The sequence below is a fragment of the Loxodonta africana genome, chromosome 13 (genome assembly GCF_030014295.1).
Source record: "Loxodonta africana isolate mLoxAfr1 chromosome 13, mLoxAfr1.hap2, whole genome shotgun sequence".
Classification (NCBI taxonomy): Eukaryota; Metazoa; Chordata; class Mammalia; order Proboscidea; family Elephantidae; genus Loxodonta; species Loxodonta africana.
In genome coordinates this window covers 59,918,731-60,156,060 of record NC_087354.1, presented here as the reverse complement: position 1 = coordinate 60,156,060, position 237,330 = coordinate 59,918,731, and the positions used below count along the sequence as shown (strand labels likewise).

Genomic DNA, 237,330 nt, shown 5'->3' with positions numbered 1-237,330 from the left:
CGCTAGAAAAGAAAGTATACTTGGCTGCTGTTGGGTCGAGTGTTCTGAATATGTCCACAAGGTCAAGTTGGTTGATTGTGGCATTTAGATCTTCCGTGTCTTTATTGAGCTTCTTTCTGGATGTCCCGTCCTTCACCGAAAGTGGTGTGTTGAAGTCTCCTACTATTATTGTGGAGCTGTCTATCTCACTTTTCAGTGCTGATAGTTTGTTTTATGTATCTTGCAGCCCTGTCATTGGGTGCATAAATATTTAATATGGTTATATCTTCTTGGTGTATTGTCACTTTAATCATTATATAGTGACCTTCCTTATCCTTTATGATGGATTTAACTTTTAAAGTCTATTTTGTCAGAAATTAATATTGCCACTCCTGCTCTTTGATTGTTGTTTGCTTGATATATATTTTTCCATCCTTTGAGTTTTAGTTTGTTTGTGTCGCTAAGTCTAAGGTGTGTCTCTTTTTGGCACCATAAAGACGGATCTTGTTTTTTAATCCACTCTGCCACTCTCTGTCTCTTTACTGGTGCATTTAGTCCATTTACATTCAGGGTAATTATGGATAGGTATGAATTTAGTGCTATCATTTTGATGTCTTTTTTTGTGTGTTGTTGACAGTTTCTTTTTCCCACTTAATTTTATGTGCTGAGTAGATTTTCCTTATGTATTGTCCTTTCCTCATATTTGTTGTTGATTTTGTTTCTGCCGAGTCTGTATTTTTCCCTTGTATTTTCTTTTGATGAGCAGGGTAGTTTGTCTCCTTTGTGGTTACCTTATTATTTACCTGTATTTTTCTAAATTTAAAACTAACTTTTATTTCTTTGTATTGCTGTATCTTCCTCTCCATATGGAAGGTGTATGATTACATTTCTTAGTCCCTCTTTATTATTCTAATGTTGTCTTCTTTTATATAATAACATCACTGTTACCGTTTTGAGCTTTTTTTTTTTTTTTAATAATCTTGCTTTGTTTTTTTGGATTTCCCTGTCTGGGTTGACTTTTGGTTGCTCTGCCCAGTGTTCTAGTTGTGGGTTGTTACCTGATATTATTGATTTTCTAACCAAAGAACTCCCTTTAGTATTTCTTGTAGTTTTGGTTTGGTTTTTACCAATTCCCTCAACTTGTGTTTATCTGGAAATGTCTTAATTTCGCCTTCAAATTTAAGAGACAGTTTTGATGGATATATGATTCTTGGCAGGCAATTTTTTTCCTTCAATCTTTTAAATATGTCATCCCATTGCCTTCTTGCCCGCATAGTTTCTGCAGAGTAGTCCGAGTTTATTCTTATTGGCTCTCCTTTGTAGGTGACTTTTCGTTTATCCCTCACTGCTCTTGTAATTCTCTCTTTATCTTTGGTTTTGGCAAGTTTGATTACAATATGTCTTGGTGACTTTCTTTTCAGAGTTCGATGAGCATCTTGGATAGATATCTTCTCAGCTTTCACAGTATCAGGGAAGTTTTCTGCCAACAAATCTGCAACAATTCTCTCTGTATTTTCTGTGATCCGTCCCTGTTCTGGTACTCCAATCACTCGTAGGTTATTTCTCTTGATAGAGTCCCACATGATTCTTAAGGTTTCTTCATTTTTTTTAATTCTTTTATCTGATTTTTCTTCAAATATTAGTGTCAAGTGATTTATCTTCGAGTTCAGAAATTCTAGCTTCTACTTGCTCAATTCTGCTCCTCTGACTTTCTATCGAGTTGTCTACTTCTGTAATTTTATTGTTAATCTTCTGAATTTCTGATTGCTGTCTGTCTATGGATTTTTCCAGCTTATTAAACTTTTCATTATGTTCCTGAATAATCTTTCTAATTTCTTCAATTGCTTTATCTGTGTGTTCCTTGGCTTGTTCTGCATATTGCCTCATTTCCTTCCTGATGTCTTGAAGGGTTCTGTATATTAAACTTATTTTTTCATTATTAATATTATTTTAATTGTGTTTTTCAATGAAAGTTTACACAGCAAATTAGGTTCCTGTTTGACAATTTCCATACACATTATTCAGTGACATTAGTTACATTTTTCACAATGTGTCAGCATTCTCTTTAATTATGTTCTGGTTGTTCTGTTTTCAGTACTCTAGTTGTCTACTCCCTTATCTTCTCATCTTTGCTTTAGAGTAATTGTTGACCTTTTGGTCTCATACAGATGCTTTTTTTAGTGGAGCACTGTACTTATGGATAATATCCTTAATTTTGTGTGCCAATCTGCTATTTCACTAAAAGGTTACCTCAGGATAGTTTCAGTTCCAGGTTTAAACAGGGCAGTAGTTTCAGGGAGTCCTCTAGTCTCAGCTGGTCCCGTAAGTCTGACCTTTTTTTTTTTTTAATAATTTTTATTGAGCTTTAAGTGAACGTTTACAAATCAAGTCAGTCTGTCACATATAAGCTTATATACACCTTACTCCATACTCCCACTTACTCTCCCCCTAATGAGTCAGCCCGCTCCCTCCTTCCAGTCTCTCCTTTTGTGACAATTGTGCCAGTTTCTAACCCTCTCTACCCTCCTATCTCCCCTCCAGACAGGAGATGCCAACACAGTCTCAAGTGCCCACCTGATACAAGTAGCTCACTCTTCATCAGCATCTCTCTCCAACACATTGTCCAGTCCCTTCCATGTCTGATGAGTTGTCTTCGGGAATGGTTCCTGTCCTGGGCCAACACAAGGTTTGGGGACCATGACCGCTGGGATTCCTCTAGTCTCAGTCAGACCATTAAGTCTGGTCTTCTTATGAGAATTCGGGGTCTGCATCCCACTGATCTCCTGTTCCCTCAGGGGTTCTCTGTTGTGCTCCCTGTCAGGGCAGTCATCGGTTGTGGCCGGGCACCATCTAGTTCTTCTGGTCTCAGGATGATGTAAGTCTCTGGTTCATGTGACCCTTTCTGTCTCTTGGGCTCATAGTTATCATGTGACCTTGGTGTTCTTCATTCTCCTTTGATCCAGGTGGGTTGAGACCAATTGATGCATCTTAGATGGCCACTTGTTAGCATTTTGTATATTAAACTTTTGTATTCTGCATCTGGTAATTCCAGGAATGCACTTTCATCTAGAAGATCCCTGGATTCTTTGTTTTGAGAGCCTGTTGAGGTGATCATGGTCTGTTTCTTTATGTGACTTGATATTGACTGTTGTCTCCGAGCCATCTATAAGTTATTGTATTAGTTTACGTTTGCTTACTGTGTCATAGCTGCTTCCTTTGTTTTGTTTTGGTATACCCCTATGGGTTGCTTGAGTGAGCTAGCTTGATTATTTTCACCTTTGGAGCTCTGATGTCCTGTCCCCAGCTGGCTAGAGCTGTTATCAGGTATATCAGTCTAGGAGTCCATTCAGTTTTCTTGTATGAATTCAGCTCAGGTTTCCAGGTAGCTGATCATGAAGTGAGTGGTACAGGCTCTGTCCTACAGTCTTAGAGGGGCAGGGGTGATTGGCGTTTATACCGGTATCTGATTGCAGCAGGGGGTCATGCTCTGAACAAGGCAGGGGGCTGAGAACCGACCCTTGAGTGTCTCTGAGGAAAACGCATCCCTGTTCCCTAGAGTGTGCAGGTGGGTGGGTTCTGCACAGGGACCATGGGCACCCAAAGTTTTTGGTTGTAAAGACTGGGAGGTACCAGTTATCTCTGGACCCCTATCACGGGTGGCTGGGTGACCTGAGTGGAGCTACCAGTCCTTAGGTCCCTGATGTGGGTAGGTGAGGACCTTTTTTAATAGGCAAAGCAATGTCAAATGTCAAACACCCTCCTCTCTACCGCACAGCTGAAATGGTTGGAGTTTGCCAACAGGGGCCTATTCTCCCGAAATAGGCCCACACAGGTCCATGCAGAAGGGAAAGGTGCTCAGGATCCACAGACGGTTTATGCCTGGACAGGGGCCGCTTCTGTCGTGAGCACCCCCAGTTAATGGAGGTAGAAAATTATCTTTTCCCCTCAGTTGCAAATTTTTTCCTTCCCCAAGGCTGGGAGGATGGCTCTAGGTGCTCACCAGGGCCTATCTCAGGCCCAGGGATTCAGCTGCTGAAGCTGGCTTGTGGGTAGAGGGGGTGCAGTAAAGTATACACAAGTACTTAGCTTTTGCCGAGAGCGCCGTTCTTCTCAGGTACCAGAGGTGTGAGTAGGCTGTGAGGCTGGCTGCTTCTCCCTGAGGGAACTGCAGCCAAACACTAGGACCAGCGAGCCTCCACCACCGCTGCTCCGGGAATGGTGCCTGAGGGCTCCCCGCGATTCAGGTCCAGTAGCTCCTCTCCACTTCTGAACGGTCTCTTCCTCCCCCTGCCCCTCAGTTCATTGTCTAAGCTTGCCTTTGAAGCTCAGGGCTCCCAGCTTGTCACAAATATACTCGTTTCACTTGTTTTTTTGGGTCTTTGTTGTAAAGAGGGCTCGCCGGAAGCGTCTGTCTATTCTGCCATCTTGGCTCCGCCTCCCGAATTTTTAACATAGTGAACAAGACCTCAGGAGCTGGCATCTTCCCTGGTCTCACCTCAAGCCATTTCATCCTAACTTACTTGACTCAGGCCATGCTAACTTTGCTTTGTTGCCATCTCTGTGTTCTTCCTTGCCTTCCAGTCTTAGATTCAATGACACTTCGCCAGAGTGGCCGTCTCTAGCCCCGACACTAGGTGGTGGTGGTGGTAATTGTCGTTCCCCTATATGTCTTCATAAGTATTTTATAATTTTTCTTCAAAGCACTTATCACAGTTATAAATATATAGTTACTTGTGTAAAACTTTGCTTAAAATTCAGCGATACTTCCTCCTGAAACTGAGTTATTGCAGATTTTCCCCGTGATTTACAAATGTTTTCACAGACTCTCATAATTTAATTACAGGATATTTGAAAACCTATCTTATCCACAATTTTGACTAGTTTGCACTGTACAAATATGTATCATTTAATAAAAGCCCTTACGAGACCGGAGTACTCCACAAAAGGGAGGGTGAATGGGTCTAAGTTTAATTCTGTTTCAGAACTTTGTAACTGAGAATTATTTGATATGTCTGTCTTTTAGGAAAAGAAAATTACGTCAACTTCAAATTCAGATACAGAAATGAAATCTGAACAACTGCCTCCTTGTGTGAATCCTGGCAATCCTGTGTTTTCATGTATGTTGGACCCAAAGACACTGTGTACAGCTACCTCACTGTCAAAACCTCAGATGATTATGTATAAAACCAAGTCAAGTGATTATGGTGAATTTTCACCTATACCACAGTTTCTTCCCTGCAATTATTCTCCAAAAGATCAAGTGTTCTCAAGCCGTATCAGAGCAACTGGATTTTATCAAAACAACACTCTAAACACTGCACCTGACAGAACCAGAACCCTTGATTTCCCTAATTTTCAGCATACTCTATAAAAATATGTTCCTTTGTACGTTTAAAGGAAAATATACTCAGAAAAAAATGAGTTTAAATATAAAACTAAAATACCTAATTTGGAATATAAGAACAGTTGGACCAATTTTTTTTTTTTAATCTTTAAGAAATAAAGCTTTTCAACTAATAACCGAATGACCACTTTGATCTGAATGTTTTCCACGACACTGACTTCTAGAATAGAGTGTGTCCAGAACAGCAGAATAGACAGTGGTAGGGGTTTTAGTGCATCCTCCAAGTACTTGTGCTCCGAAAGCTTCAGAAGGCTTTCATGATCTGAACAGTCTGCTGAGTATATTTACCAAGATGAAAAAACACAGGATCTCTAAAAAAAATTCTTTCTGAATTAAGAAAGATTCTGACCAGTAATTTTCCACTTTTCTGTTATTACAACTAATGGCTTAGAACTCAAGAAATGTTAGTTCCCACTGTTAGGCTGGTTGAAGAGAAGAACTGTTACTCATTCATTCATTCATGAAACAGTTCTTGAATACCCACTATAAGCCAGGTACTTTGCTATGCAGATGAAACCCTGGTGGTGCAGTGGTTACCAGCTCAGCTACTAACCAAAAGGTCGGTAGTTCGAATCCACCAGACGCTCCTTGGAAACCTTATGGGGTAGTTCTACTCTGTCCTATAGAGTTGCTATGTGTCGGAATCTACTCGATGGCAATGGGTTGGTTTTTGTTTATGCTATGCAGACAGGGACACAGAAATAAAAGACAGTAACTATTTATTGTTTCAGAGTCCCTGGCTGGTACAAAAGTTAATGTGTTCAGCTACAGTGTGTTCAGTTGGAGGTTCTAGTCCATCCATAGGCACCTTGGAAGAAAGGCCTGGCAATCTACTTCTGAAAAATCAGTCATTGAAAACCCTGTAGAGCAAAGTTCTGCTCTGATACACATAGGGTAGCTATGGGCTAGAGATAACTTGACAACACCTGGTTGGTTTTTATTTATGGTTGCAGGGCAGCTTAGTGGGAAAGTGAGATTAGCAAATTAATAACATAATTTATGTAATGTAAAGTATGCACAAGGTCTTTCAGATACAAAGAACTGCTCAAACTGAAATTGAAGAGATGAGGAGAAGCATCCTGATGAAGATAAAACTGAATTAAAGGAAAGGTCGTTACAGGCAGAAAAAAGTACATTCATAAAAATACCAAAAGAATGTGATATACTTTAGTAAATGCAATTAACCTGATATATCTTTAATATAGTGGGTGATGAGTTATACAGCTCTTCAAAGTCTGTGATTCCACTGTACACAGAGATTTATTTCACCTGCTCTCTGTTTAAATCATATATTCAGCTGAATCTGAATACCTTTTTTTTTTTTTTTTTTTTACTTTACTGGGAAAAAAAACAAAAACACTGTTCTTACTTTTCCTTGTGATTTCAGGCTCAGCATATTAACATGTTTGGTTAGAGTAAGTTTGTGAGTCACTATGGGGTCAGAAAAATTGAATCTTCAAATTACAAAAATTGGTCTGATGTGAGGAAACAACTCAGACTCTGCAGACTTATCAAATTTTTCCAAATACCCCAAAAATTAATATTGGCTAATAGCACAAGAAAGAAAATTAGTTTTCCTCACCTCCTCCAAAACATCAGTGAGACACTGCATGAGGTTTCTGAATGAATGATGCAACAAAATATGAGTTTTCCAGCCTTTTCTCCCTATATAAACGATACAAACCATTTTCCCCTTCACAGTAGGTGCCCAATTTGTGGCAAGTGAATTATTTATTTTTTTTAATACACATACATATATATACATCTATATAAACCAAAAAAAAAAACAAACCCAGTGCCATCGAGTCGATTCCGACTCATAGCAACCCCATAGGACAGAGTAGAACTGGCCCAAAGAGTTTCCAAGGAGCGCCTGGCAGATTCAAACTGCTGACCCTTTGGTTAGCAGCCATAGCACTTAACCACTACACCACCAAGGTTTCCATACATCTACATACACATACATATATACATACATGCATATATACACATACATATATACATGTATACACATATATACATACATGGAAACCCTGATGGTGTATATATATACATACAGATACACATATATACATATACACGTACACACATATGCATATACATACACATATATAGCATATACGTCTACATATATACATATGTACATATACACATACATATATACACATGCGCATACATATATACATATATATGCATACATTACACACATACATATGTACATATATACACATATACACATACATATATACATGGGCATATATACACGCATATGCATATATATACATACATATATATGTTTATGTATTTATACTTTTTTTTATGTATTGGTTATTATTAGGCACGATCGAGGCAGTTCCAACTCATAGCAACCCTATGTACAAGAGAATGAAACATTGCCTGGTCCTGCACCACCCTCATAATCATTGCTATGTCTGAGCCCACTGTTGCAGTCACTGTGTCAATCCATCTTGTTGTGGGTCTTCCTCTTTTTCGCTGACCCTCTACCAAGCATGATGTCCATCTCCAGGGACTGGTCCCTCCTGATAGCACGTCCAAAGTACATGAGACAAAATCTCGCCATCCTTGCTTCTGAAGAGCATTCTGGCTGTACTTCTTCCAAGAGAGATTTGTTCGTTCTTCTGGCAGTCCATGGTATATTCAATATTCTTCACCAACACAATAATTCAAATGTATTGATTCTTCTTTGGTCTTCCTTATCACTGTCCAGCTTTCGTATGCATATGCAGCAGTTGAACATACCATGGCTTGGTGCACCTTAGTCCTCAAAGTGACATCTTGCTTTCTTACACACACACAGATATATATATATATATATATATATATATATATATATATATATATATATATAAAATAAAACATACCGTATAGCAGTGTTATGGGGGGAAAAAATAGGATTAGAAGGAGAAAGACCGCTTGGGCAAGGGATTATTTTAGGGAGGATTAGTCCGCAACAGTCTCTAACAAGGTGATGGTTAACCAGACACCTGAAGAAAGTAGAGGGGATATCTGGGGAGAGGAGAGCTGTCACGAGGCAGTTGAATATGCAAGTCAAGTTCAAGGGAAAAGCCTAAGTCGAAGAGATCAATCTGAACAGCACCCACACCAAGATGTGATTTAGTCAGGAGACCAGGTAAGACAACAAAGTACAGAAAGAAAAGGGATGTGAGGACTAGGCTGTAATCAACTCCAATATTTAGAGGTCAGAGGGATGAATGAAGATAGGAAGAAATGAGACCAAGAAGAAGTGAGTACTAAAATAGGAGGAAATTAGGAAGATTGTGATGCTGAAAAAAAAAAACACAAAAATACTCATTAACAACCTGCATTATGCAGATCACACAACCTTGCTTACTGAAAGTGAAGAAGACTTGAAACACAGGTGAAAAACAGAAACCACAGCCTTCAGTAGGATTACACCTCAACATCAAGAAAACAATCCTCACAACTGATGCACTGCATTGGGCAAATCTGCTGCAAGACCTCTTTAACGTTTTGAAAAGCAAAATGGCATCTTGAGGACTAAGGTGCTCATGACCCAAGCCACGGTGTTTTCAATTACCTCATATGCATGCAAAAACTGGACAGTGAATATGGAAGACTGAAGAAGAATCGATGCCTTTATGGTATTGGTGAAGGATATTGAATATACCATGGACTGCCAAAAGAATGAACAAATCTGTCTTGGATGAAGTACAGCCAGAATGCTCCTTAGAAGTGAGGATGGTTAAGATTTCATCTCACATACTTTGGACATATTATCAGGAGGGACTAGTCCCTGGAGAAGGATATCATGCTTGGTAAAGTAGAGAGTCAGTGAAAAAGAGGAAATACCCTCAACCGTGAGATAGACTGACATAGTGGCTGCAACAATGCACTCAAGCATAAAACGATCATGAGCACGGTGCAGAACAGGGCAGTGTTTTGTTCTGTTGTTCATAGGATCGCTATGTGTCGGAACCGACTCGACGGCACCTAACAACAACAACGGTAGCACCATTATTTGGGAAGAATGTTTTTATCATGAAGGAAATTGGAATGTCCGTATCATTATTTTAACTTTATCACCACTTCAATCCAAAAGTCCCTTGCAGACCGTAAGAGATTGCTCAAAAGAGGTCAAGTACCTCATGAATACAAATGAGTGTCTGTTGCGTTTACACCAAGATTTTATTTAGGGGATAGGGACAAACATATTAATATATAACTACTTAAGATTTTCCTTTCCTCTGCTTTCTCATAAAAAAGAATTCTTTGCCCTTAGAGTAAATATTGGGTAGTCTTTTATTTATTAACTGGGATGGTAAAGGAAGAGCCTGAGAAAAGACTGGGTTGATCAGTCTTACAAAGGAAAGGGAACTGCCAGCTCAAAACAGTTTTAAGGTCAGAGTGAGAAAGATGCCTAGGAGGTTTGTGGAGATGTTTTTGGGTAGCTGTGTTTTTTTAAAGGACTGAAAAGAATATTTTTTGTTGAATAGAACTCCCTTTTGGTGTTTGGGTAAGACAGTTCGAGAAATGATTAAAATTTTCACCAGAAGGAAGCCCATCTTTATTTGGGTGACATTATTTTTAAAAATAAACAAACAAACCAGGGCTGATCATAAGAAAAAGCAATCCTGCCTCATCAGAAAGTCTGATAACTCAACACAACTGCTACAGAAGTTATCAAAAACTGCTTTATAGAAGTAAAATTTTCAAGGTGACTGTACTATGCTATTCTTATTCAAAAAGGTGTTGCATTAAAAAAAAGGGAATGGCCCAAATCATCTCCCAACATGGATGAACCTGGAAGACATTATGCCAAGCGAAATATGTCAATCACAAAAGGACAAATACTACATGATCTCACTTTTATGAAATGACAAGAACAGGCAAACATACAGAGACCTGGTGGTGCAGCGGTTATATGTTCAGCCGCTAACCCAAAGGCTGGCAGTTCAAATCCACCCTGTGGCTTCATGGGAGAAAGGATCTGGCAACCTGCTGCCATCAAGATTACAGCTTAGGAAATCCTACGCGGCGGTTCTACTCTGTAACATGGGGTCGTTAGGATTCAAAAATTGACTTGACAGGGAAACAACAACAGTGTTCTTTGGTGGTTGCCAGGAGCAGGGAGGGGAGAGGGGCATCATTCTCTTTCTGGTGATGGGAAAGGTGACGCTGAACGTGAGTGAAGTTTGCACACCTTAACTAATGCGATTGATGCCACTAAGTTACACACAATAAAAACGAGGAATTAGCAAATGCCACGTTACATGTAATTTTGCAACAACCACAAAAAAAGCAAAATAAAATAAAAGGGGCTGCAAATACTGATACTACTTAGATACAACCAGTCACTTCACAGGATTAGTTTTCTTGGTTTGAAGAATTAGGGTCATGGTCTCAGGGGACAATCCAGTCAACAGGCATAATACAGCTCTTAAAGTTTAAGCTCTACTTTGTACTTTGGTGGGTGGTGTCTGCGGTCTTGAAAGCTTACGAGCGGCCAGGTAAGATATCACTAAAGGGTTCTATTCATCTGCAGCAAAAGAAAAAGAAGGAAATCCAAGAACTGGAGTAGGAACCAGACTCCAGGACTAATTATCTCCATGAGCCACTGCCTACTCTACCCTGAAACCAGAAGAACTAGATGGTGCCTGGCTACCACTACCAAATGTTCTGATTGGGGATACAACAGATGTGTCCTGATAGAAAGGGAGAAAAATATGGAATCAAACTTCAAAAAAAATTTTTTTATTTTGCTTTGAAGTTTTTTTTTATTGTGCTTTAAGTGAAAGTTTACAAATCAAGTCAGTCTCTCATACAAAACCTTATATACACCTTGCTATATACTCCTAGTTGCTCTCCCCCTAACGAGACAGTGCACTCCTTCTGTCCACCCTGTATTTCCGTGTCCATTCAGCCAGCTTCTGTACCCCTTGGCCTTCACTTCTCCCCTCCAGACCAGAGCTGCACACATAGTCTCATGTGTCTACTTGATCCAAGAAGCTCACTCCTCACCAGTATCATTTCCTGTCTTATAGTCCAGACCAACCCATCTGAAGAGTTAGCTTTGGGAATAGTTACTGTCTTGGGCTAACGGAAGGTCTGGGGACGGTTACCACCAGGGTCCTTCTAGTCTCAGTCAGACCATTAAGTCTGATCTTTTTACGAGAATTAGAGGCCTGCATTCCCACTGCTCTCCTGCTTCTTCAGGGATTCTCTGTTGTGTTCCCTGTCACGGCAGTCATCGGTTGTAGCCAGGCACCATTTAGTTCTTCTGGTCTCAGGCTGATGTAGTCCCTGATTTACGTGACCCATTCTTACTCTTGGGCTCATACTTACCCTGTGTCTTTGGTGTTCTTCATTCTCCTTTGATCCATGTGGTTTAAGACCAATTGATGCATGTTAGATGCCCGCTTGCTTGCATTTAAGACTCCAGTCGCCACTCTCCAAAGTGGGATGCAGAATGTTCTCTTAATAGGTTTGATTATGCCAGTTGACTTAGATGTCCCTGAAACCACGGTTCCCAAACCTCCACCCCTGCTATGCTGGCCTTCGAAGCATTCGGTTTATTCAGGAAACTTCTTTGATTTTGGTTTACTCAGGTTGTGCTGACCTCTCCTGTATTGTGTGTTGTCTTTCCCTTCACCTAAATTACGAACTTCAAATTTTTAAAGGGGCCAGACTTACTGAACCCATTGAGGCTAGAAGAATCCTTGCGACTACTGCCTTGAGATACTCTTTAAACCTTGAAGCAAAACTATTCCTGGAAGTAAACTTTAAACTGAATAGTAGTTTAGCTCAATAAATTAAAAATGCCACCCTTCAGTATTGTACTCTTTCACAAAAATATCTCTGTGAGGCCAAACAGACAACAGTTACTGGAAAGCACAGATGAGATGGTTGGGGGTCGGGGGACAGGCAGGAGTCTAAGTTTAATGGGAGTGAAACAGCCAGAACACAAATGAGAATCTTCACACAATGTGAAGAATGTAATCAATGTTACCAAATATTATGTGTAGACTGCTGAACAGGAACGTGTTTTGCTGTGTACATTTTCACCAAAAATACAATAGTTTTTAAAAAAAGTAAATGGGGATGCTTTTATGATCCACTTGAATGGCAACATGATAAAATCCTATAAAAACTCATCGCCAGTTTTGTTTTCCTAAAACTCCTTTAAATACAATCTGTGAACTGTGACAACGACTACATGCAAAAAGGAACCTGCACTGTTGTGCTTAATGCTTGCATCACCTCCCAGTGACACAACATAACCGGTGGTGCAATGCAAAGCGGACACCACGATGTCCTTACTTCACATCTCGTCCTGTGCTGCCTTGTTCTCTCCTGGTCTACTTACAGGTACTAGAAAACTTACCTTCACCAGATAGTGTTATGAAGTATGATCAACATTCTATAACTACAGTCAAAGATAAGGTTTTCGAAACACTTATTTCACTAAGCTGATTTGGTCTAACCTCATACAGATGGTGGCGAAGGTATTCATTTATTTAAAAAAGAACACAAATATTCTATGCATTTGGCAACTAAGTAAAAGCCTATCAGGATTGATTATACCAAAGCCTACCATTCAGATAATGAAAAAGTATATTTAATAAAATCCAAAAATACTTTATAAACACAATCTTTTATTTGAAAATTTCACATTGTTAAAAATTAATCAGTAACAAATATTTGTTAGTTACAAGGGCAAATTCAGTTCAATTAGAAAAAATATATAATTAAGGTATGTGTTAACATAAAGAAGAAAAAAATGAAAATTGATTCTGCACAACCAGCTGTAGTATGTAGAGATCCCTAATGCCTCCAGTTATTTTTTAACAATGTAAAATCATACCTAGTTGCCTCTAGAAGTCATTAGGATTTTAGTTCTGTTCCTTGAATTATATTCCGAATCTTCTCAGCATCATTTTGTACAGTTTTGTTGGATGGATCAATCTTCAGTGCAGCTTCATAATCCAGCAGGCCTGTATTTATATAGAAATGGTGATCAATAAAGTGAATATTTTATAAATATTTTTCTAATCTAGATGATATTTTTCAAAAATAATAATCACTAAGGACTTGGTTCAGGACAACTACTAAGTTTTAATGTTAATGCAGACTCTGATCTTCACACATGGTAACATCTCTAACTGCAGAAAATCTTCAATGATTTCAGAAATAATTACAGTGATTTCATTTGGGTTCAGTAATAAGCAGTTACTTTAGATTCAAGCAAAAATAAGTTAACAGCTTAAACTCATTAAAGTATGAACAGATTCAATAAAACTTTTACATATCCGAAGGGCATTCTTATCACTAAAGTGAAAAGGTAATAAATGGTACCTCATTTAGAAATTCCAGATTTTTTAAAATAATTTTTTATAGACTCACAATTCATACTCTGTATGATACAGACGAGTTTACAATATGTGCTTTTTTTCTGGAGTTATATCTACAGAATTCCTTTGAGGAAAACTGGTTGAAAAGGAAAGCACTGTGGTCTGGTTGTTAAAAAATATGTAACCAAATTTAAATCTTTACCAAAAAAGCAGTGAAAAAAATATTTTAAGAGTAAAAAGCCTGAGTTCATCTATCAAAAGTACTATTAACTGGCCATATCGCTTCAGGTAAATCACTTAACTTCTCCAAGCCTCCATTTTCTCATCTTTAAAATCAGGGTCCTTGTAGCTCAAATAAGTCTATGATGCTAATTTCCAGACACTGGTTTATAATATTTCATTCATGTCTTGACTGCTTTTGTCCTCATGAGGCTGGTGGGTAAGAAACTAAAAAAAGGATGGGGCATGTAAACCTAATTTGAATGCTCTGGTTAGAAAAATCTCCTAAAAATGGCAGGACCAAGTTTAAAAACAAAGTTAGATTTAACAAAATCTGTAGGCTGGAAGCCGTTCTTTGCCAAGGCAGTGTCAAGTGTAGGTTGCATGAAGACGAAGGGGGCATCTGGGCAGTAGATATGGGAGGAGGAATTGCTGAAGATAAATGCTGGCTGCTATAAAATTCTGCCTTTGGGGCAACATGAGTAAGTGCAAATAACCACTAAATATATTATTTAAAACGCAAAAAAAAAAAAATTAATACAGTCTGTTCTTAATATTTGCCACAGTTGTATTATATAAAGTCACCATGAACAGTGAATTAGCAAACACTGATTCGTAAGGGAAATTCAGAGTTAGCTCCCTGCCCTGTCTGGTCATGTTTTCATCAACCAATTAATACATAACCTTGTTTTACGTAGGTCTCTGTCTAAAGACACCTTATTTTCCTGACACTGGGTAACGTGACCATGCATTTCTTTGACTTTCAGCCTCTCATCAACGCTGTCCACCACACCTTGTTTACTGGTCGTAATCTCGTGGATCCATAAACATAGCCACGTCCATCTCTTCCTTAGCTTCGTCACATATTATAGATGTTCCTTCAGCACTGTCTGACGTGGGCTCATACACAGATCAAGGCACTCCTCCCCTTCTTCTGGATGAACCACACTGTGGACTCATCAACACCGAACTCACAGCACTCCTGCCTGAACAAAGCTATCGACCACTTGTGCGTCCTTGGTAAGGCACATCCAGCCTTCCCGGCTCACTAGTGTGTTCACTAGACAGCACTTCAGCACTGAGTCTGGGAGCCATTTTAAACAGCACAATCACCATCAAGGCATAAAAATGATAAAAATATGGCACTAAAGAGATATACGTTTACGATATGAGAGCTGAAATAAAAAGGCAGAGCATCACCTTGTTTGACTTGAGCCTCAGCTGGGAATGCGACTGTCCGGCAACTCAAGATTCTTTACCATTCTGCATGTGTGTGCAAGTGACTGCGAAAGCACCGCAAGTACCGGTTTGGGGGCTACAAACATATTTTAGTGAGCAAGCAAATTTCCCAATATGGAATCCACCAGTAATGAGGACTGACTTGTGTATACTATGTATGGCTCCTGTACACACAGGGCTCCCACAAAATTTTGCCTTTGGGGCAATGTGAGTCACTGCAGATACTCACTAAATATGTTAATTTAAAATGCAAATAAAAAAGAAATACAAGCTATGGCTTCTATACACTCAGGGCTGAATTACAGGCCTTGAAAGGATGTGGCTACTATAAGTTAAATACAGTCTCACAAATATAAGCAGTACTCATGCTCTGTGGCAGATTAGTTATTTCTGAGCTTATGTGTACATACAGATTATGACCAAAGAAGCTCACTTTTAAACTTCCCATTACATCTTAAGTGACTCATTTATGTCTTTATTACATATCTTTCTGTAGAAAGCTCTGGAGCCCTGGTGGCACAATGGTTAAGAGCTCAACTGCTAACCAAAAAGTCAGAAGTTCAAATATACCAGCAGCTCCTTGGAAACCCTATGGGGCCATTCTACTCTCTCCTATAAGGTCACCGTCAATTGGAATAGACTCAACGGCAATGGGTTTTTTTGGTTTTCTATAGAAAAGTATTTTCCTAGACCTGAACTTGTTCACACTCTGCATTAACTCCCTTCTAGAATAATGAGAGTTTGAAAATACTTCAAAATCATTTTGCAGATGATAAATTCCAAAAGGTAAAATAATGGAGTCCTAAAAAATTATGATCCTAAATAATCACAATGACATTTTTTCAGTTCCATTTAACTTGAAACTGAAAGCACTGCCATCAATTTACCTTCTACGTACAGCTCCAGCTGACAGAATGCTGCTCCCCGCCTTACATGGGCTTTCATTCTCGCATTAGCATTGTCTGCAACAGGTGGTGTCAGTAAGTCCAGTGCCTTACAAAATACATATCATTAATAAGGGAAAGACAGGATTTCCGAACTGAAACTTGAACAAAAACACAGTAAAAATTCTAACATTAAAACAAACCTCAAACCCTCACCATTTAAATTTCTGGTTTAGCTGGCAAGGGAATTTACCAATTACATACATTTATGTTGAAGAATTGGAACCTGTTCAATTGTTCCTATTTAGGATTCACGCCCTCTCCTCAAGGTTACCATCTGGCTTACCATTTGAGATCTCCACAGCTTTACCTTTACCAGCTGGAATGATTATGGTAAACAGCATTTGTTGGTCTTTTGTGTTCAAATTAGGTCCCTGGGTAGAACAAAGAGTTTGCTCTCAAGGCTACAAACCAAAAGCTTGTTGGCTGGAGCCCACTGTGGAAGAAAAGCCTGTCAATCTGCTTCTGCAAACTTTACACCCAAGAAAACTCTGTGGAACAGTTCTACTCTGTAACACATGGGTCACCAGGAGCTGGAATCGACTTGATGGCAATGTGTTTGGTTTTTTTGGTTTGGTATTCAAATTGGGTGGTTAAATTTATTTACTCATTCAATAAATATTTGTTGGTGCAAGAAATTCTGCTAGTCAAAGGAATGCAGAGTCATAATAATTATCGTATCTTCAGTAGCTTGACGAGATCAAAGTACAAGGATGGGTTCTTCCTTCCATGTCCTCCATCTCATTGAGCCACCTGAGAGGTTCTGCACATGGTGCCCCTTCACACAAGTTACCCCGGGAAAAAAGAAACAACTGTAGAACTTTAACATATTGACCTGAAATAATGTTCATGGAAATTAGGATATACTAAGTTATCTTGTCTTAAATACTAAGTTAAATATAACTTATATACTAAGTTATCTTTAAAATGGGAAATGGTTATGGAGATACCATTTTACTGTGCAAGTGGTGGTAATAACAAGGAAATACCAAGTTTTCTCCCTTCTACTTTTTATTCAACCTGCAAAACTTTATTAAGAAAAAAGTGAGCACAAACCGACAACCACTTACTAATTTCCTGTGAACTTGAAATGATACCAAGGAAATAAGGTAACAGATAGGGGTTTTCTAATCTAACTTGAAATCTCAAGAAACACCAGTTCCTTGTTCATTAAAAAAATAATAATAATAAGTAAGATGATTTTTAAAGCCTTTGTATCTAAGTATTTAAATTTAACAGAAAGAAGACAAGGACATCATTTAAAGCAACAAATGGGAGGATTAGCATTTAAAGCACTATCCATAAATGCACACACGTACGTATATGTATATACCTTGGAAGAATCCTCGATGGTCTTGTGCAAGTTTTTCAGTTTTAGGTGGCAAGCTGCCCGATTCAAATACAATAATGGAATCTTATTATTTAGTCTTATGGCTAAGTTGTATGCATTAACAGCTGCCAAATAGTTTTCTGTTGCAAACAATTTGCTAGTAAGACAAAAACAGAAAAGAAAAACACTGTAACATTGAAACAGGAACACAGAAAAGTAACACCTAGTCACAGGCAAAGGGAATGGCTCGCCTCCTCTGTCCTCCCTGTACATGAACACTGCTGGCTGCACTGACTCCGTCTCCTCCACACACACCAGCTCTCCTCCACACACACCAGCTCGTGTGAATGGGCCCCACCTCACCTCCAGCACCACGCGGAGAGAGACCCTGAGTGGTTCATGCACCAGCAGCCATGCTCCATCCTCCCTGCTAGTGTGAATGGCCCTGAACTCACCTCCTGCACCACAAGGAGACCCTGAGTAGCTTACACGGGTAGGCATGCTGTATCCTCTCTGCTACAGTGACTGACTCAGGGATGGGCTTGTGACCCAAACTGGTCTATTCAGAATGAATAGGTAAAAAAAAAAAAAAAAAAAAAAGATGACATCAAGTCAATTCTGGCTCATGGCAAGCCATATGTTGCGGGGTAGAACTGCACTCCATCGGGTTTTCAAGGCAGGTTGCCAGGCCTTTCTTGCAAGGCCTGGGTGGGTTTGAACTTCCAACCTTGCAGTTGGTAGTTGAGCACTTAAACATTTGTCCACCCAGGGACTCCTGGTTCCAAGTTTGAGAATTAAAAATTGGGAAAACATCTCCCCCTGCTGGATATGAAAGAAGAATGCACACAGCACAAACTGTTGGTGACCATTTTGACACTATGGGAGGAGCTGACACCAGAATAAAGCTGGTTATATTATAGTGGGTTTTTGGATGGAAGTACAGAAGGAACAAGGGGGCAGAAAGAAACTGAGTCCTTGGTGACACAGTTGAATTGTGGGATCAAGCTTTGCCTGAAACGAAAAATACCACTGGCTCTGTGGTTATATAAGCCAACAAAATCTTTTTAGCATGAAAAGCCATTTGAATTTGTTTTTCTGGTTACTTGCAAACAAGAGCATCCTAACTGATGTACTCTTCCCGGGTCAAAGGCTTCTAAGTTCTCTTCAAATAATGAGGTCTACCTGACTAAAAGATTTATTTAAAATAGTAAGCTTCTTCTTTGTTTTTTAATTATAGTCCACTTAAAAAACTTTGAAAAATACACAACACAAGGAAACAGAAACTACTTTGTCAAACAGAAAAGCGCCACGTAACACACTGAACACGTTTCCAGCCCGCTGCGCTGCACGCTCCGCAGCTCTAGGACATCAAGCACAATGACCCCAGGGTCGACCCGTCAGAGCAGCCAGTCATCAGGAGTCAAAGGCAAGATGGCACCACTGTGACATCAAAGCTAAGTCTAGCTCAAGCTTAAATAACTTGCACAAACTAGAAAAGCTAATTCTGTGAGGGCAGTTTGTTTCTGAAACGCCCCATACCAGTTAGGATGTTTCTGACTGCAAAGACTGTTGGCTTAAACAAGTAGGGAAATAAATTATATCGCACAGCACAAAGTGCAGAAGGACGTGGCTCCACCCCCAATGTAATCGGCAGCTTCAGGATGTCATCCAGCCCCAAGTTCCTTCAACCTCTCCATTCTACTGTCCTCAGCAGCTACTTCCCCCAGAGCTGGTCTTCGAGGCCACAAGGGAGAGGCACAGCTCAAGCTGCCACTTGATCCAGGTACAATATTAATTAAAAGAAACACCTTGTGGCATATGCTTCTTAAGAGCAAGAAAGCCTTCCCCAGAAATCTCCTGGCTCTCTTCCTTTCTCACCTCATTGACCAAGGGTACCCAAAGTTACCTACAAACTCCAGCATGAGATTAAAACCACCTTGATTCACTGAAGTCAATCAGAACTCATCCTTGGACTTGAGAGAGGGTTGCCATCCTAAGTGTCCTGGGCCAGGGCTGCTCAAACAAAACATGGGCCAGGCCCATCAGGATAAGGGGGAGAAAAGACGTTGGCTAGGCAGCCTACAGCGTGTACTACAAATATTCTATTAATGTACGCATTTTAAGAACATTTCAATCTTTCATTTTCAATATAAGTTTACAGTTTTCTAATGGAATAGTTTTACCAGAAAAACTCTTGCAGGTTCTAAAGGAGGAAAAGCTTACAATGATTAGTAATGGAGAAAAAAAAAGAAAAAACCATTGTAGAAGGCATAATAGCAGGAAATATAAAGTTCTTAAACATCTTTTCAATACTTGAATATGTGTATCAAAACATAAATCCAAATGAATGCTACATTCCTGAAGTTTCCGTACCACTAAACCAAAAACCAAACCCACTGCCATTGCATCAATTCTGATTCACAGCGACCCTATAGGACGTAGGAGAACTGCCCCACAGGGCTTCCAAGACTGTAAATCTTTATGTAAGTAGACTGCCACATCTTTTCTCCTTCGGAGCAGCTGGTAGGTTTGAACCACCGACCTTGTGGTTCACAGCCGAACTCTTTAACCACAGTGCCATCAGGACTCCCATTACGAATACCCAAAAATCTGTTTTACAGTTTTCAGAATGGCTCTAAACTTGAAAATAGTCAAATTTCATAATGAATAGGAAAAAAACACTAAATCTCTTTGTCTAAAAGGCAGTCACCCTTGAACAGCAAATTTAAACAGAGAAGCTAATAGCCATTAAGTCTTCACTCACGATCCAAATAAGCAATGCTAGTGAAAGGAATTATGCCAAATTACTCATTCACTCTACATACATTGAGTGCTTACTGTACTGGGTGTGTAGCGAGAACAAAACAGGCACAGACTACTGAAAACACTCCTGTCGTTTTCATGATGACTGACTGGGGTGCCATTGAAAAGAAAGGACCATTCTGATTGGCACTGGCCAAAAGGGCCAACCATTTTATCTAAGAGTTGAGCATGGGACAAGCAACAAGTAGCCAGAGTGATATGAAAGAAACAATGTGGAGAGAAGTAATGAAAGAGGCAGGATGACCCAATATTCCTGTTACGGGTGATGGGAAAATGTGGGAATGGATAAGGGTGGTGATTGAGCAACATGATGACCATGTCACTGAACTGTACATACGAAGATTACTGAAATGGCAAATGTTCTGTTACATGTATATTCACCACAATTAAAAATACATATACTATGCTGAGCAAAAAAAAAAAAATTTTCACAAGAACAAAGAAAGAGACTGAGAAAGAGGAGGGTAGAAAAGAGTCATGAGAAAGATCAGAAGTGGCAGGGATCAGAAACAGCAATGGGAGCAAGGAGCAACACATACTCCAAGAAAAGACAAAGCAGCTGTTTGTAGACAAGAGAAAGGAACTCTAACAGCCACCTACCTCTCAAAAACACTAAGGCTGAGTACCAAAAAAAAAAAAAAAAAAAAAAATCTGTTATCATGAGTCAATTCTAATTCATAATGACCCTACAGAGCAGAGCAGAACTGCCCCACAGGCTTTCCAAGGGTGTAATCTTTACGGAAGCAGACTGCCACATCTTTCCCCCATGGAGCAGCTGGTGGGTTCACACTGCCAACCTGTCAGTTAGCAGCCGAGCACTTATCCACTGCACCACCAGGGTTCCTTAGGCTGAATACTAGTGAGCCTTAAGGAAGGCACACTGACCAGCACAATTCAACACTCAGGTTGGAAGGAGAAAAAGGATACTGTATAATAAATAATTGTAATAAAATGACAAGTTAGGCCCCAACAGATACGGTACTGCAACAGAATATTATGCGTGCATACAATCGACTTGACAGCACTGGGTTATACAAACAAGCAACTCTACAGTTATAATTACATCAAAGAAACCATCTTATAGTATGAATTCTAAACTTCTTTAAGTCAGGCAAAGGGTGCCCACATAAGAAAAGCCATTATCTCCACAAACAGCCTTTTCAAACACAGCAGGGTAGGCAGATTTGACAGGTGCATCCTGAAAGTAGACAGGTGCAAGAGTTATTGGGAGGCAAGTCTCTATTGGGCACTTATGTTTCTGCACACCTTATACCAGAGGCACTGACAGCTTGTGTTCTGGACTATCTTTTCAAAGATGTTTGTAGAGTAAACAGCCTTGGAAGATAGAGATAGTGTCTCCTTCTAGGACAAAGGGCGTTTGTTAGCTGCTCAGTATAATAATGTCTCCTTCCGGGGCAGAGATTGGGCAGATCTGCAGGTAGCCCCATTACAAAAGATTGGGTTTCTTAAGCTTGGTGTTTCTCAGCTGTGGGGCACACCTACTGTGTGCACAGACTCCACTTAGACCTGCCTCCACACTGCCCTACAGGACTTTGGAGCAAGGGGACCAACATGAACATGAAGCTCGTGCTGCTTGCTGTGCTGTGAGTAACAAATCCTTTGCCTCTGACCCATGAGTCTCATGCCTTCTGTCAGCATCCATGAAACTGTGTCAGGTTAGCCCTTCACAGTTCTTGATAGGCCACGGACTCAAAACTAAGTACTGCAAAGAAAATCAATTTAGCAAGTAGAAGCACATTCTCTCGGGAGAAGATGGTAACAGGGGGTCAACAATCAGCATCAAAAGGTCCAACGTAAAGTAAAAGGACATCCAGACAGGCAGACAGAATCCAGCAAAAGAAAATCCAAAAACAGAAAACATACAGAAATTCAGATTGGCACAAGTTGGTACTAAGGAAGTGTGACGGTAAGTAGCAGGACCCGAGATACAAAGCTGGGGTTCAGAAGCTAAATCAACCTGGATGGCAAGAGGAAAAGCAAAAGCAAGGCAGAGCTTCAATTTTAAAAGGACTGGAATTAGACAGGCTACAGAAACCTGGCACTTAGAAGAAAATTCAGACATTAGAACTAGTGTTGAAGATGATTCTATGTAACAAAAATAATACGATGCTGCTGCTAGACAGTGAAGCATATATCCTTAATTTCCTCCTATCTACTGTTAGAATTTGCTCTACAGAATGAGGTATACGGGTGAGATTCAAGTGGCCCTAGTGTCGGGGAAGAAGGGATTTTAAGTCTGGGGTCAAGAAAGGGTCCAACAAAACTTAGGCTGAAAATCAAGCACAAAGTAACATCAATGGGACAGTAATGTCAGAGGGCCACCTATCTTTTATGATGACAAGTGTCTGGGAGGGTAGCTATTAAGGTTATTTACAGATTCTGAATCACATGAAGCTGCTAAGTAACGTCATAGCACGCACACACTGGAGCACCTACACTGCTGTATACGAGATGTTCTCACTAAAAAGCTATCTGGCACAAGGTTAATTGGAGAAGGTAAAATGTTTTTATGAGCAAATAAAATTGTCTAAGATATATATTTTCCAAAAAGCTACATTTGGCAGTAGAAGACTAGGTAAAGAAAAACAAAAGCATTCTGTGGCTTTTTCTAATAATCCAATTTTGAGTAGGTTTACTCCCCTAAGGAAACCCTGGCGGCATAGTGGTTAAGTGCTAAGGCTGCTAACCAAGGGGTCGGCAGTTCAAATGCACCAGGCGCTCCTTGGAAACTATGGGGCAGTTCTACTCTGTCCTATAGGGTCGCTATGAGTCAGAATCGACTGGACAGCACTGGGTTTGGTTTTTGGTTTGGTATACTCCCCTAAACAGTTTTCTCAAGCTGTTGCCAGCCCCTTCTAACCACTGGTAGAGCAAAGCATCCCACAGATTGAAGCACAAGGAGGACAGGTCCGCTGCATTTGCTTGGGTAAATACAGACGGCTACCATGAAACAAAGCCTCTAGAGGTGAGAAAGGCTCATCCTTTGGCTTTAAGTTTAACATGCTGTTGCTACACGGATAAACTTTGAAAACATTATGCTGAGTGAAATAAATCAATCACAAAAGGGCAAATATTACCAGATCTCACTTACATGAAATAATTGGAATAAGCAAAGGTACAGAAACCAAAGTTTATCAATGTTTACCAGGAGTTGGAGGGGGGAGAGAAAAGGGGGTTGGTGTTTAGGAAGCAGTGAGTGTCTGTTCACGGGAATGAAAATGTGGAAACAATTACTGGTGAGGGCTGAAAACTGCAATTAATGCAGTTGATATCACTAAACTGTATACATGAAAAACACTGAAATGGCAAATGTTGTGTTATATTAATGCAGTTGATATTACTAAACCATATACACGAAAAACGGAATTGGCAAGTGTTATGTTATATGTATTTTAAAAACAATTTTAAAAATTTAATGTATTTCTTAATTTGTTCTTTTGAATCTGCTTCTACTTTTTTTCTGCATCACATTGCTAGAGTTGACATTTCTTTCTAATAATTCGTACCTTTCCTTTTATGGTGTCTGTACTTAGCACTAGGATTAATCAAGAGTGCACTCTATTTCTCTGTGTGTTATCAGTTACTAAGTTTTCCAACTCTCCTCATTCTCAACTCTCTTCCCTTCCTCTTATTTTGCTTCTCTTTCTTTTTCTACCTTACTGGAGGTAATAAGGCAAAACGGTACAAAAACATACCAGTGACACCTGAGTGTCCCTAAGTACAGCTGTGTATCAGACTGCTGCCAAAACATTGCTCCTGCCAGCAGTCAATTATCTGTGCTGGATTTTCCAAACTGTATCATTAGTGTGGAAACCCTGGTGGCGTAGTGGTTAAGTGCTACAGCTGCTAACCAAAGGGTCAGCAGTTCGAATCCACCAGGCGCTCCTTGGAAACTCTATGGGGCAGTTCTACTCTGTCCTATAGGGTCGCTATAAGTCGGAATCGACTCGATGGCACTGGGTTTAGCTTTTTTTTGGTATCATTAGTGCATCAGAAATAAAGCCAGACCAAGCACTGCCTGCACCACAACGAGTACAAAACAACTTTCTAACTATGCCCATCAAGGCTGTTATTCTTGGGGGCTGACCAAATAGTAAGCTGCTCCTTTGCTCCCATGTCAGCGTCCCTGTTTCCGGGTCTTTCCTACCTCCATCCTCCTCTACTTCTTGTACTTCCTCACTCCTAGTTCAGCCACAATTGACTCTGCCTCCCGATTGTTTAAATTTTCTACAGAAGGCTGAGATAAACCTGGCGTTATGGATTGAAATGTGTCTCCCAAAAAAAGGGGTTGTAAATCCTAACCTCTATGCCTGTGGTTATATTTGGGAATGGGTTGTCTTTGTTATGTTACTGAGACAGGATTAGTGTAGGGTGTATCTTGAGTCAATCTCTTTTGAGACATAAAAGAAATTAAGCACAAGCTAGTAAGCATGGATGGGGGAAGAGAGATGCCAAGCCACATGAAGAATGCCTAGAAGCAGAAGCTCAGAAGAGACAAGGACCTTTCCCCAAAGGCGACAGAGAGAAAAGACAGCCCTCTAGCCTCCTAAAGAGAGAAAATAAATTTGTTCATTAAAGCCACCCCCTTGTGGTATTTCTGTTATAGCAGCATTAGGTGACTAAGACACCCGGCTCTGCCCTGAGGGCAATGCTATCTCTATCACCCTCTACCTGAGGTCCCCAATCCTCCATGCCCTACATCAAGAACTGGCATTCTCCTGGCTCGCTTCTGCTAGCTCCAAGCTGTAACTCCTTATTTACATAAAAGTCATCATCCTTTGGGACTCAGGACATCTATTCCACACTCTAGCCTTCTAGTCACTGTCATCTACTGGCTTTTTAAAATCACTCTTCCCTTATTCACTGAGAGCTTTGAAACCTGGATCCCACTATCTGTCTCCATCCCAATTCTGCCACAATTGCAGGAGATTTTAAGGTTCACATACATGACTCATATTTCAAACTAACCTTGAAACGCCTGGAACTTCTTAACCCCGCTCACCTTCCCTTCATCTCTAATTTTGCTACACACTTCCAAGGCCATACTCTGGACTTTGTCATCACCTGGAATTGCACTGTCACAGAAGTATTTATCCCAGCCACTGACCAGGCCTTCCTATTCTGCTAGCTTTCCCTTTACTCAATCTTCAGTGTCACAGTGGCCTCTAGTTCTTCACTGGCTCCATCTTCTCCCAGCCCACTGGGCCCTCCACGGTACTTCTTCCTTTCTAATTCAGCCTAGACTCCATGGCTGAATAGCTGAGCTAGTTTTTCATGAGCATTCACTGGTCCTTTGCACTGCTAGGCTTTCATGGTACTTGTCAATCAAAACTCCAACTCTGGCTCAGTGCTCTAACGTACACTTTATACCCTCAAACACAACTGAGTACACATTATAGCAGATAGCTGGTACCGCAATGGATTCATGCTTTCTAGCCTAGCTGGGTCCTCAACAGTGCCCACTAAATCAGTTATCCTTGCTAGAAACCTATCTAGAGCCACACTTGTCTTTACTTTCTTTCTTCCATTTGGTCCAAGTCAATCTGTCAACATTTTCTAGAGACAAGCACCCAAAAAGACAGCCCACTCAGCCGTGCACACTCCACACTCCAGGCAGCAAGTAGGTGCAACACGTTTCAAGACAACTAAAAACACGTGAGCGCTAACATCTACATAAAAGTATTCTAAATGCCACAGCCAGAGCTCAAACTTACTTTCCTTTGTCCTTCAACCATTCTGGGTTCTTTTCTTCATCTTTTAAGTCACAAAGTTCAGGAATATCAGTATTCACTGCTCTACGTGCCTCTGCTTGTTTGTGCAGCCACTGAAATGAGAATGGAGTCTTATGAAGAACACAAAGGTTTTATTTTTATTAGTAGTTTGTTTTAGATCTTCCATCATTCTCCAGAAGATGGAAATACTATTTAATGATGATGATTTTAAGCTTCCATTTTTATATTCTTTAAAGCTTTTTTTTTCAAACTTCACTAGCTGGTTAAGATCAAATGCATAAGCTTCTATCTAGTCCAAATTTCATCCCTTCTGGAAGTTCATGTAACTATTTTTTTTGTTGTTTATAATATATTTTTACTTTTCCATACTGAAAAACATAAAAATGATTTTAAATCATTTTTCTAATTATATAATTTTACAAATAAAATATAGAAATAGTATATTATTTAATAAGAAGAAAAGATTAATATTTATAAACTGTCATTCTGTCTTAAGGCTCTTCAATTATTTCTACAACTTTCCAATTAAAAGAGGCATCAGTGCACACTATGCAGTAAAAAAACGCCGTCCTTGGTGCTCACATAATTAAAGGCGTAAGATCCCAATTTATATCAGGGCTTCTAAATCCTCGGGGGCTCCCGAACTCTAAATGCATGGAAGACATGTTCACTCCAAAATGTCACAACATTAGAAATATCCAATATTGATAACAAATTTCCAAATCTCTTCTTACTAAAAGTTTATAAATCCACTATAAAAAATAATTTCTCTGGTAAAAGAAATAGCCAGTACAACAGTTTACTTCTTAGAATAAGCAACAATAAAAAAAAAAAAAAAGCAACAATACTATATATTAAATCAATGTTATAGAATCAGCATTCAGGAGCAAAGTAAAATCTGCAAAATATACTTTTTCACAGGGTAATACTAAAAAATATATTCACAAAATATTATCTTTAGTGTAATGAATACTTAAGAAATTCAGAATCAGTACTAGTTTCAATAGATGAAGTAAAAAATAAAGCATTTTTATCTGTAGAGATTGCAACTAACAGCAAGTGTGCATACCTCCTCTTCTTCTGCTACCTGTGATTCTCGGAGAGCTGTGGGGAACACCCGAGGGGTAAAGCTGATCTGAACAGTGCCCACAGAGCGAGGAGGGGGAACACTGGCTTCCTTTAACTTCTCAGAAAATATATTTTCTGAATTTCTGCCTTCAAAGACAGTATTAACAAGTCAGTCATTTACTTCTCATTTTCTAAATTAGCAATCAAACTGACTTCTAAAGCAAACGTATATCAAAGCTAGTTCTAAAATCCTATACAAACAAATTAAAGGCATTTTCTACAAGAAGGAACGTAAAATCCACCACATAGCAGCTAATTATTTGTTCACTAAATAATGACCCCAGATTCTTTTTTGGGGCTCTCTTTCTGTAATCACTAAGTATCCAATTTATATCAACTCTAACAATGGGCACTCTTTATTCCGGCCAGGCCATGACTGCCAATACCAATTTTATTTCCTTAAGCCCCTATGGCAATGTACCCTATAGACCCTTTCCTAAGATTTTTAACATGTAGGTAAGTTGTTAGCTGCCATGGAGACTGCTCTGACTCATGGCAACCCCGTACACAACAGGATTGTTATCCATAGGGTTTTCGCTGGCTGATTTTCAGAAGCAGATCTCCAGGCCTTTCTTCTTAGTCTGTCTTAGTCTAGGAGCTTAACTGAAACTGGCTCAGCATCATAGCAACACACAAGCTTCAGGTGACAGATGAGCAGTGGCTACATTTGAGGTGCACTGGCCAGGAATTGAACCCAGGGCTCCTGCATGGTAGGCGAGAATTCTACCACTGAACCACTACTGCCCTTGTGTAAATGAGAAGTTTAATACAATCATCTTCAGAACATGTTATATTAAGAGAGACAATACCAGCAGTGGATAAAATGCAGGTAAACATATACCATATGGTTCATTAAACAAAACACGTGTGTCTTTAACATTTAATATTGATGGAGAGATGGAATAGCGTTAGGGTCCCCAGTTCACCCTCACTTCCTTGTGATGATGTGATAACTTTTAGCCATTGGAGACAGGTAATAAGAGTCAGCGAATGATACTAATGAAGAGCTATGCGTTTTTATATGGGTAGTTAGACAGATACAATCATGGTTACACCAATAGAAGAGGAATAATTAATCTAAGGGTTGGAATAAAAAAAAAAAAAAGTAGCAATGATACACAGATTTAAAAGGCAAACATCAAATTTGATAAAAAAAAAGATTTGCCACAAATATGACAGTTAATATCCCTAATATAAAATGAACGCATACAAATAAGGGGAAAAACTAGGATTCCAATTTCTACAAGTAGAAAATAGCACGGATAGACATTTCAAAGGGAGAGAGGAAGGGGACAGGAAGAATAAGAAATCAACATCAACAAAAATTTGAGCAAAAATTGTCTACAGGTGCCTGTGACTGAGACTTTCAACTATTTTCCAGGATCCTATCCATTCTCCCCGCTTTTTAAAAAATAATTTTTATTGTGCTTTAAGTGAAAGTTTACAAATCAAGTCAGTCTCTCACACAAAAACCCATATAAGCCTTGCTACACACTCCCAATTACTCTCCCCCTAATGAGACAGCCCGCTCTTTCCCTCCACTCTCTCTTTTCGCGTTCATTTCGCCAGCTTCTAACCCCCTCCACCCTCTCATCTCCCCTCCAGGCAGGAGATGCCAACATAGTCTCAAGTGTCCACCTGATCCAAGAAGCTCACTCCTTACCAGCATCCCTCTCCAACCCACTGTCCAGTCCAATCAATGTCTGAAGAGTTGGCTTCAGGAATGGTTCCTGTCCTGAGCCAACAGAAGGTCTGGGGGCCATGACCACCGGGGTCCTTCTAGTCTCAGTCAGACCATTAAGTCTGGTCTTATGAGAATTTGGGGTCTGTATCCCACTGCTCTCCTGCTCCCTCAGGGGTTCTCTGTTGTGTTCCCTGTCAGGGAAGTCATCAGTTGTAGCCAGGCACCATCTAGTTCTGCTGGTCTCAGGATGATTTAGTTACTGGTTCATGTGGCCCTTTCTGTCTCTTCGGCTCGTAATCACCTTGTGTCCTTGGTGTTCTTCATTCTCCTTTGATCCAGGTGGGTTGAGACCAATTGATGCATCTTAGATGGCTGCTTGCTAGGGTTTAAGACCCCAGACGCCACTCTTCAAAGTGGGATGCAGAATGTTTTCTTGATAGATTTTATTACGCCAATTGACTTAGATGTCCCCTGAAACCATGGTCCCCAGACCCCTGCCCCTACTACACTGCCCTTCGAAGCATTCAGTTTATTCAAGAAACTTCTTTGCTTTTGATTTAGTCCAATTATGGTGACCTCCCCTATATTGTGTGCTGTCTTCCCCTTCACCTAAAGCAGTTCTTATCTACTATCTAGTGAATACCCCTCTCCCAACCTCCCTCCCTCCCCCTTCTCGTAACCACAAAAGAATGTTTTCTTCTCAGTTTAAACTATTTCTCACGTTCTTATAATAGTGATCTTATACAATATTTGTGCTTTTCCCTGCTTCCTTTTAGTAACATTATCTTAGAGTTCTGAGCTAGGCCCCTGGCTGTGTCAGACCAGCATCTACATAACCTAGCTTCCCTTAAGATTAAGTGTAACACTAAGTATGTGCCAAAAGTAAGCCAACAGAATATGAATAAAAGTGATGTACACAACTTAAAGGTCATCATCTTAAAGGTAAATTTACTTGCCATGGACTTCCTCAGTCCCCCTTCCCACTGGCTACAAAACAATGCCAAGTGCAGCATCCACCTTGGATCCAGAGATGGAAGACCAATGTCATGGCAGAGGTGATCCGCTGGCCCAGGTGCCTGGATGGCCCCGTGGAGCAAAGTCATTTATCAGTACTAGACCCATCACAGTTATGTCAGAGCGTCACATTACAGAGAATTAAACCTCCATCTTATTTGAGCTGTAGTTTTGGATCTCTTAATTACAACAAGTTAGCATCAACCTAAGTAATAAAGTGTCTCAAAAATTTGATATCCAGTGGGAATGTAAAATGGGCCTATCACTTTGGAAGTTGACTTGGCGCTTCCTTAAAAAGCTAGAAATAGAACTACTGTGGGATCCAGCAATCCCGCTCCTTGAAATACATCCTAGAGAAGAGCCCTCATATGAATAGATACATGCACACACATGTTCACTGCAGCACTGTTCACAATGGCAAAAAGATAGAAACAATCTAGGTGCCCATCAATAGATTAATGGAAAAACAAATTATGGCACACACCCACAATGGAATACTACGCAACGATGAACAATGATGAATCCAAGAAACATCTCACAATATGGTTGAATCTGGAGGGCATTATGCCAAGTGAAATTAGTCAGTCACAAAATGACAAATACTGTATGAGACCAATATTATAAGAACTCAAGAAAAGGCTCAAACACAGAAGAAAACATTCTTTGATGGTTACAAGGGTGAGGAGGGAGGGAGAGGGGAATTTAACTAGGTAGCAGAGAAGAATCATCTTAGGTGAGGGGAAGGACAACACACAATACAGGGGAAGTCAGCATAAGTGGACTAAAGCAAAAGCTAATAAGTTTCTTGAATACAAACAAACACTTTCGGGGACAGAGTAGCTGGGACAGGGGTCTGCAGACCATGGTTTCAGGGGACATGTAGGTCAACTGGCATAACAAAGTTTATTAAGAAAATGTTATATATCCCACTTTGGTGGCAGGCGTTGGGGTCTTAAAAGCTTGAAAGTGACCATTTAAGATACATCAATTGGTCCCAACCCAGGTGGAGCAAAGGAGAATGAAGAACACCAAAAACACAAGGAAAATATTAGCCCGAGAGACAAAAGATCCACATAAACCAGAGACTCCATCAGCCTGAGACCAGAAGAACTAGATGGTGCCCGGCTACCATCAATGACTACCTTGACAGGGAACACAACAGAGAGTCTCTGACAAAGCAGGAAAAATATGCAGGAGAACTCAAAATCACATAAAAAGACCAGACTTAATGGTCTGACTGAGACTGGAGGAACCCCCAAAGCCATGGCCCCCAGGCACCCTGTTAACTCGGAACGGAAACCATTCCCAAAGCCCACCCTTCAGACAAAGATCAGACTGGACTATAAAACATAAAATAATACTTGTGAAGGATGTGCTTCCCGTCCAGAGACAGGATGAGAAGGCAGGAAGGGACAGGAGCTGGTTGAATGGACACAAGAAACCAGGGTGGAAAGGGGGAGCATGCCGTGACATTATAGGGATTGAAACTAGTGTCACATAACAATATGTGTATAAATGTTTGTATAAGAAATTAACTTGAGTTGTAAACCTTCACCTAAAGCCCCCTACAAAAAAACTGATATCCATGTAAACTGCTATTCACTTGTGAAAGCAAAAGACATTCTTAGATATGTAAGAACTCAGAAAATACATCAACCAGTCATCTTTTCTGAATAAATTACTCAAAGAAATGCTCCAGAACATGGTGAAACAAATTAAAGTTAAGAACCCAGGAGTGGGGGGAACTTGAAAGTGAAAATAAAAAGGGATGAGTTTTCTAACAGTGTAAAAAAACAGTGTAGAACACACTAAATGAAGGAAAACTGAATAAAACATATAAATGAAATATACTGCTTCAGATTATTATACTAATGATCACTGCGATGCAGGACCTGGAGGAAATAAACACTATTTTACCATAAAGGGTGCCCTGGAAGGGCAGTGGTTAAGCATTCAGCTGCTAATGAAAAGGTTAGCAGTTCAAATCCACCAGCCAGTCCTTGGAAACCCTATGGGGCAGTTCTACTCTGTCTTTCCTATAGGGTCACTATGAGTTGGAACCCACTCAATAGCAATGAGTTTGTTTTGTTTTGTTTTGTTTCCATAAAGAGAAAAAAGATTATTTTGATGTTAATCTTGCTAAACAAAAGTAAATAAAAATTTTTTAATGATTATAAAAAAACATTAACATGATCACTAGTTACATTAAAAATTCGGTGTCTAACTTTCAAACTCCAACAGAAAATTAAGCCAAATATCAAAACATAAAAAAAGACACTGGCTTTCTGTTTCTAGCAACATGGCTTGAAGGTGAACAATTTAACAAACACACAAAATGCTGGATAAAAATACAACATATAAACAAAAGGTTCAAATACATAGTTCAGCTCAAAGGTAAGCAAAGGAAAAGCCTTATGTGTGAAAAAGTCCTGGGATAATCTCAAAAGCTGACACAAACCTGCTTGAGAAGATCTTAGCTACAGATAACAAAACTCAAACCAAACCCAGTGCCGTTGAGTCGATTCCGACTCATAGCGACTCTATAGGACAGAGTAGAACTGCCCCATAGAGTTTCCAAGGAGCACCTGGCGGATTCGAACTTCCGACCCTTTGGTTAGCAGCCCGTAGCCCTTAACCACTACGCCACCAGGGTTTCCAACCAAGTTGACACAGTAAAATTAGCCACCACAACTTTCTGTGGAACAGTAAGAACGTGGGAAAATCATGGACCCTTTGCTGCTTTTCTCCCTAAAGTTATTCCCAATAAATCTTACTTTTTTAAATCAATTTTATTGATAAATTATTTATATACAAGAAACTGTATTCATTTTAAAGTGATTCACTGTGCTTTGATCCTTACCTTCTGTTACTCTTTTTTATAAAAATTTCAGACATATACAAACGTAGACAGACTAGAATAACAAGTCATCACGTGTGTATAACCTGAATTCAATTATCAGCTCCTCTTTCATATACCCTATTACTTTGAAGCAAATCTCAGACATCATATTTTTTCATCCATAAATATTTCAGTATGTATACTTTTTAAACCTAACTATAATACCATTATCACATCTAAAAAAAATTTTTTTAAGTATTCTTTAATTTCTTCAAATAACCCAGCAATGTTCATATTTCCAAGAGAAAAGTTTTTTTAACTGGGGACATTTCTTCTGCTACCCCCCAGCTCTCACCCACATCATGATTCTGCTGGTGAAAAAGAAGGGAGAGTAGACACTGGGCAGGCAATCTGCAGCACCTGCCGCACCATCTGTAGTCTTCATCTGAAAGAGGCTATCCAAAGGGTTTCTGGGGCAAATAATACAATATTCTTTCCAATGCTGAAAATGTTCTCAATAAGCATTTTTAGTTAACAGTGACGTTAAAAAGGTAGTATTAGAATAAATGATCTTGTAACAGCAGTCAATTCTCCTTCTTCTACAGGTCTAACTTTACTGACCAATGAAACAGTTGTGTTTTTTTAAGCAATTATTTACCAATTTCATACCTTAAGTCATATTTGTGTATCTCACAACTCCTAGTACAGATACTGGAAACCCTGGTGGCATAGTGGTTAAGAGCTATGGCTGCTAACCAAAAGGTCAGCAGTTTGAGTCCACCAGCTGCTCCTTGAAAACTCTATGGGGCAGTTCTACTCTGTCCTATAGGGTCACTATGAGTCAGAATCAACTTGACAGCAATGGGGTGGGTCTGGTTTGGTTTAGTAAAGATACTACGTAAATATTTGTTAAATGGATGGATATGACAGAAGAAAGGAAACAACCTAATGGGACATCTGTAATGATGCTAATGAACTAAGAGAAAAAGGACTTCTGGAGTAAGAATTCAAAAACACCACTTTACACTCTTTTCCCCTGTACCATGTTTAATCTACCTTGTGTCCATAAATGATTTTTTTTTTTTTAATGTCTTCAGGACATTTCTTATTTATTAAATTGTGTTTGGGTTCCAACAGTATTTGGAAACATTCAATTTGTTTAGCACTATTTGAAATATGGAGGGGAATATTTCTATATACTCTTGCTAGTCTCCATATTTTGTTGAAATGGTATTAAGGGAAGAGGTCATGTAGTGATTAATCACCATTTCCATATTAACCACAATAATAAATACAAGTTGAATAATAGTTCCCATTTAACATTCACTCTAAATGACTTTTCAACATTCTAGGCCGCACTGTTTAAGCAGGCACAGAGCATGGTGGAAAAAGCACAGCTTCAAATGCAGACGGATGTGGGTTCAAATCCCACAAATTTACTTATAGGGTAGTTCCTGTCCTGTCTGAACATCTACTTTCTCTAAAATAAGGATAACAAACTTACCTCAAAGTGTTGCTGTGAGAATTGAATAACGTAACCTATAAAATCAGCTAGCATACAATGATTTTACTATAAAATATTCCATTTACTGGAATTCAAAATTACCGTATAAAGAAAATACTAATTATACCCAAAACCAAGTTTCATATTATAAAATCAGATAAAAGCAAATTAATAGCTTTCAATGAAGAATTAACTTATTTTACCTGTTTTGAACATACCAGGATGAAAAAACCAGAAGCAGCCAGATTCCAACCTGCTCCCAAGTAGCCTTCCAAGTAGCACCGCTTAAATTTGCTTATAGTCCTCATCTTCCTGAGCCACGTGAGGAACTGAGTCTTTCAACCAAACTCCTGATGTCTTATCTCTAAAGCACTAAAGGAGTGCTCCTGCCACTGTTAGGCCACTCTAAACCTTTTTGCACCTGGTCATGAGGAAACCACATATTTAACAACCCCTGCATACATTTCAAAAGGAAGTATCCAATCAAAAGAGATGCTGCATCTTTGCTTATTTTGTTATGAAAACTTCAATACTCCCTAGAAGAAGAAATGGATCTGTCACCTCAGTCTTTGTGTTGTTGTATTAGTCTTCTCAATACACCAAAAGACTGACCTAACACTGCAAACAGATTTGCTACTCACACAAAAAACGACTGCCGTATATACTTCACCAACAAGACTCACTTTTCCAGAAAACATTAATCATCGTACCTTTTGTGGCAAGATTTCTAGATGCCAAATTTCTAGTAAGACATTTTTTACTCTTAATTTTTTTCCTTTCTTCTTCAATTTGCTTTTTTTGTTGATGTAATTTCTCTTCTTTCTGTATTTCTTTTTGTTCTTCAGCTTTCTTTTGACGTTCTTTCCAGGCTTCCAATTCTTTAGTTGCTTTTATCCGTTCATTTTCTTTCATAGTTTCTATTTTTTTCCTCTCTTCTTCTTCAATCTGGGAAAATTGCAATGACCAAATCCTTTATAACATATAAGAAGCAACATTTCTTTATACAGTAAGAAATTCATTATAATTATTCTCATCTCTAATGCTTATTATTTTATCTACAGCAAGAGGTAGTGGTGGTTATGGATTGAATTATGTTCCCCAAAAAAGATATATTGAAGTTCTATCCGTCCCTGTGAATGTGAACTTGTTTGGAAATAGATTTTTTTTTTTTTTAAGATGCTATCAGTTAACTAGGTCACACTGGAATAGGGTGGGTCCTAACCCCTTCTGAGGGACACCTTCCGGAAGGGGAGAACAGACACGGAGACAGAATCACACAGGAGGAAGACGGATGCTGTGTGAACACACAGCTACAGCTCAAGGAAAGCCAGGAGATGCCTGAGCTACCAGAAGCTGGAAGAGACAAGGAAGAATCTTCCCCCAAGCTGAACAAAGAGAACATGGCCCTGATAGTGCCCTGCATTTGGACACCTCGCCTCTAGAACTGTGAGACAATAAATTTCTGTTCTTTAAAGCCACCCATCATGTTACAACAGCCCTAGGAAACTAAGACAGTAATAAACAAATAAACTTAAAAATATATTTAAACAAAATGGGAAAAGTAAATGATTTAGTGGAATGTCACACTGATTAGGAGTTATACAACACAGGCTTTGGTCCAGCTCCACCATTCACCTTTTTTTTTTTTTAATTTTATTGTGTTTTAGAGGAAAGTTTACAGAGTAAATTAGTTTCCCATTCAACAAATTGTACACAAAGCATCCCGTGACATTGGTTGCAGTTCCCACACCGTGTCAGTACTCTCCCCATTTCCGCCCTGGGTTCTCCATTTCCTTTTGTCTGGTTTTCCTACCCCTTCCTGCCTTCTCATCTTTGCTTTTGGGCAACTGTTGCCCTTTTGGTCTAGTATAATTGTCTGCTCTGTGCAGCATGTTCTTTTCAGGTATTATCGTCTATTTTATAGGCCTGTCTATTGCTTGGCTGGAAGGTGGTTTCCAAGATCGGCTGCAGTTCCAAGTCAGAGGGGTGACGTAGGGCCACGGTCTTGAGGTCTTCCAGTCTCCATCAGGCCAGTAAGTCTGGTCTGTTTTTTTTATGAATTTGATTTTTTTTTCCTACATTTTTCTCCTGCTCTGTCCAGGCCTTCTATTGTGATCCCAGTCAGAGCGGTCAGTCTACCATTAACTATTAATATGATCTCGCACACACACTTCCTCTAGCCTCATTTTACTCAAATATGTAAAATGTGGGCAGGCATTCAATTAAATGACATCTAAGAGCTTGGCGAAAAATAAAATAACGATGCAGTATTCTAAAAGTTAAATCACTTCTCCCCATGTGTACGCACAAACGCATAAACAAAAAATTTGCCTCTCTGCTTATCCCAGTCTTGTCTTGTCTTAGGACTAAAGTTGTGCCTCTTCATCTGAGGAATGAGGAAACAGTAGGGAAGGCAAACAGGAAGGATGCGATGGGGAGAGTTTGTCTCTGTCAGCTGGAAATGTCTGGACTCTTAATCCTCTGCCTACTATGTTTACACTAGCACTGATTTGAAACTTTCACATGAAAAGCTAACTAGGAGGTGAGTTTGAAAGCAGAAACGTGCAGAAGAGCGTGCCAATTTTTCTCTCTTTCATAAACTTCCCTTACTTGAGAAAGAAAAAACTACAGTAAAATAGAGTAACTGGTTGGTATACATGACTGACTCTGTGCATCTGACTCCCTTATGTAAGAAAAATGTCTCGCCTCCATCCTCCCGAGAGGCACTGCCCAATAGAACTTTCTTCTATGGTGGAAATTTTTTTCTGTTGTTGTAATAATATATGTAACACAACATTTGCCAGTTCAACATTTTTCAGGTGTACAATTTATTGACACCAATTACATTAATTACGTTGTGTCATCCTCACCCATAATCGCTGCCTTATAACAATGGAAAAGTTTTGTGCTATCAATTACAATAATCGCTAGCCACATGTGGCTAATTAAGTACTCAAAATGTGGCTAGTGCAACTGAGGAACTAAATTTTCAATCTGAGTTCCAGTAACATAAAGTTAATTTAAATTTAAATGTACATCTGGCACAGGGTGACACACTGGGATGACATTTCCTAGAGGTTAAACTATTTTGGGATACATATTTAACCTCAGAGGTCTGAAAACTAAACTGAGAGATGTGCTGTAATACCGGCATCACTTAATGTGCTTTCTGAAAGGATGACTGTTTATCTTCCTACTCAGCGGTGAGGCACTGACTTTAAAATAATTTCACACAATGTTGAATGGGAGTTCCCTGGAGTCCCAGAATTGCAGCTAAGGGTTAAACTAAGCAGAAAATTACACGTCCTAAGTTCAGAGAACTGCCGGTGACCCGCCAACAGGTGGGGCCAGGAAAGAGTCTCATGAGTGAACCAGCATTTAAATGCCTAACAAAAGGACGTGACGAACATCAGTGTTAGCCAGAGAGGCCGCCACAACCCAAACGGAGAAGACAACTTCGCCCAGCTAGATAATAACATGTTTGCCTCCTTTACTCTCCTTCCTCTCCACCCCAACACACAGAAAAAGAAAAAACTATGTGAACAGTCAGAATAAAGGTAGTCCCTGACTTACCGTGATTGGAGCTACAACAAATCGTACTTATATGACCAAGGTTTTTTTTGCTTTTTTTTACATCTTATTGTAACATGTACTACAATGTTACAGCATGTAATTTGCTGATGCTATCATTCTCAGCTGTTCACTCACAGACGTTCAAAGATCGTATTTACAAAGATACTGACAATAAAAGGCAATAATAACGAAACCTAAAAAGAGGTATCCAACTTAGATTAGAACTGACTTAGGATGATTCTGACCCTCAGTGACCCTACAGGACAGAGTAGAACTGCCCCATAAGGTTTCCAAGGCTGTAATCCCACAGAAGCAGATTGCTACATCTTTCTCCTATGGAGCAGCTGGAGGGTTCAAACTGTCAACCTTTCAGTTAGCAGCCAAGCACTTACCCACTATGCCCCCAGGACTCAGCGTATCTATACAACGGACTATTACTCAGCAGTAAAATGAAACAAATTACTAATACATGCAGCATGGATGAACCTCGAAAACATTATGTAAAGTGTAAGAAGTCAGACACAAAAGACTACATATTATATGATTCCATTTATAAGAAATTTCTAGGAAAGGAAAAACAATAGAGACTGAAAGAAGATTAATGGTTATAAAAACAAAACTAGTGACCTAAATGCAAAAGAAGAATCATGGGTCCACAGAGTGCTTGATGAGATAACACTTGTTATAGATTCCTTAATCAAGAGAAGGAAGCGGCTAATGTTCAATTTTACCTTGATAAATTTTAAGGAAGTTGTTAAGCTTCAATCAAGGCAGTATGACAATCTCTAGCTTTATTTCAAGCAAAAGTCACCATCAGCAAGTTCTTCTAACATTAAAATTATTTTCTCCTATCAAATGCCATTTAAATGTCAAATTACTTTAAAAATTAATTTTCAGAATATGCAAATCTAGAGAGAGACTGATCAGTCTTAGAAGAAATACAACCAAAATGTTCCTTACAAGCAAGGATGGCCACACTTCAACTCCCTTACGTGAGACACATCATCAGGAAAGACCAATCACTAGAAAAGGACACCATGGTTGGTAAATTAGAGGGCCAAAAAAAATGAGGGAAAACTGTCAATGAGATGGATTGACACAATCACCATGACAACTCAAATATACCAAAAATCGTGAAGACGCCACAGGACCAGGCAACATTTCATTCTGTTATACATAAGTTCGCCATGAGTCAGAGCCAACTCGACAGCAACTAACAACAACATAAGACAGGAAGTAGATCTGTGGTTGCCTATGGCTAGGTATCTCTTTAAAGTGTTGAAAAGCAATGATGTCACCCCTGAAGACTAAGGCATGGCTAACCCAAGCTATGGTGTTTTCAACTGCCTCATATGAATGCAAAAGCTGAACAATGAATAAGGAAGACTGAAGAATTGATGTCTTTGAATTGTGTTGGCGAAGAATACTGAATATACCATGGTCTCCCAAAAGAATGAACAAATCTGTCTTGGAAGAAGTATGACCAGAATGCTCCTTAGAAGCAAGGACGGCGAAACTACGTCTCACATACTTTGGACATATTATCAGCAGGGATCAGTTCCTGGAAAAGGACATCACGCTTGGTAAAGTAGACGGTCAGTGAAAAAGAGGAAGACCCTCAACAAGATGAACTGACACAATGGCTGCAACAAGAGGTTCATCTATAGCAACAATTGTGAGCATGCCACAGGGCCGGGCAACATATCGTCACTGTGAGTCGGAATCAACTTGAGGGCACCTAACAACAGCAACAACAGTGCTTGGGAGGTTTTGGAGAGAATAGGGAGTGACTGTTAAAGATACATGGCTTCTTTTTGAGGTGATGAAATTGTTCTAAATTGATCACGGTGATGGTTGCACAACTCTGTGAATATACTAAAAACCATTGAATTGTACACTTCAAATGGGTGAACTGTCTGGTATATGAATTATATCTCAACAAATATACTGCTGATCAAAGCTTTCCCTTGAAAATCTCAACTTAAAAAGATACCAATTTGTTAATACTTAGCGTTTAATCTATGCTTTTCTTTTTTAAAATAACCTAGCATATTGCTGTAGGATTTACAAAGAAGCAAACATCATAGAAACTTTAGAATTTTTAAATCCTCTGGGACTAGAACCCTCTCCCTGAAATGAGAAAATCTATCGTCCAACTTTTACGTCCTGGACTTTCATTCAGGTTTTTCAGGAACACATTAAGTCCTATAACCAAAGCATGATCAAAATACTGAGAAAGTACAGTGGTTGGAACTAATTACCAGACATAGTTTACCATTCTCTACTCAATGAGAAGACGTCCCTATCAGTCTGCAACCTACCTTCATCATGACACTCAGAGCATATTTCTGATCTTCCCGCTTTGCTGCAGCTTTTGCTTCTGCAGCTTCTTTCGCTGTCTCTTGTGCTTGTAAAATAGATTCTTCTCTTATTCTCTGCATCATCTCTTTGTCAACTAAAACACGAAGAACATCACTAAGTCAAGATTACGAAGAATTTGTTTCACTCAGGAGAAAACTGTTTAACATACTCATCCAGAATAAGATTTCTTTTGTCCCAACTTCACATGCAGGAGTGAAGTTATCTCTCAACTGTAAACTGACCAAGAAGCTAAGACCAAAAGGTAGGCAAGCAAGTATAATAATATGAATTACTACAGAATGAAAGAAAAAGACAGAGGACGGAGGAGGGGTGGGCAAGAGAGTACTCTAGAGTAAGAGTGAGAGCAAGAGAAAGGGAGAGAGAAAGCAGACAAAAAAAAAAAGAAAGAGACGAGGATGAACGAGAGGGAGGAAACATTTATCCTTCTACCTCTGTCAGTTAAGAAACTAGGGCTATTATAAACCTGCTCACAGTAAATCACCACTCTGGGGTCTCCTAGAAGAGAAGATAGGTTAAACAACTTGATATAATATACCTACATAAGTATAAATGGTAATTTATGCACATGAAGAGTACAGGGCCAGTCTTAGGAAAAATTACAAAGTAGCGTGATGTGTTTGTTAAATATAGAACTTTATCATTCACAATCATTTTTATATTCAGTAACTAAATGTTTTACAAACTACAGATCATGATCCATTAGTGGCTAAATTATCTTAGAGAAGGAGAGATCAGGTCCTGAGGGAGTGGATCTGACCTTTGAGTAGAAAAAAAAGAAGGGAAGAGGAAGAAATTTAGACCCAGAGGGAAGAGGTTGAATCAGGCCCTAGGCAGGGAGTCTTAATCTCTTTTGTGCAGCAAACCCGTGGGCAATATAGTGAAGCCTTTATGGATCCCATCTCAGAATAATTTTTAAAATAAAGTAAAATACACATGATTACAAAGAAAAGAAGTATATTAAAACAGACTTACAAATACTTAAAAATAAATTGTGATAGGCTAATATATGCTTCTTCATAATGCATTAAATAACATATAGCACTCTATCTAACAAACACTATTAATTCCAAACAGTGATAAGCATAAAAGGTAGAGGTACCTGTGAGATGGAAATACTACGATTTCTGTTGACACTACTGCTACTTGTTACCTACATTCATAATTGAAGGACATACAAAATCTCAGTTAGAAGTAAAAAGGGTGTGACTTATACTCATCCAAGGTCTTTGCTGGGAGTGAGGACTGAAGTAAGTCTAAGGACTGGAAGTGAGTCTAGAAGCCTCTCCCAACTCTCCTCCTATTTACTAAATAACAAGAGAAAGACAGTGGGACCAGCTTAAGGGCAGAAATAATCAAAATAACATCAACTTTCCTAATTAAATGCTCCATACCTAAAGGAAATGAAGAAAGAACTTCAGGAAAAGAAGAGGCAAATATGTTTTATGCAATGAGGCAGAGAGGTTTGGAATACAGGCTGGAGTTCCACAGTACTTTATGTAAAACAAGAGTGTTTAAGTAAATAATCTCAGTGAATTACATGCTGTTATGGATTGAACTGCATCCCCACTCCTCGACCCCCAAAATACATGTTGTAAATCTTAACTCCTTCCCAGCCCAGTACCGTCGAGTTGATTCAGACTCATAGCGACCCTACAGCACTGAGTAGGACTGCCCCATAGAGCTTCCAAGGAGCACCTGGCGGATATAATCCCATCTGGGTATGGGTTCTTTTGTTATATTAATGAGGCAGTATTGGTGTTGGGTGTGTCTCAAATCGTTCTCTTTTGAGGTATAAAACGGAATTTTAAGCAACCAAACACAAATAGAGAAGAAACAAGTCACACGATCTCTAAGGAACCTAGAAACAGAAGCTGAAAAGAGACAACGACCTTCCCCCAGAGCCCGTAGAGTCCTACCCTAGAGCTCATACCTGAATTCAGACTTCTAGCCTCCTAAACTATGAGAAAATAAATTTGTTTGTTAAAGCCACCCATTTGTGGTATTTCTGTTACAGCAGCACTCGATAACTAAGATACATGTTAAAATGAGTTTGATTTCTAAAGAAATCTCAAACCTGGTTTCTGTGAGTAGTACAATGTTCATTAGTTTTTAAGACTGTTTTGAATAGGCTAAATTGGGGGTTGGCAAGCTATATTCCCCACAGGCCAAATCCAGCCGGCTGACTGTTTTCCTAAGAATGACTTTCACGTTTTTAAATAGTTAAAAAAATCAAAAGAGTAACATTTTGTGCCACATAAAAACTGGATGAAATTCAAATTTCATTGTATATAAATAAAGTTTTATTAAAATACAGCCATGCTCACTCATTTATGTATGGTCTAAGGCTGATTTCATGCTACAACTGAATAGCTGAGTAGTTGTGACAGAGACCATATGGCATGCAAAGCCTAAAATACTACCTGGCTCTTTACAGAAAAAAGTTTGTCAACCCCTGGTTTAAATAGCTAACATCTGGAAAAGCTGATCATATAACCATGAAAGAGGAGAATCAAGTAGATTTTCAATGAAACGGACTGTGTAAAACAGAGAGGAAGACCATGATTAGTGAGACCGGCAGCCATCTTGAAGAGGCAAAGGGTCGTGCCTGGATCTTCTGTGATATAGGAACTAACTCCCTGTCTTTAAGCTATCTCCTTATTTAGGGATGCTTCCTGTTTCTGGTCAAGTTGAGGAAAACAAGAGACTGGGGTCACAGGACCAGTTGAAACTGGCAAGAACTAGACCTGGCCCATCTGACAAACGCAGAACCATTGACCCACCGTCCTCTGCATGACCCCGGAACTCTTCTCCCACTGACGGAACCAAACGTTAGCTGCCCAAGATTGGGGAAAGGTTTTCAGAAGCGATGGGTCCGAGCCTAAGATCTGGTTTGAGAGACCTGACTCACTTTTCAGACTGAGCAAGTGCAAAAAGGCCAGACTGTCCCAGGAATGCCTTCTGAGGCCAGACCAATCAACAACCTGGCACCACCTCGTGGCATTCCTGAAGACCCCAGACCCGATTTACTTCACCCATATAAACCCCTTGGGCTACTGTTCTGGAAGCCATCTTGGTCACACAAGTCCCGGTTTGCTCCCTTGTGTGGCCAAACAGATAAAGCTTCTTCTTTCGCTTTCACACATTTTGTGTCTCTATGGCCATGTGGAGCAGGCCTGGAATGATCCAGTTACATCAGGAAGGAAAGTTTCCTCCCTGCCCCTGGATAAGGTGGCCACCAGGTTAAGAAGAGAATCTGACATAGGAGAAAGTATTTCATGTCAGAAAACATGTTGTGGGAAAAGTAACAGGTTTTCTGATATGACCCTTCTTTATGTCCTATAAAGTTAGTGGACAGAACGTTTCCTGGTGAAAATCTGTTGGTCACCAGGAGAGACACACAAACGTCTGGGTCAATGATTCTCAACCTGGGCAGCAATCAGAATCACCTGGGGAGTTTTTTTTGTTTTTCTACCTTCATCTGTTTATTTTAAAACAAGCTGTTATAATAAATGACTGTTTTGGTCCTTTCTAACTTCAAAATTAAGCATATCAAGAGTTGAAAGAAATTAAAGTAGAGCACCCTGGATATAAGACAGAGGTCCCCAGGCTGTGGGAAATCCACCCTCTCAAGCAGCTTGCTTGGCCCACCCTGTTGTGGCTTTACATTAGAATCCTGGTTCCTTTGCTTGGCACACCCCATAACTTTACATTAAAATCCTGGTTCCCCTCCCCTTAACTGCTGCCCCAAAACTAGAGGAGATTGGTGGAAACCAGTTTAGGCGACATGTTGACATTCAGGGTAACCTTTTAAAACTCACAGATAGTAATTTCCCCACCTCTGGGTGGAGTTTAACCACCATTTTCTGAACACGCAATGCATGAGGTTATATGTAAGGTCCAACGCACCTGTGTAGTATGACTAAAAATGTTGCTGATATAACCTGTATGAACTTCCTACTTGTAAACCCCTTAAAACTAATCCCCCTCAACCTCGCTGTGCAGTCTTGGCAGCAGCGGCCCTGACTGCTCCTTTCCTTGTGCAACAAAATAAAGGCAATTTTCCACTCTTCCACCTTGGTCTCTTGTTTACTGGCTGAGATGACTTACACAAAGCAGAACCTGGGGTTTCTACCCCACAACAGATTTATTTTACAACATAGTTCCAGGCACCACCACAGACTCACTGAACGAAACAGGGAGTTGAACCTGAGAGGTCAGGAATACGGTATGTAAAAACTCTTCAGGTAGTTTGTGACTTACTAAAGAACTAAGGTAGCCTGACTACGGTCACCTACCTTAACCTACATTTTCTGAGCTGAATGCCAAATCTTAGGGAAAATTCTACTTCAGCCCTGGTCCCGGAGATTAACAAATACAGCCTCAGAGGCAGGACCGAGAATGGTGGAGTAGCCAAACGCTTCTGGTGATCCCTCTTACAACAAAGACCCGAAAAAACAAGTAAAACGATAATATTTATGACAAGCTAGGAACCTTGAACATCAAAGGCAAAGTCAGAAAATGGAGTAAGAGGCAGGGGGAGGGAGAGACAGTTCAGAAGCAGAGAGGAGTTGCTGGACCTGAATCGCTGGGTTCCCTCAGGCATCATTCCCGAGAGCAGCTAAGGGGGGCTGGTGGTAGCTTTCGGCTGCAGTTTCCTCAACGAGAAATAGCCAGCCGCACAGCCTACTCATACCTCCGGAACCAGAGAATAATGGCGTTCTTGGCAAAAGCTAAGTACTTGCGTATATTTTACTGCACCCCTCACCCCCAAGCAGGCTTCAGTTGCTGTTGATTTCCCTGAGCCTGAAGTACGGCCTGCTGAGCATCCAGAGCCACTCTCCCGGCCTTGGAGAAGGAATAAATTCATAGTTGGGGAAAAAGATAATTTGCCAGCTCCACTAACCTAGGGAGCTCAATACAGAAGGGGCTCCTGTCCAGGCATAAAAAGTCCGTGGACTTTGAATACCTTTCCTCCCTGCATGGACCTGTGTGGGCCTATTTCAGGAGAACAGGCCCTTGCTGGCAGACTGCAACTGTTTCAGCTGCGTGGTGGAGAGGTGGGTGTTTGACGTTTGATACCGCTTTGCCTATCGAACAGGGTCCTCACCTACCCACGTCAGGGGCCTAAGAAGCGGTGGCTCCACTCAGAGCACTCAGCCACCTGCAACAGAGATCCAAGGATAACTGGTACCTCCCAGTACTTACAACCAAAAGCACTGGGTGCCCATGGTCTGTCTGCAGAACGTACCCACCTGCGTGCTCTAGGGAACAGGGACGCGCTTTCCTCACAGACACTAGAAGGATGGTTGTCAGCCCCCGCCATGTTCACAGCATGACCCCCTGCTGCAACTAGATACCTCTACTGACACCAATCACCCCTGCCCCTCTAAAACTGTAGGAAAGAGCTTGTACCACACACTTGATGAGCAGCTACCTGGAAACCTGAGCTGAATTCATACAAAAGTGAATGGACGCCTAGACTGATATACCTGATAACAGCTCTAGCCATCTGGGGACAAGATGTCAGAGCTTCAAAGGCAAAAATAATCAAGCTAGCTCACTCAAGCAACCTATTTGGGCATACCAAAACAAAACAAAGCAAGAAGCTAGGATATGGTAAGCAAACATAAAATAAACTAATACAGCAATTTATAGATGGCTCAGAGACAACAGGAAAGATCAAATCACATAAACAAGCAGACCATGATCGCTTCAACAAGCTCTCAAAACAAAGAATCAAGGGCTCTTCTGGGCAAAGGTGCCTTCCTGGAATTACTACATGGAGAATACAAAAGATTAATATACAGAAATCTTCAAGAAATCAGGAAGAAGATCAGGCAATACACAGAACAAGCCAAGGAACACACAGATAAAGCAGTTGAAGAAATTAAAAAGGGTATTCAGGAACTTAATGGAAAATTTAATAAGCTGCAAGAATCCATAGACAGACAGCAATCAGAAATTCAGAAGATTAACAATAAAATTACAGAATCAGACTACTCAATAGAACGCCAGAAGAGCAGAATTGAGCGAGTGGAAGGCAGAATTGGTGACAATGAAGATAAAGCACTTGGCACCGATACATTTGAAGAAAAATCAGATAAAAGAATTAAAAAAAATAAAGAAAACCTAAGAATCATGTGGGACTCTATCAAGAGAAATAACCTACAAGTGACTGGAGTACCAGAACAGGGAGGGATAATAGAAAATACAGAGAGAATTGTTGGAAGATTTGTTGGCAGAAAACTTCCCTGATATTGTGAAAGATGAGAAGATATCTATCCAAGATGCTCATCGAGCTCCACAAAAGGTAGATCTTAAAAGAAAGTCACCAAGACATATTACAATCAAACTTGCCAAAACCAAAGATAAGAATTTTAAGAGCAGCTAAGGATAAATGAAAAGCCACCTACAAAGGAGAGTCAATAAGTTCAGACTACTCAGCAGAAACCACGCAGGCAAGAAAACAATGGGATGACTTATATAAGGCATGGAAGGAAAAAAACTGCCAGCCAAGAATCATATATCCAGCAAAACTGTCACTCAAATATGAAGATGAAAATAGGACATTTCCAGATTAAACCGAAATTTAGGGAATTCGTAAACATCAAACCAAAACTATAAGAAATACCAAAGGGAGTTCTCTGGTTAGAAAATCAATAATACCACATATCAACCCAAGACTAGAACACTGGAGAGAGCAATCAGATGTTAACTCAGACAGGGAAACCACAAAAATCAAGACAGAAAAACAGTCAAAACAAGGAAACAGCGATGTCATTATGTAAAAGAAGACAACATTAACACAATAAAGAGGGACTAAGAAATGTAGTCATAGACCTTTCATACGGAGAGGAAGACAAGGCACTATAAAGAAATAAAAATGAGGCTTAAACTTAGAAAAATAGGGGCAAATATTGAGGTAATCACAAAGGAGACTAACTACCCTACTCATCAAAATAAAATACAAGAAAAAAATAGAGACTTGGCAGAAACAAAACCAAGAACAACGAATAAGAGGAAAAGACAAAAAATTAAGCACAAAAAACTAAGTAGGAAAAAGAAACTATCAACACCACACAAAAAACGACTTCAAAATAACAGCACTAAATTCATAAGAAAAAAAAAAATTTTTTTTTTCCTGTCCATAATCACACTGAATGTAAATGGACTAAATGCACCAATAAAGAGACAGAGAATGGCAGAATGGATTAAAAAACATGAACCGTTTATATGCTGCCTACAAGAGACACACCTTAGACTTAGAGACACAAACTAAAACTCAAAGGATGAAAAAATACATATCAAGCAAACAAAAATCAAAAAAGAGCAGGAGTGGCAATATTAATTTCTGACAAAATAGACTTTAAAGTTAAATCCACCACAAAGGATAAGGAAGGACACTCTATAATGATTAAAGTGATAATATACCAAGAAGATATACCCATATTAAATAATTATGCATCCAATGACAGAGCTGCAACATACATAAAACAAACTCTAACAGCACTGAGACGTAAGACAGACAGCTCCACAATTATAGTAGGAGACTTCAACACACCACTTTTGGTGAAGGACAGAGCATCCAGAAAGAAGCTCAATAAAGACACGGAAGATCTAATACCACGATCAACCAACTTGACCACACAAACATATACAGAACACTCCACCCGACACCAGCCAAGTACACTTTCTTTTCTAGTGCGCATGGAACATTTTCCAGAATAGACCACATGATATGTCATAAACCAAACCTTAGCAGAATCCAAAACATCGAAAAATTACAAAGCATCTTCTCTAACCATAAGGCCATAAAAGTAGAAATCAATAACATAAAAAGCAGGGAAAAGAAATCAAACACTTGGAAACTGAACAATACCCTGCTCAAAAACAACTGGGTTATAGAAGATGTGAAAGATGGAATAAAAAAATTCATAGAATCCAATGAGAATGAAAACACTTCCTATCAAAATGTTTGGGACACAGCTAAAACAGTGCTCAGAGGACAACTGATACCAATAAATGCACACATACAAAAAGAAGAAAGGGCCAAAATCAAAGAATTATCCCTACAGCTTGGACAAGTAGAAAGAGAGCAACAAAAGAAACCCTCAGGCACCAGAAGAAAGCAAATAATAAAATTAGAGCAGAATTAAATGAAATAGAAAACAGAAAAACAACTGAAAGAATTAACAAGACCAAAAGCTGGTTCTTTGAAAAAAGCAATAAAATCGATAAACCATTGGCCAAACTGACAAAAGAAAATCAGGACAGGAAGGGAACAACCCCAATAAGGAATGAGATGGGCGATATGACAACAGACCCAACTGAAATTAGAAGAATCACATCAGATTACTATGAAAAATTGTACTCTAACCAATTTGAAAAGCTAGAAGAAATGGATGAATTTCTCGAAACACACTGCCTACCTAAACTAACACAAACAGAGGTAGAACAACTAAACAGACCCATAACAAAAGAAGAGATCGAAAAGGTAATCAAAAAAACTCCCAACAAAACAAAAGCCCTGGTCCAGAGGCCTTCAAAGCAGAGTTCTACCAAGCTTCTGGAGAACAGGTAACACCACCACTACTAAAGGTATTTCAGAGCACAGAAAAGGACAGAATACTCCCAAACTCATTCTATGAAGTCAGCATATCCCTGATAGCAAAACCAGTTAAAGATACCACAAAAAAAGAAAATCACAGACCTATATCCCTCATGAACTTAGATGCAAAAATCCTCAACAAAATTCTAGCCAATAGAATTCAACAACATATCAAAAAAATAATTCACCATAACCAAGTGGGATTCATACCAGGTATGCAGGGATGGTTCAACATTAGAAAAATAATTAATGTAATCCATCATATAAATAAAACAAAAGAATCACATTATCTTATCAGTTGATGCAGAAAAAGCATTTGACAAAGTTCAACACCCATTCATGATAAAAACTCTCAGCAAAATAGGAACAGCAGGAAAACTCCTCAACATAATAAAGGGCATTTTTACATAGCCAACAGCCAACATCATCCTAAATGGAGAGAGTCTGAAAGCATTCCCCTTGAGATCAGGAACCAGGCAAGGATGCTCTCTATCACCACTCTTATTCAACACTGTGGTGGAGGTCCTAGCCAGAGCAATTAGGCTAGATACAGAAATAAAGGGCATCCAGATTGGTAAGGAAAAAGTAAAAATCTCTCTATTTGCAGATGACATGATCTAAAGAATCCTCAAGAAAACCACTGAAACTAACAGAAGAATTCACCAGAGCATCAGGATACAGGATAAACATACAAAAATCAGCTGGATTCCTCTACACCAACAAAAAGAACACCAAAGAGGAATCAACGCCAATATCATTTACAGTAGCCCCCAAGAAGATAAAATACTTAGGAATAAAATCTTACCAGAGACGTAAAAGACCTATACAAAGAAAACTACAAGGTACTACCGCAAGAAACCAAAAGAGACCTACATAAGTGGAAAAATATACCTTGCTCATGGATAGGAAGACTTAACATTGTAAAAATGTCTATTCTACCAAATGCAATCTATAGCTACAATGCAATTCTGATCCAAATTCCAACGACATGTTTTAATGAGATGGAGAAACAAATGACTAACTTCATATGGAAGGGAAAGAGGCCCTCGATGAGTAAAGCATTACTGGAAAAGAAGAACGAAGTGGGAGGCCTCACTCTACCTGATTTTAGAACATACTATACTGCCACAGTAGTCAAAACAGCCTGGTACTGGCACAACAACAGATACATAGACCAATGGAACAGAACTGAGAATCCAGACATAAATCCATTCACATACGAGCACGTGATATTTGACAAAGGCCCAAAGTCAGTTAAATGGGCAAAAGACAGTCTCTTTAACAAATGGTGCTGGTATAACTGGATATCCATCTGCAAAAGAATGAAACAAGACCCATATCTCTCACCATGCACAAAATCTAACTCAAAATGTATCAAAGACCTAAATATAAAATCTAAAAGGATAAGGATCATGGAAGAAAAAATAGGGACAATGCTTGGAGCCTTAATACATGGCATAAACAGTATAAAAAACATTACTAACAATGCAGAAGAGAAACTAGACAACTGGGAGCTCCTAAAAATCAAACATCTATGCTCATCCAAAGACTTCAACAAAACAGGAAAAAGATTACCTACCGACTAGGAAAAAGTTTTTAGCTATGACATTTCTGATCAGTGCCTGATCTCTAAAATCTACATGATACCACAAAAACTCAACTACAAAAAGACAAATAACCCAATTAAAAAATGGGCAAAGGATATGAACAGGCACTTCATGGAAGAAGACATTCAGGTAGCTAACAGATACATGAGGAAATGTTCTCAATCATTAACCATTAGAGAAATCCAAATCAAAGCTGCAATGACATACCATCTCACTCCAACCAAGGCTGGCATTAATCCAAAAAACACAAAATAATAAATGTTGGAGAGATTGTGGAGAGGCTGGAACATTTATACACTGCTGGTCGGAATGTAAAATGGTACAACCACTTCGGAAATCGATTTGGTGCTTCCTGAAAAAACTAGAAATAGAACTAGAATACGACCAAGCAATCCCATTCCTTGGAATATATCCTAGAGAAACAAGAGCCTTTACACGAACAGATATATGCACACCCATGTTCACTGTAGCATTGTTTACAAATAGCAAAAATATGGAAGCAACCAAGGTGCCCATCAACAGATGAAGGGATAAATAATGGTATATTCATACAATGGAATACTAGGCATCATAAAGAACAACGATGAATCGGAGAAACATTTCATAACATGGAGGAACCTGGAAGGCATTATGCTGAGTAAAATTAGTCAGTTGCAAAAGGACAAATATTGTATGAGACCACTATTATAAGAACTTGAGAAATAATGTAAACTGAGAAGAAAACATTCTTTCATAGTTATGAGTGGGGAGAGAGGGAGGGAGACGGGTTTTTACTAATTAGATAAGAACTATTTTAAGTGAAGGGAAAGACAACACACAATACAGGAGAGGTCAGCACAACTGGACTAAACCAAAAGCAAACAAGTTTCCTGAATAAACTGAATGCTTCAAAGGCCAGTGTAACAGGGGCGGGGGTTTGGGGACCACGGTTTCAGGGGACATCTAAGTCAATTGGCATAATAAAATCTGTTAAGAAAACATTCTGCATCCCACTTTGGAGAGTGGAGTCTGGGGTCTTAAACGCTAGCAAGCAGCCATCTAAGATGCATCAACTGGTCTCAACCCACCTGGACCAAAGAAGAATGAAGAACACCAAAGACACAAGGTAAGTAGGAGCCCAAGTGACAGAAAGGGCCTCATAAACCAGAAACTACATCAGCCTGAGACCAGAAGAACTAGATGGGGCCTGGCTACATGCAATGACTTCCCTGACAGGGAACACAACAGAGAACCCCTGAGGGAGCAGGAGAGCAGTGGGATGAAGACCCCAAATTCTCATAAGAAGACCAGACTTAATGGTCTGACTGAGACTAGAAGGACCCTGGAGGTCATGGTCCCGACACCTTCTGTTAGCCCAAGTCAGGAACCATTCCCAAAGCCACCTGTTCAGACAGGGATTGGACTGTACTATGGGATAGAAAATAATACTGGTAAATAGCAAGCTTCTTGGATCAAGTAGACACACGAGACTATGTTGGCATCTCTTGTCTAAAGGGGAGATGAAAGGGAACAGGGGGTCAGAAGCTGGCAGAATGGACACAAAAAGAAAGTGGAGGGAAGGCGTGTGCTGTCTCATTAGGGGGAGAGCAACTAGGAATATATAGCAAGGTGTACATGAATTTTTGTATGAGAGAGTGACTTGATTTGTAAACTTTCACTTAAAGCACAATAAAAATTAAAAAAAAAATTAAGCCTCAAGAAAGCATTAATAAAAATGTTGTCATCCCTCCCATTCTCAATGTTCCCTACTCAAGGCTTAACTGCCACAGGCGTAAAGACATTCCAGGCAGTAGATAGAAAGTTCTAGAAAACATGACAACGAGAAGAGGGAGGAGAAAAGCAGGACTAAAGAAATAGAGGGCAACTAAACCAAACCAAACCAAACTCATGGCCCACAGAGCTGACGCTGGCAGCAGTGCCCGAGTACGGTTAAGAGCACAGAGAACCAGACTTAGAACGGGGGAGCTCAATTTTGGCTGCACAGAATAATCCCTGGAAAAGTTTTTAAAAACTACCAAGGCCCCACCCCAGAAACTGATTTGATTGGTCCAGGGCACAGTTCAAGCATCCATACTGTTTAAAGTTCCATGTTGTTGTTGTTGTTAGGTGCCTTCAAGTCAGTTCTGACTCATAGCGACCCTACAAACAACAGAAGAAAACACTGCCCAGTCCTGCACCATCCTCACTATTATTATGCTTCAGCCCATTGTTGCAGCCACTGTGTCAACCCGTCTCCTCCAGGGTCTTCCTTTTTTTTCACTGACCCTGTACTTTACCAAGCATAAAATCTCTATAGGTGACTCTAGCATGCAGCCAGGGTTGAGAACCACTGGGCTAGGGTCAAATTACAAAGTTCTAGTTCCAGCTCTTCCACTTACTACGTGTGTGAACACCGTCAATCACTCAACCCTTCTGTGCCTCGGCAACCTCCTCTGTCAAAGTGGGTAATAATACCTAAATAACAGGTGGCTGTGAGGATTAACAGATGTGCCAGTGCCTACCACAAAGTTAAGCGCTCAGTAAAGGCCATATGGGGGAGGGTCTAACCTACTAAGATTCAGACCCACATCTGCTAACAGGCAATTATCAATGTGCTCTACCTTTTTAATAATTCAGTCTTTGGGTTTGTTTATTTTAACCTTAACCCTAAACCTAGCCCCTAACCCTAACCTTAACTTTTCTACCTGAAGCACAATCTCACTTAAGTCAGGCCAGTGTGCCTTTCTTCCCTAGAGAGGCGATACAGTTGTTTCAAAAGAGAATTTGTTCAAAAGCATAAAACAGAAAAAGCACAACCAAAAGAGCATCTTTCATTAAGGAACTTACCACCTGATAAGGAAAGGCTCTCCCACATGGCTGCTTCTTTTTTGTACAAGGTAAAGACGATAGTATCATTCCCAATCTTGGCTTTGCTGCTCCCATCATCTATGGGAGCATAGAGAAACACCTCGAATAAAAATGGAGGGAAGTTGACCTATTCAGAAAAGGGGAAAACAGAAGCTAATTAAAAAAAAAAAATTAAGCAAATTAAAAATACAAACGTTAAGAAATAAATGGAAAGAGGCCAAAAGCATTCTCTTAAATGTCCACTAAAGTTATTCCAGATCGTGGAAAATTAGCAAGGCGTCTCTTCTCTGATGACACCTGCCTACAGACGAGGTGTACGGTGTCCATTATAAACCCCGGTGGTCATCCGCCGGCGAGCCTGCCGCCCCCGCCGCCCGCACTCCGGCGCCGCGCTTCCGCAGCCGCTCGGCACCGCCCCCGGCCCGGCAGGCACGGCCGCATCTCTACCTTCAAATAGCTGTCGGTGCAGAACACATCGGCGTCTCTCCCGCAGACGCCCCGGAGCGGCACGGACAGGAAGACTGCAGTCTCCGTTTGCTGCCAGCTGTAATCGCTAACCTGAAGGGGCATCCCGGCGGCGGCCGAACGTAAGGCGCAGCTGGTTGCTGCCCGCGCCCGATCGGTTGCTAGGGAAGCTGGGGTCACCGTGTGCTAGCCCTTCCGGGTCAAGCCTGGCCCGGCGCCCCCGCATTCCCGGCGTGCCCTGGGCGGCCCCTTCAATCGCCCGCGGGCCCGCGTTCGCGGCTCAGGGGCTGCCCGGGAGGTGGCGGAAGGCGGCGTTTTAGGGTCTCATTACCCCTTCTCTGCAGCATGAGCGAATGTCTGAAGAAGGAGGCCTACAAATTCTGCCAAGAAAGAAAAGCACTTAATGTCTGAAAATGCAAAGAAGGGATGTGGACTTAAGCGTAGGAAAGTGCGACCGACGAGGCGCGAGTGCGACGTCCCCGCATGATTGCGGCACTGGACTCCGCTGTCGCTCTGACACAGACTGTAGGAGCTGATTTCAAAATTTCTGGGTCGGCAGAAAGCCTGGTCTAGCAGCTTCCTGGCACTATTGTAGTCCTCCAATTCCTGTTAACTGTTTTTTTTTTTTTTTTTTTGGTAAGGCTACCAAAAGCCTCCATGGGCCGCTATGAGTCGGAACCAATTGGTTGGCACACTACGGGGTTGGTTTGGGAAGGTTGGAGGTTTCAGTCTACGCTGCGGTGCCTGGGAAGAAAGGCCTGGCGATCTACTTCTGGAAAAACATTAGCCACTAAAAACCGAATGTGGAGCATGGTGGTACTCTGACACACACAGGCCACCATGGGTGGAAATCAACTCAACAGCAACTGGAAAAGGGTTGGATACAAGTTTTGAGAACTGGGGAGAAATGATTCTGTGACTCACATGTGACCAATGATTTGCTGCACCTAAGCAGTAGGGTAAATTGGATTTATGTAGATATATCTTACAATTACTCAGGTAGGCTATGAACTCTTGCCCTGGAAGAAAACCTGAAAATCATGTCCTCTCAGCCTACACTTATTTAAGGAATCTGAGACCCTTATTCTTAAACCCATTGTCACATAGATAGTGGCAGAACCATGATTAAAATCCTCATGTCTTAACTCTTATTCCAGTGTTGGTTCCCCCATAGCTGCTTTCTGTAGACTTTACTGAATAGGGTATGAATTACTGGAAGTCGACGCTAACTCAGTGAATTTAATTTAGGTAAGCATCTACAAATTACTTGTCACCTAGGGATTTGGATTTTAAACTTTACTTTTGTTGGGTCTTAACACAAAGAAACTTCAAAACTCCTGAGGAATTCCTTGAGGAGCGTTTAGGAATAACAGACTTGAGGGGAAAATCTTTCCCACCAAACAAGCCTTCCCTCACTTAACCAATTTTGTCAGAGGTTTATTATCTCAAGATCCCTGTAACTTTGAGCCCTGAGAGTCATCCTAGACTTCTTCCCTTTCCTTGTTGCCCTAATCAAGATGAATCCTACGGATTGTTTTTTTTTTTGTTGTTGTCTCAGACATTTCCCTTTGTTTCCTGTATTAGTTTCCTAAGGCTGACGTAGCAAAGTACTACATACAGGTGGCTTATAAGAACAGAAGTTTATTCTGGAGCCCAGTAGTGTGAATTCAGGGTGTCGGCAGGACCCAAGTTCTCTCAGAAGTCTTTAGTGGAATATCCTTTCTTGTCTCTCCTGGCTTCTGGCAGTCCCAGACTTTTCTTGGCTTGCGGCTGCAGCATAACTCTGTTGTCACATGGTGATTTTTCCTCTTTCTGTTGCTCCTGTCTCTTCTATAAGCACACCACTCAGATTGTATTAGGACCCACCCTATTTCAGTATGGTCTCATATTAATCGATAACACCTTTAAACCCCCTTTTTCCAAACAAGGTCACATTCACAGGTACTAGGAGTTAGGACTTCAATATCTCTTTGAAGGCCACTAGTCAATCCACAGAGCCCTCGTGGTGGAGTGGTTACAAGCTGTGCTGCTAACCAGAAGGTCTGCAATTCAAATCCACCAGCTGCTCCTTGGAAACCCTAGTGGGGAGTTCTACTCTGTCCTCTAGGTTTGATATGGGTTGGAATTGACTCGATGGCAGTGGATTTGGTTTTCTTGTTTTGTTTTATAACTAGCAAGTCCACTCCTATGTGTGCATATACCCCCAGAGATTTCTAACAAGTTCCCAGGTGATGCTGATGCTTCGCAAAGTACTTTCCTAGAACAGGATTTTTCAACCTCCACACTATTGACATTTTAGGCCGTATACTTCTCTGTTGTGTGTGGGTGTGGGTGAGTGGGGAGGAGCTGTCCTGTGTAATGTAGGATGTTTAGCAGCATCCCTGGCTTCTACCCACTAGAAACCAGTAACACCCCCCCCACCCTGTGACGACCAAAAATGTTTGCAGACATCGCCAAATAGTAACATTGCTCCCAGCTGAGAAACACTGCCCTAGAGAAAGTCTTGCTTATGTACACTAGAAGGTATTTCCAAGTATTTGTGGCAGCTTCATAGCAAAAATATGAAAACAAGCCATATATCCAACAGGTACATTCACATCACAGACTATCATACAACAGTAAAGAATGAACTGTAGCTATACACTGTATGGGTAAGAGAAAAAGTCTTATATGACCTTTATGGAAACCCTGGTGGGGGAGTGGTTAAGAGCTATAACTGCTAACCAAAAGGTTGGCAGTTCAGATCCACCAGGCACTCCTTGGAAACCCTACCGGGCAGTTCTATTTTGTCCTATAGGGTTGCTACGAGTCGGAATCGACTTGACAGCAATGTGGTGTTGTTTTTTTTTTTTAACGCAACCCTTAAGGAATAATGCCTGTTTAATAGAACTTTAAAGCAAAGAAAACTAAACCTATTGGGTAAGTATTCCTATATATGTGGTTAAACTATCCAGGAAAGTAGGGTGATAGCATCATGGTTAACTCCTAGGTAAAAGTCATGCAGGTGGAACCCTTTTTGGTAGGTAGCAGAGATGAGTTCCACAGCCACACTGCATCTATGAAGACAGGGGTTTTTGGGGGATGGTCCTGGCCAGCAATATCAGCATCTCCTGGGAACCTGTTACAAATGCAAATTCCCATGCCCCAGCCCAGACCTGCTGAACCAGAAACTGTAAAGGTAGAGCCCAGCAATCTGTGTTTCACAAGCTCTCCATGTAATTCGGATACAGTACACAGTTTGCGAGACACTTCCTTAGGGAACAGGCTTTACTGAGGAAAGGAGAGGCTTACAAAGCCAAAGAAAGGCACAAGTTCCCCCATTCCTCCCTCATCCCAAGAGGAAGCACTGTCCTTGGAGGAACTCTGTCCCATTTTCATATTCCCTTCTTACAGAACAAACAAGAAAGAAAACTTGCCCGTAGGGAAACTACTGGGGCACCAGGCAGTCTCCAGCTAGGTGCCGCCTATCTATAGAAGTTGTCACAGAAAGTCAGCGGCTCAATATCTGGAGACCTTGGGTCACAAGGAAAACTACAGTTGGAGAGAGAAAGGACCAGACCCATGGGAAGCTGAGTACCAGTTCATCCCCCCTGCCCCCACCACTGGGAGAATGGAGGTCCAAGTCCATGGCTCGTTGCCTAGGAAAACCCAGAGAGAACACCCAATTACTTTTGGTTGATTCAAAGCTTGTGACCAGAGAGCATCAAAGAAATTGGCAAGTTTCTTCCCCCCTCTCCAATTTTGGGTGACAGGTTTGTTCATTTTATTCTCATGATTCATAAACATACAAATATATTATTTTATATATAAAAATATTACAGAATTAAAGTGAAATTTTATTAACAAACTCTTTAGTATAGGAGGGTCCTTATTTTCTCCTTGAGTATAATGAAGTTCTTAGGGAGTGAAAATATACATTATGAAGCAAAAATTAAATCTGATTTGTTATTCTTAACCTAAAATTAATTATCTAACATAATTTTATTTATTTTTGATGGTCAAATTTGGCCACTTGGAAAAGTTGATTTATTTTTTAAGGTCAAGTGATGAGATCTTTATTTATTTATTTTTTTAATTATTGGGTTTCTGGTGAAAGCTTACACAGCAAATTAGGTTCCCATTTAATAATTCCTATACATATTGCTCAGTGACACTGGTTACATTTTCCACATCCTGTCAACCTCGTTATTTCTAATTTCTATGTCTTTCAGTGCCACTCCAGAACTTTTAAAAGAGTGCTTCTTTCTGGAGACAAAATGATTTAGGCCCAACTTGAAATTTTTTTTCTTTCTTTTCCTCTCCAAGAAATGGAATCAGTCACTGTCTGAGAATCTTTAGCTGTTTTTAGTAGAGAGTGGATTTCAAGACTAAAGTCTAGGCACTAGGTTTAAATACATTAGTTATTTTACTATTTTAAATTTGGGATTTAGGAAAAGACAATGTGGTTTACAAGTAGACAGGCATATACAGAACTCATGTAAAGAGTATGAAGTGACCCTGTATTCTTAGATTTACATTTACAGTGTATAGATCTTGATGATTTTTTCTATTAGACTTTTAGCACAATACCAGTTATTTTAACATAAAGAACAGCATCTTAATTTACTTTTAAGTAGAACAGCTATTATTAAAGTAGAATTTTACATGACTAATAAGAGGAGAATATAAACATAAAGTTATGTTTTGGTTTTGTCCACAATTTTTTTTTTTAACATTTTATAACTGAGTTTAGTTTAAATTTGTTTTTATATAAATACAGATGCTTATTACTATATTAAACTTTCTTATTGTATTTTGGATGAGGGTTTACAGAGCAAATTAGTTCCTCATTAAACAATACACATATTGTTTTGTGACACTGGTTGCCACCCCCACATGTCAACACTCTCCCCTTCTTGACCTTGGGTTCCCCGTTGCCAGCTTTCCTGTCCCCTCCTACCATATCGTCCTTGCCCCTGAGATGGTGTGCCCATTTAGTCTCACTCTGTTTTATGGGCCTGTCTAATCTTTGGCTGAAGGGTGAACCTCAGGAGTGACTTTATTACTGAACTATAACAGTGTACAGGGGCCATACTCTTGGGGTTTCTCCAGTCTCTGTAAGGCCGGTAAGTCTGGTCTTTTTTTTTTTAATGTTAGAATTTTGTTCTACATTTTTCTCCAGCTCTGTCTGGGACCCTCTACTGTGATTCCTGTCAGAGCAGTTGGTGGTGGTAGCCGGGCACCCTCTAGATATACTGGACTCAGTCTGGTGGAGGCTATAGTACTTGCTGTCCATTAGTGCTTTGGAATAATCTTTGCTTTGTGTGTTTGGTTTTCTTCATTCTCCCTTGCTCCACACAGGGTGGGACCAGTGGAGTATCTTAGATGGCCACTCACAGGCTTTGAAGATCCCAGACGGTACTCACCAAAGTAGAACGTAGAACATTTCCATTATGAACTACGTTACTCCAATTGAGCTAGATGTTCCCTGAGACCGTGGTCACCAGCCCTCAGCCCAGTAATTCAGTTCCTCAGGGAGTTTAGATGTGTCTATGGAGCGTCCATGACCTTGCCTTGTACAAGTTTGCTGGCTTCCCCAGTACTGTGTACTGTTTTACCCTCACCATAGTAACTACTTATCTATTGTCTACTTAGTATTTTTCCCTCCCCTCCCCTCCCTTGTAACCACCAAAGAGTCTTTCTTTTCATGTATGAAGTATAATATTAAACTTTTAAAGTTCTGAGATTTATTAAGTATCAGTAGATTAATATCAAAATATATTAGTGACATAGTATTACCCAATAAACAAGAATCAGATATTGTAGTTACAAATCAAGCTGACAGTATGTTTAATAAAATATTCTCCCTGTTCTTATCTTGATTACCTTACCTTGATTGCCTTCATAATGATCTGGAAGACCAAGTTAAAATTTGGAATTCTCAGTCAGCTTTGAGTTTCATGCAGGACCATGGCAGAGGAAACAGCCTGTCCTTGGGCACAGAGGTGTGGACGCCAGGAGAACAGGCTGCTCTCAGGAAGACTAATCAGACAAAAGACACTTTCAGCTCCTAGAAATGGCTCAGGGCTGGTGGGCACGGAACTGTCATATTCAGGGTAGCCAAACCAGTATGGAAAAGGGGACACGAGGTCTGGGTAGTACATTGCCTTCACCCACAGCTTCCCTGCCCCTTGGAGGGGGTGCAGCAGGAAAACGGTCACAGGCCTAAAGCAGGGGCCTCAGGGTCTAAGGTCGGGAATGTTAACATCTTTTCATGCTAAAATCTTTTTTTTTTTTCCCCCTAAGTCCTTGCTGTGAAAATTTGGTTCTTCAACTTTGTGTCTGGAGTCAGGCAAATTTTGGTTAGAATCCCAACTCTAACTTTTCTTAGCTGTATGTCCCTGGGCAAGTTTCTCACCCCCGAACCTTTATTTCCTCATCTGTAAAATGAAGGCAATAATATCTATTTGTAGGATATCAAGAGGGTTACATCATTCCGTGTAAAGGACTCAATGTTACTATTTCGTTCAGACAATTTAGTAGATCCAATGCTTTCCTCTTGTATTTACCCATAAGCATTTCTCTGATCCACATTCTGGACATGAAATGGCTTTCTGTCTAGCTGAGGATAGAAACAAGGTTTTTAAAACTGAATGCCAACTTTGACAACTATACCCATGATAGGGAACACAAATCCAATCAATCTCCAAATCTTAAATATCTCTCAAACACATTCACTTTTCAGTGACTCACTTGACTATCATTACTTTGATGCTCTAATGGTGCCATATTTGGTCACTGGAAATCCCTTTAAACTCATTCCTGTGTCTTTTAACATGTGCTTACAATTCTCTTCTTAGGGTTTTGACTATTTAAGTGCATAATCTCTGAAACATGTTTTTATTGGTAACATTTACCTAAAAATCACCTAGAAAAGATTGAACTTTTCTTCAAATATCACAGTTCTTCCCATGTAAGCTCGTACAATAATGTTGATTTAATTAAGAAATATGAGGTATAACAAGTAATTCTAATTATTTCTACCTTTTTTTTTTTTAAGAATAAGTCTTTGTGATTTCCAGGGCCCTTCTGGGAAAACCCAAAGATGGTTTAAGTCTAAAAGACATCTTGGAAAACATCTTCTTCATAATTTAGGGTTTGATAATAGGAAAGTATAATCAAAGAAGTTATTGTTATGGGTCAAATTGTGTCCTTCCCAAATATGTGTTGAAAGCCTAATCCCTATATTTGTGGAGCTGATGTCAGATGGATTTTGGCTGAAAGCAGAGAATACCAGAAAGATGTTTACCTGTGTTTTATTGACTATGCTAAAGCATTCAACTGTGTGAATCATAACAAATTATGGATAACATTGTGAAGAACAGGAATTCCAGAACGATTAATTGTGCTCATGAGAAACCTGTACATAGACCAAGAGGCAGCTGTTTGAACAGAACGAGGGTGGCTGAAAATTAGGAAAAGTGTGTGCTAAGGCTGTATCCTTTCACCATAGTTATTCTATCTGTATGCTGAGCAAATAATCTGAGAAGCTGGTCTATATGAGGAAAAACAGGGCATCAGGATTACAGGAAGACTCTTTAACATCCCACATTATGCAGGTGACACAACCTTGCTTGCTGAAAGTGAAGAGGACTTGAAGCACTTACTGATGAAGATCAAAGACTTCAGCCTTCAGTATGGATTACACCTCAATTTAAACAAAAATCCTCACAACAGGACCAGTAAGCAATATCATGATAAATGGAGAAAAGACTGAAGTTATCAAGGATTTCATTTTACTTGGATCCATAAACAATGCCCATGGAAACGGCGGTCAAGAAATCAAACAACATATTGCACTGGGCAAATCTGCTGCAAAGATCTCTTTAAAGTGTTAAAAAGGCAAAAGTGTCACTTGAGAACTAAGGTGTGCCTGACCCAAGCTATGGTATTTTTAGTCCCCTCGTACACATGCAAATGCTGGACCATGAATAAGGAAGACCGCAGAGAATTGATGTCTTTCTGGTATTGGCAAAGAATATTGAATATATCATGTACCACCTGAAGAATAAACAAATCTGTCTTGGAAGAAGTATAGCTAGAATGCTCCTTAGAAGCAAGGAGGGCAAGACTTCATCTTACATACTTTGGACATGTTGTCAGGAGGGACCAGTCCCTGAAGAACATGATGCTTAGTAAAGTTGAGGGGCAACAAAAAAAAGGAAGACCCTCAACGAGATGGATTGACACAGTGGCTGCAACAATGGGCTCAAACATAGCAACAATTCTGAGGATGGCACAGGACTGGGCAGTGTTTCATTCTGTTGTACGTACAGGGTTACTCTAAGTCGGAGCTGACTGGATGGCACCTAACAAAAACAACATACCTACGGATGTAATCCTTTTTGGAAATATGGTGTTTTGTGTTATGTTAATTAGGTCATACCAGCGTAGGGTGGATTATCAGCCTAATCATTTCTGAGTTATAAAAAAGCAGAGTAGACATAAGAGACACACATGGGGAACACAGATGCCACATAAGGATCTCCAAGGAACCAGGGCTACTGGCAAGGAAAGAAATCGATACAGCTGAGACCCTGATTTGGACTTTTATACTACAAAACTGTGAGAAAATAAATTTCTGTTCTTTATAGCCACCCGCTTGTGGTGTTTGTGTTACAGCACCACTAGGAAGGCAGGGCCTTCCACTTTTTCCTTGATTTAGTTTGCAAATCAGATGGCAACATTTTTGGAGAAGATAGGTCTAGCCTGAAAGGATGAATCACATTTGATCTGAACTAATTCACATTTGGTTTTGGAAGACCTCACCCCCCGGATGAAAAGAGCAACATGAGCCACTTCTCCTGCTTGCTTTTGGATGTTTTGTGAGAAAATTATGTCTGAAACAGTGATAGGCATCTTGCAATCATGAGTTAAGAGAATTACAAAGAAACCAAACCCATACAGTTTCCTGACACTGAACTGAATTAATCAATCCTGGCACAGTCTCTCTTCAAACTTTATTTTATGTGAAATAATAAATGTCTATTGTTGTAGCCACATTTGTTTGAATATTCTAAATGCATTTTGACACAGGTTTAATGATTCACTTTTGGGTTTTTTTTTTTTTTGGCCTACTTGAGCTATCATTTTCTGATGGAAATTTGTTCAAAAATCTCACATAATTGCTACTGATTTCTCCTGTAATACCATCTTCTGCTTTACACATACTGAGGCCCTATTATAAGCTTACATGTTCATAATTATTGTATCATTTTGATGGGCTGTTCCTTTTCTTACAAAATGTTCTTTCTTTTCTATTCTTTTTGCCTTTTTGTCTGATATGAACATTGCCATATATTGTTCTTTGATTAGTATTTTTCTGATACACCTTTTCCTATTTTTTACTTTTTTTTTAAATATGTTTTCGGATGACCAAAATACATGTTTATTGTTGATAATACCAACAAGAAAAATCACCCATACTTACACTACTCAAGGGTAGATAAACATCATTAATATTTTGACATGTTATGGATTGAATCGTGTCCCCCAAAAGTACGTGTTGGAATTGTAACCCCTCAACCTGTGGATGTAATCTCATTTGGGAATATGGTTTTGTTATGTTAATGAGGCCATATCAGTGTAGTGTGTCATAAACCTAATGACTATTGAGATATAAAACGAGAAGGTTAGACACAGAGAGAAAGCACAAATGGGATAATGGTAGCTGTCACATGGAGACAGTCAAGGCGCCGAGGAATGCGGGGTTACAGAAGCTGAGACAAGGACCTCACCTCAGAGCCAAGAGAGTGAGCCTTCCCCTAGAGCTGTGCCCTGAATTTGGACTTCTAGCCTCCTGAATTATGAGAAAATAAATTTCTATTCTTTAAAACCACCCACTTGTAGTATTTCTGTTGCAGCAGCACTAGATAACTAATCATGTCAGACTTTTAGAAACTCATCATTCTGTATATAACCTACCATTCCTCTAAACTTTTTTCACTTAACAATTAGATCGTTTTTTATACAATATGAAGTTTCAATTCTACAGTTTTCCATCATATAGATGGCCTTAAAAATAATTTAAACTATACAATCATTTAATATTTGGATTTTTCTATTTTTTAAAAAACTGTGATAAAATACACATAACAAAACATTTACTGTTTCAACATTTTTACTCATACTATTCACTGACATTAATCACATTAAGCATGTTGTGTAACTCTCACCACTACTGTTTTCAAATTCTTCCCTCACCCTTAACAGAAACTCAGAGCTCCTTAGGCAATAACCCCCATCTCCCCCTCCCACCTGCCCCTTGTAACCACTAATCAACTTTGGAAACTTACTAATGTAGGGACAGACAGAGAAAACAGAATAGAGCATAGAAGGGCACTCTTACATAAGCATCAAGTAAATTCAATAAAACGTAAAAGTTAAGAATATGAAATTTAGTAGTTTTCTCTGATATCTCCCCGCCCCAAGCCAAGATTCTCACACCTACTTGTCCTGATGAAAGTCAAGAACTTAAAAAGCAGTTGTTTTCTCTTTAAAAACTAGCTTTATTTAAAAGAATCTGAAGCAAAATAACACTATAGGAAAGAAATTGGGAATACATACTGTTCAAGAAAGCCTGCTATACATTATTTTTAGGAATAGTAGGTCTATAGACCGATAAACAACATTCCTTATACAATACACATGACACTTAACATTATCCCTGAAAACAATGGCCAACAATAACACCGACTGTTTGGACAGAGCACCTCTACTTGTCTAACTACTTACCTACAGAATAAAAAGCTAAAATGTGGAAGACAAACTAAACTCCTCCAATTTTAAATTCTAGCATGGTGTATAGGGAAGAAGGGAAAGGGATGAGAAGGGAAAATTTTTAAGAGTTAAATACCTCAAAAAGAAAAAGAATTGGATTATTACTATTTATAATGACTATCACAAAGTAATTAAAAATTGAGACTGTACTTAACACTTGGAAGCCCTTAAACAGTCAAACTATCCATTATCTACTATATCCAATCAGTTACCAAGCCAATTTTATTTCTCCGAAAATTGTAACCTGTACACTAGCCATGCAAAGAAAATAAACAATTTGGGGTAATCTAGTCATTTCATTCGTGTTTAATTTTCCACAAAGCAATTCATGAATCATTTACTATTAATACTTCTTTAAATATCTATGATTTAGTCAGAAACGGACCCAGTTCTGAAAGATTATGCATGAAAATACAAGACAAAAATAAACCCCTAACATGTAACACTAAATTTTAACACAAAAAATAGACCCATGAAAATATTGGGCACTAACGTCAACTGTAATGGGATCATGAAATAGTACAGTACCTGGCATTAAAAATGTTAAGAACCAAATCAGGTTTATTGCTATCTCAATCCTATCAATAGCAGACAATGAAATGTACAAAATATGCCACAACCATGTCTAAAATGCTGCTCTATAGAGATACCACTAATATAAAATAGGTAGCCATTTTGTAGCATACATCATTGATAGTAAGACCACACTAATTCAGGGTAGTTTGAATTGATATCTAAAAATTTGAATATTTTAGAGATATGCAGTTTAAGCACTCAAGTATTTTCTTCTTTCAAGCATATAATTTTAAATATACAAATTTGTACTGGCGTACTACCTAATATAGTTCCTTTGGGTATTTGTTTTAATGACTTAGTAAGAATGCTTTTTAGCTAGTATTCTAAAATAAATGCTTCTAAAAAGCTTTTAAAAATTGCCCTCGAGATCAAAACCTTGGTTATGAGTTTTATGAACAAATCCTTTCATCAGATAGTACAAAGCAAACACCATTCAAGTCCTTGTATCGATAATTACAAATCCTAAGTAAATTAGTGGAGTTTTATGCTATCCTAAGCATAAATTTATTTAGTAAGTAAAGATTTCTTATTCTGGTTATAAGGGAGTGAATGATTATCTTTTTTAATTGGAACACGTAAGTTTAAAGTCTAGTATATCGTTTTAATAGTAGAGGCTAAAAAAGAAAAAGAAAACATCCTAATATGCACTGTCCCTTAAGATATTAAGTTCTTATTAAATCATACCTGTAAGTGGAAGATCAAATTTTTAAGAAGTATTTATTGTGTTATGAATGCATGAATTGCTAACAGCAAATTTTGCCCTCTCATTTCAAAGACATCAGGCCATCTACTAATCCATAAATATTGATGTTTCACATACTTCATAGAGTAGCTTAAAACATACCAGCATAAGAAATAATTAGTATTACATAGTAATTTCCTTTGCCATAGGAATAAATGTTGGACAAAGTCTGGAAACATTTTGTTCCAATTTGAATTACAGTAATTTTGCCACAGACCACAGCACTAGTGCATGTGTTACCTCAGACATGCTCTAAAAACAAAACAAAAAATTACTGCAAAAATACATGTCACCAATGTGGAACACACTCAGATTTATATAAAAGTACTGAACTAATATCCCAAAAAGAGGTATATGTAAACAGTACATAAGGAAGAAATAGTTTTAATATGAAACAGTCATTTAAGTCACATACATCATGATAAGAAGCAGGACTTTCTTTTATAAAAGATAATATTTTAACTAACAAGCAACATCACCTACATCAACTAGAGAACAAGAAAGGTAAAGGTATTTAGAGTAAGTCCTAGTATAACAGCAAGTCACGTATTATGGACAAAACACAACAAAGATGAAGTTCATCCACTAGGTTTCATTACAGTTTTCAAGTGCATGCAGGCAGCCTCTGCTGTATTAATGCCTGGCTTATGGACAGCCACTTTCTTCCCTTCGTCTCCCCTGGACCACTTATCTTGGGACATGTTAATGCCATCCTAGCCAACTCGCTCCAGGGGTATCTCCAAACCCATCATTGTACCACCAAGAGGTGGCAAATGCACAGTTGACTTTTATACTGCTCTATGGGATTTTTTTACGGGATAGGTGGAGGAGAGAGAAAGGGGCAGTTACATAAAACTTGGGAGAAAACTGAGTTCAGAAGCAGAGGAAAGGAAGCTGTGAAAAGCCACAATTTGAAGGAAATTGGGAAGTAATCCCAAGACAGTATCAACTCACTAAAAATAATGCTTATCACAGTGCCTAGAATGTGGTAATATTGTCTGAAATATTAGATATTAAAGGTTCATTCTGAATAAAGTATTTTTTTAAAGAAATTTAATCCCACTTGCTTCACTAATTTCATTCACCTCTTAGTGAAAAATGCTTGCTTTTCTCTTAAAACCTGGCCAACCACTGCTACACAAAGAAACGAGAATTTGGCCGGAGGAAAGATAAGAAGTTTTGAAGTACAGAGAATCCAGGAGGGGAAAAGCAAGTCTGTTTATGAAGCATTCTGCTGGTGAATTTAGGGCAACTAGGAAACACACCAAAGAACTTAACCTTACACACCAGGAACAAGGAAAGACCTCTGCTTCTTTCTCTCTCTGACAGTGATGGGTTCCCTAAAGAAGACTGACACCTCGGAATGATACTATTGGTTAACTACATTATGGTTTAAATAAACTTTTAGGAGCGTCCCCAGGAATCTAATCATTTTATACAGAGTTCTAGACCACTATTTACAAATGAACTTTGGGAGACTGGATGATTTTAGTTAAATATTTTTAATTAAAAAAACCCAAAATAGCACAAATGTGCAGGCATATGGACCCTTTCTACACCAGCAAAAAAAAAATCCAAACTCTTCAGAGCTTCCTTAAACAAAATTATTGCTTATATACTCTCTTACTGTTAAACACAATTACTACAGTTTGCTGGACAGTAAGTATTAGCACTCAATATGCTCAAGACAAACATGTCTGAAAGAATTTAGATGAAAGATTCTTGCTAATTATTTTATTGGGGTGATAAAAATTGGCAGATTTCATGGTGACCTATACTATTAAGAGGTTTGGTTTGGTTTTGTTTTCCCTACCACTAGGCAGAGCTGGGAGTCTAATCAAAGAAAACAAACACTGAATTTCTTGATATAGTGTTTACCTATGAAGAATAAGCACTAGTACAAGACATTTTTCAGCTTTATTTACACAGCTTTCTAATTGGATAAGAATCATAACAGCAGTACTTTAAAGTATTTCACACAAAAGGAAAACACTGACCAAAGATCTAATTCTAAGCATTCTATCTGAAGAACATTTTATTTTCTTCTACAAGCTAAGCTATGTCAGTCTTAGTGAGCCCAGTAGCATCCAGAAGCAAGTGGGTCAGGGATTCTCCAGTGAGTGAACAAGCAGCTCTGAGAAAGGAACCAATGCTTTTACACTTCCTTCCCATAAGTAACCTGGCCTGGGTCAGGGAGCCTGGCTGCTGACAGCTAGTCAGGCTGAACTTTGGCAAAACCTGACAATGTAGGAGAAACTCCTATGATTTCCTGATCAGTCACTGTGTGTGTATGATTTTCTGTACATAAGGATTACACCAGAGCAGATGCAATGTTTCTGGAAGAGTATTCCACCTGTATGCGTTTCTTCCCACCGCTGCACAGTTTTAAAGTCAGGACAGCTCACTGCTTGTCCTAAGAAAACCATATCAATTTGTATAATGGCTTTGTTTGGGTCAAAGTGGGCAAATTAGCATTGGACCATTGTTACACTTCATCATTCTCCTACCAAAATGCATCTAGACAACTCTGACTTAGTGTCACGGAGAGACAAATGTGGAACTAGTAAGAAATTATTAACTTAAATGAATACAAACATTCATCAATTATGATGATATTTTGGCTAGGATTCATTGCCAGAATCAACTACGTGTTTTTCTTTTGAATATTTACAGATTCTTATTTAAGTAAGGTGCTTTGAGGGTCTAAACATGTGAATAAAAATTCACTTGTTTGTAAGTTTTTAAAAACTACTACGTGGAAATGGGAAATGAAAGAATCATATTGCAAACCAAGTATCTTTAGATTAGCTGGGAGCGGTTATTTCGTTTTCACAAAAACAGTTAACTACTGACACTGTAAGCAACATAAGGCTAAGACACTGCATAATCAACCTTAACAACGGCGCACAACTCAAGTACTATCACATGAAATGTTAACTCCTGAGAGCACTAGAAGGTCCTACTCACAGCATCTACTCTGCTCAGTCATAAGAAATCATGGTCTGATGCTAGGACTGGCACGCGGCATGCAGTGCATCGTTTCTTGAAAGTCAGCACTCACTGGAATTTCAAGAGAAAACAACTAGACCCCTACACATTTAAAAAATTACATATCTCTAACAAAAAATACAGCATTAGCAAAATGAGATCTTCAAGTATACTACTGAATATCATCAAATGTCAGTCAGCCAAATATACTGCATTTTAACCTACTTCAGCTGGTAAAGTTCACACACAAAGGAGTACCTAATATTAGAGTTCGTATCATTTTGTTTCCTAACATTGTAAAGATATATATTTCACGACTTTTGAAAATACTTTGTACTCACCTCTGACTAGTCAAGGGGGTAAATGGAGAAAACTATTATTATTACCTTGTACCATATGAAATTGCTGTTTTTGCAGGTCAAAATTAAAACACTGTATTTTAAAAAGTCAGTTTTACTCAAAATCAAAATATGCACCAGGAGCATTAACTTTTTTTCTCTAACAGGATATTAAATAGCATATTTCACTTTTATAAAATTCATAATTTGTTGGACTGTATAAATTGATCAAATTCTCCAGTTACTGCTTCTCAATTGGGGAGTGTGTTGTCTCTTAGAAAAAGCTACATATGATGATAAAGATGATATCCATTGGATGAAGGTCCGGTGACTACGGTGGACATGACATAATTTTATAAACCAGTTCAGTGGTATATGACATGCGAGGTCAAGTGCTGTAAGTAAAAGTGTTTAATGGAAAGACATTTTTAAATCAAATTTTTCAGGCGTCATTTTGATTTCTTGACAATATGCTGTTGCTGTCATTGTTTCAGATTTAAATAGCCATGAATTATCCCTTTCGCAGACCCCCATACACACGGTCTTCAGACCTTTTCGGGTTGCAGTGATAATGCTGGCGCATGTTTGGGAGCTTCATCAACCGCCAACCATTGTACAAACTGCGCATGTCTGGGAGCGTCAACAGCCAACCATTGTACAAACTGCGCATGTTCAGGAGCTTCAGCAACATCCAACCATTGTACAAACTGCGCATGTTCGGGAGCGTCATCAACAGCCAACCATTGTACAAACTGCGCATGTTCGTGAGCTTCATCAACAGCCAACCATGGTACAAACTGCGCATGTTCGGGAGCTTTAGCAACATCCAACCATTGTACAAACTGCGCATGTTCGGGAGCTTCATCAACATCCAACCATTGTATAAACTGCTGTCAGTTGTGATACAGTATCCTTTTTTTTTTTTTTTTTGGTCATAAGCTACGATCCACTTCAAAAATGGGTTTTTGCTGTTTAAAATCTTTTTTCGCTGTTTTGAATCTTAATGCGCACATCTCAAACTGTCTCCATTTTTTATCACTTCTCAAGAGGGTACTCTCTTGTCGATTTTGTACACTTCCTCCAAGTCACGACAGAAACTCCCAGGTCAGCTGCCAGGCTACGAACTGCGGTTTGTGAGTTAACCTTAACCTTGATCTTTGTTCAGAATGGATTCTGATTCCCTCTGAGGCTCATTTCTGAAAATCGGGTTCCAAACAAAAATTTTTAAACCACCACTGAGGAGTTTTTTGCTAGCAGGCCAAATTGATGTTTCTACCTGCCTTATTTGCAATATATCCTAGTTTAAAGTCATAAAAAAAGTATCCTCGATTCTTCTGGGGATACTTTCTTTTTTTCTATAAAAAATAGCTCAATAATCAAAGAAAATTGAAGGGCATAATCCTGTTATAATTCTAAATAGCACAACTGGAAACATACTTTACATCAACTCTACTAATTGTGTTCAATTTTCAAGTGACTGAATATTAGCAATTTCATGTGGTACAATCCACAAGTTAATCAATACTGAGCTTCTACTATATCCTAAGATCTGTCTCCTATCTGTACAAACAGATATCCTGGAAAGACTGACTTGGAAATATCAAAGTCACCAATTTCAAGGAATTATCTTGTGATTGACGTATCTGGTGTCATACACTAATATTTTTTAAACCATTCATTAAAAACATCCATGCTTCCCCTAATATTATAGCTATGCACATTTTGTTCTGAAAACGTGTTAAGTATATACTTGAAAAACGTTTCGAACTAAATGTTGAACATGACACCTTCAAAGTTCAGCAATGAAATATACATCTTTCAATGATTCTAACTTTTAAAAGTTAAAACTTGCCTACATTTGCTGGATATTATTTTGAAGCTTCAAGAGGCTTTTGTGTTTTATGATAAGCAACAACAACTAACACCTATCTGTATGGTGCTTTCTAAAGCACCCCCATATATATTATTCTCATTTACGAGAGCCAACAAAGACAATACAAAACTTGTCCTACTACTGAAGTGGAATATACATAAAAACTAAAAGATAAATCACCTCTGTGTGTGCATTTAAAAAAATAATGTAGAACGTTAAAATCCTGTGTCACCAAACCTCTGTAATCCGCCGGTGAGACGCTCGAGTTAATGCCTGTGTTTACGCATCACTGCCCACAGTGGGTGGACCAAACGTTTCTCTGGTGCGCATGAGCTGGACATCTTTGTCAGCCATACAGGTATCACAGCCCCACACTGCTGACGCTTCTGCAGTTAGGAGGCCATAAGCTGTTTCGGTCATTCCAGTGCAGATCCGATGAAACCATTTCTGACAAGAAGCCTCACATAAGATGGCATCTTGATCATCATTCACTTCATTTGTACAAATTCCACAAGGATACACTGGGTCAGAAGATGAATGGCCGTGGCGGCTTGGGTGGAGAGAGGATTTACTGCCTTTCTCGGTGGCACAGGCCTCGGCTGTGCCTCGAGCTTGTCGTGGCTTACTCTGTGTCCCATTTGCATGGTTGTTATTTGTGGCTTCAGCACTACTGGAACGGCTATTCTCTTGACTTACTGCATTGTTTCGATTAACATTTTTTAGTTCAATATTACTCTGATTCACTGTGTCATCCATATTTAAGTGAGGTGGATGAGCAGAGGAATTTTGATTCGTGTTTTTGGTTGCTCCTTGACTAAATTCTTGTTTTGGGGGTGGTGCTTTTGCTTGACCAAAATTGTTTGGGGGAGGAATAAAAGAATGATTAGATTCTAATGGGGAAGTAAAATTTGTATTATTTCCAGGGACAAAATTAGATGCCAAGTCAGGGTTAGATACTTGGCTTGCATTCTGTGGAGGAATCTGACCGAAGTTTTCAGCAGGATTTTGTCTAAAGTGTTGATTAGGCATGTTAACATTCTGACTTAGTGCATTATTATAAGATGGATTTCCAAAACTTGAATTATCATGTGGCCCGAAGTTAAAAGCATGAGGTCGATTAAAACCCATGCCCAGAGGGTTCTGAGGAAATGGGTGTGGCTGATTCCTGAGAGAGTAAGGACCACAGAACGGGGAAGACACTCGGGGGGGAACGTGAGGTGGCATTCTGAATGTGCTATAGCCTCCAAAGCCAGGATAACCAGGGCCAAGATACGGATTTGACGAAGGTAGTGGTTTATAGGAAATAGTATTATAGTTGTCATCAAACGGATTAGCAGCCACTAGATGGTCTGAGTTTGGATTTGGTGGTGGCGCATACTCAGACAATGGAGGAAAAGAAGGCCCCTGAAATGAGAAGGCAAAGTAAAACACATGGTTTTGATCAAAGAAGTCATTAACATTTTCCTGTTATCTTAACACCTATGAACCTGGTTTTGGTCAACTTTTCCTGCAATGTCACAGAAGTTTAATTCACTTGACCTCTCAAGTCCCATTCATGTTTATATTTAATTATACTTAATGATAAAAATATGTAAGTTTCTTTTAGGAAAGGGCATAAGATATGCTTTTCTGAGCACAATTCTATTTTTACTTAAAACCCCCAAATTATTTAGCTTTCCAAGACAGCTTTCTCATCATAATTTTTGTTTAACATGCTTGCCAATACTCTAGCATCTTTCACTTAAAATACTAAAACATTATAATCAAAGATAGGTAGTCATAAAATTAAATAACAATAAGCAGGATCTAAATTTTAACTTCAGGGTGAAGCTATGTAAAGTATTCCCAAAGCTGTAGCTCTCAGACTGGAAAAATAAACGGCCAGTTTTAGTCACCTGGTAAATTTAACAGATGGTGGCCAAAATGAAAAAAGAAAAAAAATGTAATCTGTACACATGTACTTATGCACAGCCTTTATCATAAGAAGAATGCTTCAAATTTACAGAGAATAAGAACATGAAAGCCTGAATCTGTAACTATTAGAGCCACGGGTTACACAAAGGATGTCTCCCCCACGACTGATTAACCAGCTACACATAATACTGAGTTACTATCACAGTGTAACATCATTTCAGGCTAAACGTGTTTTCAGGTATTTTTCAATCTTTTAATAGGATTACAGGCATTTCTGCTTTTTAAAAATCTACCCCTTAAATTAGTTTTAATAAGAAACACTTCAATATTTCTGCCCACATTTCCTTCTTCTTCCAGTATCTACTCCAGGCCAACTGGCCAGCAAAAGCTACTGGTTGCAAAGTTAAAAAATATATATATATAAATATTTTATATACATATTTGTATACATACATTATATATATATTTACATATATATATATATATAATCACTGCAGAATGCACTATTAGGTTCTGAATGATGATAGGAAATAAAACCTATAAGCAAATTTAAATTTACTTCATCAACCTGATCATACCACAGAAGAAAAAATGTCACTAAAGAAAATGTCAATTTACCTGTGTATTTGCCTTGCGCTTTTTCTTATCTGGGCTTCCTAGCTGTACACCTGGTCCTCCTAACCCATCCAGTCCACTATCACCACCTTAAAAAAAAATTAAAATCCAGATGACATTTCTACTTGTAAGTAAAATCATTTTATATTTAGCGATAGCTATTTTTTTTATTATCATTACCTGTTACTGTTTTCTATTTTTGTTAGATAAAAGCAATTGTAAGCTTTTATTATCTTTGTTCTTCATAAAGTTTTCCCCATACTTTCAGCCCAAAACAGTGATTCATCTCTGCTCTCAAAGTATTTTTTATTGTACTTTCAGTGAAAAAGAAAGTCTTCCTCCCACTCCTGAACTCCCCCAGGCATTTGGTTCCCTGTCCCTGAGGCAACAGTTTCCATCTTTCCAAAGACAATCTAGACAGATTCAAGTATAATATCCTTTTTGGAGAGTACACAAATGACAGCATAGTATGGCAAACTATAATCACTGGTCTGTATCTTGCTTTCTTATTTGGAGATCATTCCATGTCAGTACTTACAGAGCTGCTTCATTCTCTAATAACTGGATAGTGTTTCATAGCATGATTGCACCATAATTTATTAAACTAGTTCCCTCTCCATTGTTAGATATTTAGGTTGTTTCCAAACCTTTGCTATTGCTTCAGTGAAAATCCATGTATAAATGTCTTCACATACATGTACACGTCACACCTGGAACTGGAATTACGGCATCGAAGGTATGTGTGTTGTAATTCTTAGACATCGTCAAAATGCAAAACTGTATGCCAGAACTGGTTTTCTCACTATCAGTGTTTATGATCAAGAAAAGCTTCCTGTCAATCTAAGAGGTTAAAAAAAGGTTTAACAAGACAACTTTGTCCATTTTTCAAAAACTTTTTACTATGGGAAATTCTGAACATATACAAAGGAGAAGAAGAAGGAAGAGTAAAAGTAACCTCATATATCCGTCATCCACCCTAACAACCACCAATATGTGGTCAATCTTGTCCCTTCAACACCGCCTTCACTTCTCCTCCTCCAGTCCTATTGGGAAACAAATTCCAGACATCATATCATTCTATCTTTAAATATTTCAGACTGGATCGCCAAAAGCTAAGAACTTTTAAAAGAATAACCATAATACCATTCTTACCTCTAAGAAAATTAAAAATAAATCTGATATCCAATATAAGTATCTCATAATACTTGTTACGGTTTGTTTAGCTTGGGATCCAAATATGATCCACACATTACAATGAGTTGATAGGTCTTTTAATTAATAGGTTTCTCCTCCATCAATGTATTTTTTTCTTAAAATTTATTAATTGAAAGAACTGAGTTGATTATTGCACCAATTATTAAGCTATGGTCTTTGAGCTCCAAACCCGTCCTTAGTAATGCTGGGACCGAGACTTTTTTAAAAATTACATTTCTCCTTTGTCAGGCTCTTCAACAGGAGCACTAGAGGGATCCCAGAAAGGTGGCTAGGGGAGGTGAGAAAGTTTTTGCTCCTTCCTGTTTGCTTGCTGCTTCTGTCACCCCAACAACAGCCCTCACTCTGGACCTTGCTGCTTCTATGTCACCCCAACAACAGCCCTCACTCTGGACCTTGCTGCTTCTATGTCACCCCAACAGCCCTCACTCTGGACCTTGCTACTTCTATGTCACCCCAACAACAGCCCTCACTCTGGACCTTGCTGTCTCTATGTCACCCCAACAACAGCCCTTACTCTGGACCTTGCTGTCTCTATGTCGCCCCAACCACAGCCCTCACTCCGGACCTTTCTGTTTCTATGTCACCCCAACAATAGCCCTCACTCTGGACCTTGCTGTTCCTATGTCGCCCCAACGACAGCCCTCACTCTGAACCTGGCAGTTGTTCCCAGTCTCCAGCTTCCCACCCCCTCCCAAAACCAGCTTCAACTTGCCCCTCAGAGGTATCAGTACCAGCTGGGCAGAGGCCCAATCTCAGAGTCGAGTCCAAGCTCCACAGACCCTCTTCCAAGCTTCTCGGTTCTAATAACCCAACTTCATTCTTTCTTCCTTCAGCTCTCGGTTTGATAGTTGCTTCTTGCAGTTACTGTCTCCATGTTTCCTCATTTTCTCTTTCTGCTTTTTCACTCCTTTAACACCTGTTCAAAGAACTCCTTATAAGTTACATTAAACTGAGTGAGTGTGGTATATGTTCTCCTGCCTGAAATCTTTCTGATAACATCTGGATTTTGCTGATTTGTCCCCTTGCCACAGTTTAACATGCTCCTCATTAACTGTAAACTGGTAGTTGGATCTCAACTAGTGGCTTGATCAGATTCAGGCTTTGGTTTGTTTTTCTTTCTTTCTTTTTTTTTGCAAGGCTGTTTCACAGGTAGTGGTCCATTCTTCCATCAGGAGGCACATACTTTCTGGCTGTTTTCTGTGGCAGCTATATTAGTTTTCTACTGCTGCATAACAAATTACCACAAACTTGGCGACTTAACACAATACCCACTTAAACAGAAGAGGAGGGAACACTTTCTAACTCATTCTATGAAGCCAGTAGTATCTTGATACCAAAGCTAAAGATATTACAAGAAAAGAAAATTACAGACAAGTATCTTTTATAAATATAGATGCAAAAATTTCAACAAAATATTTGCAAACTGCATCCAGCTGCATATTAAGAGAGATATATGCCATGCCAAGTGGGATTTATCCCAGGAAGGCAAAGGTGGTTCAATATATAGAAATCAATCAATATAGTTACTAGGATAAAGGAAACAAACTGACAAACGGTTTTCCACAGCAGCTGCACTATTTTACACTCTCACCCTAAATAAATAAAGGTTACAATTTCTCCACGTACATGCCCATATGTGTTATTTTCCAGTTTTTTTTTTTTAATTGCCATCCTAGTTAGTACAAAGTGCCATCTCATTGTGGTTTTGATTTTCATTTCCCTAACGACTAATGATGTTGAACATCTTTTCATGTGCTTATTGGCCATTTGTATATCTTCTTTGGAGAAATGTCTATTCAAGTTCTTTGTCCATTTTTTAATAATTAGGATGTCTTTATGTTGTTAAGTTTGAAGAGTTCTTTATATACTCTGAATATTAGACCTTTATCAGATACATGATTTGCGAATATTTTCTCCCATTCTGTGGATGTCTTTTCTCCCATTTGTTGATGTCCTTTGATGCACCAAAATTTTTCAATTTTGATGAAGTTCAATTTATCTATATTTTCCTTGGTTGCTTGAGTTTCTTTGATTGATAAACTAGGTTTATCTAGCTGTAGAATACTAGTTTGCCTCCTTAAAATTTTAGGCACATACTGTCTTCCTCTGGGGCAAAAACAGAAACTTCCAGTTTAAACTAAAAGAATTCCTATCTTTTAATTCTAATTTGATGTGATAATCTCCCTTGGGTAGATGGTGAGTAAAGAACTAACAGTGAGATCCACTCCACCCCTCAAGGTCATTCATTAAAAATTTGATAGGTCAAGAATGACTAAACCTATACCAATTTATAACTGTTCAGTAGGCTATATAAAATGGACTGATGATACCAGATTAATAATTTGCATACAGTTTGCCATAACAGCATATACTGACATACTGAACAGACAAATGTGTTCTTCTTGAGTCTGGATACCTAGTCATACTGAGGAGTCTGGTAAGAAAAAGAGCTAGCAAGGCCTTAGAGGTCCAATAATAAAGTGGTTATACAAGTAAACAAAGGCACCAAACTTCAAAGCCCTGTCATTCCTAACATCTGTCATGGGTATGTCATTTTTTCATATTTCAAAAGTTTAACAGAAAAACATAATTCTTAAAAATAAAAATGATTATTAATAAACCAATCTCCAATTTCTAATCTAGAATATCTAAATTATCATTTCCTACATTCTTAATACTGCTGAGTAACTGTAATTTTACAATTACAATGCTGTAATTTAAAGATGGACAAAATATACTCTTAACAGTTAATATCTACCACCTCTGTTCATTTTCCAAAAATTTAATAATAATTACTATAAGATATAAACTAAAACTACGACATCTGGAATCATTTAAATAAACTCATTACTTTCAAGTTATCCGTGAGCAAAACCACCTAAATTCTCTTTTGAAAATTGAGTTTCATGATATTAAGTTTTTATTTACGAGTCTAACTTCTCCCTCCGTAAAACAAATCTTTATGCTCTCACTAGTCTCTGTTGTCCACTTACAGTTCATCTAGAGAATTAACCATGTAACACTTTCAGTGGCTCTGACTCTTGACCTTATTTGGGCCCTTCTTGGCTGCTACCTGTCATACTGGTGGTTCCTCTCCAGACTAAATTAGTCATATTAGATAAGATTCATGGTCATCAGGGCTACTTACAATACAAAATGAGAAAAAAAAAAGCAAAACAAAAACCACACCCATTGCTGGGTGGTTCCAATTCATAGCAACCCTACAGGACACAGTAGAGCTGCCCCATAGGATTTCCAAGGAGCAGCTGGTAGATTCGAATTGATAACCTTTTGGTTAGCAGCCATAGCTCTTAACTACTGCATCACCAGGGCTCTAATTAGAGTGCAAGCCACCAAGAATTTCTATGACTCTCACTAAAAATGAAGTGAAAGGTCAGAATCCAGAGGGGGGAATGTGGTAGTTTTAGGGCTATGGTGAGTGTTATCCTAACACTCAAGTTTACCCAGGCTGTTGGTACCAAAGCTTCTCTCTTCCTGCTCTGTATACCTGCTGCTGCTGCCTCTGCAGGGTAAACTACACCTATTCAGCAAGAAGCTGAGAGTTGTGGGGCACAGAGCCAAGGAAAAACACAACTGTCAAAGCCTATTACGACATTGTTCACTCTGATCCTTTCGGTAATAAACTTCTTTATTTTATCCTTTCAGTCCTGTCTGCCCAGTGCCCTCTGAATGCAGACGTGAGAAAGGGTGGTGGCAGGAATGGAACAAGCAGCCTCTGTATCTGTATTATCTATATTATCACTCTACATTATTCAATTGATCTCAAATAAGCAAAATAATAATCACATCTCTCCTTTTACCCTTTAACCTTCATTCTGATCTGGGAGTTGAAGTTGTCTCTCTTCTGACAGTCCATAGAAGGAGTCCAATCTATTAAATGAAGCAGTTTTTTTCCATTCAAAGATTCAACACATCAAGGATTTGTTTGGTATAAAATCAATTTATAAGTATAAAAATTATTTTTTCTATTTGTAAGTACTTTTTATTTTTGTAAAGTGTGATTATTAACTTTAGATCTTTTATGTATTTAAAATTTTAATTTCCTAACCTCATTTTGGAAACCCTGGTGGCATAGCAGTTAAGAGCTATGGCTGCTAACCAAAAGGTCAGCAGTTGAATACACCAGGTGCTCCTTGGAAACCCTATGGGGCAGTTCTACTCTGTCCTATAGGGTCACTATGAGTCGGAATCGACTCGACGGCAACAGATTTGGTTTTGGTTTTAACTTCATTTTATTTAAAATGTTTGGTTTATCATTTTTTACTGTTCTCATAAGTAATATGACCTGCATTATTTTAAAAATATTTTATAATTCTAACGGACTTGCTCATCATTATTCCAAGTCAGTTTGGCTTAATGACCTGTTCTATACTTACTAAAGACACAACCATGTAAAGTACCTAACACACTGCCTGGCACACAGTGAGCTCTCAAATATTAGTCTTCGTTCGGCTTTCCTTTAGACCGAATTATGCCATGAGCTGCATTTCTATAGTATTTATAATCCTATCAAATACATCTAATATCCAGCAGTGTCAACATACTCAGTGCATACTCAATAAATACCAGTTTTTCATAACAGCAGAAAAGTCTGGGATCTAATGTCAGTGTATTCTATCATTTATTATGGATGTGAACATCTTACCTAACATCTTTTTCTTCATCTAAACACATACTTTTATAATGCTGGTCTCTACCACAGAATGGAAATATTCATGAAACTAGGATGTGAACACAGTATTATAAAAGTTTCAGCATCTGTTAAAATGGCCTCATATGACCAAAATAAGAGTCTCATTATTTCCTTTTAGAATGCAAGGCAGAAAAGTGTCCATTATGTGATGCCCAGAGCCTAAGTCAATCTGGGGCATACAGTAAACAGTAAATTTAGAAGGTCCCCAAAATCACTCATTTAAGGTTTCAAATATTTCTGGTTCCTGTGACATCTTTACTCTTCAAAGTAATGATCTTCGTGCTACTGGGTCCACGGGGTTTAAGGTTGCTTAAAAAAGTAAAGGCTAGGAGGGTAGGTGGATGGCATGTATGTGTGAAGTGATTCTATACAATAACACCTCTAATAATGAATTTTTTTAATTAACAAAATCAGTAAAATTGTTAACAAAAAGCTTCAGAAATAATGGAGAAAAAAGCTGCAGCTATTCACAAAAATCATGTAGTAAACAGCTTCTATTTGTCTTTTTCAGCAAAACTGTGAAATCTGAGAGGTTTCTGCTTTTACAGTATTTCTGTTTTTCACTGTTTTCTTCTTAGAAGGAACAAATCTTCATTTCTGTTCTCTTCATATCCACCTCCAATCAAAACAAGAAAGAACCTGCTGATGGTCATTTACATTTATCGACTAATTAAATATACCTAAAAGGGACTGCAGATCACATTACTTAACCAGATAGTGTATTTTAGACCTTCTATTTCTGACTTTAACAGAAAACACTTACAAATTACTTACAATGTACCAGGCACTGTTCTACCTGCATTCTACATATTAACTAATTTAATCCTTCAAACGACTCCATAAGTATCATTATTATTTTCATTTTGCAGTTAAGGAAACTGATGCACAGAGATGTTAAGTAGCTTGCCAAGGACCACAGAGCTACTAAATGGCAGAACTGGAACAGGAACCCTGGCAGCTGGGCTCCAGGGTCACAGTACTGTGCTGTTCTTCAGAATTAGCAATTTTTTTTTTTAATTTTTATTGTGCTTTAAGAGAAAGTTTACAAATCAAGTCAGTCTCTCATACAAAAATTTATATACACCTTGCTACATACTCCTAATTGCTCTCACCCTAATGAGATGGCACACTCCTTCCCTCTACTCTCTTTTTGGGTCCATTCAGCCAGCTTCTCACTCCTCCGCCCTCCCATCTCCCCTCCAGACAGGAGATGCCAACATAGTCTCATGTGTCTACTTGATCCAAAGCAATTTTTATATTAGCAGGTGTATAGCAATTGGGAATAGGAATCCCTTGCTGTTGAGTCGATTCTAACTCATAGTGACTCTACAGGACAGAGAAGAGCTGCCCCATAGGGTTTTCCATGGAATGGCTGATGGATTCGAACTGCCGACCTTTTGGTTAACAGTCAAGCTCTTAACCACTGTGCCACCAGGGCTCCAGGAATAAGAAGGGGACCTGAAATCACTCCAACACTTTAAGTCTAATCTGAAGACAAACTTGACTTAGGCTGCTCAGGTTGCCTGGGGTTAGGGTGCTAGGAGAGAGCTTTGTTTACTCTTCCCAAGAGGTAACTCCTCTACACCCCTGGGGAAAGCAAACTAGGGAGGCTGATTACCTGAAGTTACTGAAACGTCTTTGTTAACATTCATCAAATTAGGTTCCAGAAATATTTGCTGAGCTTCTGGAACTAGGGGAATAAAAATAATAATTATTACCTTCCAGGGTCTCAAAATCTAGAGGAAACTCAACGTTTTATATATATTTTGGGGGGCAGGGGGACTCTTAATGTGACAAGTACTACCGTGACAGAGGTGAGCACGAGATGCTGAGGGGACACATGGAACTCCCAAAAACCCTGACTGAGGGAGGAGAGTCAGGGAAGACATTCTGAGAGGTTTCAGAGGAAGCTTTCAGGATGAGTATACCAGCAAAGGTAGGAAAAAAGAGGTCATATCCAGAAGAACACCTGAAGGCAAGGGAGACCGTAAACAACATCTAGAGTGGAAATGTAAGTACCTCAGGGCTGGAGCACAGAGACGGAAGAGAAAATTTAATAGAACATGAATAATGTGAAGACTAAGTGGTAGGCTTGAGCCAGATCAAAAAGAGCCAATATAAGAAGCTGGATTTTTATCCTAAAGACAATGGAAACCACTGAAGAGTTTTATAAAGGAGGGTAACATGACAATGAGATTCCACCTCACGCCAACAAGGCTGGCATTAATCCAAAAAACACAAATAACGAATGTTGGAGAGGTTGTGGAAATACTGGAGCACTTATATACTGCTGGTGGGAATGGAAAATCGTACAACCACTTTGGAAGTTGATTTGGTACTTCCTTAAAAAACTAGAAATAGAACTACCGTACAATCCAGCAATCTCACTCCTTGGAATATATCCTAGAGAAATAAAAGCCTTTACACAAACAGATATATGCACACCCATGTTCATGGCAGCACTGTTTACAACAGCAAAAAGATGGAAGCAACCAAGGGGCCTATCAATGGATGAATAGATAAATAAATTATGGTATATTCACACAATGGAATACTATGAATCCGTGAAAGTTTTTATAACATGGAGGAATCTAGAAGGCATTATGCTGAGTGAAATTAGTCAGTTGCAAAAGGACAAATATTGTATGAGACCACTATTATAAGCACTCAAAAAATAGTTTAAACAGAGAAGATATTCTTTGATGGTTACAAGAGGGGGGAGGGATGGAAGGAGAAGGGTTTTCACTAATTAGCAAAAAAAAAAAAATTAGTAGATAAGAACTATTTTAGGTGAAGGGAAAGACAACACACAATACAGGAGAGGTCAGCACAACTGGACTAAACCAAAAGCAAACAAGTTTCCTGAATAAACTGAATGCTTCGAAGGCCAGCGTAGTAGGGGCAGGGGTTTGGGGACCACGGTTTCAGGGGACATCTAAGTCAATTGGCATAATAAAATCTATTAAGAAAACATTCTGTATCCCACTTTGGAGAGTGGCATCTGGGGTCTTAAACGCTAGCAAGCAGCCATCTAAGATGCATCAATTGGTTTCAACCTACCTGGACCAAAGGAGAATGAAGAACACCAAAGACACAAGGTAAGTAGGAGCCCAAGAGACAGAAAGGGCCACATAAACCAGAGACTACTACATCAGCCTGAGACCAGAAGAACTAGATGGTGCCTGGCTACAACTGATGACTGCCCTGACAGGGAACACAACAGAGAACCCCTGAGGGAGCAGGAGAGCAGTGGGATGCAGACCCCAAATTCTCGTAAAAAGACCAGACTTAATGGTCTGACTGAGACTAGAAGAACCCCGGAGGTCACGGTCCCCAGGCCTTCTGTTAGCCCAAGGCAGGAACCATTCCCAAAGCCAACTCTTCAGACAGGGATTGGACTGGACGATGGGATAGAAAATGATACTGGTGAGGAGTGAGCTTCTTGGCTCAAGTGGACACATGAGACTATGTGGGCAGCTCCTGTCTGGAGGGGAGATGAGAAGGCAGAGGGGAACAGAAGCTGGCTGTATGGACACGGAAATAGAGTGTGGAGAGAAGGAGTGTGCTGTCTCATTAGAGGGAGAGCAACTAGGAGTATATAACAAGGTGTATATAAATTTTTATATGAGAGAGTGACTTGATTTGTAAACTTTCACTTCAAGCACAATAAAAATTTTAAAAAAAGAAAGAAAAAGGAGGGCAACATGACTGAATTGTGTTTTGGAGGCACTATGGCAATGGAACATGGTGGCCCTGAAGTTTGAGTCTACCTTTGTCATTTATGAGCTGAGTAAGCTGAACATGTTACTTAATCACATATTACTTAATGTCTCTACCACCAGTTCCTCGACTGTAAAATAGGGCTGTTGCGAGGGTTAAGCAAGATGATCCATTTAAACCACTCAGCAAAGTGTTTGGAAAGTACTCAATTCAATCCCAAAGAACCAGTCGCCATCAAGTCAATTCCAACTCACGGCAACCTCATGTGTGTCAGAGCAGAACTGTGCTCCATAGGGTTCTCAATGGCTGATTTTTCAGAAGTAGACTGCCAAGTCTTTCTTCTCAGGTGCCTCTGGGTAGATTTGAACTTCCAGCCTTTCAGTTAGCAGCCGAGCACTAAACTGTACCACCAGGGGCCCCAAGTACTTAACATATAGTAGTTATTTATCACTAGCAGTAGCAATGTGGAAAATGGATTAAAGGAGACTAAATGGGAGGCTAGGAAATCAGTGAGAGGGCTACTGTAATTATCAAAGAAATAAACAAGAACTGAATTAAATAAGTGGCTGTAAGAAGTAATAATCAAAGAGACTGGCAAGACCTGGACTAAAGGAGTAGCTGTGGGAAGGTCAAGGAGGCGATTAGCTAAAAACATATAAAGGAGACAGATACTCTAGGATTTGGGGATGTTGAAACAACGTTGGATGGGAGTGGAGGATGGGCTTGGGCCACTGGATAAATGATGGTAGTGTTCATTAGGTTAGGGGATATGGGAGAAAGTTCAGATTAGACACCTCATGTCAAAAACAATCCATTTCTCTCACCCTCATAAATCCACCCCTTCTAGAAATCTGTGACACCATTCTCACATGGTTTTTCTCCTAACTCTCTGGCTACTTCTTCACATTCTGCTTTCCAGCATCTTCTATTCCCTCCCATCTCCTAAATGTCAGTGTTCCCAAAGGGGCTGTTCTCAACACTTTTCTCACTTTTCAATCTCTTGGGTGAGCTCAGCTACTCCCAAGGTATCAATTAATATTCACCTGTTTACTGATGACTTCCAGATCTATATTCTGGCTTAGACTACTCACCTCAATTCCACACCATGCAGTATCTCAGAGAAATATTCATTTAATGTGCCTAAAACCAAACTCATTTCCCCCCACCCCCATAATCTGCCTAGCCCTTTCATGTACCAATTAAAAAACAAAACAAAAAACTCTTTCCTTCAAACTTTCTCTCACCAGCTCTTCTCCTCTACTTTGTGACTATATATAGTGTGCTTTCTCTCCAAACTTCACCCAAATTCTCCACGCACATTACCCCATCAAGATAGTCTATATCTTCTAGAAAAGTCTACCTTTAGTACTTTTAGGACTTCTCTGTATTACAATCTCATTCTAAAATACATCCACATATCTCTTGTGTCATTTCTACCTCTAATTAAAAGTAATCCATCTGAAATGAATGCCTTCAACTTCATTCTTCTTCATCTCTTAATTTCCATTTTCTTCCATTCACTTCTTTGCTCTAAGATTTCATTTGTATCTTTTATACTATTCCTCTTTCCCTCCTCTGCAGGGACTTACTTTATGAGAAGCTTGTCTGTCTCCTCTTTCCCTCCTCTGCAGGGACTTACTTTATGAGAAGCTTGTCTGTCTCATCCCCAACTACTAGGACAGTGAGTGCCTAACACATAGATATTAAAGAATATGTATTGAATGCCTTATTAGTTAATGAATTATCCTTTCTGTAACCTTTCTGGTTTCTCCTCTCTCCCTCTACATTGGCTTCTTCTTTACGTCTACAAATATGTTTTAAGGTTTTTTTTCAAGGGAGAAAAAAGAAATAAAAGACACATAAACAACCTTTCTCTTGACTCTCTCTCTTCAAGTTTTTTGCTGTGTCTTTCTGTTTACCACCAAGCTTCTTTTAAAAATGATTTATGCACCACACCTTTATCATTTATTGAAACTTCAATGCTTTGAAAATGCTAAAGCATTTCTGGCAAATTTTCTCAAAATTATCTTCTAAAAATTACCAGTGACCTCCGGGAGACCCCTTTTTCATCCCTCATCCTCCTTGCTGCTCTTCCGACAGCCTCTGACACAGGTACGCCCACTGCTCATTAGAACTCTTCTCTGTGAGGCCTTCCTGGATTTCCTTAAAGATAGGTTATATGTTCGTTTATCTCCTGTAGGTGATCACACCACTTATCATGATGCTTGTAACTAAACATGTCTGTGTCCCATACTAGACTAAAAATTAAAAATTTCCTGAAGACGGGCTATGTCTTATTAGCCAATGTCTTCCCACGGTCTGACGGTGACTGTTCAATAAAGACTTGCTGGATAAAAGAATGAATACGGCCATCAGATCAACACCTAATAGATGTCTAAGAATACTGGAGAAGGGGAAGCTTTTTTTTTTTTTTTTTTTGCTGGAACAATGATTTATTGTTTACTGAAGGAAAATTATCTGATACTCAGATCTCTGTATAAGTACAGAATAATATATCTACAGCAAAGCTATACAATCAAGTATTCCACTAAACATATAAGCAAACACATTCATGTTTGATAATGTCATTACTGCCTATTTTAGAGTACACTAAAACAAAAATCTAAACCCATCACCCTCGAGTTAATCCCAACTCATGGTGCCCCATATATAAGAGCAGAACTGAGCTCCATAGTGGTTTTTTGGCCGTTATCTTTATAGAAGCAGATTGCCCAGCCTTTGTTCTGCTGTGCCACTGGGTGGGTTCGCACCACCTGCCTTTTGGTTAGTAGACAAGCATAAACCATTTGTGCCACCCAGGGACAGAAGAGAAGTTCTGAACAAGATGGCAGATAGAATAAGGATGACAGGTGAAATTCTGAGGGGAAAGGGCAAGTGTAAGTAGTATGACGGGCTGTGGACAATCAGAGAGCAGCATAAAAATACAGATGAATTAATGCAGGTATTCATTTATTCACCTGACATTTACTATGGGCCAGGCAATTTAGAAAGACAAGAGAGGGAAACAAAAAAGATAACCAAGACGTAATACCTATTATCATGGAACTGTCTTATAATCAAGGGCTATGTCTTGGAGTGGCAAAAACTGTTAGAAAATAGGAGTAAGATACTTTGCCACTGAATAGTAGTTCTCAATCTAATGTTCAAATATCAGGACAAGTTTGGAGGACCACAAATCAGCTTCCTCCAGTCCCTGTACCTCTGCAATCTAGTTCGATCAGTGTTATTAATTGAACTGTGTCCCCCCTCAAAATGTGTGTCAACTTGGCTAGGCCATGATTCCCAGTACTGTGTGATTGTCCACCATTCTGTCATCCGATGTGATTTTCCTATGTGTTGTAAATCCTACCTCTATGATGTTAATGAGGCAGGATTAGAGGCAGTTAATATTAATGAGGCAGGACTCAATTTATAAGATTAGGTTGTATTTTGAGTCAATCTCTTTTGAGATAAAAAAGAAAGAAGCAAGCACAGAGACAGAGGGACCTCATGCCACCAAGAAAGCAGTGCTGGGAGCAGAGGTCCTTTGGACCTGGGGTCCCTGTGCTGAGAAGCTCCTAGACTAAGGGACGATTGATGACAAGGACCTTCCTCCAGAGTCAACAGAGAGAATAAGCCTTCCCCTGGAGCTGGTGCCCTGAATTTGGACTTCTAGCCTACTAGGCTGTGAGAGAATAAACTTGTTTGTTCCATTCACTTGTGAAATTTCTGTCATAGTCGCATTAGATAACTAAGACAAGTAACAGTTCTCAAACTTTAGTGTGCGTAAGGATCACCTGGGAATGTTGTTAAAGATGCAGAGAAATGGCCCAGAAATCCTGATTCTGTGGATCTAAGAAGAAGAATCTACATTTTTAATAAGCATCTCAGGTGAGTCCTATATTTTTGGTCTACAGAGCACACTACTGTAAATTCCTCATTATTCTAGCTATTATAATTTTTGCCATATCTGAGTTCCATCTGTATTATTTTCTTATTTCTTCAGATTACATATATATTTATATATATTAGATTTACCCTAAGCACAAGGATTTTGATGAGTTATATTTTTGTAATACACATGAAATAAATAACCATTAAAAATGCCTGCCTGTATACATCAACGGGTGGGAAATAGTTTAAGAAGTACTGCTAAAGCGTTTACGCCCTGCAAATACCAGGTCCTGAATCCAGCCTGATGATATAAATTGTAACAAAATTTCCAGGGCAGTAAAGCTCAGCTGAATTGTGCTTCAGAGGAACTCAGGTGAGTATTCCAGGTCCTTTTGTGGATTATAAAATAACCTCAAAAAAGTTTTCTAAATTAATGCTCTAATTATTAAGATTAGGTTGCATACAACTTATAATAAAACTCCTCCCCATACTGATTTTTATTTTAAAAAATGCTTTGTCTTTTATTCTGGTTCTTAACTCTCAGAATACTCTCAAACTGACACCTGAGCCAACGCCTAACCACTAAGGTGTCAAAAGCAGCAGCTGAAGCAAAACATAGATATATCTGTGCTCTTGGCTCACAATAAAATACCCACCCATTTTATTTAGAATTATACTTAAGACTGATAATCGAGTTCAAAGATATACGCTTGATATCTCTTTTTTTTCCTTCAACCTTACAGCAGTTTATAATAATAGGCAAAATAACATGGCAAAAATATCAGGGGAATAATTTTATCTCAGAAAAGTCTATTCCTTAAAGGCTTTGGCAACTCATAACCACAGAGAAGAGGGTTAATTAAAATAGAAAATCTTCACCAAATGAAAGGTTATGCTGATATTAAGCCTTTAAAAACAACATCTGCTCTAAATTACATTTTTGCATAAATAGCTAAGAAAATCAATCTCTACCTAAATACTCTCGAGTGGGTGTCTTTTGGATGCCACATGGTCACTGTGTTACAAGTCAGTTCTATGTATGTTTAATCTCTAGTCACACTGAATTAAAGACAGATGAATGACTGTAGTCTTTGATCTCTTTATTACTTAAACCAACTGGAAATTTACTTTACCACTTACTGATTTATAAAGCACTTTGGGATAGCCATAAATCAAAATCGTCTCGACAGCAGCTGGTTTTTTTTTTTTTATTATTATTTACCCTGTTTGGATGAAAGGATTACTACAATAGCCTCCTAACTAGGCTCCCTGCTTCAGTCCTTATTCTCTACAATCTATTCTCCACACAGCAGTCAGAGAAATCCTGTTAAAATATAACAGGATCCGTCAGATCAGTCACTCTTCTGCCTAAAACTGTCCAACAGTTCCTGATCTCAGAGTTAAACTCAAAAACCCACTGTCATTGAGTCGATTCCAACTCATGGTGACCCAATAGGACAGAGTAGTGAAGAGGACTTGAAGCACTTATTGATGAAGATCAAAGACCACAGACTTCAGCATGAATTACACCTCAACATAAAGAAAACAAAAATCCTCACAATCGGACCAATAAGCAACATCATGATAAATGGAGGAAACATTAAAGTTGTAAAGGATTTCATTTTACTTGGATTCATAATCAATACCCATGGAAGCAGCAGTCAAGAAAACAAAAAACACACTGCACCGGGCAAATCTGCTGCAACAGACCTCCTGAAAGTGTTAAAAACAAAGATGTCACTTTGAGGACTAAGGTGCACCTGACCCAAGCTATGGTGTTTTCAATTGCCTTATACGCATGTGAAAGCTGGACAATGAATAAGGAAGACCAGAGAAGAATAAATGCCTTTGAATGACGGTGTTGGAGGAGAATATTGAACTTACCATAGACTGCCAGATGAATGAACAAATCTGTTTTGGAAGAAGTACACCCAGAACGCTCATTGGCAAGACTTCATCTCACATACTTTGAATATGTTATCAAGAAGGACCAGTCCCTGGAGGACACAATGCTTGGTAAAGCAGAGGGTCATCAAAAGAGAGGAAGACCCTCAACAAGATTGACACAGTGGCTGCAACAATGGGCTCAAGCATAGAAACAATTTTAAGGATGGTGCAGGACAAGGCAGTGTTTCATTTTGTTGTACACAGCATCACTATCAGTCGGAACTGACTCGACGGCACCTAACAACAACACAGGGCTTCTAAGGAGCAGCTTGTGGATTCCAGTGGCTGACCTTTTGGTTAGCAGCCTGAGCTCTTAACCACTGCACCAGGGCTCCTCTCAGAGTAAAAGCCAGTCTTTTAAATGGCCTACAAAGCCCAACACACAATCGTCCCACCTCCTGGCACATTTCGTACTTCTCTCGCCTTGCTCAGTCTGTGTCAGTTACAACAGCTTCTTTGCTGTTCCTTGTACACTAAGCATAGTCTAGTCTCAGGGTTTTTGCATGTACTGTTCCTTGTTCCATAGGCATAGTCTAGTCCCAGGGCCTTTGCACGTACTGTTCCTTGTTCACTAGGCATAGTCTAGCCCCATGGCCTTTGCACGCACTGTTTCTTGTTCACGAATCTTAGTCTAGTCCAAGGGCCTTTGCATGTACGGTTCCTCTTGGCCGCACTGCTCTTCCCATGGAAACCCTGGTGGCGTGGTGGTTAAGTGCTACAGCTGCTAAGCAAAAGGTCAGCAGTTTGAATCCGCCAGGCGCTCCTTGGAAACTCTATGGGGCAGTTCTACTCTGTCCTATAGGGTTGCTATGAGTTGGAATCAACTCGACGACAGTGGGTTTGTTTTTGGTTTTGGCTCTTCCCACACATTATCTGTGCAGCTCTGGTCTATCACTTCCTTTAGGTCTTCGATCAAATGTCATCTTCTTCCACGCCAGCCCTCCTATGATGACCGTACTTACTACCCCACCACACACATGTATGTCCTATCCCTAACTGTGCTTTGTTTTTCCCCCTAGACTTACTGTTTACCATTCTATATGCTTTGTTTATCATTGTTTTCCCACTGTGTGAAGTTCTTCCTTGGTGAAGGCTATCTGCCATGTTCACTGCTCTATCCCAGAGCCAAGAACAATGTCTAGCAAATAGTAGATGTTCAATGAATATCTTTTTAATGAATAGTATTACTTCAACTTTGGAACTTTCAGCCTTAACCCTACGAAGAGCTGGAAATAAGAGCTGGAGGGCAGTCCCACATTTCCAGATGGCACCTGACATTTGTGAACTTGCATACAGGATCTTTTGTCTGATACATTGCTCCTGATTTTTCTTAGAAAGGCAGCAGTCAAATTCCTAACTACTTTGCAAAGAGGAAGCAAATCAATCATGTACAAAACTGATTTGATTCTTATCAATAAAGAAAACGCCTTCTGGATTTATATAGTTTCTCCTTAAACAAGGAGAATAACCTGAAAACGTGTTGTCTTTTGGGGGGTGGGGAGGGGGTTGGAGAAACGCGAAGGCCGGGTGCACCCTCTGGAGAGCGTCAACGCTGCTGCAGTCCAACTTACTTTTGGGGGGGGTGGGCACAACCTTCATGGTCTCTGCAGTGGGCGGCTTCTCTTTCACCCTTTCAAGTGCCTATTGTGCCGCGTCTTGAGAATGAGGTAAGGTGGGGAGGAGCGCGGTATGCAGGGTGCTGAGTGCGCCTCTAACTGCCTGCTGACAAAGTCGGCAAGCGGGGGCTCCGCGCGCCGTGTGCGGGCAGCGGGGGCTCCGCGCGTCGTCTGCGGGCAGCGGCGGCGCCGCGCGCTGTGTGCGGGCAGCGGGCGCCCGGGCCGCTGCAGCCTCGGCCGGCGCGGGCGGGACGCCGGCTGGCGGAGTTAGGCCCGGACGGAGCGCCGTGGCCTCCCAGCTGAGGGCACGGCCCCGCGTCCCTACTCTCCCCGATCCCCCCATCCGGCTCCCTGCCCTGTTACCTCGAACTCTCTTCAGCGAAATGGGATCTTTCTCCTGTTCCGCTGACATTACAGACCGCAAAGCATGACTCCCCCCCAGGCCGCGGGAATTCGGTCTCTTTGATGCGGCGGCGGCGGCGGCGGCTCCTCCTCCTCGCGGGGCCGCAGCGGCGGCTCGCCGAGCCTTCCAGCCGAGGAGCGGCCGAGGGCGGCGGGGCCGCGGGCCGACTTTGCAAAGTTTGGGAGGAAGACGAGGCCTCGCGGCGGCCGCTCAGCCGCGGCGGCTGGGAGCGCGGCCTGGGGGAGGCCCCCAGTGCCGGGCCGGCATGTGCGAAGGGCGCTGCGCCGCCGCCGCCTCCCACTCCTTCGCCGCCGCCGCCTCAGGAGCGTCTGACAGGGGAGGCGGGAGGCGGGCGGCCCGGCCCTGGCGGCGCGCACAGCGCCCTCTGAGGAGGAGGTCTGCTCTCTCGCGTTGCCGACGCGCAGACACAAAAGCCCCCGGCTGGAGCCGCCTGCCAAGCCCGCTCTGGGGCGGGCGAGGGACGTGGCGCGGCCCCGCGGCCTCCCCGCCCTGCTATCCCCAGCTCCGCACGGGGACGGGCTTCGGGGGGCGGGGGCCGCTCTAGTCCCCCGACGCCTCCCGCCGCCGCCTCGCGCCCCGCCTCGGCCCACCCCCCACGGCCGGCGCGCGCCCCACGCTCGGCCGGGCCCGCGGCCCTCGGAGCCGGCGGGGCAGCGCGCGCCGAGGGGCCCGGACCGCGGCCCTCACAGCCGGCGGGGCAGCGCGCGCCGAGGGGCCGGGGCCACCCTCCGCCCGCCAGGCCCGAGCAGGGCGCCGGCGGCCTCTGTGAGGAACGGCGCCTCGGAAGTTCGCCGCAGGCACGGCGGGCGGCTTGGCCTCGGGGCTGGGGACGTGAAGGAGGAACACGCGATCCGAGCAAACTTTGGAAGCGGGAACCGGAGCGGTCTTGGGTGGCTTGTGGAGACCCAGACCCCCGACTCCGCGGTCTGAACACCTGTTTGTAGAATGCTCCAGCGGCCCGCTTTGACTCGACTCTTGTGAAATAGCGACATAGAGTTAATGCCAGACGGGAGGGCGGGTCGAGCGGTGAGAAGACTGGACTTCATTTAGACGTTAAATTTCAGAAGGACGCCCAGTGGGCTTGTAGCTTGGATTTCCAGCCCTCGATTGGGCTGTGTGAGCCCAGACCACTTAGGTAGCCTCTCTGGTCTTTACATCTCTAAAGGTCTCTCCCAGCTCTGACGTTCTTTGTTGTACTTTTACGAAGTTGTGCTCTGTGTTACTAGCTTTTCCAATTATCCTACCAAAGAGAATCTGTAAGGCGCAGACTCTGATCTTCAAACAGGTATTGGGCTGATTTTGATGTCGGAATCGCCGAAAAGCACACATTAGTCATGCGAGGACTTCAGACTAACCACAAACGGGGGTCTCATCCTTTTAGAGACAAGACCCATGTAATTCATTCAGCTGCACAGTGTCAGATAGGACAGGATATAAATACGAAGTCAGAGTACAGTGGTAACACTCCGTAACAGACAAGCACTGCAGCCACCGAATCGGCCTGAAGACGGGGTACGTGTGGCCAGAGGTCAAGGGTACCTTTCTCTGATAAGTTTTGGGGGAAAATCCTGATTAGAAGACTCAGACTGGGATAAAGGAGAAAATGTCCCATACAGGAGTCACGTGTAAGAAGGCTCTCTCCCTTACACCCCACTAGAATGTAAGCTCCATGCAGACAGGAATTTTGTCCCATTCACTACTATCCTCTGTATCTAACAAACACTGGCACACAGTAAGTGTCCTCCCGCCCCCGGGTTTTTTGTTGTTGAATGAATGCAGGAATGAACAGATTGGAAGTGGTCCTGGGATTGGCTGGATTGAAAAGGCCTTGGTAAGTGTGATAAAGCAGAAGCAAATGGTATGATAAGGCATATTGGATCTTACACTGTATGTAGGGTTGTTGAGGAAGATGTGAAAGCACTTTGAAAATACCAGTGAATATGGAAACAGTTTTTATTATATATTGCTTAGTGCAAAGAGAGTGGTTGAGAAAAATTACTGCTAAGAGATTTTGAATTCATAGTAGTTCCGTAAAGTTAGAGTCTCAGAGAATATGTAAACCAAGAGAAATGAATTGGTCTCTCTCCTTTTTAAATTTATTGTGCTTTTAGTGTAAGTTTATAATTCTAGTCAGTCTCTCATACAAAAACTTACACAGACCTTACTATGTACTCCTAGCTGCTCTCCCCCTAATGAGACAGCATACTCCTCCTCTCTACCCTGTATCCCCCATGTCCATTCAACCAGCTCCTGTCCCCCTCTGCCTTCTCATCTCACCTCCAGAGAGGAGCTGCCCACATAGTCTTCTGTGTCTGCTCAAGCCAAGAAGTTCGCTCCTCACCAGTATCATAGTCCAATCCCTGCCTGAAGAGCTGGCTTCGGGAATGGTTCCAGTCTAGGGCTAACAGAGGGTCCAGGGACCACGACCTCTGGGGTCGCTCTAGTCTCAGTCAGACCATTAAGTCTGTTTTTTTTTATGAGAATTTGAGATCTGCATCCCGCTGTTCTCCTGCTCCATCAGGGATTTTCTATTGTGTTCCCTGTCAGGTCACTCATCGGTGGTAGCTGGGCACGGTCTAGTTCTTCCGATTTCAGGCTGATGTAGTCTCTGGTTTATGTGGCCCTTTCTGTCTCCTGGGCTCCTACTTACCTTGTGTCTTGGGTGTTTTTCATTCTCCTTTGCTCTAGGTGGATCGAGTCCAACTGATGCATCTTAGATGGCCGCTTGCTAGCATTTAAGGAATTGGTCTCTTTTTAATGATTTATTAAGAATAAAAAAACCATTTTACTCAGCTGTGATTATTTAGATCAGCTTGATTTCCAAATCCCAATTGGTTGCTTGCTACATATCAGAATTACTGGGACAGCATTCTAAAAATTCAGATTCCCATGCCTGCCTCAGATTTACTGAAGCAGAATCTCTGGAATGAGACCTTGAAATCTGTCTTTAATACTTTTTACGTTATTCAAGAGCAATAAGTATAGTGCAGATTTGGTGACCTGCATTTGTGAATTGTTTGGTGTACAACACTGCCACCCAAATATGTAGAGATTAACAAGGCAGTTATCTTTCTCCTCAAGGACCTCACAGTTTAGGGGTGGAAACAGGTGTAAACTAACATTGACAATATAGAGTGCTAAGCACTACAATAGATTACCATATCAGGACAGAAGAGAAGCCGCTCAGCTTAAGAGACAGTTTGTGATGAGCACCTCCAGCACTGTATCCATTTGTTGAACCATCTCAGTTGGTATTCTGTCAGTTCCTGGAGCTTTGTTTATCGTCAGTGTCTTCAGTGCAACTTGGATCCTTCCTTCAGTAGCATCGGTTCTTGATCATTTGCTACCTCCTGAAATGGTTGAATATCAACCAGTTGTTTTTGGTACAGTGACTGTGTGTTCCTCTCATCTTCTTTTGATGCCTCCTGCTTGAATTTCTTCTTCAGTTCTTTCAGCTTGAGAAATGCCAAGCATGTGCTTCTCTTTTGGTTTTCTAACTCCAGTTCTTTGCACATGCCATCATAAAACTTTACTTTGTCTTCTTGAGCTGTCCTTTGAAATCTTCTGTTCAGCTTTTGCTTCATCATTTCTTCCTTTCACTTTAGCTACTCGACGTTTAAGAGCAAGTTTCAGAGTCTGTTCCTCAGGGCTTGATGAAGTTTTATCCCATGTGTACCCTTGAGTAACTACTACCAAAATCAAGATGCTTAACTATTCCATCACCGCAAAACTTCCTCATGACAAGACTTTCTTGGGTTACCCCTTTATAACCACATCCATACCTAGCCCGACAGCTACAAAGCCATTCTGCATTTCTGTAATTATGTTGTTTCGTGAATGTAACACAAATGGAACCATACAGTGTGTATCCTTTTGAGGTTGGGTTTTTTCATGCAGCATAATATCCTTGAGCTTCATCCTAGTGACAGCATATATCAATAGTGTGTTCCTTTTTATTGCTGAGTAGCGTTTCAGAGTATGGATGTACCAGTTTGTTTAACCATTCACCCATTCAAGGACATTTGGTTAGTTTCCACTTTTTGGTTATTGTGAATAAAACTGTGATGAACATTTACATAAGTTCCTGAGTGACAGTCTTTATTTCCTGGGAGACGTGCCCAAGAGTACTATTGCAGGGTCATAGAGTTAAGTCCTTTTTTAGTTTTGAAAGGAACTGTCGAACTATTTTTCAGAGAACAGTATTCTTTTAATTTTTTTTAAGAGTATTATTTTTAAAATACAAATCTCATCATGTCACCACTTTACATAAAACCCTTCAATAGCTACTCACTGCTATCATTTTTTTGTTTATGTGTGTGTGTGTGTGTGCATTTATCATGGACTGCCAACCCTGTATAATTTCTTCCTCTTTTTCCAGACTCATTTTATACACCCCCCTTGCTTTTGTGCTTACTGGTCTTTTAAAAATTCTCTCCACGTGACCATTATTTTCTTGTCAGAGAAACTTTGCAAATGCTGTTTCCTTCCTCTTCTTGGACTACTCTTCTCCCTGATCTCCCTGATCTTAGTCTAATGAACTTGATCTCCACCTTCCAGTCTCAAGTATTATTCCACAGGCAAGCCTCCCTCTAGTCCAGGTCAGGTTACTTTTGTTTCATGTTCGTTCCCTTCATCACTTCTCTCGGTTTGAAATTACATGTTAGTTTTTGTGGATGTCTGATTAAATTCCAGACTCTGAAATCCATGAGAGCAAGGAGTGTGTTGATTTTTGCTCAGTCTTGTCTGGCACATAGAAAATGCTCAATAAATATTTTTTGAATGATGGAGTGGATGATATATACTGGCAGGGAATTCAGTGCCACAGTCTTAACATTCTATAATTTTGCTTATACATTATTCATTTAAGATATATTAACTACTGATCATGTTCCAGGTAATCTACTAAGCAATAAATTATAGCCAAATATCAGGTTCATACAAATTTTACATGAATATATTTTGGAATATATATTATTTCAGACCAAGACTTATTTTGTAAATATTTCTAGTGGATAAATATTATTGAAAAATAGATGAGTAATGGGGCATTTGTAATTATTTTAACATATTAAGGAACTTTACAAGAAAGGGACAAACGTCTGTGTAGCTCTCAACCCTGATCACTGTTTGTCCTTTGAACTTGACATACCCTCTACAATCAAGAACCAATGACTTGAGCTTCATATCGTCATTATAAGAAGATCCACGGTATTTTTCCTGAGGCAGCATGGCTAAAAACATTCATGGCTGCAACATCTTAAGTGACATATCTCCAGTGAGGCACCTGTCTTTGATCTTTGATCCTAAAGACATAGTAAGTCACATATTTCTTATGTGACAGCTGGTGAAAGCAATGTGGCAAAGTGGGATTCTTGCTTTGTTTTACTTTATTATTTTTTTTACAGCCAATGGGAAAAAGAGGCAGATTTTTTCAAGACGTAAATACTGCCAACACAGGCAGACTGCAACACTGTGGGTGCCTGAGAAATTTTTTTAAGAACATGTGGGAACGAGCAAGATGTGTGCATATTTGTGAATGAAACACAGCAAGACAGGACTACCTAGGAAACGTGACAAGTTCTGGTGCTAAAAGAACAAACTGTAAATATGAAACAATTGGCATTTATGAAATCTCTTTTAAAAGACAGGAAATGTACCAATTTCAAGCCCTTCTGATTTGTATGTATGTTAGGAGGGAAAGAAGGGGAAAAGGGAGACAAAATAACGATAACTTTCTGCAGTAATATTCCTTTGAGTCCCGTTTTTTGTACGTTCACTTTTTTATGAAGATAGACATACCATAAAACTCACCATTATAAAGTAATTCACTAGTTTTTAGTATATTCATGGAGTTGTGCAACCATCGCCACTAATTCCAGGACATTTTCACATCCCAAAAAGAAATGTGTGTCTGTTAGCAGTCACTCCCTCCTCCACCACCACCTCATCACGCCTCAGTCCCTGGCAACCACTAATCTACTTCCTGTTTCTATGGACTGCGTATTCTGGACATTCCATAGAAGTAGACGCAGACAGCACGTGTCTGGTTTCTTTCACTTACCATAATGTTCTCAAGGTCCATCCACATTGTATACGTATCAGTACTTTCTTTTTGTGGCTGAATAATATTCCATTTTATGGATATAGAAATACATTACCTGTTTAATTTAGAAATATTTGCAAATTTATAGGAAAGGTGCAAAAAACGATATACCCACTTAAAGTGTGTAATTCAGTGGTTTTTAATATATTCACAGAGTTGTGGAAGTATCACAATAATCAATTTTAGAGCATTTTCATCAGCTTAAAAAGAAACTCTGAACCCATTAGCAGTCACCTCCCATTTTCCCCAAGTCCCTCAGTCCTATGCAACCACAAATCTACTTTCTGTCTCTATGGATTTGCCTGCTCTGGAAATTTCATGTAAATGAATCATACAATATATGGCCTTTTGTGACTGGCTTCTTTCACTTAGCATGATGTTTTCTAAATTCATCCATGTTTTCGCATGTTATCAGTACTTTATTCCTCTTTGCAGCTGAATGTGCCACTGGGTACACCAACATTCCATTCACTCATCAGTTGATGAACATTTGGGTTGTTTCCACTTTCTGGCTACTATGAGTAATTCTGCTGTGAACATGCATGTACAAGTTTTGGGTGAACATATGTTATTTCTATTGGGTACATACCTAGGAGTGGAATTGCTCAAGCATAATGATTGTGAGGATGGCACAGGACTGGGGAGTGTTTTGTCGTGATGTACATTGTCGCTATGAGTCGGAACCAACTTGACAGCACCTAACAACAACATGGTAATTCTTTGTTTACCTTTTACGAGGAACTGCCAAACTGTTTTCCACAGCAGCTGTACCATCATGCCAGCAATGTATGAGGGTTCTAATTTCTTCACATCTCCACCAAGTTATTATCTCTTTCTTTGATAATAGCTATCCCAATTGTTATGAAGTGGTATTCACTGTGGTTTTTATTGGCACTTTCAGCTCATCATTGCTTCTTCTCATATCTTCCTTGTGGATTTCATTTCCTTCTTCCTAAAGTACATCTTTTATTGTTCATTTATCAAGAGTGTATAAGTGGTAAATTCTCCCAACCTTTGTCTAGAAAGATCTTTATTTAACCCTAACATTTAAATGATAGTTTATCTGGTTATAGAATTCTGTGTTGATAGTTATTTTCCTTTGCGATGTTTTGAAGATATTCCATTGTCTTCTTGCTTCATTTATTGTCACTGAGAAATCACCTTAGTGTTATCTATATAATCTTTTTTCTCTAGCAGCTTTTAAGTCCTTCTCTTTGTCTTTGACATTCTGTAGTTTTACTACAATGTGTCTTGGTGTGGATTTATTTTTATATTTCTAGCTTGAAATTTTTGCTTCTTGAATCTGAAGAGTTACGGCTTTCACCAATTCTTTAGCATTTTCTGTTTGAATACTGCCTTATTCTCTTTAGTCTTTGAATGTCTATGAGATGTATGCTGAAATCTCATTCTATCCTGTTTACATGTTTTATATTATTTATCTTGCCATGCTGCATTTGGACTAATTTCCTCATATCTATCTTAAAATTTTAGAATAAATTTTCCAATGTTTGATATACTATTTAACAGATACTCAAGAATTCAGTGACTTTTTTTGTTTTTACTTCTGAAAATTACATTCATTTCTTTTTCTAATGTACTTTTTAATAAAGCTTTTTCTCTTATGTGTTAATTCTTTTTTTTTTATTTCCTTCACACTCAGCACAATGTATTTTAAGAAATTACTGCTCTATTTTTTAGTTCCAATTTCATTCCTCAAGCCTGGATAATTGACATTTTTTTCTTAAGAATTCGGCTATGTGTTAAAAGAATTATTTGTGTCATATTTTATCTGTTATTTCTAGATGTTTTTATTCAGAGAGTTTTCAGGATTCTTTTAGCCTTTTTTCTTTATAGCATTAATTAAAAAAAAAAATCAGAATAGAGCTATGTCTATCTGGATAAGCCTGCAGCTTTTAGGCTACCTATTATTTAGTTCCTGTGTAAGCAACTATCTACTGGAATGGGAAAATTGTTATTTCCTTGCTTCTATTTACTAAGTATCTGATATAAACAATTCTTAGATGCCTTAATTAGGCTCTATTCCCACTCTTGGGGTGGACTCTATTATCATTCCATCCCAGGATATGAAAGGCATCATTCTATAAACTGAACATTTTTGTTCTCCATTCCCTAAAAGAAAACTGAAGAGCAAAAGAAAGTTCTTTTTAACTAAGGAAAATTTTATTTAAACTGTGCAATCAATCAGTATTTAGACAGCAGTTTCATAAACATTTTGGCATTTAAACTTTAATTCATTTTTGGCATGATCTGTAGGGTAGTATATGAACTACCACAGGGAGGGGTAAAACACTCGGCAATATTTACTATGATGCTAGCAAAAGAAAACAAACCCACATTATTAAACAAAATATGTTTTAAAAAGACATTTAAAAGTTACATTCAGAATCAAGGCAAACATTAGCTTTCTTCATGCAATGGAGTTCACAGAGCTGATCCCCTGAGTCAAGTATGAAATTAATATAGCTCAGCTCTATAGTCCATTAGCAAGCTGGCCAATGCTGCCCTTACAAGACGGTATATAGAGTGAAAGGATCCAGAACACCCATAATACGAAATAATCTAACTGGCTCCCACACTTTCATTTAATTCACATCTTTGAAGAAAATAGAAAAAAAAAATTACACACATACACGTAATATTTTGTCCAACAACATCAATGAACAAACTTTCTTAATATATGTTCTCTACTCTAATGATAGGCTAAGGCAATGCGTGTGTATTCAGGCTTTGCGAGTTTCTATAACAGGCTCGAGTTGCTAACTCAGTGATCATTTTCACATTTGGAGACAAAATGGATATCGAGAGTGTAGTAACAGGAAGCAGACTGTTTTAAGGTAAATGTTTTCTATATATATATATATATATTTTAAAGACAGTTCTATAGAAAAATATACTTCTGTAGCATAAATTTTTAAAGTTTGTAAGTCTGGGCTATGTCTACAGGTCGTGAACCACATACACAAGATAGAAACTTGAGTAAACCTCCAAAGGTGTTCAGAATCATATGGATATTGGATGGTACAAGAAGAAGGTAGGGAAAATATTCCCTTTCTCTAAAAAAAAAAAAAAAGATAACAATCATATCATTCTTCTTAACAAGCCTTACAGGTAGACTTGAATATATTAGAATTTGGTGCCAGTAGGAGTTGACATTGCTGTTGTCAGATGGATCCTGGCTGAAAGCAGAGAATACCAGAAAGCTGTTTACCTGTATTTTATTGACTATGCTATGGCATTCAACTGTGTGGATCATAACAAATTATGGATAACATTTCAAAGAATGGGAGTTCGAGAACACTTAATTGTGCTCATGAGGAACCTGTACATAAACCAAGAAGCAGTCGTTTAAACAGAACAAGGGGATACTGCTTGGTTTCAAGTCAGCAAAGGCATGCGTCGGGGCTGTATCCTTTCACCATACTTATTCAATCTGTATGCTGAGCAAATAATCCAAGAAGCTGGACTATATGAAGAAGAACAGGGCATCAGGATTGGAGGAAGATTCATTAACAACCTGCATTATGCAGATGACACAACCTTGCCTGCTGAAAGTAAAGAGGACTTGAAGCACTTACTAATGAAAATCAAAGACTATACAGCCTTCAGTATGGATTATACCTCAACATAAAACAATATTCCTCACAACTAGATCAATAAGCAACATCATGATAAATGGAGAAAATACTGAAGTTGTTAAGGATTTCATTTTACTTGGATCCACAATCAACGCCCATAGAAGCAGCAGTCAAGAAATCAAAAGATGCATTGCATTGGGCAAACGGACTGCAAAAGATCTCTTTTAGAGTGTTAAGCAAAGATGTCGAGTAGAGGACTGAGGTGCACCTGACCCAAGCCCTGTTGTCTTCAATCACCTCATATGCATGTGAAAGCTGGACAATGACTAAGGAACACAAAGAAGAACTGATGCAGTTGAATGATGGCGCTGGCAAAGGACACTGAATATACCATGGACTCCCAGAAGAATAAACAAATCTATCTTGGAAGAAGTATGGTCAGAAAGCTACATGGGACATGTTATCAGAAACGACCAGTCCCTAAAGAAAGACATGATGCTTATTAAAGCAGAGGGTCAGCAAAAAAGAGGAAGACCCTTCATGAGATGGGCTGACACAGTGGGCTCAAACATAGCAATGATTGTAAGGATGGTGCAGGACTGGGTGGTGTTTAGTTCTGTTGTACACATGGTCGCTATGAGTTGGAACTGATGGACAGAACCTGACAACAACAGGTGTTGTCCTGTATAAAATTCTTTACTAATAGTTCACAGAAATGTTAAAATGATCTATAATCTTGGAAAAGTAGATCTGTTAGAGAAGACTCCTCAAAATATACTTTTCTCTTCACCCATCCGCTTCTCTGGGGAACTTTGACTCTCCTTCAATCTTTAAAGGTCAATATATAAGAAAATGAAAGGTTTAAGCTGGGGTAAGATTATTTCACGTTCAGTACTCTCAAAACTGCCAGTAACTTCCCTCTTGTCTTCTTATGGATTTACCAACCTTACAGATGAGTGTTTAAATCCCAGGCTGTATCTTCTACCAACCACTTCTATTGGTTGTTTTGTGCATGTACAGGAAATACATTAAAAAAAAAAATGTAGCATAAGCAAAATATAATCGTAAAGGCTGATCTGTAAAGGAAAAAATTCCTAAATTATGTTTCACAGCCTCATAGAAATGACTTTTGGGTTTTAATTCTTTATAATTGAATTTTTCTTTCATATTTTCAAAGTAGTATTGCTTAGTCTTGTACAACAACCCTGTGTGGTAGTATACTCATTTTGTGGTTAAAGAAGGTAAAAAGTAGGCTAAGAACTTTCCTACCAAGCAATTCTCAAAATGGCCAAGGACTAGAATTTAGGTGTTCTGACGCCTAACTTTATATATGTTTTAGTATGATTCTCCCTCAGCTTTGCTTCCTCTTAAATTAGTGTGAATCATTAGTTAGCTTGTATTTATGCAAAACTACTAACTCTTCAGATCTAGAAAGGAAGTATTACTGATTATACAGCTAGCCTTTTCCAGGTAATAAATCCCAGTTTGGATATAAGGACTACAGAGAAAAATTACAAAAGATAAAGTCCAATTCAGAGGATTTGGTATAAGAAGAAAATGCCTGTAGAGATAAGGGCTCTTGCCTAACTCATTTCTAATGTGCTCTTGGTGCAAGCACCAGTCTTCCAACATAATTTTAGCTGATAGAAATTAAAAGTCCTAGGGAGGAAATAGGGAAGTTAGGAGATCACAAGGGGTGAGTTATGGCCCTGTACCTCCTAAACTCGTGAAGAAATGGATGTAGCTTAGAGTTACTCTGCTGGTTGGCTACTATACTCCGTGGATGAGTTGGGCTGACACAATCTGGTCTTCACAGTCACAGGAAAACACATATTTCCACAGGCCTACAGTGGAAGACACTATAAACCTGGGTAATTACGTATTTCTCAGCTGAGGCAAAATACTTCTTTAAAGTGTATCACTGTGGAAATCCCGTAAGCTTTGGAGTTGAATCAGCTTGTGTTTATATTTTGTCTAAGCCACCTTTGGCAAGTTAGACATGCTAAACCTCAGTATCCTGATTTCTAAAATGGGGATAATACTTGCTTTGCAGAGTGCAGCAGTTTGCAGAGACAATGCATGTGCTTGGTGCATGGCAGATACTCAGTAAATGGTACCACAGATAGAAAATGACACCCTCTCTTACCCTAACTCACATGTCATCCTGGTCTCTACCCCATGATGAAGAAAGCTTTATCTCTTCAGTTGAATAAATGCTGAAAATTAAGGTAAAATTAGAAACTGTCCTTCAAAACAGAAAAAGGGCTTGACTTGAAATGATCCAGGAATTAGAAAAAAAAAAACTTTCTAGGAAAAAAGACAAAGAAATGAAAGATAAGGAAAAAATTTTCTTAGAAGATACACATGCTGATGTAAGTAAGTGGAGGTTCTGGCTGAGGATGATGGAAAATCTGGGGGTTCCCAATACCCAAACCCAAATATTCAGTGCCTGGTGAAGCTGAAGAGAGAAACCGGATCTAAAAGGCAGAAAGGCTACATGTTGCAAACGTGCTTTTAAAAGAAAACTAAGAATGAACGTGAGCATGGTCCTAGTTGTATAATCTGAGTCTCTGTATTTTGAAGTCTTCTCTCCAACCCTCTCTACAACATAATCACTTAACAAAAAAAACGAGAAAGGTTAACTATAATATGAACAGTTTAAAAAAATTTTTTTTGATGAAATCCCATAAAACTAGAGGTAAATATTTAGGAAACTTTCCATTAAGACATAGAATTGAGATGTTTCTTTACAAACACATATTCAGAACGTTTAAAGCTGAATTTACTAGTTCATTGTTTTTGCAGTGTTTTATAGAGAATGTTTAATTTATACATTTGATAGGCAAAAAACCCAAGGTTTTCATGCCTTTGAAATTTTAAAGATCCCCAAGAGGTACAGCACCTCAGACTTCCAATCTCTGGAATGCTATGGACATTTTACGGGGCTTAGAATTCCATAAAAACAATGTATCTGTGGGTAGGCAAAATAACAGCCACCCAAAGATGTCCATGTCTTAATCCCTGGAGCCTGTGAATATCTTACATGGCAAGAGGAACTTTGCAAATATGACTAAGAATCTTGAAATGGGGAGAGTATCCTGGATTACCCAGGTGAGCCCAATCTAATCATGTGAGTTCTTAAAATTAGACTCATGGGGCCAGAGAAAGAGGTGAGAGGAAGGACACAGGGCCAGTGAGATGCCATGCTGCTGGCTCTGAAGATGGGGAAAGGGGACAGCTGCCTCTAGAAGCTGGGCAAGTCAAGGAAGTGAATTCTCCCCTAGAGCCTCCAGAAGGAACGCAGCCCAACTGACACCTGGACTTTAGTCCAGTTAGACCTGTCAGACTTCTGAGCCATGGTATAAGGCAGAAAGTCTTTGTTGTTTTTTTAAGTTTGTGGCAATTTGTTATAGCAGCAATGGTAAAATAATACAGTATCTGTCTGTTAAAAATCCAAGACTGTCACGCTAACTATAAACACCATCAAAGGCTTAACAAGGGAAACTACCTGAGATGATGAAAGCCTGCAAACACACACATTGCATTAGCCCGTGATCATATGTCCTGAGCATAAATCAACTTTTGTGGTTATGTTTTTCTAAACATCAGTAAAATTCACAATTAGACAACCAGTTGTGTATGGTGATCTCCAGAACCCTCTGCACTGTGCTCACAGCCCACAAAAATTATTTTGACTTTTAAACAAAAGCAATTTTACCAGAAACCCACGTGGCAACTTGGCAGGAACAAAGTCTGCAAAATATATGTTTAGTTTTAGAAAGACCATGACTTTTTTTTTTTTTACATTTAATATTCAAAAATTATACTTAATGAAACATAAGCATATATAAGTGAATCACTACATTCATTGAAGTGGATTCACATCTGGGTACACTTGCATTAAAAAAAGTGATACCTCCAATTCCATATTTTTACGACACACTCTGAATCGTTCCCAAAGATGTCTTCATATGGACTTGGTTAAGAAAAATTATCCTGAGTTCTCATCCAGGAGCAAGAGTCTGGCAGAAATCCTTAACAAAGCCAAGGCAAACCCATACAAATCTGTGTCACTGTTCCCAGTGATGGCAATGCTCATATTTGAAGCAAAGGCAAATGAATATATAGCATTTCATAGTGGATCCGATATCCTTGGTGTGCCAAAGCGGGCTTTTTAAAGTCACTTAGCGGATGAAGTTGTGTTTTTACTTTTAGGCTAATCAAAATATAAAATTCCTAGGGTTCTTAAAAGATTTTTGCTTCATCCAGGATTCCACTAAAGTTTGAAACACCATTTTATGGACAACTTTAACGGGCACATCTCTTAAAGTCCAATTATACGGCAATATAACCTGTTTGCCTGTCAGATCCTTGTTCCTCCCAGGAGGCCTCAAGCCTTCTGTGTTAACCAGGTAATGTTTTATGCAGGAAGACGACTGTACCAGTTAATTCAGGGTTACCATAATGCTCTGCAATGGAAAAGTCTGCTGGTATTTCTGTTGACATGTCACACTCAAGGTGCTTAGGCAAGTATCACTCTACATTTGGCAAAAACATCCTGTGGCTGCATCAGCAGATTTAATGGAAAGTCCCTATGCAGTACGCTATTGGTATACAGACTGGGTTCTGGAGAGGCATATTTGGTTAACATAAAAACAAGAGACAACCGTTATAATGTATATCTAAATTTGCCTATATGTGGAGGTAACCTTAAATATCTTTGGTTTCTTTTTTTTTTTCTTAATTTGCTGATAAAAAGTACTTGAATAAGAACACTGATAAATACCAATATAATTGTATTGTTTTTAATTATGTAAACTTAGCCTTTGATATCTTTTGCTACTAAAGCTAGATCCCCTATCAGCCTCTAAATAAATTTATTTCGAATCTGCTCATCTGTATTTATAGGCTAACCTCTATCTTTCAGTGGTCTTTGGTATGAAAATACTGATAAGCAGTATCTTGTAACATTTGGCTTAAAAATGAAATGCATGTATCACAACTTACAGCAAGTAAGTCTTTGGAAGAGTAAATAGTTACCATTTGCATATTGGCCCCTCTGGAGTGAAATACCACGAAGTAATAGCACTAGGAGGGAGGAGTGACAACCTTCACATTTTGGTCACAAAGAAGTCTTTGCTGTACACTGTATCTTATTTGATGAGACCAAAATAGATATCTTTGGTGAAAGATTTTTTTTTCTCTCTTCAACAAGTAGTTTCAACAACTTAAAAATACTCTAATACTGTATAGTTGAAGATTTACTTGCTGAAGAAAAAAAATTACACTTGAAATTCTTTGGAACTATTTGCTGGTAAAGAAACTATTACAACTTATTTTAAATGCTCTGGTAACCATAAGGTAGTTAGAATTACTAGTCTAATTAACTATAACAATCAGTATAAACCCTATTGCTTTGGGTTAGTAACTACTTGTATAAGCTTCATACCTACAGATGTCTCTAGTTAATTCAATTTTCAGGGAAAATAATATTCAAATTTTCACTTTCTACTGAAAATTGTTTGATAACAGGATTATTATGAAAAAGTCTGTGTAAGAACAAAATGAAAAGGTGAAAAATGTACTGGTAAATAATTAGCAAATAGTTATAGCCTAAAGAACTACAGTAACTATCCATCAAAAAGGGCCTGTTCACCAAAAAACAATCAAAATACTTTCCTCAAGGACTTCAGATGTCTTTTTAGGCTTTTAAAACTATTCAAATTCATACAGTCTATACGATGCATCTTCCATACTCATGATGGATGATATTTCACCTTAAAATTTTAATTTGTTTGCCTTTTAATGAAAGTTTCAAAAATAAAATGATCTCAACGTACTCCTTAATTTTAGATACTGATAAAAGTTGGCCCCACATACTTCTACTTACAAACCAAAAAAACGCCATACCCTGTCAATTTGCCCATGCTTCCATGAGGCAGCTCAAAAGTAACAAAATGTTCCCTGAGTACAGGAAAAAAATAACACTAGAATAACTTTAAAAGGAGGTAGTATAAAACAGGAGCTATCCCAGGCAGGAGCAGCACTTTTCTTGCCTCAGACTGTTCACCTAAAGCTCTGCTTTTCATTACGCCATGAAGCCCACACTTAGGTAACTAAATGGGGGACTTTGAATTTAGTTCAGAAGTGGTTGCTGGCACTTAACGTTGATCTGCTTCTGAACACATCCAGTTTGGCACAAAACTACAGATTAAAAAACAATCCAAAAAATGTTCTAGCTTCAGTCATTGGGAGAGGATATGATACAGGGAGGACGAATACCCTGTAATGTTCTTTCCATTTTAGAATCCCATTCGACAGGATCCCTTCTATAAAGACAAAGTCTGAAGGGAAAATCCATTATGATTCCTGTTAAAATGAGGCTCAAAAGTAATTTCCAGATAATTTGAAAAAAAAGTCGTTTCTTTTTAGAGGATACGGGGCTCCCTCTCCGCATCACGTCTTTAAGTTCTTTATCCTCTCGTGCTGCTCAGCACATAGTAGGTGCTGTCTCAAGACTGAGAGAAGGCCTCTATCATGTTGCTGAGTAAACAGTTGGCTGATTTCAAACCAGCAAGAGGATTAACTCATTCCTGGAGTTAGCATTCCTTGTTCACAGCATTGACACTGAAGGAAAAGTAAATAAAGAGTACCAGATTCTCTTAAGAACTCAAGAAAACACAATAGTTCAGTGGTGAGAGCTCTGAATACTTAGCCCTAAACAAAACCTGCACTTAAAAAAAAAAAAGCTTCAGCAAGATAATGTGCATTGAAATAGTTACTGATCAATTCCAAGAAATTCTTAAGGCAACTTTTTGTACTCTTGTCCCAAGCAACTTCATGAATATCAAAAAGGTATAAGGCAAAGAATTTCATAATATAAACTGGAAGGCACTGTTAGTGTGAAAACCTCAAGTTCCTTTTACTGTCTACTGTTGCATTCATCTTTATTCTTAATATTTTATGACATTTCTTCACCCCTTTAAGCCAAGCTGATTATTAACAATAAAAAAGCCGTAACCTGTTACCTTTAAGAAATCCATTTTCTGCATGGGGTTTTGCAACTAATACTGGAAAAGTTGAGGATGTTTTGCAAACTAGACAGCGCAGCCTTCGGCCAACTGTGGGCCAAAGGAGAAGGCAGAAAGGCACGGCTCTCGGCAGGCTGGGGTTTGGGATACAGCAGGTGAAGCATTCAGGCTCTAACGCCCAAAACATAAAGGCCTTTTAGCAATATTACTCCCACTTTTTCCCTTCTCAGTGGTTTAACAGTCCTCACAGTCAGAGGTGTTACACTATCTGAACCATGCAGGTGTCACAGTTTTGTTTTTTTTTTTTTTTAAATCAGAGCTTCAGATAAACATTCTTACTCATCTACCTATGTGACTCCTTTGATCAAACACATTACATATTACACATACAGCAATGAAAACAAAATGCTAGTAGGAAGTATCGTTGGTTATGTAGCTGAGACACTAAAACAACAAACGAGGTAACAAAGCTGTCTTCAGGGTTTGCCATCTGGCAAACTGAGGTAGATAGTCAGCAAAGGGGCTTTCAAAGTCTTCCCTTTGCTCCAGTGATCTATTTTATAATCCAGTCAAAGATCCTGTCTGTTCACATTGCTGACAATAACACATTCAAAATATATGAGTTAAAAAAAAAAAACACACACACACATTCAAAAAAGGCTGAAATACCCAGTAAGACATCAAGATTTTCACAAAAGGCTTTGGCTCCCTGTTCATTGTCCTTCGAACAGACTTACAGGTGACGATACCTGAACGTGGCTGTCTAGATTGGAAAATCATTTTTATCAAATCACAGCATAGCAGACGGTGGCCGTGGAACTGGAACCGGAGAGGAAGTCTGCTCAGCAACCGGCGGCCCTGCAGGGTCTTCACATTTGCTCACGGCGTGATTCCCACCTGAATCGCTGCCCGTGAAGCAGGAAGAGGTCGGGGGTGTGGTACTGATGACTGAGGACAGGTGTATCTCATCACTGGACTCGTGGGAAAACCTTCCAGAATCCCCAGTCTCGTGGCTGCCTTCACTATTTGCTGAGTGCTCAGCATCAGCAGCAGCACCGAAGGGCCTCGGGAAGCTGGCTGTCTGACTGGGGGAGTGGGGAGAGTCTTTGTCACTGATTAACACAGTAGTGCCTGGCTGGTAAAAGCAGACCGCTGGAGAAAATCTTCTTTGAGCCTAGACAAAAATACAGAAAATGCCATCAGTGATAAACATCTTCCAGTGACGTTTATCAGCGATGATAATGTGCTCCTGGAAAATAATAAATCTGGTTGTATGTATCCTGTATCTCCTGAGAGAGCAAACTGTTCAAGTACATGGGAGAAAGGTCATCATCATGAAGGGATTTTGTAGGTCAGTGGTTCCCCACAGAGGAGAATTACCTGTCAGAATTACCTGGGGCAAGGGGACTGTCAAAAAAAAAAAGCTGCTTCAGTGGCTGTGACACATGGCCCTGACCCTATTCCTTTTTCCACTGTGGCCCCCACATCTACTTGAAAACCACAGTTTTGATTACTGTTCTGTCATTTCAGTGGTCAGTCATGGCTCCCCAGAAAGTCATGTCCCAAATTAATAAAGCCATATCCAGTAAGAACCCAGAAATTAAAATAAAGCATTAATTTATATTTTTCTCTCTCTCTGACAATCATTTCATATACCATGAATTGCCAAAGCTTTTTCTCATTTAGGTCAGTTACCTGCTCAACTTTTATCTTCTTAGAGTCTTGGAAAAAAAGCCATTTTTTCTTAGAGTTGTTTTTAATTATAGGGCCATAGCTATTAATTATCAGATCAGTTCCTCCCTGGGGAAATAAAAGGAGAAAATGTAAATATCCTGGTATCACAGACTTCAGTTTATCCCAAGCAGTACACAACATTTTCAATGTCAAAAGAAAAGAGATCAAAGACATCACTCTTTCTTCTTTTACACAAGCAGCACAAATTTGTTACTGATCAAAACGATATACTAGGACTATTCTTAAGAAAGATAAATATGCTGAAGTATTTGGGATAAAGTGTAATGACTCCAATAACTTATTCTCAAATGGTACAGCAAGCAAAGGAATATGACAAAAGATTAACGATTACTTGGGTATTCATTAAATTATTCTTTCAACCTTTCTGTATGTTTGAAAAATTTAAAAAGAAGTAGTTGGGGAGAAAAAACTGTACCAAGCTCACATGTGCTCAATAAAAGTAGCAATAACTGGGGGATCAACTTGTAGGATAATCACTTCCTAAAAAGGAACTGAGGGGTAAGTCCCTGGAGAAGGACATCAAGCTTGGTAAAGTAGACGGCCGGTGAGAAAAAGGAAGACCCTCAAAGAGATGGATTGACACAGTGCCTGCAACGATGCGCCCAAGCCTAACAACGATTGTGAGGATGGTGCAGGACCGGGTAGTGTTTCATTCTTTCGTTCTGTTGTACATGGGGCACAACGAGTCGGAACCGACTTGACGGCACCTGACAACAACAACAAGGGAACTGAAGGTCTGGCCTCTGATCTTGCTCCGAGCCTCCACTTCCCTTGCCTCCTTCTTTTACTTTAGATTCTCCCTCTTTTTTCCAAGTTTCCTCCCCACTTTGCTTCTCGCCTTTCCTTTCTCATGTCCAGTTCCAAGCTAGTAATAACAGAACCACAGTATATTTTAGTACGTTTTATGCTTACTTACTAAGCTACATAGGGTTTTCAAGAGCTGATTTTTCAGAAGTAGACTGCCTGCCTGGCCTTTCATCTGCGGTGTCTCTAAGTGGACTCAAACCTCCAACCTTTCGGTTAGCAGCCAAGCACGTTAACTGTTTGCACCAACCGGGAACATTATGGAGCACAGTTCTACTCTGACACACTAAAGGCTGCTATTTAAAAGGTTTACACTCTAATGTTTCAAGATTAATTTGAAATAAGTTGAAAGGTTTAATTTGTATTAGAAAATAAAAGCTAAGTTGCAAAAAAAGGACAAGAGGAGTTATAGAAATCAATGATTATTTACCCATAACACAAATACAGGATATAGCACTGTGTTAGGCATAAGTACAAGACATGTGTTAAAGATAACTGGATAAAATTTAATACCAAAATTGCCTGAAATTTTGTTATATTTTTATCATTCTAAATTTTAGGGAAGAGCTGGGGAAAATAATTCATAGCAAGGTTTGGCAAACTTTTTCTGTAAAGGGCCAGACGGTAAATATTTTAGGCTTTGCAGGCCACGTATCGTCTGGGTCTCATTTTCTTCTCTTCTTTTTTTTGGTAACTGTTTTAAAATGTAAAAACCATTCTGAACTCAGGGGTGGCCATATGCAAACAGGGTGAGGGCTGGTCAGGTGTAGTTTGTGGACACCTGATTTACAGCACAGAGAGCTTGATTTCTCCTTTATCTCAAAGATAGGCTCTCCGCCTTTTTCCCAACACCACTTGATGCTAGAACTGCTTTAGGAGTTGAATTTATTTTAGTAGCATCCTGGTTTGCTTTGCACAAAAATGTCTGGAAGCTCTGTAATAATGCATGTTACCTAATGTTGCAATGTGACTACAAATAACTTCAAGCTGGTGCTCATAAAGCCTCTCACTGCCCTATCATCACACACACTGGGAAGGACGCAGAGTAACAGCTTCCAGTGACAATTCTTTACTATGGCCAACTTCCCAGGCCGTGACGGGGAAGCTCCTGAGGCATCTACTCAGACACTCCATATTTTAAAAATGTCATTCACACCTGGGCTGTTCTGATGGTCAATTCAGTTAAATAGCAACCAAACCAAGTGTAAAGTAGATGAATAAAAAACTGTCCACCCAATAAATACAGGGCAGTCCAAATTATAGTAAATACAGACTAATGACCACAGGGTTCTTAAGACATCTGAGTACCATGTAATCCTATTGATCTGAGTGTATGCTACCTTCTCATTTTTTCCTGTATCTCTTTCATCCTTTATTCTTTTTTCCTTTCTCTACCCCCATCTTCTTCTCCTCAAATATTTTTTGTGAGGAAGGATCTACGTGAAATTGCTTTATATTTCATTAAAAAGAGTAAAGATATAATACATCCAACAGACGTGTTTTCTGGTAAGTAAATTTTACATATAGAGGGAAGACAAATGCAGAAAAGGATCACGCAGCCAGTCAGTCTCTCGGCTCAGGATACCTTTGCGTCAATGAAGCTGCTGGGCATCATCATTGGTGTTAAGGATTCTTCATTTTCTACAGCTCCTTCCAGGCTCTTCCCCACTTCACTTCCACTGGCTAAGGAGGCACCGGGGCGAGATAACTGCTGACTTCCATTCTGTGCTGTCTTAGAAGCAGATGATTTCCTGAAATGTGGTCAACAAAAGGAAATCTCAATTCACTGATGACACAGGCAATTATACCACATTTGGCCTATAATGACAACTTTGTAAACATTAATACCTGTTTCTCAAATATCTCTAGACCCTGAGTACTGGGTTTCAATTCCACTCACCAGTGCAAACTTCTATGATTTTGTTGTTGTTGTTGTTAGGTGCCGTCGAGTTGGTTCCGACTCATAGCGACCCCGTGCACAACAGAAGGAAACACTGCCCAGTCCCAAGCCATCCTTACAATCGTTGTTATGCTTGAGCCCATTGTTGCAGCCACTGTGTCAATCCACCTCGTTCAGAGTCTTCCTCTTTTCCACTGACCCTGTACTTTGCCAAGCACGATGTCCTTCTCCAGAGACTGATCCCTCCTGACAACATGTCCAAAGTATGTAAGACGCAGTCTCGCCATCCTTGCCTCTAAGGAGCATCCTGGTTGTACTTCTTCCAAGACAGATTTATCCGTTCTTCTGGTAGTCCATGGTATATTCTATATTCTTCGCCAACACCACAATTCAAAGGCATCAATTCTTCTTCGGTCTTCCTCATTCATCGTCCAGCTTTCACATGCATATGACGCGCTTCAAAATACCATGGCTTGAGTCAGGCGCACCTTAGTCTTCAAGGTGACATCTTTGCTCTTCAACACTTTAAAGAGGTCTTTTGCAGGAGATTTGCCCAATGCAATATATCATTTGATTCCCTGACTGCAGCTTCCATGAGCATTGATTGTGGACACAAGTAAAATGAAATCCTTGACAACTTCAGTCTTTTCTCCGTTTATCATGATGTTGCTTATTGGTCCAGTTGTAAGGAATTTTGTTTTCTTTATGTTGAGGTGCAATCCATACTGAAGGCTGTGGTCTCTGATCTTCATTACTAAGTGCTTCAAGTCCTCTTCACTTTCAGCAACCAAGGTTGTGTCATCTGCATAACGCAGGTTGTTAATGAGTCTTCCTTCAATCCTGATGCCCCGTTCTTCTTCATATAGTCCAGCTTCTCGGATTATTTGCTCAGCATACAGATTAAATAGGTATGGTGAAAGAATACAACTCTGCAACACACCTTTTCTGACTTTAAACCAATCAGTATCCCCTTGTTCTGTCTGAACAACTGCCTCTTGATCTATGTAGAGGTTCCTCATGAGCACAATTAAGTGTTCTGCAATTCCCATTCTTGGCAATGTTATCCATAATTTGTTATGATCTACACAGTCGAATGCCTTTGCATAGTCAATAAAACACAGGTAAACATCCTTCTGGTAGTCTCTGCTTTCAGCCAGGATCCATCTGACATCAGCAATGATATCCCTGGTTCCATGTCCTCTTCTGAAACCGGCCTGAATTTCTGGCAGTTCCCTGTCGATATACTGCTGCAGCCGTTTTTGAAGGATCTTCAGCAAAATTTTGCTTGTGTGTGATATTAATGATATTGTTCTATAATTTCCACATTCAGTTGGATCACCTTTCTTGGGAATATGCATAAATATGGATCTCTTCCACCAGTTGGTCAGGAAGCTGTCTTCCATATTTCTTGGCATAGACGAGTGAACATCTCTCCAGTGCTGCATCCGTTTGTTGAAACATCTCAACTGATAGTCCATCAATTCCTGGAGCCTTGTTTTTCACCAATGCCTTCAGAGCTGCTTGGACTTCCTCCTTCAGTACCATCGGTTCCTGATCATATGCTACCTCTTGAAATGGTTGAACATCGACTAATTCTTTTTGGTATAATGACTCTGTGTATTCATCTTCTTTTGATGCTTCCTGCGTCATTTAATATTTTCCCCATAGAATCCTTCACTGTTGCATCTCAAGGCTTGAATTTTTTCTTCAGTCCTTTCAGCTTGAGCAACACCGAGCGTATTCCTCCCTTTTGGTTTTCCATTTCCAGCTCTTAGGAGGCTTTTTAATTTTTTTGCCTCAATTTCTGCTTATATAAAATTACTTTTTACAAACACTTAACAAAACTTCAATTGTTTATAAGGTGCTATTATTTATCATTGTTACTTCTAATTTGTACAAAAATCATTCTTTTTTATCTGCATTTTTCTCTTTGGATCTGTAGATTGTTGCAGTAACAAACAGCTTACTTGCCAACTAATGATGGCCAATTTACAGCAGCCACTCTGCAAGATTTGCTGCTGCTGTTAGCTGCTGTTGAGCAACCCAGGCATAACAGGATCAGACCGTTGTGATCCACAGAGTTTTCCCTCCTCAGCAAGATGTAGGCATCACTAAAGCAAAGCGCATAATGTTCTGATAAAAATTCTTAAAGAGAGAAACTTGGACAGTAAAACTATGCCATTTCAATAAACAAAAAGATGTTAGAACTTTCATTAGTATGTTTCTGAGTATGTTTCTATGTACAAGTACCAAACACTTATAAACTCTTAATAATCTATGCTAATTGATAGAGAGAGACTAGTGATGAGGATTACCTAAAAACAGTGTGTATTTAACTTTGCTTTTTTTATTTAAAAAGGAACCTTATGAAAATAAATAAAAGCCAAAATATAAAAAGTTAGAGACAAGTTTACTCAATGCAAGTTTCTGCTGAAAATTTAGCCAAAGTCAAAGCACAGATTAGATTGCTTGACAGAGTTTATAGGGAACCCAACCCCTAGTTATTGTATTTGTCTTAATCCTTGTCTGGGAAATCCCAACCATATGTCCTATGGTGGTAAGGGTGGTGGTCCCAGTGCCCTGGGCACTTCAGGTGCCACCTAAATATGGAAATATCCCAGAGACTAATGGAATCTCTCAATAAGCAGAGACCAGATTAAGCATGTCATTCTTTTTAAGCCCAAGGATATAATTTGTGTTTCTCACACAAAATACTAAGGAAATGAGGTCCTTATTTAGGGATATTTTATTGGCACAGTAATGTTTTTCAAACGGCAATAATCTCCCCTCCAAAGTGAGCACATTTCTACAGCTGTAAGGACTCAAGCAACAATGTATCTAAAGTGGAAAAATCTCAGTTACTCTAAATGGCAGCTGATTTGGATTTGTTTCCTCAGCTACTGAATTTAAATGTTTTTAACCACCTCAATGTCTCTAGTAATGGAAACCTACCTGGCTTTACTTCGGTATATCAAGATGAGAACACAGACGAGGATGCAGGTCAAGGCTATGCCAACACCTACAGCGATGCCGGTCATTGAGTTTTGGTCCAGATGGTAATAGCCTGAATATGCTAGATGGCAAACACATTTACTCAGAATCAATCAGAAAAATACATGATCCCACTGGCCATAATTATCAGTAAATATTTGCTTTTTTATCATTTTTCTTCCTCTCGAAGAAAAAGTATTGACATTATCCATGTTGAGACAGAAAAGACACATATTACTCTTTTATCAGTGATTTCAGAGGTTCATTTATCTGTCAACATGGAAGACTCTAAATATGAGGACTAGACAACATATTCTTATCTCAAACATGAACATCAGTTCATATTTATTATGCTAAAGGCACAAAGCATAAACGTTCTTTGACGCATCAAAGGGCAGCTTTCATGTCGTGTTTCCTTACAGGCAGGTCTGTCTGCTGCAGATTAGTTTTCTATTTACGTGTAATAGAGCAGTGGCCCTCAAACTTCAATGTGCACATGAATGCTCCGGGGATCTTGTTAAAATGCAGTTTGATTCACTAGGTCTGGGGTGGGGCCTGTGATTCTGCACATCTAACAAGGTCTCAGGCGATGCCCACACTGCTGATCCCTAGACCATCTGAAGAGCCAGGTATCTGAGAACTGAATACGAGCCTTGTTCTTGGTTTGCCCTGAGAATACGGTAGCTACCATGGACCTCTCTCTCTGTCACTCACTCACACACACACGCCCGGCACTGAATTCTCTGGGGACCTAAGAGCCCTTAACCCTGTCCTGACGTCAGCTGGCATTCTCTCCATTTAAACCTACCCCTCCCAGACTCACTCTTCCAGAAACAAGGGAAAGACGGTGTCTAGTTTTGCACACGGACCCGGCTTCTTCAGAAGACAAGCACAGCTACTCTGAGTGGGTGAGGGTGGCTCTTTAAAGAGATTTTTTTCCAACTGCTTTTCTGAAGAGAAACGACTTTCTGGAAAAGCTGTTTTTCTATGGTGAAAAGTCTTAATGAAAACCATGTTCTTCATAGCCTGAACACCAGAATCACCACCGTTTATTCCCAGGAAGCCTCCTCCCACAGTTCACGGGTGGTATTGCTGGTCTTTCTTGGTGGCTGCACAGCTGGGAAAAGAAGCGACTGGGAACACAGTGGTCTGAGAACTGCAGTTAATTCTGAGGTAACTTTGCTGCCTTCTGGGAGTAAAGAACCTCACCAGTCACAAGTCGAGAAACAGAGCGCAGGTTTTGGGATACTGCAACTGTAGGGTTTGAAATAAAGTGGAAGGGGGCTAAAATATATATGCATACTTATATTTTCCTCAGGAAAATCAGTTTTTGTGGCAATATACAGACCTTTGGCTTCAGCGGAATCTAAACGCTTGGGCCTCTGATTTGATTCAGAAGTCTCCTTCGGAAGAACAGCTAGCTCCACAGAATTTGAAAAGGGTCCTTCTCCCACCTCATTGGATGCAGATATCTTGACAATATACACGTTTCCTGCCACCAGGTTTTCCAGCAAAGCCATAGTTATTGCCCCTGTAAACACAGTGATTGCAAATTAAGCAGACTTTCCCCTTTTATTCATTCTCTCAATCACACAAACCCGGTCCTTTATTTTAAAAATATTTTCCTGATTACAAGTTATAGATGTTCATTGTAGAACACCGGAAAGTAAAGATAGATAAAACGACAATTTTCCATTGTCAACGTTTTCGTATGTTTCCTATGAATGTGTATTTACTGTATATGATTTTTTATCCAGAATTATCACGTGTACTTCCTCATGTAACCCTTCTCCAGAATTTTGTTTTAGGTGTCGTTCTTAAAATTAGCACATATTTTTGTTTGGGCTTTTATACAAATATTTAAAATACACACACACCTTTACATAAGTATGGCTGTGAACTTTATTAAAAATATTGTATTATGAAAATTGAAAACATACACACATGAAGAGAGAATGGTATAATAAACCCACATTAAACAATTATAATTGGATTTTTTTTAAATCCAATGTGAGAATCTTTTTTTTTCTTATTAGAAGTGTTTAAACCACTTATAGTAATAGCTATGACAGATGACCTTGTTCTTACTTTTTAAATTAGAAGCAACACAATTACCTTTGAAAGCACAAATATATTTTTTTCTCTTCTAATCATTATCTAAGATTTCGTCAATGTAAGTAGGAAAGAAAATGCTAAAGTTATGTAGGAACCTCAGAGTGCTGAAGACCTAGATCTCAGGTTAACTATCCAAGTTACCATCAGCAATTAGCCTAGCATTCACTTCTCTCCGGAAAGTGATCATCATTTGAATTTATATGTGATACTTAGTGTATGTGGATCAGACAGTGACAGGTCACAGTGGTAGAATTCTCCCTTCCACGTCGGAGACCTGGGTTTGATTCTTGGCAATGCACCATGAGTCATGCACGGCCACCACCTGTCTGTCAGTGGAGGCTTGTGTGTTGTCACGATGCTGAACAAGTTTCAGCAGAGCTTCCAGACTAGGACAGACTAGGAAGAAAGGCCTGGCAATCTTCTTCTGATAAATCAGCCAATGAAAATCCTATGGATCACAATGGGGTCTCCATGAGTCAGGTAACAACAACAGCAGCAGGTAACAACAACAAAGGTATTTGCAAGTCCTTTCTCTGTTGGTATGACTGCTCAGAAGGATTCCTGGTCTAGGCCACTGTTGTTCCTCGGAGGCTGCCCTTGGCCTGCTACAGCAAAAGTGCTTTCTCACACAGGGGCCTCCCCCAAAGAATTAATCCTAAGGTTAGTAAGAAAGCAGGTGTGACAGACGTTCAGTCAGACAGGCGTTCCTGCTACAGCACTTGTGGGTGGGTACTCACAGGGAAACCTGGCTTTCCTAGGTGATCTCACCTTGCTTTTTCCTGACTCAGGATCCTTTCAATAGCTTGGAGCAGTCACCTCCAGGCCAGAGCTGGCTACCCCAGTGTACTTGCCGGAGTAGATTCCTTATGTAAGTGAAGTGTGGGGTGATCTCAGAGTCAGGGTCATGATATAGTGCCACCTCTTCAGGTCACAAGGTGCCAGAAGCACCCTGCAATGTGTAATGGAGCAGTGGTCTGACCACAGCTTGTTTTCATGTTCTCTGGTTTCAACCTGGCCTGAAGAGAGTGTGAGCTACCTGAGTACCCAAAACCACAGCTGTTAAATAAACAAACCGTGCTCTATTTAGAGTCAGGAAGAGCCTTTCCACTGTTACCAGGATTTAGACAGACAAACAAAACACCAAAGATGCATTGTGACATGCTACAATGAGCCAGCACGGAGAACATTTCAGTTTCTTCACAGAGATATAAATAAACCGAGTTTCCATTTTATCACAGAATGCATTTAATTCAAAAAGTGGTTGGGGAAAAAAAAAAACACCATGAACTGAAATTAATTATTATTCATTTAATTTAAATTTTGTAAGAGGATCAGCAATGTGCATGCGTGTGCGTGTGTGTACTTCTCTCTTCCCCAACCAAAAAAAAAGGGTTTTCACTCAGAAAAAAGAAAACCATTTATAACATTCTGGTCCCCTTGGAACATAAAACAGTTCCCAAATATCGGAGTGATCTGTCCCTTCCAACCATCAGACGGCCTCACTCAACTGCTCTGGTGATTTCAGACTACCCCCTTGGACGTGTGTCTGAACCTTTAGCTAGACAAGGACTTCACAAGCAAGACAGTGTTACAGGCTCAGAGTCGGATCAATGCTGATCAAATCCTGGCAAGGCACCAACTGAGTAAACGGGGGCCTGGGGCAAGTTACTGGACTTCACTTTCCTCATGGGGGCAATAATTCCCACCTCACATACTTATTATAAAGATTAAATAAACTATCACTAGCAAGTGTCTGACACAAGTGTATATACTCAATAAACCTAAGTCTTCTTGCCCACTTCTTTGACTCCATCTTCTTCCCCTTCTGTAGGACAGAAAATTTGTTACTGTTTTTTTTCTTTTTTTTTCTCATATTTGCACAGCTTTAAGGTGGCTAGTGTAGTACTTTGTACAAAATAACTCTCAGTAAATTGAATTTACATTAAAATGTGAGCTATTTGTGATCAAAGGAGCATTCATTTAAAATATAAATACCGAAGACTAAGGTTTCAGGATTGACGAAGCCACCCAGGATGGAGTTTCAGGCCTTTCTTCTGTCTGAACTCCCTAAGTGATTTTTTCCAGTTCTACGGCCTTAAATATCATCGACACCCTGATTATTTCTAAGTTTTCTCTCCAGTCCCCACCTCTCCCAGGAAACCCAGACCTCACCTCCCACTGCCTACTAAGTCTCGCCGTTTAACATGTTTGACACCAAACTCTTGATATCCACCACCAATTCTGCTTCTCCTTAGTGTCCCTGACATCAGTAAATGCCAATTTCATTTATCCTCTATAGGAGTCATCTCTTTCTTTCTTATACCCCAGGTCAATCTACCGGCAAGTCTGGCTGGCTCTTCTTTCATACTGTGTTCCAAGGGCATCTTATTACCTTTACTGCCACCTCCTCTGTCCAAACCCCCATCAACTCTTACATGGACGACTGCCTCTTAAGTGGTCTCCCAGCTTCCACTCTTTGTACAAGGTAATAACCTCCTTATAATCGTTTTTCAGATGGCTGGCAGAATAACCCAGGCAATGTTTTCCATCTCTCTTAGAATAAAATCTATGGTCTGACCTACAAGATCTGGCCCCTTGGTGTCCCCCTAACACCGTTTCTTACTGCCCTCTTGTCTCCTTCCTTCAGCCCTGCAGACTTTCCTGTTGCTCTCTAACATACTGAGCACACTTTGCCTCAAGGCCTCTGCGCTTCCTCCAGACAGCCATATGGCTCTGCTCCAGCATTACTTCTTCCAAGAGAACTCAGCATACTACCTTTCTCACTCTGCCTCTTCTCCCTGTTACAGCTTTCTTAAAGCAATTATGACACTACCTGAACATTTATGTATTTGTTTGTTTATTACCCGGGATGTAAACGCTAATGAGGTGGGGCTTTTTGTTCCCTATGGTATTCCCAGTGCTGAGATTAGAGCCTGGCACATATTAAACACCCAATAAGAATTTGTTAAATAAATGAATTTATCCCTACTATTGGTTGTCCAATTCATCTGGCAAATACTGAGTTAAACAGATTCTTTACTGCAGGACTTTAATTTCCAATGAATGTCTAATGGGGGAAAAGCCAGACGGTGTTTCTCAAACATATTTAATCACAGAATTTTTTTTTTTTTAAGGAGAGACATTTTTATCAACTTGGGAAACCCATGTTATGAGGAACAGAGCTTGGGAATTACTGTAGGACAGCATGATTCCTTCCAGTGCTTTTAGATTTTAAAATCATTGAGTAGTTTCTGTGGACTTACTGCATACCAGGGAGGCAAAGGCTGTCGTTTCTGATCCACTTCAAATTATACACAAGCATAATTTCACACATTTCAACTCAACCATTTTACCTACAAATACGCCATCAAATGCTCATCAGGAATGTTTTTTAAATGTTTTGACTCATGAAAAAAAACTCATTCTACTTCATATTAAATATGTGAATTAAATATATAGGTAAATGTGTACACACACACACACACACACACACACACACGTGTGCAGAGAAGAAGTTGGATAGATCCATGCAGATGGGTGTCAGCATTCTCCCTCTTCCTTCTCCCCATCTTTTTCTATGCCTTCAGCTTTTCCAAACGTGGCCGGAATTGGACATTAAAGACTATTTTACATTTTATTTTCTCTGTAAGTGCCAGGTTAGTAGTCCTGATTTTTTGTTTTAAGTATAGTGACTCAAACTTTTTATATTTTTCTCCCCAAAAAAGCAAACTCAATTGCTTTTTACTTATATTGTTTATTTTGTTCTCTATGAATTACTGGCATTAGCCATGAAAAAGGTGCTCTGTATCTATCAAAAGACAAAAGCTTTTCACTGAGAATCTTTCATAAAATCACACCAAGTGGCATAACGGCAAAAAGAGATGTTCCCCCCCACTCCCACCCCATGCACCATGACATAGTTAGAAAGGCTTACACAGATTTACAGAAAAACCGCAATTATAACCCATCTCACTTCTGTGCCATCAATGAGGCTAAATGTTGTTTCCTGAGCAGTGGCAGAAACTGATGAATGAGCACATTAAAAGGGGCCAAAACAAAATGCTGTTCCTTTGGAGGTAGGTATAACTGAGCAACTAAAAAATGTCTGCTCATATGATCAAAATTCTTTACCCATGCTTACAACAACGCCTCACATTAGTTTTTGGTCAAAAGCTGCTCAATAAATCGTTTTGGAATGGAATAACTGACACTGACTTACACATTTAAGAACACTGTGGCATAATGTAACACTAATGACCCAGTGGGTCACTCCTCTGCCCAGCCATCCTACTGCGGGCCTCTCTCACGCTGGCTCTGGACTTGGTGACGTGACCTGCTTTGCCCACTGGGCAAGTAAAGGCTTGTAACACTTTGTACAGCAGGGCTTCCTCCCTCCCTTGCTGGTTTTAGACCATCCAGACTCTGCTGAAACCATGAGAGGGCTGCAGTCTCATGAGTGACCTCAGGAGGGATCGAAAGAGGAACTGCCCAGCTAACCCCAGTTCAAACAGCAGACTCACAGAATTGTGAGAAAACAAAACAGTTGTTTGAAGTTTCAGAGTGGTTTGTTATGCAGCAATAGATACTTGATACAAATAAAAAATCGGATCGCTGCCAAGTAATAAATGTCTCTTCAGTGACCAGGAAATCATTACCTAGTGGGACTTCTGCTAAATGAAAAATATGAATATACAGCTATCAAAACTCCAGCTAAAGTTACCATTTGTTTACTTCATAACTGCACAAAGAGCTTTACAATTACATTGACATAAGTGTTTTCAAAGTTTATTCTCTTAATTGGGTAAATATTCCTCTGGAAAGGTAAAGATGTATGTGGAAATGCCTAGTGCTGTGCAGTATCTAAAACGTGGAGATGGCCAATAAATGTCCTTCTTGAAATCCTTGAACTTTTAAATGCTTGGCAAGCTATCCTTTTTTCAGCATGCATATATGAATTAAGAAAATGCCAAAATAATAAGTCTTTACTATTTATATGATAACCACCACCGTTGAGTTGATTCGGACTCATAGTGACCCTACAGGACAAAGCAGAACTACCCCATAGGGTTTCCAAAGCTGTGATCTTTACAGGAGCAAACCACCACATCTTTCTCCCACAGAGTGGCTGGTGCGTTCGAACCACCAACCTTTGAGTTAACAGCCAAGCATTTTAACTACTGCACCACCAGGCAAATGAGACTTGTGTGTGTGTGTATGAAAGATTCAAATTTTAAAAGATGATTTTTCAAAAAGGATATAATAATAAATGCATTCAGTAAGAATGTTAAGAGTTATAGAATTTAGTTTTTCTCGGATAAAAAAGGTGTTGAAAAAAATTAAATTCCAGGCTTTTAAATCCTAATCAGTTTCCCCTTCACCTAAGTGGGTCCTAATATTCACATGGTCAATTTATTTGCACATGGACCTTTTTAGTCTCAGTGCAGAGCTCTTCTCCGTAAATGAGGTCCTCTTCTACTGTTTGCCATCCTAGTGAAGGCACACCACCACAACCAGAAACCTAGCAACTACCACAGTGATTTCCCTTCCTTTAGTCTTCCTCCTACCCTAACCATCAAGTCTTGTTATTTTGTCTCCTTGCTATCTTTCGGACAACTTTCCTCCCCATCACAGTCCTCACTACCCGTCCTCCCGATCACAGTCTTCACCACCCTTCCTCCCATCACAGTCCTCACCACCCATCCTCCCCATCCTTCCTCCCCATCACAGTCCTCACTACCCTTCCTCCCCATCACAGTCCTCACCACCCTGGTCCAGGTTCATCATCCTTCTGGACGACTACACTTACTTCCTACCTCGTCCTTTCCCATAACTCTTACCCCTACTCCTCTCCAACCAAACCCTTCTGTACACAACAGTCAGAGCAACCTTCCTGAAGCACAAATCAGTCACGTGCTTAAAATGTGTCAATGACTTCTTAATGCTCTTTGAATAATACCAGAATCTTGAATAATTTGTGAATTTATCAATAAAACTATAACTCATAACAAACTCCAAGTCCCTCCTTCCCTTTGTTTCCTCATCACAGACGACCTACCTTCCACCCTTGGTAACTGAGGCTCACACTTTGTTTCCTTGTCACAAAGGACCTACCTTCCACCCTGCTTGGTAACTGAGGCTCACACTGTGTTTCCTTGTCACGAAGGGCCTACCTTCCACTCTACGTGGTAACTGAGGCTCACACTTTGTTTCCTTGTCATGAAGGACCTACCTTCTACCCTGCTTGGTAACTGAGGCTCACACCTTGCTTCCTTGTCATGAATGGCCTACCTTCCACCCTGCTTGGTAACTGAGGCTCACACTTTGTTTCCTTGTCATGAAGGGCCTACCTTCCATCCTGCGTGGTAACTGAGGCTCACACTGTTTCCTTGTCATGAAGGACCTACCTTCCACCCTGCTTGGTAACTGAGGCTCACACTTTGTTTCCTTGTCATGAAGGACCTACCTTCCACCCTGCTTGCTAACTGAGGCTCCCACCTACCTTCTCGGTGTAGGACCTGCCACTCTCCTGCAATCCAGGCCTTCCTGGATGCATACAAGATAGTATAGCGTGTCACAACTGTTTCTGGGCCGTCAGGGGGTTTCCAAGAAACCAGGGCGGTGTCATCCTCTATCAATGTCACTTTTACTCCCACTGGTGGACCTGCTGGTGCTGTGTACACATGTAAAAAACATTGTATTACCAGAGTAAAATAGTTCACAAACGCTCAAATTACTAGGCTAATAAACTGACAGGCTTGGGAAAGAGTTTGAAAAACCCACAACCACTACCAAGGATCTTAAAATCACAGTTTTTGCAGATCTTTGAATGATAAACAGCAAAGTGCTATTTTTTTCCTTTTTTTTCTGAAAGAGAACTTCATTTTAATAATGCTTAGAATATTTAAAAAAATATTAAGTACTAAGTAAAAGGTTATAAGCATTTTTAGGGCTCTATTTTTTTTTTTTTTTGATACTGTTAGCCAGATTGCTTACTAGAAAGGTTTACAGTTCCAATAGTTGCACCCACCCATTAGATATTAAATCTTACCCCATTAGGTATTAAGTCTAAATTATTTCTCATGAAAATGTACAGAATGTAGAGGAGGTCACTGAAGAAAATGCTTCAACAGCAGACTTTAGGACTAGTAATTTATATCTGTGATAGTGTGTGTAGTCTTGGAATTTTAATATGTTTATAGGTTTAATATGAGCCCAAAGTGTGATGAGTTGGTTTTAACACCACCTCTCATAAGGATTTTTGGCAAGACCATATAAAGAAGCCCTCTGCCCACTGAAATAAACATCCCTCGCTCTCTCAGCATAACCGGTGCAGAGCTGTAATGACCTTTATACACCACCTAGTCCTTCATCTTCGTTCCTGAGATAAGGAAAGCAGGTCTAGAGATGTGAGATATCTTAGCTAGAGCTACAGAACTGGCACTCAATCAGACACGTATCCACCAATGCACTGCACTGGGCCCTGCATCAAGATGCCGCCCTTACATAAACAGCTTCTACTGCAGGCTCCTCTGATCAGTTACAAATACATTATTCTCTTAAATCATGCGGGCACAGCCTTGAACAGCATGTCTGATTTACAAAAAAAAAAAAAAGAAGGCTTCTCTATTTGCAAAAGGGACACAATAAATTTAAGTCCATTTCCTTAAGTAACATAAACATCGAGAAGAAAAACCTTCAAAAAGAGAATTACAAAAGTTAAAAAAATAAAACCCCAAACAGTAAGACAAATACATACACATCAACTAGTAGGTGACAACCAGGGTAGTATCCTCATCAAAATGACATTTTTTTTTTAAACATTTAAGGGCTTTTTTTTTTTTTTGAGACAAGGCACCTAAGGGCAGCCACTTTCATCACCTTCTGGAAGCGTGGAGTGGTAGACTACCGGGCTCCAGGGACTGGAGAGCCGACCCACGTGCAGTCGAACAGCAAACTCGTATTTCGTGTTTGGTTCCAGACCTTCAACCAACATCTGAGTTTCCGATCTATATCAAAGAGTACATTAAAGACTATATTAGAGAGTAATCTACATCAAAGAGCTGTTGATGCTGGTAGCATGTGGTTTCCAAAAGATTATCAGTGTTTTCAACCAAAAGACAACTAGGTTCCTAGTTATTATTCATTAACTCATTTTCTTTATAAAAAAATTTTTAGACTAAAAGAGCAACCTAATTTGACTATTAAAATATGACATTTTTTATTATCCTCTAGGAATAAGCCTAAAAGCTGCCTTTCTAAGAAGAAACTAGAAAATTAACAATACAGACATACACATACAGAGGATGCCCGCTGTTCTCTAGTTATACTTCTGTATTGTTTTTGGTTTGCATCAAACTGATAGATCAAAAAGAGAATTAAAACATGCTATGAAATTACCAAATAAGGAATTAACTTTCTATATATGTAGAAAGAACATTCTCTCAGCGAGTTCTTTTTAGTAAAATCAAAGAATAGGAAGTGGGGGGGGAGGAAGACAAAGAAACGTGGGAGAGGAAGGTCAAAGCCAGGCCTCGCCACCAGGGAAGGGCATGTTCTTGTTTGCACTCTGTGAGGCTGGAGCCACTGCTGGTGAAATGTTCTCACATATATCAGAACACAAACATCACTGAAGAAACCCTCATGGCAAAAATAAAATAACGATACAGAAATGCCCAATGCACAGGGGTTTACTCTGAAATACCAGAAGTCATACCATTTTTTTAAATCACAGGGTGGGGCATCTTTATAACAACATAGAAAACAGAATGACAGCTAGCCCTACTTTTTGATACCAACATGAAAATGGTCTTTTATTTATTTCTTTAAACACACTAAGTTTTTCTACTTGAAAAATAATAATGGCTTCTTGCCTTATCTCGTTCCATGAAGCTGGGCAAATAAAAAATCATTTATATAAGCTAAATGTCAAAAAGTGCCGTTTTCAGGGCTGAATATCGCATGGATGCAAAAACCTCAGCCATTTTATAAGTAAGGTAAATCCTGAAAAATGCTTACAGCTGAAGCCCGAGACTGCAAGAAGTGTGTATGAATGGGGAGGAAAGTAAACAACCGTTAATGAAATCACCAAGAAGCTACATACGTTTGAAGGTACAGAACCAGAGAAGCATTCTGCAGGCCGACAGGGTTACAGCGGATGGTGTAGTTAATTATTTGTGCAGTGGTGAACGCAGGCCTCCTCCAGTGCAGGAAGATGGAGGATGAGCTATTAGCCTTCGCATAGAGGTGATGGGGTGGCGGGGGAGGAGGAACCATGCGATCGCGAACGGCTATTGAAAAAGATAATGTTAATTTACCACACGACATATTATTTGATGTAGGAAGTGGTAAAACGGTAAAATCATTACGCCCCACCCGGCAAGTGAAGTTTAGATCTTTCTTCCCCCAGAGGTTCCCAGTGGTCTGGAGATGACTCATTCAAGCCTAAACAGCTCTTCCTTGAGTTAGATAAGGAATCGGATACTACCAACACTTAACAGCCTGGGAAACTGAAGCACAGAGAAGTCACTAGCCAGAGACATTCAGAAAGCCAGCAGTGGACGAGAACGAAGTCCCCTTCGGTAGCAATAAAACTGAACAGTCATTGGAGAAAAACAATTAGCCTCAAGATTAAAACAGATAAAAGAAAACTCAATATGTGGGTACTCAGTGGTTATTTTTTCCATGTTAAATTTCCAGTGAGCTTTTGCATGCAAAACTAAAACACGTTCTTCTAACTCAATACATCTCACTTAAACAAATATTTACTGAGTACCTACTTGTTCAAGGTACTATACTTGGAGGATTAAAAATAACAAAACTACCAATGCTTCCAAGTAGTAAAGAGACTTAAAGAATGAGGAGGAAAAGGAGTGTGAACTGTAGTGAAATGAGCTTTCACGACTCTTACACACACATCAGAGGAAAAGGAGCATGAGCTGCAGTGAAATGAGCTATCACGACTCTTACGCACATGTCAGAGGAAAAGGAGCATGAGCTGTAGTGAAATGACCTACCGTGACTCTTATACACACGTCAGAGGAAAAGGAGTGTGAACTGTAGTGAAATGACCTACCACGACTCTTATACATACATCAGAGGAAAAGGAGTGTGAGCTGCAGTGAAATGACCTACCACAACTCTTACACACGTCAGAGGAAAAGGAGTGAGCTGAGCTACCAGGACTCTTACACACACATCGCAGGAAAAGGAGTATGAGCTGTAGTGAAATGACCTACCACAAGTCTTACTTATACGTATGTCAGATGAAAAGGAGTGTGAGCTGTAGCGAAATGAGCTACCATGACTCCTACACACACGTCAGAGGAAAAGGAGTGTGAACTGTAGTGAAATGAGTTACCACAACTCCTACACACACGTTAGAGGAAAAGGATTGTGAGCTGTAGTGAAATGACCTACAACTCTTAAACACACGTCAGAGGAAAAGGAGTGTGAACTGTAGTGAAATGACCTACCACGACTCTTATACATACATCAGAGGAAAAGGAGTGTGAGCTGCAGTGAAATGACCTACCACAACTCTTACACACGTCAGAGGAAAAGGAGTGAGCTGAGCTACCAGGACTCTTACACACACATCGCAGGAAAAGGAGTATGAGCTGTAGTGAAATGACCTACCACAAGTCTTACTTATACGTATGTCAGATGAAAAGGAGTGTGAGCTGTAGCGAAATGAGCTACCATGACTCCTACACACACGTCAGAGGAAAAGGAGTGTGAACTGTAGTGAAATGAGTTACCACAACTCCTACACACACGTTAGAGGAAAAGGACTGTGAGCTGTAGTGAAATGACCTACAACTCTTAAACACACGTCAGAGGAAAAGGAGTGTGAGCTGTAGTGAAATGAGCTACCACGACTCCTACACACATCAGAGAAAAAGGAGTGTGATCTGTAGTGAAATGAGTTACCACAACTCCTACACACACGTTAGAGGAAAAGGAGTGTGAGCTGTAGTGAAATGACCTACAACTCTTACACACACGTCAGAGGAAAAGGAGTGAGCTGAGCTACCAGGACTCTTACACACACGTCAGAGGAAAAGAAGCATGAGCTGTAGTGAAACGACCTACCACAACTCTTATAAATACGTCAGAGGAAAAGGAGTGTGAGCTGTAGTGAAATGAGCTACCACCACTCTTACATGTCAGAGGAAAAGGAGTGTGAGCTGTAGTGAAATGAGCTACCACACTCTTACTTACACACACATCCTGGAGTGCTGACTGTCTGATCAGCCTGGTAGCCATCTTCTATGCGGCTGTAAGCTAGCAGCCTCACGTGATACTTTCTTCTGGGGTCTGTAAGGAAACCAGCAGGTAATAATTCAGACCAATCCTCTAAACATGATCAAAGGTTCTAGAGCCATTCTCGATTTCAGTTTAAAAACCTTCTGCATGCCTAAGAGTTCTACGCAAAATAAGATTTTTTTCTCTCCCTACGTTGCTCAATGACTCAGCAATTCACCTTAGTATGACATTGCTATCACGACAGGTGCTGTTGTGAGCCTTAACGTCGATTCCAACTCCCAGCGACCCTATAGGACAGAGAGCTGCTCCACAGGGTTTCCAAGGCTGTAATCTTTTACAGAAGCAGACTGCCACATCCTTCTCCCATGACTGATGAGTTTGAATTGCTGACCTTCAGGTTAGTAGCTGAGCACTTACACATTGCACCACCAGGGCTCCTTCTATTTTGAGTACCTACCAATATTTAATATTTTCTGGACAGTTAAGTGCTCGGCTGCTACCTGAAAGGTTGGCAGTTTGAACCCAGCCAGCGGCTCTGCAGGAGAAATAGCTGGTGATCCTCTCCCATAAAGATTAAAAAGCCTAGAAAACCCTATGGGGCAGTTCTACTCTGTCCTCCAGGGTCACTATGAGTTGCCATTGACTGGCTGCACACAACAACCTCATTTCAAACAATAACACCACTACCACCTCCAAAACTCATCTTCTCCTTCTTAACTGACTAGAGATAGCTTCCTGATTTTAAAAACTTTAGGTTGTTTGGATCATTTATATGAGTTTAACATTATGTAAAAGTTTTTTTTTTGTTTAGGCAGTTATACTTGAGGGTAGTTGTTATAAAGCATGGGAATCAAAGTGAGATTGTTTTCCCCTCAAAGTTAGGCATTCTAATTGTCACCCTTTAACACCTTTAAAAAATATTTGTTGTTGTTGTGTGCCTTTGAGTCAATTCTGACTCACAGCAATCCCATATGACAGAGTAGAACTGCCCTGTAGAGTTTCCTAGGCTGCAATCTTTAAGGCAGTTGATCACCAGGTCTTTTCTCCCTCGGAGTGACTGGTGGGTTCAAACCACCAACCTTTCAGTTAGCACCCAAACGCTTAACCACTGCACAATCAGGGCTCCTTAAATAATTTTATAAGCATGTGCTACTTAAGTTTAGAAAAAAAACTTAAGCTATTTAAGTTTGGAAACCCTGGTGGCATAGTGGTTAATTGCTACAGCTGCTAACCAAAGGGTCGGCAGTTCAAATCTACCAGGTGCTCCTTCAAACTCTATAGGACAGTTCTACTCTGTCCTGTAGGGTCGCTATGAGTTAGAATCGACTCGACGGCACTGGGTTTGGTTTGGTTTTGGTTCATTTAAGTTTATTTCTGAGTGTGTTCCTCCACAAACTTACATTCTCAAGTTAAGAGCTAAATTCACCAAGAGCTGGCGCACCCTCTACTGGTGTTTATTACGTTTGTTAACACAACCAAAACCAAAAAAACCAAAACCACTGCCAACGAGTCAATTCTGACTCATAGTGCCCCTACGGGCAGAGTAGAGCTGTTCCATAGGGTTTCCAAGAAGCAGCTGGTGGATTTGAGCTGCCAACATTTGTTCAGCAGCCGAGCTTTTAACCACTGCCTCACCGGCACTCTCAACTATCACGACAGGAAAACTAAAATCCCATGCATGCAATTAAAACAAAAAAATTTTTCAGAGTGCTGAAGAAATAAATGGTTGTAAATTTTAACTCGTATGCTTCAAAAGATATTTAAGAACATTAAAATGATAATATAAATACATTTAAAGTTAACTTTAATATGATGACATTTAACTACAGAGTACTTGCTCAGGGAAAAAGTAAATACTATTCAGAAATAATGAGTCTCTGTATTTGTTGTTATGTGCTGGCGAGTTGATTCCAACTCTTAGCAACCCTAGAGGGCTGAGGAGAATTGCCCCATAGGGTTTCCTAGACTGAAATCTTTATGGGAGCAGATTTCCTGGTCTTTTCTCCCACAGAGTGGTTGGTGGGTTCAAACTGCCAACCTTTTGGTTAGCAGCAATGCTTTTCACCATCGAGCCATCAGGGCTCCTATCTCTATATTATACTTCTCTAAATACTAAAACAAACACAAAAAATAAATACAATATTTGAGAAGGGAAAAATAGCATCCTTAATAGATACATCAAATGTGAAAAAGGATTTAGGATGAAGGAATTAAAGTAATTCTAGAGTGAATTCAAACATTAAAAAATCTAAAAATAAAATGTGAAGTTTATTAAACTGATCAAAGTAATTTAAGAGTTTGTATAAATATTTTGGAAACCAATAAAAGTATTCTAATATTTGATATTAAAAGGCATTTTAAAAATCCTAAAACCTAAAATTTTTATTTCCATTTGTTTTGAAAAAGTTAAAATCAAAAGAAAAAACTTAGAAAATTTCTGTGCTTTCTAGATAGACAAGTAGGAAGACTGATAACATTTAAATATTCTTTAAGACATGAGTCTCACGAAAGCCCGTAAGATCTATGTCATCACTTTCCGTTTTATAACCTGGAAAACACTGGACGTAGCACGTCCAATGTTGCACAAAGCTGAGACTGGAAGCAAGACCTTGTGGCTATTTCTACAACAACGGACAGGGGCAAATGCCCTTGTTACAGCAAGGAAGTATCTCCCCTTACAATGAGTTTAAAAATAGATGTATTTTCAAGCATAAAATAATTATCAGAAAACACAGAAACACATTTGGACTTCATCTCTCAAAATTATTTCCAGTATCCAGTATGGAAACTCTAAGGTTCAAAAGGTTTTGATTTAGATTTATACTAACTTAATTTCAGCCTGTTTTCATCTTTCCTTCCTCCTGACATATTGCTGAACTCACTAGCCAAACAAACCCTGAGTTCAACATTATAGATACTCCTTTTGAATGGGCACAAATGGAATTCAATGGGCTATTGGTGGTCTAGTTCTAAAAATCAGTAGCACAACCTTCAAAAATATTTCTTCATTCTTTCTCTTCTCAATTAGAAGAGTACCTTAAAGAAAGACCCCTGACTGTAACGTACTGTTCCAGGAACATAGCAGATACAGAAAAGGAAGGAAAAGACAGAATTTGCCTTCGAAGTAGCTCACATTCTCTTGAGGGAGCCATACACAGACAGAGCTCTCTGTTACAGAAAGTCGATTTTGACGAGGGGTATGAATACAGGTGGAGAGATTCATCTTTTTCCTCTTCTCTGTAGTGGTTTCTTTTTAGCCCGAAAATGAATTCTGCGAAGTTTCCCATCTTGCCCTTTAACAATGAACTGCTTACACTGTATTTTAAACTCACAAACTTTTCTTTTCATCAGACAGGAGAGAGAACACAGTTGCTCCCTTCCTACCCTCAACCAAACAAACCCAGCCCACTGCCATCGAGTCCATGCTGACTCACAGAGACCCCACAGGGTTTCTAAGGTTGTAAATCTCTGTGGAAGCAGACTGCCACATCTTTCTCTCATGGAGCTGCTGGTGGTTTTCAACTGTCAGCCTTTCGGTTAGCAGTTGATTGCTTTAACCACTGCACCACCAGGGCTCCTTTTATACCCCCAGTCCCACTCAAGACAAACTCAAACAAGCCAATCATCATCCAAGCGGCAGGGGCCAGTCTCTCAAGGGCTCGGCTCCTTCCCATTCTAGTTTACCTGTGGTGAGGAAGAGGCAAACCGCCAACCATGAAAATCAAGTACATCACGTGTACAAGATTCCTTTCCATCCAAACAAAAAATGAAAACAAGAACCAGGAAATTTTCGAAATTAGTAAAAAAAAAAAAAAAAATTATAGGACATACCATATGGAGAAAATAAGTTAAAGGAGAGAGAAAACCCATTCACATTTTTCACATGCGATCCACTCTTCTATCTTGAAAGAATCGCATCTTTCAAAATAGAAAATGCCAGGTTAGGGGCAAAGCTGAGCAATGGGCCACATGGATTTGCCATCTTGTCCTCTTTAGCTTTAAAAAATTTGAATCCAACTTTATAATCTAGCCACTGTATCATTTTGGTTTGTAAAGCCAGAGATCCTCGAATAACCTGGCTCATTCTTTTTTTTACCAATTAAAAAAAAAATTGATTTCATGTACTGTTTGTAAATTTAAGATGGGAACCAGGAACTTGAGCCCTCAAATAATGTTAAGCATTATCAGGCAATAAGAGTTACTGGCTAAGAAAACAGACAGCAGCTACACAGTTAACAGTATTAAGGGTACAGAGGAGTCCAAGACCAATACATTAAATACAAGTAACCGCACAAAGGATGCACCTAACCCTAAGTAGCACAAGTACTAGGACTTCACAGGTCTGCAAAGGCTCTCAGATGCACAAGGGACAGACAGCAAACTTGGGATCAACACTGTGTGAAGGGGCCTTTCCTGAGCTAAGCATTGCCACGTACATGGTGCCTGGTTACACGAGACTCAGCAGGCTTAGGCACTGTGGTTTTAGGGGAAAACAGCAGAGTCAGAAAAGAATAGCCACAAAGAATAGCGCAGGCCTTCTTAAAACCCAGAGAGGGAAGGAGGGGAAAGGGTGAGAGGGGGAGAGGGCTGGTCCTGGTTCTTTTAAAACTCAACACAAGGGGCAGAAAAATCATCCTAGACAGGGCTAATTCTTAGTGGTCCCCAGAGGTGATGGCACAAATGCATAATATTTGAATTTAGGGTTACACTTGAAGATTCAGCAATATATAAGGATGAAGGATCGGGAAAGAACGCTCTAATTAGTTTAACACAAATTTGACCCTAAACATTCTGATTCATAACAATTCTCTGGAGTGTCAGCTCAAGTTAAAGTGATATTGGTCCCATAGCCAAATGAGCTTGCATTTTCCTTTACTCAGGACTCAACTTTTGGCGAGAAAGGTTCTCCACTGGCTCTAGGACTTGACCACCTTCTTTCCTCTCTGATTCTTCCTCATCACCAGCTCTTTCACTTGGGTTATTAATCACGTAACCAGGAGTCAGATCTAGAAGTCTGGCTGGCCAAGAACTTACAGGTATTAAAGAAACAATTATCAAGTGCTTACTAAAAGTCAGATACTATATGAGAGACTCAGGGATTAGAAAGACACAATTCCTCCTTCTAAGTTCAATCAACCAAAGGAGACTGACTGGTAAATGAATATTTTATATGCATTATTTACTAACTGTATAGTCTTGGGCAAGTTTCTTACTTTCTAAGCCTCATTTATAGTCATTCGGAAAATAGAGATATAATAGAGGTTTTAAGAGTATTAAATGAAGTAATATCTGTTAAGTACTTTGTTCCATTCCTATAATTAGTAAACACGTAATATTATTGTTGCTATTATGTAAGAAAAGTCTCCCGGGAACACAGAAAAGGTAATACCAAAAACATGGTGTACTTAATAAATCTGGGAAAATCAAATGGATATGAAAGATGGTCATTCACACAAAGTCCAGAGTCCAGAATAACAGCAAATTAGCAATCAGCAAATATAGCAGCTGAGCTCTAACTACGCTGCCCTCATTAATACTCCCTGATGCGTAGGTTTGGCAAAGGCACAAAACTCTACATCTGACTTGTATATACAACTTAGTGAGCTGTTTTGTGTTTATGGCCACTAAGAACCTCTGCTGTTTCTGCAAGCACGGCACATGGTACGGAATCCTCCCAGTAGCAAATCCACGTTCACCCACGTCTTCCATATTGATCTAATAATCCCTCAGCTGCTAACAAAGACACAGCCCTGATGATGATGAATTCTGCGGGAAACAAGAGATTTCTTTCCTGCAGTAAGAACAGCACATCGCTTCATGAAAGGGCAACGTGGGACAGTCTGAGGAATAGCATTAGAAATAGCAAGCAGATGAACAACAAAGTCATTCAGTCTGTTCATATCCCGTTTCTACAATTAGGTGTTTATTACCCTTGGTGACTACAACTCCGAACAAGAGAAAGGAGACCAATCAAACGAGATTCTCTGTAATGCCAAAACCTTTTGAAGATGTATTGATCAAGAACCTAATTCCACTGAAACAGCACATTGCTTAACAATAACAGTGCTTTAACTTTATCTTTACACAGCATCTTAAGTTGTCTATGACAAAGCTTTGGTATAATATAACCATTATTCACTGCAACATGTTTCGAAGGATCAGGCAACAACAACAAAAAAAAGTCTCTTCCAGTGTTTTACTTGAAAGACTTGCATTTCTCTTCTCCATCACTAGATGGCACCTCTGTGCCTATAAGAAAATGATGACACCATTTGTCCAGCTTTTTCGAAGCTGGGAGACAGACACCAGCTGAACTGAATGAACAAATCAAACCAGGTACGTATGAAATACAGCTATTGCTTAAGTTTCACCAAATGAAAAGCTTAATGAAATGCAAAGCAGTAAAGAGGGAGAAGGGCTGCCCTGATCAGTGTTTTTCATACCAATAAATATTTCACACAAACCTCAGAAAACTTCAGTGAGCTAAGTATTGTTTTTGTCACCTGTCTGCTACAGAAGAGGATGCTGAGCCAGACAGAGATAAGACAGCTTTCCCAGGGACTCAGAGCTACAGAGAAGCTAAGAGAAAGTCCAGCGTAGTGGTTAAGGGCTGATACCTGAGAGCCAGACTGCCTGCATTCCAACTCTGGCTTGGTCCTTACTCTCCCTACCTTGGTTACAATCACCTGTGAAATGGATATGATAATAACAGCATCTACTTCATGAGGCTATTGGGAGGAGAAAATAATTCACACATAGTGCTTAGAAGAGTGTCCAGGTATAATAATCATCATCATACTATCAATAATAAGATAATCACTATTACAGTCTCATGTCTCCAAGCCCCTGTTGTGTGGAAGGGTGGGATGATGCACTGATTAAAGAGTAGGCTCTAGAAGGAGACTATTTAGGTTTGAATCCAATTTCCTCATCTGTAAAATGGAGATTAAATGAGTTTATATTTGGCACTCAGTAGGTACTTTTTAGTGCTAAATAACTATAGGGGAGAGAGTTGGTTTGAGAGTTAGGAGTTTGGATTTTAATCTTGCATTAACTCACTGTGTGGCTGCAAAAATAACTCCACTTCTTGGAATTCAGTTTCCTCATCTGTAAGATTAATTAGGAAGTCAAAAAATACCTGTTTTTCTCAAATTTGTTTAGGTAACAGAGTACTTGTTTGTAGAAGTCCACAAAACATTGATGCTTTCATTAAAATAACTGAATTTATAGATCTGGTTAAGTCAGACATGAGAAAATGTGATCCATTGATTTTTTTTTCCCCTGAAAAGTAAGAAAAGACTATCATTACTAGATTCTAAAGGACACACTGGATTAGCTGAACATAAAATCCCCTCCTGCTCTAAAATTCTGTGTGTTTTTTCCTGGAGAATGAGATAGTCTACTAATCTGGCAAATCCTTTACTGTTTTTATTGCAGATACATGTATATATATTCAAAAAAAAAACCTTGTTGACAAATGGATTCCAACTCATAGCGACCCAACAGGACAGAGAAGAACTGCACCCTAGCGTTTCCAAGGAGTGGCTGGTGGACTTGAACTGCCGACCTTTTGGATAGTAGTCGAGCTTTTATCCACTACGACATCAGGGCTCCATATGTCTATGTATATAGTGGCGTAGTGGTTAAGAGCTGGGCTGCTAATGAAAAGGTCGGCAGTTCAAGTCCACCAGCCACTTCTTGGAAATTCAGTATATATATATAGTCTTAGTTATCCACTGCTGCTGTAACAGAAATACCACAAGTGATGGCTTTAACAAACAGAAATTTATTTTCTCACAGTTTAGGAGGCAAGAAGTCTGAATACAGGGGGCCAGCACTATGGGAAAGCTTTCTCACTTTAACGGCTCTGGAGGAAGGTCCTTATCTCTTCTGACCTTCTGCTTCTCGGCAATCTTCACGTGCTTGGAATCTCTCCTCCTCCATTGCTAATTTTCATTTCTTTCATATCTCAAAAGGGACTGACTCAAGACACACCCTACACTAATTCTTCCTCATTAACGTAACAAGGACAACCCATTCCCAAATGGGATTATAACCACAGGCATAGAGGTTAGGATTCACAAGACATATTTTTGGGTGACACAATTCAATCTGTAATGAATATAAAACAAAATGTTTGCCCTTTAAACCATTTTTAAAAATTTTTTATTGTACTTTAAGTGAAAGTTTACAAATCAAGTCAGTCTCTCATACAAAAATTTATATACACCTTGCTAAAAAAAAATATACTCCTAATTGCTCTCCCCGTAATGAGACAGCACACTCCTACCCTCCACTCTCTTTTCGTGTCCATTCGGCCAGCTTGTAACCCCCTCTGCCGTCTCATCTCCCCTCCAGACAGGAGATGCCAACATAGTCTCATGTGTCTACTTGATCTAAGAAGCTTATTCTTCACCAATATCATTTTCTATCCCATCTTCCAGCCCAATCCCTGTCTGGAGAGTTGGCTTTAGGAATGGTTCCTGTCTTGGGCTAACAGAAGGCCTAGGGAACATGACCGCCGGGATCCTTCTAGTCTCAGTCAGACCATTAAGTCTAGTCTTTTTACGAGAATTTGGGGTCTGCATCCCACTGCTCCCCTGCTCCCTCAGGGGTTCTCTGTTGTGTTCCCTGTCAGGGCAGTCATCGGTTCTAGCCGGGCACCATCTACTTCTTCTGGTCTCTGGCAGACGTAGTCTCTAGTTTATGTGGCCCTTTCTGTCTCTCTTAGATGGCCGCTTGTTAGTGTTTAAGACCCCCAAACACCACTCTCCAAACTGGGATGCAGCGTGTTTTCTTAATAGATTTTATTATGCCAATCGACTTAGATGTCCCCTGAAACCATGGTCCCCAAACCCCTGCTATGCTGGCCTTTGAAGCATTCAGTTTATTCAAGAAACTTCTTTGCTTTTGGTTTAGTCCAGATGTGCTGACCTCTCCTGTATTGTCTTTCCCTTCACCTGAAATAGTTCTTATCTACTATCTAATTAGTGAAAACCCCTCCCCCTCCCGCCCTCCCCCCCCCCGCTCTCGTAACCATCAAAGCATATTTTCTTCTCTGTTTAAACTATTTCTCGAGTTCTTATAATAGTGGTCTTATACAATATTAGTCCTTTTGCAACTGTCTAATTTCACTCAGCATAACGCCTTCCAGATTCCTCCATGTTAGGAAATGATTCATGGTTTCACCACTGTTCTTTATCGATGCGTAGTATTCCATTGTGTGAATATACCATAATTTATTTATCCATTCATCCACTGATGGGCACCTTGGTTGCTTTCATCTTTTTGCTATTGTAAACAGTGCTGCCATGAACATCGGTGTGCATGTATCTGTTCATGTAAAGGCTCTTATTTCTCCAGGATATATAACAACGAGTAGGATTGCTGGATCGTATGGTACTTCTAGTTTTTAAGGAAGTGCCAAATTGATTTCCAAAGTGGTTGTACCATTTTACATTCCCACCAGCAGTGTACAGGTGTTCCAGTCTCTCCACATCCTCCCCAACATTTATTATTTTGTGGTTTTTTGGATTAATGCCAGTCTTATTGCAGCAAGATAGAATCGCATTGTAGTTCTGATTTGCATTTCTCTAATGGCTAATGATTGTGAGCATTTCCTTATGTATCTGTTAGCTACCTGAATGCCTTCTTTAGTGAAGCATCTGTTTATATATTTTGCCCATTTTTTAATTGGGTTGTTTGTCTTTTTGTAGTTGAGTTTTTGCAGTATTATGTAGATTTTGGAGATCAGATGCTGATCGGAAGTGTCATAGCTAAAAACTTTTTCCCAGTCTGTAGGTAATCTTTTTACTCTTCTGGTGAAGTCTTTGTATGAACATAGGTGTTTGATTTTTAGGAGCTCCCAGTTATCTAGTTTCTCTTCTACATTGTTGGCAATGTTTTGTATACTGTTTATGCCATGTATTAGGGCTCCTAACGTTGTCCCTATTTCTTTTTTCTGTGATCTTTATCGTCTTAGATTTTTTATTTAGGTCCTGGATCCATTTTGATTCCATTTTTGTGCATGGAGTGAGGTATGGGTCTTGTTTCATTTTTTTGCAGATGATATCCAGTTATGCTGGCACCATTTGTTAAAGAGACTGTCTTTTCTCCATTTACTTGACTTTGGGCCCCTGTGAAATATCAACTGCTCATATGTGGATAGATTTATGTCTGGATTCTCAACTCTGTTCCATTGGTCTATGTATCTGTTGTTGTAACAGTACCAGGTTGTTTTGACTACTGTGGCAGTATAATAGGTTCTAAAATCAGGTAGTGTGAGGCCTCCCACTTTGTTCTTCTTTTTCAGTAATGCTTTACTTATCCGGGGCCTCTTCCCCTTCCATACGAAGTCGGTGATTTGTTTCTCCATCTCATTAAAAAATGTCATTGGGATTTGGATTGGAATTACATTAAATCTATAGATCGTTTTTGGTTGAATAGACATTTTTATAATGTTAAGTCTTCCTATCCATGAGCAAGGTATGTTTTTCTACTTATGTAAGTCTCTTTTGGTTTCTTGCAGAAGTGTACTGTAGTTTTCTTTGTATAAGTCTTTTACATCTCTGGTAAGATTTATTCCTAAATATTTTATCCTCTTGGGGGCTACTGTAAATGGTATTGATTTGGAAATTTCCTGTTTGGTGTTCTTTTTGTTGGTGTAGAGGAATTCAACTGATTTTTGTATGTTTATCTTGTATCCTGATACTCTGCTGAATTCTTCTATTTCAGTAGTTTTCTTGAGGATTCTTTAGGGTTTTCTGTGTATAAGATCATGTCATCTCCACATAGAGATACTTTTTCCTTGTCAATCTGGATGCCTTTTATTTATCTAGCCTAATGGCTCTGGCTAGGACCGCCAGCACAATGTTGAATAACAGTGGTGATAAAGGGCATCCTTGTCTGGTTCCCGATCTCAGGGGGAATGCTTTCAGAGTCTCTCCATTTAGGATGATGTTGGCTTTTGGCTTTGTAAAACGCCCTTTATTATGTTGAGGAATTTTCCTTCTATTCCTATTTTGCTGAGAGTTTTTATCATAAATGGGTGATGAACTTTATCAAATGCCTTTTCTGCATCAATTGATAAAATCATATGATTCTTGTCTTTTGTTTTGTTTATTGATGGATTACATTGTTTTCCTAATGCTGAACCATCCCTGCATACCTGCTATGAATCCCACTTGGTCATGGTGAATTATCTTTTTGATATGTTGTTGAATTCTATTGGCTAGAATTTTGTTGAGGATTTTTGCATCTAAGTTCATGAGGGATAAAACCAAAAAACCAAACCCAGTGCCGTCAAGTCGATTCCGGATATAAGTCCATAATTTTCTTTTTTTGTGGTGTCTTTAACTGGTTTTGGTATGAGGGATATGCTGACTTCATAGAGTGAGTTTGGGAGTATTCTGTCCTTTTCTATGCTCTGAAATACCTTTAATAGTAGTGGTGTTAACTCTTCTCTGAAAGTTTGGTAGAACTCTGCTGTGAAGCCCTCTGGACCAGGGCTTTTTTTTTGTTGGGAGTTTTTTGATCACCTTTTCAATCTCTTCTTTTGTTATAGGTCTATTTAGTTGTTCTACCTCTGTTTGTGTTAGTTTAGGTAGGCAGTATATTTCAAGAAATTCATCCATTTCTTCCAGGTTTTCAAATTTGTTAAGAGTACAATTTTTTTTGTAGTAATCTGATATGATTCTTTTAATTTCAGTTGGGTCTGTTGTCATATCGCCCATCTCCTTTCTTATTCGGGTTATTTGCTTCCTCTCCTGTTTTTCTTTTGTCAGTTTGGCCAGTAGTTTATTAATTTCATTAATGTTTTCAAAGAACCAGCTTTTGGTCTTAATTCTTTCAACTGTTTTTCTGTTTTCATTTAATTTTGCTCTAATTTTTATTATTTGTTTTCTTCTTGTGCCTGAGGGTCTCCTTTGTTGCTCTCTTTCCATTTGTTCAAGTTGTAGGGATAATTCTTTGATTTTGGCCCTTTCTTCTTTTTGTATGTGTGCATTTATTGGTATCAGTTGTCCTCTGAGCACTGTTTTAGCTGTGTCCCAAACATTTCGATAGGAAGTGTTTTCATTCTCATTGGATTCTATGAATTTCTTTATTCCATCCTTAATGTCTTCTATAATCCAGTCTTTTTTGAGCAGGGTATTGCTCCATTTCCAAGTGTTTGACTTCTTTTTTCTGCTTTTTTTGTTATTGATTTCCACTTTTATGGCCTCATGGTCAGAGAAGACACTTTGTAATATTTCAATGTTTTGGATTCTGCTAAAGCTTGCTTCATGACCTAACATGTGGTCTATTCTAGAGAATGTTCCATGTGCAGTAGAAATGAAAGTATACTTGGCTGCTGTTGGGTGGAGTGTTCTGTATATGTCTATAAGGTCAAGTTATTTGATTGTGGCATTTAGATCTTCCATGTCTTTATTGAGCTTCTTTCTGGATGTTCTGTCCTTCACTGAAAGTGGTGTGTTGAACTCTCCTACTATTATTGTGGAGCTGTCTGTCTCACTTTTCAATGTTATTCGAGTTTGTTTTACGTAACTTGCACCCTTGTCATTAGGCGCATAAATATTTAATATGGTTATATCTTCCTGGCATATTGTCCCTTTAATCATTATATAGTGTCCTTCCTTAGCCTTTGCGGTGGATTTAACTTTAGAATCTATTTTGTCAGAAATTAATATTGCCACTCCTGCTCTTTTTTGATTATTCTTGGGTTGATATATTTTTTTCCATCCTTTGAGTTTTAGTTTGTGTCTCTAAGGTGTATCTCTTGTAGGCAACATATAGACAGATTGTATTTATCCATTCTGCCATTCTCTGTCTCTTTATTGGTACATTTAGTTCATTTTCATTCAGTGCACTCATGGATAGGTACGAATTTAGTGCTATCATTTTGATGTCTTTTTTTGTGTGTTGTTAACAGTTTCTTTTTCCCACTTAATTTTTTGTGCCGAGTAGTTTACCTTTATACATTGTCTTTTCCTCTTATTCGTTGTTGTTGATTTTGTTTCTGCTGAGTCTCTATTTTTTCTTGTATTTTACTTTGATGTGTAGGATAGTTAGTCTCCTGTGGTTGCCTTACCATTTACCCCTATTTTTCTAGGTTTAAATCTAACTTCTATTTCTTTATATCCCCTCCATATGAAAGATCTATGACTCCATTTCTTAGTCCCTCTTTATTGTTTTAATGTTGTCTTCTTTTACATAATAATATCACTGTTTCCCTGTTTTGAGCATTTTTTTATCTTGATATATTTTTGTGATTTCCCTGTCTGGGATGACATCTGATTGCTCTGTCCAGTGTTCTAGTCTTGGATTGATACCTGATATTATTGGTTTTCTAACCAAAGAACTCCCTTTAGTATTTCTCGTAGTTTTGGTTTTGTTTTTACGAATTCCCTAAAAATGTCCTAATTTCACCTTTATATTTGAGACACAGTTTTGCTGGATATGTGATTCTTAGCTGGCAATTTTTTTCCTTCAATGCTTTATATAAGTCATCCCATTGCTTTCTTGCCTGCATGGTTTCTGCTGAGTAGTCTGAGCTTATTCTTACTGACTCTCCTCTACAGGTGACTTTTCATTTATCCCTAGCTTCTCTTAAAATTCTCTCTTTATCTTTGGTTTTGGCAAGTTTGATTATAATATGTCTTGGTGACTTTCTTTTAACATCTACCTTATGTGGAGTTTGACGAGCATCTTGGATAGATATCTTCTCATCTTTCACAACATCAGGGAAGTTTTCTGCCAAGAAATCTTTGACAATTCTCTCTGTATTTTCTGTTATCCCTCCCTGTTCTGGTACCCCAACCACTTGTAGGTTATTTCTCTTGATAGAGTCCCACATGATTCTTAAGATTTCTTCATTTTTTTTTTAATTCTTCTATCTGATTTTTCTTCAAATATATCAGTGCCAAGTGCTTTATCTTCAAGCTCACCAATTCTACCTTCCACTTGCTCAATTCTGCTCCTCTGACTTTCTATTGAGTTGCCTAATTCTGTAATTTCATTGTTAATCTTCTGAATTTGATTGCTATTTCTCTATGGATTCTTGTAGCTTATTAAATTTTTCATTACGTTCTTAAAGAACCTTTTTAATTTCTTCAACTGCTTCATCTGTGTGTTCCTTCGCTTGTTCTGCATATTGCCTGATCTCCTTCCTTATGTCTTAAAGGGTTCTATATATTAATCTCTTGTATTCCGCATCTGGTAATTGCAAGAAGGCACTTTAATCTGGAAGATTCCTTCACTGTTTTGAGAGCTTGTTGAAGCAATCATGGTCTGTTTCTTTATGTGATTTGATAGTGAGTGTTGTCTCTGAGCCATCTATAAGTTATTATATTGGTTTATTTTGTTTGCTTACTGTATCCTAGCTTCTTGATTTGTTTTGTTTTGATACGCTTGAGTGAGCTAGCTTGATTATTTTCACCTGTGGAGCTCTGATGTTCTGTCACCGGATGGCTAGAGCTGTTATCAGGTATATCAGTCTAGGAGTCCATTCACTTTTCTCATATGGATTCAGCTGTGGTGTCCAGGTAACTGTTCATCATGTGTGTGGTACAGGCTCTGTCCTACAGTCTTAGAGGGGCAGGGGTGATTAGTGTAGGTACTAGTAGCCGGTTGCAGCAGGAAGTCATGCTCTGAACTAGACAGGGGGCTGAGAATCGTTCCCGTAGTGTCTCTGAGGAATGCGCATCCCTGTTCCCTAGAGCGTGCAGGTGGGTGGGCTCTGCAGACAGACCATGGGCACCCAGTGCTTTTGGTTGTAAGGACTGGCAGGTACCAGTTATCACTGAACCCCTGTCGTGGGTGGCTGGGTGACCTCAGTGGAGCCACCAGTCCTTAGGCCCCTGATGTGGGTAGGTGAGGACCCTGTTTAATAGGCAAAGTGGTGTCAAACATCAAACAGTCACCTCTCCACCACACAGCTGAAACAGTTGCAGTCTGCCAATAAGGGACTATTCTCCCGAAATAGGCCCACACAGGTCCATTCAGGGGGGAAAGGTATTCGAAGTCCACAGACCATTTAAGCCTGGACAGGAGCTGCTTCTGTCAGGTGGGTGGAGCTGGCAAATTATCTTTTCCCGAGTGGCAAATTTATTCCTTCTCCAAGGCCAGGAGAATGGCTCAGGTCATGCAACATGACCTATCTCAGGCCCAGGGAAATCAACAGCCACTGAAGCCAGCTTGGGGGTAGGTGACGCAGTAAAATATACACAACTACTTAGCTTTTGCTGAGAGCACCATTCTTCTCTGGTTCCGGAGATGTGAGTAGGCTGTACGGCTGGCTGCTTCTCCCTGAGGAAACCACACCCGAATGCTATCACCAGCCTGCCACTGTGGCTCCCGGAATGATGCCTGAGAGATCTTGGCGATTCAGGTCCGGCAACTCCACTCTGCTTCTGAACCATCTCTCCCTCCCCCTGCCGCTTAGTCCATTTTCTAACTTTGCCTTTGATGTTCGGGGCTCCTAGTCTGTCATAAACATAATTGTTTCACTAGTTTTTCCAGGTCTTTGTTGTAAAAGGGATCGCCAGAAGTGTCTGTCTATTCCACCATCTTGGCCCCACCTCCCTTTCAACCATTTTTATGTGTGTAATTCAGCGACATGATTTATGCTGCCATGTTGGGCAACCACCGCCACTATCCGTTTCCAATTCTCTCATCACCCTTAGCAGAAGCTCTTACAGCAAATATTAACAGAAGGAACTATGTGTTGGATCTTGAGGTGGCAGGGGTAGATAAATAAACAAGCTGAGGCCTTTTCCTCAATTTATAATTCAGTTAGGACAGCTAAAACAAAGGTACAAATAAGTACCCTGCAAGACAGGAATAACTGCTGAGATTTTCTTAAAACTCTAAGGGAATTCAAAAGAGGGAATTACTACTACTAATTTGGGAGTGCAACAGGGAGGGCTTCGTGGAAGAGGTAGCATTTGAGCAGAATCTGACCTTATGGTAAGCATGAGGGAGAGGAGATCCAGGTCAAGGGAACAAAGCCTTTCAGGAAGAACACATGGATTGAGGACAAGCACCACGAAAGAGTTCAGATCTGCAACAGTAAAGGGTACATGAGGGAGGGTCACAGAAGAGCTGGACTGGGACCAGGTCACAGAGCACTTTGAGAGCCAGGGTAACACTGTGGATTTTATAACCTACACATGGAAGACACTGGACTGAATGGAACTGTTGAGAGAAGGGATTAATGAGAAGAGGTTAAGATAGCTCCAAAGTTTCCATCCTGGGTTGACCAACAGAAAGGGGAAATGGTATGCTTTCAGAGCAATGGCAGGTTTATGACATGCTGAATGGAAGATGCTGGAGGGGCATTCAAGGGGAGTGGGCCAATGGGTGGACCAAGTGGACATGCTGAATTGAAGATGCTGGAGGGGCATTCAGTGGGAATGGGCCAATGGGTCAACCAAGTGGACATGCTGAATCGAAGATGCCTGGAGGGGCATCCAGTGGGACTGGGACAATGGGTGGGCCAAGAAGACATGCTGAATCAAAGGTCCTGGAGGAGCATTCAACGGACAGTTAGAATGGAGGACCATATTCCGCAGGCATCCACACAGGGCATGTGTTGCCAAGGGAGAGAAAAGACTCAGAAGCTAGAATCTGGATGTGGCAATGAGGGTGGGTCTTTAAGAGTTATGAAGAGAACTAGGAAGGTAAAATAACACCAAAGCTGAGAGAAGAGTATAAGCAGGAGGACTGGTTAGCAATGTCCAACGCTGCAAAGAAGTCACAGAGTAAGAATGAGATCTGGTAAGAAGGTCTTTTACCAGAGCAGGTCCAGCAGGTTGTGGGTGGGGACATATCACCTGGAGATAAGTAGCAAGGATGGGGTAGGACAATGGAGGCAGAGCTATAAAGGGGAATGAAAATGCATTTTTTAAAAATATGTAACAAAATATTAACAGTAATTACTTCTAATGTAGAATTTTCAATTAGTTTGTTTCCTGTATTTCTAGGTGTTCTACAATAAATATGAATTACTTTAATAATAATAAAATAGTAAAAAACTGTTGGGGGCTGTCATGGATTGAATTGTATCCCTCAAACATATCTGTCAACTTGGTTAGATCATGATTCCCTTATATTATTGTATGACTGTCTACCATTTTATCTTCTGATATGATTTCCCTAAATGTTGTAAATCCTATTACTATGATGTAATAAAACGGATTAGCAACAACTACACTGATGAGGTCTACAAGATTAGGTAGTATCTTAAGCCAATTTCTTTTGAGATATAAAAGTGAGCATTGAGCAGAGGGACATGGGAACCTCAGACCACCAAGAAAGCAGTGCTGGGAGCAGAGTGCATCCTTTGGACCTAGGGTTCCTGCACGGAAATTCTCCCAGACCGAGAAACACTGATGCATCAAAGGACCTTCCTCCAAAGCTAACAGACAGAAAGCCTTCCCTGGACCTGGTACCCTGAATTTGGGCTTCTAGCTTTCTGGACTGTGAGAGAATAAACTTCTCTTTGTTAAAGCCATCCACTTGTGGTATTTCTGTTATAGCAGCACTAGATGACCAAGATAGGGTATATGTATTACCTTTTATATACCATATGAACTACTATGTAGTTTATATCCATTATTTTAGATAATCCTTAGAATAACCCTATGAAGAATTACTACTTTTATTTTACTTCATTTCCTTCCACATAAGTAAATCATCTAGTTTTCATTAAAAATTGACCATTTTTCTTTATAGAATCTCTAAAAATATATTTCAACTTTCCTGATCCTTAAGTAAGCTAGTCATAACTGAACCTTTTTCTTCAAGCTTCAGAGACATCTTATGACCATCAATTATTTTATCTTCCATAATATACACACAATAGTTCTTTGTTTCTTTTTTTTTTTAAGCTGCTTTTGTTGTCTTTTAGCTCTAATTCTGTGCTTCTGGGATTATTTTATAAAGCCAAACCAAGCCCACTGCCGTAGAGTCAATTCCAACTCATAGCGACCATATAGGACAGAGCACACCTGCCCCAGAGAAAATTCCAAGAAGCGGCTGGTGGATTCAAACTGCCAACCTTTCGGTTAGCAGCTGAGCTCCTCACCTCTGTGCCACCAGGCTTCTTTATGAAGCCAGGGGTCCTATATTCACTAAAGTTGGAGATATCAGATAGCAAAAGTCAAGAGAACGTGTAAATTAAGAGTTAGTTAATAAAATCTGAAGAATAACCTAAGAGCTTCGCCTATTGAATGGCTTTCCGATTTCAACCTCTTTTTTGGTCTACTTCCTGGTGCTGGTGGTGCAGTGGTTGAGAGCTGGGCTGCTAACCAAGAGGTCAGCAGTTCAAATCCACCAGCTGCTCCTTGGAAACCCTATGGGGCAGTTCTACTCTGTACTGTAGGGTTGCCACGAACAGGAATCGACTCAACAGCAATGGATTTATCTCCAAGCTGCAGGCCCTTAATAAGTGGGTGACATTAATGCACTTACAAGGTAATCAAATTAATAGTAAAACAAAAGCAGAATAAATCAGGGATATAAATATTAATGAATAAATTAGTTTCATTTAAAGGGGAAAACATCTAGGAATCCCAATCCTATCGGATTTTGATCACTGCTCCGTCCTTATGCTTCTTGATTTAAAATACAGATGGTAAAAACTAATAGGCTTACTTAGTAGGAGGTCCCCACACATACCTCCCCCAAACACTGTAAAGACCAAGGTCCTCAGATTGGAGATGAACTCAGACAGCAAAACTGATGGACATCAAATTCAAACGTTATGGACTCTTTGTTGTAATACTAACAGATCTAGAAGTCTGGTTTTCTGGAAAATACATAATAGAATACAACAATTTACAAAGTTTTTAGCTGTGGACCAACAATAAGAGACAGTACTGCAGGCCACTAAAACCAGGCCTTTGTTTCTTTCAGCTGCTGCTTGCTGCGAGGCTCCAGGGCCTTCAGGACAGCCAGGATGGAGCTGAACAGTCAGTGCTAGACAAAACGTAAAGAAAACCTGAGGCCAGGACCATGAGAAAACTTCTTTCCTTCCCCTATGGGAGTGGGTCCACCTCTGACATCATTTTTAAACTCAAAACTGGTAAAGATTTAGCGGAGAGGTTTGTTCCTTGTTCTATGCAGAATTTTCGGGTGGTGGGAAAAACAACCCTCCCATGACCGTAAGGAATTGAAGCAATCCAGTCAACTTTAGGACTGTCCTTGCTACTTGTTCAACTTACAGACATGAAACATGCTGCAGTGACTTAATAAATCACTTTAAAAAAAAAATATATAACATTATTTTAAAAACCCGCTATGCACTGTTTTAAATTTTTTACTGAAAACACAACTATAGAAACGCTTTGTTTATATTAGCAACAAGGTGTGGCCATTAAGAGAACTTCAGAGCTCTAAAAATAGTCAAATAAATCAGAATATCTACATCAAGGTAAGTAGCACTGAAGGTGACGTCTGAAGGTGGCAAAGAAGAAATCCTCGGAGTAAGTTAAGGGGGGAAGTCTGAAGGATGAAACCTACTGTCCGGCCAAATGTCCATTTTTCATGTAATCTTTTGTGCTGCAACGTTCTGTGGGGGCCTTTTCAGGCTCGCTGTCCCCGGCAGTCTGGCTGGAGAGCTCCCTGGTCTGGCTGGCCAGGCTGGCTACACAGCCCCAAGCCCGTCCCTTCAACACAATGTCCCCAGTAATTATTCAGAGAAGAGGCCAGCAGTGCGGGCTGCTGGGACACGTGGGTCACGGTCTCTGACACAGAACCCGGGGCCAGCCCAAGTCTGGGCCAGCAGCAGAGGAGCAGGAAACACGCTAAGGGGGGTGGTGGAAATGGACAGCGAGCGAAATCGCTGTTCTTTAAGGTACTGTCTGACTGTAACAAAAACAAATCACATCTGAACAATTTCTACCTCTGGGTTTTCCCAATGTTTTAGGATGGTAGTATGCCTTTCCTCTACGTGGTGCTGAGGACAGGGGAGCAGGGGTCTTCCAAGAAGGCGTGCTTTGTCTTGAACCATTAGACTTACATTAGGAAGGAACCAGTATCTCACGATGGCTGGAGAAACGCCTGACATGACTGCCCCTAGTATGCAGATCCAAAATCAGACATTTTGGCTAAAAGTATGTTAATTTTACTTTAAGCCTTGTGTATACAAACGGATTTCTGCAAGGAATTGTGAATTATAAACATTATTTTTTCACTTTGTTTGTATTACAGATTTAAAGGAGTTTGCTTTAATGATCACTTCACCAAAATGTTATAAATCTGTTCTGTGGTAATATGGGATATTTGAGTGTAAACTAGCAGAATGGCAGAGGAGTGGACTCCCCCTGTGTATTCTGTATACAGCTCTCCGTGGAAGGTGCTGGCAGAATTATTTGTCTAAACCTGAACTGACTCAGTCCCTTTTGTTCTGCCCCCCAGGGGACTCAAGGACAAATAAGACCTCTCACTCCCAGTAAAAACACCCCCTCTCCTACTGAGTCTGGGATAATTTAGAAGAAAGTTCGTTGTATGTGACATTTGAGAATCAGTTTCCTACCCAAATAAGTATACCCTATTGTCATATTCTGCTTTAAAAACCTCCTCCAAAGGACGGAGATTGTTTTCTAAAAATCCAGAAGCTTAAGGTTTTCCCAATTACATTGTGTTCACTGATATTTTGATCATGTTCTTTCTTTTTTGATCTTGTAATTTCATTTTTATGGGTTTTATACACGGTTCTATCATGCTCTCAGGACTTCTTGTAAACAAATATTTTTCATTTTTGACAAATGCATTACTTTAGGCAGTCTGGATAAGAAATATCTGGGGTTGACGGTTTTTACTTGAATGCTGCTGCGCGTGAACCTGATTTAATTTACATCCAAACACTGAAGAACTGATCTGAAAGTGATACTGGAGGCTTCCACCAACCGTTTTTTCTTTTCTTTCTTTTTTATCTTTTATGCTCTTTTCTTACAGGAGACCTTTCCTTTTGTGAATCTGACTGGAAGAAAGTCACCTCACTGGGCTACTTTTGTGAGGTGAGAGAGCACTGCCCCTGATCTCCCTCACAGCAGGGTCACTTAATGGAATTACACAGAGGGTTGGTATTTCCTTTGGGGTAAGGAGGAGAGAAAGAAAAGAAGACTCCAAAAGAGCAGCGATGACTGTCCCAAAATTTATGACAGTTATATCTGAACAGTAGTGATAAGGCTGTGGCACACGAATGTTCCTGAACAGAAGTGAATAAAGCAAAGCAATTGCTGATTTCAAGTAAAGAATTTATAATCACACAAAAAGAAGTGGTTTCCTAGGACAATTAAGAGGCTATAAAAACAATTTTTTTTTAGTATTTACTTATAAATTTATTCTTTGATACCATCTTTAAAATGATTAAGAACTGTTTTAATAAATTGACGTGTTTAAAAATAATACATAAAAAATTCATGGTCTATGCCTGTTTGGTTAAATTTTAATCTACATGACCAAAGTTCTACCAACACATAATGAGATTTCAGGGAGTTATTTTTGTTTTTGTCTTCAAAAACGAATTTACCTTTATAGGCAAATGGCATAGTTTTGAACTATTTTTAAAAGAGGGCTATAAAATTTATAAATTAAGTTTAAAGTTGGTACATGAGAAAATGAACAAAGTTCCCCTGATGATACCAGTATTTCTATGGAGAGGCGCCCTCACCCTAAACGCATCTGGAGGAGAACACTCGAGGCACGCTACTGTACTTGGCTTAGCGTCTGTTTAAGCAGCTTCGCCGTCTGCCAACACACACAGTCTGTCTCACATACAGCACTGCCTTACAAACAATATTTTTATACACTGACAGAGAAAGCCTATTCACGACAGCCAAGCTTCCCCTAAAGCTATGAAATAAATTTTCTTCCAGGACTAACACTTCTCAGTTCCTCTGTCAGGGGCTCTCCATGCCATTTTGACCCTTTTGCGAGGCAACATGAAAATGCCATCCATCATCTCCTGAACCACGGTGACTTAGTCGGAGGTGCACAGTTTCACTGCAAAAACATGTGTGGTTTGATGGCCACCCCTCCAAATCCCCACCCTTGGCAGTTAATAGCATGTTTAGAAGACAGCCTGAGACCAACTTAAATTTCTTCTCAAGCAGGAAATGCACGCTGGTGAAATATCAGCTTCATCAATCATAGTGATAAAATCGTGATTATGTTACTTATTTATGTATCCTTTAAAACTCACAAGAAGCACATGTTGTAACAACTTAAGCTTTGCTGAATGCATTACTCTGAAACAGATTTTAATGTCAGCAGAGAAGCGTATTCCGAGAGTTCTTTGATACAAGGAAGTGCATGTCAGTAATGTGTTAATTGGCTATATACCACCACCACCCCCCAAATCCAAAAATCCATTGCCATAGAGTCAATTCCGACTTACAGTGACCCTATGGGACAGAGCAGAACTGCCCCATAGGGTTCCAAGGCTGTAATTTTTACAGAAGCAGACTGTCACATCTGTCCCTGTGAAGTGGCTGGTGGGTTAAAAAGCCAACCTTCCGGTTAGCAGCCAAACGCTTAACCACTGCACCACCAGCGCTCCTTTGGTTATAAAACAGTCTACTCAAATTCTATATCATCTTTAAATCTTTCAGGTATTGGATGACACTGAAGATCCTTTGGGTCTTAAGCAGGCATTCACTGTATCTTGAAAGGCTTTTCAACACATATGATAGAAAATCTCAAACAATTTGAGCATACAGAGTTAAACGAAAAGGATTTTCTGATAAATATTCAACAGATTTGAGGTTTCTTATATGCAAATATGAAACATACTATGGTAAACACCAGTTTATAAACATTTCATGGATAAAATAAAAGGGATATTTTGTTGTTTAAAGAAACGAGTCTTCAGTTGGGGGTATTTTGTATTATCTACCTAGCTACAGTTATTAGTTCTTCAAATGGGCCTTAACTGGAACTACTGGACGTTATGATTAAGAAACCGATTTCTGTGTCTTCATTTCTTACTTGGTAAAATTATATTACAATGTATGCTTACTGATATAAACTTTGAAATATCCCTAAATGTCTAGAGTATTGTTTTTACAAAAACAATTATCATTTTAGAAATGCTGCCATTTTAACCACATGTATACCAAAACCAAAAAACCAAACTCAGTGCCGTCAAGTCGATTCTGACTCATTGCAACCCTACAGGACAGAGTGGAACTCCCCCACAGAGTTTCCAAGGAGTACCCGGCGGATTTCAACTGCTGACCCTTTGGTTATTACAAATCTATTCTCTAACTTGAGGGTACTGCTTAAAGGTTAAAAATATGGTATAGGGTATTTTTAGCCTTTTAAAATTGTTTTTTAAACATTTTGGTGTATTTGCTTTATTTCTTCTGTGTGTGTACAAGTGTGAATGTGTGCACACACACAAACACACGTTTTCTTTTGTTGAATCATCACGGCACTTCACACGTAAATACTTGGACACGTTTCCCCTAAGAACAAGGTTGTTGTCCTAGAGAACCATAAAACCATTACTACGTCCAATAAATTTAACAATGTCACAATTTTATCTAATATACGATTCATACTTAAATTTACCCAACTGTCCCAATAATGTCCTTGGCTGTTTCTCCCCACCCAACCCCCACCTGCGGCCCACACACTGCATTCTCACGCAGGCTCCTCTAGAACCATCCCTGGCCTTTTCCTGGTTTTCACAACACTGGTGTTTTTGAAGGATCCAGTCCAGTGCTTTGTAGAATGTCCCACAATCTGGATTTATCTAATTGTTTCCTCATTATTAGTTCAAGTTAAGCATTTTTGGTAAGAATACTACATAGGTTATGACTTTAGTATAGGGCATTTTTATTAAGAAAAATAAAAATTAAATCTACTGTTTTTGTGAGTGTGGATTTGTTGGACTGCTTGTGGGTTAGGAATATTACGGTCTGACAAGCTTTCCTAACCCCACAATGGCCTAATTTTCTAGGATCCCATTTTCTCTCTCTTCATCTACATCTACCTACACGAATGCTTCTATCCATCTCTTGCCTAATGCTGAGGACAATAAGAAAAAGAAAAGAACACCACCAACATGTTTTTAGGCTTCTTGTAAGATTTCTAGAAATATCCAGAATGCTCTGTATAAACAGTGCAAATGCAGATTCCTTTTCTGTGAATTTGTACTACATACACAGCATAGAGGCAGAACCAGGGCCATAGAGTGTGCCTTTTCTGTGAATTTGTACTACATACACAGCGTAGGAACAGAGTAAACACAGAACCAGGGCCATACAAGTGTGCCTTTTCTGTGAATTTGTACTACATACACAGCGTGGCAACAGAGTAGATGCAGAATCAGGGCCATACAAGTGTGCCTTTGAGTCAATATGAAACAAAGAACTAACGCGATTAAATAACGGCTGCAGTGTCCCATAATGGAGACGTGCAGAAACACGGGCCTTTTTAAACAGCATCTACTTCAAGTTTTCCAAGCCTTAAATGTAGTTTCTATAGTTTTGAGGTCAGAATCCAGGCCCATCTGCCATGATTTTTCTTCTGAGACAAAAGGTCATTTTATTAAAAGGGTGGGAATGTAACTGTTCAACAAAGGGAAACACTAAAATCATCATACTTGGCCATCCAGACGGAGAAAGGGGAAAGTTCAACAAATTTAATGTTTCCTCCACTAATGTCTCTAAAAAAAAAAAAAAGTCTCTAGGTTACCCCAAACTCTACCACTTGTTAAATAATCCTAAATACCACAGAAACTTTCTCTGCTTATTAAGTCACTGCCAGGTGTAAGTTAAAAGGGCTGTCAATACATAGATTCGCAGAGTCTCAAAACAATTTCAGCATACCCTGGAGGTACTCTGTCTTGGGAATTTAATTATCACGATTTTATTCTAATGATAACAGCATCACAGTGTCCCACCATTTGCATTTTTTTTCATGGGCATTTCTACCAACTGCACAGGACCTACAGCACGCAACGAAGAAGGCTGAATCCTGGTTTCATCCAATTTTCCTACCTTACTTATCTTGGCCCCAATTTCTTCATCTAGGTATATTCAATTAAAAAAATACTGTTTTTTTTTTTCCTCATTATAACCAAATGCATGTTTATAATAGAAAATTTATAAGATTCAGACAAGCAAGAAGAAATAAAAATATTTTTTAATACCAGCACCCAGAAATAAGCACTCTGAACATCAGGTTGCATATTTCTTCATTCTCTTTGATATAAAAAAAAAAAATCCATATACACACATATTAAATATTTTTTGTATTTTATAACCTGCTTTTTTTCACTTAACATATTGTGAGCAACTATTTGTAGTCTTCTAAAGCATCCCTTTCAATGTGCACATTTATTCAAATTGTATTAATGCACCATAGTTGGTTTTATTAAACCTCTGTAGCTGACTAGGGTTTCTCCAGTTTTTGTCATTACAAATGACCCGGCACACTGCAGTGAACGTTCCTGCTGTTAAATGTTTGTGCATATTCATTACTGTTTTCTTATGCGTCTCTACTACCGGGATTGCTGGGTAATTCCACGCATATTATGAGTCCTCCCCTTTTTAGTATTACCTAATTATACCTTTTTTTTTTTAAATTGTACCTAGCAAAACTATGTATCAATTCATACCTAGAAAAACTATGTATCAATTTATACTTACACCATTAGTACGGACGATTTAACTCCTCCAAGCCCTTACCAACACTGGGCATTATCTCATCTATTTATTTTGTTGAGTTCTGTTTTTCTGTATTAAGCCACTTTAAATCTTTCTTGGAAGAAAGCAGGAGATATGTAAGTTTGAAATAATGACTCTAGTTGGATATATTTATACAACATACAAGAGAAGATGTAGAAACTATGATAATCAGACAAAACGTACTCTCTGTACAGGTTTCATAAGTTATCGTTAACTTTCTGGCCTGCTGAGGAAGCTAAGATGCCGCTCTAACGGTCTGCTGAAGCAGCTGCTCTAGTTTCTATGATAACTCAAGGTAAGTATCAATCCCATTTATATGAAGTATCATTGAAGTATCTAGACCAAAGGGTCGACAGTTCGAATCCACCAGGCGCCCCTTGGAAACTCTATGGCGCAGTTCTACTCTGTCCTATAGGGTCGCTAGGAGTTGGAATCGACTCCATGGCACTGGGTTTTTTTTTTTTTAGAATAGGTAAATGCACAGAAACCAAAGTTTATCAGTGATTACCAGGGGCTGAGGGGAGGGGGAATGGGAGTCACCGCTGACAGGGTGCTGAGTTTCTGTCTGGGGTGATGTTAAACACGGAAATGGACAGTGATGATGGTGGCACAACGTGGTGAAAGTAATTAATGTCTCTGAATTGTACACTTAAAAATCATTAAAATGGCAAACTTTTTATTATATGTATTTTACAACAAAATTAAAATAAATAACGACAAAAAATACTTTTAAAAGCTAAGACTAAGAATATTTTCCTCCTGTCTTACAGACTCCCCCCACCACTTGGAGTGTGTAATTAGTACAAAGCTTAAGATTTCACTTGCATTAACTGAATTTTTTTTTTTTTTTAAAGAACAAAGTTTAAAAAGAAAACAAAAGCCCTAAGTGTAATTACTGCTATACAGCAAATGTTTTTTTTTTTCTATCCAATCTGAAGTTTCTTTCATGTGCTAATGGTGGCATTTTAAAAGCCCCCTCTCCTTTAACTTGCTCAGATCTTTAAGGACCTCACACATCTAAAGGTTCCTTACATTCACCAGAAATGTCCAGAGCGGGTTGGGGGTTGACATACACTATGATTAACAGACAGTATTGATTTAATTTCCTACAAGAGTTTTCTCTTCTTTAAGAAGATGCTGTTTGCAATTCATGTCTTAAGTATTCTACCACACTAAGAGATTCTTACAACTAGGGGAATGAGAAGTTTACTGAAGCTTTTCTTTCCTTCATAAAAATACCATTTGAAAGTTCTGGCCTGTAAAACAATCAAGAGCTTATCAATAACGATGAGAGTTTTCCTAAGACTATGGAAACATTGCTTTTATTTGTCACTGTTTTAATGAGGTTATATTAGCACATATAGAAAGGAAGCAGAAAATAAAAAAGTAAAATTAGCTTAATAAATAAACTTTAAGATACATACAAAGTGCTGTAGAAAACACTGGGATTTTTAGAAGTGAGACAGATAAACGAATTAAAGATTCGGTATAAAGCTCTCAGTTAAAAATAATTATTAAACAGATGTGAAGATCATAAGACAGTAAATTATCAAAGTGTCTTCAAATATCTTAATTCTAAATTTGATCTGAAATCAAATTAAAAAAATTTTTTTTGGAGACAATGATGAGACTACTTATGTTCTCATGTGCCTTCCATATCTGCAGAAAAACTTGATTTCTCAACATATAAAGAGATGAGCAATTGTGATTCCCATTCATCCAACTTTCAGCCATGCCCCCCCCCCTTTTTTTTTTTTTAAGTTTTCTGCTGTTTTTCCCTTAAAGGGGGGAAATAAAACTAGGCGGTTACTTCAAAGGGGACTTAACTTGAGGTAGGCAGCAGGAGGGGGTACTTTCTAGGGGGAATCAGGCAGACAGGAGAAGGGAAGGATACTATGCTCAGGGATCCACTGACTCTTAACTGCCTCTCACGCCAGACCCCAAACTTAAGTGATGTCAGAACCCAAACTGGAAACACAGCACAATAGCTATTTCACTTAACAGACTGGAGGGGACAGTCACTTGAAATAACGAAACTTCCTTAGTTGGTTAACTTTCTCCATCTCCACAGGGGCCTTACTTTATTTAGGGTTCTTTTCAGTCAGACCTGTGAAGAGAGGCACCACAAGTACTGTAAATCTTTACCCAGAGGAAAGGTCAAAGGGTTATCTGTGCTACATAGATGGTTTTCTTTATTTTTTCTTTCTTTTTTAGCAAGAAAACAAAACATATGCATATGAATCGCTGCAATCTAATTTATGTACTAAAGTTCCTCTTTTACAGATGAACTGCTTTCTCAAGAAAATCGGTAAATATCAACTTTTCAGTCATCCTGCAAAGAGAAACCAGATGCAACTGAGCCCGCCCCCACTGCCCCCACCACCACCATGTGCTGGAGGGCTTTCTGCACAGCTGCTGAAGTGGTGAAGCAACTGAGACCTGTAGAAGTGACGGCCATGTAAGAAAATGCATCAATTTCTTTCTTGGAAAAAATCCACAGCTTCGCTTTATCCTTAAGCGGGGGAGGGGTGAGTAGCTGTGTATCATTTCTGTTCACATATTACACTTCATTTAATAACAAACAAGACATGTTTTTCAGAGCACTTTTCATGTTTCAGAAAAGTGATGACTTTTGAAAAGTGATGACTATTCAAGACTAGGAAAATAAAAGTCCAGGAAAAAATATCAAAATTCTTTTCCCAATTACTTTTTTTTTTTTTTTTTGGGAAAATTGAACTCTTACATTTTAAAGATGATGAATAAAATGTTTAAGAATATATAGGTATATATTACTGCCTACCTTCTCTCTCTCTGAAATAATTTTTTTTAAAGTATGAAATAAAATTATTGTGTATAACACCCCGTAGTGTGCTGTTAATACAATTCCTATACAGTGTGAGGTACAGCATTTCTTCTGCATTTAAGAAGCAGAAATGCAAATTATGATACAGTGCTACTACTGCATCCAACTGGATTACAAAATAAATCAGAAAAAGGCTTTCAAATATCAAAGCGTACAAAATAGTTTGTGATATGCTATAAATTTGGTTTAGAATTTGCCAACTATATTTCTCCCGCAATACAGCAGGAATGATTTGCCTGATCTCCTTCACTGCCTTCTGATTTAAAATTCCTCTATCTTTTGTAGCATATAAGAGAAACTAACAAATGTGTGCCATTGTACCAGATTAAGAACAAATATAAATATGGCCTTATCTATATGCACAGAATTTTATTTGCAGAGGTCTATGAAGATGATTAAAAAGAGGTCTACCGAAAGTTTCACCTACTAAGACAAATGTCAGCGTGATTTGTTGAGTGTGCCCTCTTCCCTGAAAATGACCTCACTTTCTTTGTTTACTGTAGCACTGAGAGTGGTTTCTTTGCTCAAATCCTTATCAGCTTTTTTTTAAGGTGGCCAAGCCAGAGAGATTCCAGGTCCCTTGATGCAGAACAGGATTCATGTCAGCCTTAACTTCCATCTGCACATCAACGATTCACCATCTCAGATCTTCTGAAACCTGCATCCGTCTATTCAGCTGCTATAGGTATCTCCACCCAGACAGCAACCTCTCCAACTCAACATGACCAAAACTGAATCCAACATCTACCATTTCCCTGAGCCTGGCCTTACTCCTGAAGGCCTTATTTCAATTAAAGTATTATCCTCCCAAAGCTCTGAGCTTCATTCTAACTTCCTCCTCTCCCTAATCATACTAATACGAACAGCTAAAGTTACTGAGCACTTACTACGTACCAATGCGCTGTGCTGAGGGCTCCACGTGTACTAGTTCATTAAATCCTTGATACAACCTAGGACAAACGCACTGCCCCAACTCCCATTTTAAGGAAACTGAGATTCAGTACGGTGACTTGACCAAAATCACACCTCTAGCGGGTGGAGACGTAGGATCCAAACCCTGATCTCAGAACCCTCGGTCTTCTGATTTAATTTTTATCTTTTAAATTTACATATACTAAAACTGACTTTTTCTTTGGTGTATAGTTCTATTTACACATGTATAATAGATCAGTCTTAGAAGAAATATAATCAGAATGCTTCTTACAAGGGAGGATGACGAGGCTTCAGCTCACTTACTTTGGATATGGCATCAGGAAAGACCATTGTGTCTGGCAGAGGGTCAGTAGAAACAAGGGAAACCCTTAATGAGATGGATTGACAAAACTGCCACAACAACAGAATCAGACATCACGAAAACAGTGCAGGACGTTTCGTTCTGTTATACGTAAGGTCGCCATGAGTAGGAGGTGGCTTGACGGCAACTGACAGCAACAACAATAGATCTATGTAACCATCACTGCAATCAGGATACACAATAATTTTATCACACCAAGAAACTCTCATGTTGCCTCTTTGTAGTCAAACCCTGCCCCACCCCTAACCTGTGGCAACCACTGATAATTTTCTATCCCTATAGTTTTAACTTTTTGAGGATGTCAAATAAATGGAATCATACCAAATGCAACCTTTTGAGACTGGCTTCTTTCACTAAGCATAATGCCGTTGAGACTCATCCATAAATCGTTACAAGTACCAACACAGTCACTGCTTTTCACTGTTGAGCTGAGTACATCCCGCTATATGAATGTACCACAATTTGTCAATCCATTCACCCACGGATAGACACTAAGTTCTGAGAAAAATACACATTATAGCTAACCTAAAATTAGAAATTAAAAATGCTTCACCAAGAGTTAGGTGAAGACGGCACAGAAGTCAAAATTTCACGTTTTAGAGATGACTGGGAGCCCTGGTGGTACAGTGGTTGAAGCGCTTGGCTACGACATCAAAGGTCGGCAGTTCAAACCCACTACCCGCTCTGAGGGAGAAAAATGTGGCAGTCTGCTTCTATAAAGATTTACAGCCTAGGAAACCCTATGGGGGCAGGTCTACTTTATTGTATAGGGTCACTATGAGCTGCAATCAACTCAAAGGCCTTGTGTTTGGTTTACTTTGGGGGAGATTATTTCAATTTTGCCATTAATTTCCAGTGGATAACTATATGGTTCATTAACAGAAATTTCTAAATTGAGTTCATCTTCTTTTTTCTCATCTCAAGACCTTGGAGGCTGTGTGCCATAAGGGCCCTACAGACCAACCAAGAAAGCACCCAAACCAAACCAAACCCACTGGCGTCAAGTAGACTCCGAGTAAAAAAGAGTAAAACTGCCCTGTAGGTTTTCCAAGGAGTAGCTGGTGGATTCAAACTGCCAGCCTTTTGGTTAGGAGCAGAGCCCTTAACCACTGTGCAGCAGGGCTCCTTTATCTCAGATCTATTGAGTTCTCAAACACTGTACTCACTGTATTCACAGTGTTAGGGAGGGCTTTGTAAACAGCATGACAGCTCTAAGGGCCCATGGCAAAACTCAAGGACAGCTCAAAAATACTCTCTTTTAAACGACTACTAAATGCTTCCGGCTTCACCCTGTGGATTCGAAGAACAATTTATGTCATGGATTTATGGAATCCATGGCTATATTTCCTTTCATTTAAAACACAGAATTTAATTAATGGCCGTTTCACAGTTGCTCTAAAATGAGATGCATCAAAACAAGAGTAATCAGGCTTTCTCAGGGACAAGACATGTCATTATATTTGCGAATGGATGCCTCCTGAGAGCTAAGTTAAGCAAAAAGGGAATGGAAAATTAAAACATTTTAACTAACACAGTTACAGAACTGGCTCAAAGGAAGACATAAACCAAAAGTCCAAACACCTTCCCCTTGTACATTAAAACAGTGGGCTTTTTTTTTTTCCAGATATGAGATCAATATTACCTAACATTTTTGTAAATGATTTTTGAAAAGGGTCTACACAGTGAAATTCCCAAATTTGATTTCATGGATATTACTTTATATAATGATTGTAGCCCCAGAAAGTTGAGTATGAGTTGATTTTAAAGCGAGAATAAGCTATTTTCTAAAGGAATCTTTATTATTTGTGTATATGGAGATTGTCACGTACAGCAGGACTGCAGCAAGCCTGGAGTACTGACTTTTATAATGTCTCCAAGCCAGAAAGTAAGAAAGACAAAGTTTACCAAACCTCCTCTTACAGGGAAGAAGCGGTGTTGGGCTATGTAATCCTCTGCATTCTATTCTGCACACTGCAAAGAAAGATATTTCCAAACATACATCTAGTCAGCTTGCTCTCCTGCTTAAAATCATTTAATGGCTTCACACTGCCCTTATGATAAAGCCCAACACCGCTACCTGGCTAACAGGTGCTTCCAGCCTGGCCTCTGTGTACCTCTCTGGCTTCACTCTGTGGTCACAGCGACAGTTGTTGCTCCAGAACACGGTCACCTCCTGGCCATCCCACAGGAGTTCTCCATTCCCTGTGTATTTCCTGGCTCCTATCACCTCCCCCCGCCAATGCCCTTTGCAGAGGCAGATCTACCACGAAGCTATAAAGCTTAAATTTCAGAGCCCTCACTTACATGGGATTTCCTCAAGGTCCTATAACTACAGTGTATTTTTGCACTTTTACTAAAGAGGATACCCAAGTCTTCAGGCCCCATATAACCTGCATCTGCCCCTTTACCTGGGTAATCCTACTCTTCCCTTGGCTCTCAGCTTACCTGCTACTTCCTCCTGGGAGCCACCCCCAATCCATCCCTGAACTAGGTCAAATGTTCTGCCAAGTGCTACAACAACTGTCTCATGTCCACTATCAAGAGTCCATCACACGTTATTTTAATTGTTTGTTTAATTATCTGTCTTCCTCCTAGACATTAAATTCCACAAATGCATGACCATGCCCATCATGAATATGGCTGTGTCCTAGCGCAGGGACTGGCACATAGTGAGCTTGGTAAATATCTGAAAAATGAAGGAACGAATTTGTGAATGCCACTCAGGGGCAAACAAAGTATAGGTAAGAAGGGCCAAACTAGAAGGCTGTACCTGGGATCCCATTTCAGACATGCTTGGGAAGACATGCACTGCCTCAGTGATGACACCCATGAAAGGGCATGTTCCCTACTGGGAAGCTGAGGTGTAGGGGGAATATGACTAGAAACAGCACACAAGCAATAAGAAAGAGTGGGCTAAACAGAGGCTTAGTGGTCACGATAATTAAAAGTTAAAATTGGCCTGACAAGAGAGTCGGCAACATAGGAACCCACAAAGAACAACAACAACAACAAAAAAAAACTCTGAAAGATTTCCAACAAGAATAGCAAACAGTAAAGCTAAAAGTTACTAACATATAAAGAGTTAACATTGATTATTTAGGAAAAAAAAAATTACTAAGTAATCTAGAAGGAGCCCTGGTGGTGCAGTGGTTAAGAGCACTCGGCTGATAACTTATAGGTCATCGGTTCGAAGCCACCAGTCAAGTCAATTCCGACTCACAGGAACCCTACAGGACAGAGGAGAACTACTTCATAGGGTTTCCACAATTGTACTTTTTACAGAAGCTGACTGCCACATCTTTCTCCTGCAGAGCACCTGATGGATTCAAACCGTCGACCTTTTGGTTAGTAGCTAAGCGCAGCAATGCACCACCAGAGCCTCCGATAACTGCGGCATCGTAAATGATGTATCATGGGAATGACTGATGCCATTTGGGGGAGGAGTCAACAGGATTTCCAGAAGAGCTGGGACTTAAAAGCTGGACGCGGTTTTTCCAAATGGGGGGAAAAATATCTTTAATTTCATCTGGGGAGTAAAACACCAAAAATTTTTTCAAATGGCAGATGACCTTTTATTCAGATAAAGAATTTATGGAAAAATAACCAGATGATGCTGGGATTGTAACTTCTGTAGAGTTCTTACAGTTTCATCAGATTTGCAAACATTTTGTCTTAAAATGAGGCAGTTCCAGTTAGCAAATGAAAAACTTTTTCTTTTGTACTGTCTTAATGATGGTGATTAAATCAACAATGGGGTGTTTTTTTGAGGTAGATTTTTTACTCCATTTCTTTTGAGGTAAAGGCTTTAAAATTTTTCAAGTACTAAGTTTTGAAATTTGAGTTGAATAGCAATCATATTTGGCATTTTCAGACACAAATATTAAAACATTTTTGCCTTCTTGGCAAATTAAGAAGGAATAGTTGAGTATTTCCTAAAGTCTGTACTAAAGTGTGGAAACCCTGGTGGTGCAGTGGTTAAGCACTACAGCTCCTAGCCAAAGGGCTGGCAGTTAGAATCCACCAGCCGCTCCTTGGAAACTCTACAGGGCAGCTCTACTCCGTCCATTATGAGTTGGAATTGACTCGACGGCACTGGGTTTAATTTTTGGTTTTGTACTAAAGTGTCAACATAGTTTGGCTTGATAATGATTAAACACAACTTAAAAAAGAATACCATATTTTTACACAGGTAACGCGCGCCTTCTACGTTTGTTTGACAACATCACTCTTCCAGCCGTGAGGTATTTTTTAAGGGCTGCTATGCCAATTTATTTTTACATGTTCCTGTAAAAAATTAGCGTAGCGTCCTTATGAAAATATCTTGCAGGGGGAGGACCCTGCCAAACAAATGTAGAAGGCTCATGTTATTTGCATAAAAGTATGGTAACTTAAAAGTTATATAATAGTGAAGACCATGAAAGGCAATAGTTTTTAAACGTTCCTTTTGTTTTGTTATAACTTTAACTCATATTCCATGAGCCACTTTTCTGTTCTGCATAGCAGGTGATTCCCAAAACAATTCCTTTGAGAAGTCTACTGACTTCAGAGAAATGGATTTTTGTGACTCTTTGAAAATAAAGAATGAAAGAAAGCAATCAGACTACATTCGGAGGGTCTATATCTGCAAATAGTGGAAACTGTGGTAAATAAAGCACACGAAGAACTGAAGAGAGGCAAAGAATGTGAGGTATGTCCCCAAGGATGTTGCCTGTAGTAAATGAAAGCAATGACATTAATGGAATTTTACACTGACCCTAAAATGGTCTGTTAAAAAATAAATGCAAAGTGATCTTGCAGAAACAAATCTTGACTTACGAAGGCCAAGCTAAATTGGACAGAATGTTTAATGATGTTTATATTGTTAATTATATGTTGCTTTTTTAACAAAGAAGAATTCTGACATCTATAACAATATTTGCACTGGTAGCTGATACCAGTTTACCAGGTTATCTGAAGTGGATTTACAGGCTGAAAATCAATATGGGGAGATATACTTGAAACTATTCAAGGATAGGAGGATGTTGTTATAAAATACAGTGTATCTTGGATTCCACCTTAAGGGCTGCAGTCAGAAAGTCGTCAAACAACTTCATTACAAGGCCTTTCACCGGTAAGACATTTCCAAAGATTCTGAGTGTTACCTTAGTCTTATATGAGAGGGACGATGAAATACAGCCTCTGAAAATTGTGGCTTGTCTCAAAACGTGGCTGCCATATTTCACAAACCGAGTAATTCTAACTCTCAAAACAAAATCGCTATCACAGTAAGGTTCACAATGACCCTCTGCAATAAAAGCGGTCTCTTTTATGCCACAAAATCTTCTCCTTCCTCAACTGGAGGACAGGTCAGAACTTACGGCTGTATCAGTTAGGCTCATCACTGACGGTTCTTTATTTTTTCTTGAGATATGTAGCCACACAACAAAACATTATTCCATTATAGTGAAAGACAGCACCCAGAAATCTGACTTAATTTTACCATGCTTCCATACGAACTGGCTAAGGGAGTTTAACATTACATATCAACCATGAACTATTTCTTTTTGACTACAAGAAAAAAAAACCTGTGAGTTTTGAAGGCATCAAGTGACTCATAAGTATTACTAGTGATTTTAAAAATTTTCTATCTTTAAAACTGGTGTTAAACCTCATGTTCTCTAATCATGCTTGCTGTGATATGTAATAAAACTGCACAAGTTCTTTGAGGAAATAGAAACCAGAAATGGTCTACTTACATAGCTATCAGTGCCCTAAATTCTAAACAATACTGCGACCTCAACAATCCTCAAAAAACAAGAGGAACAAATTATTTCAGGCAGTCTATTTTGAGGCAACACAAGTGTGTTATACATTTTGCTTCAGTTTATCATGTGATAAATGTAACACATATTTTAAAATCTTACTTACAACTCAGCTAAACATTGAAAGTGCCAAGAAAAAAAATCTAATTGAAAAAGATGCAAAAACTTGAAGCAAACCTCAAGCTACAATAGACATATTAAATCAGAAACTTAATGCTATTTTTCCAACTCCCCCAAAAATAAACCACTTCTAATTAAATGAAAATTGTATATTTTAAAATCATTAAACTAGAACAAACTGTTGTTGTTAGGTGCCATCGAGTCAGTTCTGACTCAAAGCAACCCTGTGTACAACAGAACAACACACTGCCCGGTCCTACGCCATCCTCACAATTGTTGCTATGTTTGAGCCCATGGTTGCAGCCACTGTGTTAATCCATTTTGTTGAGGGTCTTCCTCTTTTTGGATGACCTTCTACTAGCAAACCAGCTACATCAAAATACTTCTATTGCTCTGCCAATATCTATATTATATTACTGAAGACACAAGAATCTTCTTAGCCACTTTTAAAAACAAAACATTCTACATCTCAGGGAAATGAGCTTTTAGGTTTTGGAGTAAAATTATCTTTAAAATAACTTTCATTACTAAGTACAATTAATTTAATCAGAAGTTTAGGAGGAAACTGGACAAGTCAATCAATTAGATATCTTTTGGTTTAATCCTTGTTTTAAGCAGAGAGTGTATGTTACCTCTTTTTATCTAGTACTACAATGCTTTACTTAGAAAAATACTCAAGAATGTTAACTAAATTGAAACATGTTAATTATTTCATTTATTTCTTTCTTCCAGAAATAAAGACGTGTGGGTATCATCAAGAAGAACGTGTTCTGATAACATATGTTCTTACTGGAAACTTAAATTGCCAGAAGTGGAAACAAAAAGATGTGTATTAGGGCATCAGAAAGGGTATTTGCATGAAAATGAAATTTTGAGACATCAGTTTGCTACTCAAATTGACACTGAATCAACAAACAGAAGCATTTAAATTTCACCCTCAAGCCTACTTAGCAAATCCAGGTCCAGTTAGAGCATCTTTAATTGCAGGAGCTTGGTGAGAGCCACCATTCAGCATGCAAGACCCAGACAGAGTTCCCTCCACCTTCTGCCCTCTAGACACATCACTCTCTGTTCAACAGGCAGCTATGGCCAGTTGCTCTGGCGTAAGACGGTCACAGATGGTCAGCTGTCCACTTACCAGAACATACTGCCCTCCCAATATCAGAGAGTAAGAAGGAAAGGGGTGAGGGTTGTTAACACTTGCCTTCCTACCGGATTAAACGCATTTGCTTGCTGTAAGCTTGGCTAAGCCCAATGCTGACTTTCTAGAAAAGGAAGGCTAGACCTAAGAGGTTTCCACATCAAATGGCTCCTTCCAGATGATGTTGTCAACAGCCATACAACACTTGAACCCACAGGACCGCACCCTGCTAGTCTGCCATTCAGACCGTGACTCAGGGCAACTCCAGGCTTATGTTGACAAGAAAGTACCTGCAGCTGTGAGAGCCTCCCTTAAACAGAACTATAACTAGTCCACCCACCCAGGCCAATTACACAGTCAGGAAGCCCTGAGCTGTTCAGTAAGCCTGGTATAGCAGCTATAGGAAAATAATTTCGCAGTTTATGCATTATAAAGTGATTTTAAACTGAGTTACCTTTTTTTTTTTTTTTACCCCAAATAGCCTACACAAAGGATTTCTACAGCACAAAAACAAAGGCATTAGTATGCATGATTTCTTTTTAAAACAGAGGAGGAATTTAAGGTTTACAGTTTTAAAAGCTGTTATTGAGGGATTATTTAAAAAAAAAAATTCAACAAAGATCAAGAAGTCTTCCTCTTTATGCATACAATCAGTAGATACATTTTTTAACTGTTTTTAACTAAGATTTACTAAAATCTAAATTTTTCACAAGCACAGCATTTTGTTTTTGTCTAACAAAATTTATCTGTTTACGTGTATGTATTTTCTACATATTTAATTTCCTTAACAGTGAGCACAGTGGAAGTACTGAGTTTCGTCTATTATTCTTCATCAACAATTGTCCCAAATTCTGTTTCTTACTTGATGCTGAGTAAAATTTTCTGGAATAAAAGCTATGGACATGAAACGGAGGGGCACACTGAGAAGCCACGGCTAGTCACAAAAGCTGCTGACTTTGCTGACGGTAGGTTGAGTTAGTGTCATCTCGGAACATCTGGAGTTTAAGGAAGGTCAACCTGGAACCTATTTAACTTCTCATCGTTTATAAAGGCATGTGACTGAGACCAATAGTGAAACTTACCTGAACGCAGACTAAGTTAAAAAACAACACAGTAAGATTATAAGCAAAATACCAAGTGGAAAACTATGGCAAAGAACCGGAGGACTGGGTGTTAGGTCCCTGTGTCTGAAAACACCGATTCCTACCACTGCTTCTTACTGCGCAGGGCCCAAGCTAATGCTGCTCCCACAGCTGGTACTGCTGTAAGGCCAGGGCAGCAGCGGGACAGCCCACCCTGGGACTTGGGCCTCTTATGTTCCCTACCCCCAAAGGCAGTCTGCAAAAGGGACACCTGAAGTGCTTTGTAAAATTCCAGTATGTGCCCAGATGTCAGGACAATCCAGGAGGTATTTGGTTGGTAATCATAATAAAAAAAATTTACTGCTTTATTCTTAAGGATGAGAATCTACTCATGAGCAACAGCCAGCTAGGTGTGCATTTTATACCACAGTAAGTATCTATACTTACATATTCACTTTAGATATAATTTACTTTCTACTAAACATGCTCACATCATAAAATTCTTTCAAACTGCAAAGAAAAGATCAAGATTAGGGAATAACACAGTGTCTTTCAGAACTCTGATGAACCCAAACACAAAGACTGAGAAGTACTTTTTCTCTAGTGTTCCTGGGTTAGAGCTAGGTACATATTTAGTCACTTGGGTCCCATGTAAGTGTATTATTTTACATGTATAAAGTTATACATCCACCAAAACCAAAAACCAAACCCGTTGCCATTGGGTTGATCCTGATTCATAGTGACCCTATAGGACAGAGGAGAACTACCCCATGGGGTTTCCAAGGAGGCTGGTGGATTCAAACTACCAACCTTGTGGTTGGCAGCTGAATACTTAACCACTGCGCCACCAGGGTACCAGGTGACTTAACCATGAATTGTTATCTGATCATTTGGAGATATTCTTATTACCAAGAGCCACCCACAATAACTGATCAGGATCTCACTCTACCAGAAGTCAACACTAGAAAGAAAAGCAGATGTCTGGAACTGAGGGAAAGATGGAGAGGTATCGCGGTTACCTGGCCTTTTGCCTGTCCACTCACACACAGGGAGTCAAAGTGCAGTTGCTGATGTAAGCAGGAATGTACACAGTGATGCAGTGAAGTTAGTCCTCTCCTTTTACCATCAAGTCAGCTCTCCTGTCTTATAGCCACTAACTCCCCCCACCAACTGGTCAGAGAGGAAGGAAAAAGGCAAAGGACTGTGCAGGCTCACTCACCTAAGCCATTCAGAGTGTAGAGAAGGTCACTGGCATCCAAGAAGATGGGGCCGTGCTCCTGCTGCCCTTCTTCCTTATAGAAGAGCTTGTAGCCCTGGATGGTCGCTGTGTCCTCAGCATCTTGGTACCACTTCACTGAGATGGTCGTACAGTTCAGAGGCTCCAAATATAACTCTGGAGACTTTGGGGCTAGAAAAATACATCAGAAAAAATACATAAACCATAATTCACATGAAAACACAAAACAGTATAAACTCTCAGTCTTAAGCCAATAGTTAAAAAAAAAAAATCCAATCCTAAGAATTGTACTTTCACTTAACTTCCAAAATTTCACAATGATATTAAATTCTGAGATAAAAATACAAAATACTACCTAAAAAAAAAAACGCTAATATGTATAAACAAGCGCAAAAGAGCGTCTATATCTGCATATTTTTAATTCTTTTTCAAAGAGGCAATAGGTACTTCTAATTTTGACACCTGGCACCCTTCCCTCTGTGATAAAAAGGACAGGCATTATTATTAATCAATAAACAAACAAAAAGTAACAGTTACGCTACAATCCACGTTAGTAAGAAAGGGCTAGAACTTTTCAGTCTTACAGGCTTTCCATTAAAGTGATTAATTAAAAAAATATGGTAACTGTATCAATTAGGCCTCTACTAATATATAAACCAAAACCAAACCCAGTGCCGTCGAGTCGATTCTGGCTCACAGCAACCCTATAGGACAAAGTAGAACTGCCCCATAGCTTCCAAGGAGCGCCTGGTGGATTTGAACTGCCGACCTTTTGGTTAGCAGCCGTAGCTCTTAACCACTATGCCACCAGGGTTTCCCTACTAATATACAGCTCTTGCTAATTCCGTTTGATTTGGACCGACCCACCCATGAGTGATTTGCTGGACAAACCAACAGTGTAACTACAAGTTTATACACGAACATGCTCTATACAAAAAGGGGCTACTAAGTAAAAAGGTACAAAATTTTTCAATTAAGTCCATGATCTATGGAATATTTTTATTCATAAAACAAAACTTAAAAATATAAACATAACTTTAAACGGCATGGTTCAAAAGTAAAAATACTGCCCGTTTTTCCCCAGTAGTCCTTAGAGGCTTACCTCTCACACTTGTAGCTTTGGGTGTCCTGTGTGACGTCCACACTGAGGCCTCTCCCAGCCCCACCCTGGTGGCAGCAGTAATGCGGACCAGGTAGATGCTGTCAGGCTTCAGGCCCTCCAGGAGGTACTCATGCGTGGTTCCCGGGAGCTCTAGAACTTGGACGGAGCTCTCGGAACTCAGGCGGAAGGACAGGCGGTAGAGTACCACCTGGCCCCGTCGATACTTGGCTGGGATGGGCAGCCAGGAGATGAGGATGTCCGTGGGACTTCGACTTGTCAAACTAATCTCAGGAGGTCTCAGGGGCACTAGTCATACAAGAAAACAGGGTTGTTTATAAATATTTAGACTCAAACTTGCCACTTAGCACAGCAGTGTTTATTGAATTCTCTTAATAGCAACACACAACACAATAAAGAAGGCAGACTTTTAGCCCTAGGAGGCTTTCAGTCAAGCAGAGTACAAACCAGAACACAATGAAAAATAACGAGGGAGATTCAAGTATAGGAAACTAAAGAAAGCAACGATCTCATCGTTTTGCTTTGTTCCGAATGCATATGAAAATACTTAACACTCACACAGAGTGAGAATATTTTTCAAATGATCCCATCACAGTGCCTCTGAAGCGAAGAAGAGTGAATCATTCAAAGGTAGACAGCCTGGGAGACCAGGGATATGGCCTGTAAATAGTGTCTTGAAGTATGAGAGCTGTATCTTAAAAATTAATGTAAATTTTATACCCCAAATTATAACATATCATGCTTAATATGAAAACAATATTTTTCCTCTAAATATTTTTAATAAAACTAGCCCTCTATAGGTACATTCATATGCAAGTACACATGTACATAGTCCAATATTAAGAGACAGGACTTGGGTTCTAGAGTTAGGTTCTGGGTCTGAATACTTGTTCTACCACTTCCTACTTTGCGGGATCTTGGCCAAATTACCTAGCTTCTGTGTGTCTTGGTTTCTTCAAACACAAAGTGGGGATGATAACAACAACACCCTCAACGGTCTTTCCCACTTCAGTTAATGGTCATACCATCTGTCCAGCTGCTCAAACTGAAAACTTTGGTGTCATCCTTGACTCCTCTTTCCACTCACACCCCACGATCAATCCTGCGCTCCACCACTTCCACTGCCACCCACCTGGGTCCTTGCCACCATCACCATTAGCCTATATTGCTGCAATAGCCTCCTGACAGGCTTCCCTGCTTCTGCTCTTGTCCCTACCGTCTATTCTCAACACCTTAGCCCATTAGAATGCAAGTCAGATCTTGTCACTCCACTGCTCAAAACAGCTCCCGTATCACTCAATGCAAAAGTCAAAGTACTCATTATGGCTCCATACAACGCCCCATCCGCCCATACAGTTGGCTCCTCATTATTTCTTTACCTTATCTCCTACTGCTCTCGTTGTTCCCGCCACTCCAGCCCTTTGCCATTTCCGTGTACTCTGCCTAGAACACTTGCCCAGACAGCTGGCTGGTCAGCTCCCTCAGTTTTACTTCCTTCAGGTCTTCATACAAATGTCACCTGCTCAGTGGGCCCTTCCTGATGAGTCTGTAAAATCTCAATCCCGCTTCCCAACATTTCATATCCTCTTCCCTGCTTTTTCTTTCTTCTCAGCACTTATCACTGTCTAATATGGTACATAATTTACTGTTTATCCCATTATTCCTTTATCCCCTCTCCCACTAGATATAAGCTCCACAAGGTTTGGAAATTTTTTTTGTCTGTTCTGCTTGCTACTAAATATTTAGTAGTGCATAGCAGGTACTCAATACATTTTGCTGAATAAATGAAAGAATAAGTGGAAAAGGAAAAATAAATTTATTAAGCACTGAGTCTTTACGTGTATGAACTCATTTTTTTCAGAAAAACCTAATGAGGGAAGTACCATTATCATTTCCGTTTATAGCCAAGGAACCTGACTTACAAAGAGGCTGAACAGCTTACTCAAGCCACATAGCTAGAAAGTGAAAGAGCAGACCTCAAGAGGCCAGGCAGCCCACTCTCCTGCACCCTACTGCCTCTTATACGGTGAGATTCCGCTGTCCTGGGGCTATGCAAGGATTCAAAGAGTTGATGCAGGTAAGTGTTCAGAACAGAAAGTTGGTGAGTGTTCCATGAAGGTTAGCTATATCTGCAGCACGCCGCCGTGCACCCCACTAGACCCAAACATCTCCATTTGAGAAGCATGGGCTTAGGAAATGGGAGAGACTGGTGCAGAAATCCGCAAAGCAGTGCCAGAAAATCTGTACATTATCACGAAAATGTCATTAAATAAAAAACCTGCAGAGTAAGGAAAGGGTTAGAGGAGGAAAAAAGCTTTGAGATCATAGCTCAGCTGGAATTGGCCAGTTTTCCTAAGCAGCTTGCTATGCTCAAACTTTTGTCAAGGATGTAGAAGGGGAATACATCTCAGCACCAAAATACATAAGGTTGTGTTTCTTCCCAGACATACACATTCAAACCAAAAACCCCTGCTGCCGTCAAGTGGATTCTGACTCAGAGCGACCCTACAGGACCAAGCTGAACTCCTCCACAGGGCTTCCAAGGAGCGCCTGGTGGATTTGAACCGTCGACCTTTTGGTTAACAGCCGTAGCTCTTAACCACTGTGCCACCAGGGTTTCCACATTTGTATTAAAAAAACCAAAAAACCCATTGCCATCGAGTAGATTCTGACTCATAGCCAACCCTACAGGACAGAGCTGAACCGCCCCATAGGGTTTCCAAGGAGCACCTGGTGGATTCAAACTGCCAATCTTTTGGTTAGCAGCCGTAGCACTCAACTGCTACGCCACGAGGGTTTCCACATACGTATTAAAACATACGTATTATATAAAAAATACGTATTATATAGAGGCCGTTAAATATAATGAGATAATTAATGATGTAATGTACACTATGGCTCACTCTGAAATGGAACAAACTTTTAAATGAAAACTAAAATTTGAAATTTGATATTCAGATAACTGATAATTTTTTTTTTTTTTTTTCATTTAGTCAAACTCTGGATTCACGAACAGCCAAATAAGTGGCATAATAGAGATATAAGTAAAAGACCTGGGACCAAACAAACAAAGAAGATGATCCAGGAATCATTTGTATAAAAATGTTTTTGAAAACTAAGGGTGGACCATTTCCTAAGTATGAGAAAACACTTGTAAACAGAGAATAGTGTAATTAAGCACATGTTAAATATTCCCGTTTTTACACAGCAGAACACAAAGATGGGCCTTCTAGAGCCTGAGACAGTGCAACCCCACACTTTTACAACACGAGGTCTGAGGAGGAGAGTCAGTTCTCCAAGAATATCTCAGGAAATGGGATTGTCCCACCATTTATAAAAGTACACGTCCTCCAAAGGACAGCTCAATTCCCAACCTATGGTAAGGTAAGTAACTAAACAAGTAATATTTTCTTCATTAAGTAAAATAAGCATATTGGATCTAAAAAAATCTAACTGCTACATGACAATGAATTTTTTTTTCTAATCATCATAAACTCCCAATGCCAAGAAGTTCAGAACCTCTAATCTAGGTTTTGGGGAAGTCAGTCAGTCTGAACACTCCATATGTAACTGTCATTACATTCATTCATGGCTACAGAATCTCATATTTTGCTCTATTAATTAAGATATTTCCAGTGTCTTTCCAACTTAAACAAGAAAGCTTCAGGAAAAAATACAGTAATATGTGACTTTTATTATTAAAATTTATACAGTGAATTACAAATAAAAGTGCTCTTTATCCTCATCACCCTACTACCAAAAAGCAAGGGTCAGATGTGGAATGGCAAAACAGTCTGCTGCATAATACACCTGCTTTTTAACCAAAAGGGATATTTTCTCTAATGTAAAACACACTTATCCATTGAAATAGATTAAACATATGGATGGTCACACTTAAATGCTCTAGAATCATGTTTTCTTACCGTCCTCTAGAGTATTCTGGGTCACATGGTCAGACATCTGGCTGGCCCCCATTGGCATATAAGCCACAATGTAGAAAGTATAATTGCTGGCAGGTTCTAAGTCATCAATAATATAATGAGTTGTGTCATTTCCGATGACTACTTGGTACTCTTCATTATTTAAACCTAGATTAAAGAATCAGTGTTTACAAACTATGAATATTCAAAACAAGATTTATAGGACCATCTTCTCACCGTGCAACACCAGTCTTTGGGTCTAACCCCTATCTGTTGTTACCTTTGCTGCTGCTGTTGTTGTGTGTCACCGAGTTGATTCTGACTCATAACCAAAAAACGAAACCCACTGCTGTCGAGTCAATTTTGACTCATAGCGACCCTACAGGACAGAGTAGAACTGCTCCACAGGGTTTCCAAGGAGGAGCTGGTGGATTTGAACTGCCATCCTTTTGGTTAGCAGTTGAGCTCTTAACCAGTTTGCCACCAGTGCTTCTCCAACTCATAGTGACCCTATATGACAGAGCAGAACTGACCCATAGGGTTTTTACCTTTAGTGACCCTTTAAAAATGCAAATATGAAGGTCTTTATTTTCTAAAAGTGTCTCTTGCTACAAATAAGTAGTCTGCAGTTTTCCTGACTAAATTCATCTGAAAATAATTAATCTTTTTTAAACCTCATTTAACATCAAGTCAAACTACAGAGCAGAAGAGAATGGACAGCAATAACACAACAGAATACTGTAATTCCTAACAGTGTAAATTTTTCTTGATTAAACTCACGGTGTCTTTCTTTCTTTTAAACATAAATGGAGAGACATTAGGGAACGTAATGGCACTACTCTCGACAAAAACAAACCAAACCAAAAGTCATCCTGCAAAACATCTCCTTCTGCCCCGAGAGAGCCTATTAAACCTGACTGGCACAAGTTGTTCTTTTATTTACACTGAAAGCAAAGAACTGGGAGGCACAGAACGTGCTGTAAAATGGTTCAGCACGCAAGGAGCTTTTCCTTTTTTTTAAAGAGGGAAAAAAAAATTTCTCAGCAATTCATAATAAAATACGCATGGCAAGGGAGAGAAGAGGATTGTCTCCGTGGACTTCACTCCTGCAGAGCGAACCTGCAAAGTGGAACAGGGGCGCTGGCAGCTACTGCACAGTGGTGACAACTCACAGCAAATGCACGTCAACTTAACCAAACTCTCCAAGGACGGAGCCCCTTCTCACAACTGGATTTATAAACAAAACAGAAGGCAAATTCCATTATTAAGTTTTCCCACATTTCTGAATTAGTTGGATAGCATTTTAATTAGACAAGATTACAGGCATTTCACAACAGACTCGTTAATGGCTTGTTAATTAGGAACTGCAGAGCGCGATTTCTGACCTACCAAACAAGGTCCTTGAGTTCGAATTAAAAAGGCTTGTTCTGTCCCTGAATAGACCACTGAGCTGCATGTGGAGGCTCTAATGAAACAAACATAATAGCGAACAAGAATGGTCTCCACCAAAACCAGCATTCCTTTTGCCTTCTGAAATCACTCAAAACGGAATTAGCATAGTCCACCACGCGGTTATCAGACTTTCATTCTTCTTGCTACCATGACCCCTGATTTAAATTCAAAATATTCCTTTTCAAAAGACCACTTCAAAGTACAAAAGGCAAGCAACAACAAACCACCTGTTTCTACAGTCAATTTTATTATATCGCCATACTCTGGGTATTTGTTTTTAATGTATACTTCATACAAGGCAGGCTGTTTGTGGGCAGAGCTGAACTCTGTAAACCTCTACCATGGCTTCTATGAGAAATAAACAGAAAAATCTCTAGGACTTAGAATTAGCTTTTCTTTTCTAAGATTTTCTCCTAAAGCAAAAAATAAAATGGATTCTAATACAGGGATCTATAACCCAAGGAAAATTTAAGACACATTTGATTTCTACTTTTACATAATATGAGACATCAATTTAAAAAAGTGTCCAGTTCAATTTTCAGAGAGTTCTGCACAATTTCCAAAAACATTAAAAATACGCAGAATTGAATATACAGGGAATTTGATAATGCTTACTTTCCCACTTAGATATAATATGTACGGTAACTATAGTTTATTATTTTACTAAACAGTTACCACTGTTCCTATGTAACTGCATATTTGTTACATTAAATCTTAGTTAAGGAATTCATATCTTGGCTAAAATTAAATTCTTAAGTATACCACTTTGTAATTTTTAGCAGGCAGACATGTTCTGCATTAGTTGGTGCTTGTTTCTAAAATTAGAAAAACCTTAAACTATAATGATATACACAAAGCATAAAACAATGCAAACCTTATAAAAAGTGAATACACAGGTGACAGAGCTAAATGCCACAGAATTTCACAAGTATTTTGTGGGTTATGTAAGACGCCATTCGTACTGAAGGCGAACCCGATAGCAAGTAGTACTTTAAAAACACACCATCTTGAAACTGTTTACCTTCTGCTTTCATGTAGTGCACAGAATAAGCAATGACTTTGTCTGAGTTATAAAGTGGCCTTTCCCAAGCTAAAAGGATGGCTGAACTTGACATGGTTTCCGCGTGCACGTTAGAAGGAGCACTGGGTCTGTCTTCTGACATCACCACAGTCAGTCGAGCTCGAGATAAAACAGATCCTTGGCTGTTCTCAGCCATGCACTGGTAAATAGCATCATCTTCAGGAATAATCTGGTTAATTACCAATTTACTGATGAAAGAAAAAAATTATTCTCATGAAACATTCTAAGAGTAACACAAAAATAAAGTTCAGCTATTGTTAAATGCACTCTCGTTTTAAATGACAAAAATTACTGGGGAACAAAAACTGTGTAATTAGCCCCAAATGAAAAATATCCTATATTAATTATTTAAAATTACCCTTAATTATTTTCTGAGTCAACAAAACAGCAAATGTTTGTGGTGTTCAAATCCTGTGTGTTTTAGGTGACAGCTTAATTTTTTTTTTTTTAAACTGGCTTTTATTAAGAAAGTAATTACTTTGTAATAGCATCTAATTTATGTATTATAATTTACACATAACTTCAAGGTCAAGAAAAATTTTTAAAGTTTCGTTCAACATGAATGAGAACATTTTCAAGAAGATTCATATTTATACTAATAAAAATGAGTTCTTAAAACCATTGTTTGAACTGCAGAGGAATTCTTAAGAGAATCAACTAATTTCTTCCACTTTCCTCATTTTAGGGAAGGAACCGAGACCATAAAGGGTTAATGTGCTTGCTTGTGGTAACTCAGTGACTAACCAAGACTAGAACCCAGGTCTGGGCAGCAGCCCAACATTCACTCCATTATGGTCTCTACTTCGGTGATCCATGTGAAAAATACAGCAGAATCTATGGCATGATAATGTTATAAATTTTAAGTGAACTTATTTTATTTTAGTTTTAACTACCAAGATAATAGAGGTATTTGAATCATTGCCGTAACCATTACACGTAAAAATTACTAAAGCCATTATATCTTATGCAAAATAGTAGCAAAGTGGCACGGCCCACCTGTTATACATTTTAATTCTCCCATTTGAATGGATCTTCCTTCCATTTTTCAGCCAGGACATTTTGGGTGAGGGGATGCCTTCTGCTTGACATACAAATCGAGCAGTGCCAGCTCGAGGCCTTGTTAAACTTTCTGGCCACTCAACAAATGAAGGAGGAGCTATTTGTTTAAAGAAAAAAACATTTTTTTGAGTTCCCAGCAGGAACAACAGAGTCAAGGGACAGCACAACACAGGAAGTGACAAGTCACATACTGAAGACGACTGGCAGTCGCATCTCCTATTTACCCTCTGTGTGTCTATGCATCTCCTGTTTACCCTCTGTGTGTGTCTATCCGTAAGCCTTTCCTTTGCCTTGCTCACCTAGATGGCCACTCCCCCCAAGTTCTCCCTGTTGAGACCATCTATACAGACATACTAAACATACATAAACCTACAGTCTTACCTAACTAAGCCCAATATGACGCTACTTGTGAACAGACAAAATAGATTAAAAGTTCAGACTGGTGAATGAGTATATATATGGATTTGAATGCAAGCCAACAGTAGATGAAAGGGAAGCTTAAACAGGAACGGACACAACGGCACGCAGACAGATAGGATGGTGACTTCCGGAGGATCCTATAGTTATATTTTAACACAGTGCTTCAATTTTCACCTAAAATTTGTTATTGGGTTACAATACCTCATATCACTACCACAAAATTCAAGAAATGCAGAAGTACGCTATAAATAAGACAGCAAATGTTAGAACGTAAGATTCTCCTGATTGCAGAATGAAAGAAAACATACCTAATACAGTTAAAGTTGCCATAGCAACAGTGAAGTTCCGTGTGCCTGGGGTTGTGGCCCGACAAACATACACTCCAGCATGTTGCAGCCTGACGTCAGATATCATGAGGTTACCATTTCCAAGCACCCGAGTATTAAAGACATCAATGGACTTGTGATCTATTTCAAAGAGAAATAATGTAACAAGGTATCTACAATTATGTCAAAAGACCACTATCCAAGCCATACAATCAAAAAAAGTAGCCATTCTCCATATTAAAATCCATTCTCTACACACTGAAACCCCAAAAAGTTAAAAGTTACTCAATTGTCAAACATGTGCTTCACATGTAAAACAACCATTTGTCAGGTTTCACTAGAATTAACGAAAACATATTTTTAAATTTTTGAGAAGACTTACCAAGACGGCTCCAAGAAATGATTGGTTTGGGATTTCCTGTGGCCACACATTCCAAAACCACAGTCTGGTGAAGAGAGGCAGTTATGTTCTGGGGACCTGCTAGGATGGCCGGTGTGTGGAAGGGGTTAGATGCCTCGGCTTTGTGGAGTCGGGGGAGGGAAGACAGAATGTAAACATAAAATTATAAGTAAGGTATAATACATGAAATGAACTAAAGTAACCACTCTTAAGTTACCCCTCACGTTTGATTAAGGTTCAAACACTCATTTAAGACTTTCACTGATCTTGTTAAGAATTTATGTGATGGTGAGGGAGAAAAGAAAGGGTGAGCGTTGTTTTGTATTTTTACCTTTAAATCTGACACTACCTAACATTAAAATGTAGCATTCAAAACATAACTCACTCTCTTATATTTTTCAATTTTTTAACCTTAAATACCTTTTAGGAAATAAAAAAACTCTTGTGAAGAATAAACATTCACGTGAAGTTTAACATGTCTTTAACTCAGTTTTTCTCCCATTATGTTCAAGTTAATTTAAATTTGTTTTAAAATAAAAGCTAGCATCTATATATGATTCAATTTTAATAAAACATGTATTTCCTTCTTTATATTCACTTACCTATCTAGTTTTCCTTCCAGCTACTCATATATGGTAAAATATATAAAATTATGTTCACTTAATATTAACAATGATAATTTCTGGATATTGGGCTTGAGGATGATATTTTTAAGCTTCTACATGAGCAGGCACTGCTTTTACCAAAACAAATAATGATTTTTTTTCTTAAAACAACGGCAACAAAACAACAAACGGGTAACAAATACATCTTTACTGACAGTGGACAATTCCGGTGGAAATGGATGATTTCTTTTTCTCTTTTTTGGTACTTTTTTGTATTTTATATTTCTAAAAATAAGACTGATTGAAAGGTTTATAAAACAAATTTTCAACCTCTCAAAGATGTTGACATAACAGAAAACAAGTTAGCTGTGAAAGAAAAGTTACTTAATAAAGGTAACTATTTTCCAAATAGATAATTTAAATAAAATTAAACTACTTTGTGGCTACTATCATAGCCCCAAAACCAAAACCAAACCTGCTGCTATGGAGTCAATTCCAACTTATAGTGACCCTGCAGAACAGAGCAGAGCTGCCCTACAGGGTATCCAAGAGCGGCTTGATTCCAAATGCCAGTCTTTCAAACCACTGCACCACCAGGGCTCCACTGTTACAGCCAGAGGAGAAAAACGACATAGCTGGACCCATGAAGAGCCACAAAGATTGAAAGAGACACTTGTGTGTGGTACCTGGAATCACTGTTAGTGAGGCCTCCATACTTTTACGCCTATGGGCGACAGTAGCAGCGACGCAGCGGTAATTCCCAGCATCCTTCTGGCCAACATCATAGATCTGCAATACCCCTGTTGGTAGGGCAGTTACTCTGCAAGGAGAAGAAATACAATTAAACTCTTTGTAGTAAACTGCATGTTTTACTTTAAAATATGTGCTGTAAAGTGAATTAATACTTTCAACCTTTTAAAAGTATTAGATGCAATACTTTTAAGCTCTTTTACATTATTAGCTTGATTCAATTATTTTCATTTCAATCATTAGAGCTCTCTAAAACATAAATAATTCTGCAGAATGTAGTTTGTAAGATCTATCAGTCTATTTCTCAGAGTCTCATCTGACATGTAGCTTACATTAGTCACTGGCCCAGAACTTAGAACGATTTTCAAATACCCAATTTCTTGCCTGTTAATATTTATGTGTTCTTCTATTCATAAGTTTTTTAAAAAGCACTTCCTTGAATAACTTCTTCCATCTCAATGCTCTATCATTTCAGCAAATGATTTCTGCCTACTTAGAATACTGCTACTCATTAGGACAGGAATAAAACTTTTTGAAGTTGCTACTAAGTTTCTGGTCACCACCTTTGAAGCAGGAGGCATGCCTGTTGTGAATGTGTGAGTGATGGAGGCAGGTTCAGCAATGAAGGTGGACACAGGAGTGACCCATACCAGGGTTTACGTGGAGACCTTGATGTCAGCACTGCTACACCCTCTAGTAAAGGTACAATTTGATTTCTTAAAACCTTGTTACCCAGGTGGCTGAGGAAAGAAACAAAACTATTTGTAGGAGAGGCTATTTGAATTCTGATCTGAACCCAAAACACCAGGACCTATGCCCCAGGTGCCAGAGACTGATGCTCTATTTCTTTGCTTAAGTTTGAAATGACTTCAGAGACTGCTGCCGTTGTTGTTCTTGTAGGTGCCGTCAAGTCAGTTCCAAACTCATAGCGACCCTATGTACAACAGAATGAAACACTGCCCCGTCCTGCACCATCCTCACAATCATTGTTATACTTGAGCCGACTGTTGCAGCCACTGTGTCAATCCATCTCGTTAAGGGTCTTCCTCTTTTTTGCTGACCCTCTACCAAGCATGATGCCCTTCTCCAGGGACTGATCACTCCTGATAATATGTCCAAAGTAGATAAGATGTAGTCTCACCTGTTTCTAAAGAGCATTTTATTTGTACTTCTTCCAAGACAGGTTTGTTTGTTCTTTCGGCAGTTCATGGTATATCCAATATTCTCTTCCAACATCACAATTCAAAGGTGTCAATTAAGAAACTCTTATTACCACCCTAAAATGAGTTTTATGATGCTCTTCCCTCCTACAGCATCATGATGAGATCTTTGTTGCTACTCGTACCACCTCCAGAGATAACAGCTGTATTTACCTGTCCATAGCTAAAGGTAGAGTTGTCCGATTTAATTCCCATGTTATGACTGCAGGAGGGTTTGATGAAATGCTGCATGCAAATCTAGCAACTCCACCTTCATGAACCTCAGTGGAAACGGGCTGAACTTCAAATGCAGAAATAGCTATAAGATAAAGTGTGACAAATTCAGGGTAAATACATGACAACTATATTTGGAAATAACATTACGCTAGATATCATTTGTCAGACGAGAACTCCTGCCCAGACACAAGACCATTCCCAAGTTAACTTCCATTCCTGCTACCGTTGAGTCATTGACTCAATTCCAACTCACAGCGACTCTACAGGACAGAGCAGAACAGCCCCACACGGTTCCCAAGGCCGTAAATCTTTACAGAAGCAGACTGTCACATCTTTCTCCCGCAGAGCGACTGGTGGATTCAAACTGCTGACCTTTTGGTTAGCAGCTGAGTGCTTAACCACCAAGACACCCAATTTAATTAGCACAAAAATAATTTAGGGAATAATTCTGGAAAAACTACTGCGCAGATCCCCACTTCAAGGAGTCTGCTCCTTTCAGAAAGAAATTCTAAACAGTTTCTCATAAAACCATCTGTTTGAAGAGAAAAATTAACAAAACAGAAACAAAAATAAACAGTTAATTACAGTATGTAATTATATACTAAACTGTTTGGTATAAACTTCAAATATGGCTACATTTCAGAGGAGGAAAAAAATGAATGAAGATGGGTTAATCAGGTAAAGACCATTTATAAGGACTGTTGCTGAAGGTTCCCTGGGTTTAGACGGAAGGAGGAAAGTAGGACATTCCAGGTGGAAGGAGTAACACAAGGCAGCCTGAAAGGAGACAGCCAGCACCGCCGCAAAACAATCCGGATTACGGGTTTACGGGAAAGCGGTAGGAGAGTAGAGACAAAGTGGACGTGTACCGTGATACAAATTAAGTATTACTGAAGATTTTTTAGCAAAGGACTACCACGAATAATAATGTCTGAGAAAAACTAATCAGGCACTGCTACACAGGATGGATTGAGGACAGAGGAATCTCGACTCAAGTCAAAAGCCCGACAGCTGGCTGTTTCAATGGGAATGACAGAACTGAGTGAGAATGGACAGATTCTAGAGATATTTGAAAGAAAAGAAAGACTGGGTTCTTACTGGACACAGAGCTATGTTTCTCTGTGTTTACAATCAAATGAGGTTGGTACTGATGGAGCAGAATGAGAAAGGAGAGAGAAATGGTGTGTCTGGTGCATAAAAAGTAGAGAAATTTAAGAGATTATTTTTAGGCTCATGTGTTTCCAAAGCAGAGATAAATCTTGAAGTGTTGTTATCTCCTAGACATGTTTCTTCTTTACTATTCTAGGCAGGCCTCCAGGAACTGGTCTTCAGTGTTCATGTTTTTGCATTTTGAAGGAGTACAGACTCCACAGAACAGTGTGTTTTCCTTCCCTCTACAAAATTCTCTAGGATGTAAAAGAAAGGACCTCACTTGTATCTTATACCCTCTCCCCAGACTCGAGGTCAGAAAGTACATATGCCTTTACAGTTTATCAATAAAAGAATAATTATGAAGAAAAATAGTGGGAGTAAGGTCTAGGTGAGCTTATACTTCATTAGATTGAAAAAGGGTAAAAGATCAGAGAAGACTAACAACTTCTGCCTTGGATTTGACTCCATTAACGTGTGATGGATCACAGGCCTTTAGAGGTACCGGACAAAGGCAGTGAATAATGGTGAAAGTATTAGGAGAATTTACTTCCAAAAAGGGTGCAATGAGGTAAAGTAATTATTTGTATATGTAACAAAACTTTCTGCTTCCTTTAGAACAGCTGTTCTCTTATATACAACACCAAAAGCATGAGCAAGAAAAGAAAATAACGGCTAAACCGGACTTCAACAAAATAAACTTTTGTGAGTTAAGGGACATTATCCATAAAGTGAAAAGATGACATAGAGAATAAGAGAAAATATGTGGAAATCACATATCTAGTAAGGGTTTAATACCCAGAATATATAAAGAACTCTCATAACTTAACAAAAAGACAATCCAGTCAAAAAATGGGCAAAGGGCTTGAGCAGACATTTTTCTCAAAAAGATATACAAATGGCCAATAAGCACGTGAAAAGATGTCATTAGGGAAACACAAATCAAAACTACAATGAGATACTACTTCACGCCCAACAGAATGGCTATTATAAAACACACACACAGAGAAAATAACAAGTATGGGCAAGGATGTGGAGAAACTGGAACTCTCGTGCTTTGGTGGTAGAAAAATAAAATGATTCAGCTGCTGTGGAAGACAGTTTGGCAGTTCCTCAATAAGTTAAAAACGGAATTACTATATGATCCAGCAATTCCACTCCTAGGTATATATCCAAAAGACTTGAAAGCAGAAACTCAAACAGATACTTGTACACCAGTGTTCACAGAAGCACTAATTCACAATAGCCAACAGGTAAAATCCACCATAATGTCCATCAACAAATGAATGGAAAAACAAACGTGGTATATGCATACAATGGAATCTTATTCGGCCATTAAAAGGAATGACGCTGTGGTACATGCTACGACATGAACAAACCTTCGTTACACTGAGTGAAATAAGCTAGACGCAAAAGGACATAAGCTGTATGATCTCACTTACAGATAAAATATCTAGAACAGGCAAAAACAGAAAGTAGGTTAGTGGTTACCAGGGGCTGGGGAGGATGGGGAGCTAATGCTTAACGGTACAGAGTTGAGGTTTAAGGTAATGAAAACATTTGGGAAATAAACAATGGTGATGGCAAGGTCAAAATCATTCTCATAACCGCCATTTGCCTTCTCCAGTCGCATTTCTTTCGAGTATGCAGTGTTTTCCAGAAGCGACATGATGTGAACACAGATGCAGATATGTGTGAACCCAGCTGTCTTCTGTGGAACCAGGTATTAAAGAGATTTCCAAACATGTAAAACACCACCACTCCTCTCACTAAACTTTTTTTTGCTTTGGAAAATAGCTATTTTTCATCAAATGTGCTATATTAATATGTAATGGATCAATGTTTTTATCTCAAAATGAATTAAAATGGACTTTTTAAAATTCTGTTTTTTTAATTGTGCTTTAGATGAAGGTTTACAGAGCAAATTAGTTTCTCAATATACAATTAATACACATATTGTTTTGTGACATTGGTTGCCAACTCCACAGCGTGTCAACACAAAAAATTTTCAGTTTTAATCTTCATTATAAAAAATATCAATAGATATAACCTACATCAATAAAAGCTCTTTCAGGTCCTCCATAACTTTTAACAGTATACACAGTGAGACTAAAATGTTTCAGAACCACTATTCAAGTACATCAAACTCTAAAAATCAATACAGTTTTGAAAAATGCTTTTGTAATCACTTTCTAGAGTCTATTTATAAAAGTTTCCTTTCTGGATCAGACACATGGCCCACCCACTGCTGTTCACCTACTGAGGATTCAGGAAATAGATGGTTATAGTCATCTTTGAAATATCAGGTTCCCATTTAGAACAACTGAATTTATCTTAATTTAAGCTTATCTTCCTATACCTAACTAAACGTATGCTGAATCCATTCAACTTTTCTGCAGTTAGAACCTAAATTTCCATAAGTTTAATGCCTACTTCATGAAGTATTAATTGCTCTTAATGATCTCATATTTATCTGTCCTAAGTATATGGGGTAGTCCCTAGTTCTAGCTGTCATTAATAATCTAGTCTTTATTCAGTTTACTCATAAATTTCAAAACCTGAGTTTTATCTTATTCTTTCCCAGTCTTAACCTCCAGTCTGTAATGTCTAGTATATTTTGATTTTCTTCACCCTATCAGAACAATTCCTGTTTCCACTACCTCACAATGAATCAAATGGCCAATTCAGTCTGTTTTACCTCACCGCTCTCTCTCACACCTGGCTTCTCCTCGCCATCACTAACAGTCCTTCTTTGATTTAGACCCTTGCCATCTCCCACCCATGAGTCTTACAGAGCCTCTTAGCAGGTATCTCCTTTGCCAGCAGTTATCCTCCACAGTGATCATAATAAAATACGAATTTGATTTGTGTTGCTGATAAATTAGTCCCTGCCAAACTTCCCCATCTCTTATTAACCACTCACAATTATGTTCCACTAACACTGAACTACTTATAAAACCAAACCAAACCCACTGCCTGTAGAGTTGATTCCAACTCAAAGTGACCCTACAGGACAGAGTAGAACTGCCCCATAGAGTTTCCATGGAGGGTCTGGTGGATTCGAACTGCCAACCACGCAGTTAGCAGCTGTAGCACTTAACCACTACACCACCATGATTTCCGAACTACTTATAAGTCTTTGGATATACCTGTGCCTTTTCACACTGAGCTCTATACAAGTGTTTCCTGCTCTTTCAAATATCCTAGGTCCGTTTATCCAACTAGCAAATCCTACCATCCCTTACAGCCCAGTTCACACTCCTTCCTTTGAGAAGTTGTTTCTGGCCATTTTCTCTACAACCTTTGCGCATGGCAACCCCTTAACTGCTGCCTTTATCCCGTATACTGTCACCACTTATTTACAAGTCTTCCTCTGCTTCCACGCCACGCGTTCACGGAGAGCCAATAATGGGTCATCATTTCTGCAGGATCCCTTAAGACAGTAAATGGCACAGATCTGGCCTGAAAACAATGCTTGCTGAACTGAACTGGAAGTTTCTGGACTTTATCCAATTCTATTAGGTCTTTAAGCACAGTGTGCCAGGTACAGATACTATGGGTTGAGATGAGAAGTAACGATTATTATGATGTTTGGTTTGCTAGAATTTCAAATGATAACCAATATTTTAGTGGCATTTTTTAACAGCTAAAAATCTGTCTCTCCTATATCAAAGGATTTTTATAAAGATTAAATAAGCTAATATTATAAAGCCTTTTATAAATGTTGACGATTACCAAGAATAAAATAATCACTCTGTCTCCCTGAGTAATTTTTCTCCAACCACTTATGCAACTGTGTTGCTTTTTACTCCGAATCTCATCTAATCAATTACACAGTATGATGCGTCAAGCCAGGACCTTTTCTTTGAATACTGCCCCTTTGTTCTCAGATGGATGAGTCTATGAAACTCCTAAGACTCTTGATTAGAAGAACTGTTACTTGGAATTTAAGAACAAATGGACTGGAACTTTGGAGTCACAAAATTCTGAAAACAAAAAGATAAATGGCTGCATTTTTTCATTTTTTAAGGGTATTTCTTGATCCTACCATGGTTTTCAGCAAGGTATGGAAGCAAGTATGAAGACTTTTTTTTTTTTTTTTAATTTTTATTGTGCTTTAAGTGAAAGTTCACAAATCAAGTCAGTCCCTCATACAAAAATGTATATATACCTTGCTATATACTCCTAGTTGCTCTCCTCCTAAGGAGACGGTACACTCCTTCCCTCCACTCTCTCTTTTCGTGTCCATTCGGCCAGCTTCTGACCCCCACTGCCCTCTCATCTCCCCCTCAGACAGGAGCTGCCCGCAGAGTCTCAGGTATCTACCTGATCCAAGAAGCTCACTCCTCATCAATATCCTTTTCTACCCCTTAGTCCAGTCCAATCCCTGTCTGAAGAGGTGGCTTTGGGAATGGTTCCTGTCTTGGGCTAACAGAAGGTCTGGGGACCATGACCTCAGGGGTTCTTCTAGTCTTAGTCAGACCATTAAGTCTGGTCTTTTTACGAGAATTTGAGGTCTGCATTCCACTGCTCTCCTGCTCCCTCAGGGGTTCTCTGTTGTGTTCCCTGTCAGGGCAGTCATCCGTTGTAGCCAGGTACCATCTAGTTCTTCTGGTCTCAGGCTGATGCAGTCTTTCTGTCTCTTGGGCTCATAATTACCTTGTGTCTTTGGTGTTCTTCATCCTCCTTTGCTCCAGGTGGGTTGAGACCAATTGATCCAGCTTAGATGGCCGCTTGCTAGCATTTAAGACGCCAGATGCCACTCTCCAAAGTGGGATGCAGAATGTTTTAATAGATTTTATTATGCCAATTGATTTAGAAGTTCCCTGAAACCATGGTCCCCAAACCCCTGCCCCTGCTATGCTGGCCTTGGAAGTGTTCAGTTTATTCAGGAAACTTCTTTGCTTTTGGTTTAGTTCAGTTGTGCTGACCTCTCCTGTATTGTGTGCTGTCTTTCCTTTCACCTAATAGTTCTTATATGCTATCTAATTAGTGAATACCCCCTCCCTCCCTCCCTCCCTCCCTCCCCACTCTCATAACCAAGGCTTTTTTTTTTTAAACCTCAAAGCCACATTTATATTTAAAATGTCTAACTTTTTGGTTCCTTTTGAAAATTCAACTGCCTGGCAAGATAATTTTGCCCAGAGAAGACCATGCCAGATACTGCTTGGGACATGCATAGTACTTCTGAGCCTGAAGGAAAAAAGAGCCAAACATGTATCAGCAATAAAATTAAAATTCCACTCTTTCTGTCTGTAACCCCTCTATCTGGGCACCAACCCCATCTTCCTCCCTCTCCTCTGGGAACTTATATCTGCCTTCTCTCCCTTTCTCTTGCATATTCAAACTCATCTTTTACTGGCTCCTTCCACTTGGACTATTAAAGTTGTTCAGGTCTCTCCAACCTCAAAAAACAAAATAAAACCCCAAACCTCTCTTTACATCACATACCCTATCCACTCTATCTCCTCCACAGGGCATCAAAACTTCTCTATTAAGAGTCGTGCATACAAGTTGTCTCTCCTTCCTCCCTGACCTGAAGCCTCAGACCAATCTAATCTTCCTTCTTCCCCTATTATGTTACTGAAGCACCGTCCAGTACACTACACACTCCTTATTTCTCTCTCCTTCTTCCTCTCTCCTTTTTCAGGTTCTCTGCCTCCTCTCTGCCCTTCTCACTGTCCACAGTCTTTTTAGTGATTTCCTCCACTGTCAGTTTTACAGGTACATTCACTTGTTCCAGCTGATTCCCCAAAATATATTTCCAGCCTAGGTCACCATCACCATTCCCAGAGCTTCATACTCATGGCTCCACCTGCCTACTGGACATCATCACCTGGTATTTACAAAAGGCATTTCAAATGAAATCATTCTTTCCTCCAAGCCTGGACCTCTACCTCGGGATACCATACCACTATCCAGCAACTCAGCTAGGCACCACTGACTCCTCCTGCGCTGTTTACATTCAGCCACTTATTCCTGCTGATTTTAACTCCCAACAATCCGTTCCCTTCTGTCCCTGTCCCAACAGCTCTCACCTGGACCACCACAGCAGCCAGTCCATGGGTCTCCCTGCTTTCAGCTGTCTCTCTTCCTCCTTCAAATACATCCTCTTGATGTTCACCAGGGTTCGATATGGCTGCATCTGACTCACAAACGGCTTCTATCTACTAATTCAAGGGCTTCTATAGGTCAACCCACCACTGCTAAAACCAAACAAGGAATAATCTCACAAAAGATGTGATTCCAATTTTAAATGTTGTCAAGAGGCATTATGTCTTAGCAACCCTCTTTCTAAATCTTAAAGCCCTCAGCCTAGTTATTAGGAAATTTTAATACATACAGCGAAAGCTGTGACAGCCAGCAGAACACGAAGGGACTGCCTTGTTTTCCGTGTCTTGCAAGTTTTCCACCTTTGACAGGATGCAGTCTTACACATTTCTATCGCTCTTTATTAGTGGAAAATATTTGAGCTTTCCTTCTCTGACAGGTTTCTGCCTTACACAGGTTCCAGCTTTTGCAGGTTTTACTGTATATCCTGGCTAAGGCGAAAGGAACAAATATCATTCTTTATGCTCACTATACATTTCTAACTCTTTTTAACTGGGTACAGTTTCAACAAACAGATTCACTGGCTAGCTTTGGCAAAAGGAGTAGTTTGGCATCAATTACTCTAAAACCAAGCTGTTCAGATGGTAAGCAGTTAACATAAGTAGTTACATAAAAAACAATGAATACCTCTGCTGTTAAAGGTATGAAGCATAACTCTGGCGTAAAGGAGTTACTGTCCATGAATCCCACATTAATATCAATCTTATTATCTTTGTAATCACAGCACTTATTTAGTTTGTAGTTAATGCATATTCACAGGTTCAGAATCACACAATTCTTCATAAAATAATGTACCAAATTAACTGTCTTCCCTGGCCAGCAAAAGATTTAAATCACATTTATTTTAGAAAGAAGTCAGGATAAAGTAATCTCTTCTAAAATCAGCCACCCAGCAAGTGTTTATTCCGTGCCTATTACATTCGAGGTGCTGAGGATCCAATGAAAAAACTGACAGAGGCTCCAGCCTCAGGCACCTGTCTGACCGTGGGGTAAGGTATTTAAGTTTCTGTGCAAGCGTGTAACTTCAAACCATGATAAACGCTATGAAAGAAAAACAGCATTGTAGAAGCATGTAACAGAGGTCTAAAGCAAATTAATCATGATACAAGTAACAACAGCTTATTATACATTTCAGTACCTGGTACTGCTTTAAGTACATTGCATGTTCTAGTTCCTTTAACCCTCACAACTGTTGTTACGTAAGTTTGCAGCTAAGACAAGGTAAGGCTAGGATCTGAATCCAAGCAATCAATCTCCAGAGACCCAAGCCATTCTGCTGCTTGGAAGATACTCTGCATCAGCTGACGTGCACTGGCTTTCCATCCGGGTGAAAATACACGTGAAGCTCCCAGATCTCCAAGGTAGAACCACACCTTTAAACTTTTGCCTTCTACGACTCAGAACCTATAGTTCTCATCCAAAGCAAGAGTATCTGTATTTCTAGGGAACAGTTAAAATACACGAATGCATGTGAATTATAGCACCTCAGTCTGAAGTTTATTTAGGAATCAAATATTAAAAAAATAATAAATCTACTATTCTATGGACACGGGAATACAGGTGGAGAGGAGTGTGCTGCCCCATTAAAGGGAGAGCAACTAGGAGTATATAGCAAGGTATATAAATGTTTGTATGAGAGATTGACTTGATTTGTAAACTTTCACTTAAAGCACAATAAAATTTTTTTTTTAAATCTACTATTTTAAAAGGTCAATTTACTTAGCAGGAAGAGTAACTATTCCTTTATTGTTATTCTCCTAGTTCTAAGCCCACATATATTTTGATCATGAAAAAATCCAAGTACTGGGAGAGAAATAGAGATAGAGAGCAAGAAAGAAAGGAAAAGAGAGATTGAGACTGACTGAGATATTAGAAACAGGGAGACCAATTACGGGGCTATACCAGAACAGTCCATCACCCTCCCATCAGTTTGTCATACTGTAGTGGCTTGCATGTCGCTATGATGCTGGAAGCTATGCTATCAGTATTTCAAATACCAGCAGGGTCACCTGTGGTAGACAGGTTTCAGCAGAGCTTCCAGACTAAGACAGCCTGGAAAGAAGGATGTTGCTGTGGTATTTTCAATTGCCTCATACCCATCTGAAACCTCGACAACGAATAAGGAAGACTGAAGAATTGATGTCTTTGAATTATGGTGTTGGCCAAGAATACTGAATATATCATGGACTGTCAGAAGAACGGAAACCCTAGTGGTGTAGTGGTTAAGAGCTACAGCTGCTAACCCAAAGGTCAGCAGTTTGAATCTACCAGGCACTCCTTGGAAACTCTATGGGGCAGTTCTACTCTGTCCTATAGGGTCGCTATGAGTTGGAATCAACTCGATAGCAATGGGTTTGGTTTTTTTTTTTTTGGCCAGAAGAATGAACAAATCTATCTTGGAAGAAGTACAATCAGAGTGCACCTTATAGGCGAGGATGACAAGGCTTCGTCTCACGTACTTTCGACATGTTATCAGTAGGGACCAGTCCCTGGAGAAAGACGTCATGCTTGGTAAAGTAGAGGGTCAGTGAAAAAGAGGAAGACCTTCAATGAGATGGAATGACCCAATGGCTACAACAATGGGCTCAAAGGTGACGACTGTGAGGATGGCACAGGACTGGACAGTGTTTTCTTCTGTTGTACACAGAGTCACTCAGTCAGAACTGACTAGACGGCATCTAACAACAAACTCTGGTTCCCAGAAAGTATTTTTCTGATTTTCTACTATGTGGGGTATTAAACTTTAGTGAATGAATATGTTCTTTCCAATGAATCACTGTTATCGAGTCAATCCCGACCTGCAGTGACCCTGTAGGACAGAGCAGAACTGCCCCATGGTGTTTCTGACGCTGCAGTCTTTACAGAAGCAGACTGCCATATTTTTCTCCTGCCAAGTGGCTGGTGGGTTTGAACCTCCGACCTTTAGGTTAGCAGCCAAGTGCTTAACCACTGCACCACCAGGATTCCTTAATGAATGTTATAGCCCCCTAAAACTTTAGTTTACAAACTACTTTCAGCATTACCAAAATGTTTTATATTTATTTAAGTGGTAACACACCCCGTGCCCTTATGCAAATCTCGGCTTTCTTCCCTAACATGAACTTTGTTTCTGTCAGGTATGTACGATTTTACAAGTCTACAGACTCCTTGTGGAGCCTGACCTCTTTCTTCCCTCCACAGTCAGTGCTAATATAAACCCCAGAAGAAGTCATTAAAGCAGTGCTGTTAAGAGGCCAGAGCTCCATAAAATGGGCAAGAAACAAGGTCCCAAGAAACACGCGCTGTCCTCAAAAACAACCTTGCAAACACAATAAATGTAAGGGCCTATTTTATTTGCCACTTCCTCCTCTTCACCTGTCTACGTAATCATTTGTTTCCATGATTTACAGATGAGGGGAGGGGAGAGGAAGGAAAAAGAATCAAGATGCTCTGATAAAAATATTCTCCAAACCTTTATTTGCTCAGCAAACAAAACATGTATGTTTGACTATAATATTAAACCAAAATGCCATTCATGGTGCTAAAAGGTTGCAATGAATAAAACACTTAATACATGTTGATCTTAAAACCAATGAAAAATTATGGATATACAGCCTGAAATGACATGCTATCTAGTAATTTAAAGTAAGTTCATAGACTATATTCCCTAATGTAAGAAAAAACCTCACTTTCTCTTTAAAACTGCATTCGAAATATTCTCTTACTAAACAGAAAAGACTTAAGCTGGAATTGTAATGCAGGGTTCAAACCAGTGGTCCTACATGCTTCAGATCAGCCAAGGATCTGGGGGCCTCAGCTGGTAAAAAACTGCACCAGTTGCTGCCACACCCCTTCCTTGGGGACTCCTAAATGGTAGGAGAACGTGGCCAGCAGTCACGTTCCAGCCCCTCTGTGCTCTCTCCATGTCTCTAACTCAGCAATCAGTAGCTGTACGGAGAACTGTAAGTAGCTCATCAAGAAAATAGGGAGATTTCTGCCTCAGACTCTCAAATGTCCACAATTTCTGAGCTTGTCATTAGGGATTACATATATCAACTTAAAGTTTATTTCTATGACACTGGTCTTTCAAACCATACATTTGTCTACTTGAGGCTTTACTAATCAAAACATAGTTGTATAACTCCTTGCCCAATCAGGTTCTGATTCACTTAGAGTCATCAAACTTGAAGAGCTGGGAAGCCGAAGAACGCAAATGAGTAGGACGTAAAAGGAGGGATCTGAAACCATCATTTAATCAAAGCAACAGGGTATCAGCAGGTAAAAACTAAGGAAGGTACAAGTTTCAAACAGGAATTGAAAACTTAATTATATCCTTAAGACTACGGAAGAAGCTATTCATATTTTATTCTAAGTTATCTTACAAAATACCCAAAATAGCATCTGTTTAATAAAAATAATATAACAAGACAGATGTAATCACTGTCTTTGGTGTCACTCCCTTTTACAGCTGAATTGAGTATACAATAGCTATCTGAAAAGAGGCATTAGTGGCTCCATGGTAGCAGACCCAGGTTTGACTCCCAGCCAATATACCTCCTGTGGCGCCACTGCCCAGCTTGCATGTTACTATGACACTGAACAGGCTTCAGCAGAATCACAGGGATGGTACAAGACTGAGCAGTGCTTCTTTCTGGTGTGCGTGGGGGAGCCATGAGTTGAGGACCGACTCAACAACAGCTAACGGCATTCTATAAATGGCTTATTACCCAACTTCTAGTGAACATGTTATCTTGCTTAAATTCCTGCCAACTCCAACGACCAGATGCTATGAGGTAGGTTTGTTTTTCAAAGGGAAAGCTTAGATCAAAATTATGTATCCAAATAATTATGAATAAAACAAAGGCTAGAAAATTTATAACAAAGTTGAGAATCACTGACTTTCAGAAATATATCCCACAAGTAAAGTCTCTACAAACTAGATACTTTTCCACTTTAGTCCAAATACATTCCTTTTAAAAAAAAATAACACCGGAGAACTCTTTGTGTCTTTGATATCTCACCAGTTGCACCCTGCCAACCAACGGTAGGCTTGGGACCCCATGCGCTCACAAAGTTCTTCAAAGCCCCTCCTGTCAGCAGCTCCTCGTGCTGCTCAGCAATTCTATTATTAATCTTTTATTAATTCCTAGTTTCAGGAACTCTCTATAGCAGCAATCCCTCATTTTCCAATTTATTCAGGTCCCCAGCTACTTTTACCATAGACTGCAAACTCCATCAGTTTAGGGAACGTGTCTTACATACCTCTGTGTTGCCAGGACTCAGAACAGGGCCTTTCATATAAACGTTTACTGAATGTTCCTAAACATTCAATAAATGTTTCTAGAATGAATTCAATGAACCATATCACCACTTCCCTCCTACAAGCAACAGGAAACACTGCCCCTTATCTTCCTGATAAGCAACACCTCTGATCTTCTCACCCTCTTTTTCTGAGTTGTTCTTCCCCCATTAACATAGACTCATTGCCCTATGAGGTACCTATCTAATCTTTCAAGTTGCTATTGTCAATTTGGTACGATATAGATAGATCTTAAAGGAGCACAATGCCCAAGGCAGACTTTTTTTTTTTTTTAATTGAACTTTAGAAGAAGCTTTACAGAACAAACTGGTTTCTTATCAGTTAGTACACACATTGTTGTATGACATTTGTTAACAACCCCAGGACATGTCAATACTCCCTTCTCAACCCCGGGTTCCCTATTACCAGCTTTCCTGTTCCCTTCTACCTTCCAGTCCCTGCTCCAAGGCTGGTGTGTTCCCCCCACCCGCCCCCCCACCCCCCAGTCTTGCTTTGTTCCATGGGCCTGTTCAATCCCCAGCTAAAGGGTGAACCTCAGGAGTGGCCTCATTACTTAGCTGAAAGCATGTCTGGGGGCCATGCTCTCAGGCTTTCTCCAGTCTCTGTCAGGCCAGCAAGTCTGGTCTTTCTTTTTGAGTTAGAATTTTGTTCTACATTTTTCTCCAGCTTTGTCTGGGACCCTCTATTGTGATCCCTGTCAGAGCAGTCAGTGGTGGTAACCAGGCACCATCTAGTTGTACTGGGCTCAGTTTGGTGAAGACTGTGATAGATGTCGTCTATTAGTCTTTTGGGCTAATCTTTCCCTTGTGTCTTTTGTTTTCTTCACTCTTCCTTGCTCCTGAAGGGGTAAGTCCAGTGGAGTATCCTAGATGGCTGCTCACAGGCTTTTAAGACCCCGGATGTTACTCACCAAAGTAGAATGTAGAACATTGTCTTTATAAACTGTTACGCCAATTGAGCTAGATGTTCCCTGACACCGTGGTCCCCACACCGCTCAACCCAGCAATTTGGCCCCTCAGGGAGTTTAGATGTGTCTATGGTCAAGGCGGACACTCTAAACTAGTTAAATTGAACTACTGTCTGGTTTTAAGAAGACTTCAGGGAATATTTTTGGTTTAAGGTTTAAAGATTATCTCAGGGCAATAGTTTTTGGGGTTCATTCATCTTCCATGGCTCCAGAAAGCCTGGAGTCCATAAGAATTTCAAATTCTATTCTCCATTTTCACCCTTTTGATCAGAATTCTTCTACAGAAACTTTGATCAAAATGTTCAGTAATGGTAGCTGGGCACCATCTAGTTCTTCAGGTTTCACAAGGAGGCAGTCATTTACGGAGGCAGTTAGCCACACATTCCACATCCTCCTATTCCTGACTCTCCTCCCTCAGTTGCTAAGGTGAAAAGACAGCAACTCTCTTCTGGCGGCAGCTCAAGTGAGTCCCACTCTTATGACTTCTTTTATTCTTAGTGAAGCATGAACAATCCAATCAAAATTTTTTTGCACTCATCTAACGGCAAGCATTTGACAACAATGACAGCCTAAATAGGCTGGTGCTGGTCCATGTTGATATAGAAGATGAAGTAACAAGATGGGAGTCCTTATGACTTAGAAAATAGCAAAGATGTAAGCAAAAACATTATTGTTCTTTGGAAAATTTAGGAGCAGTTCAATGTAAAGAAGTTTTCAGTTACAGAAAAGGATGGCTCAACTGCTTTAGAAGAGAAGTGAGGTGGAGTCAGGAAGGAGAGTGATAACGGGTGCATAATAACGCAGAATGTAATCACCACCACCAAATTTTACATGTAGAAATTGTTGAATTGGTAAATATTTTCCTGTGTATATATTCATCACAATAAAATAATTAAATTAAAAAAAACTGGGATAGGGAATTTTGTTTGATGGTTGATTGAACAAATAAATGAATATACATAGAGGTCACATACCATAAATGTGCAATAAACATTAGTTAGTAATAAAAAATCAATGTAAAAGTAGCAAGAAGAGGCTTGCTGTCCAGCTTAAGAATGTGCTTAAACATTTTCAAGTTAGGTGGAAGGCTGAATAACTTTCATGTTCTCAAAGGTCCCTTCCATGTGGCATATGTTCTGCTTTTGGTAGCTATATCACTGACACGAAGGTAGCTGTGGCACGAGGAGGGAACCTGGAGTCAACGGGTCTAAATTCTGGCCCTGGTTCACTCACTCATTGCTTTAACGTGGGACCCTGGGTAGATGAAAATCTCCGGTGAGGTAGTGCTACCCGCCTTACAGGCTCTAAGGAGGAGGGGATGAGATTAAAGGTATGACAATGTCTGGTAAGTCCCACATCTGGGCTCCTGAGCTGGGACCTTAGCTACAATGCAGGACCCTGAACAAAATGAGAAACAGGACTGGGGTGAGGTCAGGGACCTGTATTCCTTCTGAGCTCTGTCATACATCAGCTTTATGACTTATCAAAAGTCTGCTCACTTTAGTTCTCGGTGTCCTCATACACAAACTGGTTTTTCTTGACAACTGCTGCCTTTCCTTCCAGTTCTAAAGAGCCTTCTCATAGCCACTGCTCGGTGTGTTCTGATCCATCCTCTAACTTGTTATCATAGGACTTACGGATCTAATAGTAATTATTGCTCTAGCTATAACCATCATAGCCATGAAAAAAAAATGACCCAACGCAGATAATTTTAGTCCTTAATGATAAACGTGTTATAAACAATCCTGGAAACCCACAGCTATGTCCCAAATTATACATGAGATAGTTTTCAATGCCCAATTTAAAAATTAAGCCCAAGCTTACCTAACACTTGGGCTTAATTTTTAAATAGAGGTCTGTTTTCAGTGTTTTGTCTCTTTTCTATCTTCTGGCACCCTTTCCAATGCATACATTCAACAAAAGAATAAGTATCATTAACTTGGAATCTATCTCCTAATGTTCAAGGAGCCAATTTAGCCATGATTTTAAAAACGGGCTTAAGAGTGTTATAGTGCTTTATACCTAACTGCCCATCAGTATCTACTGAGATGGAATGAACTCACCATTAGCTATGGTGGGAACATGTCTGGTGGATAACTAAAAGACTGAGAGTGAGGCTACAAATGACTTGAAAGTAGTTCAAATTTTCTCGTATTAAATATTTTCAATGTTATTATTATTTTGTATGCTTGAGTTTTAGCATGTTGTTGTGTGCCGTTAGGTTGGTTCCAACTCTTAGTGACTCCGTATGGCAGAGCAGAACTGCCCCATACAGTTTCCTAGGCTGTAATCTTTATGGGAGCAGATCACCAGGTCTTTCTTCTGTGGAGCCACCGGTGGGTTCGAACTGCCAACCTACTGGTTAGTAGGTGAGCTAACATCCGAGGAGGCAATTCCATATTTATAACTGTCCATCGACATATGTGGAGCCCTGCTGACACAATGGTTATTAAGAGCTACAGCTGCTAACCAAAAGGTCTGCAGTTCAAGTCCACCAGCTGCTCCTTGGAAACCCTATGGGGCAGTTCTACTTTGTCCTATAGGGTTGCTATGAGTCAGAGCTGACTCGACAGCAATGGGTTATAGACACGTGTATCATAAAGTGCAAGAACATGCTGGGATTTAGAGACTAGGTTAGCTAGCCAACAGCAATATCTGTGATAAAAAGATGAAGACAGCTATATTCTCATTGGTCTAAAGGACTTAGACAAGCCTGGAGCAGGGAAACTTCCACCCAAATATATATGGAATAAAGAAGTGGTAGGAATCTAAATATAGTCAATTTTGCCCAGATCAGCTGTCTGTCCTTATCCGTAAAACAAAAAAGCTACATTCCATTATAAAATATATGTGGAAAGACAAAGGAATTAGAATAGCCAAATCTATTCTGAAAAAGAAGAAAAGAATTGGAGGACTCACACTCTTCAATTGCAAGATTTAAGGTAATTTCAAGTCTTAGGATAAAGCCACAGTAATCAAAGAAGACTGGGACTGGCAAAAGGACAAACACATAGATCAAGGCAACAGGACAGCTCAAGAATGGACCAAGGCAAATATGTCAACTGATTTTTTGCAACAAATTGCAAAAGTTAACTCAACAGAGAAGACAGTCTTTTCAGCAGATGGCTCTTGAACAACTGAACATCTACATACAAAAAAATTAATCTTAACTTATACGTTTCATCTTCTGTAAAAATTCACTTTAAATGCATCATAGACCTAAAATGTAAAAGACATAAAACTATAAAACTTTTAGAAGAAAACAGAAAAATCTTGGTGACCTTGGATTAGGTAAAGAACTCTTAGATACAATACCAAAAGTACAATTAATAAAAGGAAAAATTGATAAACTGGGTTTCACTAAAACTAAAAATTTGTTCTTCAAAAGACATTGTTGAGAGAATAAAAAGACAAGCAATAGCTGGGAGAGAAATCTTGCCCATCAGATATTTGACAAGATTTGTATCCAGAATGCATAAAAAATTCTCAAAACTTGATAATAAGAAAACAAATAACCCAGTAAAAAAAATGAGCAAAAGATCTGGACAGCTACTGCACCAAAGAAGATATATGAACAACAAACAAACAACTGAAAAGATACCCAATATCCTTAGTTACTGTCAGCTGTTGTTAGCTGCTGTCGAACTGGTTTCAACTCAGAGCGACCCTACATATAACAGAATGAAACACTGCCTAGTCCTGTGTCACCCTCGAAATCATTGCTATGTTTGAACCCATCGTTGCAACCACTGTGTCAAGCCATCTCATTGAGAGTCTTCCTCTTTTTCTATGATCCTCTACTTTACCAGGAAACCCTAGTGGCATAGTGGTTGAGAGCTATGGATGTTACCCAAAAGGTCAGCAGTTCAAATCCACCAGGAGCTCCTTGGAAACCCTATAGAGCAGTTCTGCTCTGTCCTATAGGGTCGCTATGAGTCGGAATCAACTCAACAACGGATTTTTTGTTTTTTTCTGCTTTACCCAAGCATGATGTCCTTCTCCAGGGACTGGTCCCTCCTGATGACATGTCCAACGTACATGGGACGAAGTCTCATCATCCTCGCTTCCAAAGAACCTCTGGCTGTACTTCTTCCAAGACAGACTTGTTCTTTCTTCTTGTAGTTGGTGCTATATTCAATATTCATGACCAACACCATAATTCAAAGGCATTGATTCTTCTTCAGTCTTCCTGATTCATTTTCCAGCTTTCACATGCATGTGAGGTGATTAAAAATACCATGGCTTGGGTCAGGCATACTGCAGTCCTCAAAGTGACATCTTCAGTTATTAGGGAAGTACAAATTAAACCACAGTGAAATACCACTACACACCTACTGGACAGATAGATGGATGGACAGATGGATAGATAGCATGGGCAGTTCTACTCTGTCCTATAGAGTCGCTGTGAGTTGGCATTGACTTGACGGCACCAGGTTTCAGCGTACATAGACATTCAGTTCGATGTCTACCTCCACCTTCACATAGAGTATATAGTATAACATATAATAATAACCTAAAGGACTTGAAGGTGCTGAAGCTAAGTTTGTTGTTCTTGTAGTTAGGTGCCAGGGAATCTCGCCATTCTTGCTTCTAAGGAGCATTTTGGCTGTACTTCTTCCAAGATAGATTTGTTAGTTCTTTTGGCAGTCCATGATATACTCAATATTCTTCGCCAACACCATAATCAAAGGCATCAACTCTTCTTTGCCTTCTTTATTCATTGTCCAGCTTTTGCATGCACATGAGGTAACTGAAAACATCATGGCTTGGGTCAGGCACATCTTAGTCCTTAAAGTGACATCTTTGCTTCTTAACACTTGAAAAAGGTCTTTTGTAGCAGGTTTGCCCAATGCAACGTATTGTTTGATTTCTAAGTTAAATTATCTTTATAATGTTGTTGTTGTGTGCCATCGAGTTGATTCTGAGAGAACTGCCCCATAGGGTTTCCTAAACTGTAATCTTTACAGAAGTAGATTGCCAGGTCTTTTCTCCTGCAGAAATGCTGGTGGGTTCGAACCATGCACCTTTCGGTTAGCAGCCAAGCACTTAACCATTGTGCCACCAGAGCTTCTTTATAATACTATACATAAAAGCATAAACAAAAATATTTACCCTAATAACTGTGAACGCATCCATGTTCCTAAAAAACAGGAGGAGTCCGGAGCCCAGAACCCTTCTACTTCTGTACCCACAAAGTGTGGGGGAGCAGTCACCCCTCTGCTGAGAGGCTAGAAGAGCTGGGAGTCAGCAGGCATTACACACGGACACAGCACCATACACACCTGGCAAAGCAGTTCGTCCCAGCCCTCCGCCTCCCAGTGCCAGCAGCACAATGCAGGATTGCAGTTCTGGCTCAGACCTTCCCAGGCTGCAGACCCAGCATATCCTGCAAATGTATGTCAGTTCCCAGACCCCGGTATTCTGGACCCATCTTGGGGAGTCTCATACTATTCACCCTGACATAGATTCCATCAAGCCAGGCTTGAGTTTATTCAAAATTGGGCTATGGAACCAACTGTCCTGTTCCAAGGAACCTCAAGTGAGAAGTGAATTTTTTAGAATAGTTACAGACTTTTGGAATTCATGTTTGACTAAGAGTGCCGAACATGTGAGAACTCTTTCAGGATTAAAGTGCACACATGGGTGTTAAAATAAAAGTACACTACACTGGTATTCCCAGGCTCCTAAAAAATACAGGAAAAAAGAATTATACTGAATGGAGACTCGCAAGGTTGAGGACACAACCACTCCTGCTCCTGACATCCTCCTCTGCAAACTGAAGCACAGTTCTGTTTCACTACATTTTGGCTCATGTCCTGCCAGACTGATGGAGTCCACCCTAAGGAGGTTGGCAGTAACTACAGAGTGACAGGCAACTAGAGGGGCTTCTCAGGACCAGATCATGAATAATGCCAGAATTAGTTGAGGAAACATGATACTGTAAGAGAGAGCCTGTGTTGGTGGAATTTAAGAAAGAGATTGCTGTTGTTAGGTGTCGTCCAGTCAGTTTCGACTCATAGCGACCCTATCAGACAGAGCAGAACTGTCCCATAGGGTTTCCAAGGAGCAGCTGGTGGATTTGAACTCCTGACCTTTTGGTTAGCAGCCAAGCTCTTAACCACTGCACCACCATGGCTCCTAAGAAAGAGATTAGGAACATGGAAAAGTACATACATAAGCAAAATAAAAAGGAACAGGCTGTCAACAGGAAAATTCCAGGGAAATAAAAACATTTAATAAACCGACACAAATTAGCACCAACATTCCTTGCTTTCCTCTCTAGAGCTGATAAAGCTAACAGAAGCCGCTATTCACTTGGCGTTACATCTTGCCCAACTGCTTCTGAATCTGGAGTTTAAAATTTTTTTTTTTTTAGTAATCAGTCTCCATATGGTACTCTCCTAATCTACGTAGAATCCTGTTAGCTTGGGAGTAAAATCCGATCTTGCTTTGAAAGACATCCCCAACTGGGATTTTCCACTTCTCAAATTACCTGTCTTCCCAGCAGTGGTGTGTGGTCACAGAAGGGTGAGAGACATGCTAATGCATTTATCAAGTGATCATTCTTGGCCCCTCTGCTGGCAAAAACAAGCAGGAAACGGTACAGAAAAAAAAAACATGCATAAAAAGCCACATTAACCAGCTTCAAAGCTGTTCAACTTGTGTGGCTCCCATGAATTCAAGGGGGAAAGAAAAAGTGCCATTCTTTGTCTTGACCAAGACCACTTCCCCTTCAGCCCTTTGCCAAGGGACTGCCTTCTGGTGCCTAATCTAAGCAATGCCTTTCTTATGCCTTGTTGTCATTCCACAAAGAATCAGTTCTGCTTAATAGCACAACTGTGCAGGGAGAGCGGCCCACGCAACTTTACACTTTGCATCAGTAAGAGAAACGGGAGGATCAAGAAAGTATTAAGAAGAGCAGAGTTTTGTAGCAAAATTCACGTCACTTAGCAACTTCACGCGTGTAGAAATTCATAATGAGAAAAACCACAAGATCCTTCAAAATCACAGCAGAAACATTTCTACTAGCATTACTTCTGTTTTTCCAAAATGGCCAAGGACGTTTAAAAATTTTTTAAATAAAGTATTTGTTGATAAACTTTACAGTATTGTTCTCTATTGCTGATACAAACACACACACTCACATTCCTGCTTTCTCCGACTGCAGAAGGCCTGGTCTTCCTTTTCCTTCCACACAATAACCAGAGCCTCAGTGGACATTTAGTAAATGCTTGTTATGCAATACATTACAGTTCATACAGTCATAATTTACTACATCAATTAAGTGGTCGATACATGACATTCAATTTGTAAGCTGGGAATCAATCGCTGTGAAATGCTGGATATCTCTTTCATCTTCTAATGGCTGTTGAATTAAAGACCAAGTCTATTTAATTGATCACAGACAAAAAAACAAGTCAGATGACTGTTAAAGTGTGTTCATAAGACGGACACTGAGTTCTACACCACCAGTCCACAACATGATTAAGTCTTGTCATAATATCGCCACTTTCTTTTTTATTTGGCTTGACCACAGAGCTGCAAAGGGAGACGATAAATTAACCTACCACATGTCTTACATACACTAACTCATTTAACACAAAAATCTTAACAGGTAAGTAATGTTATCTTTACTTACAGGTAGGGAAATATGTTCTAAGAGGTTAACCCACTTACTCAAGGTCAAAGAATTAATAAATGGTGGAGCCAGGGGTCACAATGGGTTTTTTTTTTTTTTAATTACATGTAAGCTGCAGCCCCAGAGACAGAACATCCACACAAGATGCCCACCACACCACCTTAGGGCAGTATCACCAATCGAGACTACTCTCCCAGCAGGGAACAGGCAGCTTCCTTTTCTACAGTTTTCTCTCCTTTAAAACATCAGAGGAGCGACACAACAAATATATTTCCCCAATCTTCCATTTTACTACATCAGCGAGGGCTTCAGCATCTTCCATCAGCAATTCTTTCTCCTCTTTCTATTTTTTTTTTTTACCAACATCAATTTAATTCTACGATTATTTTCTCAACATTCTGCAATGCTCTCCGATAAAGGCCTTCTTGTCTAGCCCAAGTAAATCCACTTGCTATTCCTCAAAAAAAACTCAGTATCAAAGAATGTTAGCACTGTTAAGTCCCTCCAAAGCAGTACAACCAGAGGGTGCTACAGCAGCCCCAGCCACCAAACCAAGCTGAGAAACAGGGAAGGCTTCTCAGAGGAGGTGACGTGTGGTTGAGCCTTGGAGGACTGATAACCCCAAGGGATTATCAACAGTGGTCCAAACAGAGGACAGAACCCCACTGCCATCGAGTCAATTCTCCGTAGCACTTAACTCCTACGCCACCAGAGAACAGAGCACTGACAAAGGCAGAGAGCAATGAGAGGACATGACACAAAGATCTGAGGTGCTGGGGCAAATCAGAGGGTGAGGCGGGGAGGGGACGGGGAGAGGGAGGTTGATAAAGGATGCAGGGACCAGATGATGAAGGGTCTTGCTTGTTTATGCCCTAAAGTTGTTACTCTTTGTGTGGTTCTTGGGCCATCTTTAGAACTTGTGAGAAATGCAGAAAACCAAGACCGACTGAATGACAGTCAGCATTTTTAAAAGATGCTCAGATGACTTGTCTATGCTTTAAAATTTGAGAAGCACTGTTCTGGGCATTGGGGTTGCATTCTGAAGGCAACGGGGAGCCGCTGAAATATTATAGGGAGAAGATTTACATGATCAGATTCTAGGACAATCTGGAAGATTAACTACGAGTAGGTGCAAGGGTGTGTGTGTCTGTTTAGGACTACTAGCTATGGGATTCTCTGAGAATGGTTGCGTTTGATAAAAGTGTTTCCTTGCCTATACAGAGGCTCCGAATGATATGAACAAATTTTAAGGTTGCCTCAAACACCAAGAACGCACCTTCTGTGGGACAAAAGCGTGTCTAAACCCGTATCCGACTAGTGATTTAAATCAAATTTATACAAGCCTGCTCCCTAAACAGCTTCATCCATCCAAAGCTGTTATGTAAATAGATTGCACCCCTGGCTTTCTATTCCTGTTCAATGCCTGTGAATTTGGGGGCTAGGTAGAAATAGGCTGTATTTTCAGGTCACAAATCTTTTTTTAAATGGGAAAAGTACACATCCTTTCAGAAATTTTTGCTAAATTATACACAGCCTTTAGCTCTGAAAAAAAAGAAAAGCACAAGATTCTGGACCGTAGCCACATAGAAATCCCCTATAATGCATTCTATAAGCCAAAATCAAAACAATGCATAGTTTATAGGAGTAGGGTGAAAGAAACTTGCAGCTCATATTTCATCTGCTGTCAAGTGTCACATTCATTCAAGCACAGGAACGTTAAGTGACAGAATCTGGTTTTCAATGCCTGTTATTGGCAGTGGAGAAAGCCAAACAGCCTGGACTTTGTAACTTTGTAATTATGACAACCAGGTTCTGTTGCTGTTGCTGTTAGGTGCCGTCGAGTCGGTTCCGACTCATAGTGACCCTATGCGCAACACAACGAAACACTGCCTGGTCCTGCACCATCCTTTCAATCGTTGTTATGCTTGAGCTCATTGTTGCAGCCACTGTGTCAATCCACCTTGTTGAGGGTCTTCCTCTTTTCCGCTGACCCTGTACTCTGCCAAGCATCATGTCCTTCTCCTGGGACTAATCCCTCCTGACAACATGTCTAAAGTATGTAAGACCCAGTCTTGCCATCCTTGCTTCTAAGGATCATTCTGGTTGTACTTCTTCCAAGACAGATTTGTTCGTTCTTTTGGCAGTCCATGGTATATTCAATATTCTTCGCCAACACCACAATTCAAAGGCATCAATTCTTCTTCGGTCTTCCTTATTCATTGTCCAGCTTTCACATGCATATAACGTGATTGAAAATACCATGGCTTGGGTCAGGCGCACCTTCAAGGTGACATCTTTGCTCCTCAACACTTTGAAGAGGTCCTTTGCAGCAGATTTGCCCAATGCAACGCATCTTTTGGTTTCTTGACTGCTGCTTCCATGGCTGTTGATTGTGGATCCAAGTAAAATGAAATCCTTGACAACTTCAATCTTTTCTCCGTTTATCATGATGTTGCTCATCAGTCCACTTGGAGGATTTTTGTTTTCTTTATGTTGAGGTGTAACCCATACTGAAGGCTGTGGTCTTTGATCTTCATTAGTAAGTGCTTCAAGTCCTCTTCACTTTCAGCAACCAAGGTTGTGTCATCTGCATAATGCAGGTTGTTAATGACTCTTCCTCCAATCCTGATGCCTCCTTCTTCTTCATATTATTTGTTCAGCATACAGATTAAATAGGTATGGTGAAAGAATACAACCCTGACACACACCTTTCTTGACTTTAAATCAATCAGTATCCCCTTGTTCTGTCTGAACAACTGCCTCTTGATCTATGTAAAGGTTCCTCATGAGCACGATTAAGTGTTCTGGAATTCCCATTCTTTGCAATGTTATCCATAGTTTGCTATGATCCACACGGTTGAATGCCTTTACATAGTCAATAAAACACAGGTAAACATCCTTCTGGTAGTCTCTGCTTTCAGCCAGGATCCCATCTGACATCAGCAATGATATCCCTGGTTCCACGTCCTCTTCTGAAACTGGCCTGGATTTCTGGCAGTTCCCTGTCGATATACTGCCGCAGCTGTTTTTGAATGATCTTCAGCAGAATTTTTCTTGCGTGTGATATTAATGATATTGTTCTATAACTTCCACATTCGGTTCGATCACCTTTCTTGGGAATAGGCATAAATATGGATCTCTTCCAATCAGCTGGCCAGGAAGCTGTCTTCCATATTTCTTGGCATAGATGACTGAGCACCACTAGCACTGCATCTGTTTGTTGAAACATCTCAATTGATATTCCATCAATTCCTGGAGCCTTGTTTTTCGCCAATGCCTTCAGAGCAGCTTGGACTTCTTCCTTCAGTACCATCAGTTCCTGATCATATGCCACCTCTTGAAATGGTTGAACACTGACTAATTCTTTTTGGTATAATGACTCTGTGTAGTCCTTCCATCTTCTTTTGATGCTTCCTGCATCATTTAATATTTTCCCCACGGAATTCTTCACTACTGCAACTCGAGGCTTGAATTTTTTCTTCAGTCCTTTCAGCTTGAGAAACGCCGAGCATGTTCTTCCCTCTTGGTTTTCCATCTCCAGCTCTTTGCACATGTCATTATAATACTTTATTTTGTCTTCTCGAGAGGCCCTTTGAAGTCTTCTCATTTCTTTTTTACTTCATCAATTCTTCCTTTTGCTTTAGCTGCTCGATGCTCAAGAGCAAGTTTCAGAGTCTCCTCTGACATCCATCTTGGTCTTTTTTTTCTTTTCTGTCTTTTCAATGACCTCTTGCTTTCTTCATAGATGATGTCCCTGATGTCATTCCACAACTCATCTGGTCTTCGGTCACTAGTGTTCAATGCATCAAATCTATTCTTGAGATGGTCTCTAAATTCAGGTGGGATATACTCAAGGTCATATTCTGGCTCTCGTGGACTTGCTCTGATTTTCTTCAGTTTCAGCTTGAGCTTGCATATGAGCAATTGATGGTCTGTTCCACAGTCAGCCCCCGGCCTTGTTCTGACTGATGATATTGAGCTTTTCCATCGTCTCTTTCCACAGATGTAGTCAATTTGATTTCCGTGTGTTCCATCTGGCGAGGTCCACGTGTATAGTCACCATTTATGTTGGTGAAAGAAGGTATTTGCAATGATGAAGTCGTTGGTCTTGCAAAATTCTATCATTCTAGTACATTTTAACTTGGTGATGTAGTACTGGAGCTGACTGTACACTTAGCCAGAGTTATTTCAAAGTTATCACTGCTGGGGCTGTGATATATACACACACACACACATATATAAAATCTTAGTTATCTGGGAAAATTAGTAGTTAACAGATATATAGGGTTTTTTGGTTTGTTTTTGTTTTAAGCCCTAAGGTACGTTACAGATAGTTTAACTTCTTTATGGCTCTAACTATGGATGAAAAGATATGATAATGATTCAACAGTATTGAAGACGCTGGCCAACAAAAAAAAGTGTTTTCATATTTTGTTGTTGTTACACAGAATATAGCTCCATTTAATGGGATTATAGCCACTTTGGAAAACAGGTTAGCAAACAAACAAACGAAAAAAACATATGCCTACATTTCACTCCTAGGTATTTACCCTAAGAGAAATGAGATCAGACTTGTACATGAATGTCATCCAAATGTCCATTAACAAATGAACGGATAAACACGAACTGGTATACCCATACGATGCAATACGACTCAGCAATAAAAAAAGAATGGACTATTGAAATACACAACATGGATGACTCTCAAAATATTTATGTTGAATAAAGAGTCCAGATGAAAAGAAGAGTACGAGTTATAGGATTGTATTTTTACAACATTGTAGAAAATGCAAACTAATTTTAGCAACAAAAAGCAAATGAGTGGTGGCCTGGCGATGGGGAGGAGGAATGACTGTGAAGGGTCACAAGGGACTTTGGGGTTGTGAGTACATTCATTATTTTTACTGTGGTGATGGCTTCATTGGTATATAAAACCCCAAACCCATTGCCGTTGAGTCGATTCCAACTCATAGCAACTCTATAGGACAGAGTAAAACTGCCCCATAGAGCTTCCAAGGAGCACCTGGTGGATTTGAACCATTGCGAAGGGTCACAAGGGATTCTGGGGTTATGAGTATGTTCACTGTCTTTACTGTGGTGATGGCTTCACTGGTATACACACATGGCAAATTCCTCTAATTGTATACTTTAAATATTTGCAATTTATTGCACATCAATTATACCTCAATAAAAAAATTTTTTTCTCTCTTGAAATGGTTTATTTTTGCAGCTATTTTTTAAACCTTTAAAATGGTTTCAGGTAACCATAGTATCACACTGCATTTGCTAGACTGCACGTATACAAACCTCTTGGCTTTAGGAATAGGTTTTCAAAGAAGTTACTGATATCTCTCCCTCTAGTTCAACTCTAATATCCCATGGCCATACAGACAGCAGCAAGATTCATGTTTTTCAGCTCATTACACTGACAGCAGAAATAAGTTTGTGGCATTAAAAACTAAAAAGTTCAGTTACACCTACATGTACCCTTTACACAATGGAGCATGTGGATGATGTCTGATTTTAATGTTTGCTACAACAGAGAATTTCAATGACACTGTTTGTCATCAATAGAGTTTTTAAAAGCTGAAAAAAAAAACCTACACGTGTAGGCCCATACGTATTTGTTAATGCAGAGAAAAAACCCTGGAAGAATAAATGCAAACCATTAACAATGGCTACCTCTAGGGGAACGAAGACTTACTTTTTCCTTTATTATTTCAATTTTTTATGACAAGCACGTATAACTTCTGTAAACTGAAAAACAAAAATTAGTCATTATCCTCTAAAGCCTTTAAAAGTTCCCAAAAATCCTTTTCAGAATCATGAATATCCCCACTAAGTTCTTCACTCTCAGATATCAAATTAAACATTATTTCTTATCAGCCTTGATGTTAATCTGCTTACTCACACTGATCATAGCAATGTTATCCTATAGTTTTCATTATGAAATATGGTTTATTAACTACTGTTGTTGTTGTTAGGTGCTGTTGAGTCAATTCCGACTCATAGCAACCCTATGCGCAACAGAATGAAACAGTGCCCCGTTCTGCACCATCCTGACAATTGTTGCTATGCTTGAACCAACTGTAGCAGGCAATGTGCCAATCTATCTTGTTGAGGGTCGTCCTCTTTTTCACTGACCCTCTAATTTACCAAGCATGATGTCCTTCTCCAGGGACTGATCCCTCCTGATAACATGTCCAAAGTATGTGAGACGCAGTCCTACCATCCTTGCCTCTAAGGAGTGTTCTGGTTGTACTTCTTCCTAGACAGATTTGTTCATTCTTTTGGCAGTCCACGGTATAGTCAATATTTTTCACCAACACCACAACTCAAATTAATTCTTCTTCAGTCTTCCTTATTGATTGTCCAGCTTTTGCACACATATGAGGTAACTGAAAACACCACGGCTTGGGTCAGGCGCACCTTTGTTCTCAAGGTGACATCTTTGCTTTTCAACACTGTAAAGCGGCTGCTTTGCCCAGTGCAATGTATCTTTTGACTTCTTAACTGCAGCTTCCATGGGTATTGACTGTAGATCCAAGTAAAATGAAATCCTTGACAATCTTAATCTTTTCTCTGTTTATCATGATGTTGCTTACTGGTCCAGCTGTGCGGATTTCTGTTTTCTTTATGTTGAGGTTCAATCCATACTGAAGGCTGTGGTCTTTGATCTTTATCAGTGCTTCAAGTCCCCTTCACTTTCAGCCAGCAAGGTTGTATCGTCTGCATAACACAGGCTGTTAAGAGTCTTCCTTCAATCCTGATGTCCCGTTCTTCTTCATACACTCTAGCTTCTCAGATTATCTGCTCAGCATACAGATTGAATAGGTATGGTGAAAGGATACAACCCTGACGCACACCTTTTCTGACTTTAAACCATGTATGCAGTATCCCCTTGTTCTCTTCCTCTTGATCCATGTACAGAGTCCTCATGAGCACAATTAAGTGTTCCGGAATTCCCATTCTCCACAATGTTATCCATAATTTGTTGTGATCCACAGAGTCGAAAGTCTTTGCACAGTCAATAAAACACAGGTAAACATCTTTCTGATAGTCTGTGCTTTCAGCCAGGATCCACCTGATATGAGCAATGATATCCCTGGTTCCATATCCTCTTCTGAAACCGGCCTGAATTTCTGGCAGTTCCCTGTCAATATACTGCTGCAGCCGTTTTTCAATGGTCTTTGCTTGTGTGTGATATTAATTTCTGCATTCAGCTGGATCACCTTTCTTGGTAATAGGCATGAATCTGGATCTCTTCCAGTCGGTTGGCCAGTTAGCCATCTTCCGGATTTCTTGGCATAGACGAGTGAGCACCTCCAGCACTGCATCCATTTGTTGAAACATCTCAATTGATATTCCATCAATTCCTGAAGCCTTGTTTTTCACCAATGCCTTCAATGCAGCTTGGACTTTTTCCTTTAATACCATCGGTTTCTAATCATATGTTACCTCCTGAGATGGCTGAACGTCCACCAATTCTTTTTGGTATAGTGACTCTGTAATTTTCCTTCCATCTTCTTTTGATGCTTCCTGTGTCGTTTAACATTTTCCCTGCAGAACCCCCTAGTATTGCACCTCAAGGCTTGAATTTTTTCTTCAGTTCTTTCAGCTTGAGAAACGCTGAACATGTGCTTCACTTTTGGTTTTCTATCTCCAGGTCTTTGCACATGTCATCATTTGAGCCACCCTTTGCAATCTTCTGTTCAGCTCTTTTACTTCATCATTTTTTCCTTTTGCTTTAGCTACTCGATGTTCAAGAGCAAGTTTCAGAGTCTCTTTTACTAGCCTTTTATTAAGTCTTTTATTAGCTTCTTTCTTATTAGCTACTACATGGGTTTAATAAGGCTTTTGCAAACTAATTGTTATTTGTAGTATTTTTCCCCAAGAAAAGTGTTCTCTAACTTCAAATCACTAAACTGCTCACATCCAGTTTGGGGCCTTCTCTTACACCAAATGCTTGGAAGATGTAGATCTGGAGTTCTGTCTTAAAACACCTCATTTTCTAAAATTTTAGGCTCTGACTATGGTTCAATACTCCAGAATTTAATTTCTCCTTGGTCTAGGTTATTTACTATAAAAATGTTTAAGTACTTTTGATTTGTCCTGAAATCACTCTTTTATTTTGAACAGATATAAAGGTCTTCTCTTTGTATCAGCCAACATGCTACACTCCTGTTGATACATTTGTTTGATCACTGATCAATTTAAATATATATGTATAAAAATGTATGTTAAATATACAGATTATATAATTTAATCAAAATTATTAATAAAAAAGTGCTAAACCACAAAATTTTACCTATGTCACAGAGAGAAACAGAAGGAAAAGTGAAACCTTGTACCTGTCCTCAGAGGACTTACCTTTTTCCCTCTAAAAGGCTTACAGCAGATAGGTTAAACAACACAAGCAACTCACGCTTGGGCTCAGGAAGAAATAGCGAAGTTTGGTGGTGCAGTGTTTAAAAGCTGGGCTGCTAACCAAAAGGTCGGTAGTTTGAATCCACCAGCTGTGGGGCAGTTCTACTGTCTGTCCTATAGAGTCGCTATGAGTCAGAATTGGCTCGACAGCAACGGTTTCTTTTTTTTTTTTTTAACTATTAGCTTGTGACTCTGTGAGTTACTTTATGTCTCTATGTCTTAGTTTCTTAATCTATCAAAGGGAGATGACAGTTTCTTACCTCAGGGTTGTAAGGATTAAATGAAATATGCCATATAAAGGATTTAATTTACCCACCCCTTCCCATTCCTCTTTAATCTTGATTCATCAATAATAACCTATATTCCAACTCCTCCTCATCACTAGGTGCCATTAGCCACAAACATACTCATGTTTTCTCCATCCTAAACAGCCTAACCCTTAAGCCTGTTCAACTTCAAGCTGCTATCCCCCTTGCGCTTTTCCAACTTTGCTCCCCCATCACTTTATCTCCCACTCATTTCTCAACCACATCATGACCATCAGTGATGGATCCAATGCCATCTCCTTGAGCCTCAGCTAATCTGAACACTCTGCAGTGCCTACTACAGTGAAATTCCCTCTTTTTAAAACGTTGTTACTGGCTTCCATGTTACTATTTTCTTTCACCACTTTCTCAACCCACTTTGATGATGATGATTCTTCTACTCACTCCTTAAATGTATGGCTGATTGTGCCTCCAGCCCTCTTATCTCTCTGCACTACACTCTTTTCTTAGGCAACACCATCAACTCTGGCATCTAAAATATTAATGCCCAGTAAATCTGTATTTTTCCAGACTTCAATTTTTCTCTTAGAATCCCATTGCCATTGAGTTGATTCCGACTCATAGGGACCCTGTAGGACAGAGAAGAACTGCACCATAGGGTTTCCAAAGCTGAAAATCTTTATGGAAGCAGACTGCCATATCTTTCTCCCACAGCACCACTGGTGGATTCAAACCGCTGACCTTTTGGTTAGCAGCGAAGCGCTTAACTACTGAGCCACCAGGGCTCCTTTCTCTTAGAAGGCCCAATCTCCACTTCTACAAACATCTAAATGTCTCCATCTGGATGTTGCAAAGATACCACAGTCTTGGTATGATAGGATTAAAGTCATTCCCTTTCTCATTTACATTTATTCTTTCCTTCCCTTCCTCTCTCTCCCCACCTAGAACTTTTTCTTTCTGCCTTTTTACTCGCGTAGTTCTTTTCTATCCAACTTAATAGCATAACCCAAAACCAAAACCAAACCCACTGCCGTCGAGTCAATTCCAACTCATAGCGACCCTACAGGGCAGAGTAGAACTGCCCCATAGAGTTTCCAAGGAGCGCCTGGCGGATTCAAACTGCTGACCTTTTGGTTAGCAGCCGTAGCATTTCACCACTATGCCACCAGGGTTTCCAATAGCATAACCATCCATCCAAAAACATAATCCATACATCTTCAAGTTATCTTCGAGGGTAAAGATCACCCAATCTTCGCTCCCACACTTCCTCTCTTATCCTTCCTATCTATAATACATTGACCGCAAAAGTAGCTGAAATTCTTCACTCCTCCTTATCCATGCCCTTTGCAGCTCCTCCCCACCTCCTGAATCTTGTTTGATCTTGCAACTTGCTTTGACCAGCAGAATGGACTGGAAGTAACAGCATGCTAGTTCCAGGCCAGGGCCTTAGGAAGACTTGCATGCTTCCAGTCACTATCTGGAACAAATGTAGGCTACTCTGCTGGATGATGAAATACATGTGGTCTAATCTCTCCCATTACCCCAGCAGCCAGTTAGTCGTGTCCCTCCTCCCCCAGCAGATCTGCCAGCTGACTGCAGACATAAGTGAGCCCAGCTGAGATAAGCTCAGCCTGGCTTATGTCAGGACCATCCTTGCAATGCACAGGCTTGCATGCAGTAATATACGCTTATAGTTTTAAGCTACCACGTTTAGGGGTAGTTTGTTATTTGGTGAAAGCTAACTGATAGCAGTTTTTTCCTGCTCTCATTGCTACCTCCCCAACTCAGATGTTCACTTCTGGTCTGACTATTGGAAAGGCTTCATAACTGATTTTCTTTTGTCTCTCACCCTGTAATCCTCTTTATATACCCCCCATACACACTAAAATTACCTAATATACATAAATGCGATCAATGACTAAAAAATTTCAACATCTCAGCATTCTAATGTCCTCATCTACTTTTCTAATTTTAATTCCCATCACTCTTCTTTCTCTCCTTTATGTCACCCTGACAGACACACTAGCAAAGCCTCCATTTTCCACACTGTTTCCTCCGCCTGGAATGTTCTTCCCTCTTTATCTGCCTTGAGAAATCATACCAAAGCCCAGTTTCTTTCAGAAGACTTCCCTAAAAGATTAGCCTAAAGGACAAATGGACCACAACTACCACGGCCTCCATCAGACTGGAGTCCAGCACAAATAGGTGGTGCCTGGCTTCCACCACTCACTGTTCTGACAGGGATCACAATAGATGGTCCTGGACAGAGCTGGAGAAAAATGTAACAAAAATTCTAACTCAAAAAGAAAGACCAGGCTTGCTGGCCTGACAGAGACTGGAAAGACCCTGAGAGTATGGCCCCTGGACACCCTTTCAGCTCAGTAATGAGGTCACTCCTGAAGTTCACCCTTCAGCCAAAGATTGAACAGCCCCATGGAACAAAACGAGACTAAGGGGGCACATCAGCCCTGGGGCAGGGACTGGAAGGCAGGAGGGAACAGAAAAGCTGGTAATAGGGAACCCAGGGTTGAGAAGGGAGAGTGTTGACATGTTGTGGGGTTGTTAACCAATGTCACAGAACAATGTGTGTACTAACTGTTTGATGAGAAACCAGTTTGTTCTGTAAACCCTCATCTAAAGTACAATAACAAAAAAATTCCCTAATGCCTCTATAAGTAAAAATGCAAAGACTTCCAAATAATTTTCGAAATCATATTTTAACACATGCTGTAATGTATTATAGCTAAGGATGCACTCAACTGCCCTCAGCTTGATTTTTCAGTTTTTGAAGGCAAGGACTGTGTTTTAGATACCTAGTGCTAGCCAAAATATCTAGTTAAATATCTAGCAAAATATCTAATTAAATATCTAGCAGAGTACCTGATTATCGTTGTTGTTTGGTGCTGTCCAGTAGGTTCCGACTCATAGTGACCCCATGTACAACAGAATGAAACATTGTCTGGTTCTGCGTGATCCCCACAATCATTGCTCTGTTTGTACCCACTGCTGCAGCAACTGTGTCTGTCCATCTCACTGACGGTCTTCCTCTTTTTCGCTGATCCTCTACTTTACCAAGTATGATGTCCTTCTCCAGGGACAAGTCCCTCCTGATAACATGTCCAAAGTATGTGAGATGAAGTCTCACCATCCTCCCTTCTAAGGAGCATTCTGGCCATACTTGTTCCAAGGCAGATTTGTTCCTTCTTCTGGCAGTCCATGGTATAGCCAATATTCTTCGCCAACACATAATTCAAAGGTTATCAATTCTTCTTCAGTCTTCCTTACTTACTGTCCAATATCTTGATAAATGGAGAAAATATTGAAGGTATTAAGGATTTCATTTTACTTGAATCCACCATCAACGCCCACGGAAGCAGCAGTCAAGAAATCAAGCGGCGTATTGCATCAAGCAAGTCTGCTGCAAAAGACTTCTTTAAAGTGTTAAAAAGCAAAGATGACACTTTGAGGACTAAGGTGTACCTGACTCGAGCCATGGTAACTTCAATCGCTTCATACACATGTGAAAGCTGGACAATGAATAAAGAAGACCAAAGAAGAGTACCTGGTACCTAACTGGAATTCAAAAACAACATTTGTTCAGTGAATGAGGATGTAAATGAGTAAAAAGTTTAACAGATGGAGGCTCAGAGACGGGAGAGAGCAAAGTGATTTGAAATGGCTAAGAAAAGGGTGAATGATTCTAGGTATAGGACTTGAATTGGGTCAAATTAAAATGAAGCAATGTAGGTATTCCCAGGCTTCAAAATAACCTCTTCAAATCACACAACTGCATCCTAGCTTTTAAATAAAATGAGTAAGCTCACATAGAGCCTTTTTACTTTTTTCTACAACGGTAAGTCTGACATAAGAAATTCGTGAACTCTGGAGGGTTAATGAATCAATCCCTAGCAACCCACACTATAGTGAAGACGGTGAAATGAAATGCTTGGTCAGAGTTCACTGACCATTGGTCAACGACACACAAAGACCCCTGTCTCAAATAATAGCTTTAGTCTGACGAGTGAGAGGCTCGTTTTCTGTGCCAGCAGAGGTTTTCCAGAATGCAGCTTTGCCTATGTGTTTCAACCCAAATCACAAATCTCAGGTGGATTTGCTTTCTTCAGGCATTATAACAACTAATTGAAAAGCAGTAGATTCAATCCCTAATTGTTCATCCAATTTGATCATTAAGTCAACTGAAATAATGGTGTATAATCTGGTTATTATAATTCTCCTACCTCTCAAATTGAATCAACCATGTGGCAATCTGATTGATAACTCAAAGGCCATGCTGAATCAACTTAAAAACAATTTGGCACCAAGCACAGACATGGCTTTAATTTTTCAACACATACCAGGGCAGGTGTTATTTCAGTTCATTAGTATCCTCTTTCATGCTAAACCTTATGCAAATTCAAGTCATTTTCAAGACTTGGAAGTAAGCAAAATAGTAAAAAGACGGTTAAGATAAAAATTTTAAATTGGCTGTGAAGTAACCCAAGCAAACTAGAACATCAGCAGCAATGTAAGATAATTTCAGAAGGACACTGATAAAACACTTTCTTGCTGACAAAATAGGGAAATGCATTTTAAACCATGCATCATAAACTGTTTATTCAAACTCTTCCAAACATACAAAAGAGTGAGTAATATAACAAACACTTAAGTACCTTTCATCCAGCTTTCTAATTTAGTTAAAGCCTCTTGCCTGCCTCTCTGTTTGGACTGTCTTCCTTCCCTCCCCAGAAGTAACCACCATCTCAAATTTGGTGTTTCTTATTATTCTCAGGAATATCTTACATTATTTCTAAATATTCTATGTATTCACAAAATATACTGTTCACAAACAAAATATATACTGTTCTATATATTTTACATATACACACACAAAATACATATATTTTAATCTACATATAAATGATAACATTCTCTGTTCTATCACTGTTTTTTCATACTCAACTTTTTTTTTCCATTTATCCACCTTGTGTGGAACTGCATGGAACTCCAGTTCGTCATTTTAACTAGTTCGTTTAACAGAACAATTTATTAGTCATTTTCCTATTGACTGACGTGAATGTTGTTTCCAACTTTTCATTATGACAAGGGATGCTTCAAGTACATTCTTAAAAGTGTCTCCTTGCATATAATTGGTGGGTCAAGGGGTATACGAATTTTCGTTTTTTTCCAGGTATTAACAAATTGCTCTCTAAAATACTGCCCATTTGCATTTCTGTACATTTGGTATACATCAATGTAGGTGTATAAGAGTTCTCTTTGCTCCACATTCTTTGCCCTAACTTGGAAATATCAGGATTTTAATTTCCGCCAATCTGATGAATGCAAGAGTCTTTTTTTTTTTTTTTTACTTTCCCTGATTACAAAGTGAGTGAAGTGTAGTTTCATGTTTATGGGCTGTTCAGGTTTTCTCTTCTGTGAATTGCCTGTTCACATTCTTTTGTACTATGGCGTTTGCCTCTTATTGACTTGTAGGAGTTCTTTACATATACACATTTTCTTTTTTACTAATCCTTTGTTATTTAAAAATTGCACATATCTTCTTCCAGCTTGTGCCTTCTCTTTTCACTCCTGGCTTATACTGTCCTTTAAAATTCAGAAGTTTAAAAAAAAATTATAAAAAAATTTTTTTCACAGCTTAGGCTTTTTGTAAATCATTTCAAAATTCTCCCCTACCCAGAAGTAGGGCCGAGACCCAAAACTTCAGGCCACTTACCTCTCAATGCTTCTCTTCTGATTTGATCCCCCAAAATGCTTATCGTGTTTTGGGGTCAGTCTATGCCTTTTTAGTTTTTCTATTTTTATATTTTACGTACCACTGCTATATACTTGGAGCAGAGAGAATATGCCAGAGTCTGAACTCTCTATACTGTTTTGACAAGACTGGCCTTTTTTTTTTTTTTAATGGAGAAAACGCTTTAGGTAAATCTATGCTTCTAAGTAAAGACTATTTTCCCTTCTTGCATCAAATAAACCTTGATATATTGTTTCAGTCGTCATGATCTAGTCCAGATGTGACTGTCTAAATCTCTTAACTACTTGCACTTAAAAAACAAACACCACAACATAGCTTTAAGAGGTGAAACATATTTTTTATCTAAAACATGGCATTTATTCATCAAAGTTCAGTGGTTTCTTAAATAAATACATACTTTTTTTTATATTGATAAAGTCAAAATTAGAGAACAATCCCTAATCTCTGTGCTTAATGAATTCAAATGGTGACTCTACAGAGGGCCATTTCGAGAAAAGTCCAGTTTAGAGTTCTGAAACCCTATGGGGCAGTTCTACTCTGTCCTATAGGGTCGCTGTGAGTCGGAATCGGTCCAACAGCAATGGGTTTAGCTTTTGGGTTAACTTCTTAGGAGCAGAGATTTATAATGTACAGACAAGTTATTTTCACAGTATATACTGAATACAATCACTGTAATTTTTCTTGAAATCTAATACTTTATTTCTTCTTTATTCACCAATAATAAAGTGGTTTTCATATGCTCTAACACAAAACATTTAGCAAGATATTAGCTGTTTTGATATATTCATATTACTTGAAAAGAAACTTTTAATACTGTATATAATATTTAATTGAGACTAAAATAACAGGCTACACACTGGAACAAAATATTATCCTACAGACTTCAGTGCCAAAGCTTTCATATCTGTTATCTGCCTAATGAATTAGTTTATACCAAGTCCCTCACCCAAAACTCTAAGAAAATAAGTCTGTGTTTTCAGGCTAATCAATATTTTCCACTTGCCTTCAATGATCAGAACACTTTTTTTTAGATAATACCAACTGTATTTTTAATCTGATTGATTCATTAATTCTACAAAATAGAGGTATTAGACTATTAGGAATTCTCTTAAAAGAAAACCACTAACTCTTACCCCTAAAGCAAGAGCCTGCAGTCCCGGGTGACAGGGAGCCTCGTCATACCTGAAGCATTTGTAAAAGTGACCCCAGGGCAACTCCAAGCCCTAAAGGATGCTTCAGTGTTCGCAGAAGCACCAGAAAGCTCACAAGCCCTTTTTCCTTAAGAGAGAGAAGTATCTTTGATTTGGGGTTGCTACATCCAGGTTCCCTGGAATTACAGGATCCAAAAAACCCCTGAGTATTGGGGCTCCAAACCAGAGGACTGTAGGGAAAATAACAATGGTTTAAAGATCCAAAAGGGTGAAAATTTAAGTCAAAAAGGTAGTGAAAGAAAAGGAATATAACTACCATTGGTTAGGGCCAAACTTGGTTTGGTCTATCACCAACTCCAAATGAAAGCCTAGGAAGTCGCTTTCGTGATAAAATCTGCAGATGAACAATTCATTTCTTTCTGAACTGGCCCTAGTTGGAGAAGGTGGTGTAGTAAATCATTGGATAAGTGTATTGCTATTGCTATGCCCTATACTTGTTCAAATTAATGGCTTTTTCCCCCATTCTATTCAAAAGCTATCATGCGGACAGAGTACAGCACTCTTCTTGAAAAATTATGTGCCACCAATTTATAAATCAATTTGGATTGACAGTCAACTGACTCTCCAAATGACATTTTATTATATTGATCACAATATCCTAGTTTGTTGTTAACCAAGACTGGACTTTTATTCAGGATTAACAATCTCTGGGCTGAAAAACGATACGGCGGTCCCTCTTCAACTACAGAACTATCCCCTTACCTCCCTAGCCCGTGCCTACATGAATCGTTAGCCCTGAGTTATGTGAGAGGCAGCAAGTCCTTGGAGAGGTTTTGGAATATCAAGAGGATTTCAACAGGACACTACAACATCTCTACGTTATGGAAATTATCTTCAAGTCAAGGGCTGAGAGGATTCACCTTCAAGAACATGGTATAATCTAGCTTTATCATTTTTTTTAATGACCAGACCATCTGGAAACAAACAAACGAACAAAAATCACTTGCCTTTTTTGTTATAATCACTTCGTCAAAACATACATTTTAAAGATAGGAAGAATTCTTAGGATTACAATCGTTGAGTTCATCAGCGTAAAGTTATGTTACAGAATATATATAACATATTAATATGTATAAGAAAAAAATTAATAAACACACACATAAATATATTTATAAATTCTTGATAGATCTTAAAACTCTGCTGAAAAACTAAGGGTTTTTCATCTTTAAATGAGATTCGTGTCTAGTAATACCCTCAGGCACAAGAGCTGTAGCAGCTGTGGTAAAAACCGGCTTTAGCTACACGACACCAAAACACCTTGATGAAAAGTGGAAAATCCAGCCCGCTGACGGAAGGCTTCAGTTACATGATAAAGCTGCAGTGATAGAAACCTCCAGATCCCTAAGCCTTTACTATTGCATCCTGGTTCATGGAGGCCTGGCTTTTAAAGGAAAATAGGGGAATGTATATATGTAGTCCAGCTGAAATATTCTAGCTTATTTCAAAGAGGATGCTTTTTCTTAAAATATGATGTCTCACAGAGAACAGGTGACACAGGAGGCAAACTATAATGAGCCACTTCCTACTACTCAAAACCTGAGCGAAACGCAATGTTATCCTGCAGTGGAATCCTGGTGGTCAACAAGCTCAAGAATTGTTAGAGAGAAACGGTTCTTTCCTGCTGATTTATGAGATGTTTCTTTTCAACCATGCCTCTCCAGTAATTCTATGTAAGAGAGAAAAAGCAAAAGGCCACAGTGAAGGTTTCTGGGATTTGCCATCTGAAAGCTTTTATTCTTCCAAAGAAAGTTATGACCTTTGACATTGTGTTCTGGTGCCAAAGAAACTGCTCATAAATGTATGTCAGTAGGGACGCAGAAATCAATAATTTCATTTAATCTGGTGAGCGATTATGTCGTTGGACACAATATGTCTGAAGAGTCAAATGTTCCTCTGTTAGTTACTGATACCTACACTGTTTTGTTAAGATGAAACTGTTGTTTTCCCTGTTTTATATTTTAAAAAATCGCTGTAATTTTCACTACATGAAAAGTATCCAGCATTTAAAAATTTTTTTTTTTTTTCTTCTTTAAAAGAAAAACACCATGTGAAAACAGCATGCAAGCTTTTAATGCAGTATTTTCATTTTACCTTCTCAAATGTTACGGCTGTGGCATGTTTTTAATGATACACCTTTTAAAACTTAAAATTACTTTTCAGAAAGGATTTCACACACATACACATATAATAACTGGTTTTATAAATATACACACTTTTAAACCACTTAGTTGCTTATTAAGATTGAATGACTGGATTGCTAGAAACAGTTGGTAGGAGATATAATTGTTTTCCTCGTCCTAATTGATTTCACTGAAGTATTTCAAACACAGATCAATGAGAAATGGTGACATTTGGTTTACCACATCATATTTGCAAAGTGTGATCTTAGACGATAAAACAAAGAACAGGGGAGTCTGCTTGCTTTTTTTAATCAAGTTTTCCTTCTCAGGTTGAAGGCCTGATAGGCTAAAACTTTGGAAGTGTTTATCTTGAGAAAGCATGAGTTTAATAGATAGCCCAGAAAATGTTAATGAACAAAGGATGAATGCCTCTTAATGGTTTCATATACTCAATGTTATTTTTAAAGAGCATATTCCCTGAGGCAGAACTGTGTATGAGTAACAGTTATTTCAGATTAAACACAACAGTAATTTAACCATTTATACTGGTTAAGTAACTAAAGCTTCTAACAATGACATTTATAAACGTTTCAGGAGAACTTAAAAGATATTTTGCTAATTCATAGCACAGCAGCATTATTTCAAATTTGAAAATAGCATTATTGGGCGATGATATTAAAACACTAAGAGATTATCCCACTGTAAAGTTTTAGGCAAAATTTGGTATCAAAAAAAACTGTGCCTATTTTCACTAGAGGTGAACACTTTCTCTAAGACTTTAATGGTCTACTTAATTGCTAGTAAATGGGTATTTTTCAAGTCTTATCTTACTGTAACTCCACTGCAACTAAGGCTGTTTCATATACTCTATGACTTCTTTTTTCTCCCTAGGCTTCTGTGATATCGGCTGTCTTGGTTTCAACCTTCCTTCCTGACAATTTCTAGAAACCCTGGTGGAGAAGTGGTTAAGTGCTACGGCTACTAACCAACAGGTCAGCAGTTCAAATCTGCCAGCTTTTAATCCTAATTCCACCTACAACTCCCTGAGCAGCATCCAGGCCCTTACGAGCTTTCACCGGGCTGCTATTCCAGGCTCCATCCTGCCTCTAGCTTTGTATTCTCACTTCTGTTCCCCTCAGACCGAAACAGGATCTATCAAAAACACAAATGTGTTAAGCCAATCCCCTGCAGCTCCTCATCACTCACAGATGAGATTCCAGGTTCCTCAACACAGCACATGGTGTATGAATCTTCCTTGAGTGGACCCTGTCTACATCTCCAGCTGTTTCTGGACACCATCATTTCCTTGAAATTTACTCTCCAATACCAAAGATGTATTCCACATATACCAATGAAAAAAGAGGCAAATGATCTGAACAGCTATTTCTCAAAAGAAGATATACAAATGGACAACAAGGACACAAACAGAGGCTCAACATCATTAGTCAAAAGAGAAATACAAGTCAAAACCACAATGAGAAACCACTTCACATTTACTATGACGGTCATAATTTAGAAGAAAAAAGGAAAATAATAAGTGTTCGTGAGGATGAGGAGAAATTGGAACCCTCCTATGTTGCTGCTGAGAACGTAAAATGGAACAGCCACCATGGAAAACAGTTGGCTCCTCAAAAAGTTAAACGTGGAGTTACTATATGATCCATCGATGTTATTCCAGCCATAAACTCAAGAGAAGTGAAAGCAGGTTTTCACACAAAATCTTGTACCTGAATGTTCACAGCAGCATTTTTCAATAATAGCCAAAAGGTAGAAAGAACCCACATGCTCATCAACTAATGAATGGATAAACAAAACGTGGTATACCCTTACAGTGGAATATTATTTGGCCATAAATAAGGAATGAAGTGTTGATACCTGCTACATACTGGATGAATCTTGAAAATATTATGCTAATGTGAAAGAAGTCAGAAACAAAAGTCTACACGATTCAATTTTTATGAAATGTTCCAACCACCAAACCAAACTCATTGTCATCCAGTCAATTCCACCTCACAGCAGTCCTACGGAACAGAGTAGAACTGCCTCATAAGGCTCCCAAGGCTATACATATGGAAGCAGACTGCCACATCTTCCTCCTGTGGAACAGCTGGTGGGTTAAAACTGTGGACCTTTTGGTTAGCAGCCGAGGGTTAACCACTGTGCCACCAGGGCTGCTCTATGAAATGCACAGAATAGGCAAATCCAGAGAGGCAGAAAGTAGATTAGTGGTTAACATGGGCTAGGGGAGGGGACCACCATCCACCCGTCAGTTTGACCCACTGTGGTGGCTTATGTGTTGTTATAATGTGGAAGCTATGCTACTGGTGTTTCAAATACCAACAGGGTCACCCATGGCAGAGTTTTCAGACTAAAACAGTCTAAAAAGAAAGGCCCGGTGATCTACTTCAAAAATCCATCCATGAAAACTTTGTGGATCACAACAGCATATTGTCTGATATAGTGCTGGAAGATGAGTCCTCCAGGTTGGAAGGCACATGTAAAATACACACGGTGGCAACAATGGATTCGAGCATACCAACGATCATGAAGATGGCCCAGGACCAGGCAACATTTCATTCTGTTGTACGTGGGGTCACCATGAGTTGGAGCCAGTTCAACAGTAGTTAACAACAACAGTAGAGGGGAGAATCAAGGGTACAAAATTTCTCTTTGGGGTTATGGAAATTTTCTGGAATTAGATAGTTACGATAGTTGCACAATGCTGTGAATATACTAAAAACCACAATGGTTAAAATGGTGAATTTTGTGGTATGTGAATTTTATCTCAACAAAAATTTATTAAAAAGGGAATATAACCAAGTGAAATGAAACTATACATCTATACAATACTTGTATAGGAATGCTCATAGTAGATTTATAATAGCCATAAAGTAGAAACAAACCAAATGCCCATCACCTAATGAATGAATAAGTAAAAATGTAGTACATTCACACAATGGAATATTATTTGCCCATAAAAAGGAACAAAGTTCTAATCCAAAAAAAACCAAACCCATTACCATCGAGTCAATTCCATCTCACAGCGATCCTATAGGCCAGAGTAGAACTGCCCCATAGGGTTTCCAAGGAGCGCCTAGTGGATTCAAACTGCCGACGTTTTTTGGTTAGCAGCTGTAGCTTTTAACTGCTATGCCACCATGGTTTCCAATACATGCTACAATATGGAAGAACCTGGAAAACATTATGCTAAGTAAAAGCAGCTGACACAGAAGACTGCATGTTATTGTATGATCCCACTTATATGAAATGCCTTCAACAGGCAAATCCACAGAGACAGAAGGTAGGTTAGCAGTTGCCAGGGGCAGGGAGAGGAGCATGAGGAGTGACTGCTGACGGGTATGGAGGTTTTTCATTTCAGGTGGTGAAAACGTTCTGGAGCTAGTACTGGCAGTAGATGCACAAAACCCACTAAATTGTACACTTTAAAAGGTTAACTTTGTGGTACATGAATTGTATCTTAATAAAACTATTATTAAAATAATACTTCCATGCTGGCCACAGGCTATCTTTATGCCACTCTTTCCATGAGATAATAACTGTGACATGTCCTCATCCATTCGTTTAAAACTCAACCTTCTGCCTACAAGAGCCTCCACTCCACTGGTGGTTCCTCAAAGACTGAAAATCATGGCTTTAGATGAAGCTCCCCCTTGGTCAGATGTATCAACAAATGCCGAGCTTCTAAAACAACTGGAGCAGACTCCCAGCATGGAGGATGTAACAAGAGAGGAAGTCCCAGGGCAACAGACAGAAACAGAAAACAGCCATTTACTTAAAAATCACCTGTTTACTAAATCAATGAAGCTAAGCCTTATACCAGCACAGCGCTAAAGGGCGAGCTGCACAATGAAAAGGTGAAATCATAAATTTTTAAAAATATTAAGAAATTTAGGTAACCCTTCAATTTCAGTGTCATTTCAGTTACCATATTCTTTTCTATAGTCTGGATTTGATAATATACATCTGAATACATAAAGACACATTTCCACACAATACACAGGAGAATTTTTATGTAAGCATTGTAAACTCATGACTAGAATCAGAAAAATCTGAGCTCTGGTCCCAGATCTGGTTGTTTTGTTCCCTCGACGGCACTGGGTTTTTTTTACAGGGTAAGTTTTAAGGGATCCTAAAGTTCTTTACTCAAAATGTTCATTGCCAGAAATGTTAATAAATGTTTGGAGATTAGCAAAAATAATGAAGTGTGTTTTGTCTCTTTTATTACTTTTATTTTCTCAAACACCATCCCCTTCTGAAAGTTAAACTAGGCAAAACTGATTGTGTTTCTTCCTGTCCTGTTAAAAAATGGCAGAGTCAATTCTAGTATGTTAAGAAGCTGGCCAAGGAGCCCTAGTGGTATAAACAGTTAAGAGCTCGGTTGCTAACCAAAAGGTTGGCAGCTCAAACCCACCCAGCCGTTCCTCCGGAAAAAGACCTGGCAATCTGCTCCCATAAAAATTACAGTCTAGAAAACCCTATGGAACAGTTCTACTCTGGCACATGGGGTTGCTATGAGTCAGAACTGACTCCATGACACACAACAACAACCAGAAACTGGTCACATCTCTCCTGACCAGTTGTGGATCACTTATAATTTCTCAGCGTACCATCTCCTAGGCAGTAAAATTTCTTCCCTAAAAACCAGAGCTTCCAAGTCCACACATGTTAGACTTCCAAATCAATGAAAACCATGCTTAAATTTCACAAGGCTTCTTCCATCTGTATACTTTCTTTCATGTATTAATGACGACAGATTCCTAACAATGTGGCCAATCATCTTGGTAAGAACCCTCACCGTCTTCAGAGAAATCATACTGTACCACCAGGATGACTTTTAATAACCCTTCTGGCAACCTCACTGCTTCACTAAAGTTGGCACCTCAATTAAAACTACATTGAAAGGATTAATAACTCAGCAAAAACATCGCTTCTCTTGAACATTAAAAATGAATTTTTTTTATTGAGAAAACAGTAAACACATTTAAAAGCTGTGATCTTCCTTTAAAAAAAAAAAGCACTTAAAGGGCAATACCAACATCAAAGCATTTTTTTCCTATTATGTATCCACTTCAAGGTCAATATTTTAATCTGGGTTTCTTTAAATCCAATCAGCAGGAATCAAGCTAATTCAGTTTGAAAGCTGTGGGGCGGAGGGAATACACCTTATCATTCTTAATAGGATTCTGCGGGGCATTATATTTCTATTAAAATAGTAATGCATAAGCATAACTCTCTTAAAATAAAATCAGAGCTATATTTTTTAAATTACTGAGTCAATAAAGTGGACCATGGTGGCACAGTGGTTAAGCGCTTGTCTGCTAACCAAAAGGTCTGCAGCTGAAACCCATCAGCTGCTCCACGGAAGAAAGATGTGGCAGTCTGCTTCCACTAAGATTTTCAGCCTTGGAAACCCTATGAGGCAGCTCTACCCTGTCCTACAGGGTCACTATGAGTCAGAAGAGACTCCATGCCAGGGGCTTGGGCTGGGTTGGGTTGGGTTTGAGTCAATAAACAATAAACTTTTAATTATTAGCAGGACAGACACATATTTACAAAGTTATACCATCTTTACACTGTTTCAAAGCAGAATTCTTCTGAATTGTCCCAACCGAGACAAACTAACATTTTTCTAGATTCTTAAAAAGAAAGGTACTAGTCCAAATTATCAGTAATGATTTTAGACTGCCCTTCATCCAAAAGTAGATCCCCCCTAAGGTTCATGACAAGTGTATGAATTCTTTGAAAGCAGCAAGTTAAATAAAAGCCAAGTTATTTCAATTTTTCTCAACAACTTAAAGGTGACTGGACTCAGTCTTATTTTTACAAATCACTTTATTGACCACTTATTTAAAATTACAATAGCAAGACTACAAAAATGACAATGTCTGCCCAACATCCACTCTCCCCCGCTTTTTCCGAGCTACCCATTTTTACAGATAAGACAACTAAGGATCGGAATAACTAAGTGATTTGTCTAAAGTCATGTAACTTATCAACAATGGAGAAGGCACTAATGCTTGGCTTTCCTGCCTTTTTGTCATGCTTCCCACTTTTCCACCGTGTCTCTCGACAACAAAAACTACAACAGCACTAAGAATATTTACTAGAAATTGGAACTCACCACTTTCATAAAGAAATTATGTCAAGAACATTAAAAATCTATTTTGACATAAATGCTATTTCTTGTATCAGAATTTTCCCTAAGACAAGGAAAAGGTGGCTTCTCCTCTCTTGATTCTGGACTAACTGATGATTTGTTCCAGTTTTTGGAGTCGAATACGGGGCGCGAAATTTTCAGCCAGGCTTTTTCAGCATTAGAGCCACAATCAGAGGACTCAGCTTCCTCCTTTATCCACCTCACTTTGCCACTTTAGCCATGAGTGGCTGCTGGCCTCTACAGATGGCCAGCTACACGGAGCAACAGTCAGAACCTTTACTAGCATAGGTAACTAACTGAGGACACTCAAAAACTGATACCTTGGGAAAGATGCACGCTGTGAAATCCCTGCCTACTACTAAGCAGACTAAAACGTATTCTAATAGTAACCACTCAGAATGTTGCCTACAATTTTCTTGCACTGGTTAAAAATTCTACTTATAAAAAAAAAAAACCCGTTGCCATTGATTTGATTCCAACTCATGGCGACCCCATGTGTTACAGACTACGTCTACTCCATAGGGTTCTCTTGGCTGAAATCTTTACAGAAGCTGATCTCCAAGCCTTTAGGTTTGTAGTTGAGCTCAAACCATTTGCACTTCCTGGGGACCCTAGCATATGATAGTGTTTAATTATTTCTACCTTACTTCACTCACCCTGGTGCCCTCTAAAGATGTTACCATCTTTACATCATTATCTGTAGAGAGTCAAATTGCTTCTGCCCAAAACAAAAGCGATGGTACTGTTAAATTGGCTGAAAAGATTTCTGTTAACCATTCACCTAACTAACCAACTACCACCCACCAAACACCATCCTGTGGGCTGTTAATCACATACAGTCTTGCCTCTCCTTGCAGAGCACCACAAAACATTTTCTCCAACATTTACCACACGTGGAAATCTCTCCTATCTTTCCAACAATGCTGTCTATCACACTAAGGGAAAAAAAAAAAAAAAAAGCCAAACCCGTTGCCACGGAGTCAATTGTGACTCACAACAACCCTACATGACAGAGAAGTACTGCCCCATAGAGTTTTCCAAGGTGCGCCTGGTGGATTCAAACCACCGACCTTTTGGTTAGCAGCCATGGCTCTCTAACCACTGCACTACTAGGGCTCCAGGAAAATAAAAGGCACTTAGTAAACAGGGATAAATACAATCTGCTTTTACTCTGACTAGATATCCCCAGGAAAGATCTAAAATATTAAAATTAATGGTCCTACAGAAGGGTAGGCTCTTAATTACAGTTTTTCAATGTTGTGTGTGTGTGTATGCACATGTGTGCAAAAGGGATGAAGAAACACCATTATTCCAACTTAGAGATTAACAACCCAATGCATTTTTAAAATCAAGCTTCCTTCACAATACTGAAAAACACTAAATAGTTCTTCCACCAGTAAACTGAGAACTGCCAATGCCAAGAAGAGTAAACCATCAAGCATAAGAAACAGTTAAAATAGCACATTTTAGAAATAAGTTTTCTACGACTTTCAGAAACATCAGTGGTTTCCAACCTGGGGTAACTTTTCCTCCCAGGAGGCATTTTTTTGGTTGTCACGACTGGGAGGAAGTGCTCTTGGCATCTGGCAGGTGGGAGGCCAGGGATGCTGCTAAACATCCTACGATGCACAGAACAGCCACGACAACGAAGATTACCTGGCCCAAAATGTCAATTATGCCAAGGGTAAGAATCTATACCTAGAAATATCTTTTTTTTTTTTTTTGGTAAATGTTGAGAGACAGCAAGATAGGACACTTGAGTAAATCCCACTCTGAGTAGTACTAGAAGACTACGAACCAATAAAGAAGGCCATTTGGAGGAATATTCTAAAAGAATATGATTTATAGAAAGTACATAAAACAGCATTGTTTTAAAAAATGGTCGCACTATTGTAGACAAACAGGAATTCACTGTAGTTTCATACAGTAAATTTTAGAAAGAAAATGTCCTTTCCATAGGCCCAAAGGACTAAGCCCAGTGAGGACACAAGTTTGAAACTGGACCATGAATAACAAACGTTTGCATTCTACAGCAGTCATTTGAATATCCAGCCGCTACAAATGCTAAAGCCATTGTCGTTGTTGTTAGATGCTGTTGAGTCGGTTCCGACTCATAGCGACCCTATGCACGACAGAACGAAACATTGCCCAATCCTGAGCCATCCTTATAATCGTTGTTATGCTTGAGCTCATTGCCGCAGCCACTGTGTCAATCCACTTCGTTGAGGGTCTTCCTCTTTTCCATTGACCCTGTACTCTGCCAAGCATGATGTCCTTCTCCAGGGACTAATCCCTCCTGACAACATGTCCAAAGTATGTAAGACGCCATCTCACCATCCTTGCTTCTTAGGAGCACTCCGGTTGTACTTCTTCCAAGACAGATTTGTTCATTCTTTTGGCAGTCTATGGTATATTCAATATTCTTCGCCTACACCACAATTCAAAGGCGTCAATTCTTCTTCGGCCTTCCTTATTCATTGTCCAGTTTTCACATGCATACAATGCGATTGAAAATACCATGGCTTGGGTCAGGCGCACCTTAGTCTTTAAGGTGACATCTTCGCTCTTCAACACTTTAAAGAGGTCCTCTGCAGCAGATTTACCCAGTGCAATGCGTCTTTTGATTTCTTGACTGCTGCTTCCATCACTGTTGATTATGGTTCCAAGGAAAATGAAATCCTTGACAACTTCAATCTTTTCTCCCTTTATCATGATGTTGCTCATTGGTCCAGTTGTGAGGATTTTTGTTTTCTTTATGTTGAGGTGCAATCCATACTGAAGGCTGTGTGTCTTTGACCTTCATTAGTAAGTGCTTCAAGTCCTCTTCATTTTCAGCAAGCAAGGTTGTGTCGTCTGCATAACGCAGGTTGTTAATGAGTCTTCCTCCAATCCTGATGCCCCATTCTTCTTCATATAGTCCAGCTTCTTGGATTATTTGCTCAGCATACAGACTGAATAGGTATAGTGAAAGGATACAACCCTGACGCACACCTTTCCTGACTTTAAACCATACATACATAAAAATATAGACAGGAGGAAAGGGCAAACTCTCCAGAAACAGAGAAAACAAACATTTGTAATTCATGCCTTCTGCTCACTCTACAAGAATTTGGCTCTTAGGGGCTCATCAAAAGCAATTTCTGAGAACCAAAGGTTTCAAAAAAAAAAAAAAAACCACAAGGAATGTAAAAGTCAGGAAAGTATTTGTCAGATTAGTGTCAGATACCTCTGTGAGGAGACTCCTTCATCCTCTGTGGTACATATCCCTACAGCAGTTTACCTGGCTCCAGAATTACAGCTGCTGAGGGTAATCTGGCACATTTTTACTTTTTTTGTATACCACCAGGGTCAACTGTTTACTGTCGGCTCACCCCGGGTAGAGAATCATGTTAGGGCAACTTCTAACACTGCTTCAATGGTTGCAACTATATCTTCCTCTTCCTCTCTTAATTACCAAGATTTAAATGATAAGTACAAAACTGTACTTTATAAAGAGTGTGGACGCTAAACCCTCAAAAATATTACAATATTCTCAACTGACAATAAAAACTCAGCTTGGGGTGTGACGTTTAGAATTTCTTTTAAGACATTCCAATAATCATACATGTTTTTAGAATTCAAGTAAGATCCTCAACAAAACACAGGACTCAACATCACTGATTATTTTTCATGTAAATACTAATTACAGTTTAAAAGCTAAAAGTAATCAATCCTAATTGAGTAACCCCGGAGAGATAAGTCTTCATTCAAAAGTGTGGTCAAGAATATCATGGTTTTTTAAAAAAAAGTAACCTCAAATGCATGTTATTTATCAATTGAAATACCACTTTAACCTAAAACATGACTTAAAAGATTTGTTTTTTGCTATTCTTTTAAATTGCTCCAGGCTTCATCAATAGGCCCAGCTGTTAACATTCAGGAGTAATGACAACAAATCCCTGGGCAAACAACTACTCAAAGTGAGACCCATTCTTTAGAATAATCAGAGATAGCTGACAAAAGGGGCCATGCCAAATGCTCTTTCAAAATTCCAGTAAAAAGCTGGACAGAAGTAAAATAAACAAACGTATTTATATACATCTTAAAGGAAATTACACTTCTACTCCTACTTTGTGGATCCTACGTCGTTAAAAATTTAAAATCCAACAACTCTGAAAAACAGTGGGATAGTGTTACAGGTTTCTAAAGATGAGAAATGATATTCATTAATCAACTGCAGAGTGGGAAAAACTGGTTCCATTATTTGGAGATTATCAGCACTCGATCAACCTTGTAAGTAGACAAGACTTTTGAGAACCAGTGTCATTTTAAAATAATCCTGTAGAACTATGTGTGCTGCTTTTACTACCTTGACTTAGACAATTTTAAGATGGTCAATTTTAAGTGCTTTTCAACCACACACCCTCTTTTGAAAGGTGATTTCTCTTAGATCCCAGAAAGCATCAACTGAACCCTACCAGGCTTGCAGATAGGTCTCTCTCTGTATCTCAGCTCCGCCTTATTTTTACATAAACCAAACAACGTTTACTTGAGTGTTAGCACTTGGGTTAGGGCAGGCAGGTAACTGCTAGCACACAAGTCAAGGTCTGATGTGAAGTGAACATGTACACAGGTAAGAGACTCTGTCCTTCATAGTGTCTACACATCTCAACAAGCCAGTGACAATGCAGCAACATTTTGTTCATCTTGGGTCCAAGATCATTAGTAAAAATCAAAATCTAGGCTAATAGTCTCACAGTCCTTATCTTTTTCTTTTCAGTGTACCACTTCTCTTTTCAAAGCACCACCCCCCCTCTTTTTTTTTTAAAAAAATGACCTTTTAAAATGTCTTCAATGTATTTTAACTTCACATTTCAAGATCCACTTTGGACTATAATTTATCATTATTCTTTAAGACAGAAACCACCCACAGGACAGTTTTTCATTAATCCCACAAAAAACCCTCAAATTCCATCTAAATTTATACTGAAGTGATAAACACTTTATTCATGGAAGGCAACCTGTGTCTTTTTAAAGGAAATGACTACTCCTACGTAAGGTTTTTTTGTTTTTTTTTTTACTTAAGGTTATAGACACGTGCCCCTAAACTACTTTACCAATGCCAAAATTAACATCAAAGACTTGAAAAAGATCCATCATAAAGCTACAAGAATTCTTATGTTCTTCCAGCTACAAATCCTCACTTACAAAATTCGTTTTCACCCAAGTAAACAGTCCTGAAAAGCCTAAGAAATATAAGTCAGCTTTATGTTCCCTTTCCCTCTATCCTAAGACTTCAATGTCCACCTTTTATGGAAAGGAAATAAACAACCAGCTTCCTGTTCACTCACTAGCTTACAGCTGGTCTTTTACACATCACAGAGCACAGTCCGCCTCCTCCTTCACTTCTCTCAAAAGTCTCTTATCTTAATTTAAACTTGTTGAAATATGAGACCATCTTACCACACTAATGCTTTCCTATAAAATTCATCTTACTTATTTCAACACTAAGAACACAAGAAATGTCAAGATGGCTAGAGATAATTTCTTACTACTAAGACCTTTAATTATTTATATGATGAAGACTTAGGACCAATGAAACTGAAAACTCAGTTTGCCAAAATTTAAAAATACTGAAATTTATAGGCCACAGTTTAATCTTTCTGTTCTCACATTCAACTAGAAAAGGGGCCTCCCACATACTCCCCTTTCTGTGCTAATTACAGGAAAATATAAAGCCACTATCGACAAAATGGATTGGCTTTATTAAAAGCTAAATATTACTTTAACCCTATACTTTCCTTTAAAGATGGGATGCCTTAGAAAAACTAAGTTAGACGAATTCTTTTGTGCTTGGATGAACAACAGGAAAGTAAAGCCTTCAGGCCTTTGGGGAGAGCCTTGTCCCTGCAGCCCGCTCTGATGTGCTCGGGAGATAAGGCTCCACAGTGACACTTAAGGCAAGGCCTGTTCACATTTGAATTTCTGCATTCCTCAAGAACAATTCACGGCAATAACTAACTTTGCAGAAGAGCTACATGAAAGCTCTGGTCAATGAATGAGGGTCATCTGCTCTTTATCACAAGGGTAAACCTCATCCTGGCCGGTTTCTAACCTTTTAACCCTGTGAATTCCTAATTTACACATGAATAATGGAATTCTTGCCTAGAGTGCAACTTTCAGCTTCTAGTTCCTAAGTTTAGATGGCCTGTGTGTTAAAAACCTAAAGCCTGCACAGATGAAAGTTTTAGGGTTCCGGGTGCTGTGCCACCACACTTCTGAGCCAAAAGATATGCTTGCTGACAAAAGCTTTGACATCGAAAATAAAAAACATACCTGCACCCTGCTACTGCCAATAACTAGGAAAGAACTAACTTTAAAAACCAGAATGTCCATTTACTGCCTGTTCTGTTTAATATGTATAACACCTTCACCCTGGACACAGGATAAAGCCATTTGACCTATATCACCTGACACTGCTTCTGAGACATCGGAACTAATTTTTGTGAATTCAGAACCTCCAAGAAACTCACGTCTCTAAAGAAACATCTAAACCCACTATGAGTTTCTTACTTTAAATCCATAATACTGAATGCAATTTCCTACTAAAATACCCCCTCAGTGTTCAATGAAATGTGCATAAGAAGATTATGGTCCCTAATTAACTGATCAGAGCTGTTCCATATAAGCAACTATGTATACAGTTTCACTGGCACGTTTTTAATACATAAGAAAACTGCTTCAACTCAACAGCCCTCAAGATGATTAACAGCCAGAGAATTATTGTTAATAATAACTTTATAAAGGTGCAAAAAGCTAAAGCTACTGAAACAAAACAAAAGCCAATACTGACACTGGTTTCTCACCCATCACACCCTGTTTAGACTTTATTTCTGAAGTCAGAAAGCTCTGGGTGTTTTCAAGTGTGTGTGGGAGTCCTAGAATTTTGTCAGGCTTCTCTGGAGGTCCTGGACATAAAGTGTGATCATGACAAATGCTTCATCTTTTCAAGGCCTAACCACTCCTCTCCTCCCACCCCACCCCACCCCCCAGGTATACAAATGGTAGTTCCTGGGTATGAAAACACAAGATTCCACAAACCAAAAAAGGTAGAAAAATTACAACTCTATCAAACGATGTTACATTAGGCAAAAATTAACAGAACGGAACATAAGCATAAAAAGCACACTATCCTGAAAACTGTACTGTACAGAAAAGTCATTATTCAACCTATACATATATATTCACATAAAAAAATTTATTTATTTTTTATTTTTTTTTATTCACATACACATATATAAATGGAAACCTTGGTGGCGTAGTGGTTAAGTGCTACAGCTGCTAACCAAAGGGTCAGCAGTTCGAATCTGCCAGGCGCCCCTTGGAAACTCTATGGGGCAGTTCCACTCTGTCCTACAGGGTTGCTATGAGTCGGAATCGACTCAACGGCACTGGGTTTGTTTGTTTTTGTTTTTGTTTTTTGTTTTATATGTAAATATATACACACATTATTAGCCAAGGATCACAGCAAAAATAAATGTTTATTAGAAATTCTCTTAGGTTTATGCTATTCTTTTTGGGGGGAGTCTAGAATTAGAAACTTCTCTAATTTTCTGATATATTTCAATATAAAAAAATCCTTGTATTTTCCACAATTAATCATTAGCGCACAAATGAAACAAGTTACTAATATGAGTGTGGATAAAAATATGGTCATAGAGTTTTACAATATTTAGAGTCTTCTAGGAAACTCCTGCCAATAGCTTCCTAAATGTCAACTGTGTAGACCTTGAAGATTTTTCCTAAAGATTGTGCCTTTATCTCAAGAACTTCCTCTTCCTATTGTTTGCCTTGTAAGTGATCAATACGTAGGTATGGTGCAAAATCTATCTTGTGTGGATTAACAAAATCACGTAGCTGGAAACCCAAACAAACTCGTTGCCGCTGAGTAGACTTCAACTCTTAGCGTCCCTATAGGACAGAGCAGAACTTCCCCATAGAGTTTCTAAGGAACAGCTGGTGGATTGGAACCACCAACCTTTTGGGCAGTGCCACAGGGCTCCCATGTACGCAGGATGCCTATAAAACTGTTTTTAAGGTGTGGTGTACTTGTTTTTATTTTTTAAGATTTAAACTGTGTATTGTAATCTTGAAGAGCTGGAAAGCCACAGTGCAAAGAGTCCTCTACCTGTTTCAGGGCATCTTTACATGAAACAGTTACCAAGCCAACCACCAGGCAATGGATCCCTTGGACAAATGGTTGATCTGATAGGGCTGTTAATACAAAGGAAATCATAAGACAGCAAACTTTACGACAATTGGAAAAAAGAGAGCAGATCTGGTTTAAGTCCATTAGGCATGATATGGAAATGGCCTTAATCTCTTTCCCTCCCACCAGGAAAGGGCAAGAAATACTTCAAAGGCTTGAGAGTTACTGACCAATGCCCTCTCACAATTAAAAAGCAACATGGGTGATCTAAAGCCAGTCAGAGAAATGAAGCTTAGACTACAAGGCAGATTGAACACTCGAGGGTCACCTCCAAAGCAGAACGATTTGCTGGTGACTTTTCATTTAATTACTATTTCCAAAAGATGAGATTTAAAAACAACTTTTGTTGTGTTAGACAAACTTCTACCCCCAACTCTCCTCACAGTGTGAAACACTGGAAATTCACATAAAGCCACCACTAGAGGTTTTATCTTACTTGACATTCTAACCCGAACTTCTGTTCTCAACCACTCATTTGAATTTTTACACACAAATTTTTCTTGGATTTCTCTGTATCGCCAGTAAAATTCTTAATGTGATTTTTATTGTTATTATTTTAATGAGTCAAGAAATCATCAAAATGCAGCAATCAAAAATATCGTTTATCAAGAACTTAAACACTTACTTGATAAGGTAAGATGAGCTTTCTGACTAAGAATGGCTCCGTATTTGTTCACTGCCAAACACTGATAAAATCCTTCATCAGACTGCTCTCCTCGCTTGCCTTCCACCTCACTGATGTATAAGGAGCCATTAGACAGGACCTGGATCCATTTACTTTCAGACAGTTTTGCTCCATTTTTCAACCATGTGACCTTAATAGGAACATCTCCATGGGCCTGGCAATCTAAAACAGCCGGGTCCTTTCTTGTGACAGTTACATCCTGTGGCTCTTTTATAAAAAACAGTTCGTTAAAGCACCACACTCCTGTAGAAAAAGAGGAGAGATAAATCCAGAATTATAGACATAAGGTCATTTCTTAACACAACACACAATTATGAAACAGTGTTCAGTGGATACGGAGACAAAGTTTAACAAGCCATCTCAATTTATTTCTCAAATTCCTAATAAACCAATCTAAGTTTCAGCAAACCTTTCCAACCAAGCTGAGAAATCAACCACCTTTTAGAACATCGATGCTAAACGCTTAGAGAAGATTTCAAAAATCTCTATTCCCTGTAAGGATTCTGTTCTCAAGTTCCTTGCTAGACTTCTAAAATCATCAGGAAAACTCACGAGCACAAGCTGTTTGCCACTTTTACAAGCTTGTCAAAAAGATCTTGAACAGAGTTAAGTCATAAAAGTCTAATTTTACAAGAAATCATTAGCAAAACTCCAACTCTGTGAACAAGCAAGTTTATTTCCTCGTCCCTTGAAGTGTTGTTGGAACCCTTGGCACCTACTCTTTTGGAAAATACCTTTATCTTTTGTGGCAATTTACAAGTTTTTACTTTTACATCTGCCCCTTCACAGCAAGGGCCCAGTCTTCTCTCCTTGAAAGAAATCCATTTACTTAATTTCTGCAGAGCAAGCTAGGTATTTAAAAGACAAACAATAGACTCTGAAAAGTTGGTAACTCTTGCTGCTTCTACCCAGTGGGTGATCGGATTAGGAAACTTTATTTCAATTTTTTTAGAACTACCAACTGTTGGAAAAACGTGTGACTAACTGGTCCTTACTGTCTAACAGGGACAGGAGGCTGCTTAACCAACCAACACACATTTTCCTCAGAGCAGAGGCAAACTTTATTATCCTAAGACACACGTCGCTCCCGGGCCCCGGCCAAGATATGCATCCCGGGTCATCGACTGCATTTAGCGCGGAGACGCGCCTAAGTTGTGCATGCTGACTGGGGCCGCGTGAGAGCCTGCGGTTCCTCCTGACGGTTCTGAATCCGTGACTACAAATCCCCGGAACTGACTGCTGTTTCTCAACCTCGCAGGTCCTCGGAAAGCCTGCACCGCAGTCACGCTCCCACGCCCAGGCTTCCTTCCCCTGATGTTTGCCCTGGGCGATGCGGGCGGCCCTAACAGCCCCGCGCTGCCGACCACTCCGGAAGGCGCCCATTGTGTTCCCGAGCCACATCTGACTTTGATCCTTTTCTCAGGCTACCAGAAAACTAACTCCTCCAGAAAAGGGAAGCCCGGCGTTCGTAACCTGTAAATCAATAAAATAACCCTTTCCCTGAACTTCTCCCTCTCCTCCTCCCCCCACTTCACACTTTCGTCTCTTTGAGGAAACCGACAGGGACGCAAAAGAGAAAAATTAGTTCATCTGAGTTTGCCCAAGGCTAACCTGGAGCTTGCAGCAACCTCCGGAGCTGTACACACCTTAGGCCCTGCCCCAAAGTGCCTGGCTGCGGGGGCTGAGTCCTATTTAGACTCCTTCCCTCCCTTTTCCCCCTCGCTTCAGGGGTACGCTTCGCCCCTAACTTCCACCCCTCCATCTCCGTAACTTCCGACCCTCTTGGCTTTCCAATTCCACGCCTCTATCTCCTTCTCGCTCGACCCGGATCCGGGAGACCAGGGGCGCTCGAGGTGCTGACCTGGGCGCTGAGTCCACCCATCCCCTCCCCGCCCTACGACATGGGACCCCGGCGCTGTGGCAGCCACGGGGTACCGCGGCGAGGCCGCACCAAGAAACCGTATAAATAAAGCCACGTGCGGCCGCGAGCCCGGGCTGGAGGCGGGGACGGCCGAGCGGGGACAATGGCGCGAGGTGGACAGCGGCCGCCAGCCCCGCAGCCCCGGCTCCCCGGCTCCGGCCAGGCCTGGGCGGTCGCCGTGCCCACCCCACCGCGCGCCCAGGCCAGCGGCCGCCGGAGACGGGGAAGGGGCGCCCACCTGGAACGGCGCCGAGCAGCAGCAGCAGCAGCAGCAGGGCCGGGAGCGCGCGGCGCAGCATCCCGGGCGGCCGCAGGCGGGCGCCGGGTCGCGGAGAAGGCGCCATTCAGCGGGGCTGCACGGGCATGCCCCCGGCCGCCGCCCCCGCCTCGGCCTGCGCTCCGGTTGGCGCTCGGGCACCGGCGTGGCGGCGAGGCGGGCGCACGGACACGGCGGCGGAGGCGGGGGCCGAGGGTCCGGCCGGGGGCGGAGTGAGCGCGGGGCGGGGGCGCCGACTGGACAGCTCGCCGGCCGCCCGGGGACTACTTTCTACATCTGGCCCCGGGTCTGGGGACGCGAGGTCGGCGCGGCCGGCGGAGGGAGACGCGGGCCGGGGACTGGGGAGGGCGCATCCGGCGGACAATGCACCTGGGGGTCAGGCTCCGGCCGAGGGGCTCCGGCCGCGTCCCCGCCCCTGCCCGCGCCCGCTCCAGGGCAGGTCCACCCCCGGGGCCCCTCTCCCGCCTGCTGTTTCAGGATGGGGGACGGGGACGGCGGGGGGGCGCTGAGAGACGAGAAAGGGCCGGAGACTCCCCCGGGGCCCTGCCCAGCCCCCTGCGCTCGCACGCGGCGGCCGCTGGAGGGAAGGTTGACGTTCCCCCTCCAGGGGC

At 39.6% G+C, this 237,330-nt stretch overlaps 3 protein-coding genes across 3 annotated transcripts; all 3 read right to left on the bottom strand.

The window, feature by feature from the left end:
• Positions 1 to 8,989: 8,989 nt before the first annotated feature.
• Positions 8,990 to 53,903, bottom strand: DNAAF4 (dynein axonemal assembly factor 4). Its single transcript, XM_003418325.4, has 9 exons — positions 53,676 to 53,903; positions 53,208 to 53,355; positions 40,106 to 40,239; positions 34,922 to 35,156; positions 27,112 to 27,257; positions 26,025 to 26,134; positions 17,470 to 17,623; positions 16,080 to 16,185; positions 8,990 to 13,377 (listed from the first exon to the last, which is right to left on the bottom strand). The coding sequence occupies exons 1-9, from the start codon at positions 53,796 to 53,798 to the stop codon at positions 13,268 to 13,270; spliced, it is 1,266 nt and encodes a 421-aa protein (XP_003418373.2). The 5' UTR covers positions 53,799 to 53,903; the 3' UTR covers positions 8,990 to 13,267.
• Positions 53,904 to 54,366: 463 nt separating this feature from the next.
• Positions 54,367 to 91,276, bottom strand: PYGO1 (pygopus family PHD finger 1). The gene is made up of 3 exons (XM_064267525.1): positions 91,027 to 91,276; positions 73,561 to 73,646; positions 54,367 to 72,432 (listed from the first exon to the last, which is right to left on the bottom strand). Exons 1-3 carry the CDS (start codon positions 91,073 to 91,075, stop codon positions 71,308 to 71,310), a joined length of 1,260 nt encoding a protein of 419 aa, XP_064123595.1. The 5' UTR covers positions 91,076 to 91,276; the 3' UTR covers positions 54,367 to 71,307.
• Positions 91,277 to 108,107: 16,831 nt separating this feature from the next.
• On the bottom strand, positions 108,108 to 236,786 carry PRTG (protogenin). Its single transcript, XM_064267524.1, has 20 exons — positions 236,681 to 236,786; positions 234,462 to 234,764; positions 180,389 to 180,533; positions 178,952 to 179,085; positions 177,643 to 177,780; positions 177,243 to 177,401; positions 176,452 to 176,611; positions 175,396 to 175,643; positions 172,926 to 173,090; positions 168,985 to 169,290; positions 167,865 to 168,053; positions 128,603 to 128,698; positions 126,483 to 126,669; positions 125,261 to 125,388; positions 123,882 to 124,052; positions 116,616 to 116,798; positions 115,229 to 115,349; positions 111,962 to 112,127; positions 109,513 to 109,617; positions 108,108 to 108,991 (listed from the first exon to the last, which is right to left on the bottom strand). The coding sequence occupies exons 1-20, from the start codon at positions 236,784 to 236,786 to the stop codon at positions 108,608 to 108,610; spliced, it is 3,594 nt and encodes a 1,197-aa protein (XP_064123594.1). The 3' UTR covers positions 108,108 to 108,607.
• Positions 236,787 to 237,330: the final 544 nt, after the last annotated feature.

Excerpts from the sequence above, each read along its gene's own strand:
- DNAAF4 (XM_003418325.4), bottom strand. The coding sequence starts at position 53,798 with ATGCCCCTTCAGGTTAGCGATTACAGCTGGCAGCAAACGGAGACTGCA. Across the intron at positions 26,135-27,111 it reads AGGTAGCAGAAGAAGAGGAG|TGGCTGCACAAACAAGCAGA; the intron begins GTATGCACACTT and ends TTCTCATTTCAG. Across the intron at positions 16,186-17,469 it reads CCATCGAGGATTCTTCCAAG|GCACTGGACTTACTGACACC; the intron begins GTATATACATAT and ends GTATTTTGTAAG.
- PYGO1 (XM_064267525.1), bottom strand. The coding sequence starts at position 91,075 with ATGTCAGCGGAACAGGAGAAAGATCCCATTTCGCTGAAGAGAGTTCGA. Across the intron at positions 73,647-91,026 it reads TTCGCTGAAGAGAGTTCGAG|GTGGTGATAGTGGACTGGAT; the intron begins GTAACAGGGCAG and ends TTTTTTTTTAAG. Across the intron at positions 72,433-73,560 it reads AGCGCAAGGCAAATACACAG|GGGCCTTCTTTTCCTCCATT; the intron begins GTAAATTGACAT and ends TTCTCATTTCAG.
- PRTG (XM_064267524.1), bottom strand. The coding sequence starts at position 236,786 with ATGGCGCCTTCTCCGCGACCCGGCGCCCGCCTGCGGCCGCCCGGGATG. Across the intron at positions 128,699-167,864 it reads CTACACTCTGAATGGCTTAG|ACCCCAGAAGAAAGTATCAC; the intron begins GTGAGTGAGCCT and ends GTTTCCTTACAG. Across the intron at positions 115,350-116,615 it reads AGATTCCGCTGAAGCCAAAG|CATATTCAGGCTATTACCAT; the intron begins GTCTGTATATTG and ends TTTGCCATCTAG.